This window comes from Pan paniscus, chromosome 19 (assembly GCF_029289425.2).
Source record: "Pan paniscus chromosome 19, NHGRI_mPanPan1-v2.0_pri, whole genome shotgun sequence".
In the NCBI taxonomy this organism is placed as follows: domain Eukaryota; kingdom Metazoa; phylum Chordata; class Mammalia; order Primates; family Hominidae; genus Pan; species Pan paniscus.
In genome coordinates, this window is record NC_073268.2 from 24,572,112 (window position 1) to 24,850,937 (window position 278,826).

Genomic DNA, 278,826 nt, shown 5'->3' on the forward strand with positions numbered 1-278,826 from the left:
GTAGGTTGCAGTGAGCCAAGACTGCACCACTATAGTCCAGACTGGGCGACAGCAAGAGACTCCGTCTCAAAAATAAATAATAAATAAATAAAAGAAGAATTGGTTAAACTGGAACATCCTTACCTACAATGTATTGTACAGCCATTAGAAGTCATGTTTTTCCAAAACATCTAATACTACAGGAAAGTCCTCATTATGTTGGGTAGAGAGACAAAAGGATACAAAACTATTTAGTATCATTTTGTCAAAACTCATCAAATTATACATTATAAAATGATGCACTATGTGTAAATTCTACCTCAATATGGTGGGGGGAGTAACTGTTATATACTATGAGGCTTAAAATATAAACCAATCCTTCTCAAACCTGTGCTTAAAAATTTTTTTTTTTTTTTTTTTTTTGAGATGGAGTCTCTCTCTGTCACCTAGGTTGGAATACAGTGGCACGATCTTGGCTAACTGCAACCTCTGCCTCCCGGGTTCAAGCAATTCTCTGCCTCAGCCTCCCGAGTAGCTGGGATTACAGGCGCCCACCACCACACCCGGCTAATTTTTGTATTTTTAGTAGAGACAGGGTTTCACCATCTTGGCCAGGCTGGTCTTGAACTCCTGACCTCGTGATCCACCCGCTTGGCCTCCCAAAGTGCTGGGATTACAGGCGTGAGCCACCGTGCCTGGTGCTTAAAAATTTTTTAGGGATCTTATTAAATTACAGATTATGATTCAGTAGGTCTGGGCTGGGGCCTGAGATTCTGCATTACAAGTTCCCAAAATGATGTCAATGCCTCTGGTTGCAGACCCTACTTGGAACAGCCAAGGTGCACATATCCAGTGCTTCTCAATGTATGATACCTGGACCAACAGTGTCAGGGACACCTGGGACCTTCTTAGAAATTCAAATTATCAGCTGGATGTGGTGGCTCATGCCTGTAATCCCAGCACTTTAGGAGGCTGACATGGGTGGATTGCCTGAGGTCAGGAGTTCAAGACCAGCGTGGCCAACAGTGAAACCCTGTCTCTACTAGAAATACAAAAAATTAGCTGGGCATGGTGGCGGGCACCTGTAATCCCAGCTACTCGAGAGGCTGAGGCAGAAGAATTGCTTGAACCTAGGAGGTGGAGGTTGCAGTGAGCCAAGATTGTGCCATTGCACTCCAGCCTGGGAAACAAGAGGGAAACTGTCTCAAAAAAAAAAAAAAGAAAGAAAAAGAAATTCAAATTATCGGCTCCACTCCAAAACTTCTGACTCAGAAGCACTGTTTTAACAAGCTCTCCAGTTAATTCTGATGCACGCTAAAGTTTCAGAACCACTGTTATCTGAATCCAAAGGCATTTTGCAAGTCGCAGCAAAATGTCAGCTGCTTTTATCTGGAGAATGAGATTTCGATGATTTTTGTTTTCTTTGTGCTTTCCTATAGTTTATAAAAATAAGTATGTGTTTTCTTGTCTGGGTGCAGTAGTTCACACCTGTAATCCCAACATTTTGGGAGGCCAAGACAGGTGGAACACTTGAGGTCAAGAGTTCGAGACCAGCCTGGCCAACATGGTTAAACCCCGTCTCCACTAAAAATACAAAAATTAGTTGGGTGTGGTGGCACATGCCTGTAATACCAGCTACTCGGTCAGCTGAGACAGGAGAATCATTTGAACCCAGGAGGTGGAGGTTGCAGTGAGACAAGATCGCACCACTGTACTCCAGCCTGGGTGACAGACAGCAAAACCCTGTCTTAAAAAAAAAAAAAAAAAAAGTTAATAGGGCATAGTGGCTTGCACCTGTGGTCCCAGCTACTCAGGAGGCTGAGGTGGGAGAATCCCTTAAACCCATGAGGTCAAAGCTGCAATGAGCCATGATCGTGCCACTGCACATCAGCCTGGGTGATAGGGCAAGACCTTGTCTCAAAAATACATAAATAAATACAGAGAATTGTTGAGTTTTGCCAGTCTCTTCTGTTGCGAGGAATTAAAATGCTAAAAAATTAGTGGGCACAAACTCACTTCTGGGTACCAGCAGGAAGGCTCACAAAGCTGCTCTCTGACCTACTGATAGGTGTCCTCAGTAGGACAAGTCATCTGTGGGAAATCAGGACAGTTTGCAAAACAACTGAGCTGCATGGCTAGAGGTCAACACAGAGTTACACCTTCACAATATTTAGCTTGAGTTCCCAACCACATCAAATTCATGCTCTTGGGGTGACTAAGAAATAATGATTTTCATTAAAGCATCTTCGGAAGAGCCTTGTTTTTTGTTTTGAGACAGTCTCACTCTGTCGCCCAGGCTGGAGTGCAGTGGCACAATCTCAGCTCACTGCAACCTCCACCTCCCAGGTTCAAGCGATTCTCCTGTCTCAGCCTCCCGAGTAGCTGGGACTACAGGCACGTGCCACCATGCCCAGCTAATTTTTGTATTTTTAGTACAGACGGGGTTTCACCATGCTGGCCATGCTGGTCTCGAACTCCTGGTTTCAAGTGATCCTCTCACCTCGACCTCCCAAAGTGCTGGGATTACAGGCATGAGCGACCATGCCTGGCCCGACCCTTGTATTCTTTATTTTTCTGTTTGTACAACCCCCACTGCAAAAAGTACACAAGCTTTGCAGCCCACCAGCCAATTTGCATAAGATTGGATAATTGTAACTCCTGATACTTCTAGAGCTGGTGATCAAGTAGCTCTTTCTGAAAAACACAAATAGGAATCAGTAAAACTAAGCCAAAGTCAAGCTGTCTTCAGATCTGGAATTACCTTTACTGGTCCAATGCACAGCAAAATTTCCAAAGACCCTGATGCTTCTTGTCCACTGGTTTGCTGTAAAGGCTACAACTATCACCTGGAGGAGAGTGTAGGCAGAGAACTCAATCAGAAGACAGCAGAAAGGTATGACACTGAGGAGGGTGAATAGACTGCTTGTGCTCAGCAGTTGCTGGTCCACACTGCAGTTATGTGATAACGCTGAGCCTCGTGTCACTTTCCAAGGTCTGAAGCGGTGGCCATGAGGCAGATTAGCAGGTCCTTTACTTGGGTTGCAGCTTTTGGTAGTAACACCTTGTACAGTGCATAAGACTCCCTTCTGACACAGTAGATATGTCTTCAATAATTGAAAAATAACAGCGTGAAGAAAGAAGGCTGGCCAGGTGTGGTGGCTCAGCCTGTAATCCCAGCACTTTGGGAGGTAGAGGCGGACAGATCACGAGGTCAGGAGATCGAGACCATCCTGGCTAACATGGTGAAATCCCGTCTCTACTAAAAATACAAAACTTAGCCGGGCATGGTGGCGGGCGCCTGTAGTCCCAGCTATTGGCGGAAGGCTGAAGCAGGAGAATGGCGTGAAGCCAGGAGGCAGAGCTTGCAGTGAGCTGAGTGAGATTGCACCACTGCACTCCAGCCTGGACGATAGAGCGAGACTCTTCCTCAAAAACAAAGAAAGAAAAAAAACAGAAAGACTGGGAAATGATGGCCAATATTCCTGCTAAGTGATACTCTGGCCAGAAGCAGTGGCTCACGCCTATAATCCCAGCACTTTGGAAGGCGGAGGTGGGAGGATCACGAAGTCAGGAGTTCCAGACCAGCCTGACCAACAAGGTGAAACCCCGTCTCTACTAAAAATACAAAAGTTAGCTGGGCATGGTGGCGCACACCTATAATCCCAGCTACTGGGGAGGCTGAGGCAGAAGAATCGCTTGAACCCGGGAGGCGGAAGTTGCAGTGAGCTGAGATTACGCCACTGCACTCCAGCCTGGGCAGCAGAGCGAGACTCCATCTCAAAAAAAAGATAAAGAAAAAGAAGTTTTGGCCAGGCACAGTGGCTCACGCCTGTAATCCCAGCACTTTGGAAGGCCAAGGGGGGCGGATCACTTGAGGTCAAAAGTTCAAAACCAGCCTGGCCAAGATGGTGAAACCCTGTCTCTACTAAACATACTAAAACCACCAATGTGCCGGGCACGGTGGCTCACGCCTGTAATCCCAGCACTTCGGGAAGCTGAGGTGGGCGGATCACGAGGTCAGGAGCTCAAGACCAGCCTGGCCAATATGGTGAAACCCCGTCTCTACTAAAAATACAAAAATTAGCCGGGCGTGGTGGCACATGCCTGTAGTCCCAGCTACTTGGGAGGCTGAGGCAGAAGAATTGCTTGGACCCGGGAGGTGGAGGTTGCAATGAGCTGAGATTGCGCCACTGCACTCGAGCCTAGGCAACAGAGGGAGACTCCGTCTCAAAAAAAAAAAAAGAAAGAAAGAAAAAGAAAGAAAGAAAGAAAGAAAACCAGTAATGCATCTTTTCTTGCCGGATGAAACAGGAGTTTGAGCTGGATGGAAAAATGGTTGCCTTACCATCTGTGTGGTTGTAGAATCCAGGGAGTGCAAACTCAAATTATGTGCTTTATAATTGTCTCTGTCTGAAAAAAGAGTCTATGAAAAGACTAAATATGAGAACATAAAAACCCATCTTTGATAAATTACAAAGTGAAAAGGTGGAGCGCTCTGGCAGACACCACATTAACTAAGTGATCAAACTTGGCACACCAGTAATGAGACCAAATGCCATAATGTGCTCCTGATGTGATGCAATGGGAAGCGTACATCATCACTCATGGAGTATCCTTGCCAAAAAGACTTAACTTGAACCTAATCATGAGCGAACAATTAGACAAAATGAGTTATAAAACAAATTCCCACTGAAAGGGGTGAACTTGGGGACTGCTGCTGATAAAACAGACAGGCTCAACTACAAGAAAAGAAGCAACCTGGGCCTGGTGCGGTGGCTCACGCCTGTAATCCCAGTGCTTTAGGAGGCTGAGGTGGGCGGATCACGAGGTCAGGAGTCCAACACCAGCCTGGCCAATATGGTGAAACCCCATCTCTAATAAAAAAAAAAAATTAGCCACCCGTGGTGGCGCGCGCCTGTAATCCCAGTTACTCAGGAGGCTGAGGCAGGAGAATCGCTTGAACCCAAGAGGCGGGGGTTGCAGTGAACCAAGATCACACCATTGCACTCCAGCCTGGGCAACAGAGCCTGTCAAAAAAAAAAAAAAAAGAAGCAACCTGGTCCCAAATCTCAGCCTTGAATCACTAACCCTAAATCTCAGTCTTCATTTATTTTTAATGTAGAAATCCTCAGTCCACCTGACATGGTCAAACTGTTCAGAGTGGGGCAGATGACTTTACATCCTTGAGGGTAAAGAAATAATATGGAAATGATAAGGTAATCAAACCCATAGTATTTATAATTTAGTGTTAAAAGTCATCAGGATAATGTGTCTGTATTGCATATTTTAAATGTCTCTAATGTTTAAGAGAACGTAACATTCTTTCAACCTGTCACATTAGAGAATCTTTCAGATTTGCCTTGTAATTTCAATTTTTTTTTAAGAGACAGAGTCTTGCTCTGTCACCTGGGCTGGAATGCAATGGCACGGCTATGGCTCACTGCAGCCTCTACTACCTGGGCTCAAATGATCCTCTCATCTAGGCCTCCTGTGTAGCTGGGACTACAGACACTTGACACCACGCCTACACCCAGCTGTTTCTTTTGGTTTTGGTTTTTACTCTCCCTCAAATCTTGGAACCCAGCTGTTTTTTTCAATTTAAATGCACAATTTTTTAGGTATGATTTAACATTGAAAGGCTTAAGGAACTTGATTAAATTTGTAAACATTATAACATTTTTGTAAAATTTAAAAGAACCTGAATTAGGGCGGGGTGTGGTGGCTCATGCCTGTAATTCCAGCAGTTTGGGAGGCCGAGGTGGGAGGATCATTTGAGGTCAGGAGTTCGAGACCAGCCTCACCAATACGGTGAAATCCTGTCTCTACTGAAACTACAAAAACTAGCCGGACATGGTGGCGCAAGCCTGTAGTCCCAGCTACTCGGGTGGATGAGGCAGGAGAATCGCTTGAACCTGGGTGGTGGAGGTTGCAGTGAGCCGAGATCGTGCCACTGCACTCCAGCCTGGGAGACAGAGCAAGACTACTCCAACCCAAAAAAAAAAAAAAAAAAAAGCACATTAATTACCACATTTGTAAATTTGGTTTATTTGCTTTACAAGTTGTTTTAATGCATAGGAAGATATTGTTTTTTTAGAGTTGCACGTCTGCCCCATCAGGCATTAGAAGTGTTTAGAAATGTAATCAATTAGGTGTTTTATGCTTAGGCAAATTTGACTTCTCAAAAGTGAGGTAATTAAAAATTAGATAATACGTGAAAGTGATTATTCTTATTATTATTTATTATTATTATTTTGTTGAGAGACAGTCTTGCTGTTGCCCACGTTGGAGTGCAATGGCACAATCTCAGTTCACTGCAACCTCCACCGCCCAAGTTAAAACAATTCTCCCATCTCAGCCTCCGGAGTGGGATTACAGGCGCAGGCCGCCATTCCCCGCTAATTTTTTGTATTTTAGTAAAGATGGGGTTTCACCGTATTACCCAGATTGATCTCGAACTCTTGAGCTCAGACAATCCGCTGGCCTCGGCCTCCCAAAGTGCTGGTGGGTGCGGAATTGGTCGGTTCTTGGTCTCACTGACTTAAAGAATGAAGCTGTGGACCCTCGCAGTGAGTGTCACAGTTCTTAAATGCAGTGTGTGCGGAGTTCGTTCCTTCTGCTGTTCGGATGTGTTTGGAGTTTCTTCCTTCTGGTGGGTTTGTGGTTTCGCTGGCTGAGAACTGAAGCTGCGGACCTTCGCGGTGAGTGTTACAGCTCTTAAGGCGGCGTTTGTGGAGTTATTCACTTCTCCTGGTGAGTTCATGGTCTTACTGGCTTCAAGAGTGAAGACGCAGACCTTCCAGGTGAGTGTTACAGCTCATAAAGGCAGTGTGGACCCAAAGAGAGAAAGCAGCAACAGCTATTGAAAACAGTAAAACAACAAATCTTCCACAATGTGGAAAGCGACCTCAGCGGGTTACCACTGCTGGCTCCAGCAGCCTCCTTTTATTCTCTTATCTGGCCCCACCCATATCCTGCTGATTGGTCCATTTTACAGAGAGCCGATTGGTCCATTTTACAGAGAGCTGATTGGTCCGTTTTTGACAGGGTGCTGATTGGTGCGTTTACAATCCCTGAGCTAGACAAAAAAAGTTCTCCATGTCCCCACTAGATTAGCTAGATACAGAGTGTCCACACAAAGGTTCTCCAAGTCCCCACCAGAGTAGCTAGATACAAAGTATCAATTGGTGCATTCACAAACCCTGAGCTAGACACAGGGTGCTGATTGGTGTGTTTACAAACCTTGAGCTAGATACAGAGTGCTGATTGGTGTATTTACAATCCCTTAGCTAGACATAAAGGTTCTCCAAGTCCCCACCAGAGTAGCTAGATACAGAGTGTCGATTGGTGCATTCACAAACCCTGAGCTAGATACAGAGTGCCAATTGGTGTATTTACAATCCCCTAGCCTAGACATAAAGGTTCTCCAAGTCCCCACCAGACTCAGGAGCCCAGCTGGCTTCACCCAGTGGATCCCGCACCAGGGCTGCAGGTGGAGCTGCCTGCCAGTCCCGTGCCGTGTGCCCGCACTCCTGAGCCCTTGGGTGGTCGATGGGACTGGGCGCGTGGAGCAGGAGGCAGCACTCGTCGGGGAGGCTTGGGCCGCACAGGAGCCCACAGGAGGGGAGGCTCAGGCATGGCAGGCTGCAGGTCCCGAGCCCTGCCCCGTGGGGAGGCAGCTAAGGCCCAGCAAGAAATGGAGCGCAGTGCCAGTGGGCCGGCACTGCTGGGGGACCCAGCACACCCTCTGCAGCCACTGGCCCGGATGCTAAGCCCCTCATTGCCCGGGCCAGCAGGGCCGGCAGGCCGCTCTGAGTGCGAGTGCAAGGCCTGCCAAGTCCATGCCCACCCGGAACTCCAGCTGGCCCACAAGCGCCGAGCGCGCAGCCCTGGTTCCTGCTTGCGCCTCTCCCTCCACACCTCCCTGCAAGCTGAGGGAGCCGGCTCCGACCTTGGCCAGCCCAGAAAGGGGCTCCCACAGTGCAGCGGTGGGCTGAAGGGCTCCTCAAGTGCCGCCAAAGTGGGAGCCCAGGCAGAGGAGGCACCCAGAGCGAGCGAGGGCTGCCAGCACGCTGTCACCTCTCACTGGGATTACAGGTGTAAGCCACCATGCCCGGCCCCAAATTATTAAATGTATAACTAGAATAACAAACTGTGTAAGTTGGACCTGAAGGCTTAAAAGGAAAAAATTGGATTTTTTAAAATTTAAAGTTTTAATCAACTGTAAATAAATTCAAACCCAAGGATACTGATTTTGAGCTCAAAATCCCTTTCAAACATTAGAAACTCGCGGGGCGCTGTGGCTCACGCCTGGAATCCCAGTTCTTAGAGAGGCAGAGGCAGGCAGATATCTTGAGCCCAGGAGTTCAGACCTGCCTGGGCAATATAGCTAGAACCTATTCTCCACAAAAAGGGGGGGGGGGAAATGTGTAACTCAAACATTAGAAATTCAAACTGATAGTGAGGTAGGAGGCGGGACTCGACTCTGCGGGCAGGCCTGGGACACCGGACAAAATTGAGGACTAGCTGAAACAGGGATGAGTGGAAGCAGCTTTCCATCAGCGCCCACCAGTGGGCCCTGTCAGTTTCCCATTGCCATGGCAACACCCAGGGGAGTTACCGCCCCTTTCCATGGCAACAACCTAACCACCGGGAAGTTACCATCCTTCTCCTAAAAATTTCTGCATAAACCTCCCCTTAATTTGCATATAACTAAAAGTGGGTATGCATGTGACTGCAGGCCTGCCTCTGAGCTGCTTCTCTGGGCACATTGCCTATGGGGTAGCCCCGCTCCACATGGAGCAGCACCTCTGCTGCTGCTGTGCATCAATGCGTCAATAAAAATTGCTAACACCACCAGCTCACCCTTAAATTCTTTCCTGGGCAAAGCCAAAAACTCTCTTGGGCTAAGCCTCACTTTGGGGGCTTGCCTGTCCTGCATCATCAGGAGCAAGCCAGATTACCCTATTTCATAAAGAATAGGGAAAAGACAGGCAACAAAAGAGGAGAGGGTGACCAGTGTGGAGTGTAGGAGGACAAAAAGGAGGAGGAGGGGGAGAAGAAGGAAAGAAGTCCACCGGAGAGGTGAGAGAGAGATGTGTAATGATGACTTAGAGAAAGTCTTACTCTCTGTTTTCATTGTCACCTCAATGATTTTCAGCACAGATATGCATTGCTTTTTTCTTTTTAATCAACCTTGAGTTGTAATTTACGTACATAAAATGCACCCATTCTTTTTTTTTTTTTTTCAGACGGAGTCTCACTCTGTCACCCAGGCTGGAGTGAAGTGATGCGATCTCAGCTCACTGCAATCTCTGCCTCCTGGGTTGAAGCAATTCTCCTGCTTCAGCCTCCCGAGTAGCTCGGACCACAGGCACCTGCCACCACACCTGGCTAATTTTTGTATTTTAATGGAGATGGGGTTTCACCATGTTGGCCAGGCTGGTCTTGAACTCCTTACCTCAGGTGATTCGCCCAATTCAGCCTCCCAAAGTGCTGGGGTTACAGGCATGAGCCACCGTGCCCGGCCATAAAATGCATTCATTCCAAGTGTAAAGATTGATGACTTTTTGATAAAGGTGAACTCCTCCCTTCCAAGTGCTAACCAGACCCAACCCTGCTTAGCTTCCAAGTTCAGGGTGGTATGGCTGTAAACGGTAAATGTATCCACTTGAACAACCGCAATCACAATCAAGATATAAAGCATTTCTATCACCCCAAAAAGTTCTTATGTGCCTCTTCAACCTCTGGCCCCAGAAAAACCCTAATTTGATTTCCAGCATTACAGATTACATTCACCTATTCTAGAACTTCATATACATGAAATCACAGTACGTATGCTTTTGTGTCTGGCTTCTTTCATTCAGCATGTTTTAGAAATGCATCCATGTTGGCCGGGCGCGGTGGCTCACGCCTGTAATCCCAGCACTTTGGGAGGCTGAGGCGGGCAGATCATGAGGTAAGGAGATCAAGACCAAGGGCCCTGGCCCTTTTTTTTTTTTTTTATTGCTGAATATTTTTCCATGGTATCATCTTGTTTCTCCATTCACCTGTTGATGGACATCTGGGCTGTTTCCAGTTTGGGCTCATTATGAATAAAGCTGTAATGAGCATTAGAGTACATATCCTTTTCTAGACATAACTTGTCATTTCTCTTGGGTAGATACGTAGGAGTGGAATTGTCGAGTCACATGTTAAGTGTATGTTTAACTTCATAAGAAACTGAGGAGCTGGTTTTCAAAGCAGTTGCATCATGGTACATTCCCTCTTACTTGCTCGGTACTTTCAGGAGTCAGATTTGTGTTCTCTTGGGTAAGACAATGTATTAGTCACGGTTCTCTAGAGGGACAGAACTAATGGAATAGATATATATAAAGGGAAGTTTATTAAGTATTTACTCACATGATCACAAGTTCTCACAACAGGCCATATCTGCAGGCTGAGAAGCAAGGAGAGCCAGTCCAAGTTCCAAAACTGAAGAATTTGGAGTTGGGGGGCAGGAAGCATCCAGCATGGGAGAAAGATGTAGGCTGGGAGGCTAAGCCAGTCTAGTATTTTCACATTTTCTGCCTGCTCATATTCTAGCCATGCTGGCAGCTGATTAGATTGTGCCCACCCAGATTAAGGGTGGGTCTGCCTTTCCCAGCCCACTGACTCAAATGTTAATCTCCTTTGGCAACACCCTCACAGACACACCCAGGATTGTATCCTTCAATCCAATCAAGTTGACCCTCAGTATTAACCATTACAGACGATATCTTCATTGGGCTCAAGGTAGCTCCAATACATCATGATGAGTGTAAAAAGATATTATACCCATAAATGTGTTTTTGTCAGGCCTCTGAGCCGAAGCTCAGCCATTATAACCCCTGTGACCTGCACATACACGTCCAGATGGCCTGCAGGAGCCAAGAAGTCTGGGGCAGCTGAAAAACCACAAAAGAAGTAAAACAGCCAGTTCCTGCCTTAACTGATTAACCAACATTACAACATTCCACCATTGTGACTTGTCCCTGCCCTACCTTAACTGATCAATCAACCTTGTGACATTCTTCTTCTGGACAATGAGTCTTATGATCTCCCCACCATGTACTTTGTGACCCCCTCCTCTGCTAACAATAGATAACCACCTTTTACTGTAATTTTCCATTACCTACCCAACTCCTATAAAGCAACCCCTTCCCCATCATGTACTTTGTGACCCCCTCCTCTGCTAACAATAGATAACCACCTTTTACTGTAATTTTCCATTACCTACCCAACTCCTATAAAGCAACCCCTTCCCCATCTCTCTTCATTGACTCTCTTTTCGGACTCAGCCCACTTGCACCCAAGTGAATAAACAGCCTTGTTGCTCACACAAAGCCTGTTGGTGGTCTCTTCACATGGATGCGCTTGACAGTTTTTAGGTGGAAGAAAGGAAGCTCCATCCATAGATGACCTTGTCTTCTGCCCCTAGTAACTTTCCAGGGCCTGTGCCAAGCACAGCCCTTTGGGTCCAGAATTGTTTTCAGGGAGGGACCTTCAGTGGTCTGTGGGTCCACTGATCTTGAGCTGACCTGATTGCACTACTGACCTGCTTAGTCCCCCTTGAGAGACTCTGGAAGGGCAGGGATCTCGGAGTACTCTCCATCCCAGACCAAGTTCAGGATCATGAGGCTGGGGTGATGGAAAAAGGATCGGGACCCCAGGCTACAGGCAGTGATAGTGATTGCTTACACATCTTGACATGTACAAAAACACAGGCCATTCAGAGCTGCACGGCGAAGGGGTGGTGGGGGGGGGGGTGCAGGGGAGGGACTCTGAAAAATGCCTCTTGATGACTCAAATCCTTCCCCTGCTCCAGCCCCAATCCCAAAGCAATTTCTCTCACCTGTCAGTTCACTCAGGAAAAAGAAGGGCTTTCAAGGAAAGGAAGAAAGGGACTCCCAAGCCCCTTGGTCACTAAGAAGAGGCTACCGCAGGCCCCAGCCATCTTCAGGTACACTCATTGTCTTTCCAGAGCAAGGTTGCTACATGTGCAACCTAAAAATGGGCGAAAACGCAGGAGCTCCCCTCGGAGGAAATGACCCTTCTGCCCAAGGACGGTAAAGAAGGGATGAGGCTTGGCAGAGGGGTGTGAAGGAAAGCCCAGAGGTGCAGTGGTTTGGAAGGGCCTAGGGACAAGGTGACAGGCAAGACTGTGGAGGCTTCCTTCTTCCTCCAGAGCAGCTAATGGGGGCAAAGACTTGGGAGGAACCCAGTGAGTCCAACGACCCATGTCAGCGTGGGGGACCAATGCCAGAAGCAGATCTGTGACAGCGAGGGAGTCTCCCTGCTCCCTCCTGGGCACAAGAATAAAGACTACATTTCCCAGCATCCCTTGCAGATAGGTGTGGTCGTGGGGCTCATCCTACCCAATGACATGTGAGCAAATCGGTAAAGTGGCCACTTCCCGGCCCTTTTCTGAGACAGGGGGAGAGAGAGAGAGAGAGAGCGAGAGGGAGAGAGCATGGGGCTGTGGGCGGGGCAGCGAGGTGACCGCGCCCCTGAGGACTCCATGGGGCAGGCTTTTTTTTTCTTTTTTTTTTTTTCTTTTGAGATGGAGTCTCTCTCTGTCGCCCAGGCTAGAGTGCAGTGTCCCAATCTGGGCACACTGCAACCTCCGCCTCCTGAGTTCAAGCGATTCCCCTGCCTCAGCCTCCCGAGTAGCTGGGATTACAGGCACGTGCCACCACGCCCGGCTATTGGTAAAGACCTGGTTTCACTATGTTGGCCAGGTTGGTCTCGAACTCCTGACCTCAGGTGATCCGCCCACCTCGGCCTCCCAAAGTGCTAGGATTACAGGTGTGAGCCACCGCGCCCAGCCCTTTATTTTTTTAAGACTGCGTTTCGCTCTGTTGCCCAGGCTAGAGTGCAATGTCGCAGCTCACTGCAACTTCCGCCCCAGGGTTCAAGCGATTCTCCTGCTTTAGCCTCCTGAGTAGCTGGGATTACAGGCGTGCACCACCACGCCCGGCTAATTTTTGTATTTTTTAGTAGAGATGGGGTTTCACCGTGTTGGCCAGGCTGGTCTTGAATTCCTGACCTCAGGTGATCCGCCTCTCTAGGCCTCCCAAAGTGCTAGGATTACAGGCATGAGCCACCGCACCCAGCTGGGGCAGAGTTTTTATGTGAGAGAGAAACAAACTTCTCTCTTGCTTAAGCCACTGTTTGGAATTGTTGTTCCATCCAAACCTAATCTTTTTTTTTTTTTTTTTTAAGACAGAGTCTCGCTCTGTCATCCAGGCTGGAGTGCAGTGGCGCGATCTCGGCTCACTGCAACCTCTGCCTCCCGGGTTCACGCCATTCTCCTGCCTCAGCCCCCCAAATAGCTGGGACTACAGGTGCCCGCCACCACGCCTGGCTAATTTTTTTGTATTTTTAGTAGAGACGGGGTTTTACCGTGTATTAGCCAGGATGGTCTCAACCTCCTGACCTCGTGATCCGCCCGCCTCAGCCTCCCAAAGTGCTGGGATTACAGGCGTGAGCCACCGCACCCGGCCCCAAACCTAATCTTAAATAATCATGGAGCCAAAGGAGGGAGCAAAGGCTAGATGCGAAGGCGGGTCCCAGGTGTTGAAAACGCAGGGCCCCAGGGGTCCATAGGGAGCCAAAGGCAAGCTCCAAGGCAAGAGCCAGGAGGTGGGGCCACCCTGGGGTGGCAGAAGTCATCTGGTCTGGAAGGTTTTCGGGGCGCTGGGAAGAATATGAAGGGTCAGAAGCTGCAGCCAGGTTGGGGAGGGTGCAGAAGGACTAGAAGGGACCAAGAAGAGCCAACTCTGCCGCCCTCCACCCCTTCCCTCTCCCACCCAGGCATGGACCCAAGGCCAGCGGAGCTGGGGGCAGGTGTTTACCATGAATCCATTTTTGAGTTCTTGTTTCTATCTAGGATGGGAAATTCTGATTGCTGACCTGAGACTGGATTGGCCACTTAAATGCCCACAGCCCTAGAGGAGACCAGAGCCAGCAGTTGAGACCCGAGACACGCAGAGTTCTTATCACCTTAGGGCAGAAACTTCCACCCACTTCATTCATTCATCCACCTAACAAACATCTACTGAGCATCCACTGTGTGCCCCCAACCATTCTAGGTGCTGGGGACGGGACAGTAAGCAGAGCACCAAAAATTCCTTCCCTGTGGATCACCTGTGCTATTGGGAGAGATGGACTCTAAGCAGGATACATAAGAAAAAGATAAAATTGGCCAGGTGCGGTGGCTCACCCCTATAATCCCAGCACTTTGTGGGGCCTAGGCAGGTGGATTATTTCAGGTCAGGCGTTCCAGACCAGCCTGGCCAACATGGTGAAACCTCGTCACTACTAAAAATACAAAAATTAGCCGGGCGTTGTGGTGGGTGCCTGTAATCCCAGCTACTCGGGAGGCTGAGGCAGAACTGCTTGAACCTGGGAGGCGGAGGTTGCAGTGAACTGAGATCATGCCATTGCACTCCAGCTTGGGTGACAGAGTGAGGCTCCGTCTCTCTCTCTCTCTCTCTCTCTCTCTATATATATATATATACGTGTGTGTGTGTGTGTGTGTGTGTGTGTGTGTGTGTATAGTTATGTAGTAGTCAATACAAAGGAAATAAAGCTGAGAAGGGACAGGAAACAGAGGGGTAAATTTCTGCTAGGGCAGCTGGGGAAAGCCTCACGAAAAGACAGCATTTCTGTAAGGACTTTTTTAAATGTTAGCAGGGCACAGGAGACAAAACAGCAGTGTGATGGCTCAAGGATGTCAGTAAATAGAATAAATAAATAAATAACAATAAAAAATAAGTGGCCAGGCATGGTGGCTCATACTTGTGATCCTAGCACTTTGAGAGGCCAAGGCTGGCGGATCAATTGAGCCCAGGAGTTCCAGGCCAGCCTGGGCAACACAGCAAGACCCTCATCTCTACAAATAATTTTTTTTTTGAGATAGAGTCTCCCTCTGTTGCCCAGGTTGGCCTGCAGTGGCACGATCTTGGCTCACTGCAACCTCCACCTCCTGAGTTCAAGCAATTCTCCTGACTAGCTGGGAATACGGGCATGTGCCACCATGCCCAGCTAATTTTTGTATTTTTTAGTAGAGATGGGATTTCACCATGTTGGCCAGGCTGGTCTCGAACTCCTGACCTCAGGTGCTCTACCCGCCTCGGCCTCCCAAAGTGCTGGGATTACAGGCATGAGCCACCATGCCAGGCCTTACAAATAATTTATTTTTATTTAGTTAGTTAGTTTTTATTTCATAATCATAAGCTTAATTCTGCAATCCAGCTAGGCATGGAAAGGAACAAGGAAAACAGGGAACTCAACGCGAACTGATCGAGAGCACAAAGATTCTAGGATACTGTGAGCAAATGGGGTGGAGGGTGCTCTCCTGAGCTACAGAAGGAATGGGCTGGTGGTTAAGATAAAACACAAGTCAAACTCATTAGAGTTGCCCACAGTCAGCAATGGTGATCTTGCTGGTCTTGCCATTCCTGGACCCAAAGCGCTCCCTGGCCTCTGCAATATTCATGCCTTCTTTCACCTTGCCAAAGACCACACCCTTGCCGTCCAACCACTCAGTCTTGGCAATGCAGATGAAAAACTGGGAACGGTTTGTGTTGGGTCCAGCATTTGCCATGGACAAGATGCCAGGACTGTATGCTTCAGGAAGAAGTTCTCATCATCAGATTTCTCCCTGCAGATGGACTTGCCACCAGTGCCATTATGGCGTGTGAAGCCACCACCCTGACACATAAACCCTGGAATAATTCTGTGAAAGCAGGAACTCTTATAACCAAACCCTTTCTCTCCAGTGCTCAGAGCACCAAAGTTTTCTGCTGTCTTTGGAAACTTGTCTGCAAACAGCTCGAAGGCGACACAGCCCAAGGGCTCACTGTCAGCGGCGATGTTGAAGAACATGGTGGGGTTGACCATGGCTGATAGTTACTGGGTACAAACACATACGTGCACCTATGTGTGTCTTACGTGAGCAGTGGCCCCACAATCCGATGGCCAGGGAGAGGTGTCTGGAACAGAGACCGGAGCGAGGCAGGATTGGCCTCTCAGCCCAGCCCCAGATTTTTTTTTTTTTTTTTTTTGAGATGGAGTCTTGCTCTGTTGCCCAGGCTGGAGTGCAGTGGTGCCATCTCGGCTCACTGCAAGCTCCACCTCCCAGGTTCACGCCATTCTCCTGCCTCAGCCTCCCAAGTAGCTGGGACTACAGGCGCCCGCCATGACACCCAGCTAATTTTTTGTATTTTTTAGTAGAGACGGGGTTTCACCGTGTTAGCCAGGATGGTCTCGATCTCCTGACCTTGTGATCCGCCTGCCTCGGCCTCCCAAAGTGCTGGGATTACAGGCGTGAGCCACTGCACCCGGCCCCCAGCCCCAGTCTTTAAGCATGGCCGAGAATGGGCCACCGGCTGCCAGATCGAGGCAGCGTCAGCAACACCTCCTCTCAGGCTGGATGGCGCTATCAGGGAAGGAGGACCGGGCCTGAGACTGTAGAGTCTCTGGTTCTGGCCCTGTGGCATCACAGGCTGCAGACAGCGCAGGGTGACTGCAGGCTCTCCACTTCCCGCCCCACCCTGGCCCACCGCCTCAGCTGCTTTCCATTCCCGCAGGGCTGATGGGCTTTTTCCAGGTGGCGCCAATGGCCTGACCCAGCAGGAGCCACGGGACAGGACGGGGTGGGGACCATTCCTGGACAGTCAAGGGAGATGAGATGTGACCCTGAGCCCCTGTGGCTGGGGGCAGGGGGCCGGTAGCAGCTTTGCCAGGGGCAGAGGGAGGTCGGGAGGGTGAGGCCAGCAGCGCCCCCAACCCACATCCTGTTTTCAGAATCTGGGGCTCCAGCATGTGCTTTTTCCCTTGGACTTTCTCCAGGGCAGCGTCCCCCACCCAGGCCCACTCCCAAGGGAAGCCTGCACGAGGGCAGGAGGGTTCCCCAACACACACAAGCAGGAGTTTACCTAGAGTTTTTCCTGCAGGGGCTGGGCCCCTGAGCTGGAGGGAGTGGTGGGTGAAGGGTACGTGCCTTCCCCTTCCTGAAAGTGGACCTGGGGGTCTGCGTCAGCATATGGAAAACCACACAGGCACCCATGGCTGATAGGGAGAGGAACTGTGACCAAGGAGGTGAGTCCTGCTGCCCTTCTTCAGAGGGGCAGGCATGACCTCCCTCCAGTGCCTGCACCCACCAGCCCCACACAAGGCTGGCATAGAGGCAACCCCTCCTGGGGACTGTCAGGCCCTGGGACACCACCTGGGAAGCCCAGCCAGGCTGGATGGAGGACAGTTCCATGAAAGGCTCAAGAGCTTGGGCTCAAGAACTAGTTGGGCCTCGCATAGGCCTGGATCTGCTATTTACCGGCTGCGCGACAGCAGGCAAGTGGCTTAGACCCTCTGAGTCTCAGTTTCCCCTGGTGTAAATAGTGCCCTCATGCCACCATTGACAGAGAACCGAATGAGCTCATTGGCATATGGAGCTAACGGGGTTCCACACGGGGACTGGCCCAGCAGGTGCATAGGTGAAGCAGGTTTTGCTATGCACTCAGGCGGACCCCTAGGAAGGCAGAGCAGACAACCAAACATCTCAGCCTGGAGTGTCCCCTCCCTGACCACTCAGATCACCGTCGGTCACCCTTACTCCCTTCTCCATAAAACAGCTTCCCCCGCCACCCAGGGCAGTAGGAGGGAACTCTCAATTCAGAGCCTTCTGGGGGGAAAAAAGTCCTATTTTTCACATTATAAAATAACATGAGGCTGGGCGCGGTGACTCAAGCCTGTAATCCCAGCACTTTGGGAGGCCGAGGCAAGTGGATCACCTGAGGTCAGGGTTTCGAGACCAGCCTGACCAACATGGAGAGATCCTGTCTCTACTAAAAATACAAAATTAGCTGGGCATGGTGGCACATGCCCGTAATCCCAGCTATTCAGGAGGCTGAGGCAGGAGAATCGCTTGAACCCGGGAGGCGGAGGTTGCGGTGAGCTGAGATCACACCACTGCACTCCAGCCTGGGCAACAAGAGCAAAACTCTGTCTCAATAAATAAACAAATAAATAATAAAATAACATGTTAGGCCGGGCGTGGTAGCTCACGCCCGTAATCCCAGCACTTTGGGAGGCTGAGATGGGCGGATTGTTTGAGGTCAAGAGTTCGAGATCAGCCTGGCCAACATGGCGAAACCCCACCTCTACTAAAAATACAAAAATTAGCCGGGCATGGTGGCGCATGCCTGTAATCCCAGCTACTGGGGAGGCTGAGGCAGGAGAATCGCTTGAACCCGGGAGGCGGAGGTTGCGTTCAGCCAAGATCGTGCCACTGCACTCCAGCCTGGGCAACAGAGCTAGACTCCATCTCAAAACAAACAAATTAAAAATAAATAAATAAATAACATGTTCATTATAGTAAAGCTGGAAATAACAGAAAAGTGGGAAGGAAACCAAAGATTTTATTTAACTATCAAAGCCAGGCACTTGGGATATTTTAATGGTTTTCCATATGGGATTTTTTTTTTTTTTTTTTTTGCAGGCACGAGGGTTTTTTTTGGTTCTCTGTAATATGGTTGGGAATTCAATATTAAGAAGTAGAGAATCCCAGCTACTCAGGAGGCTAAGGTGTGAGGATCACTTGAAGCCAGGAGTTCAAGATCGACCTGGGCTATGTAGAGAGACCCCGTTCCAAAAAAGATGTAAAGCTGGAAGGAAACTTGGGGGTCAGCTGGACTGGCCGCCTTTGTTGACTAGGCAGGAAAGCCTGGCTCAGTACCGCCGAATGAGTTGTCCAAGGTGAGCGGTGGCAGAGCTGGAACCGGAAGCTGTTAGATGTTTGCTGCCCCTTAAACTCCAGCATCAAACCTCCCTCTGTCCCCGAAGACCATCTTCACAGGGCATGGTTAGTGCGTAGTGGATCTAGGCTCCAGACTGAGGGTCTGTCTGGGAAGGGCTTCTAGGAATCCCCCAGCTTCCTCGATAAAGGATGTGGCTCTGGTTACCCCCCTCCCCCATTTCCAGATGGAAATTTAGCTAAAAAGTGAGGGCCACAGAGCCCAGCAAGGGGCGTGGTCCGTGCCTGTTCCCAAGGGCGGAGCCAGCCAGCAAGGTCACCCTGTTCCTTTAAGAGAAGGGGGAGCGCTAGCCCCTCTCAGCCATCCTGTCCTGTCCTCCATCCTGGCCAAATCCGAAAGGGAAAATGAAAGAGGGAGCAGGAGGCGCCGGTCCCAGCCACCTCCCAAGGTCCCTGGCTCAGCTCTGACACCCCAGTCCCGGCCCCAGGGTGAGTGGGGTTGGGTGGCGGTTTAGGAGCACCAGGGGCGTGTGGGGACCTGTGTAAGTGTGGGGTGGGGAGGCTCTCAGGAGATGTGGAGGCTGGAGGCACAGGAGGCCGGGGAGGAGGGAGAAGCCTGGCGTCGCACTCCCACCACGCTGGGGTAGGAGGGCAGGGACACCTCCGACAAAGGACCCTGTGACAGTTATGAAAGCGGAGTTGCCTCTGTACCAGCCCCCCACCCTGAGAGGAGTTCACTGCAGTAAAAATGGTGAGAGAAATGGTGGGCCAAGAAAGGAGTGGTCTCGCTGCCTCTGCCACTCCCACTCCTCCCATGGGCACCAAATTGGGTCTAGCGGCTCGGGTTCGAGGCTCCACTCTTCCCACAGCATCCTTGACAGCTAAGGGCACCGCTGGGTTTCCGCTTCCGAAACCAGGCAAGTCAGGGGCTGGTCCAGCTGATCTCCAACGTCCTTCCTAAGAATCTGGGATCTGGAGGATCCCAGGGTCGAACGGAGACGGCTCAGGGGGTGCGGCTAAAATGCAAATGGGGGATCCTCCCCAGCACCCATCGGCCCCAAAGAGAAGGGAACCCATAGCTGAGCGTCGCCTGCTCCCCTCGGGCCCTGCCGTGGCCCTCCGTTTCATACTGGTCTCATCGCTAAACCCGGGCCTCTCCTACCTCACGACTCACCCTGAAGTCAGAGAAGGTCCAACGGACCCCACCCCGATAGGCTTGGAAGGGGCAGGGGTCCCTGACTTGCCCCATCCCCTGACTCCCCGCCCCGCGTCCCCAGCGCCATGGGGGAGTGGGCGTTCCTGGGCTCGCTGCTGGACGCCGTGCAGCTGCAGTCGCCGCTCGTGGGCCGCCTCTGGCTGGTGGTCATGCTGATCTTCCGCATCCTGGTGCTGGCCACGGTGGGCGGCGCCGTGTTCGAGGACGAGCAAGAGGAGTTCGTGTGCAACACGCTGCAGCCGGGCTGTCGCCAGACCTGCTACGACCGCGCCTTCCCGGTCTCCCACTACCGCTTCTGGCTCTTCCACATCCTGCTGCTCTCGGCGCCCCCGGTGCTGTTCGTCGTCTACTCCATGCACCGGGCAGGCAAGGAGGCGGGCGGCGCTGAGGCGGCGGCGCAGTGCGCCCCCGGACTGCCCGAGGCCCAGTGCGCGCCGTGCGCCCTGCGCGCCCGCCGCGCGCGCCGCTGCTACCTGCTGAGCGTGGCGCTGCGCCTGCTGGCCGAGCTGACCTTCCTGGGCGGCCAGGCGCTGCTCTACGGCTTCCGCGTGGCCCCGCACTTCGCGTGCGCCGGTCCGCCCTGCCCGCACACGGTCGACTGCTTCGTGAGCCGGCCCACCGAGAAGACCGTCTTCGTGCTCTTCTATTTCGCGGTGGGGCTGCTGTCGGCGCTGCTCAGCGTAGCCGAGCTGGGCCACCTGCTCTGGAAGGGCCGCCCGCGCGCCGGGGAGCGTGACAACCGCTGCAACCGTGCACACGAAGAGGCGCAGAAGCTGCTCCCGCCGCCGCCGCCACCTCCGCCACCGGCCCTGCCCTCCCGGCGCCCCGGCCCCGAGCCCTGCGCCCCGCCGGCCTATGCGCACCCGGCGCCGGCCAGCCTCCGCGAGTGCGGCAGCGGCCGCGGCAAGGCGTCACCGGCCACCGGCCGCCGAGACCTGGCCATCTAGGGGCGGGCACCGCCTCGCGCGGACTGGACGGCGAGGGCCGGACCCCGCCACCTCCGCCCGCACCGCAGAAGCCGGAAGCTGCTTCCACCAGAGCTGTCGCGGGACCTGCCCCGGCAGGAGACGCGTTGTGGGGACGGCCCGCGGGCGGCATCGCACTTGCCTCGTACTGCCTCCCAGTGGCTGCCGGCGGCACCTGGGGCAGGCGGGGCTGGGGGCGGAGAATGAACTCAGGCAGGTCCTGGATGCCACCACCCAGGTGGAAAGGAAGGAGACCAGGACCCTGAGAGAGAGTGGACCCGAGGGGGAGAACAGAGCGGAAGGTGGAGAGTGGTTGTTTTACTGGGGACAAAAACAACTGTGATGCCAGCATTCTCAGGCATTCTCTGTGTTCAGAGAGAGAGTGGTCCCCCTGTGGGCTCTCTGCGAGTGTGCATACACGGACACATAAGCACTGTGAGCTGAGTACACGCGCACCTGTACACCCTGTGTGAGCGCTGTGCATGTGCGCGCATGTGTACACCCTGCGTGAGGCCCACTTGTGCACACAGACACACGTAACCCTCCCGGGTGAGCTGCGTGCACATGCACACAGAAACATATGCCCCGTGAGAGCTGTGTACTCACATCCTTGTGAGCTTTGTGTGAGTGCATTGTGCACACACGCACATGTCCATTCTGTGTGGGCTGCGTGTGCACACCTGTACACAGAAACATCCTTGTGCGCTATGTGTGCATGTGTACATCCTGCGTGACCTCTGTGTGTGCACGCGTGTGTGTGTGATCTCTGATATGCACTGCGGGGGTGGCCAGGATCCGATGCCAGCTGCAGCCACAATGGCTCCCTCCCTACCACCCTAACCCAGCCCACCTGCCAGGGCATCACAGGAGGTCTGTCCCCCCCTCCCAAGAGACCCCGCCCAGGGAGGGAAGAGGAGGAGAGGCTCCCTTTCCCCGGGCAGGCCTCAATCCTCGGGAGCCTATGAGCAACATCCTCACTGTACCCCTTGTGGCGAGGCGGGGGCTGGGCGCTTTCATGGAGGTGGGGTGGGGGTGGGCGGCGGGCCAGAGGGCAACCCAGACATGTGTTATGCCTCCCTCCTCCATCTTCATCCTCCCCGCCGCTACTGCTCCCCCAGGCTATAAACGGGAAAGTCCCTTCTGTCCTCAGGAGAAAGCTCCCAAAACACACGCGCTCCCGGCCCGGCCTTCCCTTCCAACCACCCCCTTCTTCCTACTTGCGGGCATTCGAAGAGCTGCTGCCTATGCAGCGCATCCCCCTCCTGTGTCTCCCCTCCCGTCTGCCCTCCCCCTTCACCAGCCAGTGGGCTGCTCTCCATAAGATCACCCAGGACCTAAGCGAGAAATCCAGGGGCCGTCATCGGACTGCACCTTGAGGGCCTCACCGCATCCTGCCTACCAGGCTGTGCGTTCCCCGCCATCACCCCACCCTGTCCTTCTGAGTTCCTGGCGTCTTTCTCAGCTCTCCTGTGCCCCACACAGCAGTGGGAGGTGTTTCTGAATAGCCCCCCCCCCCCACTTAAACCCGGGACTGAGGGCAGCACCCCTGCCCTCAGGGTGAGTCAAGCGCCTTCACAAAGCTTCCTTCTGAAGCCCTGCCCCTGTCAGGCCTTCGACTCCACAGCACCGGCTTCCAGGTGTGCTCAGAACCATAGGGAATTTTCTGTTCTAACAAGCACCAGACCCGCTTGCTGCCAAGCGTTTGAATGTGCTGTTCCTTTGCCCAGAGTAGCCGCTGCTTCCTGCAGCCTTCTCCTCCCCTAGCTAATGCCCACCCACCTATTGTTGTCACTTGGGAAGAAAACAGACACCTTCAAGGAGAGGGCTCCCCTGGTAGCCCCCACCCCAAGACAGAGCTGGATGCCCCTCGCTTCCGTAGGGAAAGCACTTCTCCTGCAGGATGGCATTGCTCTCTCCCCTTCCATGGCACGTAGTATGTGCTCAGTAAATATGTGTTGGATGAGAAACTGAAGGTGTCCCCAGGCCTACACCACTGCCATGCCCGAACACTATCCATGCTATGGTGGGCACCATCTCTCTGATGACAGTTCTGTGTCCACAACCCAGACCCCTCCACACAAACCCAGATGGGGCTGTGCTGCTGTTTTCCAGATGTATTCATTCAACAAATATTTGTAGGGTACCTACTGTGTGTCAGGTGATGTTCAAGATCAGCATCATCCGATGGAAATAGCATGTGAGCCATGTATGTAGTTTCAAGTTTTTCATTAGCCACATTAAAAAAGTAAAAGGAAACAAATGAAATTAATTTTAGTCACGTATTTTATTTAACCTAGCACACCCAAAATATTTTCATCTTAATGCCTCATTGATATTAAAAAGTATTAAGGAGATAGTTTACTTCTTTTTTTCATACTAAGTCTTCCAAATCTGCACCCACCTAGCCAATTCTTTCCTCTAGAGATTTAGCAATGAGCCTCGGCTACAGCGGGAGACTCCGTCTCAAAATAAATAAAATTAAATTAAAAAGAGATTTAGCTGAGAGGGGCCACCTCTTCCAGGAAGGCTTCTGAGCCCTGCCCCAAGCCTGATTCAGTGCCTCTGCCCTGCACTCCCGTAGGCCTGTCAAGCCTGTTGCAGCTCTGCCCAGGTGGCATCCCGGTCACCTTCCTCTGGCTCAGTCTCTCTGCGGAGGATGGGCCCTGGCTCAGTGCAAAGCACATCAGCCCTGGAGGACCACACTCCACAGCAGTGGATCTCACCTGGGGGTGATTTTGCCCCCCAGGGGGGGCGTTTAGCAGTGTCTGGAGACATATTTGGTTGTTACAGCTGGGGTGGGGGAGAAGCACCACTAGGGTTTCATGGGCGGAAGGTTGGAGATGTTGCTTAGCATCCTGCAATGCACAGGACAGCCCCCACAACCTGGCTCAGATCTTCACATTGGTGCTGAAGCTGAGCAACTCTGCTCAACAGCAGTGAACTGTGGACCACTGAGGACAACCCCAAGACTAGAGGTTCCCAACAGCAAAGGCACTACCCCAAGGGGCATTTTGTAAATGTGGGGGCCACTGCTTTGTTTTCACAATGATGGGGGACCCCATTGGCATTTAGTGGGCAAGGGCTATGGACGTCAAGATATCCTTTTGAAATAAAAACCTGCTTGGCACAACTTTTTTGTTTTTATTTTTATTCTTTGAGACAGGGTCTCCATCTGTTGCCCAGACTAGAGTGCAGTGGTGTTATCACGGCTCACTGCAGCCTCAACCTCCAGGGATCCAGCAACTCTCCCACCTGAGCCCCCCCGCCCCCCCCAAGTAGCTGACACCACAGATGCACACTACAAGGCTAGGCTAATTTTTGTATTTTTTTTTTGTAGAGGCAGGGTTTCACCATGTTGCCCAGGCTGGTCTTGAACTCCTGGACTCAAGTGATCCGTCAGCCTCTGCCTCCCAAAGTTCTGAGATTACAGGCTTGCGCCACTGCACCCAGCCTCAGGCACAACTTTAGAATGTCCAACTGGACATTGGCATAAGTGAAAACCCTGGGCCCAAACCCTGTTTTACATGTAAAACATTAAGGGTTTTGAGGCCAGGCACGGTGGCTCACGCCTGTAATCCCAGCACTTTGGGAGGCCGAGGCGGGCGGATCATGAGGTCAGGAGATCGAGACCATCCTGGCCAACACAGTGAAACCCCATCTCTACTAAAAATACAAAAATTAGCCGGGTGTGGCGACGTGTGCCAGTAGTCCCAGCTGCTGGGGAGGCTGAGGCAGGAGAATGGCAATGGCGTGAACCCGGGAGGCGGAGCTTGCAGTGAGCCGAGATTGCGCCACTGCCCTCCAGCCTGGGTGACACAGCAAGACTCTGTCTCAAAAAAGAAAAGAAAAGAAAAGATAAAGAAAAAACCATTAAGGGTTTTGTTTGGGCTTTTTTTGCATTGTTTTATTATAGATCAAACATGCCGATTTTTATTCCAACATCCACCCATGCTCTTTAATGTTCCTGGGCTTCTTGTACAGAATGGCTTCCAACCTTCTTTTAAATCCAAATGTATTCATTCAAAAGAGGGGCAAGCATTAATGTATTGAAACACATAGCACTGCCCCTCAATTTATCCTTTATAATACGGTTGTGACAACATATTGATCTGTGAAATCACGTGTACAGGTACAGTATGTTAGATTTCATTTCAGACTCGTAAAGATGTTAGAAAATATTTACTGGAGGAAAAGCGCCTCGGTCCCCACGGTTGCCTCCAGCCTAGGGCGGCCGGTGAGTCAAGCAAGGCGCTGCCGCCACCTGGTGGTTAACGTAGAAATGGCAGGCAGCCTCTAGCAGAAGGAACCCTTTGCCTTACTCCCTCCCGGCTAGACCCCCACAGCTTCCATCCCAATCCTGTGTTCTTGTTAAGTTTCTTTCTTCTTTCTTTCTTTCTTTCCTTTCTTTCTTCTTTCTTCTTTTCTTTCTTTCTTTCTTTCCTTTCTGTCCTTTCTTTCCTTCCCTTTCTTTCTCTTTCGTCCTTTCCCTTTCCTTTCTCCTTTCTTTCCTTCCTTCCTTCTTTCTTTTTCTTTCTTTCTTTCTTATTTGAGACGGAGTCCTGCTCTGTCGCCCAGGCTGGAGTGCAATGGCACGATCTCGGCTCACTGCAAGCTCCAGCTCCCAAGTTCAAGCAATTCTCTTGCCTCAGCCTCCCTAATAGCTGGGATTACAGGCGCCCGCCACCACGCCCAGCTAACTTTTTTGTATTTTTAGTAGAGACGGGGTTTCACCATGTTGGCCAGGCTGGTTTTGAACTCCTGACCTCAAGTGATCCGCCCACCTCAACCTCCCAAAGTGCTGGAATTACAGGCGTGAGCGACTGCACCAGGCCTCTTGTTAGGTTTCTATGAGTCCCTGACCCCAGCTCCTGTGCCATCTGTCATTCCTGCTGTGATGGTGAAGGCTTCCCAAGGACCAGAAATGTCTAGGGGTGGGTCCGGCTTCCTCCCTCAGACTAGGGGTTCCCTGAAGGTGGGGGCAGCTTTCCTCCTCTTCTCTCCCACTCCCAGACTGGGGCTCCTTGACATGGGCAGTGTGGATCCCCAGACTGAGGGCTTCCCAAGGGGCAGGACTTTCTCCTTCTCAGCATCTCCAAAGACCCCAGCACAAGGTAAGCCTCAGAAGGCAGCTTGGAAGGGTGCCCTGGCCAGCCCCTTGGCCCCAGTGCTCATTCCTGACCATCACAGGCCCAGAGCACATGACGAAACCCATCCCAAGCCCCCAGACCAGACGCCAAGAGGAGGGGGTGGAGGCAGCAAGGCTGGAGGCATGTGTAGAATAAATAGAACTTTATTCTTTATCCAGTAGATCTCAGTGGAAAGTCCAACAGTAACAGGTGTACCCACGGGCTCCAGGGGAAGGGGCCCCAACCCCTGGTGAAGGAGGTCGGGGCAGAGCCAGCTTCCCCAGCTGGGGGTGCAGGGGTGAGGGGAGACCCCCCTGTAGGCCCGTCCTGCGGGGTAAGGAGGGGGCACGGGGGTGGGACAGGTTGGGGGTGGGGGTCAGGCCAGGGAAATGGAGGAACTCGGGCCAAGTGTGTGTCGGCCCATCTACTGTCCAGTGTGTGTGTGTGTGTGTGTGTGCGCGCGCACGCGCATGTGTGTGGTGTCTGGGGGCCCTATGGGGGTGCTGGTGGCTGAGGCCGGGGGTGGGGGCAGCTCGGGCCCCTGGCCAGCCCCTTCACAGTGGAGGCTGGGGAGCCTAGATGATGTGGGCCCTGACGGGAGGCAGCTCTGCCGAGGAGCCAGGTCTGGGAAAACTCTGCGTCCCGGGGCCCTTGCTCTGCCCTGCTCCATGCCTCATGGTGGGTGCAGGCAAGTGCCAAGGCCAGGAGCCTGTCCTTTCAGGGCTGCCCCACACCGTCCACACCCAGTGGTCAGGCAGAGGGAGAAAGGGGCTGGCGGCTTCTCCAGTGGGAGGGAGGGGAAGGCAGGCCTTGGAAAGTTAGTACTTCACAGTTTTAAAGAGAAAACTGAGGAGGAAAAGGCTGAGGAGGAGAACTGGGGGCACAGGGACATGAAAGGAGAGTGGGGGCCCCTTCCGAGCCACTCCCTCCCCCGGACCCACCCCCTCCAGCTCTGGATCCAGCTCCCCCCAATACACAGCACAAATTCCTTCAGTATAAATGTGCTTAAAATGAAAATTCTTATTTAAAAAATCAAAACAAAAAAATTAAAATAAAAACAAAACCAGCGAGAATTAATACCTGGGGTTGGTATGGCAGGGTATGTACAGGGGGAACCCCCCGCCCCTGTCCCACCCCCTCTGTCACCAACCGAGGCAGGGGGGAGGTTGAGGTTCCCCGGCTGGGGAGCAATGGCTTGTGAGTTCTGAGGATGGGGGAGCCAAGTCCTGGCGTTTGCTGGTGATGAAGATGTGGTGAGCTGGGCAGAGGGGTGTCTTGATGAACACGAGGCCCCCAGGACCCATTCTGAGACCCAGGACCAGGGGCCTCACTCAGTTCCCGGCCTCGGCCTCTGACGTCAGCCCAGGCTGTGGGAGCAGGCAGTCCACTGAGGGCCCAGGCCTCTGTCCAAGGAGTCGCTGCCTCCTCCCTCCCCGTCCCCCAGGGAAGGTCCCCAGTACTGCCCGGGAGGACAGGTGGGGGCAGGGCTGGTGCGGGGTCACATGGTCGGTAGAAAGGCAGAGAAAAGCCGGGGCGGAGGGCGAGGGCTGTGTCCATGTGGCGTGGGCGGTCACGGGGAGTGGGTGGCTGGGCTGCTTCTGTTGGAGCTGGGGCTGAGGCTGGGGCTACAGCTGCCTGGCGGGGGGGCCAGGCCACCCCCGTCCCGCCCCCCACCCCCCGGCTGTCCGCTCAGAGTGTCCAGGCCCTCTGAGTTCTCCAACATTTCCTGGATGAGAGGCGGCATGGAGCCCGGGATCTCCATCTTCAGCGTGATCACCCGCTCAGCCCCTGCAGGAAAGGAGGGGGCAGAGGTCAGCACGCTGGGCCAGCCCTCCCACCCCCAGCCCCAGCGAGCCTGGCTCGAGGTGGGAAGATCAATACTGCTGATATTAGCATCTTTCTTGGGATTCAGTTCTTTGACACGAGCCAGCTCTCTTAAGCCCCCAAGTCCAGAGGCTGGTGGCAATGGGGCAAAGTGGTCCCGAACTCCGGCTCCAGGGCCAGACTGCCGGCCTGGGCTTGACGCCAAGCCCTTCCTTCCTCTACGCTGTGTGCTAGGGATTATCCTGACTCCTCTGTAAACACGAATGTTATCCCCGCCCCTCAGAAGGGAAACTGTAGCTAGGAGCTGTTAAGTGACCCACACAAGGACACACACCCACGTGTCTGGTTCCAGAGCCACGATCTGAACTACCACACAAAGGTGACACAGGCAGGCCACCTCGGCAAAGTGGAGTCACTAGGGGACCTCAGCCTAGACACAGATGGGGACAGGTGTCGTATTGTCCTGGCACAAAGACATGGGGTGCTGGCTTGGATGTGGGGGCCTGGGCCAGGTGTCGGGGGCCGGCACCCCTCCAGGTCTGTGAGCCTCACCCTTGGCGCTGATGCTTCGCAGGTCAGTAATCTTCATTAGCATCTTGGGGAACATGTGGGGGCGGCTGGGCCTCCGCTTCCGCACGTAGACCTTTAGCGCCTCCAGCAGCGGCTCCTGCAGCATGTCCACCCGGTCCGGCTGCTCCAGGTCCTGGCGGTCTGAGGAAGCAGAACCACCCCCTGAGCAGCTGGGAACACAGCTGCACCCCCAGCCTCGGCCACCGGGGGGCGTACCTGCCCAGGCCATGGAGGAGGGCAGCTCGCAGGCGCCTCCCCACACAGGGCAGGGCATGGGGTCTCTGCTGCTGCAGGGTACAGAGGCCCTTAAAAGGGAGCAACGGGAGCTGAGGGTGAGGGGGTGCCCCAAACCCTCCCTGAGCCCAGTTCGTGGGATGGGACCCCAAATGGGCAGTGCCATCCCCAAGCAGGGAGAGGGTTCCCAGGCAGGCTCCCACTCCCCCCTGTTATTCTGGAAACCAGATGAAATGGCAGAAATCACAACAATAAAATAGCAACTAACAAGCACTGGAGCTCGCTCTGGGCACCTGCACAGTATCTGTTACCACTGTAATCCTCCCATCAACTTCATGAGCTAGAGACCGTTACCGCCCCCACTGTACAGAAACGGAGGCCCAGAGAAGTTCAGCAACCTGCTCAGGGTCATGCATCGGCCAGGAGGTGACCCTGGTTGGTCCGACCCTCAAACCCTCACTCTTAACCTCCCTAGAAGGGGTGTTGCCCAGAAATCGGGAACAGGAGTCCAGGCCCCACATGGCCCCCTTGCTGTGTAGTTGCAGACCAGACCCTGCCCTCTAGAGATACCTAACAGAGGTGGCCTGAAAGAGCTCCCTGGAAGAGACTCCAGGGCTGCACCCCCGTCCCAGCCCAGCCCCCAGACCCAGGCCCCCTGCCCACCTCCGCAGATGAGGCAGATGGCGCTGAGCAGCCCCGTCTCCGCATCATCCATCTCCAGGGGCAGCAGCTGGTTGGCGAAGGCAAAGACCAGGTCGGTGAGGGGGCCGAAGCCAGCGTTGTGCATCTGGGTCCGGTTCAGGGTCAGCCCGTCCGAGAAGGTCATGGTGTCCTGCTCGGGCGTGTACCGCGTGCAGATCCGCAGGATCTGGGTGCAGAGGATGCTTGGGTTCAGGGACTGAACCCGAACCCACTCTGAGCACTCGGCACCAGCACTCCGCACCAGCACTCCCGGAGGACCACCTGGCAGGTGGCCGGAGCAATGCTGTCTGATAGAATTTTCTACAATGATGGAAAGGTTCTACGTCTGCACCATCCATACCTCAGCCACCAGCCACATGCGTCTACTGAGTACTTGAAATGTGGCTAATGCAACTGAGGAACTGAATTGAGTTTAATTTTAATTAATTTAAATTTAAAGAGTCACATGTGGTGAGCAGCTACTGTACTGGATAGTGCAGGTCCAGGTCATCCTGCCTGCATGCAGAGAATGTAGAGGGGACCTAGAATTTCTAGGAGCTAAGGAACACTGGGCTGCTGCCTACAGCTCCCAGGATGAGGTACACAACAAGCGCTCAGTAAATGTGTATTGGCTTGAATGTGGTTGCAGGAACCCAGACCGCACCTCCTGCATCCACGGCATGGGGATGGGAGCCCCTGCAGGCAGCACAATCTAAACCTCCCACCCATCACCCGCCTCAACATTCAGAGGTGCCCATGGAGAAATGACAGTCTGCCGGCTCACGCGGGAGGATCACCTGAGGTCAGGAGTTTGAGACCGGCCTGGCCAACATGGTGAAACCCCGTCTCTACAAAAATACAAAAATTAGCCGAGTGTGGTGGCGGGTGCCTGTAATCCCAGCTACTCAGGAGGCTGAGGCAGGAGAATCTCTTGAACCCGGGAGGCAGCAGTTGCAGGATGCAGTGAGCCAAGATCATACTACTGCACTCCAGCCTGGGTGACAAGAGTGAAACTCCATCTCAAAAAAGAAAAACATAAAAAGAAATGACAGCCTCGTCAAATCCCAGGTTCCCCACCCTGGAGGTGACCAAGAGGGAACAGGGGGACCGAGCCCTTGTCAGGGACAGCAGGAAGGAGAGTGCTCCCTCCAGCCTACACTTTGGCAGTTCCCACCACCTCTTCCTGTCCCCACCCCCTGCATCCAGCCTCCAGCCCAGTCTACCCTCGGGCTCACCTCACCTCACCGAGTGCCCGGCAGTCCCCTGAGCTCAGCATGGCCTCACAGCAGCAAGTCTTTCACTTCCTGCTCCTGAGTTAGGGCTACCCTCTCACCTCCCCCTCTACAAACCCCTAGATGTCACCTCCTCTGAGACATCATCCTTCAGGCTCAAGCAGTCACAAGCCCTCCCCCAATCTCCAGGAAGCATTGATCACAGTTTTGCAACCTCTGTTGACTTATCTCTTGCCTCACATGGAAGGTTTTCAAGAGAGGGGATGGTGGTGCATTCACCGCTGGGTTCCTGACACCCAGCTCGAACACTGGCCAGAGGATCCTAGGTGAATCTTTTTAGTTTTTTGCAGAAATAAGGTCTCACTATGTTGCCCAGGGTGGTCTTGAACTTCCAGCCTCAAGTGATCCTCCTGCCTCGCTCGGCCTCCCAAAGTGCTGGGATTACAGGTATGAGCCACTGCACCTGGCTCCTACGTGACTCTTTATTACTGGCTAAATGGATGGATGGCTGGGTGGCTGGATATGTGTATGGGTGAACAGGTGAGCTCCTGCACATCTGGCTGCTAGGTGGCTGAATGGACAGGGAGACGAGTGGACAGGTGGACATATGGGGAGAGGAAGGGCAGACATTTGGGCGGTGGGCATTTGGACAGGTTGATTGCAGACAGACATTTAGGAGGGTGGCTGTCTGGCTGGAAGGACATCTACCCAGGACACAGGGGCAGTGCCTGGGGGCCAGGGTGTAGACCCTCACCAGGATGTCCAGGCAGGCAGCCTTGAGGAGGGTGATCTGGTCAGCGATGGTGAGGGTGGTGAAGCCGGGCAGCTGCTTGGCGAACTCCACAGTCTTAATGATGCACTTGGTGGAGAGTTCACTGAACTTGTCCCAGAGGTCAATGTCCAGAGAGACACGTTGTTCTGAGCTGTTGTTCTGGGGGAGGAGGGAGAGTGAGGGCCTTCTTCTCCATGGCACCCCTTCTCGGCCTGGCTCCAGCCCCCACAGGCCTGCCCTCTACCCAGCCTTTACTTCCTGGGAGCTCCTTGGGAAGAGGCAGCAGGAGGAGGGAGAAGAGAGGGGAAGGGAAGGACGCAGAGATCCAGCCAGCGGGGAGGAGGAAATGCCTGGCACAAGAAGGGGTGCCTGAGAGGGGCCCATCCTGGCCCTGTGGCCCTGGGCAAATCCCGCCCTGCAGGCCGGGGGAAAGCCATACCGTAGTGTATTTGCCCAGCTGGCAGAGGGCAGGGAAGGTTTCCTGGTGCGCTTTGCGCACCTTCTCAATGAGCTCCCCCACCTCCGGCGTCAGCGTGTAGCTCTCAGAGCACTCGGGCTTGGGCACCTCCTTCTTCTTCTTGTTTCGGTCGTTTCTCACAGCTGTGGAGGGCAGAGGGGGTTAGAGGGCAGCTGCAGGCTGCTCAGGGCCTCGTCCACCCCCAGCCTGACAGAGAGCTGCCAGCTGCTGAGGAGGTCACCCAGGCTTGTAAGCACGCGCACACAGCATGCGTTCACGGGCAGGCAAGGCATTGCCACGCACTCCAGCCCTCCATGCCCACCCAACCCAAACATCAAGTTCTGCCCCAGAAGCCCCATGAGCACAGCTGTGGCCCTGCACACACACCCCCCCCCCCAACCCCGTAGCCAGCCGCATGCTGTCCCCCACGCGTCTACTCCAGCTCACACTCCAGGCTACGGTGCCCTCCTAGGTGCTCTGCCTCCTCTTTCCCCAGGAAGGTCCTTCTCCCGCCTCCACTCACCCAGCCCTCCCAGCTGCAGTCTCCCTGGGGGTCCCTTGGGACTGGCTCTGAGCAGCTCCTGGGGCAAGTGGGGAGTAGGGCTCCCCAGCCTGAGAGTGGGGGGCCTGGCGGGGAGAATCTCTTGGCCCATTAGCTGGGGAGCTGACAAATCACCAGGGGCGCTGAGCCACACACACCACTCGGCTTTAAAGAAGCGATGGGGTCGTTACCAGCCGATTATCCAGACACACAATCATTCACAGGGCTGGTGGTGGTGGCTGCTGACGCGGGAGGAAGGGAGGGTGGGGGAGGGGCTCAGGGAGGGGGTAGCGAGGTGGGGGTAGCTGGCATAATTTGGAGATCACTCATGTCGATTCTGCAAATTCAATAAAGTGCAGGGGAGAGAAGGGAGAGGGAGAGAGAGAGTGGGGGGATAATTTGGGAAGAGAAAATTGCAGCTGTGACAAGACGTTTATCATTCGGAAGCTTTAATTCTATTGAAATGGCAGCTGCTCAGCTCCGGGGCACAGAGCAGCCGGGAGAGGGGGAGTTGGCGGTGGGAGGGAGAAGGGGAGTTGGCAGTGGGAGGGAGAAGGGGTCCCCTCCCTGGTCCTTCTGCCATGAAAAGAGCAGAAGGTGGCACAAACAGAGAGGAGGAGGTGACAGCCCTTAAGCGAAGGGTTCCAGGCTTGTGGGTCTTGAGTTGTCACCCACTCTTGCAGCAGGACCCACCACTTCCTGGGCTCAGGACAAGGCATCCCCAGCCTCCTGTGGCAGGACACTCCAGTCCCCTCCATTCCTGTCTGGGGCTCTTCGTCCAACAGTCAGAACCATCTCACCCGTGCCCCCTCCCCACTGCCCTCCCCACAAAGGGCTAGGGGGTCCTGCAGCCCCCTCCCCCATCCCATCCCCCAAGGCTCAGGCTCCATGGCAACGGCCACGCAGACAAGGAGGCGTCTGTCAGCGTCATTTATCTCTGACATCATCAATCACCGGTCACCACGGCAACACCCATGATTCAACACAAGAGGGTCTCCCTGTCCAGCCTTTCCCTCCCTCCCTCCATCAGGCCTCAGCTGAGCCCAAAGTGGAAACCCCATTTCCTCTGGGATCCGTGAAGTCCCAATTCTTTCTTCCAACTCTGAATCCCAGGCTTAACTAGACAATGGCTTTTGGATCCTTGTGCCAGCCCTTCCACCCCCCCATACACACATAAGTCCAGCCAAGCACCCCTCAGAATTCAAGCCCCTCCCCGAAGACTCACAATCAGAAGGGACTGCCTATGCCTCTGAGCCCCACCCCAAAGCCAAGCACGGCCTGGAAGAAAGCCATCCTGGAGCATGCACACACGCACACATACACAAGCACACACAGCCAGACGTGCAGAAACAGGAACGGTTACACATACACGGTCCCGGAGCACAGACCTGCCCGTGGACACACAGCCAGCCAGACTCGCAAACAGGTCCTTGCAGCTACACACAAACCATCCTCAACCGTGAGCCCGCACACCACGGCATGCGTGTTCATGCATGTGCACAAACATCCACAGAGCCCTGCTCCCTTGGTCTTTAGGAGCATCTGAGACCCCAACTCAGGCGGGACTCGGCCCCTGCCCTATGGCACTCACACTCCTTGGACATGCCCACTTCGAAGCACTTCTGCAGTCGGCAGTACTGGCAGCGGTTCCGAGTCACCTTGTTGATGATACAGTTCTTGTCCCGGTGACACGTGTACACCATGTTCTTCTGGATGCTGCGGCGGAAGAAGCCCTGGGTATGGAGGGGAGGGAGTCAGGTTGTCCACACCCACAGTGGGAGCAGTGCCTGGCTACGGTCTCAGTCTAGGGGAGGAGGGCCAGGCCAGCTGCTGCCCCCAAGCGTTTGCCCATCGCCTACCTGAGCAGGCCAGAAAAGCTGGGGAGAATGATTCACCTAAAAGGATCCTCCTCAGGAGAATCCCAGTACCTGCCTCAACGCTGCAGGATGGGCAGGAGTCTTCCCCCAACCCACAGCACACACCTGACTCCTCCCTTCCAGGGAAAAGACCTCAGGGCTGCTGGTGAGTCAGAAATAGGAAGACATGGGGCTAACGGGGCAACAGCCAGGGATCTGGAACCCACACCCCTGAACTCAGAACACAGGAAAAGAAGACAAGCCCGAAGAGGCCAGGAGGCAGATACACGGGCTGGCCAGAGAAATGGAGGCGAACACACACATGCACTCAGGAGCAAGGCAGAAAGATGTGAGTTCACCAAGACAGGTGTGCACCGACCCATCACAGACACAGACCCAGGCTGGCCAGGGGCTCCACATACAGGCTGACCAGAGGGACAGGTGGACAGAGGAAGAACAGACCAGGAACAACCAGACAGGACAGGCAGACACACAGCCTGAGGCCTTGTGCTTTGCCCTTGACCTCCGTCCCACATCTGGGGATAGCTACTCCAGGCTGAAGAGCAGCCCAGAGCTGCAAGGCCCAAAGCTGTGAAGATTCTGAGCCCCAATCTCTGGAGGAAGAAACGCACACAGAGGCTCAGGCCCCAGGGAAAGGAGGAGAAGCCGGGCGCAGGGCTGCTAAGGACCAGGTATACCTGCACCCTGGCACCTAACGTGAGGGTGGGGAAATCCAGCCAGACACTGGGGAGCCCACAGCCCGGGCACCTGAAGGGGAAGCTAAGGCAGGGTGCCTGCTCCTAACTGCCTCCTGCCAGGCTGCCATGGTGAGGTTCAGGCAGGGCCGCCGGGGGAGGCCTCCTGGGTCCCCAGCCAAGAGCCAGTCGGCAGCCAGCTCACCATGGCAACCTGGGCAGCGGTGGCAGAGCAGGCGTACGCCCTGCCAGCTGGAGGATAGAGACAGGGAAAGGAGCTGAGGCAGGAGGGGACCTCTGGTTTGAGGGAGCCCTGCACATTTATGGGGGAGGACCTGTGGGGAAACTGTGGTAGGTGTCCCTGCTTGCTGCCAACTTCCACAGAGAAAGAAGAGCAGCAACTTCAGGGACACCCCCCAACTGCACACTCCCAGGACACAGAAGTGGGGACATCCCATTGACCTCATCAAGCTGTCCTTCCCAATGACCCCTTCAACTCACCTTGCAGCCCTCACAGGCGCTGACCCCATAGTGGTAGCCTGAGGACTTGTCCTGACAGACAAAGCAAGGCTTGTAGATGCGGGGTAGAGGGGGTGGCGAGGGAGGGCTGGGCACTATCTCTTCAGAACTGCTGCTCTGGGTCTCAATGGCTAGAGAGAGAAGAGGGGAGGGGCAGTTAGAGACCTAGGTCGCCATCCTTCGTACCAAGCTCCACCCTGCCTCACCGTCCCTCCTAAGAGCCTCTCCCAGCCTCACCACTGCTGGCAGGATTCAAGTCTTAAGAAAACTGGGACTCCCCAGCCAGACTCGGGGAAGGAGGCTGCCAATGAAGCCTCCAGCGCCCCATCACTCCTCTGGACTCCTAGGACCCCCACCTTCAAAACCACAAAGATACAATGATAAACCATCACATTTGTATGTGTTCCGTGACTGTGCTTGGGGAGTAGGGGTGGGGGTCATCCTGATTCTAAAGCTCTTGCCCCTGGGCGGCCTGGCCCCGTTCTCCCCCCGAGTTAGGAAGGAGTTAACGCTTGAAGAGGAGGGAGGGAAGAGGACATAAGCTGGGGGCAGAGGAAACTGGGGTCAACAGGATATTCAAAGCCGGCCACTCCCCCACCCCCTCTGCTTCCGCTCCCCCCTCCACCCCATTCTGCCAGCAGCCACAGCCCCTCCTCCACCCAAACAATCCCAGGGCCAGGGACCCAAGGCAGGGGGTGCAAAGAAGAGTCACAAATGCTGGGCACAGTAGGAGGTGTCTCCCTGAGATAGGGGGAGACACCCTGAATACAGGGAGAAGAGTCCCCAGGGCCCCAAAAGCCCATTATTCTGGGTACCCCCCATCTGGGGAGAGATGGCATGACAAAGGGGGTCTGTTCCCATCAATGCTCTGTCTGTCTGGCCTCAATACTATGTCTGGGTTACTAACCCCTCCCCTTCTGTTATTCAGCTCCAAGAGGGCAGCCAGGAGGGGTGACCCAGACAGCAGGGGCAGCTATCACTGGCCAAATCCTCCCCAGTGTCTGGCTCCATGCCCATCACTGTAGGCAGAACAGGGCTGGGTTGGGTAGGGGTTATCCATGTCCAAAGCCTGGGCAGCTAAGGCTTGGTTGCAAGCCTTAGCTCGGTTGCAAGTTGGGTGCAAGATAAGAACTATGACCAGGACAATCCCAGATTCCCAAGGGGCCACCCAGCATCGTCCTGAGGCCCCTACCAACGTTCAAGTTCTCTTGTCCAGGGCCAAGGATGGATGAGGATGCCTCCCTAGGTAGACAGATCCCTGCCTCCTCCCATATTCCACAATCCTACCTAGCCCTACCCCAAACTCCGGCACATGAGACTGGCTGGCATTTAAAGGTGCCCACAGCTCCTGGCCCAAGCACCTTACAGACATGAGTCACATAGCCCCAAATCACATGGCCCTAAAATTGGGGCACAGAGGAAGGAAGCATGGGAACACCAGGGGCTGACTATGTGCTACCACCCTCCCCGCTTACCTGCAGACACAGTGGGGGCTGCTAGGCGGCTGATGACAGGGAACTAGGCCAACAACCTTGGCAGGGCTTTCCTGGCTCTTAGTAGTGCCTGGGCACCACTTCCCGGGCCAGCCTGGCTGACCAGCACTGCTATGGCCCCCCATCCCCTTCCCTGCCCCGAGACCAGCCTGCAGCAATGGGACAGTTGATGCCCACACCATCCCCAGCCCAGCAGATTCTCTCCTGACCTCCCCCCGCCGTCTGCTCTTCACTCCAACACCAACTGCCCTGGCCTGGTTTTCTCCCACCTCATTCTCCCCAGGCCAGACAAGCAAATCAGACAGGCTGAGAGGCCTGAGAACAGCTGCTGGGGGGGCGGGGTTGGGGGGCCTGGGTGAGGCCAGGAGGCAGAGGGGGTGAGCCACAAAGCAGCCCTTTGTTGTGCTAACTTTTTCCAAGACGTAAAAGCAGTAACAATAGACAATCCAGACTGGTGGGGGGAGGGGAGATCAAGGGCAAGGGGGTATGTGGAGGGTTGGGGGGACCATGGCCTAGAATCTTGGTCAGCATTCCGACAAGCAGAGGAAGAAGGCACTGACCTCCCCACCCCTCCTAATCCACCGTTTGCCCTGGGCCCCGCCTCTCCCAAGGCCCCACTTCTAAAATGAACCAGACTGGAGAGGGAGAAAGGACTGAGGGAGGTTTGGGGGTACAGAGCGGGATGTCACGAGGGGAGCTAGGGTATGGGGAGTCATGGGGGATACCAGGATGAGAGGTAAACAGCTCTAAGGCCTGGGACAGACTAGAGGGCAAAAAGCCATAAAAACATGGAGCTAAAGCAAAGTCCAACAGAGGGTGTTTACGGAACTGAGAGAATGTGCTTTTTAAAATTATTTTTTGGCAGAATGGGAGAGATGACCAGAGGCGAGGACTACAGTTTAGGCTGGGCAAGGCCTCCTTTTAGCCCACCCAACGGCAGCTTGACTGCCTTGGAGGTTGTAACATAGCCTGCCCCCTACCTCCAGCACATCCCCACCTGTCACCCAGGTAACCCAGCTCTGAGGTTTCCCTGCTCTGCCCTTTGAACCCAGAGCTCGATGCCCCACCTCCCCAGGCCTCCAGCCAGCAGTCCAAGGAGGTGAGGTACAGGGACCAAGGCGGAGGTGTGGGGAACTCCGGAATCCTCACAGCCTCTGCAAGAGTTAGGACACGGCCATAACTCCCTGCACACACAGGTGGAGGGGGGAGGGACACCAACGGGGGAGGGACTGCCCGGGCCTGGCCCATCCCTGCTAACCTCCCTCCCCAGAGGCCCAGCCCACCAATCTCTCCTCTTCCTGCAGAAGGACTCGGGCTAGAGAAGGACCACACCTTCTCAGCTCAAAGTTCCAGCGCCCAACAGAGGACTGGAACTGACCCAGGAAGCCAGGCGTCCCCTCCCGCCGACGCTGCCAGGGTGCCCCTCCCTCGCTCCCCATCCTGGCAGGGCGGGCGGCGCAGAGCGCTCCACTCCGGATTCCCCACGCCCCCGAGCCGTTCGCAGGCTCGCACAAGGGGCCGGTTTCCTGGAGGAGATCAGCAGGAAATCAGCCGGGCCCCCGGCCAGCGGCTCCCCTCCCAATCCAGCTGGCGCCCGCTCCTCCGCAGCTCCCCTCGCAGCCCCTGGGGACGGTTGGGGAGGGGGCGTAGGGCCCTCTGTACCGTCCTTCCTCCTCCAGGGGGGAGGCGGGGGTAGCTCTGGGTGTACCGCGGCAGCGGAAGAAGGCCCCTAGCCCAGCGGCCGCCTGATAAGCATCTCCCCCTCCCCCAACTACGGGCATCCACGTGCTTCACATTCTTGGACGTCTGGGAGCGGGCGGAGGTGTGAGTGGCGGAGATTGGTGGGAGACAGATGGGGAGCCACATCCTGTGCACCCCCCTTGTCCTCTAATGCACCGAAATGAGGGCTCTGGGGAGGGAGGCAATGTCCCTAGGGCCCTGCAGAACCCAGGCCACCTCCTCCCACAGCCAACCTGCTCTTCCCACCTTCAGTGGCAGTAAAGGGGAGAGTGGAGAATTCCCCAAGAGGGGGCTGGAGGCAGCTCCAGTCACCAGCGGACTTCCACACACCCAAGGGGACCCTTCCAAGGTGGTGGCATTGGCCCCACATATTCTAGACTGAGTCTAGTTGCCACCCTCAGACTCCGGGTCCTTCCTGTGCCTCAAGGCAAGCCCCCAGACCCCCATCACTCCCAACCTCACAGCCTCAGGACCCGAGTCCACTGACACCTCACTCACTTATATGCACACCCACGCTCAGACTACGGGAACTGGAAACCCAGGCCTCTAGGTCTACTACCCCACCCCAGAATGGGTGTGGGGACAGGTCTCCACTTCCCCATGTCCAGTGGTTTAGGGGAAGGGCTCACCAATACACTGCCTGTCCTACTCTCTGTGATCCTCCTCCCTCTCCAGTTCTGGGCCAGGAAGAGCTGAGCTGTCCCCATGGGCTAAGAAGAGACAGGGGCTGGAGACCAAGGTCTCAGATCCCAGCTTCTCTCCAGCCCTCTGGAGAAGGTGGCCAAGGCAGTGGAAGGGGTGACTCTGGCAGCCCTGCTCCAACTATCCCCCTAGGGGAGGGGGGTCTTGCTCCAGCACTGGGAGAATGAGAAAAAGGGTCCTAGAGTCATCCTCTCACTCTCTCTTCTTCCAGAGTCAATGGTGATACCTTCCCTCTTGTGTCTACAGCCACACAGCAGATTCGGCCCTAGAAGAAATGGTCGGGGGCAGGACAATAGGGAAAGCTGGGAAAGAAGTGGCTCTGGGAGGGCAGAGGTGGGCTGTCTGTCCATCTCAGGTCTCTCTTCTCCCAGCAAGAGGGGTGGGGTAAGTCCTTTGCCCTTCAACCTTCTCCAATCTGCCAGGGCCCCCCGAGACCCACTCCACCCCTCCTCCCTGGCAGGCAGGAGGGAGGCAGCAGGTCCAGGAAGGTGGGAGATCCTCCACGGAAGAGCTTCCCCTCCAGCAAAGAGCCCAAAGCCCAGGAGGGGAAGAAACCTGAGCCATCTAACAATAACCCCCTTGCGCCTGCTCCCGCCCACTCAGTGTACACTGCCTCACAGCTGCGCAGGAAAATGCCCAGGTGTACACCCTGGTGCTCCGAGCTCCTGAGTGTGCACAGAGCCCTTCCTCCCAGAGGAGCTTGCACCCAGGCAGGGGGCAACAAGGAGAGAAAGTGACCAGGCTGCCAGGATGCTAGGATTCTCATCAGTGCCCCTCTTAGGAAGGCACAGCCCAGGACCTGGCCCTATCCCCAGGTGAAGTCAGGGTAACAAAAGGACTCGGTGGCGGAGCTGGGAAGGGATGCAGTCCTCATTTCCAGAGCAGCCCCAGACCCACAAAAACAAACTCATTCCCCAGAGAACAAACCGGATTAGGATTAGGGGGAGAGGGATTCTTCTCACCAGAGCAGCTTCTCCCCTCCACTCCTGGGGATGAAAGCCTCAAAGATGACAGCCAAGTGTCTGGGGCCAGGACAACAACCCCATAAGGACCCAGTGCCCCTTGCCAAGATGGAAGGTTAGGATGGCAGATGGGTGTCTGATGAAGTTGCCCCTTTATGCCACACCCCACTGTCAATACCAAAGACACTGAGTGCTCCCCTGACACCCACTCTAATGACGCAAGAGCAAGGGCTGGGGGCAGCAGCTGTCGCACAGGAAGGGGCTCTCCCTCGGGCTTTGGCAAGTGGGATCTGGCGGGGGGGGCCTTCCCCCGGGAGCAGACAAACCCACACAGACAGGACCTTTACCCCACCCTCCAGCCTGCTGTGAAGCTGTTGGATTCCAGGCAAGAAGATATAAACTGGGGGCAAGGGGCTTGGGCTTCATTTCTCCTGGAAGAAGTGAAACAAGAGATGAAGGAATGTATCTTGAAAGAAGGAACCCTCAAAGTTCCTCAGCCCTAATCTAACACAAATTGCACTCAGGGTTACTGGGGGGAGGGTGCGGCCGGGAGGGTTCAATTGTCCAGCAAGGGCAACACGGGTTAAGTGAAAGGTAGAGACAGGACCTCCACTACACCCCGGGACTCTCACCCCCGAGTAGTAGTGGAAGCCCTACAGCCCACTCCCACCCCCTACAACAGCAGACTGAGAGGCCGGTACGTACAGTGGTTTGAACCATTCCAAAGCGGAGTCCGGAGCGGGGTGGAGTACGGACCCGGGGCGGGGAGCCCCTTCTCTGGGAGCAAACAGGCCCGGTTCTGGTTATAAAAATCCACCACTAGGAAGGGGTTAGGGGTGGGACCCCCCACTTCTACACTCTCGTACATCTTTCCCCTCGAAGGCAAGAGGTCCGAGCTGGGAAGTCCTGCGCGCCGCCCCCGTTACTCAGCCGGCGGCGCCATCCGAGCAGAGCAGCTGGGGGCGAGGAGACGTCCCCTCGCCCCGACTGGTGACCCGGGCAGGGGGCGCCCCCTGCCCTGAAGTCCCCGCGTCTAAGTCCGCCGGCCGCTCCGCCAGTCCCGGTGAAAAGCAGGGAAGTTGTGTGTGCTGGGAGCGGGGGGTCCGTCGGCTCTCCCAGGGAAGCCTGGCGGGGCCCGGGAACTCAGCGGCTTCACCTCGAGGGGACTCCCGTCTAGAGTCTCGCGGCGTCCGAGGCAGAGTACAGCGGCTCCCCAAGTCCGCAGGCCGGGGGCGGGATCAGCGCGGGGCTGGGGGTCAACGAGCACTTCCTCCTCCCAGCCGGGGATCCGGGGCTTCTCCAGGGATTCTCCGTGGCGAGGATTCCGGGTGGGGGTGGGGATCCCGCGCGGTTCCGCCACCGCCAGGCCAGAGGCAGCCGGCGACTCGCTCGGTCTCTGGTGGTGCGCGCCACGGCCCCCCCACCCCAGCTCTGCGCGCCCCCTCCCCTCCGGGCACCACCCCCTTTCCACCGCCCCGCCCCGTCCAGGCACCGCCCCTGGCTTAACCCATTCCCGGCGCGTCCGGCTGCAGCGGGAGAAACGCAGGGAACCGAGAGGGAGAGGCGGCATGTGGACAGGCAAGTGGGGGCAGCCTGGGAAGGGGGAGGAGAGGAGAGGAGCAGGAAGGGGGAAAGGCTCCAGATGAGGAGTACACAGAGTACAGAGGGACGCCGAGTGCAGGGAGAGGAGGGGGCTGCGAGGGGACAAGGACGGAAGAGGGGCGGGCGTCCTCCCTTGTACCAGTTCCGGCTCCCAGGCTCCCCCAAGGTTTGGTCAGTCCCTGGCCGAGCGAAGCCGTGGTGGAGGAGGTGGTGGGGCGGGGAAGAGGGGGGTGGTCCCGGTGTCCTCCCCTTAACACACACCCCCACCCAGGCCGGGCCTCATTTGCCTAATGCAATGCGGCTGAACTCTCGCTGAACTCGCCTGGCGGCGCCTCACCTCCGAGTGACCCACCCACCGCTGCCCGTGACATCACCCGCTCGCCAGCCCGCCCGCGGGGCTCGCCCGCCAGCCCCCTGCCCGGCCGAACCGGGCCACCTCCCCCGGAGACGCGGAGAGCGGCGGCAGGAGGCGTAGGGCCGGGTCGCGCGGGTGTGACATTGTGCAGCTCGGACGCTGTGTCGGAATGAGACACCGGCTTGTGTCATTGTCTGTGACATCATGTGTGACTCCGGCCGCCGGAACCCGACGCGGCAGCGCGGGTGCTGTTGGCACAAACACAGGCAGAGGGGGCTCTCCTCCCCACGCTCTGCGTGCTTCCGGCGAGCAAAGCCCCGCCCAAGGTGTCTCCTAGCTGGGGAACCAGTACCGGCCCCTGGTGCACTGTCCAGCTCTGGAGAGATAAAAGGAAGAGCTGGTGCCTTCCAGTGGACTACTTCATCCTAGAAGCCCTCGGGATGCACGTTTCACTGGAAGAAAGGCCTAGCTTGGGTAGGTCCCTAGAAAGAAGGGATACCCCTGGAGGAGGGGGTATCCTATTACCCCCACTCTCTAAAAGGAAGGATGGAAATGTACATGCTACCCAAGGATATTCTTCTAGAAGAAGCCTGGCTCTTTATATATGTTGTCATTTTATCCTTACAGCAACTCCAAGAGATGTTTTACAAATAAAACAGGTCTCAGCAAGGCTATGTGGGTTGTCCAAGATCACATTACTAATAATAAAGAGTAGAGCAGGTATTTGAACTTACTGCTGCCAAAGCCCATGTTCTTACCAAGCTAGGCCGATTCAAGGTATTTTTCTGAGCACCTTCTATGTGGACACCCTGGGGAACCTGCCCTTGTAGACCTTAGGGAGCAACAGCCATTAAGCAAATAATCACTATATGCACACACAATTGCAAACTGAGATAAATGGTATTATGCTCTGAAGAATTAACATAGGTACCTAACTTAGGTTTAACTAAATTAGGGAAGAACTCAAATAAAACAGACCTACCATAAGAGAAAGTTTGTAAGTTAATCAGGCAAAGAGTAGAAAGGAGTGTAGTTCCAGTTAAAGGGCGAGTCTGTGCAAAGGCCCTGGGGTTACAGAAGTTGATGAGTTCATTGAAGGAACTGGCAGAAGGCTAGAATGATGGGGCACAAAATTCAAAAGGAAAAGGTACACAAGACCAGGCTGGAGAGGTGGGCTCAGGCCAGACCAGGGGGGCTTATAGGCCTCAGTAAGGCTTTTGGATTTTATCCTAAATGCAAGGAAAAGCCATAGAAAGGTTCCAAGCAACGGAAAGATCAGATTTACAGTGTAAAAAGATCTTTCCAGCAGTTGTGTGAAGAATGGATTATAGGAGGGCAAGAGAGACCAGGTAAAAGCTACTGCAGCAGTCCAGGCATCAGACAAGGGTGGCTTGGCCTAGGAAACTGGAAGTGCTGATGGACAGAGGAAGGTGGATTCAATAAACATTTTAAAGGTACAAATAACGTGGGGGGGTGGGGGTAAGGGGTATGGGAAAAGAGGTAGCAAAGAGACTTGTGTGTGACTTATGCATCAGTGAAGTTCCTGAGACTGCAAAGCAGAGAAGTCCACTGGGCTGCTGGACAGGTGGATGTGGGGCCCTGAAGTGCAGTCAGGGCTACAGATGGAATGCTGGGGTCTGGGGGCAGGTATGCAAATCTTGACAGTGGATGAAACTAATGGCGAAGAGGACAGAGTGCTTCCATGCCCTCGGGATCTTTCAAATGATGGAGCAAGGCTCTGCGCTCACAGCTGCAAGGCGCTAAGGGACCTGAGACTCTGTCCCTGCCATCAAAGACCTTGTGGTCAGGAAAAGATGTCCCAAATGGTTACAGCTCATGGCAGGAACAGGGGAGAAGCAACTTCTGGGTAGCGAGATGAGTGTTGTTAAAAAATAAATAAGGACCCACAGGCATTCTAAGTAGGGAGGCAGAGTGTGGCAAGCAAGGGGGAACATCTGTGAAGATTTCTGGGAAGAGGCGGCATTCAAGATGTTCCTTGAAGGATAGATAGGATTTCCGGAGCTGGAGAGGAGAAGCTAGGGCAAGAGGCCCGTTCTGGGCAACAGCAAGGTCATGGGGCAGGTCAGAGCAGAACACAGTGTCCTGGGGCAGTGGGAGAAGTGGGAAACAAGGAAGGCTCTGGCCCGCAGCTGGGGCTGGGGGGCCTCCAGCGGCAGCTGTCTGCAGGCCTGGGGCCCCATCCTGCTCAGCCTTATCCCTCCCTCAGCTCCTTCTCAGGGCTTTGCGTTTAGTAAGCCCTCAGCAGGTGCAGGCCAAACTGGCCCCCACTTGTGCCAGGCAGGGCCCCCTCCTGTCCCCAACCCCATCTGGAGGGGACAACAAACAGGAAATCATGAGGCCCAGTGCCAGGTGGACACTGGCTCCCAGTACAGAGTGGCGCCATCCCCCAAGACAGTGCCCAGCTCTACCCTGCCCCTCACTATCACAGCCTTGCTGGGTACGTGAAACTCACCAAGGGCCTCAGCAGGAAGCAGGCGACCGTGGCCTAACGGCAACTCGCCCAGCCAAGGAGAGATTAGAAGTTTTGCTCTATTTTTTTATTTTTATTTATTTATTTGAGACAGAGTCTCGTTCTGTCACCCAGGCTAGAGTGCAGTGGTGTGATCTCAGCCCACTGCAGCCTCCACCTCCCGGATTCAAGCAATTCTCATGCCTCAGCCTCCCAAGTAGCTGGGATTACAGGTGTGCACCAGCATGCCCAGCTAATTTTGGTATATTCTGTAGAGATGGGGTTTCGCTATTTCGCTATGTTGCCAAGGCTGGTCTTGAACTCCTGAGCTCAAGCAATCCTCCCACCTCGGCCTCCCAAAGTGCTGGGATTACAGGCATGAGCCACCGTGCCCACCCTTTTTTTTTTTTTTTTTTTTTTGAGTCCAAGTCTTGCTCTGTTACCCGGGCTGGAGTGCAATGGCGTGATCTCGGCTCACTACAACCTCCACCTCCGGGTTCAAGTGATTCTCCTGCCTCAGCCTCCCGAGTAGCTGGGATTATAGGTGTGAGCCACCGTGCCCAGCCAGAAGTCTTGCTTTAAGGAGGAGGAAACAGATTTGGAGAGAGCTTGGGTGACCTGCCCAAGGCCACACAGGAAGAACTGTCCTTTAAGACTCCTGCCCATGGAAGGCCCTTGGTCTGTGGGCTGGTTGAGGTTTCCAGCAACCCAGAAGTCAAAATGGGGAGGGGAGCACCTCTATTTCTGACAGCCAAAGGTTGAGTGGCCTCCAGTCAACCCTGGGAGGCCCAATCCCTCGCTGTGCCCCAACTCCACAGAGGAGGAGGAGGAAGAAGGCACTGCCCCAAAATGACTTAGAGATGGAAACCACTTCCTCTTCCCACAGACACTACTCCCTCAAAGGGCAGGCAGGCCTGCACTGGTACAGCCCCATAAGCAACACATCCCTTGGCATGGGGTAGACACAATACCTCGGCCCTGACCCACCTAAAAGGAAGACGGGCTTCCTTCCCTGTGTTCCCTCCCCACATCCATGCTGGGATCTTGTCCAGAGGGAACCTGTGCATTATCCTTGCTGGGAGATAAAAGGTGAGGGACCCCATTTTCATTAAAAACTCCATGTCATGTTCTTTTGTCTGACTCTACATTTCGGACTCCAAGAAAGGCATTGCTAGGCAGCACTCCCTCCGCCTGGGCTGTCCCTCTGCCTGGGCTGTCCCTCCGCCTGGGCTGTCCCTCCTATTGTCTAGGGAAAGAGTGGGAAGCAGGGAAGGAGGCAGTATGCACAGACTGCAACAGCGAGGAAGTGGCAGAGGATAGGAAGAAGGGAAGGACACAACCTCCTCCTTTCTGCCTTCTGCTGGGGCTCACCCAGACCCTCGGGCATTCCCCAGTCTCTAGGCACACGAAGCAAACATGCAGCCACCCTTTTGGGGCTCCCATCCCCGGCTCCTCTGTTGATGGCTTGCAACTTCTTTGCCTCCATCCACAAATTGAAACAAATTAAGAATAAGAACTGTGGCTTTTACACTCTGTTCCTTCAGTGTCTGGAGATCGGGGGGAGGGTGCCCGCTGAGTTCTGCAAACTCCCGTGGGCTACAGCGGGCAGATTTGGGGGTGGGGATGGTGTGAACAGATTGTATCCACAGCTTCCAGGACAGGATGGAGATCTGGCCCAGGCCCCTTATCTTTCTTTCTCTCCAGCCTTCAGGATCCAAAACAGAGAGGAGGGGGTATGGCTTGGGCCTTCCCTACGCCCCCTACCGGGGAAAGGTAGGTTCTAAGGCAGAGAAAGGGCCTCTACAGTGGGGAAGGGGGTTTCAGTCAGCACTAAGCCCCACCCCCCATGCTTCCCACACCCAAGAGTGTGCCCCACAATCCACTCTCAAAGCTGCCTATGTAGATGGTGGAAAACAGCCCAGCTTTACAATCCTACAGTCATGATTCTGCAGTACTTTAACCTCCCCCAGCACTGTGTCCTCTGTGTAAGTGGGGATAATGTCCCTCTTCCAGGATTGCAGGGATTAAAATTTGTAAAACACAGACAAAGCCCCTGACACACAGTAGGTGCTCTATAGATGTTAGCATCCCATTCTCTCCAGCTCCCACCTACAAAGGGTCTGGGTCCCGGCCAGGCACAGTGGCTGATGCCTGTAATCCCAGCACTTTAGGAGGCCGAGGCGGGCGGATCACAAGGTCAAGAGATGGAGACCATCCTGGCCAACCAACATGGTGAAACCCCACCTCTACTAAAAATACAAAAATTAGCTGGGCGTAGCGGCACATGCCTGTAGTCCCAGCTACTTGGGAGGCTGAGGCAGGAGAATCGCTTGAACCCGGGAGGCAAAGGTTGCAGTGAACTGAGATCGAGCCACTGCACTCCAGCCCGGGTGACAGAATGAGACTCCGTCTCAAAAACAAAACAAAAAAATAACAACAAGCCGGGCGCGGTGGCTCATGCCTGTAATCCCAGCATTTTGGGAGGCCGAGGCGGGCGGATTGGGAGGTCAGGAGATCGAGACCATCCTGGCTAACATGGTGAAACCCCATCTCTACTAAAAATACAAAAAATTAGCCGGGCATGGTGGCATGCATCTGTAGTCCCAGCTACTTGGGAGGCTACAGGAGAATGGCTTGAACCTGGGAGGCAGAGGTTGCGGTGAGCCAAGATCGTGCCACTGCACTCCAGCCTGGCTAACAGAGCTAGACTCTGTCTAAAACAAATAAATAAATAAATGAATAAATGTCTTTGGCCAGGTGCAGTGGCTCACACCTGTAATCCCAGCACTTTGGGACGCCGAGGTGGGCGGATCACCTGAGGTCAGGAGTTCAAGACCAGCCTAATAAGGAGGAACCCCATCTCTACTAAAAATACAAAAAAATTAGTCCAGCATAGTGGCGGGCGCCTGTAATCCCAGCTACTCAGGAGGCTGTGGCAAGAGAATCGCTTGAACCTGGAGGCAGAGGGTTTCAGTGAGCTGAGAGATTGCACCACTGTACTCCAGCCTGGGCGACAGAGCAGGACTCCGTCTCAAAACAAACAACAACAAAAAAGAAACATGCTCAGAGAGGTTATCAGCAAGGTGTATGTGACATAAATGTCCAAGTTGTTGTTGTTTTTGAGACAGGGTCTTGCTCTGTCACCCACCAGGCTGGAGTGCAGTGGCGTGATCATAGCTCACTGCAGCCTCAACCTCTCAGGCTCATGCAATCCTCCCACCTCAGCCTCCCGAGTAGCTGAGACTATAGGCACACGCTACCACACCTGGCTAATTTCTTCTCTTTGGTAGAGGCAGGGTCTCACTATGTTGTCCAGGCTTGTCTCAAATTCCTGGGCTGAAGTCCCTACCTCAGCCTCCAAAAGTGCTGGGATTACAGGCAGGCGCCACTGCACGCAGCCAGTGTCTTAAGTTTTATTTTATTATCTTTTTTTTTCGGAGACAGAGGCTCGCTCTGTCCCCCAGGCTGGAGTGCAGTGGCATGATCTCGGTTTACTGCAACCTCTGCCTCCTGGGTTCAAGCGATTCTCTAGCCTCAGCCTCCCGAGTAGCTGGGATTACAGACACGTGCCACCTCGCCTGGCTAATTTTTGTATTTTTAGTAGAGATGGGGTTTCACCATGTTGGCCAGGCTGGTCTCAAACTCCTGACCTCAGGTCATCCGCCCGCCTTGGCCTGCCAAAGTGCTGGGATTACAGGCATGAGTCACCACGCCCAGCCCAGTGTCCAAGTTTTAAACTCAGCACTAAATGCCTACTCCACAGCCCCCAGTCAGACCCCTTTGCCCATGGAATTCCCAGGGTGAACAAAAAAAGGCAGATCAGTTCTCCCCTCCGGCCAAGAAAGGTTAAGAACCCAAACCAAAGACCACTCCTCTTTAAACACTCTGTGCCCTAAGTCACTCCCCCTCCCAGCCCCAACACCAACACACAGACAGGCTGACTCTCCCTCCTTAGCTCTGGATTTAATTCCCCCAAAACACACTCAGCTCTCTAACCCTCTCACCCAATACACACAAGTCATTAATCCCCTTCCCAACACACACCCAACCGTGACCCCACCCCCAAAACACACACAGCTCTGACCCGTAGTGCACACAGAATCCCAGAGCTCCACAGTAAACACCAGTCTTCAGAGACCAAGCCCCAGGGGCCGGTTTAGGGGGCGGGGAGAATCGCCGGACCATCTCTAGGGCTCCCACCCTGGCTGTAGCAGGACAAATACACAGCCCTCCCCACAGTGACCTGGAGAGGATTTCTGTTGGTCCCATAGGCTACTAGGTCTCTGAAGGGCACACCCAGGCCACCTAATGTGCTGCCTCCTCCCCACCTGGGGAAAGGGATGAGGGGGAGGAGGGACCCAGCACCTTTGTTGGGTGGGGAATGGGAGTAGGAAGCCTCATCAGCAAGAATTCCTACAAAAAGGGTGTGGGCAGACTGGGGCATACCACTGCTCCTGCAGGAATGGAGGACCATGGATTGCCACCTCTCCTGGGAACTGCCTCACCCTCAGCACCAGCCCTAAGGCCAGGCAAGCAGGGAAGGCTAAACTGCCTCCATCTCTGAGGCCAGGCATGTGATAATTTTATCTGCCATGCTTTCCTACCCAGAGCTCAGGAGCTCTGTCCACCAGGCAGCCCTGGCTCTGCAGAAGGAGGGAGATGCCAGGCTCCCTCAGACCCATGGCCACACCTTGTCCCAGAGAAGAGGAAGGTCAGTGAGAAGCTCAGAAGCTAAGGGTCTGGGCAGGGAGAGAAGTTGTTGTTGTTTACTAGGGAGAGGGGAGGGGCAGGGAAACCAAAAGGCTCACAGAGGGAGGGGGCAGGAAGGGGGCATTGCCTAACCTGGGTGGAGAAAGCCGAAGAAGGCTACACTTGCCTGAAATGTGGGCACCCCACCCACATTTGGGGAGAAGGTTACCAGGATGGGAAGCCTTCCCCACCCACCTCTAAGAAAGAGGAAGAAGCTTGCAACATTGAGGGGAGGGGAAGGCAAAGCATTTGCTCCCTCTGGCCAGGATGGGCAAGGATGGGGCCAGGCCCCAGCCCCCACCTCCAACCCTCCAATGAGCCCAGGCTCCAGATGGACAGAGTGTCTGGGAACTCTGTTGCCATCACCTGGGTTAGGACAAGTTGTCCACAGGCACCAGGTCGCAGGTCCCTAACTCCTACCCTGAGCTGGGTGCAGTGGTACATGCCCATATCTCCAGCACTTTGGGAGGCCAAGATAGGAGGACTGCTTGAGCTCAGGAGTTTGAGACCAGCCTGGGCAACATGGTGAGACCTTGTCTCTATGAAAAATCAAAAAATCAGCCTGGTGTGGTGGCACGCACCTGTAGTCCCAGCTACTCAAGAGGCTGAGGCAGGAGAATGCCTTGAGCCCAAGAGTTCAAGCCTGCACTGAGCTATGATCATGCCACTGCACTCCAGCCTGGGAGACAGAGTGAGACCCTATGAGAAAAAAAGAAAGAAAGAAAGCCAGGCACAGTGGCTCATGCCTGTAATCCCAACACTTTGGGAGGCTGAGGCGGGCAGATGACTTGAGGCCAGGAGTCCAAGACTGGCCTGGCCAACATGGCAAAACCCCATCTCTACTAAAAATACAAAAAAAAAAAATAGCTAGGTGTGGTGACACGCACCTGTAATCACAGCTACTCGGGATGAGGCATGAGAATCGCTGGGAGGCCGAGACTGCATTAAGCCAAGATGGTGCCACTGCACTCCAGCCTGGGCAACAGAGGAAGACCCTGTCTTAAAACATAAAAATGGCCAGGCGCGTTGGCTCATGCCTATAATCCTAGCACTTTGGGAGGCCAAGGCGGGCGGATCATGAGGTCAGGAGTTCAAGACCACCCTGGCCAATATGGAGAAATCCCGTCTCTACTAAAAATACCAAAAGTAGCCGGGCATGGTGGCGTACGCCTGTAGTCCCAGCTACATGGGAGGCCAAAGTGGAAGAGTTGCTTGATTCTGGAAGGCGGAAGTTGCAGTGAGCCGAGATCGCACCACTGCACTCCAGCCTCGGTGACAGAGCAAGACTCTGTCTCAAAAAAATAAATAAATAAATAAAAATAAAACCCTACCCTGTCAGAAAGCAGACAGTCTTCTAGTTCCAGTGATCCAAGTCCAGAATGTAAATCACAGTCCCTTTAAATGCAGTGAATATTCTACAAAGATACACCAACGCATTCCCTAGTAGCCCCAAACCCCAGAGGCTGGCCTCTCCCCATCACTAACACAGACTATAGGACCAGACCAGAATCAGAGTCCCCAGACTCCATCCATCCCATACTCCTATATGAGGTGGAGAGAAGAGACAGCAGAAACAGAAGATGAAGGTTTGATAAGGGGTGGCAGGAGAAACTGAGGCAGCACCTGCCTGCCCCCTGGCCCCAGGGCATAAAGGGCGGGGAACATAAAGAAACACAGACATAGAGTCCCTGCTCCTGGTGGCTGGTGGAGCCTGGGAGGGAGGGGGCCACAGCTAAGCCAGAGGAGGCGATCCAGGAAGCAGTGGTGGTGGTGGGCACCCAGCCAGTGCGGGCAGTGAGGCGCCCAGCCAGGGCCTGCCCCAGGGACAAAGAGACTCCCTGGCTCCGGGGAGAGAGCGCTGCCCCCACACTGAGAAGGGGGCACTGACCCAGCCCAGCCAGGCACATAGGGCAGTGGTGCCAGGCAGCTTGCCAGCAGCTGTGACAGGGGTGGTGGGTGCCCAGGGCAAGGTGTGCAGTCCCTGCTGGCCAGGAGAGGTGGGGACACGTTTCCCAGGTCAGCAGCTGACCAGCCGGCCAGCCAGCAGCCCATGGCCCATTCTGCTGCTTCCACCCCCTCCCGTCCCAGGCCAGGCCCCGGCTCCCTCCTCCCCCCAGCCCTGGCCTGGCGCCCAGCTGGGCCCTGGGGGCCAGAGTTACTGTAAGCGGCCTGGCAGGCCCCAGCCCTGGACTCTGCCAGCTGGCCAGAGCTGCCGCCACCTCCCACTACCTGGCTCGGCCAGCCGGCGAAGGGTACTGAGACCCCTGCCCAGCCAACGAGTGACCTCCATGGCAGAGGGTGGAGGCAAGGAAAACACAGGCCCTGCCAAGACCATGCATGCGTCCGAGGCCAGAGTCCAGGCCAAGTGTCCCCTCCTGGGACACTCACCCTATCCACCCAGCTAGACCGTGGGCCCCTCCCTCTCATCCTCCCCACAAAGGGAAGCACATCCTAGCATGGCCGGGGGTGGAGCTGGCAGGGGGAGAGGTGGGGTTCCAGCCAGCCTTCCTCGGTCTGCTCCTTCAAGCCCTTTCCCTCAGAGGCACTGAGTGGGGGTGGGGCGTAGGTGGTGTGCTGCTCTCACTCTAGGTAGAGCTGCCATTTCCATCAAATGTCAAGAGGTTTGTTTACCCACCTCCAGCCTGTGTGTCCAGTCCTTGGAGCTATTTATAAGGCCCCAACAGCAGAGCACAGAATAGGGGTGCGAGGGCCACTGCAGGCCAGAACAGCATGGTTTCATCTCCCCCTCTGCCACCCCCAACTTCAAACACAACCACCATGATCAGCCTATAGGCCACAGGGCTTTCATTTTTAAGACCTCAAATGATGGTCACCCCAACTGGAGAAGACCTTGCCGCTCACCGTGCCTTCCACTCACAGCAGAACAGACGTGCCCAGAGCCCAAGCTCTGAGGCCTGCCACCCTCCACAGTCCCTTCCCACCCCAGCCCCCACACCCAGACTTACTGGCTGGGGATGGTGTGCTATATCCACTAACTGGAAGCTGGTGCTGGAGAGTGGTCAGAGCGCCTGGCGGGGAGAGTCCACCCAGCATAGGGGGGAAGAAGAAGGCGTAGGGAGGCACCGGGTACCCATTGAGGTGCCCGCCCCCAGGTGTCGGGCAGGAGCTGCTGTTGCTGGCCATGCCAAGCAGCCACAGTCAGAAGGGAGGCAGACAGTCTGGCAGGGGGCTCTGGTGGGCTTCAGACCACCCCTCCTCGGGGCATGGGGCCTGGGCCCAGATGGGGTTTGGGTGGTCAGCCCACCCGCCCTGTCCTGGAGCTGCTGTCCAAAGAGGACAGGCTAATCTCAGTCTCCTGGAGCCCCCACCCTAGCTGGGGGCCAGGTGGGTTGGGGGATGTCTCAAGAGCCGGTCCTTTGGTCAAGCAGTTCTGTGAGCTGGCACTTTTCCTGGGAAGGTCCAGAGCTGGCCTTCAGGGCACCAAAAAAGATGCCACTCCTAGATGGGCCCCAGCTAGGTGGCTGAGGGGGCCATGTCCTGTGATGCTGCAGAAAAAAGAAAGACAGGTGAGTGGGCACTGAAGAACAGGCACACAGGCATTCCCCGTGGAGCTCCCCAACCTGGGCTGCCGGAGATTTTCCCGTGGCACCCAGCTGAGCAGACAGCTGGCACCATGCCTGGCTGGCAGAGATGACCTGGAAGCAGGGCCCAGACACTGCTGGGGGTGGCAGATAGCACAGCCAGGCTGGGGAGACAGGGACAGAGCCCAGAACCTTGGAGGGCCTCTCACCCACAATCCTGAGGGGAAAGGGTCCACAGTGCCACCTCAAGGGATCACTGCAGCAGAAGCGGGCAGCTGGCCCTCCTTCCCCCAGTGAGGGTTACCTGAGGTCAAGATGCAGAGAACGTGTGCTGGGGGGGAAGAGGGAGGGGGAGGAAAAGCCGCTTCCCTAAAGCATTGGCACTTCTCAGAAAAATGACTCCTAAGCCAGGGGGCCCCTCTTACACCACTTCCCCCCCAGATCCAAGCCCCAGCACCCCAGACGGGTTTGTCCCACAGGCCCTGGGAGGAGGCCCATTTACGTACACACTAATAGGAAAATGGGAACCAAGGACTCCTAGGTATCACCTCCAATGCTTAACAGCATGGATGGTCCAGGGGTAGGCGATGTGTAGGAGGGCAAGGACCGCCCAGGAAGCCTCCTACCCCCAGGCAATGAAGGAGAGATTGATCTCAAGGTTCACCCACATACTTCTGTCTGCAGAAGCAAAACGCATGAACTGGGGTGGGAGGTGGGCAGAAGATGAAAGGCCAGATGCCCCCTTCACCAGTGTGAATACAGATCCACACCCTGTTTGAACAGCTGGCACCAGAGGATATGCACAGATAATACCATGGGGTAGAGACAGAGACAGAGATGAACCCAGAGATTCCATAACACAGTGAGACAGATAGGCAGCAACAAGAGCAAAGAGAGAGAACACGAAGAACATATCCATACGAGGACAAGAGGATGTTTCAAATCCATTTTGGGTACAGGTTATATATAAATACATATGCATGTATTTATATATGAAAAATACATATATGAAAGACAAAAGAAAAGAGACAGACAAAAAGAAACATGGCCAATCAAAAGCACAATGAGGCTGGGGGTGGTGGCTCATGCCTATAATCCCACCACTTTGGGAGGCTAAGGCAGGTAGATCACCTAAGTCAGGAGTTCAAGACCAGCCTGGCCAACATGGCAAAATCCTGTCTCTACTAAAAATACGAAAGTCAGTTGGGTGCGGTGGCTCACATCTATAATCCCAGCACTTTGGGAGGCTGAGGCAGGTGGATCACCTGAGGTCAGGAGTTTGAGACCAGCCTGACCAACATGCTGAAACCCCATCTCTACTAAAAAATACAAAAATCTACTAAAAAATTAGCTGCGCATGGTGGCAGGTGCCTGTAATCCCAGCTACTTGGGAGGCTGAGGCAGGAGAATCGCTTGAACCTGGGAGGTGGAGGTTGCAGTGAGCTGAGATCACACCATTGCACTCCAGCATGGGTAACAGAGCAAGACTCCGTCTCAAAAAAAAAAAAACACACAAATGCAAAAGTTATCCAGGCGTGGTGGCACATGCCTGTAATCCCAGCTACTCAGGAGGCTGATGCACGAGAATTGCTTGAACCTGGGAGGCAGTGAGCCAAGATTGTGTCACTGCACTTCAGCCTGGGCAACAGAGTGAGACTCCATCTCAAAAAAAAAAAAAAAGCACAATGAGATACCACTTCATACCCACTAGGCTAGCTCTAATAAGAAAGACAGATAATAACAAGTACTGGCGAGGATGTGGAGAAATTGGAATCCTCATATATTGCTGGTGGGAATGTAAAATAGAATAGCTGTTTTGGAAAACAGTTTGGCAGTTCCTCAAAAGGTTAAACACAGCGATGGCACATGACCCAGCAATTCTACTCCTAGGTATCTACCCAAGAGATATGACAACGTAAGTCCACAGAAAGACTTATACATGAACATTCACAGCAGCGTTATTCCTAATAGTCAAAAAGTGGAATCAACCCAAAAGTCCATCAACTGACGAATAAATAAAATGTTGTATGTCCCTACAATGGAACGTTATTCTGCCAAAAAAAAGAATGAAGTACTGATACTATGATATGGATATTCCTTGAAAACATTATACCAGTTACAAAGACCATGTATTGTAGGATTCCATTTATATGAAATATCCAGGATAGGCACATTTATAGAGACAGAAAGCAGACTTGTGGTTACCAGGAGCTGGGGCGTGGATTTGAGGAAGATGGGAAGTGACTGTTGCTGGGTATGGGGGCTCTTTTTGGGGTGATGAAAATGTTCTAAAATTGATTGTGGTGGTAGTTGCACAACTCTGAATATACTAAAACCACTGAATTGTACACTTTAATGGGTAAATTTTATGGTATGTGAATTATATCTCAATAAAGCTGTTTTAAAAAGAAGAGGAAAGAAAGAAAAGAAACAGGGCCACAGAGACTCAAAATAAGGACTGTCCGTTTCCAACACCCCCTATACCTTGCCACTCCACCCCAAGCTCAGGCTACACTAGGTTCCAAGCTCTGAACTCCAGACTCTAGCCTTAAACCTGGAGTCCAGGGCACAAGCACATGGCCAGCATTTGGTTGAAGACCAGGCCTGGGAAGGGGGAGTTCCTGCCAAGGCCACTGTGGAAGAGGCCAGGAATTCTGGCCCAGCTGAGCCAGCCAGCCTGTGTGGAACTGAGGGAGAGAGGGTGGGAGGGGACAGGTACTGGGCTAGGGAGGGGAGGCTGCCCCAGGAGTAAAATCTGGACCTTGCTAATAACCACGATTTTTACTGTTACTCATTATGACAATCATAGGGCCTCTCTCCTCACTCCTGAATAAAGAGCCCCCTTCCTACCCCAGGCCCCTGCCAATTCCCTCCTAGGCTGAGAGGGCTGATGTCAGAGGAACAGGGGCCCCACCCACTGGGCCAGTTGCCGCCCTGGCCCCCTCCCAACTCCTGTGGGGCCCCACACAACGGGAACTGGAGCTGGGGGAGCCATGCAAGGGAAGAAGAGGCTGGCAGAACCTCATCAGTTCCTACAGTTGGACCCTCACACACAAATACACATACAAACTCATGCATGCAGGTCTACAGAAAACATCTGGGTGGGCAAGAGCACGCCTGCAGCCCCAGCCTGTGTGTGTGCAGGCATGCATGTGAGGAGAAGGAACCTGGAGATACCATCTCTCCACACCTGGGCTCCACCACACAATGAACACAGCTCAGAAACTGCATGCATGGGCCCCAGTACACAGCTCCCCAAAGACACAACCACAGCCCCACAGTCTCCCAAACTGTACATTCTCCGAACCTCACACAGCCAGGGTGGCCCTTGTACCTGCTGCTTCTGCCAGAAGATGCTCTGAGGTCCTCCCTGTGGGCCCAGCCCATGCACCAGGTCCACAAACACTCAGGTGAATTCACATCCACAGAGGCCTGCCTCTCTCAAGGTGAGGCCCAAGGGGCAGCTAACCCAAAGTGAGGCCTCTGTAACCCACGCTGAGGCCCAGAAAGCCATCACTCCAGATCTCAGGCATCCTGACCCAGCCTTTGGGGGTCGGGAGGCCAGTTTAGTCAGTTCAGCCTGGACCCTCTGGAACCCACCCTTGCTCCCAGAGAAGAGAAAACCACAGCCACCTCAACTCTGCCCCGGTGGAGTTTGAAATTGAATCAAACTTCAATCCCCACTACCCCCACCTCACCCCCAGCCCACCACCCACACACACTACAGGGCAAGGCTGGAAGGCCTCCCCAGACCCCTATCAGAGCCTCCAAAAAGCCTAACCCAGCTCTGCCTGCAAATTTCAGTGCAAATTTACTCAGCTCCCTGGGGAGGGCCTTGAGCCGCAGGAGGGCTAAAGGTCACAGAAATAGGCCAAGGGCCAGAAAGACCAGAGAACAGGGATGGGCAAGGGTAGGGATGACCAGGGTGGGCCCAAAAGGGCACAGACTCTGCCTCAGAAGGTCCATCAGAAGCTATGACCCTCAGAGAGACACCTGGGCCCCAGCCCCCTACACCCCAGGGGTGGAGAAGGCCTCGGCAGAGAATCGAAACCAGTACCAAAGAGAGGGAAAACAAACTACCCACATCCAACCTCCACCCTATGCCAGCCACCTCCACTGCCCACGGGCACCCTCCCCTGAGAGAGAGAAAACCACAGGCCCACACCTCCAATATACGGAGCCTAGCCTAAGCACAGCAGAAAAAGGGGTAGGGGGCTAGAGCACCTGCAACCAGCCCCACACTCCTGCCCACTGGGGCCGCTCTCACCCTCAGAAGGTGCCAGGATCCCTTCTCCAGCATCAGCGTCCCTAGCTGCCCACGCGTTACACCCCAGAGTCACACACCTAGAGAAAAAGGTGAGAGCTTTCTGAGCCACGAAGATGGGAGAAAGAACCAGAAGTCGGAAGGGTCAAATCTCAGCTCTGCCACTCTGGGTGACCTTACGCAAGTCACTTAACCTCTCTAAGCATCTGTTTACTCACCTGTGAACTGCCTACCTCAACAACGAGCTGTGCGATTTCAGACAGGAAGTCCTGGAAAGCACCCAGACCAGAGCTTGGCACAGGGGAGGCTCGGGCAACTGGAGCCCTCCATCCCCACGCCTCTTGCCACCACCTTGGTGCCCCTCAGCAGTCGGCCTGCTTTCCCTTGCCTCACCCTACCCAGGGCAACATCTGTTGACAGGGCCAGGAGGGAGAATTACCCATTTCCCAGGGTCTGCTTCCCTCGGATGGAGGAGAGGGATGTGGGGAAAGGGATATTCGGGGTGTGGGTGGAGGCCTGACCACAACCCATTCCCAAATTCCCTTCTTTCATTTCACAAACCAAAAAAGGGAAACCTTTGGATTTAGGGAGGGGAGAAGGGGAAGAGAAATAGACCATTTCCTCCCCTATACTCAGGACAGAAGAGCAGGGGACCCCAAACCCAGCCGGGACTGGCCCCAACCTCTCTTCCTCATTCATTCTCTCTGTTCTCCAGTGTCCCCCAAAACAACGGTTCCCAAGAAATAGAGGTCAGGCAGTCTCAGAGGGGCTGAGAGAAGGGGAAAAGGATTGGGGAGCTTAAAAGAAGGGGAGACTGGGGGTTTCCTAAGCATTCTAGACAGTTAGTGAATCATATGCAAATGACACCCAGAGCTCAAGCTCAACTTGGGCAGGAGGGACTCTAGCCCTGGCAGAAACAAAACCCTGCCGCCTTTGGACCCCTGTCCCGCCAGGAGCTGGCCAAGCAGGGCAGAACAGAGTAGATTCAAAACTAGAACCATTTAGAAACTTTCCAGGAAAACACACTCCCATACATACAAAGCCACAACCTCTCCCCTCCCCAGCGCCCCTCATATCTGCAGACAGGGGTTGGGGAGCAGTGATGACTACTCCCCGCTTTTTCAAGGGTCCCCTCTGGCCAAGGCTCTCACCCCTCTCCTCCCTGGCAAGCCTACAATCCGGCCACTCGGGTCCTCTGTTTCCTGTCTGTTCACCAGGGGCTGGGCTGCAGGAAGCCAGGTTAGCCCAGCCTCTTTTTATTTATTTATTTATTTATTTATTTATTTATTTATTTTTGAGATGGAGTCTCACCCTGTCACACAGGCTGGAGTGCAATGGCGCAATCTCGGCTCACTGCAACCTCCGCCTCCCGGGTTCAAGCGATTCTGCTGCCTCATCCTCCCTAGTAGCTGGGGTTACAGGCACCTGCCACCACACCCAGCTAATTTTTGTATTTTTAGTAGAGATGGGGTTTCACCATGTTCACCAGGCTGGTCTCAAACTCCTGACACGGTGATCTGCCCGCCTTGGCCTCCCAAAGTGCTGGGATTACAGGCGTGAGCCACCACGCCCGGCCAGCCCAGCCTCATTTTAAAAGAGGCTACCCTAGGAGGGCTGGAGAAGGATCACCTGAGGGTGGCTGGGATAGCTGGAGGGTGCCTCTTCCCCACCAACCCCAGAGAACCCCAGGCCAGCCTTGCTAGAGCTAGGACTGGTTTGAAAATCTGCCCTAGTCAGTGCAGGCCATAAGCATGTCCTCTTGGGAGTTAGGGGAAGGAGGAAGCCTAGTGTCTCACTTCCGGGTGCTACCACTGCCCATTGCCTCAAGACACAGTGCCTTGTCCCAAAAGAATAGGTCCAATGTCTCCACAGCTTGTACTCCACTCAGCCCAGGGTTTTTCCCCAGCTACACAGAGCTGCAGGACCCCCACACGCCATAATCTCACCAGTGACTGGATACCAGGCAGAAAGGGTGACTGGACAACCCAAGCTCGGGGCAGTCCAGGTTCTAGGAGGAGGAAGTGGGGGTCTCTGCTGGTCAGGGCTGTGCTCCCAACTCCTCCATCCCCAGGGGCCATATCCCAGATCCCCCGGGGGACATGCTCAGGACCTCTGAAGCCCAGGGTGTCTGAGAGGTCCACCTAGAACCAGAACTGAAGCCTCCCTACTCCAAGCAGCGAGTAGGTGAAAGGGCAGGGGGTAATTCAGGCCTCAAGAAGAGGGACCAACCCACAGGGAAGGAAAAAAAAAATGGGAAGAGGAAGAGATGAGCCTACTGAGGCCACAGCCAGACCACAGAAATGTGTGGACCATACACAGGCAGCTCTGTTGGGTGAGGGACCAAAGGGGCACAGACAAAAGGGGACCCCCTAGCTTGGAAACCACCGACCTCACATCCAGCCTGGCACGGGGCTTTCCCCACCCTCACCTTGGCAGCTGCCCCCTCACCACTACCTCCCCTCCATGCTACCAAGCAGGAAGCACAGCTCTCTCACAATGGGGGGACAGCTTACAGAGATACAGGCAGGGCCAGGGTGGGGAGATAGGCTGCAGCAGCCCTCACCCCTCCCCTCAGCTCAGCCCAACCCTGCGTATGCCATATTCTGAGTCCCAGGGCAAACTGCCAGCAGGACTAGATGGTACCAGCCCCCTCTCAGCATCCCACCCTGGGGACCCACGCTGCAGGGAATCCAGGAATACACCCCCCCACCAAGTCCTGCCTCAGGATATCCTTTTGGCTCTGACCCCAGACCAGGCCTGAGTCAGACTGTGCCCTGCCCCATACCCCCCCTCCGACCCATTGACCCCCCCACCAAGCAACTTCCTACTCCACACCCGCCTACTCAGTTGGGGCTAGAACTAGGGGGAATCTCTTCCCCTCACCATCCCCAGCTGAACAGGGAAGCCCACAGGTGGATAGGGATAATAGGTCACAGATCCCCATGGCCTTCCCCTTAGAGAAGAGCGCCTGCCAGACAAGGGAGAAGCGGGTGCAGGCTGTGTGTGCAGGGGAAGGCATAGTCTGCAGAGCCCCCACCTCCCCAGCCCCAAACACATGCAACCTGGGACCCTGCCCCACAGCCCCTTGACACTCCAGCCTGGAGTCCAGGAAGCCACAGAAACTCCCTGGGGAAGGTGGTTTCCATCAGAACACAGGATGGGAGCAGGCTCCAGAACTGTATATGAGGACAGATAGGGAGCACAGAGGTTCCCTGAATGGGCATCTCTATGAGTGAGAGGAACCCTGGCCAGAGCGGACAAGGGCTGCAAAATCAGTCAGACTCACAAAGTCACAGCCACAGTCAGGCACAGCCAGATGTGGTCACAGTCTCCCCAGCACTCAGTCTGAGTAGGTGGCAGTGACTCCTCCCCACAGACAGAAGTCTGGGGGGTCCTGGGGAATCTGGGGCATCAGAGACCACACACACTCAGCCTGAAAGGACCCCCTAGTCAAGTCCCCCAACTACCCCCCCAGCCTGGTGGGGAGGGGTAGCTCCTTCCCCACAAGAACCAGGGGTAGTGCCCACGGCAGACATCACCATGGCAACCAACAACAAACATCCCAGGAACCACAGTGGGACAGGAAGTGACAGCCACGTGACAGGAAGACATTTTTTTTCTTAGTGTTGGGGGGGTGATGAAGATTGTTTGCAGCCCCTGGGGAATCAGCTGTCCCCCAGGTTTCTCCTACCTGAAGCTGGAGGGAAGGGGGACCACTAGGAAGGGGGCCAACCCCCCCTTGATCTGCACAGTGGGTCACAGGACTGACAGGGCTCTCCCTCCCTGCCTGCCACTCATGGGTCCCCCCCTTAACCCCCCTCTTTTCCACTTCCTGCCGTGACTGGAGATCAGAGAACTCCCCACCGCAGCTTCCCCTTCTCAAGTCTCGATTCCTGGGCTGAAGGTTTCACTGTAGGGCGAGGGACAGAGGGAAGGAGGGCTGAGGACCTGCGGTAGGACCCAGGGGACAGAGGCTCCGGGGGGAGGGCCGGGATAAAGCCACTCCAAGGTAGGTGTGTACACACAGACACACAGCGAGTGGGTCACGGTGACACTGCCTGCGGGGTACAGTGACACATGGAGACTGCCTGACCTCAAGTAACTCTGTGGGGAGAGGGAACAGCCAGAGGACCCAGCCCCGGCGTGCCCCACTCTTGCCCTGTCCTGAGCCTCCAGGTTCATCTCCGGCATCTACTGGCCTCCAGGCAAGCAAGGTCCCAACTGTGCCTAGCCCCTGCCACCTCTCCCCTGCCACCTCTTCCCTGCCACTTCTCCCCTGCCTTTTGTGCTGAGGAATCCCCCTCACTGCTCCAAGGTGCCCGCCCAGACGAGGGCACCTTGGCTGAAGGTGGGGGAATGGAACCTCCCTCCACCCCCCTCCCCTTCTCTGCAGATGTCCCAGACTATATTTAGCCCAAACCGGGCAGCCAGCCAGACCCAGACTCCCCACTGGCCCAGAGCTGAGCTCCCAGTTTTTAGGCAATTAAAACATTAACAGAGAACCACCCCCATCTACACACCCCCACACCCCTAGCCCTGCCAGGGCAGCACAGCTCTGAAAACTTGAAGGAGGGCAGCCCAGCTCTGCAGCCAGGGATGGAGGTGGGGGTCATCAGGCAGGACAGGGGCATCATCCATAAGATCAGGTTGACACTTGGAGTGGCGAAGGGGAAGTCTTTCCTTGTTCCGGCAGAAGGGAAAGGCATATCCAGTTGGGGGGGTGGAGTTGCCTAGCTGCAGAAATTACACCTGTCATTCTGCAGCCCCCTCCCTAGCAAGCTCCAGTTATAGGGCTGGGGTTGGCAACAGGTGCGGGCCAGCCTGGCAGCAGCCTAATCCCCCCACCGGCTCCCCAGGCTGACAGTGGTGCCTGGAGGTCCAGCAGGGGCCCTTTGGGGCAGGATGTTAAGTAGAAGGAGGTGTCACTGGCCAGAGGGATGGACAGCCCATGGCCTTTCCATAAGAGCTGGCCCCTGGCCCTCATGATGTGTGCTGGAGGGTCTAGGGAAGCCAGGGAAAATGTAGTTCCATAGCACCTATTTCATTTCCCCATGATGCCAGGTGGGCGGGCTAGAGTGTGGGAGGTCTGTCTGCCTGCCTCTTCCTCCTCCTCCTCTCCAAATTCCAGGAACAGGCAAGGGAGGCTCCAGTTGTGGGGAGAGAGGGAAAGCAAGCAGGCGGTCCCAGCTAGGGGGGAGCGAGGGGAGGGCAGGACTGGAGCGGGAGGCAAGATCCAGACGAAGCAAGAGACACCCACACCCGAGCCAGACTGGGGACAGACACACCAACGCTGACACATTCTCACACTAGGTCCCCACATGCCGCCCACCCTGCGGGGACACCAAGACACCCTCAGCCAATCCTGCCAATTCCCAGAATACTCCCTGGACACACACGGAGATCCAGGCCCTGCCCCCCACCGTGCATCCCCCCACAAACTGTGTGGGCTCCAGACAGCAGCCAGAGGGTGGAGAGGGGAGTAGAGGGAGGAAAGACAGCAGGCGTCAGAGAGAATGTTCAGCCAAAGCCCTGGGAGCCGGGATATCAGTTGCCATACTCCTTTCCCAAAACCCAGTAAGTCAAGACAACCCTGGTCATCTTGCCAGGGGCCCTGCCAGCTTCCCACACTCCCAAAACTACCGACACAAGATGGGTGTGGGTACTGAGCAAGCGGAGATTACCCCGCTTATTTGTCGCAGGGACAGGATTACCATCCCCAGATGCCTATCACCCCAGATCCCAGGCAGTGCTCCCAAATATTAATAGACCCCACAGAGGTCAAAACAAACCACCCCTCCAGCCTAGCCTAAGTCCTGTCCTGCCCATGCTTCCAAGAGGACTGGAAACTGGGCATTGGGGTTTGTATTTTGGGACAGGCCCCACCGTCACATCACACGGTTCTGAGGACCATCCCACCTGAGACTGGAGTCTGAGCAAGGAGTGGCCTGGGAGGAAAGGTCCCAGAGGGCAGAGTCAGCTTCCAAGACTAAATGGTTTAGGGGAAGGGGCGCGCATTAGCTGGGGTCTGGGTGAATGTCCCCAAAACAGACCTGAGGGGCCACTCAGACAATGTCCTCTCCCCCATACTTAGACGGGGTGGCAGGAACCACGTCATGGCATGTGTGGGTGACTGTGCCCAGCGGGGGAGGCACATGGGTGATCAGGATGGGGCTGCCCACAGCTGGCTTCCTGCCAGGCTGCCTCAAGGTTGGGAGTAGGAAGGGGACTAAAAAGGTGTCCCAGGGTGGCAGCCGGTGCATTTAGGGTCAGACTGAAGGGATAGAGATTTAGGGGCTATAGGAAGGAGGATGTGGCCAGGATTAAGCCATTTCAACCCCAGGATCTTCTCAGAACTGCCACTGCATCTGTGCCACCGTCGCCAGTCTGATGGTGAAACCCCTGCAGTGATACCTCATATACACTCAATCACACCCTCAAAATCCTTGCAAATCCAAGATCCTCAGCTCCCAAGAGGCTACTCCAGTCTGACCCTCCTGACCTCTCTTTCAGGACACCACATGGTCCAGACTCCCAGGCAGTACTGATGTCCCAGCTCCCTCCAGCATACCATTTTTCACAGCCACAAACTCCCTGACTCCACAACCACCCCCTCTTATTCCTCCAGGAAGAAGCATCATACAACCAACTCCAAATATTTTTTCTCTTGTTCCTTCCCCCAGCCTCATCTCTACCCGCCCCCCCGCCCCCTCCAGGGGAAGCCCCAAGGCTCCAAGCCACCCCCACTCCAACCCGGGGCTTCCCCGGCACAGCCTCTTCATGGAGCCCTGTAGGAGAGTTTGGGGCCTGAGGTCCAATTTCCTAGCAAGACCTGGAAGGTCCTTACAGAACCACTTCCCCCAAAACAATCTTGCCCTATGAAGACTGCAACCAGAGAAGGGTATAAGAGACATCCCAGAATGTCCTGGCCAGGAAACTGAGGAGGGGGAGTGTCAGGGGCAGAAGTGATCCTTGGGGTAAGCAGCAGAGGGTGGGGGGGTCGGGGGGTGTTCTCAGAAACAATCCTTTCCAAGAATATCTACATACACATATGTGCACACAGCCATCAGACAGAAGGCAACCTGGTTACAGAAGACAGAGCCAGAGGGGGCAGGAGGTACCCTTCCAGGTCATCACACTGGGCATCTGATCCAAGACAGGATGGAGGGTGCGGAAACATCTCCAAGGCTGGGGAGCTCTTCTGTCTGGTTTCCGGGTTAGTTGGTCCCCATCCCCACCCTAGCACACTGGAGGCCTGTCTTTCCTTTCGCAAGGAGCAGCCTGACAATAGGCCAGTGCCCAGAGAGGAGACGAGGGGACATAGCCAAGCTCATTTCCCAGCCGTCCCCCCAACCCCACAACAGGCTCACACACACATCTGGCCAGCAGCTTCCAAGCCTCGTGGGTGGCACCAGGTCCCAGACACCCTCAGCAGAGCAAAGTCGACAAGTCAGTCTATTCCGTCTTCCCCTCACCCCAAAAAGTTCCCACACCCCATGATGGCACAAGACCCAGGAACACCCCTACACACATACTGCATTGGCTCCCGCACCCAATTCTGACGGTTCCCCTCACTCCACGGGGCACACCAGCTGAACCGGCCCCGCCCCCGGCCGGCTCCCCCTGGTGGGAGTGGGCCCCCTGGCTGATTCTCCCCAAACCACAGGGCAGCTCAGATAACAGGAGGAAAAAAGAGAGGGGGCTAGTCCGTTGAGCATCCGATCTCTCCCCAAACAGGTTTGAATTCAAGTCTTTTTGTTTTGCTTATCATTAAAGAGAAAAAGAACAGAAGTTCCCAGCGGCGGTTCTGCAACAGCTCGAGCGCGGGGGACACGCGCAGCAGACGGCCCCAGACGCCTCAAGGCTGCGCGCGAAGACACGGCGCAGGCAGACTCACAGACGGGGCTCCCCCACCCTGGACACGGCGGCAGCGAGTTGGGAAGCCCAGGAAACCCCGGGTTCCCGTCGGAAGCCTCCTGGTACCCAGTCCCCTCCCGCAGCACCAATCTGGGGCAGGACATGGGGCCCCGACGCCTGCGGGAACCAGGGGCTCCCCAAAATCCCCGGGGGAGGAATTACCTCGCAGCGGGGGACGCAACCCGTTCGGGGTGCCAGCGAGCACAGCGTCTGCCCTAACCCGGCGCCCTGGTGCTGCTCGGCATCAGGGTGCGGGGTCCCGGGAGAGGAGCCGTCCGGGGGGCCGCGGCTCAGGGGCGCGGGGCGATGGCAGCGGCCATAGCGAGTCACGTGCGGAGGCTGAAACTTTACCCGGAGCCCCAGACTGAAGGGGCGGAGGGTACGGAGCAGAGGTAGGGGGAGGCCCTGTCCCTCAGGCCCGCCCCTGCCCGCCCACCGACCAATCACCAGTCAGGGGCGGATCTACAGGCTCACGCCCGCCCCCGCCTCTCCTTAATAGACCTCGGGAAAGGCGAGTCTTAAAGGAGCCGCTCCTAGTTGAAGACTGGACCGTGGGAATCCGGGAGAATCCCTCCCTCAGACCCAGAACCGAAGATTCAGAGCAAGAACGGGGTGAGGTTCTGCGGAAAGAATGAAAATAGCGCTCGGTGGAGAAGACCGCAGCGTGTGGTATCCTACACTCCTTTCCCCCCAACCACACACACACCCACACCTAAACCTGAGAAGTGAGGCGGCGGCGTAATATGGAAGTGAGTGCGGTGACTCCTGCCCTAGCTGTCAAGCCCCTGAATCCTATAATTATAATCCTCTTCTAGGGACCAGCTGGAACTGAGAGCTGTGTGACCTTGACCAAGTCACTTCCCTTCCCTGGATCTTAATTATCTCAGCTGCAAGAAAAAGAAAAAAAAAAAAGAGTCCAGGAGTAGATCTCCCGCAAGTATATCTCTTCTTTCCCCAAACACCTCTGCAGCTCCAGTGAGTCCTAGGAACTCTGGCTCAACCCAACCCTCCCAGCCCCCTTAAAGTACTCTTCTCCTCAAAGGGCAAGACTTTTGGATCTTCCAGTAGGGGCGCCCAGGAGCACCCCTCCGTGCTCAAAGACTCAGACTCAAGCTTCTCTCTCCCGAACAAGTCTGGAGAAGCCAGGAAAGCTCTTTTTCATGTTCCAGCTGGACAGGATCTGAATCACCCTCCATCTGAGAGACCCCCAGTCCCCAATACAGTCATGACCCCCCTCCCAGCCTGCCGCTCTGTTTGGGAGGATCCTGTCCCCATCGCTAGCAGTCCACTGGCGGGCTTAGGGGGAAGCAGAATTGCTTAGAATACTCCCCTCTCGCCCTGTTCCCAGGCAGAGAAGTGGCCACAAGTGCCCCCACAGAACTTCCCACTGGAAGGGGAAGTGCTGCACTCCCAGGCCTCCAGCCCAGTGAGGAGACTCTCAGCCTGACCCGGTGGCAGAGCTCTCAAACCCACTGGTCCGACGGACCCCGCTTTACAAACAAGGAAAGAGAGTCCAAGAGCAGGCACTGGGTTTTGTGCACAGTCGCACCGGTTGCAGAACCGGGTCTAGAATTGAAGTATCTGATTGTCCCTGGCTTTAGCCCAAGAGCCATGGTAAGGTAGGACAAGCCAGGATGGCGGGACCCTTTGCCCTGAGGGCCGGCGCACGGGAAACTGCCCCAGCAGTGCTGGGCCGCGCTTCCCCAGGCCCCTTCCCGCCTGCTGGGCCGGAGCTGTCTCCCGCTCCCGTCTGGATTTCCGTCCGCCGGTGCGAACCTCCCGCCCAGCCCCTCCCGCCCTGTCCTGTCCAGATTCATCCGCAAACATGCGCTCAGCCGGCAGGAATGCGCCAATGGCTCCCAGATGTGGACGCCACCGCTTAACCCCTTACCCCCCAGCCGCGCTCCCCCAAGGGCCTTCCAGCCTGAGCCCCGCCAACAGCAGGGAGCTCTGCCCAGGTGAGAACCAGCCCAGGACTGGAGTCAGCGCCAGCCCGCCCCCAGTGCCCACGGACACCTCCCAACCTAGATCCTACCTGTCTTCCTTCCTTGAGGCTGGAGGGGAAGGCTCATGGACACAAGAATGCAAGCATGCATGCACACAGCTACACTGCCTCCCAAGTGGGACGACCTTCAGGTACACCTGCCATCATAGGGTCAGGCATCCTGGTACAAATGCATTTCCACGTGCACATTCAGGGCAGGGATGTGTACATCCCCGACGCATGTATGCACATCCACGCATGAACAAGTACATCCAAACACATTTGTGCACAGACAAGGGCATGAAGCAGAGGGTGGGGCACACTTCTGCACAGACACAGAAGTAGCCCCATGTGTGGATGAGGGAAGAAATTCATACACACAAACCCACCCCCCGCAGGGGTCAGACACTCAAACAAGACCAGCACCCGTGTGTACAAACACATAGCATGCACATCTTTGGGGCATTTCCTTCCTGTCCAGGGAAACCAGTACCACCTGTCCAAGGCCCAGCCCTACCCAAGCTTGACTGCAGAAGGCAGGAGAGGTCCCCAGGTGGGGGACCAGGAGTCTTCAATCTGCAGCAGCAGTTGAACTCCAGCTATGCTGGGCTCATAACAGGGCTTCCACCCCCCCACCCCCCCACCCCCCCCCCCCCCACCAGGGACTCTGACGCAGGAGGAGAGAAGGGTACCCAGGGAGCAGCAGGAAACTAGCAGAGAGAGAAAAGCCACAGGCTCGGGGCGCCTCACTCTAGGAAGGACGCTCCTTGGGGCCTACTGTTTCCCTGCACACAGGAGATAGGCTGGGGGAGGAGTCTGAGCCCCATCCCTCTTCAAACTAGAGGAAGTGAAGGAAGAGAGTCTGGACAGGTACCAGGGCCAGTGGCAGTTCTCAGTAGTCAAAAGAGATAAAATATAGCTCTGAGACACCCTAGGAGGGCCCACACTTCTAGTACAACAAGGCTGTCTTCTCACAGCCTGTGGAAACTCCTGAAGAACAGCATTAAGTGATAGTCCGAAGAGATGATGAGAAGCAATTGGCCCTCCAAGACCATGGTGCGGGAGTTTGTTGGAACCAGCTCCAGCTGACTCCTCTTCCCCTCCCAAGCCTCCTAGCTCATCCCAAAAGGAGCTCCTCCCACAAGTACCTTAATAGTCCCACTCCATTTGATTCTCACAGTCCTGAAGGGGCAGGCTCCTGTTGCCATTGTAGAGATGAAAAAACTGAGGCTCAAAAAGAAAATTGCCTTCCTCAATGTCATACAGCTTGTCAATGGCAGGGCTGGGATTCAAACCTAGGCCAGGTATGGTGGCTCACACCTTTAATTCTAGCACTTTGGGAGGCCAAGATGGGACGCCAGGAGTTGCTTGACTCCAGGAGTTCAAGACCTGTCTGGGCAACATAGCAAGACCCTGTGTCTTTTTTGTTAAAATAAATAAATATATATGTGTGTGTGTGTGTGTGTGTGTGTGTATATATGCATATATATATATATAACCCAATCAATGTTCCCTCCTCAACTCTTTCCTCCCCTACTTACTCCAAATCAAACATGTATCACTCCACTCTGTGCCCTGCTACCTTTTCCTTCACCCCTTAGTGGATCACAAGGGAGAAGCGCCATCCTTGCCTGGCTCTGCAGGTTTATGGGTGGGGCCAGGACATGCCAGAGAGAGATCAGAGAAGACACTGGGGGCTGCACACATAGCCCTCCACCCCCACCACAAGCCTGGTGCCCACCTGCCTAGCAGGCATGGCTGGGTGACTCAGCTGCATCTGGGGGAGATGCCAGGGCAGTGACTCACCTACCGAGAAGAGCTGAGCCTGGCACCTTGCCAGCCCCAGGACAGAAGTGACTTAGTCACCACCAAGACTGTGATGCCCAGCAGGCACAGCCCAAGGATTGGAGACAGGGGCAGACTGTCCCTCCATGGTTACATGCGCCCCCTGGCAAAGAATGGGCCTCAGCATTCTGGGGCCAGCAATGTCTGTGCCAGCCCCTGCCCCCTCACCACTGCCCACCCCCACCACACCAGGCCCCGCTCCCGTGCCAACAAGTTTTGTGAGACCCCTGGGCTGCCCTGCCCCCACTGCAGCCTGCCCATCACTCACCACCCACTCTCTCACCTGCCCCACCTCCTCCTGCCACCCAAGTTGTACCCAGGCTGTGAGTCTCCTTTAACATGTCCTGGCAGCACTCCCTGCCCCCACAGCCCCTCTCACCCTCTCCCCCCATGTACACATGCACTCAAACACACTTCTGCCAGCCTTGCTTCTGCCAGCAGCTGCTGAAGTTGTTGAGCAGGAGGGAAATTGGGAGGGTGGGGTGCAGGGATTGAGTTACCAGAGCTGATGGGGTGGGCTGTCACCCAATCCCTTCCCCAGCTAGTCCCCACCCCCACCCCACCCCTCCACCCGCCGTATCCCTCACCCACCTGCCTCCCTTCCTACCTCTGGCTGGCAGCCTACTGCCCTTTAAGCCCCTCCACCCAAGCTAGAAAATAAATGTTCAAGAGTATTTGTCATGTTAAGATCAGCCTAGTATATGAGAGAGAATGAGACAGAGACCAACAGAAAGAATAATTCCTGTGCTCAGTGCTCTGGCTACAACCACTAAATATGTGCATGTTGAGCCAGAAGGGGACTGAGCAACTCCGCAAGTCCCAGAAGAGTTGGTGGGGCCCAAGGAGAGTTGACAGGCTAAACAGCCTCGATCCATTTGCACTATTGATTTCTCACACACCGCAGTAGGCCTGATGGGGGGTATGATAAATCAGCCCCCAAGAGGCACAGAAACTGCGTGGAGAGAAGGGGAGGGGCTCCTGAACCACAATTGGTGGTGCACCATGACTTGCTTGGTGCGTTGGGGGTGGGCAGCAGAGGAATAGGAGATGTTTGTTGAGTGGCATGAGGCAGGGTAGGGGAGAGGGTGTTGGATTAAGGCCTGTCTGGAACACCTCCTTCCAGGTGGGTCTGAACTAATTTGAAGGAAGAAGGTGGGAGACAGATGCACCATGTGTGGCTACACAGGCAGGGCCTTGAACAACCCCAGGGGGTGCCATTCACATCATAGTCTATGGAATGGTTCCCCCTGCAGCTGTGCAGCATGGTGGCCTGTGGGGAGAGCCTGAGGCAGAAGACAGAAAGCAGACTGAATTCTGAGGGACCACAATTCTCCATTGAGTTTTCTCCCCATACACACCCCAACTTGCCCCAACTTTCCCTGCCTCCAGGCCTTAGAGGGGGCCTCCTTCTGACTAGCGATCAGAAGCCAGTAGTAATCTCCCCACTCCTCAGCCCTGCTCCCTTCTTTTGTTGGGGAGATGGGCAAACAACCACCATGACCCACAGGTCCTGGGCAGGGCAGGAGGAGGGCTCACAAAGGGCTCTGGGGAGTCTGGACATCCCTTCTGTAAGGTGTCTCCTAGCCCCACAGCTCACCAGCCTGTGAGCCTGCTGGAGCCTGTCCAGCAGCTCCATTCACACCAGTGGCCACAGGCCACCCAAACAAACCCAACTCTGACCTCCTTCTAGCCTGGACACAGACTCTTTCCACATGGAGACTCATAAACAAACCAAGCTGGGATTTTCAGAGACCCTGCACAAAAAAGCAGATGGGAAAATGGACCAGGTGTGCCTGGCTCGTGGTCCTCCTTGCTGCAGTAGGGGAGGGGAGCACACTGAGGTGTGGTGAGGAACCATGACAACAGAAAAATGGTGCAAAGGGAGGGCCTGGGTTCAGGTCTCAACACAGCCAATGACTGATTGAGTGTTCTCTCTAGGCCTCAGTTTCCTTCTCTGCAAGGGGAAGGGATTGCCTAGGTAGCCTCTAAAACCCCTTCCAGCTCTGAATCCAGCTGGATAAAGAAAACCCTGTAGGGTGCCAGGACTCTTCCACCCAGTCCAGCCCAGCCCATCTACCTGGGTCAGGCCCCTCTGGGTAAGGTCCTGCCCCTGCTCCCCATGCCTCCTTGCTGTCTTCTGCCCCTCTGGCCCTTCCTCACTCCTCTGCCTGCCTGCTTACCCTCACCTTGGCCAGCCCCTCTGCCTGCCCCGTGCTTTTCTGCACGTCCCTCCTGCCAGGGGACTGACCAACTAAAAATAGTCCCTGCAGCCTTTCTCGCCCACAGCTGCCCAAAGAGCAGGAAATGAGGGGGGCAGGGAGGCCCATGCCCTGCCTTACCCCCACTAACTCCCAGGTCAGAATCATGTCCAGCACTCCAGCCTGGGGCTAGCGCCAACTTGGCCATCCTGGGGGCATCCCACACCCCTTCCCTAGGGGGAGGCCTGCCCATAAGTGCCTGCAATCACAGAGCTGCCCCTACCCTGCGGGAGGAGGAGAAAGGAGGCAAGCGGTCTAGAGGGAAACCTTCCCAATTTCTGACAAATCAGTGCCAACCACATTGTGGGCACCCAGAGGGCAGGGCCTGGCTCCACTGACTGGTCTTTTGAGGGCAGAAGGAATTGGCTTGGGGAAGTTTGTGACAGTCTCCTTCATCCTGGCCCAACTGGAGGGAAGACAAAATAGTGCCCCAGCCTCAATTATGTTAGTCCCTTGCTCCCCAAAACCAGGGATTTCACTAGCCACCCGCAGATATCATGGGGAAAAAAACTAAAAAATGAGAGCAGGAGATGTAGGCTTCTGTAAAGAGAGAAGCCTGGAGGCAAGAATAGGCCATGCCTGCCAGGCTGGGCATGTGCTGCCCCCAAGCTGAGTCAGAGGCTAGGAGGGAGAAGCTGGGGTGCTACAGTGCCAGAGGCTACTGTGCCCCCACCCCTGTCCCACCTGGGATTCCTGACACCTCCCAGCCCTAGGGGAAGGCCCTCCCCACAAAGGAGGAAGGAAACCAGCTAAGCGACTCTCTGGAGCCCTGCAGGGGAGCCCTGCACCACAGGCAGGCGGGAAACCCAGGAGTCCTGGCGCCCAGCCCAGAGACAGTGAAATACCTTGGAGGGGAGGAAACAGCCCAGATTGAGGCAGACATGTGGCACCCCAAGAAGCTCCCAGATGTGACCCACAAGGAGGTACTGGCCAAAGGGGCTAGATGAGGCAAAGTGAAACATTTCTGAACAAGAAGAGAGAAGAAAGTGGGGCTATGGGAATGGGGTGGCGGGGGTCAGCCTGGCTCATCGCTGTCCTTTCCTCCTTGTCAGAGTCAGAGACACTGACATTAAGGTCATCGAATATCAACCAGGTCCTGAGGACCTTGGTGTGTTTCCTCCTCTCCTAGTCTCCAGACCCCAGCCTGTTCATTCCTGAGCTTCCTCTGGCACCCCTTCCTTGGGGCCAAGCCAAGTAAGAAATCAGCAGACCCAAGGTGGTGCTTGGGAGGCCGGGGCAGTGCCAGGGGCAGTCCTCATACCATCCTCCCACTGGCTTCCCTCCTGCCTGCTCTTAGCCGCCACACATATCTCAGCTGTCGAATCCGATTAGGGCTCCTGCCCAGTGAGCCGGACAAGGAGGCCACTGGGCAGGGGAGAGAGAGACAAGGACGCCAAGCAGGGATGGCAGAAGGAAGGTGGAGACATGGCTCAGGGGAGCAAGTATGGGGCCCCAGAGGAAGAAATGCCCGGTGGAGAGATCTGTACTCTGTGACCACAGGTGCTCTGGTAACAGCTACAACCTGCATTAGGGGAATTCTGCAGTAACCGGGGCAATAACCCTGCCTAGTTCCTCCATCCCCCAGATGGGCAAAGGATGGGGGAAGAAAACTAAAGGCGGAGAGATTGACCTAGATTTAGGAAGAGGATTCCATCCTAGATTCCCCCAGCCATTACTACCGTTTGCAGTGAGCTTTACGATACATTGTCTGTGTGGTTTTAGTGGCAATGTCCCTGCTTGCTACTGATAGCCATTTTTACAAATGGAGAAACTGAGGCTTAGCGAAGGGGAAGACCTATATAAACACATATAGTTAAGTAACCAGTCTAAGTCTCCAGTTCAGGCCTCTGATTCCTAGTCCACTGCTCACAGTCAGAATCTCTACTTTCCTTGTTGGATCAAGACCAGAACGAAGTCTGAAGCCAATTCATTATCCACCCTGTCCTCTAAAACCAACCTTTAGGGGACCCGGGGAGCCATGGAAGAATGCAGAGCACACCCCACACCTAGACAGAGCTACCAGATGGGGACATGCCACCCATTCCTATCATACATTGATTGCTAGAGGAGTTCCCTCAGTGTGACCAGTCTCTTCTATCACCCCCCTCCCCAGTCTACTACCCCCAGAAGCAAGACACACACTCACACATGGTAACTCAGACAAGGTGTACACCCTTCCTGTAAACCCACCAAACCAGAATGACATGCCCTAGATCTTCAGAGAGCAGGGCCTGTCTGCCCACCACAGGAGAGAAAAATAAGCCACTGTAAACAGTAGGTGCCATCTAGCCCTCTCCCAGAGAGCCTGTAGCGGGGCAGAAGCTTGGGGACCTTGTAGCTCTAGAGAAACACCAGGAACCTGAGATTCTGAAAGCCAAGGAGCTCAGGGAGCTGGCAAGGCTGGGTGACCTCCTCAATCTGGTCCACACCCCCTTCCCTAGCCATCTGGACTGAGCCTGTTCTGGCCTGGGCCACACTCTGGTATCCCTCCCCTTCAGTGCATGCAGCCACCTCTATCCAAAGCTTCTAGATCTTACAACCACATTGTCCCTACACACACACACACACACGGGTGGGGTCGGGGGGCTTCTGCAGCAGGTTTTGAGATGTTGACATGGATGGGGGCTCTAAGCTGAAAGAACTTTCCTAGAGGAAAAGCTCACCAAAATGCTCACAACCTCCACTACCCTCTAGCAAAGCCTTTAGCCACCCAAGTGTGAGATGAACCTGGAAGGGGACATTAGTTCCCCTACAAGGTGTGTAGGGAGTAGGGGCAAAGTCCTGAGCTCTTTGGGTGAGGAAGCAAGAAAGAAATCCCTTGGGAAAGCTCAGGTCCCTCTCTGGCTCTCTCCTCTCTCTGTTACCTCAGCACTTGCCAATTCTCCAGTCTAGGTGAGGTGGGGGAAGGGGTATTAGGCAATACCGCAAAGGAGGGTGCAAGGGCGTGGGGCCTGGGCAGACCTTCCCCCTACTCCCCACTCTTATCTAGAGAACGGGAACTGCCTCAGGAGAAATGCAGGAAGGGTGCTGGAGGGTGCAGAGGGCTCTGAGCTTTCAGACACCCCACTGTTCCCAGGCTCCCACCTCCCAGGACTACAGTGAGCGACGGGAGAGGAGGGATGGGGAAAGCCAGAACTGGCGAGAAGGAAATGGCTAGATCAGAAGCAGAGGCCGGGGTCAAAGGCGGCCAAAGAATTGGGAAGGGGTGTGCATGGTCCTACCTGCTCAGGTGTGTGCTGGCAGGGGGGCGATGGGGTTCCCAGGAGAACCGGGGAAGCCCTCTCAGCTCGATTCAGGATTCCCCCCTGCTTCTGGGTTAGGCTGCTGCAAGAGGCACGGGTTCCCGTTGGGTCCTAAAGCCCACTCGCCAACTAGAAGGCTCTCCCCGCCCTCTTCCACCAGCCAGCCCCGACTGGGTCAGCGGGCGCAGAGCGAAGGACTGATGGGGGAGAAATAACCCACTGGAAGAAAGATGGGCGTCTGGTCATCGGCTGGGGACAGGAACAGTTCCCTGTCTCAAATACACAACATATGGATAACTCGAGGATAGGATGACCTGAAACAGGAGAAAATAGACATTTCTTCCTGCCTGCCCTGAGCAGATGAATTTAGGTTTTGGTGCTGGAGGTGGGGTTAAGATCTCTTTCCCTGCCACTCCTGCTAAGACATTCAGCTAGAGATTTTGGAAAGGGAGCATTTATTTTGGTTGGGCGCTCACTTCTGTCCTCTTCCTCATGGACTGCAGGAGTCCCTTCATCCCTCCCAATTATTCCCAAGGGCCTAGGAGGCCATAGAATGTGAAAAAAGATTTTCAGCATGTAAAAAGTGCAGGCTCACTTAGATGGCAGCTGGAAACAGGGGAAACATGTAGGACCAATGTATGTGTATCTGGGAATGTGTGGGGTCTGCAAATATACATATATAGGCAAGAGTATAAACAGGTGGGGTTAGGGAAGGAGAAAAAAACAAAAAAGAACTTTGGGTTACATCTATTACTGGAAATGGTAATTGTCAGTGGAAGAACAGGACATAGAACCTAGAGGTCAACTGGTGCCCCTACCCAGCCCTCAGTAATGTCCCGAATCTTTATGACCAGAATAAACAAGTTAAAGAGAGAATATTTTCCTAGATACCATTTAGGATAAATATAGGGGCAGAGGGACCTCAATACAACAGATCAACTTCAAGGTCACTGATTCAGTTTAGTATAGCCAGTCTTCTCAGTAGCTCAAAAGGGAGAATTCAGGTTTGGTGGGCTAGATGGGCAAGAGAAAGCTGGATAAGAATTCTGAAGTTGTGGATTGAGAACATTTTGCAAGGAGAGTTGCACATATCTCTAGCAGCAGAGCAGGGAAAACGTCATGAGGGGAAGGGCCAGAGGAAGTCAGCGACAGACTTGAGGGGAGAGGGCATGGCCTCTCCCTAGAAGGGGAGAAGACACCAGCAATGCCTCCACCTCTGTCTTGCAGGAAGAACTGAGTAAAGGAGCTGGACTAAGGATGGAAGGCCCCAGGGTGGAGTCCATGGGGTGAGTTTAGGTCAAACCTTTCACCCTAATGTGCCTCAGTTCTCTCCCAGCTGTTAAACAGGGCTCTTCGTTCTTCCCAGGCAGTTAATGAGTGTTTACAAAAGGGTCTGGAGATCCTCAGATCTCAGCTGGGCCACCACTACAGTTATAAAGTTCAATAAGAGCTGAGTGTTATTTGGGGAGGAGAGGAGTAGGGGAAGAAGGAAACAGATACTCTCTTATAAACTAAGGATAAAACTAAGCTCAGAGAGAAGCACAAGCCTAGCTGCCACAGGATATCCTTGTGCCCATGGATGGAGGTCACCCCACCCCCCCATCACCACCACCAAAGGCTGGCCTCCAGCTAGCTGTAGGCAGAACCCAGACTAGCAGCTGGTCTTCATTAACTCCAGCTTTTTCACCCCCCACTGTGAACCCACAGCTTCTACAGGCCTAGGCTAGAGGGGGCTGCCCTAGCCCGACCTTGCAGCTGACACTGGGGTGGGGGGCACCGCACCAAAGGCCAAGTTACCAGCTGAAAAGAAAGTTGAAGCAAGAGTCCTTTTTCCCATTGGGAGCAAGAAGAAAGCAGTGTGGGGGTGAGAGGGTGGAGGTGGGGGAATTTAGGGCAAACAGCAGGCAGTGAAGTCAGCTGGATTGAGGCCCAGAAACCCCCACACCCTGGGGCCAAGTCTTACTCTAGCTTTGCTTTCAGCTTAAGTCTTGGCGAGGCCCCAAACTAGGGAAGGCCCTGGTTGCCCCTTTCCGCCTCCCTACCCCCACCCTTATTAAATACACATTTTATCTCTCAGCATCTTCATTATCTTAACTGAAGGAGACAAGCAGTGGATGGCGGCAGCAGAGAGCGTCAGGAGCGGGGGGCGGTGCGGGGAGCAGGCGCACCCTTGTTATAAAGTGCTGATCTAGCTCTTTCAGGCAGTGTGGGAAACAGAGGAGGGATCAAAGGGAGTGAGGCTGATTCAGAACTCAATTAGAGCTTTTTAAAAAACGAAGCTGGCTCTCTCCTTTCACCAGTCTTCAGCCTTTACCCAAGCCCCTTGCACCCAATTAACTTCCACTGCCAGTGCCTTGGGGCTGGGGTTGAAAATCAAGGGGAGGCCAGAGGGCACACCTTCTCCCCTTATGGAACACACCTCTTCTAAGAGGAAGACCTGCACTGTTTGTAGCTTAAGAGAAAGTATCTTAGAAGGTACCTTATCTTTTCAGGAAGAACCTGAGATCACAACTTGCCCCAAGTTAAAAAGAGGGACATCAAAGGTGGGCTCCTCCCTAAACGCTTACCTACAGACCCAGCTTCTGGCCAATCTAGCCACACTGAGTAACATCCAGACAGGCAGCCCTCTTCACAGCCTGTAGATAAGACTCTTCCCCTCATAGCCAAAGCGTCCCACCAGCAACATGGAAGTTGCCTCAAGCAAAATGCCACTACATCAGAGGGAGTGATTGGAATGCATCTGTGAGGCTAATAAATGCTCCAAAACTGTGCCAAGACACATTTTGTAAGACAGAGCACCCTTCTTATGCAGGGGCCTGCTCCACCTCTGTGCAAAAGTACCACCAACGTTTACCTTCAGCTTAGAACTGTTCTCACCACGGAGGGAAAGGCAGCATCTTATTTGGTTCACTTATCTGTTAAACTATTGAGTACCTACCAGGTATTAGGCACTATACTAATTGCTAGGCACAGATACAAATGTAAATAAAATTTCAATCTTGGATCTCTTTTGTCCTCCCTCAGCAGTCAAGGTAACACATCTCAAGATATTTAAAAAATATATAACCGGCCAGGCATGGTGGCTCAAGCCTCTAATCCCAGCACTTTGGGAGGCCGAGGCGGGCGGATCACGAGGTCAAGAGATCGAGATCATCCTGGCTAACACAGTGAAACCCCATCTTTACTAAAAATACAAAAAAATTAGCCGGGCATGGTGGCGGGTGCCTGTAATCCCAGCTACTCAGGAGGATGAGGCAGGAGAATGGTGTGAACCCGGGAGGCAGAGCTTGCAATGAACAGAGATCGCGCCACTGCTCCAGCCTGGGTGACAGAGCGAGACTCCATCTAAAAAATATATATATATAATATAATATGTATATAATACATATTATATAATATATATAATATGTATATAATACATATTATATATGTATATAATACATATTATATATGTATATAATACATATTATATAATATATGTATATAATATATATATGTATATAATACATATTATATAATATATGTATATAATATATATATGTATATTATATATAATATATGTATATAATATATATAATATGTATATAATATATATGTATATAATATATATGTATATAATATATATAATATGTATATAATATATATATGTATACAATATATATAATGTATACAATATATATAATATGTATACTATATATAATATGTATACTATATATAATATGTATACTATATATAATATGTATACTATATATATAATATGTATATTATATATAATATGTATATTATATATATAATATGTATATTATATATATAATATGTATATTATGTATATAATATGTATATTATGTATATAATATGTATATTATGTATATAATATGTATATATGTATATTATGTATATAATATGTATATTATGTATATAATATGTATATTGTATATATAATATGTATATTATATATATAAAACCTAAGTCACATCTTATTCCCAACTTCTCATTCTTATTGGTGTATCTGCTTTCTGTCTTTTACAGAGAAAGGGTCTCGCTCTGTCACCCAGGATGTAATGCAGTGGTGTGATCATAGCCCATGCCGAGTTGAACTCCTGGGCTCAAAGCATCCTCCCATCTCAGCTTCCCAAGTAGCTAGGACTACAGGTGCATGCCACCATGCCCAGCTAATTTTTAATATTTTTTTGGTAGAGAAGGGTAAGCGGGTCTCACTATGTTGCCCAAGCTGGTCTCAAGCTCCTGACTTCAAGTAATCCTCCCGCTGCTGCCTCCTCCCAAAGTGTTGGCATTACAGGCATGAGCCACCACACCTGGCTTAATGTATATTCAAAGGGACACTTAGTAAAGGTAGGGAGCAATGCAAAAGGGGGGGCGCAGAGAGAATAAGGCTCTGCCAACTTTTTGATCTGTGGGTAGCTTAGACCTCACACATTTTTTTTTTTTTTTTTTTTTTTGAGACAGAGTCTCACTCTGTCACCCAGGCTGGAGTACAGTGGCATGATCTCATCTCACTGCAACCTCCACCTCCCAGGCTCAAGCAATTCTCCTGTCTCAGCCTCCCAAGTAGCTGTGATTATAGGTGTGTACCATGGCACCCAGTGAATTTTTGTACTTTTAGTAGAGACGGGGTTTCGCCATGTTGGCCAGACTGGTCTTGAACTCCTGACCCTTAAGTGATCAGCCCGCCTTGGCCCCACAAAGTGCTGGGATTACAGGCATGAGCCATCACACCCAGCATTTTTTTTTTTTTTCTTTTTGAGACAGTCTCATTCTGCTGCCCAAGCTGGAGTGCAATGGCGCGATCTCGGCTCACTGCAACCTCTGCCTCCCAGGTTGAAGCGATTCTCCTGCCTCAGCCTCCCAGTAGCTGGAATTACAGGAACACACCACAATGCCTGGCTAATTTATTTTAGTAGAGACAGGGTTTCGCCATGTTGGCCAGACTGGTCTCAAACTCCTGACCTCAGGTGATCCGCCCGCCTCGGCCTCCCAAAGTGCTGGATTACAGGCGTGAGCCACCACGCCCAGCCTGGACCTCACACATTCTTGCAGAGTTAGCTAGCCACAGGCAAGTCTCCATTGAGCCAGAAACGTCTGTGGCAGCTCTGGGGTTGAAACACACACCAATTTATTTTGTCTATGCTCTTTCCATGGCAATACCCAACACTCTATGGAAGCTTAATCAGCTTCCTTGGGGTGGGGGAGAGAGATAAACCAGGATATAGACACACACTCCATCACCTTCAAAAGGAAGAATGTAGGTCAGCATCTTTGCCACTACTCTAAGTGAAGCAGCCTATGATCCTGGCAAAAACTGCTAACCACAAGCCCATCCCATCCCATCCCACTAAAACTCCTACCACCTTCCTGAAGCTCTCAGCTTCAGGGAGAAAAGCCAGCAAGGAAAGGGCTTTCTTCCTCAGCAGTCTGAATTACACTTAAGACTTTACTGACAAAACATATATCAGCTTTTGCTCCCACAAGGGCAGCAGAAGCCAAGCAGGGACACTAAGTCTGCTTCATGCATCATTGACAGAACCAACCCTGTTCCAACTGCTAAAGTCTTAAGAGCAGCAATGACCTAGAAATTGACAGTGAGGGGAGAAGAAAAGGAAACTAACAAATCAGTAGACAGAAAACTCTATTTCCAAAACCAGGGGAAAGGGAAAGATAGAGGGGAAAGAAATTTGGCCCCTTTGAATCTACCAATGTGATTTTGGCTGGAAGCCAGGGAGGATACATAGCAGCCCCACTGCGAGTCAAGCCATGTTCCTGACTCAAGCCCTACAGTTAAGAGGAAGGCGCCAAGCCTCAAACACAACGAGGTGGGGAGGCTGCTCCTTATTGGGCAGGATCCTACTGTGGACACAGAACAGACAGCAGCTGCCCACAGTGTGGAAACAAACTGTAAAGCAGTCACGTCTCTTAAGGCTGCAGCATCCAATAAAATGTAATTTAAATCAAGCTTCGCATCTGTTCTCAATCCCATTCAGTCTCTGCTTTCCATCAGCCTTCGGACAATCTTTGCAATTATGCATGTTAACCCTTATAGTCCCAGACACTTTCCAACCTTCTAGGTATAGAACTGTGTTTCCATGTTCAAACTACCTTCAGAGGGAACGAATACTCTAGTAAAGGAGTGTGAGAACAACATTCAGACTCATGCCTACAGACTATCTTGTGCTACACACACCAGTGGGTAGTGTTCATTTCAGAGGGCTCTCTCTGCTTTCCTTGCCTCTATCCCATACCACCTGTTGTAGCTCAGATCACATTACACGGATACAGTGGTCAGGATGAATGAAACAGTGGCCAACAGATCACTTGTACACATATCAAGTTCCAAATGGAAGGCCATGTCAGAAAGGTAGAGGCAGCAGCAGGAGAGCTCAGGGAAAAGCAGACTTGGTCACTGGCTCTCAGATCATTCATATCACACATGGTTTACATTTCAAGCATTTGCTTCAGTTATGAAAGGACAGCAATCTCCCAAACAAATCAAACTAGAACTTCCCCCTTTCCCTCAAAACTACCTCAGCCTCAAGCATCCCCTTTCAAAGTAGTCAATGTTATAAGGGTGCCCTCTGGTGTCTCAGTCACAAATTGCCATTTAATGCCACCAAACCAAACCCAGAAGGCTCTTGATTAACCAACCATATGGACTAATTTATCTAATAAGACTGGAAAAATGTGTTTAGATGAAAACCCAACCCCAAAGTAGTCATCTTGAAACAAGTGGCTTCATCTAAGGGCAGCAAAGACTGTGGGACAGCCTAGGAAGGAATTTTCACATTGACTTCTGAAAGCTTGAGCTCTCTTGAAATCTGATTGCTTAAAAAGACAAAGAATGCAACTTGAAAATAAATATATTCACAATCTGTAGAGTTATAGTCTCCTTATGACCCCAACGCCCTTGGGAGTGCCCAAGAAACTCAACGAGTCTAAAATGCCACAATGTTGTAGTATCTGCACCATGAACATAGTATACTATAAAAAGAAATAAATTCTTTAACCAGTGTCCTCCAAATCTCCATGTGGGCTTGCTTGCATTTTTCTGGATCATTTTCATTCTTCTTACCCTAACCTTAAAGTTCTTAACAAAATACCTTAATGGCTGGGCATGGTGGCTCACGCCTGTAATCCCAGCACTTAGGGAGGCCAAGGTGGGCAGATCACTTGAGGGTCAGGAGTTCAAGACCAGCCTGGCCAACATGGTAAAACCCTGTCTCTACTAAAAATTAAAAAATTAGCTGGGCGCGGTGGTGGGCACCTGTAATCCCAGCTACTCGGGAGGCTGAGGCAAGAGAATCACTTCAACCTGGGAAGCGGGTGCTATAGTGAGCAGAGAACGCGCCATTGCACTCCAGCCTGGGCAACAGGGTGAGACGCGCCTCAAAAACAACAACAACAAAAAAAACAAACAAAAAAATACCCACTCATGTTTGAGCAAACAAAGAGGTAAATATACACACATTCCTCTACACAGATCTGTACACTTGCAAGCACATTGGCTAGAGATACACAAGTGGTAGAAGTAGTGAATGTAATTAAAAAGGGTCTACCTGGTCACTTTTATGGGTAAAAATAGTAAGACCCAAAGATATTATTCTGTGCTAATATTAAATAATCTATAGATTAAAATTCATTGGCTTCAAGTAAAAAAGGTCATATTTGTTTTCAGGCCCGTGTAAAGCACTAAAATGAAGACTGTAGCTCTCTAAATGCCAGCTGAATACTTTCGGGTGGGGTGTAAGAGAAGAATTTAAGGCAATCCAGTAGCTAAGATATTTCCAATTAAAGCTTTATCTTTCAGAGCATGTTCTATTTCTTTCTCTTCAATCTTGAAAAACACCTGGAAAGAAGAGAAAATGATTTTTCACACTGGGGAACTCACAAAAGCAAAGTTGTCAGTATACAAACTTCTACCATATTAAACTTTTTCTCACAAAAGGCAAGCAAGTTAAACACTTTTTTTTCCAATGGCTTGAAAAAATATTCATATCACACTCCCATCTTTACACACCTTAAACCTTACCTAACAAAAAACGACTTGTTTAACTAACTGTGGTCATCTTGTTTAACAATAAACCTTTACTTTAGCATCACTCTACAAAATAGGACAATTAAAAACACTGTCACAAAAAAGCAGTTGTACCTTTGTCAAACGGGTTTCCTTGTTTCTCTTTAATCCTAAAATGCCCCTGGCTTCCAAGAGCCCTGAAAGTGACAAACACTCTGACTGGTCCACAGCCGCCACCTGCTGTTTGCGACAGACTTTACTGTAGGCTTCATATAACTGGTAGGAAACAAGGGAGAACAAATGCTGCTTAAAAGTCACATTGCTTATAGCCTTTAATCATTTAAGAAACCTGAGTCTGGGTTTGCAAAAACTTATCTGAATACCCTATTTCTTCCTCTTTTCAATAAAATGCTTGAACAGGCTTCTGTAGATATTCCCAAAAACCTATACAGTAATGTAGGAAAGGGGCTTTATATATTTCCTAGAGAGATGCAGAAATGAAGGGGAGGATAGGGAAAAGATTAATGATAAACTCTCAACCACAATCCAAGGGAAATAGGTGCCTTTTATATAGTACCAGTATTAATTCTTACTGTTAAAATCCATTTTAAATTTATTATCAGCTGAAGTATCATAGGCCTTTTGGAAAATACCTGCTCTGCAAAGCAGATTCTCATCTCTACCTCCGTTCCATCTGCTCCATCCCAACTTACCTTCCCCAGAGTGACCTCTTTGATTTTCAACTGCCTGATCAAGAGCATCAAAGAGCAAACCAAGATCTTCTGCTGAAGAGGGAAGGAATCTTGTGCTCCTTCTTGGCTCAAGGTCATCCTGTTACCATCAACTTCTGAGATGACTTGGGATATGTGAATAAGACCAACCCTCTTGGGAATCAGAGGCTCAGAAGGTGATTTACCTATAAAGTAAATAAGCCAAGCTTAATTCGATTTCTAAAATACTGTGTGTGTGTATGTATGATGAGACAGATGATACTAAGTTTGAGCTAAAGGAAATTCAAGTACAGTCACATGGTGGCAAAGCAGAGGTTTTAAATCTCTAACCAGAGGCCAAAGGATGAGAGATAATGCTATTCTCTTAAGGATGTCAAAATAATGTGGGATGACTTGAAAAGTAGCGTTACCCTTTCTCTGGGCCAAATAGTGAGCTGTTTTGTCCTATGGAATGTAATTTAATGTCAGAGGAACAAAATCCACCTCATGAAAGGACCAGAGAACTACTGTATTTTTTTTTGGGACAGGATCTCTGTCACTCAGCCTGGAGTGCAGTGGCACTAGCATGGCTCATTGCAGCCTTGGCTTCCTGGGTTCAAGTGATCCTCCTTCCTCAGCCTCCTGTGTAGCTAGGATTACAGGTACGTGCCACCATGCCAGGCTAGTTCCTAGTATCTCAGAGGTATAGAATAACAGAACCTTGAAGCAAAGATGGTGACTGTGCTTAGTAATTAAGAAAGGAAAAAAAAGGCCAGGCGCAGTGGCTCACGCCTGTAATCCCAGCACTTTGGGAGATCAAGGCGGGCAGATCACCTGAGGTCAGGAGTTTGAGATCAGCCTGCCCAACACGGCGAAACTCCATCTCTACTAAAAATACAAAAAATTGGCTGGATGTGGTGGCAGGCGCCTGTAATCCCAGCTACTTGGGAGGTTGAGGCAGAAGAATCACTTGAACCCGGGAGGCAGAAGTGCAGTGAGCCAAGATTGTGCCACTGCACTCCAGCCTGGACGACAAGAGTGAAACTCCATATAAAAAAAAAAGAAAGGGAAAAAAAAGTTGGAAAATTACCGAATATTTTGGATCAAATGAGTGGCTAAATGTGGAGAGTGAAGTCGCTGCCATGTCAGCCCCTCAGATGGCTTCCCCAAATGACCTTTGAGGTTTGGTTCACTTGCCCAAGCTGATTAGCAGTAGAGCAACACTTGAGAAAATGTCATTGGATATGCTAGCAGATAGCACCATCTTTTTTTTTTTTTTTTGGTATTTTTTGTAGAGATGGGGTTTCATCATGTTGCCCAGGCTGGTCTTGAACTCCTTAGCTCAAAGCAATCTGCCCTCCTCAGCCTCCCAAAGCACTGGGATTATGGGCGTAAGCCACCATGCCTGGCCAGATATCATCATCTTAATAAAAGCCAGGGGTTGGGAAACTGCCAATAAGCTTCATAAGACTATATCCTTAGCAAACTACTGTAGGAACAGAAAACCAAATACCACATGTTCTCACTTCTAAGTGGGAGCTAAATGATGAGAACACATAGACACATAGTGGGGACAACACACACTGGGGCCTATAGGAGGGTGGAGGGAGAGGATCAGGAAAAATAACTAATGGCTTGAGCTCAGGAATTCATGACCAGCCTGTGCAACAAGGCGATAGGTTTCCCCCATCGCTACTAAAAATATAAAAAAACAGCCGGGTGTGGTGGTGTGTGCCTGTGGTCCCAGCTACTCAGGAGGCTGGGGTGGGAGGATGGCTTGAGCCTGGGAGGAGGAGGTTGCATTGAGCCAAGATCACGCCACTGCACTCCAGCCTGGGTGACAGAGCGAGACCCTGTCTCAAAAAAAAAAAAAAAGACTATGGCCTTATCGTTTGGAGATGCATGAATTCCAAGACAAAGAAATGTGTTCTGTAACAACCTTTACCTGAAGTTACTTCCTGAAATCACTTGCAGTTGCCCCACAACAATTTACTTCTATAATATTACATTACCACAAAGGGATGCTGCAGAGGACTAATGGAGAAACCGGAGATCACAGATCAAGTAAAAGAATCTTAAAATTGAAAGGAATTTAGAAGTCTATTTTTACTCCCTATCCACTGGCAGAGTCCTCTCTAGAACAATCTCAACAAGTGGCATCTATCCAGCTTTTGTCTGAATATCTTCAATGCTGGAGAACCCACTATGTTTCAAGGAAGCCCAGTTAGTTCTAGTTATTATAAATTTTCTTCTTATATTTAGTTGAAGTCATTCTCCCTATAGCTTTCTGGAGCCCTTGAAAGCCAATCTCAACCTGGTATGGTGGCTCATGCCTGTAATTCCAAAGCTGTGGGAGGCTGAGGCAGGAGAATCACTTTATCCCAGGAGTTTGAGACCAGCCTGGGCAACATAAGGAGACTCCTCCACCCACTGACTCTACAAAAATTTTAAAATTAGCAGTAGCTGGAGCTGGGGAGGCTGAGGTGAGAGGACTGCTTGGGCCTGGGAGGTTGCAGCTGCAGTGAGCCATGATCGCACCAGCCATAATTGCACCACTGGACTCCAGCCTGGGAGACAAAGCAAGACCTTGTTTTACACAAAAAGAAAAAAAAAAAAAAAAGAAAGAAAAAAGCCAATCCCACACAAACCAGAAGTCAAAAGATAGAACTTACAACCTCTTTACCTTTTTGAATTATGTTTGTGTTAGTGGTGCTCACAGGGGCCAGTGACAAGCCTAAATGTTACTGATGGGGAAAAAGGAGGAGGAAAAGGGGATAATCTGAAAAGTTGAAAAGGAGGAAGAAACCAGTATCTAAGTCTATACATTGGTATATATTGCCTACTATTAGCCTAAGCACTATTTTTGGCTACTTCTGAAACATTTTTAATTATTTTATTTTAGCAAATTGATGAAAAAAAGAAAGAATTTCATGCAGAACTATAATGCCAGAAACAATTTTACTTAAACTCCCAGCCAGTGTAGGAGTGAAAAAGAAACAATCAAATCTTACTATTCTGTTTATAAAGACTAACACTGGATATCAAATACTGTAAGATATGTAGTTCATGGCCATTTTACATTTGCCACAACCAAAACAAGGCTGAGGGAATGGAATATTAATTTTGTCATTTGTGATAGCATGCAGCTTACTGTAGCAGTATGATCTTTTTACCTCTACCCTCTAGACTTGTTTAAAAGCTTGAGATATCCCAAGTTGAACTTATAATTCTTCTTATTATTATTCTTTTGGGACAGGGTCTCGCTCTGTTGCCCAGGCTGGCAGTGCAGTGGCACCATCTCGGCTCACTGCAACTTCTGCCTCTCCAGCTCAAGTGATTCTCCTGCCTCAGCCTGCCAAGTAGCTAGGACTACAGGCACACACCATGCTTGTCTAATTTTTTTTAAGTTCTGGGATACATGTGCAGAACATGCAGGTTTATTACATAGGTATACATGTGCCATGGTGGCTTGCTGCACTCATCAACCTGTCATCTAGGTTTTAAGTCCTGCATGCTCTCCCTCCCTTTGGCCTCCACCCCCAACAGCCTCCGGTGTGTGATGTTCCCCTCCCTGTGTCCATGTGTTCTCATTGTTCAACTCCCACTTATGAGTGAGAACATGTGGTGTTTGGTTTTCTGTTCCTGTGTTACTTTGCTGAGAATGATGGTTTCCAGCTTCATCCATGTCCCTAAAAAGGATATGAACTCATATTTTTAATGGCTGCAAAATTTTTAAAATTTTTTGTAGAAACAAGGTCTCACTATATTGCCCAGGCTGGTCTCACAATCCTGGGCTCAAGCGATCCTCCCGCCTTGGCCTCCCAAAGTGCTGGGATTACAGGTGTGAACCACCGCACCTGGCTTCACAATTCTTTTACCCAATTCTCCCTTATTTATCAGGCTTTGCTTTCACCTATATTGAGACCTAAAGTGCACGCAACATAAGCACCCAGAGAGCTGATCCAACCTCATTGTCTACAAGTTTCATTTCTAGAGCTTGGAAAGAAAACTTACTCTGTCCCAGCCATTTACGCAATCAATACCCTGGGAACTCATTTCCAGTAATGCACGAACTATAGTACTGGTAGGCAAGATTGAAATAAAGTAGACGAAACGGACTAAAAACACAGACACACATAAAAATGGGTGAGTTTGGATTTAACTATGTTCATTTCATCTTTCTACCTCTTTCCTCAGAAAAGCTAAGCTTCTAGTTACAAAGGAAGACAGGAAGGAGATAAACTACTTACATTCAGACAGTGGTTTGAGAATAGTCTGGCTTTTGACATCTGACTCTACAATTTCAATAGCTCTCCTATAAAAAAAATTTCTAAAATTAATTTAGTCTGAGCCAAACCAAACACACCAAACCACCAGCCTCAAAAGCGGCACATTAATGACCATTGCTCAAAGACTGCAACTATGAACAATGGTCATGTAGGCTAACATGGTTTAGCCTACACATATCCTATGTGTAACTTTAAAATTATGATGTTTTATAATTTTAAAGCCCCCAAACAAAACTGGGTTATTTCTCAGATAAGGGGACTTAATTGCTTTGAAATAATTCATGGACATCAGATGTGAGAAACTTCAATGGTTTCCTCCTAATGGATGCCAAGTAGGTCATCATACATTAAGCCAATGATAAAATTTTGGATGAGGAGAAAATGTCATGGGTAGGAGAGAGGATATGTAGTGTGGGTGACTGACTAAAGGGAGTCAGCATCACCCATACACACCAAACCTAAAAGGGATATCTTCAGTTATATATACATAGGATATGTGTAGGCTAAACCACGCTAGCCTACATGACTATTGCTCATAGTTGCAGTCTTTACCCAAGTAGTTTGCTGATTAGGGGAAACTTTCAAATTCAGGATCATGCAATCTAGCAATAGGAAGAGCTTACTCTCCCACTGCTCTCTCCAAAGTACTTGCCCACAGGAAGCCATAAGCCAGACCTGGGTCTTCTGCATGGCAATAGGGGGAGGTTGGACCAGCAGGCCAGCACAGCAAGTATCATTTTAATGGACCCAGTGTCCCTACTGGGAAGGAAGAAATTTCATCAGTCGGCACAGAGGCTTTCCCCAGCAGGAGGGGCAGGAGGATGGGAAGGGAGAAAGAGGTCTGGAGTACAACTGTGGGGGACCACCAACTGAAGGGAAGAAGGGGTGCTCACAAAAGGAAAGGAAGGGGAACAAGTCTAAAGGCAAAGACGGTTCAGGTCCATAAATAAACCTGCTTGAGACCAGCTAATGGAAAAGTAAACTGGAGTCTTTTTTAATACAAATGTAATTAACCAATCTATAATCACCACAGGGAGTGCCAGCAACATCTCATTTATTTCTCCCTCTGTAGGTAATGGACTGATAATGTTTCAGACATTAACACGGTGGAAATCCAGAGCTCCCCACTGAGAAACAAGTCCTCCTTTCTGAGCGTAAAAAAGCAGCAGAACAGAGCCTCTTAAGCCACATTCACTTGAGTTACATGAGACAATTAACAGCATTTCTTTTTTTTTTAAAATAAAAGAATGCAACAGAGCCGTAACTCACCTGCAAACATCCAGTGCTTTGCGAACATCTCCTGAAACAGCAGAGACTTTGCGGGCACAGAATTGAATTGCAGCATTGTCCAGAACCTGATCTCTAGATACCTTCAGACAAGACATAGAAGATGACAGTTTGAACCATAAGATTCTCCCTCTGTAATTTAGGTCCCAAGCATAAATATTTTCACATTTAACCCTAAACTTGATTGGCAACTCTTTAGGGTTAAAAAGATGCCTTTTCTTTTCATAAATAATGGAGACGTTTGAGAGTTTTCACACATTTAAGCTTTTTGTACGGATGCAGTAGAAGTTCACAAATGGAAAAAAGCAATCAGAACTGAAATTAGCAAAAATAAAAAATCTATTTAGTCACTTTCAACAGAAAAAGTTTTTTCATAGGCCCTATTTTTTAAAGGTCATTAAAGAAAGCACTTGAGGCCGGGTGCGATGGCTCATGCCTGTAATCCCAGCACTTTGAGAGGCCCAGACAGGCATATCACCTGAGGTTAGGAGTTTGAGACCAGCCTGGCCAAGACGGTGAAACCCCAGCTCTACTAAAAATACAACAATTAGCTGGGCGTGGTGGCAGGTGCCTGTAGTCCTAGCTACTGGGGAGGCTGAGGCAGGAGAATCGTTTGAACCCGTGAGGCAGAGGCTGTAGAGAGCCGAGATCACGCCATTGCACTCCAGCCTGGGCGATAAGAGCAAAACTCATTTAAAAAAAAAAAAAAGCACTTGGGTGATTCCTCTAACTCCTGCTTTTATTTCAACACTGAGACACCCAGTAAATGAATGAAGCAGAAATTCACATAAAAATGTTCTCACTATGGTCCACAGGAACTCCTTGCTCCATTAATAAAGCAATCAAGGCAAAAATATTTTAGAACTATTGTTAAATTTTCCTAGCACAGGTGATCCAAGGAACACATAATTTGGCAAAATAGTTGGCACTGACCTGATTAAGTCGATCTTGCAAAATAGTGACTATCTGATTTCTGGTATAAGGTGGGAAGTTCAACAGCTGTGGCTTACATTTTTCTCTAGCTTGAAGCCTAGGTAGAATTCTATCTGTGAGATCCAGGGTATTAGCAATACCTAAGGAGGAGATCAACAACATTGATCATTGGTCAAATTATACTAAAGGGAAAACTAAATCTTCTGAAAGCTAAATAAATTTCCAGTTATAGAATCTAGCATTCTAATTGTTGCTTGCCACTTGTCTCCTACCCCATCCCAATAGATAAGATGTATCTATTAGGTAAGATGTACATAGTCATTTAACTTTCTTATTTTGACACGGCAGAAAGCTGGTTTAAGATAAAATAGCTGATAAATAAGCTGAATATATATTCTTAAAAAATACTTTAGAACCACCATGTAACATTAACAATTGAGCACTAACCAATCAGCACCAAGTGAGAATTGCTTAGCCATGGCCATTCAAATAGCGTGTACAATACATCCTGGCCTTTGCTGTCCAGTTGATCCATCTCGTCCAATACCAACACACTATAAAAAGAGAAACAGTTAGTATCCATATTCACCTTCTTAACCCTCTAATGTTTGATATAGGCTGACTTCAGGTCACTTTCCTAAAGCTGAGACCAGTTTAAAGATCATAATCTAACCTATCTCTAGTTACTGCTACAAGGATACCCCACATCATCTATAAGTAATCCAAGTTAAAATTAGGTGTATCTTCCTTCTCTTCTTTCCCTTTAAGTTTATGTAACTATCCTTCAGAGAGAAAATATACAAAATGTACTTTTTATGGGCAACAGACCTTGCAGATTTTCACAGAGCAACATGAAGCAGAACAATACTTACATCATGGGGCCCTTCTCTGCAGTCATATGTTTTTCCAATTTCCTCATCATGTCCTTCCCAGCTGGCCTGGATACCTCTTCCTGACAAATCTCCTGAGCAATAGCTGGGAATACAGCCTGGGCAGTCCTCAAGGACATGCAATTCAGCATGATAGTTTTAAAGCCTTTCAGTTCCTTCTGGAAAAAAAATGCAAATATGGGAGTTATTTTGGCCTCAGAAAATAAAGATCTGATAGAGCCTAAAATGTCTTTGAAGAGCTAACAGCACGTAAGGAAGCTCTACTTTCATTTGGAAAGATTTAAACAATGAAATTACAAATGTTTTATTTTGAAGAAACCCTCAATCTTCTAAACTTCTACTCTTTCTTTTCTTTCTTTCTTTCTTTTTTCTTTGAGACGGAGTCTCACTCTGTTGCCCAGGCCAGGCTGAAATGCAATGCCACAGTCTCAACTCATTGCAACCTCTGCCTCCCAGGTTGAAGTGATTCTCCTGCCTCAGCCTCCCAAGTAACTGGGATTACAAGGATGCACCACCACACCCAGCTAATTTTTATATTTTTAGTAGAGATGGGGTTTCGCCACATTGGCCAGGCTGGTCTTGAACTCCTGACCTCAGGTGATCCACCTGCCTCAGCCTCCCAAAGTGTTGGAATTACAGGTGTGAGCCACCGCACCAGGCCTACTCTTTCTTAACTCTTTTTTTTTTTTTGAGACGGAGTCTTGCTCTGTCGCCCAGGCTGGAGTGCAGTGGCGCGATCTCGGCTCACTGCAAGCTCCACCTGTGGGTTCACTCCATTCTCCTGCCTCAGCCTCCCGAGTAGCTGGAACTACAGGCACTCGCCACCACGCCTGGCTAATTTTTTTTGTATTTTTAGTAGAGATGGGGTTTCACTGTGTTAGTCAGGATGGTCTCAATCTCCTAACCTCATGATCCGCCCGCCTCGGCCTCCCAAAGTGCTGGGATTATAGGCGTGAGCCACCGTGCCTAGCCCTCTTTCTTAACTAAGTGCCAGCCAGGCACAGTGGCTTACACCTGTAATCCCAGCACTTTGGGAGGCTGAAGCAGGCAGATTACTTGAGCTCAGGAGTTCAGGACAAGTCTGGGCAACATGGTGAAACCCTGTCTCTACAAAAAATTAGCTGGGTGTAGTGGTGAGTGCCAGTATTCCCAGCTATCCAGGAGGCCGAGGTGGGAGGATCACCTGAGCCCAAGAGGTCAAGGCTGCAGTGAGCTGAGATCACAACACTGCACTCCAGCCTGGACAACAGAGACCCTGTTTCAAAAACAAAACAGGCCAGGTGCGGTGGCTCACGCCTGTAATCCCAACACTTTGGGAGGCCAACAAGGGCGGATCATGAGGTGAGGAGATCGAGACCATCCTGGCTAACAGAGTGACACCCCGTCTCTACTAAAAATACAAAAAACATTAGCTGGGCATGGTGGCGGGCGCCTGTAGTCCCAGCTACTCGGGAGGCTGAGGCAGGAGAATGGCGTGAACCTGGGAGGCAGAGCTTGCAGTGAGCCGAGATCGCGCCACTGCACTCCAGCCTGGGCGACAGAGCGAGACTCCGTCTCAAAAAACAAAACAAAACAAAACAAACAAACAAACAAAAACACCCAAGTATCATTTTACCAAGAGTATCATAATTCAGACTCTCAATGTACCTTGAGGTCTTGCAGAATCCGGCTTAAGCAGGCAGTTTTTCCAGTTCCAGGAGCACCAGAAAGGTAAAGGCTTCCAGCTTTTTTCCCACAGATGTGTTCCCTCAAGAAATTCCTGATGACATCCATCTCCCTTTCCCTGGCAGGCAGCCGATCTGGGACAGCTGTGTTCAGGACCAGCTTTGCTTGCTGGTAGCAAGTGCCTGTGCCAGACATAAAAGGTCAATTAGACACAACAGAAGGTGAATGAGAAGACCCAGTGGGTGGTTTCATCTGGAGTCATCAGCCTTGGTTACAATGGCTGCACTAACAGTTGCCATGTAAGAACAAACCTTCTTGCTTGAATAGTCTCACACATGCAGATTCTTTCTCCAGTGGACATCTCTGCTCAGAATTTGTTGTGATCTCTTGACTTTTTCTAACTGAAGAAAGTATTTTGTTTTGGTGAACTTTGGCTAGTTCTCTTTTGCTAGGAGACTTAATTGTCAGCTGATTGTCAAATACCAATCTTCGTCCCTTAAGTGTATGTGAGTGAGGGGGACCATTCTCTTTCTTGCCTTGCTTTGGTGGAGAACAAGGAGGTAAATGGGGAGTGTTGCATAGGTTGTCATCACCTGAAACACAATAAAATAAAAATGTAGTCACTCATAGCATTGGATAGTAAAAGGATGTGCAAGACCTCTGCCTCTCCCAGAAAGAGGTGAATTTCTACCTTAGTCAGAACCACCAAAATAAAATGCCTTCTCACTTAGCAGCAAATATTGGTCACCAGATGGCACCACTGATCTTACTACAGTAGTCCCTTTATCCACCGTTCTAGTTACCCTCAGTCTGAAAATACTAAATGGAAAATTCCAGAAATAAACAATTGACAAGTTTTAAATTGCATGCTGTGGAGTGCCATGATGAAATCCTGCACCATCCTACCCAAGACATGAATCATCCCTTCAGCCAGCATATCCACACTGTATATGCTATCCACCCACTAGTCACTTAGTAGCTGACTTGGTTATCAAATCAAAAACACAGTATATGTAGGGTTTGGTACTATCCTCGATTGCAGGCATCCACTGGGGGTCTTGGAATGTATCCCCCATGGATAAGTGGGGACTACTGCATTTAGTAGAAACCAAATGGGTTTTAGTAGGATGAAACTGTAAGGCTATTTTGAAACAGGTTTTCTCAACCTTGGCACCACTGACATCTTGGACCAAATAATTCTTCATTGTCAAGGAGCTGTCCTGTGCATTGTAATGTCTAGCAGCATCCCTGGCCTCTACCCACTATGCCAGTAGCAACCCCCAGCTGTAACAACCAAAAATGTCTCCAGAAACAACCAAATTACCCCGCATTTAAAAACAAATGTTCCAAAACAAGAAAGAATTACCAATCACTGTCCTAAAGGATGGAAAATATTCATCATGTCACGTTTTTGTTTCTTTTAATTTCACAAATATTGAGGTAAGTTTCATAATACCATGTAACTACAAGGTAACTTAAAACATTGACAGAACTAAGTTCAGTATTAAGGAACTGAAGATCAGACCTATTAAGTAGTTCAGAGTGACCTCAGTAAGTGGCTTAACTCTGGAGTTCGGTAAGCACTTAGCAACCATTCTGAAAATAACTAAAATGAAGAGTAGTCTTAGGCCAGGAGCGGTAGCTCATGCCTATAATCCCAGCACTTTGGGAGGCCGAGGCAGTTGGATCACCTGAGGTCAGGAGTTCAGAGACCAGATTGGCCAATATGGCAAAACCCTGTCTCAACTAAAAATACAAAAAAAAAAAAAAAAATTAGCCAGGCTTGGTGGTGGGCGCCTGTAATCCCAGCTACTTGGGAGGCTGAGGCAGGAGAATCGCTTGAACCCAGGAGGCGGAGGTTGCAGTGAGCCGAGATCGCACCATTGCACTCCAGCCTGGGAGATGGAGCGAGACTCTGTCTCAAAAAAAAAAAAAAAAAAAAAAAAAAGAAGTCTTAACTGAACTTAGAAAGCTCCTTCAAAGGACACACATCTTACCAAGAAAAGAAAGGTCACGAGCTGCTAGTGAAAAAGTGATATAATGGATGGTTTACCCAGACGTTTCCTGGGGCTGAGAGGCAGGGCTTTTACACGAGGAGAACAGGTTACGGTTTGGACATTTGTTGGTTCTAGTTTGGCATCACTGGAGTTTTTAGCTTTGTTCAATGCCCGAGACAGCTTCCTTTTTGGAAAACTGATTGTAGCCTGTGCCTGGGATCGGGTTTGAGGCATGACGACAGCACAGCTAGATTAAAAAAAATAAGAGGACAGTCAGTCAATATGTGAAAGTGAAGAGAAAATAACTAACATGGAATTTATTTATACTGATGATTAACACTTATTTCCTAATTATGTTATCACACTTATTTTAGCATTCACTTTTGCTTCACATCCAAATCTATGCAAGAACAGCTGACATTTGTTGTCCACCTACTACGTGGAAGGCGCTGTTATAAACACTTTAGGTACCAACTCGTTTAACAACGATCTTAGAGGTAGGTACTATTATTAGCCTTTATTTTACACATGAGAAAACTGAGATAAACAGTGGCCCAAAGTCACAGAAAAACAGGAATAACCCCGGGCATCTGGTGCCAGAGCCCAAGTTCTTAACCAATTGAGCGATGCAATAACAAGTTACCTGAAATGGGCCGGGCGCGGTGGCCCATGCCTGTAATCCCAGCACTTTGGGAGGCTGAGGCGGGCGGATCACCTGAGGTCAGGAGTTCGAGACCAGCCTGACCAACATGGAGAAACCCCGTCTCTACTAAAAGTACAAAAATTACGGCCAAACGCGGTGGCTCACGCCTGTAATCCCAACACTTTGGGAGGCCGAGACGGGCCGAGACCATCCTGGCTAACACGGTGAAACCCCGTCTCTACTAAAAATGCAAAAAATTAGCCGGGCGTGGTGGTGGGCGCCTGTAGTCCCAGCTACTCGGGAGGCTGAGGCAGGAGAATGGCGTGAACCCGGGAGGCGGAGCTTGCAGTGAGCCGAGATCGCACCACTGCACTCCAGCCTGGGAGACTGAGCGAGACTCCGTCTCAAAAAAAAAAAAAAAAAATTAGCCGGACGTGGTGGCGGGCGCCTGTAGTCCCAGCTACATGAAGAGGCTGAGGCAGGAGAATGGCTTGAACCCGGCAGGCAGAGGTTGCAGTGAGCCGAGATCGCGCCACTGCACTACAGCCTGGGCGACAAGAGCGAGACTCCGTCTCAAAAAAAAAAAAAAGTTACATGAATTGATTTATATAGAACTTCTAGTTTCCTCCCTCCAGGCACGCGGGGTGTCTTTATCACCAGTTCAGCCCAGCACCCGCCACATTTAGTCTCTTCTATCCCAAGCCCTCACACTGCAGCTCAGTCTTCCCTCAGGTCTTTCCGCCCCTGCACTCAGTCCTCATTCTAGGCAGCTCTCAACGCACCCCAGAATATTTCCTTCCTACAACTTTCACCTCCTTCACACCAGGCATAACTGCTAGAACTACCCCGAGGGCACCTGCCCTTTCCCTGATCCCGACCTCAGACCTCCAGCGAGCTCAGCTCTTTTCCCTTCACTTCACCTCAGGCCTCGCCGGAACCCGCAGCCTTCACCCAGCTCCGCTGCCTCACAGACCCCAGGCCTCCTCGAGCAATCCTCTTCTTTCCACCTCCTCAGTGCAGGATCCTTCTCACGTCTCTCACACGCAGCCTCTCGGACTCACCACCACAAGCCCCTGAACAAACTGCACAGCGGCAGCGGCAAACTCCAGCCGCGCTCGCGCCAAATCCGAATGGCCACAGCGTTCCCACCTCCCGCCAAAGCCCGGCCTCGATTCTGATTGGCTGTAGTCACAGAGCCTTTCGCCTTGGGCACCGCCTCTTTTTTTGCTACCAATCCAGTGGAAGAGTTACAGCCAATGAGAGAGCCCCAAGTCTTAGAGTCGCTGTGAGGCCACGACCACTGAACGGGGGAGGGAATCTACATCCGGGGCCTCGGTGGAAAGACGCGCGATTGCGGCAGGGCGACTCTGGGTAAAGCGGGCCGGCCCGCCGCAAAGCACGCTGGGAGGCGTAGTCTTTGCTGCCGCGCAGTCGCACTCTTCCTTCGACTGGAAGTGTCAAGATGTGGTTCCCCTTCTCACTGCCTAAAGTACCCATTTGCATCATCCTGATGGGCTAGATTTTCAGAACTGCTACATGATACCTACCGTTTTGGGTTCTGTGCGCCAGGTATGATGCTAGGCACTTTCCTTACCTAATGCTCAACCTCGCAAAGTACAAAGCAAACCTGTATACAAGGTTAGAGGTCACAGCATCTTGGTGACAGTGAAGAGCCTAGGATCCAGATCTCCTGATGGCTGAACTAGTGATTTTTATGGTAAAGTTCTACACACCTACATAAAGAAAAACTATGCTTCATCATAGTATCTCTTGATTTGTGCTTCAAAGGTGAGAAACAGAGCCAACTCTTTGCTTTTATTTCGTTCAACGTAAGAATATGTTCTGTGCATCTTCTTACCATTAATCCACACATCATGGGGAGGGAATTATGACCCCTTAATTTTAAAATCTTTTATGGCGAAACACTAGGGTTTCAGGGCCAGGGAAGACAGCTATATAGAAGAGGCAAGCTGAGTTTTTAATGAAAAGTATAAATTAGCGCAGTAATTTGAAGGCCAGCTTCCAAAGCCAATAATTCATCTAAGCCTCAGGTTCCTTTAGAGGCCAGAACCCAATTCTAGGTGATGGTAAACATTTATCTTTTACCCCTCAGTAACAAGCAAAATAGAGCCATAAAGCCTAGAAAGAGGGAAGCAACAATATTATGATCATCAGTGAATTGGTACCTAGTTCATGAAGAGAGCCAATATTGAGTGCTTAAGTGTATGCCAGGGGCTGTGCTCAGTATTTTACCTACATCACCTTATTAATCTTCACAAGCACCCCCATGAACCTGGTGTTATTTCACTTTACAAATGAGGGAACTACAGTAGAGGGGAGTTGAGTAAACTTGCCCAAGGTCACACAACTAGTAAGTGGAAGAGCTAGAATTTGAACTCTGAACTCTGACAGAAAATCAAACTCTTGACCACTTTATCATAGGGGGATGATTAGACAGATTCAGGTTCTAAACAGGAAGAGATGGTGGAGTACATTTCGTGAAGGCTTTTTAGCAGCTGAAAACTACAAAAGTGAAGAGAATGGGCTGCCATGAATGGAGAAAGTTACCACACAATGGAAGCTTTTTTTTTTTTTTTTTTTTGAGACAAGTCTCATTTTATCACCCAGGCTTGAGTGCAGTGCCATGATCTCGGCTCACTGCAATCTCCACCACCTGGGTTCAAGCCATTCTCCTGCCTCAGCCTCCTGAGTAGCCGGGACTACAGGCACGCGTCACCACGCCTGGCTAATATTTGAATTTTTAGTAGAGGGGGTTTCACCATGTTGGCCAGGTTGGTCTCAAACTCCTGACTTCATGATCCACCCACCTCAGCCTCCCACAGTGCTGGGATTACAGGCATGAACCACCGCCCCTGGCCACAATGGAAGCTTTTAAAAGGACTAGATGGTATTTCTGATGTCTTAGTAGGATAGTAGAACTCAGGAAGCAACCTTCACTGTTCGTATTTTTATAACATGGGCACCTAAGAATTGCCCTTAATAACCTGAAATGGTAATGTGTGCCCAGCCAGCTGTAAGGGGTGGTTATGGTAAACAACCTAGGAAGCTATGAGTACTTAGCATGCATATTGGAACCTATGAAAACACCAGGAAATGGCTGGGTGCGGTGGCTCACGCCTGTAATCCCAGCACTTTGGGAGGCTGAGGCGGGTGGATCACGAGGTCAGGAAATCGAGACCATCCTGGCTAACACGGTGAAACCCCGTCTCTACTAAAATACAAAAAAATTAGCCAGGCGTGGTGGCGGGTGCCTATAGTCCCAGCCACTCAGAAGGCTGCGGCGGGAGAATGGTGTGAACCCGGGAGGTGGAGCTTGCAGTGAGCGGAGATCACGCCACGCCACTGCACTCCGGCCTGGGCGACAAAGCAAGACTCCGTCTCAAAAAAAAAGAAAAGAAAGAAAACACTAGGAAACATAGCAGTGGCCCAAGAAAAGCCTACAGGTGTAAATGACCACTGTGGAAGCAGGCAAATAATCACAGAATGTCAGGACTGAAAGGTTATCTACTTGAAGCTTTTCCTTTGCACTAATAATGATCCTCCAGTAACGTGATGCGTACACATCATATTGTTTCTTGCTTCTGTGCCTTTGTTTTTGCTGTTTCCTCTGTCTGGAATGCCACTAACCATCCATCTTCCCTGGCTAACTCTCATAAAGCCTTTTAATATCCTGCATAGGTTTCTCCTGGTAGCTATCCTGAAGTCTACTAAACTATGAGTTCCTTGGAGTCAAAGACCATGTCTTAGCCTTGCACAGTGGCATGCATCTGTAATTCCAGCTACTCGGGAGGCTGAGGTGGGAGGATCCCTTGAGCCCAGTTTGAGGACAGCCTGGACAACATAGGGAGACCCCATTTCCAAGTTGGAAAAAAATAAAAAAGACTTTTTTTTGATATGGAGTCTCGCTCTGTCGCCCAGGCTGGAGTGCAGTGGCACAATCTCAGCTCACTGCAACCTCCACCCAACTGGGTTCAAGCAACTCTCCTGCCTCAGCCTCCTGAGTAGCTGGGATTACAGGCGCCCATAATTTTAGTAGACGGGGTTTCACCATATTGGACAGACTGGTCTCAAACTCCTGACCTCAGGTGATCCACCTGCCTCAACCTCCCAAAGTGCTGGGATTACAGGCGTGAGCCACCGTGCCCGGCAAAAACAGACTTTTCATCTTCATATTGTAGATGCCTGGTACAGAGTAACGTGTACAATAAGAGCTTGCTGAATGAAGGAATGGAAAGGACATTCTTGCCAAGTGGACATCCACCCTTTGCATAAACACTTGTGGCTGGAGAGCATACAGTCTTTTAAGTCTCACACCCCTAAGCCTAGGAATGGAGAATGAATTCAATTATGTGTGAAAATGACCCAGACTGGGCTCCAGTGATGTCAGAGGCAAAGCATTTCCCCAGTTATCCTCTGGGGCAGTCAGAATCCTGAGGCTGACATATTTCTAGTTCTAATTCATTTTCCATAGTTCCTTTACCTCTCTTTGCAGAGTACTAGGAAGTTGGAGACAGGCAGCTTTCTTCCAGTGGGTCGTTTAGTTCATGGTTAGATTGGGTTGGGAAATACTTAAGAGGTACATTCATGGCAAGCAGCTCTGCCTCAGTAATGGAAGGAAAACTAGTGTCCTTATCACCTGCTAACTCATACACAGTATCATGGAGAAGGAATCAAATCACACTGGAAGAACCTGTCTGGCATCCTTTTGTGTGACTGTGTGTGTAGACACACACACACACACACACACAAGCAATACCATCACAAGAAGACAGAATGAATTATAGGGTTAGGAAGTCGAAGGTCATTTAGGCAAGCTCCATTTGCAGGCTATTTCAAGTCAGGAGGAACAATTCAATCAATAAATAGGTAGTTTATTAACCATATTAATAACAATGATGGGTCAAATAATCGGAGATTCAGCCCATCTGGGAAGTACGGATGAAAATGAAAGGAGTCCTTTTTTTTCTTCCCCTCCCTCCCTCATCCTCATAGGTTTTTATATCTAAATTATGTGAGAGTGATTCATACACACACCCATTATGAATCAGTAAGAGAAATAACTTCAAGACCTTTGCTAGTGATGAAAGTGCAAGTTAAGCTCATTAAGCCTTAGTGGTTATGATGTCAGCTGACCACAGTAAGGAGAGAATGTCTGGTTGAATTTTTACACCTAAAGTCAAAGTTCAAGAAAACCAGCTAAGATTCAGCTTAAAAAGCAGTGACGAAAAACAGCCAACACCCACATAAAAACAGATACACACATTCTGTATGCTTTGTCCCCACCCTTCTTTTCTTTAGCCTCAATCTGAGAATCTGCCATGCAACACAGGTAGAAAGAATTATAAGAGATTCAAGGAAAAGGTCACAAGGCCAGGAAGCCTCCTAGGTTCCCTGAAATTGTGGGCAAAGGGGAGTTAGGTGGAAATATAAAATAAGGACTGGCTGGGTGCGGTGGCTCATGCCTGTAATCCCAGCACTTTGAGAAGCTGAGGTGGGACAATCACTTAAGCCCAGGAATTTGAGACGAGTCTGGGCAACATAGGGAGACCCTGTCTTTACAAAAAAATTTTCAAAATTAGCCAGGCATAGTGGTACACACCTGTGGTCCCAGCTACACGGGAGGCTGAGGTGGGAGGATCACTTGAGCTTGAGAGTTGGAGGCTGCGGTGAGCTATGATCACACCACTGCACTCCAGCCTGGATGACAGCAAGATCCTGTCTCAAAAAAAATAATAATAATAATAAAATAAGGACCATGAGAATCTCCCAGGAAGGGTAACTAGAACTCTAGAACTATATATATATATATATTTTTTTTTTTTTAGTGCAGTGGCATGATCTCAGCTCAGTGCAACCTCCGCCTCCTGGGTTCAAGTGATTTTCCTGCCTCGGCCTCCCGAGTAGCTGGGACTACAGGCATGCGCCATGACACCGGTTAATTTTTGTATTTTCAGTAGAGACGGGGTTTCACCATGTTGGCCAAGCTGGTCTTGAACTCCTGACCTCAAATGATCCACCCGCCTTGGCCTCCCAAAGTGCTGGGATTACAGGCATGAGCCATCGCGCCCAGCCAACTAGAACTGTAATTTTCAAAATACAGCTGGAGAGGAGGAGAGAAGACCCTCAGAAAGCTATAGATGAGTCTGCCCAATTCAGTAGATCTACTTTTTCAAGGGACCTGGAATCAAACCACTACACTTACCCAAATTATGAGGCAAAGGTTTTCTCCCCTCTCTGTGCCACCACTTGAGGCGGTATTCCAGACAAGAGTACACAATTTTCACTTTTTGTTTTTAAGCAAGGTTTTAATTAAGCTGCATGGCATCCAGAAGAAAGAAATGTACCAAAGAATCCAACCTGAGACCAGATTATACATTTTAGAGGGGGGAAAAAATCAATGCTATTTGGGAGAGGGAGCACTGTCATCAGAATATAACTCCAAAATAAATCATACAATAAATTATTTTCCAAAAGAAATTGATCCACATGCAGACAGATGAACACACACACGCACGCGCGTGCGCACGCACACGTGTCATTCTAGTCATTTATTCAGTGTTGACTGTGACTTCCATGGAGGGCACCATGAGAAAGGAAAAGATTAGACATGAGAAAAGAAGGCTAGGCCCCATCTTGCCACCAGTGGAATGAGATTTAAGACCACTAGAGAAGGAACCCACTAAATTGCCAGAAACAAGAGTAGAAAGAAACAGCAGTTATCAAGGAAGATTTTAATTGCTTCAAAGAGGGAAAGGAAGAAAGCACAGAAATCTAATGCAAGTAAAGGCACAATGAATGTGGAGTTGAATGGAACCAAACCCTTCCTTCGGTTAAAGTTATCCTTTTTTTTTTTTGCGTGTGGTTTTGATGGTGGTTGTAGTTTGTTTCGTTTTGTTTTTAAGAGATGAGTCTTGAAGGCAGAGTTGTAATGGCCCTCCTCTCTCCCCTCCCATTCCCGAAATTAGGGTAGCTTAACAGAAAGCCACCTTGACCACATGGCCAGGGACTGAGATTCAATGGGGAAAGAAAGACTGTAGCTGGAATGTGAAGAATTTGATTTGCAGTTGATTGCAGGTTGGGTTTCCGGAAGGGCAGACAGCTCAATGTAGTGCCATCATAGGGCCTCAGATGCCCACACTCCACCCCCAGAGCTTCACAAAAGGGAAGGACCCTGGAGTCACCCTTTTCCCCCACCCCCATAAGCACTCAGCCTACAGATTATTTCAAGTGATCAGGAGAATTAAAACACACCCCAACCCTGAGTTGCTCTTTAGCAAGTCTATTTACAATTTTTTTCTCACCTCTCCCTGGAGGTAAATCTGGGTTTCAAGTTGGGAAGCCATGGGGTGAGGGAGTTCCCCAGTGCAATGGCCGATGACGAGTATCCTTGCCACTGCCAGTTAGCAGGGCTGGGATGAGCTCCTGTAGACAGCAGCCTCACATCTATCAGCTAGGGTAGCCCTAGGTTCTCACTCTGTTGGCCTACGCTGTGAAAATGATGGGGCTCTGCAGTGGAGCAAATCCCCATGACAGAGAAAATCACACCTGGAATATCAAAGTGCTTTGGTCCAGGTTCAGTGACCAGAGAAGAGGAAGAGGGGCATCTAGCTCATTTAAAAACCTGGAGGTTTGCCCTGCTTCCCAGACAGGGCAGTAAGAAACAACTATAAAGTTTTTCCCATTAGGGAAAAACATCACAAAACCAAACCCATACAAGGGCTTTTAACACAGCTTCCTGATGCTTAGCTGGGCAATGTCTCTTCCTTCTGTGGGGGGACAAGGGAGTTAATGGGACTGGGCAACAGCCTCAACATGAGACCACACAATCTTCCACGAAAGAGACGACATTCCCACAAGCAGATAAAAAGAGCAGTTTAAAAGGTGAGGAGTTTTAGTGCTCTTGTAGCCAGCCCACCTTAAACCTAAATTAGAAGCTTTTTACAACATACAAAATAGACTGCTAACTATGCAGATCACATTCCCATCTTCAATAGTAAATATACGTAGTAATAAATCTATTATTAACAGCGGGACCAAATAACATATAAGGCAAAGACATTTAAACAGGTGTTGTATCATCAACGTGCTCTAAAAAAAACTCATCTGACTAGATCTAGACCCAGGCCTTTTTGCATGAGGCCAAGACAACAAGTATACAATCAATACCCATGTGACACAGTCCAAGTGCTGGGGAATATGAGGGGGCAGTGGGCCATGGGGAGGAAGATATCAGCCCCAGTGAAAAGCTGGGGTTTGGCTTTACTCGTGATATTTTGATGCTCTATGTCTGAGTAAAGGAGGAAAAAAAAACACTTTGATAACGTACAAAAGGCATCGACTCCCATTTCAAAAATAAATGGGAAGACTTCACAGTCAAAGTTCAGTCACTTGTCAGTATCTGCCCTGGAACTCTGCTGCAGTATCAACTCTTGTACTCTCTCCTTTTCCCTCCACTAGCATGCCCTCTCTCAGTTGTTTGGTTTGTTTGTTTTCTGAGATGGAGTTTCACTCTGTCACCCGGGCTGGAGCGCAGTGGCGCCATCTCCACTCACTGCAACCTCCACCTCCTGGATTCAAGCGATTCTCCTGCCTCAGCCTCCCCAGTAGCTGGGACTACAGGCACATGCCACCACGCCCAGGCCCAGATAATTTTTGTGTTTTTAGTGGAGACGGGGTTTCACCATGTTGGACAGGCTGGTCTCGAACTTCTGACCTCAGGTGATCCGCCCGCCTCGGCCTCCCAAATTGCTGAGATTACAGGCGTAAGCCACAGCGCCCGGCAGTTCTGTTTGCTTCAAGATGCTAGGGATACTTCTGGGAGATAACTGCTAACAGATTAGAAAGAAGAATGATACATAAAAAATGATTAGGAAAAGTTTGGTGACAGACCTAATCATGGTCTGTCCCAGAGTTAATATGGTCCAGGGGATGGCAAAGGACAGCAGACCCCATACACATTACCCCCGTTGAGCCCTCCCTCACCTAGCACTGGGGAGACTTGGGTTTCACCTGGCACCATGCACAGATCCCTAGCCTGTGATCCAATCAACTGGAAAGGTCTCTAAGACAGTTTAAGCCTGTGATGTGTGTGATTAAATTTTTAAGCTAATTTTCCCCATCCATTTCAAAGAGTAGTCATGGTCTCCTTGCTCTCATGCCACGCTCTGAGCACCCTCTACACATAACAACAGTTGTAGAAAACCAAAGCATCTGGTGTGTGGAGCCCAAGAGCCCCATCCTGCTGTCGGAAAAAAAGAAGTCCTCATCCAATCAGCTTCCTACCTAGACTGGGGACCTCCATTTTCTCTGTGCTCTTTAGGACCTGGAAGACAAAGAAACAACCTATGGCTGGCTGCCAAGGAAGATCTACTGAACTGAGGCAAATCTCAACAAAGTCTTTGTGCTTCCTGGCATAGAAGAGTATCTGAATATCTTCATAAGCCTCTGCTCACTTCTTCACCCTTCTGTACTCTGCTGTGTTAAACCGTGCAGTCCTGGGAAGGCAAGGGTGGTAGAGAAAGGAACAGGAAGAGTCTGCTCAGTCAGGTGGGCTGTGAACTTCAGTACAGGCAGGACTTAAAAGTCCTTTGCAGCCCCACAAAGCCAGCTCCTTCCATGAGGGGCTTCAACCTGCCCTTCTTTGTTATCCTGGAGCACCTTCCAGGGGCTGAAGGACAGAAAGAGCCACTGACAACTTCAGGGCCAGTCAGAAAAGACTGAGGCAGACACAAGATTGAGGTTAAGGCCCAGGCCCATGCCCTATCTTCCTATCTCCCACCAGAGGTTTTTGGGGTTTGTGAATCAGGAATGAATGATGCCCTCCACAAAAAGTGACTTTTCTTTCAAGGGCATGGGCGTTAAGGGGGAGGAAAAACATCCCTCAGCCTAGCACCCTGAAGCAGTGGGGTGAGGGGTCCCAGAGGGTTCAAATGGCTCCTGTTCCCTTTGCTGCAGAGAACTGACTAGTTCTAAAATGGTCTTCAGTTTATTTCACCCTTTCTTTTTATTAAATGTTAAGTTCAACTGATTAGTATTTAGTGTTTATATCCAATTTATCCCTGGGGTGGTGGGGGGGGGGCAGCAGGTGAGAACAAAAACAAAATACCCCTAAAAATAAAGCAGACCCAATTCCTTGCCCTTTCTCCAAATATGACCTTTAAAACAGATCACTTCTTGGCAAACTCCTTTCTTGCTTCACTAAAAATGCTCCCCTCCCACCCATAAGTCCTGGTCATGCCAGCCTCCTAAATGATGAAATATAATATACCTGCCAAGCTTCCCCCACAGTGGACAGGAGAAGGAAGGAGTACCATTCTCCACCCTGCCCTAACAGTGAGTTAATTCATCACAACAAGGCACCTTTCCCCAAGAGGAAGGCAGAAGACACGGAAACTTGTTCCTCATGTGGCTAGCAGGGCTTGCTGGAGGAAGGATGGATGCAGGGTTTGAGATCCTACTGTCAATATAGAGTCTGATCACCAAATCCAGAGATGAGATGCATAGATGGAGGTGAGCTGGGAGGACATTTGGAGTCTAGGGCTTGATTGCATTGGAGAAACATGTTAGGAGCTCTCATGCAGGTTTCAGGGGAATGGAAGGGACCATCTGAGAAGAAGAGAAGGTCCATCCTTTTCCTGAGGAACAGGACCAAGCCAGGCTTCACCTGAGAATGGGTGGCAGAGGTGGGGCTCCACGGGCAGCTGAAAAAAAACAAAATAAAGACCACACACATACAGGTCACCCACCAGAATCTGAACAACCCACACATTCCTAAAATGAGAGACAGGCTCTTTAAGCTAACCTTTAAAATCTGGGGACTACGTGTTATTATTGTTTTGCCTAAGAAAATGAAGATGAGTGGCCAGGCAAGGTGGCTCACGCCTGTAATCCCAGCACTTTGCGAGGCCGAGGCGGGCGGATCACCTGAGGTCAGGAGTTTCAGACCAGCCTGGCCAACCAGGCAAAACCCAGTCTCTACTAAAATTACAAAAATAATCCGGCATGGTGGCACACGCCTATAATCCTAGATACTTGGGAGGCTTAGGCAGGAGAATCACTTGAACCTGGGAGGCGGAGGTTTGGGGTGAGCCGAGATGGCACCACTGCACTCCAGCCTGGGTGACGATAGGGAGACCCTATCTCAAAAAAAAAAAAAAAAAAAAGGACAATGAAGATGATGAGAAGCAATTTTTTTTTCTTTTTTCTTTTTTTTTTTTGGAGATGGAGTCTCCCTCTGTCACCCAGGCTGGAGTACAGTAGCGTGATCTTGGCTCACTGCAACCTCCGCCTCCTGGGTTTAAACAGTTCTCCTGCCTCAGCCTCCCGAGTAGCTGGGACTGCAGGTGTGTGCCACCACGCCCGGCTAATCTTTTGTATTTTTAGTAGAGACAGGGTTTCACCGTGTTAGCTAGGATGGTCTTGATCTCCTGACCTCATGATCTGCCCACCTCAGCCTCCCAAAATGCTGGGATTATAGGCATAAGCCACTGTACCCAGCCTAATTTTGTATTTTTAGTAGAGACAGGGTTTCATTATGTTGGTCAGGCTGGTCTCAAATTCCTGACCTCGTGATCCACCCACCTTGGCCTCCCAAAGTGCTGGGATTATAGGTATGAGCCACTGTGCCCAGCGAGAAGCAAATTTTAACCTAAGAAAATGCACAGATTCTACATTCTATGCAATTATGGAAAAACCTTCTTATTATTATTCTCACCTCGGTTTGTTTTGCTGGGATATATCCTCTGAAAGTGTTTATATTCTTCTGGAGCAGGAAAGTCTTCTACTGGATGGAAGGAATACTTTGACTCAAAATCATCTGCGAAAAGAATAGAATATTAATTCCTATCATCCTTGCTTGTGCTCCCGCAGGCCTCTGATCGCTTTGACCCTCCCCACTTACTAATCTCTCAGGCATTCTGAGGTACTGTGAGGACCTACTGCCCCACCAAACCAACCACCCTGAGAACAGCAGCAGCATCACCCCACGTGCCTTGCATGCACAGAGCATGTATTCGAAACCTCTCTGTACTAAGTAGTGCGTCTTTGAGCCCATTCTTTATTTATTTATTTTTTGACAGTCTCGCTCTGTCACCCAGGCTGGAGTGCAGTGGTGCCCACCACCTCGCCCAGCTAGTTTTCTGTATTTTTAGTAGAGACGGGGTTTCGCCATCTTGGCCAGGCTAGTCTCAAACTCCTGTGCTCAGGCAATCTCCCCACCTGGCCTCCCAAAGTGCTGGGATTACAGGTGTGAACCACGCCTAGCCTGAGCTGATTCTTTAAACCTTTCCACCAAGTCAGGCACAGAACAGGAAAGGAGCCCAGTTGTTTGCATGGTAGCAGAAAGAAATATAATTTTTTTTTTTTTTTGAGACGGAATCTCACTCTGTTGCCCAGACTGGGCATGATCTTGGCTCACTGCAACCTCCACCTCCCAAGTTCAAGCGATTCTCCTGCCCCAGCGTCCCTGAGATTACAGGCATGCACCACCACACCTGGCTAATTTTTGTATTTTTAGTAGAGATAGGGTTTCACCATGTTGGCCAGGCTGGTCTTGAACTCCTGACCTCAGGTGATCCACCTGCCTCGGCCTCCCAAAGCGCTGGGATTACTGGCGTAAGCCACCAGGCCCAGCCAATTCTGGGTTTTAATAACATCTTACAGACTGTCACCACGGGAAAACAACTGATCTAAATCCAGAAATTGGTAGGAATTAATTTAAAATGGGAATATCTGTCTATGACTAGTGAGAGATTTGACCAGATAATTCCCTTTCAGTCCATGTTACCTTCACTTACATAGTTGGGACAGCCATCTCATGGCTTCTACTCCTACTTTCTACAGCCCCTCCATCAGAAGGCTCAAATTTTCTGTAAGTGCGGCTTGATCACATCCCAAAGGTTTCTACAATAAGGATATATCTTTAAAGCAAAAACCCTGGCATACCTAATAGGAATAGACTAGAACATGGAGGACAGTGGGTAGGTAAGGACAGCAACCATTAAAGAATCTAGAAGCTGGGCATGGTGGCTCATGCCTGTAATCCCAGCACTTTGGGAGGCCAAGGTGGGTGGGTAGCTTGAGCCCAGGAGTTCGAGACCAGTCTGGGCAACATGGCAAAACCTCATCTCTACAAAAAAAAATACAAAATTAGCCAGGCATGGTGGTGCACACCTGTGGTCCCAGCTACTTGGAAGGCTGAAAGATGGGAGGATTGCTTGAGCTTGGGAGGTCGAGACTGCGGTGAGCCGTGATTGCGCTACTGCCCTCCAGCTTGGATGACAAAGCAAGACGCTATCTCAAAAAAAAAAATCTAGAGTGTTAGGGCTGCAAGGGACCTTTCAGAGATTTCTTCCAAGGGTCCTCAACAGACGGGTCTAACAATAGCCTATGGACAACCTTTACTTAGGGTTACATCCCAGAACCAAGGAATCAGAATCTCTTAGGTAGAGCACCCCCAACATTTATAATCTTGGAAAAGTTAATCTGATACACTTCTGATCTAGTCAACCTAATTTTACAAATAAGGGAAGTGAGGCCCAGAGAAGTAACGTGACTTCCTCAAAATAACACTGCTAGTTAGTGGCTTTGGATTAATGTGTGTAATGTTTTGGGTTTCGTTTTTTTTTTTTTTTTTTGAGACGGAGTCTTGCTCTGTCACCCAGGCTGGAGTGCAGTGGCACAATCTTGGCTCACTGCAACCTCCACCTCCTGGGTTCAAGAGATTCTCCTGCCTCAGCCTTCTGAGTAGCTGGGATTATGGCTGCGTGCCATCATGCCCAGTTAATTTTTTATATTTTTAGTAGAGATGGGGTTTCACTATGTTAGCCAGGCTGGTCTCAAACTCCTGACCTCAGGTGATCCGCCTGCCTCGGCCTCCCAAAGTACTGCGATTACAGGCGTGAGCCACCGCACCCAGCCGACTTTTTTTTTTTTTTTTTTTTTTTTTGAGACAGAGTCTCTCTCTGTTGCCCAGGCTGGGGTGCAGTGATGTGATCAATGGTTTGCTGCAGCCTCAACCTCCCTGGACTTAGGCAATCCTCCTGAGTAGCTGGAAACACAGGCGTGTGCCACCACACCCAGCTAATTTTTGTATTTTTTAGAGAGATGAAGTTCCACCATGTTGCCCAGGCTGGTCTTGAGTTCCTGGGCTAAAAGCAATCCTCCCACCTTGGCCTCCCAAAGTGCTGGGATTACAGGAATGAGCCACCACGCCCAATCCTTTTTTCTTTAATATTTTTTGTCATTCTTTCTTCTTTTTTCTTTCCAGGCAATGTGCCATGGGACTTTTCTTTTCTTTTTTTTTTTTTTTTTTTCAAGAATTCCAAGGAAAGGCTGGATGTGATGGCTCACATGTGTAATCCCAGCACTTTGGGAGGCCGAGGTTGGAGGACTGCTTGAGACCAGGAGTTTGACAGCAGCCTGGGCAACAGAGACCCAGTCTCTATAAAAAATAATTAAAAAATAATAATTCCAAGAACAATCAAGTGTTTTGTTTTTGAAGAGCTAGAAAGGAACACTCCTTCCTAGGAGAATACATAAGTCCTGTCTGAATAATCCTAAAGAAGATACAGAGTCTCTGACCTAAAAGCTAGCTACAAAAAGTGATCTTTGGAGTGGATTTAGAGTTAGCACAACACTTGCTGATTTTACTTCAATCTATTCCAAAGCATCCATGCTTAGAATTCATATCAAGATAAGGAAGTCAATGAACACAGCCCATACCTCTGAGGATGAAGTCAGGAGGAGAACTATTGTGAACAAAGGATCCCATGTGGCCATTCCCACTCTATGGTGGCCATCTGGCAGCCATGGCACTGGAGTGGGTGAAGTCACCGCAGGAACCATGAGACTACAGATAGCTAGCTACTCACCCAAGAAAGACCGGACAGTGGTGATAGAATCTCTGTGGCCATTCCTCAGGGGCGGTGGAGGAGGAGGGGGTGGCCCAGCTGGCGTCCTTGAGGGTGGAGGTGGGGGCTTTCCTCGGCTCGGGGGTTCTGACCCATGCATTCGGTATGGTGGTGGGGGAGGGGGAGCATCCCTGGCACCATTTCGGATCACAGGTGGTGGGGGTGGAGGAGCTGCAATTAAAATCCAAAGTAGTTAGGTTTGGATGTGGAGACGGCAAGGGGTAGAATGACTTGAAACACATGAGCTAAAAGAGTAACACACCCCGCAGAGGCTCACAGTGCCTGGTTCCCCTTTGTCCTTATTACTTGAACAGCATCACCATTCTTCCAGATACCAACATTCAGAATAAATGTATGGCCTTTTTACATTTCCTACCAGTCAGTCAAGAACCCTATCTGTTCTTGATTTTTTTTCTGCTTTTCCATGCCTTCCTCCACAATTCTAATTCAGGTCTTCCTTATATTTAGCCTGTTCTACTGCAAAAGCCTTCCGAATGTTCTCCTTGCTTTGTCTCTTACCCCTCCAAATTCATTTTGCATAACACCAACTCACCAACCTCCCTAAAAACTTGATCCAGTTTTTTCAAAGGCTTTGCACTGCCTAAATCATAAAGTCTCAAACCGTGGCTGGGTGTGATGGCTCATGTCTATAATCCTAGCACTTTGGGAGGCCGAGGCGGGAGGATTGCCTGAGCTCAGCAGTTGGAGACCAGCCTGGGCAACATGATGAAACCCCATCTCTACTAAAAATACAAAAAATTAGCCCGGTGTGGTGGCGTGTGCCTGTAGTCCCAGCTCCTCAGGAGGCTGAGGCACAAGAATCACTTGAACCTGGGAGGTGGAGGTTGCAGTCAGCCCAGATTGTGCCACTGCACTCCAGCCTGGGCAACAGAGAGAGACTCCATCTCAAATACATAAATAAGTAAAAAAATAAAGTCTCAAAGCCTTTGCTTACATAGTAACCTACCACACCAATCAGCTTGAGCTTGGCTTCTCCTCTTCCCTTCTTATTGCTAGGCTAGGTTAGGAGCCCTCCTCTGCACTTCCACTGCAGCTTGTGCATACCTACCACTTGAATAGACTATTATAATTATTTATTCTGTGTGCTCTTTCCCCAGTATACTGTGTACCCCTTGATGTCAGAGCAGTTCCTCCTTCTGGGTTCCCAAGTTCAGCCAAATGTACAGCACACAGCAGGTGCTCAATCAACGTTTGCTGAATAAACCAAATTATATGCTTTGCTCTTGTGACTCCCCTCACAATATTCTGATATCCCCCCTTCCCTTACTACCAAATCCTCCCTATCCTTCAAGGTTCAATCCAAGTCCCATCTTCTCAAGGCTTTCCCAAAGCAATCCATTTTCTTCTGAGTCCCTCCACCTCTGCTCTCCCACAGCATATACAGGCTATGTCACTTACTCTAATATCAATGAGCGATTTTCAAAATATATACAGCAGATTCATTGTGGGAAGTTACATATGTCCAGTAACAGTCTCATTGCTCAAACACTGCAAACACCTCTTTTGGAATTGCCTCCAAAACAAGTTTATCAGTCAGAGCTGTAAACACTATTATATGATGGTCACATTTCATTTCTGAGGTCACCCCACCACCATCACCAATGAAAATATTCATACCTATGCCAGGCACGGTGGCTCACGCCTGTAATCCCAGCACTTTGGGAGGCCGAGGCGGGAGGATCACCTGAGGTCGGGAGTTCGAGACCAGCCTGATCAACATGGAGAAACCCAGTCTCTATTAAAATACAAAAATTAGCCAGATGTGGTGGTGCATGCCTGTAATCCCAGCTACTCGGAAGGCTGAGGAAGGAGAATTGCTTGAACCCAAGAGGCGGAGGTTGCGGTGATCCAAGATCGTGCCATTGCACTCCAGCCTGGGCAACAAGAACAAAACTCTGCCTCAAAAAAAAAAAAAAGAAAATACTCATACCTATGGCTGAATCTGCTTTTTGGTGATTCCAAAAATCAAATTCACTCTTAAAAGATGAAAATTTGCCACCAAGTAGAAGGTAACGTCAAAAGCATGTGTGAAGAAATGGCAATATGACTGGAATATAATAGATTCTAACGTGTTTGTCTTACTCCTATGCTCTGTATTAACTAACAATAATAGCAGCTACCATTTATTGGGTATCTATTATGTTCCAGGCATTTTCGGTGTATTAAATCTTTAAAAAGTCTTATAGCCACACATGCGAAGTATGTAATATTATCCCCATTTCACAAATGAGAAAACTGGGACTCAGGTTATTTGTTTAAGGTCGCAGATCAAATAAAAATAGGCAAGGCACATGTCTGCTCTTTCTACTCTCCCACACTGCTTTTTGTAACTCCCAGTATTCTGCATAGTATCTTCCCAACCAGATTTACAATCCAGTGGCTTGGAAGTGCATCTTTTGGTATCTAGGCCATGTTCAATTTTTTTTTTTTTTTTTTAAGAGACAGGGTCTCACTCTGTCACCCAGGTTAAAGCGCAGTGGTGGGATCATAGCTCAGTGCAGCTTCAAACTCCTGGGCTCAAGCAATGCTCCCGCCTCAGCAAAGGGCTGGGATTATAGGCATGTGCCACAGCACGTGGCCCAATAAATAGTTGTGACCTAAATAGTATGTGAAGAGACTACTCAGCTTAACAGACAAAACTGTTTTTTGTAGTAAAACGGTATCTTGGCCAGGCATAGTGGCTCACATCTGTAATCCCAACACTCTGGGAGGCTGAGGCAGGCAGATCGCTTGATGCCAGGAGTTCGAGATCAGCCTGGGCAACATGAGGAAACCTCACCTCGAATTTTAAAAAAGTACAAAAATTAGCCAAGCGTGGTGGCACACGCCTGCAATCCCAGATATTCTGGAGCCTGAGGTGGGAGGAGCTTGAACCTGGGAGGTGGAGGCTGCAATAAGCCAACATCGCGCCACTGCACTCCAGCCTGGTGACACAGCAAGACTGTCTCAAAGAAAAGAGTATCTTATTATTCCTCCTGATTACTATCAGAATTGCTGTAGTGACTATAGTTAAGCATGTAACACAGTAATAGAATAACATACACACACACACACACACACACAATCTGGCACAATAAGCCCAATAAATGTTTTTGCTTCCCATAAGACACACTCAGAATGTCAACTCTTCCTCACTGTTTCCAAGCTTTGTTCAGTAGAAACAGGGGACACTAGATGCAATAATTAAAGAGAAATCTTGTAACTCCCAGCAGATCTCTGAGCCTTGTTTTGATTCCAAATCTACTCAAACTAAAGCTCTTTAAGAATAGAAGCTTCTTTAAGCCCTCAAAAATATTCCCTAAAACCCAGATTCCTCAAGGCCCTGAGAATTTGTATCTACTCCTAGGCCAGGGCAGCAAGGTAAACAGGGTTAGCCAGGTTCACAAGGACACCAACACCAGCTAGACACCAGGCAGGTGACAGCTATGAGACGACCTGGAATGGCACAATAGAGCAGGGTAAGAGTGATCTGTTTGGCTTCTCCAGCTCCCTCCCTCATCCCAGCCAGGTTCTGCTGTCTCCAATAAGCTTCTGGGCTCTTTGTCAGATCCAGTTATTTTTCTTTTTTTTTTTTTTTTTGAGACGGAGTCTCGCTCTGTCCCCCAGGCTGGAGTACAGTGGCACGATCTCGGCTTACTGCAAGCTCCGCCTCCCGGGTTCATGCCACTCTCCTGCCTCAGCCTCCCCAGTAGCTGGGACTACAGGCACCCGCCACCACGCCTGGCTCATTTTTGTATTTTTAGTAGAGAGACAGGGTTTCACCGTGTTAGCCAGGATGGTCTCAATCTCCTGACCTCATGATCTGCCCGCCTCAGCCTCCCAAAGTGCTGGGATTACAGGCATGAGCCACCGCACCTGGCCCCAGATCCAGTTTTAAGACTGTTTCAAGTGACAGAGCCAGAACTCCAGTCCCTAAAAAACAATTTCCAAAAGAAGTCCTGGGATGGGAGACAGGCTTTTGTAATCCAAGATTAACCCTAATTTTGAGAAAAGTATGATGGTTTCAATTTTTCTCAAATTCCCTTAAAAATGGACAGTGTTGGCGGGTGCAGTGGCTCATGCCTGTAATCCCAGCACTTTGGGAGGCCAAGGCAGGCGGATCACAAGGTCAGGAGATCGAGACCATCCTGGCTAACATGGTGAAACCCCGTCTCTACTAAAGATACAAAAAAATTAGTCGGGTATGGTAGCGGGTGCCTGCAGTCCCAGCTACTCGGGAGGCTGAGGCAGGAGAATGGCGTGAACCTGGGAGGTGGAGCTTGCAGTGAGCCGAGATCGCGCCACTGCACTCCAGCCTGGGCGACAGAGCGAGACTCCATCTCAAAAAAAAAAAAAAAAAAAGACAGTGTTTTACTCTGCAAAGAAAAAATTCTTGAAACAAACTCTGTGAACCAATAATGCTAGTTTTTGGGTTTTGTGGGGGCGGTTTTGAGGCAGGGTCTTGCTCTGCTGCCTAGGCTGGAGTGCAGTGGCGTGATCTCAGCTCTCTGCAGCCTCTGCCTCCTGGGCTCAAGTGATCCTCCCATCCTAGCCTCCCAAGTAGCTGGGACCACAGGCACACGCTACCACGCCTGGCTAGGTTTTTTAAATTTATTTTTATTTATTTATTTACTTATTTTTGAGACAGAGTCTCGCTCAGTCACCCATGCTGGAGTGCAGTGGTGCAATCTTAGCTCACTGCAACCACGATCTCCCTGGTTCAAGCAATTCTCCCGTCTCAGCCTCCCGAGTAGCTGGGATTACAGGCACCCGCCATCATGCCTGGCTAATTTTTGTATTTTAGTAGAGAGATGGGGTTTCACCATGTTGGCCAGGCTGGTCTTGAACTCCTGACCTCAGGTGATCTGCCTGTCTCAGCCTCCCAAATTGCTAGGATTACAGGCGTGAGCCACTGCACCCGGCCTAGTTTTTTTATTTTTTGTAGTAATGGGGTTTCACCATGTTACCCAGGCTGGTCTTGAACTCCGTCTCAAGCGATCCTCCTGCCTCAGCCTCCCAAAGCACTAGGATTACAAGTGTGAGCCTGTGTCCCTGACCCCCACTGTACTTTTCAAATGTACATTTTACAGGTGAGAAAAGAGAATCAGTGATCTGTCCAATGTCACACAACAAATCGAGGCAATACTCAAATGATCTCTGACTAAAATATCTCAATTTTTTTCTGGTTTATCACTCTTAAGAATTGCTGCTCTAGCCAGGTACAATTGTTCACATCTGTAATCCCAGGGCTTCGGGAGGCCAAGGTGGGAGGATGGCTTGAGCCCAAGAGTTTGAGTCCAGCCTGGGCAACACAGACCTCATCTTAAAAAATAAAAATAAAAAAAAAAAATTTTTAATGAGCCAGACATGGTGGCAACATCCCTGTAGTCCTAGCTACCACAGAGAAAGAATGGAAAAGTGGGAAGCAAGAAAGCCTGCAGACATTTAAAAGTGCTCAGCTCAACCCACGGAAATTGCATTTTTCTCTTCTTCTATTCCTGGATGAGGTCAGAAAGATATGAGCTTTGCTCAGACAGAGTCTTTTGTAAAATCCCTAAGTTAAAAAAAAAGTCAAACCTGAACTTTATAGAATCAAGGGCCACCTTAGCACTACCTCATTATGGCTAAAGCTAGGGAGATATGGGATCAGGAATGCAGTAGGCCACTGTTTGGCTGCCCTATGTTAGATGGCCAGCTGCTAGAGTACAAATCTGTATGTACCAAACAAAGAAGCTGCACACAGGTTAATGGACTTTTAATGCCTTGCTACTTAATGATATAACCTTTACCCTTTTTTTTGGGACAACGTCTTGCTGTGTTGCCCAGGCTGAAGTGCAGTGGCACTAATACAGCTCACTGCAGCCTCCACCTCCCAGGCTCAAGTGGTCTTCCCACCTCAGCCACTCAAGTAGCTGGGACTACAGGCATGCACCGCCATGCCAGGCTAATTTTTTTAAATTATTTTTTGTAGAGACAGGGTTTTGCCATGTTGCCCAGGCTGGTCTCGAACTCCTGGGCTTAAATGATCTGCTGGCCTCAACCTTCCAAAGTGCTGGGATTAAGGCGTGAGCCATCATGCCCAGACTCCATGACATAACTCCTTAATCAATGTTCTATACCTGTAGAAACTGACTTTAAAATAAAAGCTAAGGGCTGGGCGCAGTGGCTCACTTGAGGTCAGGAGTTTGAGACCAGCATGGCCAACACGGCGAAAACCCGTTTCTACTAAAAATACAAAAATTAGCCAGATATGGTGGCACGTGCCTGTAATTCCAGCTAGTCAGGAGGCTGAGACACAACAATCACTTGAACCTGGGAGGAAGAGGTTGCAATGAGCAGAGATTGCACCACTGCACTCCAGCCTGGGCGAAAGAGCAAGGCTCTGTCTCAAAACACAAACAAACAAATAAATAAATAAAGGCCAAGAAGCTGTTTGTGGAGGGTATGTCTCAAAGTCTAATGATACAACGATATGGGAGCCAAAATTCCCATGTCCAATAAGGCCCCAGAGAGCTGTCACGGTCTCCCTCACTCTAAAATTTCAGTTATGCTAATTATAACGAGATTACACAACCTCTTCTTTTTCCAGGGTTCCTAAATTCCCTCCTCACCCAGCTTAGGCTCCATTATTGCAATCACTCCCTCACATACACCCTTCCCTTCCTGCCCCACTCTCCCTTAGAGTCGCACATGCCTAAAACATGCTAACGCTGGTTAAATACAGCTCTACTCTTTTTCTGTACCTGCAAATCACAACTGAACACATGAGACTAATTAATCTCACATGAAATGTATGGCCCATAATCTCAAGTGGGCCCTTCGCGTGGTTGCCTATCTGAGCACATTTCCCTAGTCCACCCACACTCCCACGGTCCAGATGACCATTTCATGCCTCTTCTCTCTCCTCAACTCTCCTTCTCCTTCCCTCGCCTCAATCACAGCTGATGCTCTTGCTTTCCATTTCACTGAGAAAACAGAAGCAAATTAGAATAAACTTTCCACATGCTTCTACCACTACACCCACCTACCCACTTGCTTCTAAGCCTATATGCTCTGCCTCCCCTCTTGTTACTATGGAAGAACTATGTTCCTATCTAAGGCCAACCCTTTATCTATTGATCACATTCTCTCTCCTCTGGCCTCCTCCAGGTCATTATTCAGGCAATCTGTTCCCTCTCTTCTGATTCAATTTTTTTCCCTCTCTCCTAAGTTTCATGCTACTCATTCCATCAGCATACAAATAGGTCTCCCATCTTGGGATGGGAAAAAAACAACTCTCAACCCCACATCTTCCTCCAACAATCACTTCACTTATCTTCACCCCTCTCTCCTGGACTTTACAGCGAACTCTTTAAGAGATTTCTATATTGCTATCTCCAATTTCTCTCCTCCTATTCCTGCATTCTTGAACCCACTCCAATTAAGCTTTCACTTTCACCCTCCACCACTCCACTGAAACTACTCAAAAGGGTCCCATGATACTAAGACCAATGCCAGTTCTTGGTCTTTAACTTACCTGACCCATCTGCAGCACTGGGCACAGCTGACCACTTACTCTACCTTGGAGTTTTTCCATCACATTCTTGGTTTTTCTCCTTCCATCCTCACTAGAAGCTTTTCTGTTTCCTCTGCTGGGTATTCTTCATCTCTTTTGCCTCTAATGTAGGAGGGCGAGGGCTCAGCCCTCATTTTTTTTTTTTTTTTTTTTTGAGATGGACTGTCACTCTGTCGCCCAGGCTGGAGTGCAGTGGCGTGATCTCGGCTCACTGCAACCTCTGCCTCCTGAGTTCAAGCGATTCTCCTGCCTCAGCCTCCTAGGCCTCTTCTTATCTATATTCACTCCTTAGATGACTTCATCCAGCATGTGGTTTTCAACACCATTCAAATGTATCTCTCTAGCCGAAACCTCTCCCCTCAACTTTGGAGTCTGATAGCCAATTACCAATTCATTGTCTCTTCTTGATTACCTAACAGGCATCTCAAACTTGTCTCAAACTGAACACCTATCTTCCCACAAATTCACAGTAGTCCTAACCATCTGGCCGTTTACTGCAACAGCCCAGTAACTGGTCTCCTTTTGTCACCTTTGTCCTCCTGCGGTCTGTTCTCAACATAGGAGTTAATGATCTTTTTAAAAGGTGAATCAAATCATACTACTTCTCTGTTTAAAACCCTCCAGTGGCTTCCCATCTCACACAGTTAAATCCAAGGTCTTCGCAAAATCCTGCAGTGCGCTCTCCCCTGCAGCTCCAGCTTTCCAACCTCCAAGTCCTACCACTCTTCCCTCCCCTCACTCTTTGTAGTCTTGCCACAATGGCCCCCTTGCTGTCCCCAAAATGTTTCAGGAATACTTCTGCCTTATGGCCTCTGCATTTGTTGTTCCCACTGCCTGCAACAGCTGTTCTCCTAGATAACTACTAAGCTTACTCGTCACTTTCTTAAGGTCTTTGTCAAATTTTCACCGTATCAGTAAGGACTGTCCTGACTCTCTCCCCACTCCTCCAATTAAAGATATCATCATCCCGACCTCCGCCCCAGTATATCTTATTCCTCTCCTCTGCTTTGTAATTCTCTAAAGCATACTGCATACTATGTATTTATATATTTTACTAGTTTGTCGAATTTTTTTGTCTTTTCTATTTATTGCTATTTCCCTACCAACAGACCTGACACATAAAAAGGTACTCAATAAACCCACTGAATGAATAAACGAATTACTGTCTTCAAGGAGTGCTCTGGGGAAAGATAAAATCAATTCACAGCATGACAGGGAAAAAGGTGCTTCCAAGCACTTACCTGCTCCCCGACTGGGAGGGTCTCGGGCTGGGGGAGGTGGCCTATTACTCAGTAAAGAGGGGGAGGCTGAGGTGGGTGGAGGAGGTGCTAGGCCTCTGACAGGCCCTGGTGTCTTCCTATGCAAAGAATTGTGTCTCTGTGGCAGCTCAGGGGCTGACTCATTAGTGGGGCTAGAGGGTCCATTGGGGACCCCAGGAGGCTGGCGGTAAGGCGGAGGAGGAGGAGCCAGAGACTGACCACTTGGTCCTGTTCTGATATTCACAGGGGAAGGAGGTGGTTTGACTGGGGGTGGAGCAGGAGGTCCCTCTCGACCAGGGTGAAGCCTTTGTCCAGGCGTCGGTGGCAAGGGTTTCTCTCTGTTGTAGGCGGGGGCTTTGTTGCTGTGCATAGGCAGAGGTGTGGGGGGTGCGTTGGCACGCCGCCCTGGGGGTGGTGGGGGAGGGGCAGAGGAGCTGTGCTTCATGCCCGTACTGCTGGTGGTATTAGGCCGAGAGAGGTCCGGTAAAGAGGGTCTCTGCATCCGGGGCAGTTCTGGGAGTGAGGCCCGGCTGCTGTCTGTATCATCCTGAGGACGCCCGCTGGCGGCAGATACTGGAGGCCTTGGGGCAGCAGCTCGAGAACTGGGGATTTGCAGGGCTGGCTTACCAGCTAGGTTCTCTACAAATACATAGACAACACAGGGTCAACAGAGCTGGACAGATATTGGTCAGTATCCCTACTTCACTTAGCTCCTTAGTGCAACCTGCATGGCAGCAGGGAAAGGAATTGAATAGTTCTGGGTTTTTTGTTTTTCTTTTTGTTTTTTTTTTTGAGACGAAGTTTCGCTGCTGTTGCCTAGGCTGGAGTGCAATGGTGCAATCTCAGCTCACTGCAACCTCTGGGTTCAAGTGATTCTCCTGCCTCAGCCTCCCAAGTAGCTGGGATTACAGGTGTGCGCCACCACACCTGGCTGATTTTTGTATTCTTAGTAGAGATGGGGTTTCACCATGTTGGACAGGCTGGTCTCGAAATCCCAACCTCAGGTGATCTGCCCACCTCGGCTTCCCAAAGTGATGGGATTACAGGCATGAGCCACCACGTCTGGCCTAGTTCTGGGTTTTAATACGGTTTCAGGCTCAGGATACATTGTTATTTATTTTAAATGTTACTTTATTTTTGACAAGTAATAATTTTATGTATTTATGGGGTACAATGTCTCGTTATATGTATACATTGTGGAATGATTAAATCGAACTAACATATCCATCACCTCACATATTTTTTTTTAATGGTGAAAACACTTAAAATCTACTCTACAACAGGCGCAGTCGCTCATGCCTGTAATCCCAGCACTTTGGGAGGCCAAGGTGGACAGATCACTTGAGGTCAGAAGTTTGAGACCAGCCTGGCCAACATGGTGAAACCCCGTCTCTACTAAAACTACAAAAATTAGCCAGGTGTGGTGGCCTGTGCCTGTAATCCCAGCTACCTGGGAGGCTGAGGCAGGAGAATGGCTTGAACCCGGGAGGCGGAAGTTGCAGTGAGCCAAGATGGCACCACTGCACTCCAGCCTGGGCGACAGAGCAAGACTCCATCTGCGGGGGGGGGACAAATAAATAAAATAAAATAAAATATACTCTTTTAGCAATTTTGAAATATACATTAAGTATAATAAGGGGTCGCCAACCCCTGGGGCCATGCACCTGTACAGGTCAGTGGCCTGTTAGGAACAGGGCACACAGAAGGTGAGCGAGCAAGCATTACTGTCTGAGCAACGCCTACTGTCAGACCAGCAGCAGCATTAGATTCTCATAGGAGGGCGAACCCCATTGTGAACCGTGCATGTGAGGGATCTAGGTTGCATGCCCCTTATGAGAATCTAACTAATGCCTGATGATCTAAGGTGGAACAGTTTCATCCTGAAACCATCCCCCGCCCACCATCTATGGAAAAATTGTCTTCCATGAAACCAGTCCCTGGTGCCAAAAAGACTGGGGACTGCTGCAATAGATCACTAAAACTTACCCCTCCTGTCTAACTGAAACTTTGTACCGTTTGACCAACATCTCCCCTTTCCCAATCCCAACGCCTACTGCCCCCAGCCTCTAGTAACCAACATTTCACTCTCTACTTCTACGAGTGAGTTCAACTGTTTCAGATCCCACATATAAATGAGATCATGCAGTATTTGTGTCTTTGTGCCTGGCTTATTTCACTGAGTATAATGTCCTCCAAGTTCATCCATATTATCAGAAATGACAGAAGTTTCCTTCTTGCCTAAGGCTGAATAGTATTCTAGGGTATATATGCCACATTTTCTTTATCCAAGTTGCATCCACTTTCATTTAATCCCTCAGCTTTTGCTGTATTCTATTCTATAACTCCTCCCCTACTCCCAAGTCTTTCTTCCCCCCACCTCTACCATACTCCTCAACCTGAGATGGCCCACTTGGGACATCAGAAATTAACACACCAGGGAAACACCCTGGGAAAGTACTCATCAGATACCTGAACCATCCTTGGCTCCCACAGGTCGAAGCTTCGGCACTCCTCCTTGGAAGAGACCTCCCTTGGGCTGCAGGGCAGCTCCTCCAGAGCCATAGCCACCACTGCTTCCTTTCGGCTCTGGAAAGCATACCAGTAGGGTTTTCATTTCACATGTTCTCAGCTGGTGACCAAGTAAATCATGAGGGGAAACCACTCCTCTATCTGGGCTATCGCTTGCAAACAAACCAGTCTTGTTTTTGCCCTTCTATTTAAAAAAGCAGGCCTGGTACAGTGGCTCATGCTGCTAATCCCAGCATTTTGGGAGGCCAAGATGGGAGGATCACTTAAGCTCAGGAGTTCGAGAGCAGCCTAGGCAATATAGTAGGACCTGACTCTACAAAAAATTTCAAAAATTACCCAGGCATGGTGATGCATGCCTATATAGTCCCAGCTACTCGGGAGGCTGAGATGGGAGGCTCGATTGAGCCTGGGAGGTCGAGGCTGCAGTGAACTGTGATCGTACCACTGCACTCCAGCCTGAGCAACAGACAGAGCAAGACCCTATTTCAAAAAAAAAAAAAAAAGAGAAAAGAAAAGAAAAGAAAGGAAAGCTAGGCCTCTCTGCTCCACAGCTTTGTGTAGGGATGAAACTCTGTTGTGATGAAAGAGAAAGAACGAGTGAAGCCGGGCGTGGTGGCTCACGCCTGTAATCCCAGCACTTTTGGAGGCGGAGGCGGGCGGATCATGAGGTCAGGAGATGGAGACCACAGTGAAACCCCGTCTCTACTAAAAATACAAAAAATTAGCTGGGTGCGGTGGCGGGTGCCTGCAGTCCCAGCTACTCGGGAGGCTGAGGCAGGAGAATGGCATGAACCCAGAAGGTGGAGCTTGCAGTGAGCCAAGATCGCGCCACTGCACTCCAGCCTGGGTGACAGAGTGAGATTCTGTCTCAAAAAAAAAAAAAAAGAACAAGTGGCCGATCTTCCTTTATTCAGGGCAAAGGGATAAGGGGGTTAAATAAATGTTTGGGGGGCCAGGCACAGTGGCTCATGCCTGTAATCCCAGCACTTTGGGAGGCTGAGCAGGTGGATCACCTGAGGTCAGGAGGTCAAGACCAGCCTGGCCAACATGGTGAAACCCCGTCTCTACTAAAAATACAAAAAATTAGCCAGGCGTGGTGGCACGTGCCTATAATCCCAGCTACTTGGCAGGCTGAGGCATAAGAACCACCTGAACCTAGGAGGCGGAGGTTGCAGTAAGTGAGCTGAAACTGTGCCACTGCACTCCAGCCTGGGCAACAAGAGCAAAACTCAGTCTTTAAAAAAAAAAAAAGAAATGTTCAACATAGTTATCTGGGCTCTTCTCTCCACATCTCAGATGACAGATAGAAGGCTAAAGAATCAGGGACCAATACGTGAGCACTCTCCAGAGGCCTACGGGAATGGACACTTGTAGCAATCATAAAATCAACCTTGGTTTCAGTCAAGAGGTTTCCAGGAATGTGACAGTGTCCTCAAAGGACAGTCAAGGATGTGCCCTGATGAGCATTAGTTACAGTAAGAGATGGCAGCTTTTTTTTTTTTTTTTTTTTACCTTTTTGAGAGACAGGGTCTTGCTCTGTTGCCCAGGCTGGAGTGCAGTGGTGCAGTGACATGATCACAGCTCACTGCAGCCTTGAACTTCTAGGCTCATGCAATCTTTCCACCTTGACCTCCCAAAGTGTTGGGCTTACAGGCATGAGCCACCATGCCCGGTGAGATGGTAACCTTAATCCTGAGATGCTCTCCAAGAGTCAAGAAGAAACTTCTAAGGTTCAGAAGAATGAATGAGAAGAGAGCCAAAGCACATCCCAGGACAAAACTCTCCCACTCAAGCCCCAATAAAAATAAGAACCCAGCCAAGTCTCCAAGTCACTCCTGGGATCCTGCCAGTTCACTAGGAAATGAAGCTCAGACTCACTCTCGAGGATGGGAGCACTCCGATCATTAATGTTGGTCACCTTCTTCAGCTTGGTCCCTTTGCAAATGTCCTGTAAGAGGGCGCCTCGACCCCGCTGCTCATCTCTACTCAGCTTGGGCTGCTCTGTGTTTGCCTGGAGGATAAGAGAAATATAAGTTCACCCTAAAGAGTTCCCTTTATCGGCCGGGTGCGGTGGCTCACGCTTGTAATCCCAACACTTTGGGAGGCCAAGGCAGGTGGATCACTTGAGGTCAGGAGTTCCAGACCATCCTGGCCAACATGGTGAAACCCCATCTCTACTAAAAATACAAAAACTTAGCTAGGCATGGTGGCACATGCTGTAATCCCAGCTACTCAGGAGGCTGAGACAGGAGAATCGCTTGAACCCAGGAGGTGGAGGTTGCAGTGAGCCGAGATCACACCACTGCACTGCAGCCTGGGCAACAGGGCGAGAATGTGCCTGCAAAAAAAAAAAAAAAAACAAAAAAAAAAGTTCCCTTTATCACAAGCTTGGGATAAATGACTTAAAGCAAACTGGATTCCATGAGATGTCTATCTAACCTCATTAGATATACATGCCAAAGAGCAATATCAATGTGCATTATCCTTCTCAGTTTTTCCCCTCCTGTTCTATCTTCTGTGAAGGAACTCCATTTCCTTCTCATTCAGAAGCTTCTGATGGGAGGCCTGCAGTAATACTTAGTTATCTTTGTGCTAGTCTGCATGTTAGACACTATGTATGTTAGACATTTAATGCGTATCATCACCATCAAGGCAAACATTTAGTGAGTCCCTACTATGACTTAGGCACTGTGGTAAGCACAATATTTGCCTTAGCTCATTTAAATCTCGAAACCTTCCCATGAGAAAGGTATTATTATCATTGTCGCCATTTGGAAAGGGTGGGCCAGAAGCTGAATAGCTATCTAAGGTCATGCAACTAGTAAACAATAAAACAAGAGTCCAAACTCCAACAGTGACACTAAAAACTCATATCCTATCTCAACTGACATACCCTACTGTCTCCCTATTACTTCAATTTAACCTCTAAATAAAGTTATACAGTAAACTATATTATTCCCATTCCAAAGATGAGAAAACAAAGGTTTAGGACAGTTAACGTCACATCATTAATAAACAAACAGCCAAGATTTGAATGCTCTGATTGTCTCAAAGCCCCAGGCCTTTTCCACCCTCTGATTGCTTTTTTTGCTTTTTGCTTTTTTTTTTTTTTTTTAAGACAGAGTCTTAGATTCTACCATCCAGGCTGGAGCACAGTGGTGCGATCTCGGCTCACTGCAAGCTCCACCTCCTGGGTTCCCACCATTCTCCTGCCTCAGCCCCCCCAGTAGCTGGGAAATATTTCAAGAACTCCTCATGATCGCCAGAAGAAAAATCTAAACCCTCAGCTTACATCTCCAGCTGCATCTGCTACCACATCCCCTCAAGCAATAATCTAAACCTCTATATGCTTTCCTAAAAATCAGCACGAGGCCGGCCGGCACAGTGGCTCACACCTGTAATCCCAGCACTTTGGGAGGCCCAGGCAAAAGGATCACTTGAAGCCAGGAGTTCAAGACTAGTCTAGGCAACAAAGTGAGACTCTGCCTTTACAAAAAAAAAAAAAAAACAACTTTTTTTTTTTTTTTTTTTTTTTGAGACAGAGTTTCAAGTGCTGGGATTACAGGTGTAAGCCACTGCACCCAGCCTAAAAATTTTTTTTTTATATTAGCCATATGCAGTGTCATGCACATGTAGTCCCCTCTACTTAGGAGGCTGAGGCAAGCGGATCACTTGAGCCCAGGAATTAGAGGCTGCAGTGAGTTATGATCACAACCATTGCACTCCAGCCTGGGTAACAGAGTGAGACTCTGTCTCATTAATTAATTAATTAATACCAAATCAGTATCTTTCCACATTCTACTTCCTCAACTTCAAGTGCCCTCCCTCCCTCCTCTCTTTCTGGCTAAACTCTACTCATGGCTTAAGACTCAGCTCAAGTATCACCACCTACCTAAAAGCCTTCATTGACTGCCTCCTCTTTCTACCCCCAACATCACCATACAAGCTCTGCTTTATTTTTTTGAGACAGAGTCTCACTCTGTCATCCAGGCTGGAGTGCAGTGGCGTGATCTCGGCTCACTGCAACCCTGACTCCCTGGTTCAAGCGATTCTCCTGCCTCAGCCTCTCGAGTAGCTGGGATTACAGGCAAGCACCACCATGCACAGCTAATTTTTGTATTTTTAATAGAGATGGGGTTTCACCATGTTGGCCAGGATGGTCTCAATCTCCTGACCTCGTGATCTGCCCGCCTCGGCCTCCCAAAGTGCTGGGTGCAATCTCTGCCTCTGGGGTTCAAGTGATTCACCTGCCTTGGCCTCCCAAGCAGCTGGGATTACTGGCACTCAACTACCACACCCAGCTAATTTTTGTATTTTTAGTAGAGATGGGGTTTCACCATGTTGGCCAGGCTGGTCTCAAACGCCCGACCTCAGGTGATCCGCCCGCCTCGGCCTCCCAAAGTGCTGGGATTCCAGGCGTGAGCCACTCGTGCCCGGCCAAGCTCTGCTTTTAGCTACTTCATTTATTGGGCTTCCACACAAAACTTCATCTAAAAGGCAGTTCATACATACTCTTAAAACAAAATGTCTAAAAACTACAGGTTATGAAAACAAACAGAAGTGGGTAGACCTGAACTCTAGTCCTAGTTCTGAAACAAATTAGATAGGCAAGTCACTTTTCCTCTTCGGGGTACAATTTCTCAACTGTTAAACACTTAACATATACATATAAGCACACATACACACCTATGCGGGCACACATACACACACCCATGGCCTATTCTTTTCTGAAGTCACTTTTACTTCCAAATTTTACAAAAATAGAATGCATACAGGTTCCTTTCCTTTTTTTTTTTTTTTTTTTTGAGATGGAGCCTCGCTCTGTCGCCCAGGCTGGAGTGCGGCATGATCTCAGCTCACTGCAACCTCCGCTTCCTGAGTTCAAGCAATTCTCCCGCTTCAGCCTCCTGAGTGGCTGGGATTACAGGCGCTTGTCACCACACCTGGCCTCAAGCAATCCACCCACCTCAGCCTCCCAAAGTGTTGGGATTACAGGCATGAGCCACCGCGCCTGGCCTCAGGTTCCTTCTTTCTCATGTGACACCAGGTATCACAATCCAGGTATGGCTAAAGTAGCTTCCTGCTTGGTTCAAAAATCACATTGCTTTTTTTCCTATTATTGAATCTTTCAGTCTTCGAACCAATACATTCCAAAAACTCCTTTCCTTCTTGATAAGGTGTTCAACTTGATGGACTTGGCTTTAAAATGAACTGATTTTGAATAGAAGAGATGATGAAGTGGTAGCAAGAAACAACCACTAAGAATCCTCAAGCCGGGCGCGGTGGCTCACACCTGTAATCCCAGCACTTTGGGAGGCCAAGGCAGGAGGATCACAAGGTCAGGAGTTCAAGACCAGCCTGGCCAACATGGTGAAACCCCATCTCTACTAAAAATATAAAACTTAGCCAGGCGTGGTGGCGCGTGCCTGTAATCCCAGCTACTTGGGAGGCTGAGGCAGAAGAATCGCTTGAACCCAGGAGGCAGAGGTTGCAGTGAGCCGAGACCGTGCCACTGCACTCCAGCCTGGGTGACAGAGTGAGATTCCGTTTCAAAAAAAAAAAGGAATCCTCACCACTTTTCTCAAAAATGCCAAAGAAACAACATACTAACTTTTATACAGCAAATAGTTTTAGGGGAAAACACTAGCTCCAACTCCAAGGCCACCTGTCCAAATCTCCATTTAGAGTGAACCAGGACAAGGAAACCAGACATGCCATTATGATCCTAAGAGGACCTCTCAGGAATCAGAACCAGCTGAAAAAGATGGACTTGTTTATTCTCCACCTTCCTATACCACATGTCATTGATTATACACTATGTCTTGTACAAGGAAGCCCTAAGTATCCTTTAATACTAGGAATAACAATCTGGAATGTTAAAAACAGAATTAAAGAATAGGAATGCTACTAGTAGGAAAATCTAGACATTTTAACCAAAAGGAGTTAAAAGAAAAAAAAAGTATGTGAGGACCATCAACCTACTTACTCAAAGGTTTTGAGATAGCCTAATGGAAGGACTACCTACCTGATGAAATGTGGGAGGTGGAGGAGGACCAGGTGGGGGTGGCGGGGGAGGAGGAATTGGCATTCTTGCCCTGCTCCCAGTTGGCACTGTTCTCTCTCCGTCTTTATTTGTACCTTTAGGTCATTCATATACCTGCAAATGAAAAAGAAACTCATTAAGAACAGCTTTACCATTAGATACAAGTGCCCAGGAGAATGAGAGAACTGGGCACAGTAATCAAAAGAGACTGAACACGTTATCTTTTAGTTCCACTGTGATACAGTCCAGGGCTTGGTCAATCTGTTTAAATCAATTGTTTTAATTTGCAATTTCCTAATGACTTATGATGCTGAACATCTTTTCATATGCTTACTTGTCATCTGTTTATCTTCTCTGGTAAGGTGTCTATTTAGGCCTTGTGTCCTTTTTTTTTTTTTTTTTTTTTTTTTTTTTAAAGACCCTGGGTCTCTCTCCATTGCCCAGGCTGGAGCACAGTGGTGCTATCATGGCTCACTGCAGCCTAGAACTCCTGAGCCCCAGCGATCCTCCCACCTCAGCCTCTCAAGTAGCTGGGACTATAGGCACACATGTCATTACGCCCAGCTAATTTAAAAACAATTTTTGGGCCGGGCGCGGTGGCTCATGCCTGTAATCCCAGCACTTTGGGAGGCCAAGGCGGGTGGATCACGAAGTCAGGAGATCGAGACCATCCTGGCTAACATGGTGAAACCCCGTCTCTACTAAAAATACAAAAAAGTAGCCTGGTATGGTGGTGGGCGCCTGCAGTCCCAGCTACTCGGGAGGCTGAGGCAGGAGAATGGCGTGAAACCAGGAGGCGGAGCTTGCAGTGAGCCGAGATGGCGCCACTGCACTCCAGCCTGGATGACAGAGCGAGACTCCGTCTCAAAAAAAAAAAAAAATTTAGGCCGGGCACAGTGGCTCACACCTGTAATCCCAGCACTTTGGGAGGCTAAAGTGAGTGGATCACCTGAGATTGGGAGTTCAAGGCCAGCCTGACCAACATGGAGAAACCCTGTCTCTACTAAAAACACAAAATTAATTGGGCATGGTGGCACATGCCTGTAATCCCAGCTACTCGGGAGGCTGAGGCAGGAGAATCGCTTGAACCTGGGAGGCGGAGGTTGTTGGGGTGAGCAGATGTCGCGCCATTGCACTCCAGCCTGGGCAACAAGAGAGAAACTCTGTCTCAAAAAAAAAAAAAATTTAAAGATGGGTGCTCCCTGTATTGCGCAGGCTTGTCTCCAACTCCTGGCCTCAAGCAATCATCTCACTTCAGCCTCACAGCTGGGATTACAGGTGTGAGCCACCATGCCTGGCTGGCCCATATTTTTAATTGGGTTGTTTTTGCTTTTTTATTGTTGAGTTTTAAGAGCTCTTTGTATATTCTGGATAACAGTCCTTTAACAGATATGTCTTCTGCAAGTATTTTTTCCCAGTCTGAGGCTTATCTTCTCATTTTCTTGATTTTTATAACCTCTTAAAAATGTAAAAATCAGGCCGGGCACAGTGGCTCACGCCTGTAATCCTAGCACTTTGGGAGGCCGAGGAGGGCAGGTGAATCACCTGAGGTCAGGAGTTCGAGACCAGCCTGACCAATATGTGAAACCCCATGTCTACTGAAAATGCAAAAATTAGCTGGGCGTGATGACATGTGCCTGTAGTCCCAGCTACTCGGGAGGCTCAGACAGGAGAACTGCTTGAATCCGGGAGGTGGAGGTGCAGTGAGCCGAGAGAGTGCTACTGCCCTCTAGCCTTGGGCAACAGAGCGAAACTCTGTCTCAAAAAAAAAAAAAAAAAAAAAAAAGGAAAAATAATTCTTAGTTTATGGGCCATACAAAAACAGGCTGTAGACAAGATCTGACTTATGGGCCACAGTTTACCAACATCTGGTATAGTCACATCTCTGGAATCTGACAGCCATTTATCAGGTCACCAAACACTTAAAACTCAAAAACTATATAGTTGCCCCTCTATTATAGTCTGCAAGTAATCCTCATTTTACAGATCAGACTAAAACCAGAACTCAAGAACAATAACTACCCCCACAAAGCCATTTTAAGGAAATCCCATTTTTTGACCCCCTCCCCCCAAAAAATGGAAGCCAAAATAACATGGCCACCATGAGTACAACTAACAGATGACAAGAAAGGTTCAAGAGGGTAACCAACCTCACCAATCAATCCATGGAAGAACTGCTTCTAAGCAAGGTTATTAATAAGATTAGGAGGCCAGGCATGGTGGCTCATGCCTGTAATCCCAACACTTTGGGAGATGGAGAAAGGAAGACGGCTTGAGCCCAGGAGTTCAAGACCAGTCTGGGCAACATGGTGAAACCCCATCTCTACCAAAAATACAAAAATTAGCCCGGCATGGTTGTGCACACCTGTAATCCCAGTTACTTGGAAGGCTCAGGCAGCCGAGTTGCTTGAACCCGGGAGGCGGAGGTTGCAGTAAGCCCAGAACGCACCACTGCACTCCAACCTGGATGACAGAGTGAGACTCTGTCTCAAAAAAAAAAAAAAAAAAATCAAACCAGCATGGCAGCCCACTGGGAAGGCCTGGTTCTGAACTCCTTACATGGGTGACCAAAACCTCTCTGTCAATAATGCAGTAATTTAATACTTCTCTCAATGTTCTGGGAATGATGAAAGGAAAGGGAAATTTTTCCAACAGTTCTATAAAACCAAAAACCACTGCAGGAGAGTAGAATTTGATCAGAAATGAGACAGTAAAAGTCTTCAAAATCCCAACTCCTGCCAGTGTGATGCCACTATAGGCTGGCTGCCCAACAGAGCTATTTCCTCTAACCACAAAAAAATGGACAGTACTCAGGCTAAGTGGTTCCTGTGGGGAATGGTGTCTGTACTCACTTCAAGAAATAAGCCGATAAATTCCCTCCAAGGGAAATACCTTTTTATTTCTGCTTTCAAAACTAAGGGCAGTCTTTCTTTGCCAGGCGTTTAACATACGAGGCTTTAAAAATTGATCGAAACAGTAAATCATAAGCAGAACATCTATCACCAGGTGGGGGAAAGGAATTTAAAATAAAGAAAACACAAGAAGTAGAAAAACCAACAAACAAAACCTTTCTTTTCTTTGAATCCCCTGGGTTTACTGTGACCATTCCACTCCAAAGTGCCCACAGCATTAGCAAAGAAAGCTAGTAAGAAACAAAGGGGAAAATAGGCTGGGCGCGGTGGCTCACGCCTGTAATCCAAGCACTTTGGGAGGCCAAGGCGGGCAGATCATGAGGTCAGGAGATGGAGACCATCCTGGCTAACACAGTGAAACCCTGTCTCTACTAAAAATACAAAAAATTAGCTGGGTGTGGTGGCAGACACCTGTAGTCCCAGCTACTTGGGAGCCTGAGGCAGGAGAATGGCGTGAACCTGGGAGGCGGAGCTTGCAGTAAGCCGAGATCACACCACTGCACTCCAGCCTGGGTGACAGAGTGAGACTCCGTCTCAAAAAAAGAAACAAAAAGTCCAGGCGTGGTGGCTAATGCCTGTAATCCTAGCACTCTGGGAGGCTGAGGCGGGAAGATCACCTGAGGTCAGGAGTTCGAGACCAGCCTGACCAACATGGAAGAAACCCCATCTCTACTAAAAATACAAAATTAGCCAGGCATGGTGGCACATGGGATTACAATCCCAGCTACTAGGGAGGCTGAGGCAGGAGAATCGCTTGAACCTGGAAGGCGGAGGTTGTGGTGAGCCGAGATCGCGCCATTGCACTCCAGCCTGGGCAACAAGAGCGAAACTCCATCTCAAAAAAAAAAACCAAACAAACCAGGGAAAATAACAGTTGATTCAGAAACAAACATTTTCAACTAATTCCAGTAACCAGAGGTCCTGCCTTTTTGAGGAGGTTTCTAGGTTTTTTTTTTTGAGACAGAGTCTCTGTTGCCTAGGCTGGAGTACAGTAACATCATCTCGGCTCGCTGCAACCTCTTCCTCCCAGGTTCAAGCAATTCTCCTGCCTCAACCTCCCAAATAGCTGGGACTACAGGCGCATGCCACCACACCCAGCTAATTTCTGTATTTTTAGTAGAGACGGGGTTTCACCAAGTTAGCCAGGCTGGTCTCAAACTCCTGACCTCAAGTGATCCTCACGCCTCGGCCACCCAAAGTGCTGGGATTACAGGGGTGAGCCACCATGCCCGGCCTGGGTTTCTAGTTCTATCAGCCATTGGCCATTGCCATAATTGAAAGGATCTCCTAGAATGACCCAAAAAAGACTCAGACAAGTCCTTTACTCTTTCCATGTCCATAGGTGATCCAATCTCCGTGCTACAAGGTGAATAATGACCTAAAAGGAACAGCCTTATGCCTGTCAGTGTGCTCCACTTATTTAAGCAAAGCAGGAATTCTCTAGCATAGCAATTTTTTTAAGCAATATATTACACAGTTAAAGATGCCTTCCTAAAATAGACTCAATTCAAACTCTAATTGAAAAACAGATTCATCAGTGGCGCTTGCCTATAATTGCAGCTATTCAGGGGGCCAAGAAGGGAGGATCACTTGAGCCTTTGTTTTTGGATCCAGCCTGGGCAATACAGCAAGACCCCTTAAAAATTAAGTACATAAAAAAAGTTAAATCAAAGAAACACCATCTATATCAAGTGACTGACTTTAGTGTTGACTACCAACTGTGGCTCTCAAGCTTTCTTCTGGCTCCACAGGGATTGTATGCATGACACACTCCTATCAATGACATTTATTACATAATGATGTATTATCCTTCCCATTTTATGGTGAGGACACTGAAGTCCCAGGAGTGGGAGTGCCTACATGTACATGAGAAAAACTGACTCATCAAAGGGCAACTGCCCAAGATCACTCAGGAATAAAGTGCAGAGTTAGGCCTCATATCCAGGTCTCCTGACTGCTTCCTTTTCACTAATCACTATGGAGAAAACAAACAAAAAACTCCCCTGGAAATTAGTGTGGTTTAGCAATTTTCTATTTTTCCCCAAATGAAATTTAACTCATTCCAAATTTCTTAGTTATAGAATACAAACAGTTCTCTATATGTTTCCAAGAACAGCCCCATTTAGGTGAATTCAAATTAAAACAACTTTCCTTTCCCTGAAAAACTCCCAAAAGAAGCTTTTTGTTTACATCAAATTAGGACTGATACTTATAATTGCTAATCCAATGCAGAGGGTCTGCTTTGAGAACTACTTTGAGTTAAAAAAAAAAAAAATGAACCAAAAAAATTCATAACATTTGACAACAGAAAGACAAATTTCACTAACCAACTGTGATTAATCAAAGGACAAATTTGAGCCTTCTGGAAGCACTGTCTATTGCAATACTAAGAATCTAATAGGCTGGACGCAGTGGCTCACGCCTGTAATCCCAGCACTTTGGGAGGCCGAAGAGGGCGGATCACAAGGTCAGGAGATTGAGACCATCCTGGCTAACACAGTGAAACCCCGTCTCTACTAAGAAACATAAAAATTAGCCGGGCGTGGTGGCGGGCGCCTGTAGTCCCAGCTACTAGGGAGGCTGAGGCAGGAGAATGGCATGAACCCAGGAGGCAGAGCTGGCAGTGAGCCGAGATTGCGCCACTGCACTCCAGCCTAGGTGACAAAGCGAGACTCAAAAAAAAAAAAAAAAGAATCTAATAGCTAACGTGTACTGGCACCATCATAGCTCACTGTAACCTCAAACTCCTGGGCTCCAGTGATCCTTCTGCCTCAGCCTCCCGAGAAGATAGGACTACAAGTGAGCACCACCACGTGCAGCTAAGAATCTAATGGTCTTGAGGTTAAACCTGAGATTAAATTTAGAAAAGAACAAGAAGGTTCTCTACAGAATTTTAAGTATTTCCTTTCTGATCTATTAAATTAGAACTACAAACCTCACCATCTGTGCTCTTCAGAGACCTTGACTTTCAGAAACATCTTGAGGCTGCCTCAAGTTCGGAAACACAGTAATTCTCATTCCTTTCTTAAGCCCTTCCATCTTAAAAACCAAGATAAAGGCCGGGTGCGGTGGCTCACGCCTGGAATCCCAGCACTTTGGGGGGCCGAGGTGGGCGGATCACAAGGTCAGGAGATCGAGACCATCCTGGCCAACACAGTGAAACCCTGTCTCTACTAAAAAAAAAAAAAATACAAAAAATTAGCTGGGCGTGGCAGCGGGCACCTGTAGTCCCAGCTACTCAGAAGGCTGAGGCAGAAGAATGGCGTGAACCTGGGAGGCAGAGCTTGCAGTGAGCCGAGATTGCGCCACTGCACGCCAGCCTGGGTTGACAGAGCGAGACTCTGTCTCAAAAAAAAAACCATGATAAAATTCGCTTTGCACATCCTCAGGAGTCAATATCTTAAAAATAAACACCAGAGAGTATTATTTAAAATCTTCCTGATGTCCGGTCCAGCAGGGTGGCTCAGGCCTGTAATCCCAGCACTCTGGGGGGCTGAGGCGGGCAGATCACAAGGTCAGGAGATCGAGACCAGCCTGGGCAACATGGTGAAACCCTGTCTCTAGTAAAAATATAAAAAATTAGCCAGGCGTGGTGGCAGGTGCCTGTAGTCCCAGCTACTCCGGAGGCTGAGGCAGGAGAATTGCTTGAACCCGGGAGGCGGAGGTTGCAGTTAGCCAAGGTCACGTCACCGCACTCCAGCCCAGGTGACAGTGCGAGACTCCATCTCAAAAAAAAAAAAAAAAAATCTTCCTGATGTCAAATTCATCACAGAATTCAGAAATAAGTCTTGATAAAACTCAAGTAATGCACTTTTAAAAACTGCTTCCTGGCAGGGTGCGGTGGCTCACACCTGTAATCCCAGCACTTTGGGAGGCCGAGGCAGGCAGATCACCTGAGGTCAGGAGTTCAAGACCAGCCTGACCAACATGGAGAAACCCTGTCTCTACCAAACATACAAAATTAGCCGGGCATGGTGGTGCATGCCTGTAATCCCAGCTACTCGGGAGGCTGAGGCAGGAGAACCACTTGAACCCAGGAGGCAGACAGAGGTTGCAGTGAGCCAAGATAGCGCCATTGCACTCTAGCCTGGGCAACAAGAGCGAAGAGCCATCTCAAAAAAAAAAAAAACAAAAAACTGCTTCCTTCTATCCATCTTTAAAAAGACAAAGCCTATTTTTCTATTCAATTTCCTAATGTTTCACTCCAAATATTCCTACATTTTAAAAACAGGAGACTTCCTTAGTACAAAGACACCAACTACTACCTTTCACATGTGATAAATGAAGAATCCAGTTTAGTTCTTGCTTTTCTCGTACACTTAAAATTATCTAAGAGGTATCCTAGTTACCACTACAATCTGGGGCCTTTATTCAAATGGCATCCTGCTGCTCTAAAACTCAGGTTTCAATTGCAAGTTATTTTAAAAAGACACGAAAATCAAGAAAAATTCTAAATCTTAATGCTATCTTCTATTTTCATGCCTCAGGTAACAGTACTTTCCTTTGATCTCAGTTTTGACTACAAAGTAAATTACAGTTTTTGTATCAAAGCACTGAACAAAATCCCACAAGGGAAAAAAACTGACCTTAAAAAAAGAGGCCACCTCCCTCACTCGGCAAAATCTTAAGGTCCCAGTCCTTCCTTACAAGAATCAGTCATATGAATAGGAATCTGAGATATCAAAAAGAAAATCATCTTTATTTCTTAAATATATGTTTAATTACTTAATATCCTAATAAACCATTTCTCAATACAAAGAAACAGAGATAGGTAAAACAAATTTCAGGATCCTCTCTGAAAAAACCACAACAGCTTTGTCTACTCTATCTCCCAGATAATCTAAGGAGAAGACAGTTGTTGTGTCTTCAAAAGAAAAAGATTCCAGACACTCCTCCCTAATGGAATTCTTCTGATCCCATAGTTCAAATCAAATGAAATCTCTCTAACAGTATCAGAGATGAAACATAAATGTTTGGTAGAAAGAGAGTCAGGCAGGGCATTATGGCTCAAGCCTGCAATCCCAGCACTTTGAGAGACTGAGGCAGAAGGATCGGCTGTGCTTAGAGACCAACCTGGGTAACAAAGTGAGACCTTGTCTCTATTTAATAAGAAATATTTTTTAAGCCAGGCACAGTGGCTTACGCCTATAATCCCAGCACTTTGGGAGGCCGAGGCGGACGGATCTCTTGAAGTCAGGAGTTTGAGACCAGCCTGGCCAACATGGTGGAACCCCCATCTCTACTAAAATTATAAAAAACATTAGCCAGGCACGGTGGCGGGTGCTTATAATCCCAGCTATTTGGGAGGCTGAAGTGCGAGAATCACTTGAACCTGGGAGGCGGAAGTTGCGGTGAGCCAAGATTGTGCAACAGCACTCCAGCCTGGGCAACAGAGAGTCTCAAAAAAAAAAAAAAGAAAGAAAAGAAAAGAAATAATTTTAAAATTTTTATTAAAAAAAAAAACTGATGTATCAGCTTTTCACAACCTTTCAATACAACAACCAACCCCAAGAACATTCACATCAAACAAGAAGTTCAAAATGACCAAGTCCACTTTGTATATTTTTCAACCAGGTTTTAGACAAAAATAGAATTAACAGCAAGAAACCAAAGACAATTGCAACAAATGAAAATAAGTAAAAATTGAATGGGTAGGTTTTGTTAAAACTGGATTCTAAATTCGACAGCAATTTCACCCATTCTGATAAATATTTAACAATTACTAACTTAACCCTATGGTGGCCCATTAGTATCAATTTAAACATTATCCTGAGGCTGGGTGCACTGGCTCATGCCTATAATCCCAGCATTTGAGAGGCCAAGGGGGGTGGACTGCTTGAGGTCAGGAGTTTGAGACCAGCCTGGTCAAGTTGGTGAAACCCCATCTCTACTAAAAATACAAAAATTAGCCAGGCATGGTGGCAAACGCCTGTAACTCCAGCTACTCGGAAGGCTGAGGCACGAGAATCACTTGAACCCAGGAGGTGGAGGCTGCAGTGAGCTGAGATTGCACCACTGCACTCCAGCCTGGGTGAAGGAGTAAGACTCTGTCTCAAAAAAAGTAAAAAAAAAAAAGGCCAGGCGCGTTGGCTCACGCCCGTAATCCCAGCAAAGCTTTGGGAGGCTGAGGCAGGTGGATCACTTGAGGTCAGGAGTTCGAGACTAGCCTGGCCAACATGGTGAAACCCCATCTCTACTAAAAATACAAAAATTAGCCAGGCTTGGTGGCACGCACCTGTAATCCTAGCTACCTTGGGAGGCTGAAGCAGGAGAATCGCTTGAACCCGGGAGCTGGAGGTTGCAGTGAGCTGAGATTGTGCCACTGCACTCTAGCCTGGGCAACAGAGCAAGATCCTGTCTCAAAAAAAAAAAAAAAAAAAAAAACCCTGAAATAAGAATTAAATTTTCAAGGAACATTTCATACACCTATGTCCATTTTAACAAGCGAGTTGTTTTTGTGTTTTTGTTTGTTTGTTTTGAGACGGAGTATCGCACTGTCACCCAGGTTGGAGTGCAATGGCACGATCTCGGCTCACTGCAACCTCCTCCACCTCCCAGGTTCATGCAATTCTCCTGCCTCAGCCTTCCAAGTAGCTGGGATTACAGGCGCACACCACCACACCCGGCTAATTTCTTGTATTTTTAGTAGAGACGGGGTTTCACTATGTTGGCCAGACTGGACTCGAACTACTGATGTCGTGATCCGCCCACCTCGGCCTCCCAAAGTCTGGGATTACAGGCATGAGTCGCCACGCCCGGCCAACAAATGAGTTCTTAAGCACAGACAGTACCATATCTTTCTAGGGTTCTCTCTCATTATTCTACAGCATACCGTAGCTGCTCAGCAGTCACTTGCTGAATTGAACAAAAGTAAATATAAGAGTAGCACAGGCCTAGCCAGGCGCAGTGGCTCACACCTGTAATCCCAGCACTTTGGGAGGCTGAGGCAGGCGGATCATTTGAGGTCAGGAGTTCAAGACCAACCTGGCCAACATAGTGAAACCATCTCTACTAAAAATACAAAAATTGGTTGGGCATGGTGTCAGGTGCCTGTTATCCCGGCTACTTGGGAGGCTTGAGGCAGGAGAATCGTTGAACCCAGGAGGTGGAGGTTGCAGTGAGCCGAGACTGTGCCATTGCACTCCAGCCTAGGCAACAAGAATGAAAATCAGTCTCAAAAAAAAAAAAAAAATGAGCAGCACAGGCAGGGCACGGTGGCTCACGCCTGTAATCCCAGCACTTTGGGAGGCCGAGGCAGACAGATCACTTAAGGTCTGGAGTTCGAGACCAGCCTGGCCAACGTGGTGAAACCCCATCTCTACTAAAACACAAAAATTAGCTGGGTGTGGTGGTGCGCGCCTGTAATCCCAGCTACTCTGGAGGCTGAGGCAGGAGAATCGCTTGAACCCGGGAGGAAGGTGTTGCAGTGAGACGAGATCACGCCACTGCACTCCAGCCTGGGCGACAGTGAGACTCAGGAAAAAAAAAAAAAAAAGAGTAGCATTGTCTAAAAGAGCAAGCAAGTCTGGGTGGAGGAAAATGCAGCAAGGAATGGATCAACATGCCAGAAACAGAAAACAGACAGAAGAATGGAGATATCTATGAAAAGAGGAAAGAAAGAAACACAAGGCTATACGTGTTGTTCAATGCTCCAAAAATTTTTAATATGCTGAATGCACTCATGCATCCATCATCCAATTAAGTATCCACAACTTAACCACTTAATAAATATTGAAGCACCCACTGAGTGCCAAAGTATTTTTCTAGAACAATGGCTCTCAACCAGGAGGGATTTTGTTCCCCAGAGTCATTGACAATGTCATTGACATATTTGTCACAACTAGGGTAGGGAGTGCTGCTGGCATCTAGTGAATAGAAAACAAGGATGCTGCTCAACATCCTCCAACGCATAAGACAGCCGCCCACAACAAAGAATTATCTGGTCAGGACAGGTGCAGTGGCTCACACCTGTAATCCCAACACTTTGGGAGGCCGAGGCGGGTAGATCACTTGAGGTCAGGAGTTCAAGACCAACCTGGCCAACTGGTGAAACCCTGTCTCTACTAAAAATATAAAAGTCAGCCAAGCATGGTGGCGGGCGCCTGTAATCCCAGCTACTCAGGAGGCTGAGGCAGGAGAATCACTTGAACCCGGGAGGTGGAGGTTGCAGTAAGCTGAGATCGTGCCACTGCGCTCCAGCCTGGGCGACAGAACGGGACTCCATCTCAAAAAAAAAAAAAAAAAAAGAATTACCTGGTCTACAATGTCAACAGTGCTGAGGTTGCTAAGCCCTGTTCTAGAAGATGAGCAAGACAAGCGTCTACTGTCTTGGAGCTTACATTCTAGTGTAAGAAGGAAGAAATAAAATCTCAGTATAACAGTTACTGATAAAAGGAGTTAAAAAAAACAGAGAATCATAAAGGCAGAGTATAGGAATAGACTGGAATGTTCTTTTGTTCTACTTATTTATTTTTTAGAGATAGATTGTCCAGACTATGTTGCCTAAGCCGGTCTTGAACGTCTGGGCTTAAGCAATCCTCCAGCCTCAGCCTCCCCAGTAGCTGGGACTACAGCTGCCCAGGTTAGAGTCTTCCTTTGGATAGGGTTGCAGGCTTCAGGATCTAGGAGAATTTAACCACTACAACAACAAAATAGTAATAATAATGATAAAATAATACAGTCACAGGGAAAGGGCCATTGGGGGAGAGTATCTGGCTCTCCCAAGAAGTCTCTCCACGAGCAGAGCATGCCATGTAAACATCTGGGGAAAGAGCATTCCGAAAAGAAATAACAGCAAGTGAAAAAATTCTGACATGGGAATGTAGTTGGTGTGTTAGAGAACTAGTAAAAAGACCAGGATAGCTAGAACAGAGTGAGAAGAGATGAAATCTGAGGCTTTATATATAGGCCATCCTCCAAATCCAAAAGTAGTCCCCTTCTCTGTCCAATACACCAACACTGTAAAACCAAAGAAACCTAAATGAACCGACAGCTTCACACTCAAACCAGAAGTTGGATCGGTTATCTCATTAATCCCACAGACTATACTTGATCTCCTGGCTTAATCTCATCCAGAGACTAAGTACTAACTGAAGGCCTTCCAGGGTTAAAAGTCACCTGTTGGTAATCTGCCCACCTGTTCAGCTGTCCTTCAGCTTTGCTCCTGAAAAGCAATCCAGCATGGGAGGTAGGAGCTCATTACTACAATGGCATAATGGCATCCAGTCCCTAGGCCAAAGAACCCCAAAATGAGAAAAGAGCCAGGAGCTGCCTAAGAGTATTCACATGCCACTCCAGGAGCCAACAACGGCAGGAACCAAACAGGTTCCTATAATCACATAGGGAATAATGTCAAGAGGAATGAAAAACTTGCCTCCATGTGTTCTAGGACAGACTATAGCAGAGGGTTTCCACTAAAGCGTTTCTGGTTTCTCTAAAGTACAAGGAAACAGACTAGAATAACATTCATGTTACACACATTTTACCACTACCACTCCAAAAAAAGGCTTTTTCTATAGCTCACAGCCCTCTCCTCTCAATGGAGAAAGTGCCACCACTTCTTGAAATTCAATTCAGTCAAACCTCTGGTGAAACAGATTTCTATCACATGTAGAGATGGAATTAATTAAAATTCCAAGGTTACTTAAGGGAAAAAAATTTTTCAACTACAGAAATTTTCATCACAGAAATTCAACTATGCAGCAAATCTGACTGATCCAACAAGTAATAAAAAAAAAATCACATAACCATCATGAATATTAAAACTGAAAAATCGGGCCGGGCGTGGTGGCTCACTCCTGTAATCCCAGCACTTTGGGAGGTGGAGGTGGGTGGATCACCCGAGGTCAGGAGTTTTAGACCAGCCTGGCCAATACAGAGAAACCCCATCTCTACTAAAAAAAAAAAAATACAAAATTAGCCGGGTGTGGTGGCGGGCACCTGTAATCCCAGCTACTCAGGAGGCTGAGGCAGGAGAATTGCTTGAACCTGGTAGGCAGAGGTTGCAGTGAGCCGAGATGGCGCCATTGCACTCCAGCCTGGGCGACAGAGCAAGACTCTGTCTTAAAAAAAAAAAACCTGAAAAATCCTAGGACTTCTACAACAAATGAAATCTGGATGTTTTACTCCTCCCTGAAAGAGAAAATGAAGGAGGAAGAAGATATAACTACTGAATGATGAAATTCTTTCAAACATATTTTTTTAACAAAAACATAATGCATCCCCAAAACGCAGCTTTCCCCACTAATGTGACTCTTTCCTCTTCCCCCAGATTTTTTTTAAAGCCAGTCAAATTTAGCAGTGGGGGGTTTGTATACCAACTGCAGTGACACTAATGTTAATAAGCTCTGATAACCCACTACCATCAGACCAGCCCCAGATTATTTTTTTAAAGCCCTAAAAATGTAAATTCGGAAGACTACCTTCATATACTACCTCCTTATGTGGTAAATATTAGATACTATGGGTTATTCCCAGATACAAGGCAGCCCAGGAGCTGAGTCCTCTCATCTAAAATGATGACAAATCAATGAGAAGTCTACTCCTGTGTTCAATTAAATAACCAGAGCTGCAAAGAAAGCTTCATTTAAAAAGACAGACTAGGAATAACTAATGCAAAAGCAATGTAAATTAAATATCTGAAAATCATCCAAAACAGAAGTCAGGGAATGACCTCACGCCCAACCCCTCAAGGCAAAGAAAAAATCTCATTATCCTGAAAGCACTGAAGTACAGCACTGGGAGATAGGCGGACGTGTACAGAAAATAGTCAATTGCAGTAAATCAGTAATAGTTCAAAGTCATGCCTTATAACACAGCCAGTGACCAATAATCAATGAGACAATAACACTTTCAATGTAGCTTTGTTTTTGTGACTTTGTTCATCAAAACTGTTTCTTGGCCAGGCACAGTGGCTCATGCCTGTAATCCCAGCACTTTGGAAGGCCGAGGCAGGTGGATTATCTAAGGTCAGGAGTTTGAGACCGGCCTGGCCAACATGGTGAAACCCCGTCTGTACTAAAAATACAAAAAAATTAGCTAGGCGTGGCGGCGGGCGCCTGTAATCCCAGCTACTCAGGAGGCTGAGGCAGGAGAATCACTTGAACTCGGCAGGCGGAGGTTGCAGCGAGCTGAGATTGTGCCACTGGGTAACAGAGTGAGACTGTCTCAAAAAACAAACAAACAACAACAACAACAAAAAATTTCTTGCTTTTTCTTTCTTTCTTCCTTGAGAAAGGGTCTCACCCTACAACCCAGTTTGCAGTGCAAGTGGCACAATCACAGCTCACTGCAGCCTTAACCTCCCAGGCTCAAGCAATCTTCCCACCTCAGCCTCCTGAGTAGCTGGGACTACCACATCCAGCTAATCGTTTTATTTTGTTTGCAAAGACAGGATCTCACTATGTTGCTCAGGCCGGTCTCAAACTCCTGACCTCAAACAATCCTCCTGCCATAGCCTTCCAAAAAACTGTTTCAATGGAAGTTGTAAAATTGTATTACAGCTATTTCTATAGAGCTGCTCATCTTAGAATGCAAATCAACTCTATGTCAGAGCCAACATGGCCTCCTCAGCTGTATTTTAGTTAATAACAGCCACAAGATTTCCAAGAACTGAGAACTAGGGTACCACAGTTAGCCTCTGCAACACTGCTAAGACAAGTACTATTTGGCTCTTAACCTCTAAGCAATTCACAACAACCAAGGAGCAGCTGCAAACACATTTCCAGATACTTTACAGACTGGCAGCAAAAGATACAACCCTTTTTCTTTTCTAGGCGTAGGAATCTATAATACAAAAGGGAGAATTGTGTCCTTTTGATTGTAAAGTTAAAAACAAACTTCAAATCACAGTGCTTCAACATCTCCAAAAATGACGCTGCATAAACCCAAGGCAGATTAGGACATCTGTTTTCAAAGCCTGAGTCAATTTTCCATTTCACCAAAAACACTGATTCCTGGACTTAGTAAATTGGTGCAGAGCAGCTCAATGTTCATAACCAGTATTTCCTCCCCTGTACATCCCAGGAGCGGGTTTAGAGACGCTGACTAAAAAAAAATGAAGTCACACAAGCCCAAAGTTATTACCATCAGCCAACATTTAATACTAAAGAGGGGAGTTAATCAGAGGAAAGACACACATGCTAATTCAGAAATCCAGACCAAAGCTAGACAGGCTAAAACAGAGTCTGAATACAAAAGCAGTATTAGGGGAAGGCTAAGGAGTTTGCCATGGAGATGTAAGATGGCATTAATGGTTTAAAAAGAATCCTTCTAAAGCAGGGTTTCCTAACTTGCCTGAAGATAAGACACATTTAGGGCATTTGTTTAAAAACAAACACACTTTAAAAAAAGATCCCTGGGCGCTAATCTAAACCAACTAAAATCAGAAGTTTTCCAGGAGAATGATCTGGTAATCTGTATATCCAACAAGCACTTTAAGTGATTCTTGGTGTTAGGGGAGTCTAGAAAACACTATGCTAAAGGAGTATTAGTAATCAACTGTAAAGACACTGTGGTGTCTGAATGGATATTGGCAAGGAAAAGCTGATGAATATGTTGAATAACATGTTAAACATAATATATTGCATGCATTAATCAATGTTCCATCATAAAACACCATTAAAATTACAGCAAAAGGATTTTTTTTTTTTGAGACGGAGTCTCATTCTGTTGCCCAGGCTAGAGTGCAGTGGCGCGATCTCGGCTCACTGCAAGCTCCACCTCTCGGGTTCACGTCATTCTCCTGCCTCAGCCTCCCAAGTAGCTGGTACTACAGGCGCCTGCCACCACGCCCAGCTAATTTTTTTGTATTTTTAGTAGAGACAGGGTTTCACCATGTTAGCCAGGATGGTCTCCATCTCCTGACCTCGTGATCTGCCTGCCTCAGCCTCCCAAAATGCCGGGATTACAGGCGTGAGATACCGTGCCCGGCCAGGATATTTTTTTATAAAGACATAAACCAAACAACAAGCAAAAAAACTGGGAAAGGAGACAGCAGAGAGAGAGATGTCAACAAAGTTTTGGAAGGTAAAAAGCAAATGCACTAGTGATAAATAACTTCACAAAAGTAAAAAAAAAAAAAAAAACACTGCAGTGGGAAGAAGCAAGCAGATTCCCACCACAGATGAACTTCTGAATCAAAACGTCTCAGAAATTAGAGGCACCTGGTACCTCGGGAAGATGGGGTGATAGTGTAGAAGGGGCTAAACAGGAGCACTGGTTGAAAGTCTGGGACTGGCGCGGTGGCTCACACCTGTAATCCCAGAAGTTTGGGAGGCCGAGGCAGGTGGATTACTTGAGCTCAAGGGTTCAAGACCAGCCTGGTCAACCTGGTGAAACCCCGTCTCTACTAAACATACAAAAAAATTAGCCGATTGTGGTGGCTCATGCCTATAGTTGCCAGCGACTTGGGAGGCTGAGGCAGCAGAATTGCTTGAACCTGGGAGGTGGAGGTTGCAGTGAGCTGAGATTGCACCACTGCACTCCAGCCCGGGCGACAGAGCAAGACTCCATCTTAAAAAAAAAAAGAAAAGTCTGTATAATAAATGGATTCCTCCATCCCTCCCCATGCTGCCAGGCAAATTAGAAAAGTTAAACCAGGCCAGGCTCGGTGGCTCATGCCTGTAATCCCAGCACTTTGGGAGGCCAAGGTGGGTGGAACACCTGAGGTCAGGAGTTCAAGACCAGCCTGGCCAAGATGGTAAAACCCCATCTCTATTAAAAATACAAAAATTAGCCGGGCACGGTGGCAGGCACTTGTAATCCCAGCTACTTGGGAGGCTGAGGCAGGAGAATCCTTTGAATCCGGGTGGCAGAGGTTGCAGTGGGCCAAGAGACCACCACTGCACTCCAGCCTAGATGACAGAGTGAGACTCCGTCTCAAAAAAAAAAAAAAAAAAGAAAAGCTGAACCAAAGAGTCCAAAGGAACTAGTCACAGCTAAGGGCAGTGACGGAAATAAGGGTATCAAGTGAAAAGCCTAATGAGTCAATGGTGAGACCTCTCCTACCTCCCCAGCTCCTTTCTCTCACTTGGCTCCAAAAACATTGGCAGCCAGACTTACACTCAAACACCTGCCACTGGCTTATACTCTCTAGGCAGGGGACTGGAGGAGTTCTTTTACCAGCCTGCCAGGGTGCCTGTAATCCCAATACCCTATAGTAGGGTCCACCAGTTGATGAGCTTCTTAGTGTCACATTCTTAAAAATAAACAGAAGCCAAGGCTGGGCGCAGTGGATCACGCCTGTAATCCCAGCACTTTGGGAGGCTGAAGGGGGCAGATCACGAGGTCAGGAGATCGAGACCATCCTGGCTAACACAGTGAAACCCCGTCTCTACTAAAAATACAAAAAATTAGCCGGGCGTGGTGGCGGGCGCCTGTGGTCCCAGCTACTTGGGAGGCTGAGGCAGGAGAATGGCGTGAACCTGGGAGGCGGAGCTTGCAGTGAGCCGAGATCGCACCACTGCACTCCAGCCTGGGCGACAGAGCGAGACTCCGTCTCAAAAAAATAAATAAATAAATAAAATAAAATAAACAGAAGCCAGACACAGTGGCATGAGCCTGTAGTCCCAGCTACTTGGAGGTAGGAGGATAACTTAAGCCCAGGAGTTTGAATCCAGCCTGAGCCCCACAGCAAAACCCCATCTCTTAAAAAATAAATGGCCGGGCACGGTGGCTCACGTCTGTAATCCCAGCACTTTGGGAGGCCAAGGCGGGCGGATTATGAGGTCAGGAGTTTCAGACCAGCCTGACCAAGGTGGTGAAACCCCATCTCTACTAAAAATACAAAAATTAGCCACACTGATGGCACGCGCCTATAATCCCAGCTACTCAGGAGGCTGAGGCAGGAGAATCGCTTGAACCCGGGAGGCGGAGGTTTGCAGTGAGCCGAGATTGTGCCACTGCACTCCAGCCTGGGCGACAGAGTGAGATTCCGTCTCAAAAAAATAATAATAAATAAATAAGGGCAGGTGCGGTGGCTCACACCTGTAATCCCAACACTTTAGGAGGCCGAGGCAGGCAGATCACCTGAGATCAGGAGTTCAAGACCAGCCTGGCCAACATGGTAAAACCCTGTCTCTACAAAACTACAAAAATTAGCCGGGCATGATGGCGGGTGCCTGTAATCCCAGCTATTTGGGAGGCTGAGACAGGAGAATTGCTTGAACTGGGGAGGCAGATGTTGCAGTGAGCCAAGATCGTGCCATTGTACTCCAGCCTGGGCAACAGAGCCAGACTCCATCTCAAATAAATAAATAAATAAATAATAAAAATTGAATAAGCAGCTAAGAATTATCAAACAACTGAAGAAAATCTCTAACACGAAAGATAAGAATCAAAATAACAAAACAGAATTCCTGACAATGTCCAAAAATACATGTAAAATTCAGATAATAAAAAGAGCCCTTGGAGCCAGGGGTGGTGGCTCACGTCTGTAATCCCAGCACGTTGGGAGGCCAAGGCGGGTGGATCACAAGGTCAAGAGCTTTTTTTTTTTCTTTTGAGACGGAGTCTCCCTCTGTTGCCAGGCTGGAGTGCAGTGGCACCATCTTGACTCACTGCAACCTCCGCCTCCCGGGTTCAAGCAATTCTCCTACCTCAGCCTCCTGAGTAGCTGGGATTACAGGCGCACGTCACCACACCTGGCTAATTTTTTTTTTTGGTATTTTAGTAGAGACAGGGTTAGGAGTTTGAGACCAGCGTGACCAACAGGGTGAAACCCCATCTTTACTAAAAATATAAAAATTAGCTGGGCATGGTGGTGTGTGCCTGTAATCCCAGCTACTTATGAGGCTGAGGCAGGAGAATCATTCGAACCCGGGAGGCGGAGGTTGCAGTGAGCCGAGATCACGCCACTGCACTCCAGCCTGGGCGACAGAGTAAGACTCTGTCTAAAAAAAAAAACAAAAAGCCCTTGGAAATTAAACAAACTGATAACAGGAATTAAGCGACAACAGAGAGTCGGAAGAACAGCTAAGGAAATCTCACAAAAATTGAATGAAGGAAAAAAAAATTAGGGTTGGGCGTGGTAGCTCACACCTGTTATCCGAAGCACTTTGGGAGGCCAACACAGGCGGATCATTTGAGGTCAGGAGTTTGAGACCAGCCTGGCCAACATGGTGAGACTCTGTCTCTACTAAAAATACAAAAATCAGGCGGGCGTTGTGGCACACGCCTGTAATCCTAGCTACTTAGGAGGCTGAGGCAGGGGAATCCCTTGAACCCAGGAGGCGGAGATTGCGGTGACCCGAGATAGCACCACTGCATGCCAGCCAGGATGACAAAGTGAGACTCTGCCTCAAAAAAAAAAAAAAAAAGAAAAATTGAATAGGAAAAAAAAATTAGAGTACCAACCTAGGAGTTTCACCATCTGAGTAACAGGGTTTCCAGAAAGAGAGAGGAGATAAATAATTATCAAAGTGAGAATACATTATCAATACAAGAAATAATACAAGAAAATTTCCCAGGATAGATTGAAATAAGCTTCCAGACTGAAAAGGTTCACTGAATGCTGAGTATGATGAATTTTTAAATATTCACACCAAGGCACAACATGGTTGCATTTCAGAATGTCAGGGATAAAGGCAAGATCCTAAAGTCTTCCAGAGAAAAAACACAGATCCCATACAAAGAATCTAGAGTCAAAATAGCATCAAACTTCATAATGCCACTATTAAAAGTTAGAAACCTTGGGAGGCCGAGGCGGGTGGATCATGAGATCAGGAGTTCAAGACCAGCCTGGCCAAGATGGTAAAACCCCGTCTCTACTAAAAACACAAAAATTAGCCGGCCGTGATGGTGGGCGCCTGTAATCTCAGCTACTCAGGAGGCTGAGGCAGGGAATTGCTTGAACCCAGGGAGGTGGAGGTTGCAGTGAGCTGAGATCGCACCACTGCACTCCTGCCTGGGCGACAGAGTGAGACTCCGTCTTAAAAAAAAAAAAAAAAAAAAAGAGGCTGAGTGGGGCGGCTCATGCCTGTAATCCCAGCACTTTGGGAGGCCAAGCCAGGAGGATCGGTTGAGGCCAGGAGTTCGAGACCAGCCTGGCTAATATGGCAAAACTCCATCTCTACACACGCCTGTAGTTCCAGCTACTCGGGAGGCTGAGGCAAAAGAATCGCTCAAACCGGGAGGTGGAGGTTGCAGTGAGCCAAGATTGCACCACTGCACTCCAGCCTGGGCAACAGAGCAATTCTCTGTCTCAAAAGAAAAAAAAAGGTTAGAAGACCACAAAGCAAGGGCTTATAATTTCCAAAGAAATATAATCTCCAGTAGAAAATTTTATATCTAGGCTGGGCACAGTTGACTCATGCCTGTAATCCCAGCACTTTGGGAGGCTGAGGCGGGTGGATCACCCCGAGGTCAGGAGTTCGAGACCAGCATGGCCAACACGGTGAATGAAACCCTTTCGTCACCAAAAATACAAAAAATTAGCCAGGTGTGGTGGCAGATGCCTATAATCCCAGCAACTCGGGGTGGTGCTGAGGCAGGAGAATCGCTTGAATATGGGAGGCCGAGGTTGCAGTGAGCCGAGATCCCATCACTGCACTCCGGCCTGGGTGACAGAGCAAGACTCCATCTCAAAAAACAAAAAAATTTTTTTAATCCAGTCAAACTGCCAAGTGTGAAGGAAGAAAGGAGGTAATTCAGATATGCAAGGCCTCAAAAAAGTCTCACTCTCCAGAGGCCAGGTGCGGTGGCTCATGCCTGTAATCCCAGCACTTTGGGAGGCCAAGACAGGCAGATCACCTGAGGTCGGGAATTCAAGACCAGCCTGACCAACATGGAAGAAACCCGTTCTCTACTAAAAATACAAAATTAGCTGGGCATGGTGATGCATGCTTGTAATCCCAGCTACTCAGGAGGCTGAGGTAGAATCGCTTGAACCCGGGAGGCGGAGGTTGTGGTGAGCTGAGATCGTGCCATTGCACTCCAGCCTGGGCAACAAGAGCGAAACTCCATCTCAAAAAAAAAAAAAAAAAAAAGTCTCACTCTCCAAAGACTCCTTTCATAAAGCCTCTGGAAGAGGTGCTCCACTAATGTGCTTCAATGATGAGAAGAGGTTTATACCTGTCAGAGTTTGGGGATGAATCAGTGACTTTCCGTAAAACAAGCAGAAAACAAAAAAGGGAAGGAAGGAAAAGAATGACAATTACTATGTCTAGGGAAAAACTACACAAGGAAGTAAAGGTAATTGAATGATACAGTCATTATACTGGGCGCTAAATTTTTTTTCTTTTGTAACTTTCACTTCTACTTCCTTCTGGATTCATCTGGAGGCCTGGGAACTACATTTATCAGAATCCTCCATCAGTGCCATTGTGGTTTAAATTCTACCAACCCTTAAGATTTGCACAATGGGCTGGGCGTGGTGGCTCAAGCCTGTAATCCCAGCACTTTGGGAGGCCGAGGCGGGCGGCCATCCTGGCTAACACGGTGAAACCCTGCCTCTACTAAAAATACAAAAAATTAGCTGGGTGTGGTGGCGGACGCCTGTAGTCCCAGCTACTAGGGAGGCTGAGGCAGGAGAATGGCGTGAACCCAGGAGGCGGAGCTTGCAGTGAGCTGAGATCGCGCCACTCTGCACTCCAGCCTGGGTGACAGAGCAAGACTCTGTCTCAAAAAAAAAAAAAAAAAGGAAAAAAAGAAGATTTGCACAATGGAAGAAGGGTAGATGCCATTATTGCTTCTCCAGTAGCAATGAGAGCGTGCGTGGCCTAGGACAGATGGCAGACATGTGGTTTGCAGCCATTTCTGATTTTCTGCAAACTGCCTGTTTTGGTGCTTAAGGCAGCTAAGATTATTAACGGAAGCCATTTCTTGAAATTCCTGCAACGAGGTTTCCCTGACCTATGCTCTTCCAGCCTTCCAATGGTCTTGTAAGCATCTAAAATATCCTCTTTGAAATAACAAAAATGGTTTTTCTTTTTTTTTTGAAGAAAGGGTCTCGCTCTTTCACCCAGGCTGGAGTGCAGTGGTGTGATCATGGCTTACTGCATGCAGCCTTGACCTACCAGCTCAAGTGATCCTCCCACCTCTCAGCCTCCCAAATAGCTGGAACTACAAGTGCATGCCACCATACCCAGATAATTTCTGGGTTTTTTTTTTTTTGGTTTTTTTTTTTTTTTTTTTTGAGACAGAGTCTCACTCTGTCACCAGGCTTGAATGCAGTGGCGCGATCTCAGCTCACTGCAACCTCCGCCTCCCAGGTTCTCCCAAGCAATTCTTCTGCCTCAGCCTCCCGAGTAGCTGGGACTACAGGCATGCGCCTCCCAAGTAGCTAGGACTACAGGCGTGCGCCTCCCGAGTAGCTGGGACTACAGGCACGTGCCACCACACCCAGCTAATTTTTGTATTTTTAGTAGAGACAGGGTTTTACCATGTTGGCCAGGATGGTCTCAATCTCTTTACCTTGTGATCTGCCTGCCTCAGCCTCCCAAAGTGCTGGGATTACAGGCGTGAGCCACTGTGCCTGGCCTGTTTTTTTTATTATTATTTTTTGAGATGGAGTTTTCTTCTTGTTGCCCAGGCTGGAGTGCAATGGCACAATCTCAGCTCACCGCAACCTCTGTCTCCCACATTCAGGCAATTCTCCTGCCTCATCCTCCCAAGTAGCTGAGATTACAGGCATGCACCACCACGCCTGGCTAAATTTGTATTTTTAGTAGAGATATGGTTTCTCCATGTTGGTCAGGCTGGTCTCGAACTCCCAACCTCAGGTGATCCGCCCGCCTCGGCTTCCCAAAGTGTTCAGATTACAGGTGTGAGCCACAGTGCCCGGCCCAATTTTGTATTTTTAGTAGAGACGGGGTTTCACCATGTTGGCCAGGCTGGTCTCAAACTCCCAATCTCAGGCCTCGGCCTCCTAAAGTGCTGGGATTACAGGCTTCTGCCATCACCTTCAGCCTCAACAGATAATATGTAAGAATGGAAAACTCAAGAAAGAACTGTATAGGCAGGTGCAGCGGTGCACACCTGTACTCCCCACTAAGGCAGGAGGACTGCTTGAGCCCAAGAGTTCAAAGCCATCCTGGACAACACAGCAAGACTTCAGCTATCAAAAAAAAAAGAAAGAATAAACAGCCTAAACGTACTATATAGAAATATGGATAATATACATCAGGGAAAAAAAATTGCAAAAGTGGTTAAAAACAAACAAGCAGAAATAAAGTAGTGTTTTTTTTTTCTAATTATAAGCCTTGTAGTACTATCTGATTCTTTATGTATTCTTACTATTTTGACAAAAAACAATTACCAAAAACCAAAAAACCCTAACACTGTATAAGCAAAATCACCATATAAACAAACTGACCAAAATTTCAAAATATAAGGTCAATGTTGGATCTGGTACCAATGCAGTTAAGGAGAATAGAAAATCCCAAACAAAACAAAAAATTTTAAAGACTTAATTAAGCCCAACTCTAGAACCAGTATCTTGACTCAACTCAAATGGCAGCAGGCTGGCTAATGTGACCTGAATCTCTGCCACAGCCTGGGTGTAACCACACAGTGATCAACAACCCCACAGCTTACTCTAACAGAGGGCAAATATGAGAGCAACTTCCAATCTACCATAGGAAATCATAACCAAAATTAATTGCAAAAGTATGCACAAAAATAGAGAAATGAGCCAGGTATGGTGGCTCACGCCTGTAATACCAGCACTTTGGGAGGCCGAGGCGGGCAGACGACCTGAGGTCGGGAGTTCAAGACCAGCCTGACCAACATGGTGAAACCCTGTCTCTACTAAAAATGCAAAATTAGCCGGGCATGGTGGCGCATGCCTGTAATTCCAGCTACTCAGGAGGCTGAGGCAGGAGAATCGCTTGAACCAGGAGGCAGAGGTTGCAGTGAACCGAGATCACACCATTGCACTCCAGCCTGGGCAACATGAGTGAAACTCCGCCTCAAAAAAAAAAAAGAGAAATTAATATTAAAATCAATTACTGGCCGGGCACGGTGGCTCATACCTGTAATCCCATCACTTTGGGAGGCCAAGGTGGATCACTTGAGCTCAGGAATTCCAGACCAGCCTGGGAAACATGGCAAAAGCGTCTACAAAAATACAAAAATTAGGCCAGGCATGGTGGTACTCATGCCTGTAATCCCAGCACTTTGGGAGGCCAAGGCGGGTGGACTGCTTGAGGTCAGGAGTTCGAGACCAGCCTGGCCAACATGGTGAAACCCTGTCTCTACTAAAACTACAAAAATTAGCTGTGTGTGGTGGCGTGCACCTGTGATTCCAGCTACTCCAGAGGCTGAAGCATGAGAATTGCTTGAACCTGGGAGCCACAGACTACAGTGAGCTGAGATCACGCCACTGTACTCTGGTCTGGGCAATAGAGCGAGACCCTGTCTCAAAAAAAAAAAAAAAAAAATTAGCCAGGCATGGTGGCATGTGCCTGCAATCCCAGCTACTCAGGACGCTGAGGTGGGAAGATCGCTTGAGCCCAGGAGGCAGAGGTTGCAGTGAGCAGACATCACACCACTGCACTCCAGCCTGGGTGACAAAGCCAGATCCTGTCTCAAAAAAAAAAAAAAAGTAAAATCAATTACCTTAACTCTCTTTTTAGGTCTTGTTTTCAATGTAATGCCACTAACTGCTAAAAAAAAAAAAAAAAAAAAAAAGAAAGAAAAAATCAAAGAATCTTTAGACATTCTAAGAAACTGTTAATTAGATTTAAAATGCAATTACGAGGCAGGCTGAAACCTAGTCATTGATGACCAAAAAAAACAGCTCTTCTCAGATTTTAAGCTAGCCATATCTCATATTATTACTAGCTCCCAACTTCCAAGAGCCAGGCTTCATCTGCACGCTCCATATATAAAAGTAGAAAAGCGGCCGGGCATGGTGGCTCACGCCTGTAATCCCAGCACTTTGAGGCGCCAAGGCGGGTGGATTACAAGGTCAGGAGGTCAAGACCAGCCTGGCCAAGATGGTGAAACCCTGTCTCTACTAAAAATACAAAAAATTAGCTGGGCGTGGTGGCGGGCACCTGTAATCCCAGCTACTCAGAGGCTGAGGCAGAGAACTGCTTGAACCCAGGAGGCAGATGTTGCAGTGAGCTGAGATCGTGCCACTGCACTCCAGCTGGGACACAGAGCAAGACTCCGTCTCAAAAAAAAAAAAAAAAAAAGGTAGAAAAGCACAGAGAACAGTCAGATAGAAGGAAAATCCAGTGATGACAGTCCCCACTAAGAAAAGGCCTGAAAGAAAACTTAAACAGATGCTCCATAAAATGCTGATCCAGACTTCACATGGAGACAAGTGTCATGCCTCATTTCAAAGATAATATATTAAGTCCCAACTCACCACAGATAATCTAATAACAAATCTGTGACTTTCATTGTCAAGGAGTCTCTTCTCTTACATTCTAATACCCTTAAGCCATCAGAAACACAGATGCTCCTTGCTGAAATGCTAGAAAATTTGCACATTTCCGTCCCTTGATCACTAGTGATGGGCTGCTAAGTCAAGAGTCTACTTTAAGTTATAAAAACAGGGCAAGCTGATCCAATTAAACAAAAGTACTAAATCAAACAGGACCATCTGGGTTTTAAGTACTGTGATTTCTGAACAAAAGTCAATACACTTGCAGATAAAAACGCTTTCATATATTCAGAATTATAATGGCCCTTGGGCTACCTTGCGTGTCCAACAAGACTTACGTGTCATGCTAAGACATATGGCCCAGATGATGGGTATGACAGTATACTATATTCATCGGTTCAAAATAAAAGAACATCTGTTCTCTCCCTAGCACCATGAAGATTATTTTTAAAACAGTCAACATTCCCTAACAGTAAATAGGTTTTTTCTTTTTTTAAACACTCCTCCCTGCTCCTCCCACTAAAAGTAAATAGGTTTTCTGTTTCCTAAATAGCAAGTCTGGTAAACTAACAATCCCATCATCCCCCATAATCTAAAAATTGTTCCCCAATAATCCTAATCTCCAAAACAATTTCTAAGATCCTAAAATTTTAAGAGCTAATCCAGCCAACCAAGTTTGATTTGCAGGACCTATGAGAAATCAAGACTAAAAGAATAGGTTTCATCCAGGAAAGTTCTTATAAAAACTGTTTCACTGCACAAGCATCAGACTTCTTTATGACACTGATGGTCTCATCATCAACACTAGTAAAAGAACTGACAGGAAAAAAAAAAAGCCCTATTTTAGAAGCTGACCTCAAAATTCACTATCCTATTACTCTTTTAGTTGTTGTTTTTTGAAACAGGGTCTCACTCTGTCTCCGAGGCTGGAGTGCAGTGGTGCTGCAACAGCTCACTGCAACCTCCCTCTCCTGGGGCTCAAGTGATCCTCCTCCCTCAGCCTCCTGAGCGGCTGGCACCACAGGTGCTCATCACCATGCCCAGCTAATATTTTAATTACATAGAGACTGGGGGGTCTCCCTATGTTGCCCAGATTGGTTTTGAACTTCTAGGCTCAAGTGATCCTCCCACCTTGGTCTCCCAAAGTGTTGGTATTACAGGCATGAGCCACCATGCCAGCCTATTTACCCATTTTTTAGGACAGCTCACATTCTGAAGCCTTGCCTCCTACCTGTCTGTTTTTCACTCCCTAAGCTCCAGCCACACTGGAACCTCTTTCAATTCCTCAAAATACAAACATTCTTTCCCTCCTCAGGACATTAACCTGTGCCATCTCCTCTACCTAGGTCAGTCTTTTGTCCTCCCTTCATTCTTAGGTTTCACCCTTAAAAGTCAATTCCTCAGAGACCTTCTCTGACTGCCCTTCCTCTCAATCAACCTGGGATGGGCTAACCATTAGCTGTCTCCACAGCATTTACAGCAACAGTAATAATTATTTGTTTAATAAATGTCTTTGGGCCAGGCACGGTGGCTGACACCTACAATCCCAGCACTTTAGGAGGCCGAGGCAGGAAGATCATTTGAGGTTAGGAGTTTGAGGCCAGCCTGGCCAACATGGTGAAACCCCATCTCTACTAAAAATACAGAAAAAATTAGCCAGACATGGTGGCATGCACCTGTAGTCCCAGCTACTTGGGAGGCTACAGCAGAATGGCTTGAACCTGGGAGGCAGAGGTTGCGGTGAGCCAAGATCGTGCCACTGCACTCCAGCCTGGCTAACAGAGCTAGACTCTGTCTAAAACAAATAAATAAATAAATGAATAAATGTCTTTGGCCAGGTGCGGCGGCTCACACCTGTTATCCCAGCACTTTGGGACGCCGAGGTGGGCGGATCACCTGAGGTCAGGAGTTCAAGACCAGCCTAATAAGGAGAAACCCCGTCTCTACTAAAAATACAAAATTAGCCGGGGGTGGTGATGCATGCCTGTAATCCCAACTACTCGGGAAGCTCAGGCAGGAGAATCGCTTGAACCCGGGAGGCGGAGGTTGCGGTGAGTTGAGATCGTGCCATTGCACTCCAGCCTGGGCAACAAGAACAAAACTCATCTAAAAAAAAAAAAAAGACCAGCCTGGGCAACTTGGCCAAGCCCCACCTCTACAAAAACTACAAAAATTAGCCACGGTGGCATGCATCTGCAGTCCCAGCTATTTAGGAGGCTAAGGCAAGAGAATCACTTGAGCCCAGGAGGTGGAGGTCGCAGTGAGCCAAGATGGGAATGAAACCTTGTCTAAAAATAAAAGTCTTCCACCGTAAGTGGAAGACCAAGTCAGGGCCAGGTGTGGTGGCTCATGCCTGTAATTATGGCACTTCGAGATAGGAGGACTGCTTAAGCCCGAGTTCAAGACCAGCCTGGGCAACAAAGTGAGACCTCACGTCTACAAAAAATTTTAAAAATTGTGCACACACCTGTGGTCCCAGCTACACAGGAGGCTGAGGTGGGAGGACTGCTTGAGCCCAGAAGGTTGAGGCTACAATGAACCATGTTTGCACCACTAAATTCCCGCCTGGGTGACAGAGAGAGACTCTGTCTCAAAAAAAAAAAAAGACCAAGAAAATTTGTTCACTGCCCTATCTGCATCCCCTGCATCCCCTGCATCCCCTACCACAGTACTTGGCACACAGTAGGAACTCAAAAATTCTTGTTGAATAAATGAATAACGAACATCAAAAAAAATCAGCTTCAGCAATTCTAGTTCTAAGAATTTACCCTACAGACACAGTCATATATGCAAAGAGCCAAATATATATGCTTCTTCACTGCAGCATAGTTTGTAATAGCAAAAGACTGGAAACTGTGTATGTCTATCAGTGTAAGGTAGGTGCCAAGTATCTTTATTGCTGATAGGGAGTAACAGTCAAAAGAGGTATAAAAACAAGCAAAAGATACAGATAGTATTAACAGTGTGCTACATTTATTAAAAAAACAACAAAAAAAAACAAGAAATATACATATTTGCTTTATATGTACCTGGTATCTCTGGAACAAACTTTTTTTGTTTTTTGTTTTGTTTTGAGACAAAGTCTTGCTCTGTCACCCAGGCTGGAGTGCAGTGGCACAATTTTAGCTCACCATTCCGCCTCCCAGGTTCAAGTGATTCTTGTGCCTCAGCCTCCCGAGTAACTGGGACTACAGGCACACACCACCATGCCCCACTAATTTTTATATTCTTAGTAGAGACAGGGTTTCACCACGTTGGCCAGGCTGGTCTCCAACTTCTGACCTCAGGTGATCCGCCCGCCTCAGCCTCCCAAAGTGCAGGGATTACAGGTGTGAGCCACCGCAACCAGCCTGGAACAGATCTAAAGAAAATAATAATACGAGTTGCCTCTGGGAAGATGAACTGGATTGATAGGAAGACAAACATAGATGTTTCCAAGGGTATTCACTAAATACTTTCTTTTTCTTGGCAGGTGAGTTGATACATACTCCTTAGTGGATTCTGACTTCCATGGCCACCATCCTGCTTATATATTTTTTTATCTTTTAAATTTTGTATTATTTATTTAAAATATAACATTTGTGGCCAGGAGCAGTGACTCACGCCTGTAATCCCAGCACTTTGGAAGGCCGAGGCAGGCAGATCACGAGGTCAGGAGTTTGAGACCAGCCTGGCCAACACGGTGAAACCCCGTCTCTACTAAAAATACAAAAATCAGCTGGACGTGGTGGCACACACCTGTAATCTCCGCTACTTGACACGGTGAGGCAGGAGATTGCTTGAGCCTGGGAGGCGGAGCTTGCAGTGAGCCCAGATCTTGCCACTCCACTCCAGCCTGGCTGACACAGTGAAACTCTGTCTCAAAAATAAATAAATAAATAGGCTGGGCGTGGTGGCTCACGCCTGTAATCCCAGCACTTTGGGAGGCTGAGGCGGAAAGATCACTAGGTCAGGAGTTCAAGACCAGCCTGGGCAACAAGGTGAAACCCCACCTCTACTAAAAAATACAAAAATTAGTTGGGCATGGTGGCGTGCACCTGTAATCTCAGCTACTCAGGAGGCTAAGGCAGCAGAATCGCTTGAACTCAGGAGGCGGAGGCTGCAGTGAGCCGAGATTGTGCCATTGCACTCCAGCCTGGGCAACAGAGCAAGACTCAGTCTCAAAAATAATAATAATAATAATAAATTTAAAAAATTAAAAAAATAAAATTTGCTAAAAACAGTTCTGTTCTTATTTCTAAGACAAGGAAAGAAACAGTTTAAATGTCTCACATCTGGATCTTAGATAATAAACATCCTCCCTACTAGGTGAGCACTGGGAGGGCAGGAACGGAAGAAGGAAAAGTCCACTTATCCACAAATCTCAGACATCGCATCTCATACTAGTGTACTACCTTAGAAGAAAATTCCAAAGGCCGGGCACAGTGGCTCATGCCTGTAATCCCAGCACTTTGGGAGGCCAAGGTGGGCGGATCGCGAGGTCAGGAGTTCGAGACCAGTCTGGCCAACATAGTGAAACCCCGTCTCTACTAAAAATACAAAAAAAAAAAAAAAATTAAATTAGCCAGGTGTGGTGGTGTGCGCCTGTAATCCCAGCTACTCGGGAGGCTGAGGCAGGATAATCGCATGAACCCGGGAGGCGGAGGTTGCAGTGAGCTGGGATCGCACCACTGCACTCCAGACTGGCCGACAGAATGAGACTCCATCTCAAAAAAAAAAAAATTCCTTTTTTTTTTTTTTTTTTTTTTTTTTTTACCAACTATCCCAATCTGAATACATATGGAGAATGTTTTCACAGTCAGAGGGATTACTGGGAGGAAAAAAAAAAGGATTATTCGATTCAGCATTTCCAGAAGCACAGAAAGTAGGTCAGTGAATTTGCACTTTAGAAATATCATAATTACTTGCTAAAAACAAATTATTTCCACTGAGGGGCCTCAAAATCCAAATGGCACTCAATTTGAATCCATGAAGCTTAAGAAACTAAATTTTTTTTGAAAATCAATTATAATGGCTGAGCCTGGTGGCTCACACCTATAATCCCAGCACTTTGGGAGGCCGGCAAGAGTTCAAGACCAGGCTGGGCAACATGGCGAAACCCCATCTCTACAAAAAATAAAAATTAGCGAGGCATAGTGGCGTGCGCCTGTAGTCCCAGCTACACAGGAGGCTGAAGTGGGAAGAACACCTGAGCCTGAGCCTGGGGAGGTCGAGGCTACAGATCACGCCGCCACACTCCAGCCTGGGCAAGAGAGAGAGATCCTGTCTCAAAATAAAAAGGGAATGATCTTCACGATCCATCCCAAAACATGTTGGAGATAACCCTACCTTTAGCTAACTATCCCCTGAAAAACAAGAGAGTATTTACTAAGTAGAACACATTGTTGGATAGCCATTCCAAATTGCTCTAACTTTGCCAAGCTTAAATGGCAAGGAAGAAACCAATTCCTGGCTCCCCTATTTGATAACTTACATACTTCTGCAGGCTCTTAAGCCAAAATGAGCCAAAATCTTAAAGAGAGTTAAGACTGACATAGACATTAGCAAACATATCACCTTTTTTTCCTATTAACATTGTTGTTCCCCATAAAGGTCTATTCAGCATTTTTTTTTTAGTAGCCCTCTGTAGATATCAAGAAATGCTCATAAATTTAGCCTGTAGTTCCTCAGGCTCAATGGCTTGAGAGTGAGAAAAGAAAAAAAAAAAAAAGTTGGAAATATTGTCTTCTCTTCCACGATGCCCACGAAGCTAGGCAAAGGCAACGATTCTGCATTTAATCACTAGATGAATAAGAAACAGACTTGAATTTAGAAGAAAGATAAAGGACCGCAAGAACATTCAGTAAAGAGTACTGCCTCTATTTCTTTGCAAAGCAGCTCTCAAGATCTGCCAATGAACCTCATTTTGACATGGAACGCCCCATCCACTCTAATCCGGGGCATATCCTTCAAGACACAGTCAGTCAACCGGAACTCTGCCAACTTTTGCCTGGGAGTTGTGTGAAGAATAGTAGCAACAAGAGCCTACTTTGAGAAGGAGATCAACAATCACACTCAAGAAGAAAAGAAGTTATTTGGCAAAGGGATGCATGTTGCCAAAATGTTAGTCACAGCTTCAAGGGCCCAGTTTGTGTCTCTACAACTATTCTTTGCTTTGACAGAGGCCATTCTCTGACCCAGGAAACAGCTCAGCTTCTGTCACCCTCCCCATCTGAAGCAGTGAAGAATCCTTTCAATTTGGTAGTATCAAACTGTGACACAGACAAGATGTCCACCAGAGACTAAAAGGGGAGAAAAAATGTGTAATTTGCCACTTTCTACATAGGACTGGCTCAAGCAGAGCAACGGATAACTGTGACAGGATAGGAAAAATGGAAAATCATTATGTTAAAGAAGCAGGCTGGGCCGGGCGCGGTGGCTCACGCCTGTAATTTCAGCACTTTGGGAGGCCGAGGCGGGTGGATCACAAGGTCAGGAGATCAAGACCATCCTCGCTAACAAGTTGAAACCCCGTCTCTACTACAAAAAAAAAAAAAAAAAAAATACAAAAAATCAGCCGGGCGTGGTGGCAGGCGCCTGTAGTCCAGCTCCTCAGGAGGCTGAGGCAGGAGAATGGCGTGAACCTGGGAGGCGGAGCTTGCAGTGAGCCGAGATTGCGCCACTGCACTCCAGCCTGGGGGACAAAGTGAGACTCCGTCTCAAAAAAAAAAAAAAGAAAGAAAAGAAAAGAAAAAAAAAAAAAGCAGGCTGTACCAAAAGTCCGCCCAGGAGCACCGAGCCTCCATATGTTATCTCAAAATCCCCTTAAAAAACAAACCAAAAAGGTACACTGTAGGTTGCAATAGCATAATATTAAGCAGGTTTTTACTCCCAAATAAGTACATATATTTTGTAGCCTGCAACTCTTCCTGGGGTTGTAAGAAGACTATGTTTGCTGAAGCTGCCTGAACCAAGAGCCCATGAATTTCACAGTTATTTCAGAGCAGGAAAACAGACTAACATATACCAGGTTACTCTCCCAATCAGAGAACACAAGTAAAGAAAGAACATTTAATAATTTTCTCGGGCCGGGCGCGGTGGCTCACACCTGTAATCCCAGCACTTTGGGAGGCCGAGACTGGCAGATCACAAGGTCAGAAGTTCGAGACCAGCCTGACCAACACGGTGAAACCTCGTCTCTACAAAAATACAAAAATTAGCCAGGCGTGATGGCACCCAGCTACTCAGGAGGCTGAGGCAGGAGAATCGCTTGAACCTGGCGGGTGGAGGTTGCAGTGAGCAGAGATCATGCCATTGCACTCCAGCCTGGGCAACTGAGCGAGCCTCCGTCTCAAAAAAAAAAAAAAAACCCCAAAAAAAATTTTCTCTTCAACAGAACAAGACTTCTGTCTCTTGCCTCTTGCCTTTTTTTTTTTCCTAAAAACACCTAGTGAGTCTAGAATCTCTTCCCTTCGTAAAAGCCATCAGTAAAACATGAAAACTCCAATGTTCACACCTCCCCTGCATTTCACCTTGGTGCTATCACATAACTTATCAGTACCAGCTAGGGTAAACACTACTCTAGTATCAAGTGTGAGGTGGAATTAGTAAATGACCAGCCTGGCCAACATGGCAAAACCCTGTCTCTACTAAAAATACAAAAATTAGCCAGGTGGCACATGCCTGTAATCCCAGCTACTTGGGAGGCTGAGCCAGGAGAATTGCTTGAACCCAAGAGACAGAGGTTGCAGTGAGCCAAGATTGTGCCATTGCACTCCAGCCTGGGCAATACAGCAAGACTCTGTCTCAAAATAAATAAATAAATAAACAAATAAAAAAACAAACACTACATTCTACTAGTCTTCATCAATTGACTTCATTCATCTCCACCTTCCCCAACTCTTAACTTCCCTATCTTCATCTTGATGGCAACCAATACAATGTAACACAATATGAAATTTTTACTTTTAAAAGTTGACATTAATAAGAGTTAAAAAACTAAACATGCGGCCAGGTGTGGTAGCTCATGCCTGTAATCTCAACACTTTGGGAGGCCGAGGTGGGTGGATCACCTGAAGTCAGGAGTTCGAGACCAGCCTGACCAACGTGGTGAAACCCCATCTCTATTAAAATACAAAAAATTAGCTGGGCGTGGTGGTGCATGCCTATAGTACCAGTTACTTGGGGGACTGAGGCAGGAGAAGCGCTTGAATCCGGGAGGCGGAGGTTGCAGTGAGCCAAGACTGCGCCATTCCACTCCAGCCTGGGCACCAGGAGCGAAACTCTGTCTCAAAAAAAAAAAAAACTGAATATGCATCAAATCAAAACCAGTTCTTCCCTGGCTGGCACGCAGACACACACACACACACACACACACACACACACACACGAGCAAGGCTAAGAGGAAGAAACAGAAAGACATGTTTCCTGTTGTTGTTGTTGTTGTTGTTGTTGTTGAGGTGGAGTTTCGCTCTTGTTGCCCAGGCTGGAGTGCAATGGCGCGATCTCAGCTCACTGCAATCTCAGGTGATCCACCACCTTGGCCTCCCAAAGCGTTGGGATTATAGGCATGAGCCAGCGCGCCCAGCCTTGTTTTCCTTTAAGAGACAGGTCCGCCAGGCGCGGTGGCTCACGCCTGTAATCCCAGCACTTTGGGAGGCCAAGGCGGGCAGATCACGAGGTCAGGAGTTCGAGACCAGCCTGGCCAATACGGTGAAACCCTGTCTCTACTAAAAATACAAAAATTAGCTGGGCGTGGCAGCACGCGCCTGTAATCCCAGCTACTTGGGTGGCTGAGGCAGAAGAATTGCTTGAACCTGGGAGGCGGAGGTTGCAGTGAGCCGAGATCACGCCACTGCACTCCAGCCTGGGCAAGAGAGTGAGACTCCGTCTTAAACAAACAAACAAACAAAAAGAGACAGAGAGAGAGATGCGGTATTGCTACGTTGCCCAGAATGGTCTCGAACTCTTAGACTCAAGCAATCCTCCTGCCTCAGCCTCCCAAGTAGCTGGGATTACAGGCAGGTGCACCACTGTATGTCTTTTAAATATCAATATCTCAATCTCATTTTCAGAGATCACTTCTATGCAACCACTTTAAAGATCCCATGTGTTAAGACAAACTTTTAGAGGCAGGGACAGAGAAAACCTATATTTCAAAGGGGAAAAAAATGAGAGTTTAATAATTTGCCTTGAAGTTATTTACTAAATCCATAGGTAGGCTAAAACTGTCCTTATTCCCTGTGGTTCTCTTCTGATCTGTAAAAGGAGAACAGAATAGCCAAAAACATTCAGTAAGACAGTCAAAAACCAAAACCGTAAGGCAAAAATAACAGCATGAAAAAGGATGGGGACCCTGGGAGAGCCCAAAGCAATGACAGATTATTCAAGTCCTTTAAAAAATATGAATTCTGGACGGGCGCAGGGGCTCACGCCTGTAATCCCAGAACTCTGGGAGGCAGAGGCGGGCGGATCACGAGGTCAGGAGATCCAGACCATCCATCCTGGCTAACACAGTGAAACCCCGTCTCTACTAAAAATTCAAAAAAAAATTAGCCAGGTGTGGTGGTGGGCACCTATAGTCCCAGCTACTCGGGAGGCTGAGGCAGAAGAATGGGCGTGAACCCGGGAGGCGGAGCTTGCAGTGAGCCGAGATCGCACCGTTACACTCCAGCCTAGGCCACTGAGCGAGACTCCGTCTCAAAAAAAAAAAAAAAAAACGAATTCTGGGCCAGGCACAGTGGCTCATCCCTGTAATTCCAGCACTTGCGGAGGCCGAGACAGGAGGATCACTTGAGCCCAGGAATTCCAGACTCGCCTGAACAACAGGGCAAGACTCTGTCTCCAACAACAACAACAAAAATATATATATATATGTACACACACACGTTAGGCGGGAGTAGTGGTCACACCTGTGGTCCCAGCTATTGGCGGGGCTTAGGTGGAAGGACCACTTCAGCCCGGGAGGTCGAGGCTTTAAGGAGCCATGATCATGCCACTGCACTCGAGCCCGGGCGACAGAGTGAGACCACGTCTCTTAAAAGAAAAAAAAAGAAAAAAGAATTCCATCACATATCAGTTCCTTGCCTCAATGCTATTTTTAAAAACTTTCCTTCCTGATCAAAAACTCGACCATACACACTGCCATGCTGAACACTTTAACATTTCCATCTTGGCCGGGTGCAGTGGCTCACACCTGTAATCCCAGCACTCTGGGAGTCCAAGGTGGGAAGATCGCTTGAGCCCAGGAGTTCAAGACTAGTCTGAGCAACATAGCCAGACCCCACCTTTAAAACAAACAAAAAAAAATTCCATCTTCCCTCACTTCACACCACTTCAACATGAACCCTCAACTCCAGACGTTCCAATGCGCATCTTAACATTCTCAATCCAACCTTTAACTAAATTCTGATTCCTTTTCAAAGAACGCTCTCAAGATTCCCTCTAGTGTAAGCAGTTTCCCGAGCCATCTTCCCAAACACTAGCTTTCACCTAACTCAATCCCCAAAATGTCACACTGGACTCCTCACCCACAGCATCCTGCTAATTAGCCGTTCCCAACAGGTCCTCCGTTCCCGTCTCCCTTTTTGCGCACGATTACCTCGTTCCTCACACCGAGTTGCCGCCTTAACTCACCCAACCCTTCAGGAGCCCTTATTGCCTGTCTCTCAAAAACCTTCCTCCCCATTTTTCCAGTCCACGCTCGCCCCATACCAATATTCGACCACTCCTCCCCAGATTCCCCACGCCCTCTCTCCTCCAGGTTCTTCCGATACAGTCCCCCGGCCCCCCGCCCCTCAGGCCCCACCCGCAAGACCCCTCTCCCCCTCCGGCCCCTCCTCTAATGCCCCCCTCTCTTCTCAAGCCCCGCCCCGAGCCCCCCTCCCCGCGACTTTCCCTCCCACTCAGGTCCGCAGGTCATTTCAGCGACTGACCCAGCCGCCCCGGCCTCTTTCCGACCTGGCCGCAGCTGCTCTGGGAGCGAATCCTCTGCCGCCTACACTCCGGCTTCGTCCTGTCCTGCTCGCCCCCCGGCAAGCTCTCTTTCTCCTTGTCGCCGTCGCCGTCGCCGTCGCCGCCGCCGCCGCCGCCGCCGCCGCCGCCGCCGCCCCTTTTGCCAACCCGGAAATGGATCTGCTCCCACCGTCCCCAGCGTCCGCGAACAAAATGGAGGCGGGGGAAAAAGGAGGAGAGAGCAGGGAGCGGAGAGATGCGAGACGCATGCGCCCCTGGGAAGCCCGCCCCCTGCCGGCCCACGTAAAGGCGGAAGCGGTTGAGTGGCCGCCATCTTAGGAAGGTCACAGGAATTCCGCTTACCAGCTAAAAGCTGGGTTTGCAACTTTAGCTGCAATTGGAATCACCTGGCAAGATTTAAATACTATGATGCCTGGTTCCCACCCCTGGAAATTATAATTTAATTCTGGGGTGCAGCCTAGGCATCAGGAAATTGTTGCAGGTGATTCTAACGGGTTGCCAAGGTGGAGAACCACTGAGCTAAACAGTCATTGTTGAATATACTCCTTTCGTCTTTAATCCGCCGCACACACACACACCCTCCCCCCTAAATATCCTTCCTTAATCTCGAGTTAACGAAGAACCCGCCTCGGCCAACCTTGCAAAGGCCAAGTAGTCAAGCTCCGGTTGTCATGGCAACAGAGGCAGGCCGCTGCTCACAAGTCATCATTTACGTCATCTTACCCACCTGACTCGAACACCTTCTCTTCTTTCTCGGGCTGGGGTTTCCTCCAGCTTCCAGGGCTATAGGATGGTGCTGTGGACCCCTCCAGCTGCTTGGGCCAGAGAGAGAAATCCTGTGCCCTCTTTGATGGAGCTGCTGTTAACCCCTGACAGCTGACTAAGTATCTCTCCCTAGTCCACCCAGAAAAGCGCTTTCCATTATAGCTTCAAAATACTCTTGGTTTAATTCCATTCCTAGCACAGAATCCGAAGTAAGGGGGCAAGATTGGGACTTAGTCCCCATTACTTAACAAGCTGTGTGCCATTGGGCCTTAGCTACCCAATCTGTAAAATGGGTCTAATAGTGCCTGTCCCGTCTGTCTCATAGAGTTGTTGCAAAGCTGAAATCAGTTAATGAATGGGAAAACGTGATAGAGCATAAGTTGTTATTATTTTTGTTTTCCTTCTATTCTGCCATGAGTAGTACTAGGCACCACCCACTAGTCAAGTAAATGTCACATTGAGTACCTGCTAAACACCAGGAGATGGCTACAGAGGTGACTAAGACAGAGCCTCTGCCCTCAGGGAACTCACTACGTTGGTGGGCAGACTGGCATAAACAGCTAGCTGAGATACAAGTCAGAGTGTGATTAGTGCTGTGGGACGTCAGACAAGGGAGCAATTAATTCCTGCTAAAGAATGGAAGGAGGTTTCCTAAATGGTTTGGATCTGGGCCTTGAAGGATGAATGGAATTTTATTATTAATCAGAGAAGTCAGGGAACACAGCAGGCATAGGGATCAAGGACACAAGGTAAAGATTTTCAGCTGTCTACATCCTGCATGGCCATACGTGGGGCGATGGAGCCAGGGAGATGGTGGGTCCAAACACCTTACCAGAGCCTCCCAACTCTTCAACCTCATCCCCTGCCTGTCCCCTCTTCACTCTACATTATGAGGACCTGATTTCTATCACTGCAATGTACCCCATTCAGCAGTTCCCACCTCAGGGACTGTGTACTGGCTATCCTCCGCCTCTTCCTCATTTTTCAAGCCTTACTGCAAATGCTTCGTCCTCAAAGGGCATTCACTGCCCACTGTAGCTAATGTAAACCCCCATGCTCTATAACACACTCTGTGATAAGGGCAGCCGCTGGGATGAATATAGGGACATCTCACCCAGACTTAGGGAAATAGTGATATAGGCTTCATGAAAAAAGTAAATGGCCCAAGTGCAGTGGCTCATGCCTGTAATCCCAGCACTTTGGGAGGCTGACAGGGGTGATCGCTTGAGCCCAGAAGTTCAAGACCAGCCTGGGAAACATGGTGAAATCTTGTTACTACAAAAATTACCCAGATATAACCGGGCACGGTGGCTCACGCCCGTAATCCCAGCACTTTGGGAGGCCAAGGCGGGCAGATCACCTGAGGTGGGGAGTTCGAGACCAACCTGACCAACATGGTGAAACCCCGTCTCTACTACAAATACAAAATTAGCCAGGTGTGTTGGCACATGCCTGTAATCCCAGCTACTTGGGATGCTGAGGCAGGAGAATCGCTTGAACCCAGGAGGCGGAGGTAGCGGTGAGCCGAGATCACTCCATTGCACTCTAGCCTGGGCAACGAGAGTGAGACTCTGTCTCAAAAAAAAAAAAAAAAAAAAATAGCTGGACACGGTGGTGTGAGCCTGTAGTTCCAGCTACTTGGGAAGCTGATATGGGAGGATCACTTAAGCCCAGGTGATCAAGGCTGGGCTGAGCCATGATTGGCCACTGCACTCCAGCCCAAGCAATAGAGTGAAACCCTGTCTAAAGGAAGAAAAAGAAAGTAACTAAGTGAGGCCATACCCATATTCTAAGTGAGACTTGAGGGACAGGTAGGAATTGACCAGGGAAGAAGTGAGGGAAAAGCATTGTAGGGAGAGTTTGTGCAAAGCAAGAAGAATCATGGCACATTCCAATAACTGAACGCACTTTTTTTTTTTTTTAAGAGACAGGGTCTTTTAGAGACATGCTGCAGTGCAGTGGCACAGTAATGGCTCACTGCAGTCTTTTTTTTTTTTTTTTTTTGGAGACGGAGTCTCGCTCTGACGCACAGGCTAGAGTGCAGTGGCGCAATCTTGGCTCACTGCAAGCTCCGCCTCCTGGGTTCACACCATTCTCCTGCCTCAGCCTCCCGAGTAGCTGGGACTACAGGCACCTGCCACCATGCCCGGCTAATTTTTTTTTTTTTTTTTGTAGTTTTAGTAGAGACGAGGTTTCACCATGTTACCCAGGATGGTCTCGATCTCCTGACCTTGTGATCCGCCCGCCTCGGCCTCCTGAAGTGCTGGGATTACAGGTATGAGCCACCGCGCCTGGCCTGCAGTCTTTTTATTTTTTCTATTTTTTGAAAATGAGTCTCACTCTATTGCTCAGGCTGGAGTGCAGTGGTGTGATCTCAGCTCAATGCAACCTCCATCTCCTGGCTTCAAGCGATTCTCCTGCCTCAGCCTCCCGAGTAGCTGGGACTACAGGCACCAGCCACCATGCCTGTCTAATTTTTGTATTATTATTTTTTTTTTTGAGACAGAGTTTCTCTCCTGTTGCCCAGGCTGGAGTGCAAGGGCGCAATCTCAGCTCGCCTCCCGGGTTCAAGCGATTCTCCTGCCTCAGCCTCCCGAGTAGCTGGGATTACAGGCGCCTGCCAACACGCCCGGCTAATTTTTTGTATTTTTAGTAGAGATGGGGTTTCACCATGTAGGCAAGGTTGGTCTCAAACTCCAGACCTCAGGTGATCCACCTGCCTTGGCCTTCCAAAGTGCTGGGATTAGAGTTGTGAGCCGCTGTGCCTGGCCCTAATTTTTGTGTTTTTAGTAGAGATGGGGTTTCACCAAGTTGGCCAGGCTGGTCTCAAACTCCTGATCTCAGATGATCCATCCACCTTGGCCTCCCAAAGTGCTGGGATTATGGGCATGAGCCACCACACCTGGCCTGTAGTCTTGAACTTCTGGGCTCAAGTGATCCTTCTGCCTCAGCCTCCTATTTGGGACTGCAGGCACTGGTGACCACATGCAGCTAATTTTTACATTTTTTTTCTTTTTCTTTCTTTCTTTTTTTTTTTTTTGAGAAGGAATCTCGCTCTGTCCCCCAGGCTGGAGTGCAGTGGTGCAATCTCGGCTCACTGCAAGCTCCGCCTCCAGGGTTCATGCCATTCTCCTGCCTCAGCCTCCCAAGTAGCTGGGACTACAAGCGCCCGCCACCACGCCCAGCTAATTTTTTGTATTTTTAGTAGAGATGAGGTTTCACCGTGTTAGCCAGGATGGTCTCGATCTCCTGACCTCGTGATCCACCTGCCTAGGCCTCCCAAAGTGCTAGAATTACAGGCGTGAGCCACGGTGCCCGGCCAATTTTTTTCTTTTCATAGACACAGCATCTCCCTTTGTTGCCCAGGTGGTCTGGAACTCCTGGCCTCAAGTGATCCTCCTACTTCAGCCTCCCAAAGTGCTGGGATTACAGGTGTGAGCCACCTCACCTGGTTCAGAAAATATATTGATATAGAGTTAGAACTTCTGGGGGAGGCAAGAAATTAGGTTACAGAAGTCATCATAAGTTTGACATTTAGTAACACTTACCATGTGCCAGGCACTGTCAAAACCTCACATAGCTCATTTAATCCTCTCAATAACTTTCTGAGGCAGATATTTTTAAGCCCATTTTACAGATGAAGAAACAGACACAGCAAGGTTAATCATCTTGCTCAAAGTCACATATCTATAAGTAGCAAAAGTAAAAGTATCTCCAGAGTCTTGTGTTTTTTGTTTGTTTGTTTCAGACAGTCTTGCTGTGTTGCCCAGGCTGAAGTGCAATGGCGCGATCTCGGCTCACTGCAACCTCTGCCTCCCGGGTTCAAGCAATTCTTCTGCCTCAGCCTCCCGAGTAGCTGGGATTGCAGGCACATGCCAGCACGCCCGGCTAGTTTTTGTATTTTTAGTAGAAATGAGGTTTCATCATATTTGCCAGGCTGGTCTTGAATTCCTGACCTCAAGTGATCCACCTGCCTTGGCCTCCCAAAGTGCTGGGATTACAGGTGTAAGCCACCACACCTGGCCCTTTGTTTTTTTGTTTGTTTGTTTGTTTGTTTTGAGATGGAGTCTCGCTCTCTCGCCCAGGCTGGAGTGCAGTGGCGAGATCTCGGCTCACTGCAAGTTCCACCTCCCAGGCTCACACCATTCTCCTGCCTCAGCCTCCTGAGTAGCTGGGACTACAGGAGCCCACCACCACACCTGGCTAATTTTTTTTTTTTGTATTTTTGGTAGAGACGGGGTTTCACCATGTTAGCCAGGATGGTCTCAATCTCCTGACCTCGTGATCCGCCCGCCTCGGCCTCCCAAAGTGCTGGGATTACAGGCGTGAGCCACTGCGCCCGGCATTTTTTTTTTTTTTTTTTTTCTTTTTTGAGACGGAGTTTCACTCTTGTTGCCCAGGCTAGAGTGCAATGGCGAGATCTCGGCTCACCGCAACCTCCACCTCCTGGGTTCAAACTATTCTGCTGCCTCAGCCTCCCTAGTAGCTGGGATTACAGGCATGTGCCACCATGCCCAGCTAATTTTGTATTTTTAGTAGAGACGGGGTTTATCCATGTTGGTCAGGCTGGTCTTGAACTCCTGACCTCAGGTGATCCGCCAGCCTTGGCCTCCCATAGTGCTGGAATTAGAGGAATATGCCACTGCGCCCAACCCCTTTTTTTTTTTTCGAGACACATCTTGCCCTGTCGCCCAGGCTGGAGAGCAGTGGCATGATTTCAGCTCACTGCAAACTCCACCTCCTGGGTTCAAGCAATTCTCCTGCATCAGCCTCCTGAGTACCTGGAATTACAGGCGTGCTCCACCACACCTGGCTAATTTTTGTATTTTTTAGTAGAGAAGGGGTTTCACTATGTTGGTCAGGCTGGTCTGGAACTCCTGACCTTGTGATCCACCCTCCTCGGACTCCCAAAGTGCTGGGATTATAGGCGTGAGCCACCGCACCCCACTGAGCCTGTGTGTGTGTGGTTTTTTTTTGTTTTTTGTTTTTTGTTTTTTTGAGACGGAGTCTCGCTCTGTCGCCCAGGCTGGAGTGCAGTGGCGCGATCTCGGCTCACTGCAAGCTCCACCTCCCAGGTTCACGCCATTCTCCTGCCTCAGCCTCCTGAGTAGCTGGGACCACAGGCGCCCGCCACCACGCCCGGCTAATTTTTTGTATTTTTAGTAGAGACAGGGTTTCACTGTGTTAGCCAGGATGGTCTCGATCTCCTGACCTCATGATCTGCCCACCTCGGCCTCCCAAAGTGCTGGGATTACAGGCATGAGCCACCGTGCCCGGCCTTTGTGTGTTTTTTTTTTTAGATGGAGTCTCATTTTGTCACCCAGGCTTGAGTGCAAGGGTGCGACCTCGGCTCACTGCAACCTTCACCTCCCAGTTTCAAGCGATTCTCCTGCCTCAGCCTCCCAAGTAGCTGGGACTACAGGCGCATGCCACCACACCTGGCTAATTTTTGCATTTTTCTTAGAGACAGGGTTTCACTGTTAGCCAGGCTGGTCTCAAACTCCTGACCTCGTGATCTGCCTGCCTCAGCCTCCCAAAGGGCTGGGATTACAGGCATGAGTCACCATGCCTGGCTGAGTCTGCGTTCTTAATGTCCTGGCTGGTGACTTTCCACCCTACCAGATCCAATGTCACAGGGTCTTGCTCCGTCACCCAGGCTGGAATGCAGTAGCACAATCATAGGTGGCTGCAACCTGGAGCTCCTAAGTTCAAGCAATCCTGCCACAGCTTTCCAAATAGCTGTGACTACAGGCCCACACCACCATGCCCAGCTAATTTTTTTTGTTGTTTTTAGTAGAGACGAGGTCTCACTGTGTTACCCAGGCTGGTCTGGAACGCCTAGGTTCCAGTGATCCTCCTGCCTTAGCCTCCTAGAGTGCTGGGATTACATGTGTAAGCCACTACACCCAGTCCCAATGTTCCTTTCTTATAACAAATATTTTGCAACACTAATATCCCAAAGTGAAATGAACCGATAATATAACCTGCCTGGACACATGATTTCAAAAAACAAATCAATATGATGTCTTGATTATAAAAAAGATAAATAGGCCGGGCACGGTGGCTCACACTTGCAATCCCAGCACTTTGGTAGGCCAAGGCGGGTGGATTACCTGAGGTTAGGAGTTCAAGACCAGCCTGGCCAACATGGGGAAATCTCATCTCTACTAAAAATATAAAGAATTAGCCAGGCATGATGGTGGGCACCTTTAATCGCAGCTACTCAGGAGGCTGGGGCAGGAGAATTGCTTGAACCCGGGAAGCAGAGGTTGCAGTGAGCTAAGAGCATGCCATTGCACTCCAGCCTGGGCAATGAGAGTGAAACTCCGTCTCAAAAAAAAAAAAAAAAGACAAATAGAAGGATGGCGTTTCAATATGCAAATACCCAGGCACCATTACACTAGAAGATAAAGTAGTCAGATACTTGCACCCATACCTAGAATCACTAAGAATGTGATAGAGATAAATGCAGACTGACCTAAGGGTGTTGTATAGAACAGCATTGCCATTAGGGTTGTGATTTTCCAAAATGGTAAACAACTTTTGATAAAGTTCTGAACAATACAAAACAATTTACATAGTAGTTGCATTCTTGGAAAGAAACAGGTCATATTAAATACGTGCAAAAATATTTCATGTTTATGCCTTCCTTTGTCTGCCAGGCCAAGTACCTGGAAGACTCTGTCTCCCCAAAAAACAACTAAAAATCTCAGATAAAAATTATTATTTTTTTAAATTTTTTTTTAGACGGAGTTTCGCGCTCTCGCCCAGGCTAGAGTGCAGTGGCAGAATCTCAGCTCACTACAACCTCCGCCTCCTGGGTTCAGGTGATTCTCTTGCCTTAGCCTCCTGAGTAGCTGGGATTACAGGTATGCGCCACCACGCCTGGCTAATTTTTTGTATTTTTAGTAGAGATAGGGTTTCACCATGTTAGCTAGGATGGTCTCAATCTCCTGACTTCATGATCTGCCACCTTGGCCTCCCAAAGTGCTGGGATTACAAGCATGAGCCGCCGCGCCTGGCCTAATTTTTTTTTTTTTTTGAAATGGAGTCTCATTGTGTTGCCCAAGCTGGAATGTAATGGCATGATCTTGGCTCACCACAACCTCTGCCTCCTAGGTTCAAGCGATTCTCCTGCCTCAGCCTCCCGAGTAGCTGGGATTACAGGTATGAGCCACCACACCCAGCCTAAATTTTTTTAAATTTTAAATGCTTTGATGAGCTGCTGAAAAAGTAAGGAATTATCAGGGCAAAATAAAATAAGGCAGGGGATGCAGAGAGAGGTCAGTGGAACACTGAAACAAGCTTTTACTCTGAGGGCACTTGACTAACCTGGTGAACTTGAACTTTTGTTATTGTCTCATGGGAAGGGGAAACACCCCAAAACCTCTCCAGAGGGGAATTTTTTTTTTTTTTTTTTTTTTGAGATGGAGTCTTGCTCTATCACCAGGCTGGAGTACAGAGGTGCAGTCTCGGCTCACTGCAAGCTCTGCCTCCTGGGTTCAAGCAATTCTCCTGCCTCAGCCTCCCAAGTTGCTGGGACTACAGGCGCGTGCCAGCACGCCCAGCTAATTTTTTGTATTTTTAGTAGAGATGGGGTTTCACCATGTTGGCCAGGATTGTCTCAATCTCTTGACTTCATGATCTTCCCGCCTCAGCCTCCCAAAGTGTTGGGATTACAGGCGTGAGCCACCGTGCTCAGTCTTCAAAGGGGAATTTAATAGGAGATTCCCCCACCGTAAAGATGGGACCCACTCACGCCTGTAATCCCAGCACTTTGGGAGGCTGAGGTGGGTGGCTCACTCGTGACCAGGAGTTCCAGACCAGCCTGGCCAATGTGGTAAAACCCCATCTCTACTAAAAATACAAAAATTAGCCGGGCATGATGGCAGGTGCCTGTAATCACAGCTACTCTGGAGGCTGAGGCATAAGAATGGCTTGAACCCAGGAGGCAGAGGTTGCGGTGAGCCAAGATTGTGCCACTGCACTCCAGCCTGGAAAACAAGAGCGAGCCTCTGTCTCAGAAACTATATATATATTTAAAAAAAAAAATTAGCCAGACGTGGTGGCGAGCACCTATAAGTCCAGCTACTTGGTAGGCCGAGGCAGGAGAATAGCTTGAACCTGTGAGGCAGAGCTTGCAGTGAGCCAAAATTGTGTCACTGCACTCAAGCTTGGGTGACAGAGCAAGACTCTGGAAAAAAAAAAAAGAGTTTTGTGGAAACCAAGGATAATTCTTGGTTGGGTGTCCCTTGTATTATAGCACTCCAGTATCCCTGACCACTGACCATCAAATGCCAATAGCACGTTCTTACCATTGTGATAGATGGACAACGACATTTCCAAAATGCTCCCATGAAGAGCTACTGCCTCACGCTATACTGTCAAGCTGACAGGGGCCAATTTATGAAGGACTTAATTATGTATTGAGAAAAGTTAGATTTTATCTCAAGGGAAACCATTGAAAGGCTTAAGCAGAGAAGACCAAGATGCTCTTGGTATTCTAGAAAGATACCTCTGACTGCAGCATGGAGGATGGATTAGATGGGGCCAGGTTGGAGGCCAGAACACCAGTTGGCAGACTGCTAGGAAAGGCCAACTGGGAGATGACAGTTGTCTACACTGAGTGGCTGCTGGACACCGGCTTGGCACAAAGCCTCTGAAGTCAGGGCTGCCTGTCTGTCTGCAGAACCTAAGGCCTCTTAGTTCTCCCCACTCTTGAATAAGGTGAGACTTTGGGCAAATTATCCAACCTCTACCAGTCTCAGGTTCCTCATCTGCAAAATGAGCAGATAAGCCCAAATGGAATGCATCCCAAGTGTTTACACACATGGAAACCACTCACCAATCTTAGCCATGTTTGTGATTAGAGTATCAGCAGCAGAGATGGAGAGGGGTAAGTCTAGAGATATTTAAGAAAAGGAATGCGGGACCAAAGAGTGGGAGGACCCAAATATGATTGCTAAATTTCTGACTTGAACTCCTGCTTGGAGGTGATGTTAACACTTAGCTGGAAACAGTTGCAGAGCAAGAGGAGGGGCTGGGGCACTGGAGGAGCCCGAATAGCACAGTGGAATGACCAAGAAGAGAGATTCCTTAGATCACTGGATATTTGGGTCTGAAACTGAGGAGAGTAATCCTAGGAATTTGGGACTCATAAACTGTGGTAGCTAATTTCCAAAGATGGCTCCCAGTGAACCAGGAGTCCTGGTATTTATTGAATGTGGGGCTGGCCTGTGACTGCTCTTAACCAGTGGAATGCAGCAGAATTGAAGCTGTACCAGGTTCAGGACTAAATTGTAAAAGGACTTGACAGCTTCTACTTTTTTGCTTTTGGGAGTCATCTCCCATGTGAGAAATCAGGTACTCTGCCGCAGAGACCACCTGGAGGGAGAGGCCTGGACATGGAGAGAAAAGTCCAGCCATCCTTGTGGTCCCTTTGTTCCCACCAGGGCTCAGGACATGTGAGCTAGCATCCTAGCTAGCTCCAGTGGCTTTTTTTTTTTTTTTTTTTTTTTTTTGAGACTGAGTCTCGCTTTGTCAGGCTGGAGTGCAGTGGCACGATCTCGGCCCACTGCCATCTCCGCCTCCCGAGTTCAAGCGATTCTTCTGCCTCAGCCTCCTGAGAAGCTGGGATTACAGGCACCAGCCACCATGCCCGACTAATTTTTGTATGTTTAGTAGAGATGGGGTTTTGCCACGCTGGCCAGGCTGGTCTCAAACTCCTGACCTCAGGTGATCCGCCCGCCTCGGCCTCCCAAAGTGCTGGGATTACAGGCGTAAGCCACTGCACCTGGCCCTCCAGTGGCCTTCTGACTGCAGCAAGAGAGACCTCAAGTGAGACCAGAAGAATTATCCAGCTAAGCTCCCATCAGCCCGGAAGATCATGAGAAGTTATAAAATGGTTGCTGTTTTTAGGCTGGGTGCAGTGGCTCACACCTGTAATCCTAGCACTTTGGGACGCTGAGGCAGGCAGATCACCTGAGGTCAGGAGTTCAAAACCAGCCTGGGCAACATAGTGAAACCCTGTCTCTACTAAAAATACAAAAATTAGCTGGGCGTGGTGGCTCATGCCTGTAATCCCAACTATTTGGGAGACTGAGGCACAAGAATCACTTGAACCCAGGAGGCGGAGGTTGCAGTGAGCCAAGATCATGCCACTGCACTCCAGCCTGGGCGACAGAGCAAGACTCTGTCTCAAAAAAAAAATAAAAAGTAAAATAAAATAAAACAAAGTTGTCATTTTTAAGCTACTAAATTTGGAACTGTTTGTTATGCAGCAGTAGATTCCCAAACACAAATATAACGATGAAATCTAAGCCCAGGATTATGGAAGGAAAAAAAAAGGGCTCAAGAGGGAGCTGGGGCACTCCACATACAAGGACCAGGCTGAGGGAGAGGCCAGTGAGGAAGACTGAGAAAGAGAAGACAGGGAAATCCTGAGAACGTAGCATCCTGGAAGCAGTGATAAGTGTTCCAGAAGGAAGAATGGTCAGAAATATCAAATGCCAGCAATAGGAAAATAAGTGTTCTTGGATTTGGTAACATGGGAGTCATCGGTGCTCTTGACCCAGGCAGATTATGTGAGTGATGACAGAGAAAGCCAGATGCACTGGGTTGAGAATCAAAGAGAAACACAGAACAGCAAAACCAAACAAACCAGTAATATATGCTGACCTGGATGAGCCTCACAGGCAGAGTGTTGTGGATGGGGAGTTGCTGAACACCACATCCAGTATGATAATATTTATATAAAATCTAAAAACATTCAATTGGCCAAGCGTGGTGGCTCACACCTGTAATTCCAGCACTTTGTGTGGCCGACCGAGGCAGGCAGATAGCTTGAGGCCACGAGTTTGAGACGAGCCTGGGCAACACGATAAAAACCCCGTCTCTACTAAAAATCCAGAAAAATTAGCTGTGCTTGGTGGTGCGCGCCTGTGGTCCCAGCTACTCGGTAAGTTGAGGTGGGAGGATCACTTGAGTCCAGGATGTAGAGGCTGCAGTGAGCTGAGATCGTGACACCGCACTCCAGCCTGGGTGACACAAGAAGACTCTGTCTCAAAAAAAAAAAAAAAAAGAAAGAAAAGAAAAGAGAGGCCGGGCGCAGTGGCTCACGCCTGTAATCCCAGCAGTTTGGGAGGCCGAGGCGGGCGGATCACGAGGTCAGGAGATCGAGACCACAGTGAAACCCCATCTCTACTAAAAATACAAAAAATTAGCCGGGCGTCGTGGCGGGCCTCTGTAATCCCAGCTATTCAGGAGGCTGAGGCAGTATAATCACTTGAACCTGGGAAGCGGAGGTGGCAGTGAGCCAAGATCATGCCACTGCACTCCAGCCTGGGTGACAAGAGTGAGACTCCATCTCAAAAAAAAAAAAGAAAGAAAGAAGAAGAGAGGACACAGAGAGACACACAGAGGAAAATGCCTTGTAATGATGGAGGCAGAGATTGGTGTGATGAGTCTAGAAGCCAAGCAAATAAAATTCACATAACATAAAACTCACCATTGTAACCACTTTAAAGCATCCAAGTGAGTATATAGTATATTTACAATGTTGTACAGCCATCACCACTATCTAATTCCAAAACATTTTCATCACCCAAAAAGAAACTCCATACCCATTAGTAGCCTCTCCCCATTCTGCTCTCACCCCAGCCCATGGCAACCAGAAACTATCTACTTTCTGTCTCTGTGGATTTGTCTATGCTGGACATTTCATATAAATGGAATCATACAATATGAGGCCTTTTGTGTCTGGTTTTTTAGCACAGTTTTTTCAAGGTTCATCCATGTTGTAGTATATATCAGTACTTCATTCCTTGCTATGGTTTGACTTTGTGTCCCCACCCAAATCTCATGTCAAATTGTAATTTCCAATGTTAGGAGGGACCTGGCAGGAGGTGACTGGATCATGGGAGCAGATTTCCCCCTTGCTGATTCCGTGATAATGAATGAGTTCTCATGAGATCTAGTTGTTTAAAAGTATGTGGCACTGGCCAGGCACATGGCTCACGCCTGTAATCCCAGCATTTGGGAGGCCAACGCGGGTGGATCACCTGAGGTCAGGGGTTCAAGACCAACCTGGCCAACATGGTGAAATCTTTTCTCTACCAAAAATACAAAAATTAGCCAGGCGTGGTGATGCATGCCTGTAATCCCAGCTACTCAGGAGGCTGAGGCAGGAGAATCGCTTGAACCCGGAAGGCAGAGATTGCAGTGAGCTGAGATCATGTCACTGTACTCCAGCCTGGGCGACAGAGTGAGTCTCAAAATAAATAAATAAATAAATAAATAAATAAATAAATAAATAAATAAATAAAAGTGTGTGTCACCTCCCCTTCTGCTCTCTCTTTCCTGCTCATGTGAAGATTACTTGCTTCCCCTTTCCCTTTCTGCCATAATTGTAAGTTTCCTGAGGCCTCCCCAGCTGTGCCTCATGTACGTCCTGTGGAACTGTGAGTCAATTAAACCTCTTTTTTTTTTTTTTTTAGATGGAGTCTCGCTCTGTTGTCCAGGCTGCAGTGCAATGGCGTGATCTCGGCTCACTGCAACCCTTGCCTCCTGGGTTGAAGTGATTCTCCTGCCTCAGCCTCCTGAGTAGGTGGGACTACAGGTGCGTGCCACCACACCCAGCTAATTTTTTGTATTTTTAGTAGAGACTGGGTTTCACCATGTTGGCCAGGATGGTCTTGATTGCCTGACCTCGTGATCTGCTAGCCTTGGCATCCCAAAGTGTAGCGATTACAGGAATGAACCACCGCGCCTGGCCTAAACCTCTTTTCTTTCTTTCTTTCTTTCTTTTTTTTGAGACGGAGCCTGGCTCTGTTGCCCAAGCTGGAGTGCAGTGGCGCGATCTTGGCTCACTGCAAGCTCCACCTCCCGGGTTCATACCATTCTCCTGCCTCAGCCTCCCGAGTAGCTAGTACTACAGGCGCCCACCACCATGCCCAGCTAATTTTTTTGTATTTTTAGTAGAGACGGGGTTTCACCATGTTAGCCAGGATGGTCTCAATCTCCTGATCTCGTGATCTGCCCACCTTGGCCTCCCAAAGTGTTGGGATTACAGGCGTGAGCCACCGCACCCAGCCACTAAACCTCTTTTCTTTATAAATTACCCAGTCTCAGGTAGTTTTTGTGTGTGTGTGTATGTGTGTGATGGAGTTTTGCTCTTGTTGCCCAGGCTGGCGTGCAGTGTCACAATCTGGCTCACTGCAACCTCTGCCTCCTGGGTTGAAACGATTCTCCTCCCTCAGCCTCCCAAGTAGCTGGGATTAGAGGCACCTGCCACCACGCCCAGCTAATTTTTTTGTATTTTTAGTAGAGACGGCGTTTCACCATGTTGGTCAGGCTGGTCTTGAACTCCTGACCTCAGGTGATCCACCTGCCTCAGCCTCCCAAAGTGCTGGGATTACAGGTGTGAGCCACCGCACCTGGCCTCAGGTAGTTAGTTCTTTATAGGAGTGTGAGAATGGACAAATACATTCTTTTTTATGATGGAATAGTATTCCATCTTATGAATATACCACATTTTAGTTTATCTACTTTGGGCTACTACAAATAATGTTGCTATGAACAGTCTTGTAAGGGGGTTTCTTTGGGGGGGTAATGAAAATGATCTAAAATTAGCCAGGTGTGGTGGCTCACGCCTGTAATCCCACCACTTTGGGAGGCCAAGGCAGGTGGATCACGAGGTCAGCAGTTCGAGACCAGCCTGGCCAACATGGTGAAACCCCCATCTCTACTAAAAATACAAAAATTAGCCAGGCATGGTGGCGGGCGCCTGTAATCCCAGCTACTCGGGAGGCTGAGGCAGGAGAATTGCTTGAACCTGGGAGGTGGAGGTTGCAGTGAGCCGAGACCGTGCCATTTCACTCCAGCCTGAGCAACAGAGCGAGGCTCTGTCTCGGAAAAAAAAAAAAAAAAAAAAAAAAAATTAACTGTGGTGATGGTTACACAGCTTGGTGAATATACTAAAAACCATTGATTTGTACATTTTAGGTTAATTACATAGTATGTGAACTACATCTCAATAAAACTGTTATCCTCAAAATTGCAACACACTGGAGATGTATACAAATGTAGTACAAGTTTACAGGAATGTTATACTGTTGATGAAAGAAAAATCAAGCTTTTGGCTGGGAACAGTGGCTCACACCTGTAACCCCAGCACTTTGAGACTCTGAGATGGGAAGATCCCTTGAGCCCAGGAGTTTGAGACCAGCCTGGGCAACATAGCAAAATTCTGTCTCTACAAACAATAAAAAAACTAGCCGAGTATGGTGGTGCATGCCTGTGGTCCCAGCTACTCGTGAGGCTGAGGTGGGAGGATCACTTGGGTCCAGGAGGTCAAGGTTGCAGTGAGCTGTGATTGCACCACTGCACTCTAGCCTGGGTGACAGAGTAACATCCTGACCCAAAAAAAAAAAAAAAAAGAAGAAGAAAGAAAGAGACAGAGAGAGAGAAAGAGAGAGAGAAACCAAGCATTTAAAGAATAAGTTTTATGCAGAGTTTCACTGAGGATTGCAATCTGGGAGGAGACTTTCTTTCTTTCTTTCTTTCTTGAGACAGAGTCTCGCTCTTGTTGCCCAGGCTGGAGTGCAATGGCATGACCTTGGCTCACTGCAACCTCCGCCTCCCAGGTTAAAGCGATTCTCCTGCCTCAGCCTCCCAAGTAGCTGGGATTACAGGCTCCCATCACCACGCCCAGCTATTTTTTTTTTTCTTTTTGAGACGGAGTCTCGTTCTGCTGCCAGGCTGGAGTGCAGTGGCACGATCTCAGCTCACTGCAACCTCCGACTCCCCGCTTCAAGTGATTCTCCTGCCTCAGCCTCCCGAGTAGCTGGGATTACAGGCATGCGCCACCACGCCCTGCTAATTTTTCTATTTTTAGTAGAGATGGAGTTTCACCACGGTGGCCAAGATGGTCTCAATCTCTTGACCTTGTGATCCGCCCGCCTCAGGCCTCCCAAAGTGCTGGGATTACAGGCGTGAGCCACCGCGCCCGGCCTTTTTTTTTTTTTTTTTTTTGTATTTTTAATAGAGATGACGTTTCACCATGTTGGCCAGGCTGGTCTCAAACTCCTGATCTCAGGTGATCCACCTGCTTCAGCCTTCAAAGTGTTGGGATTACAGGCATGAGCCATTGCGCCCAACCTGGGAGGAGACTTTCAGAGAGATTCAGTTAGACTGCTCCGGAGTAGTGAATACACAGTTGGTGGCAGTTCTGTATGTGCTCAGAAGTTATATTAAATATATGCTGAGAAGTTACATTAGAGCAAAATCTCATCAAAGTATGGGTGCGAAGATACATCTGGTTATAGATTACAGAGGCATAATCATTAATTCGTCACATTGTTTTACGTACAGGAAGAAGCAAAGGCCAGGATCACTGAACTTATCTTTTCGGAAATTGCAGTGACTTTGGCAAGAGACACAGGAAGCTGTGCCCTATCCTGCTTATCATTTTCAGGGCATTCTTCTGGGCTGGGGACTGTGCTCACACTGAGTCAGGGGCTTTGTGAAATTCTGCTGCCAAGGGAATTGGTGAAATTCTGCTGGCAAGCAGAATTAACAAAAGTGGCTACTTAGGTTTGCTACTTTGTGTCACAATACCATACTTATGAGGGTGGTTGTCTCTGGAAAGAAAGAAAGAGGATGCGACTGGGGACAGGTACCAGGTTCAGCTGGAGGGTAGGGTTTCATTTCTTTTTCTTTTTTTCTTTTCTTTTTTTTTTTTTCAGACGGAGTCTCTCTCTGTTGCCCAGGCTGGAGTACAGTAGCACGATCTTAGCTCGCTGCAACCTCCGCCTCCCAGGTTCAAGTGATTCTCCTGCCTCAGCCTCCCAAGTAGCTGGGACTACACACCTGGCTAATTTTTTTGTGTTTTTAGTAGAGACGGGGTTTCACCGTATTAGCCAGGATGGTCTCGATCTCCTGACCTCATGATCTGCCCACCTCGGCCTCCCAAAGTGCTGGGATTACAGAAGTGAGCCACGGCACCCGGCCAAGTTTTCATTTCCTAAGCTGGGAGGTGGAGAGTCAAGTGCTCATTATATTAGTCTTTAAACTTTTTGTATGATTGAAATATTACACAACACATTTAAACATAATGTTTTTTCTTTTTTTCCCCAAATATTAGGATTCTTTTTTTTTTTTTTAGACAGTCTCACTTTGTCACCCAGGCTGGAGTGCCATGGCTCAATCTCCACACACTGCAACCTCCACCTCCTGGGTTCAAGCAATTCTCATGCCTCAGCCTTCCGAGTAGCTGGGATTACAGGCATATGCCACCACACCTGGCTTTTTTTTTTTTTTAAGTAGAGATAAGGGTCTCACTATGTTGCCCAGGCTGGTCTCAAACTCCTGAGCTCAAGCAATCCTCCTGCCTCAGCCTCCCAAAGTGCTGGGATTACAGGCGTGAGCCACTGCACACGGCCTATTTATTTTTGAGACAGGTTCTTGGTCTGTTTCCCAGGCTGGCGTGCAGTGGTGTGATCATAGCTCACTGCAGCCTCAAACTTCTAGGCTTAAGCGATCCTCCCACTAGGACTACAGAAGGAAAGTGTTTTTAAAAATGGAGACTTAAAAGGGTTTAAACGCTAAAGATGAAAGAGCTCATAGAGAGGGAGAGACTGAAGAAACAAGTTCTTCCGGTCAAATATGACTTATATCTGGGGATAGACCCTCTCAGAAGGATTCAAGATTACCCCAAGAAAGGCACCATCCTCCTCTGGGTTATGTAGCCTCCTCCCTCATCCCCAGGCAGGTTGAGAAAACAATCTTGGTGGTGACACCTAGTGGATTCAAAGGGCACTGCCTAAATTCTTCACTGCACGCAGCACACCTCATGAAGACACCTTATTTATTTATTTTTTGAGACAGAGTCTCGCTCTGTCACCCAGGCTGGAGTGCAGTGTTGGGATCTCGGCTCACTGCAACCTCCGCCCCCTGGGTTCAACTGATTCTCCTGCCTCAGCCTCCCGAGTATCTGGGACTACAGGTGACCGCCACCACACCCAACTAATTTTTGTATTTTTAGTAGAGGCAGGCTTTCACCATGTTGGCTAGGCTGGTCTTGAACTCCTGACCTCAAGTGATCTGCCTGCCTTAGCCTCCCAAAGTCCTGGGATTATAGGTGTGAGCCACCATGCCTGGCCAGGAAGGGAGAATTTTTTATTTTAAATCTGTTATTAAAAACAGTGGACTGTCAGAATCTGAATTGCTTTATGGTGTAATGTAGCTACGGTAACACTTAACAAATTTTACATGACCAACTCAACGAGCCAGATAGACACACTTGTATACCCACCCCCAGGTCACGATACGGAACATTTCTTTTATTTATTTATTTATTTATTCCTCGTTCTGTTGCCCAGGCTGGAGTGCAGTGGCCCGATCTCAGCTCAGTGCAACCTCAGCTCACTGCAACCTCCACCTCCCGGGTTCAAGTGATTCTCCTGCCTCAGCCTCCCGAGTAGCTGAGATTACAGGCATGCGCCACCACGCCCAGCTAATTTTTGTATTTTTAATAGAGATGGGGTTTTGCCATGTTGCCCAGGCTAGTTTCGAACTCCCGAGCTCAGGCAATCTGCCCACCTCGACCTCCCAGAGTGTTGGGATTACAGGCGAGAGCCACCGCGCCTGGCCGATATGGAACATTTCTATTGCTCCACAGGGCTTCTTCATGCCCCTTCACGGTCAATACTTTCCCCTACCCTATTGAGTAGGCACTATTTTTACTTCTTTTTTTTTTTTTTTTTGAGACGGAGTCTTGCTCTGTCGCCCAGGCTGGAGTGCAGTGGCATGATCTCGGCTCACTGCAAGCTCCACCTCCCGGGTTCACGTCATTCTCCTGCTTCAGCCTCCCGAGTTGCTGGGACTACAGGCGCCCGCCACCAGACCCGGCTAATTTTTTTTGTGTTTTTTGTAGAGACGGGGTTTCACCGTGTTAGCCAGGATGGTCTCGATTTCCTGTCCTCGTGATTCGCCCGCCTCAGCCTCCCAAAGTGCTGGGATTACAGGTGTGACCCACCGTGCCCAGCCTATTTTTACTTCTATCCCCATAGATTAATTTAGCCTGCTCTTGAACTTTTTTTTTTTTTTTTTTTTTTGAGATGGAGTCTGGCTCTGTTGCCCAGGCTGGAGTGCAGTGATGCCAACCCAGCTCACCACAACCTCCGCCTCCCAGGTTCAAGCGATTCTCCTGCCTCAGCCTCCCGAGTAGCTGGGATTACAGGCATGCGCCACCATACCCAGTTAATTTTGTGTTTTTAGTAGAGACAGGGTTTCTCCGTCTTGGTCAGGCTGGCCTTGAACTCCCAATCTCAGGTGATCCACTCGCTTTGGCCTCCCAAAGTGCTGGGATTACAGGTGTGAGCCACCGTGCCCGGCCTAAATTTTTATTTTTTTTTTGAGATGGAGTCTCGCTCTGTCGTCCAGGCTGGAGTGCAGTGGCGCCATCTCGGCTCACTGCAAGGTCCCCCTCCCGGTTTCACGCCATTCTCCTGCCTCAGCCTCCCGAGTAGCTGGGACTACAGGCGCCCACCACCACGCCGGGCTACTTTTTTGTATTTTTAGCAGAGACGGGGTTTCACCCTGGTAGCCAGGATGGTCTCGATCTCCTGACCTCGTGATCCGCCCGCCTCCGCCTCCCAAAGTGCTGGGATTACATGCGTGAGCCACCGCGCCCAGCCTTTTTTTTTTTTTAGACTGAGTCTTGTTCTGTCGCTGTCGCCGGGCTGGAGTGCAGTGGCGCAATCTCAGCTCACTCCAAACTCTCCCTCTCGGGTTCAAGCGATTCCCCTGCCTCAGCCTCCCAAGTAGCTGGGATTACAGGCACACGCCACCACACCCGGCTAATTTTTTTGTATTTTAGTAGAAACCGGATTTCACCATGTTGGCCAAGATGGTCTCAATCTCGTAACCTCGTGATCCACCTGCCTCGGCCTCCCAAAGTGCTGGGATTACAGGCGTGAGCCACCGTGCCCGGGCTTTTTTTTTCTTTTTCTTTCTTAAGAGAAAGAGTCTCACTCTGTCACCCAGGCTGGAGTACAGTGGTGCAATCATAGCTCTCTGCTGCCTTGAACTCCTGGGCTTAAACAATCCTTCCACCTCAGCCTTCTGAGTAGCTGGGACTACACACATGCACCACTATGCTTGGCTTTTTTTTTTTCTTTTTTTGAGACACGGTCTCCCTCTTTCGCCCATGCTGGAATACAGTGGCATGATCTCTGCTCACTGCAGCCTTGAGCTCCCAGGCTGAAGCAATCCTCCCACCCCAGCTTACCAAGTAGCTGAGACTACAGGAATGCACCACCATATATGGCTTTTTTTTTTTTTTTTTGAGACGGAGTCTCACTGTGTCGCCCAGGCTGGAGTGCAGTGGCACAATCTCGGCTCACTGCAACCTCTGCCTCCCGGGTTCAAGCAATTATCTGCCTCAGCCTCCTGAGTAGCTGGGATTACATAGGTGCCTGCCACCATGCCCAGCTCACTTTTGTATTTTTTAGTAGACATGATGTTTCACCATCTTGGCCAGGCTGGTCTTGCACTCCTGACCTCGTGATCCATAGGTCTCAGCCTCCCAAAGTGTTGGGATTACAGGCGTGAGCCACCCTGCCCAGCCTTTTTTTTTTTTTTTTTTTTTTTTTGAGATGGAGTTTTGCTCTTGTTACCCAGGCTGGAGTGCAATGGCACGCTCTCAGCTCACCACAACCTCTGCCTCCCAGGTTCAAGCGATTCTCCTGCCTCAGCCTCCCAAGTAGCTGGGATTACAGGCATGTGCCACCACGCCCAGCTAATTCTGTATTTTTAGTGGAGTCAGTTTCTCCATGCTGGTCAGCTGGTCTCAAACTTCCGACCTCAGGTGATCCACCCACCTCGGCCTCCCAAGTGCTGGGATTACAGGCATGAGCCACCGCACCTGGCCTATTTTTTATTTTTTTTGTAGAGACAAGGTCTCCCTATGTTGCCTGAGCTGGTCTCAAACTCCTGGACTCAAGGGATTCTCCTGCCTCAACCTCCCAAAGTGCTGGGATTACAGGCGCGACACACCATGCCCAGCTACATTTTTTATTTTTTGTAGAGATACGGGTCTCACTATGTTGGCCAGGCTGGTCTTGAACTCCTGGGCTTAAGAGATCCTCCTGTGTCCAGAACTGGTTCCTTCCGGTGGGTTCTTAGTCTTGCTGACTTCAAGAATGAAGCTTCAAGAATGATGCCACAGACCCTCACGGTGAGTGTTAGCTCTTAAAGTTGGTGTGTCCGGAGTTTGTTCCTTCAGGTGTTCAGATGTGTGCAGTTTCTTCCTTCTGGTGGGTTCGTCCTCTCCCTGACTTCAGGAATGAAGCCACAGACCTTCAGCAGTGAGTGTTACAGCTCTTAAAGGTGGCGCGTCTGGAGTTGTTTGTTCCTCCCAGTGGGTTCGTAGTCTCGCTGGCTTCAAGAGTGAAGCTGCAGACCTTTGTGGTAAGTGCTACAGCTCATAAAGATAGTGCGGACCAAAAGAGTAAGCAGCAGCAAGATTTATTGCAAAGAGCAAAAGAACAAAGCTCCCACAGCGTGGAAGTGGACCCCAGTGGGTTGCCGCTACTGGCTCGGGTGGCCTGGCCCCACCCACATCCTGCTGATTGGTCCATTTTACAGAGCGCTGATTGGTCCATTTTACAGAATGCTGATTGGTCCGTTTTACAGACTGCTGATTGGTTCGTTTTTACAGAGTGCTGATTGGTGCATTTACAAACCTTTAGCTAGACACAGAGCACTGATTGCTGCATTTACAAACCTTTAGCTAGACACAGAGCACTGATTGGTGCATTTACAAACCTTTAGTGATTGGTGCATTTACAATCCTTTAGCTAGACAGAAAACTTCTCCAAGTCCCCACCTGACCCAGAAGCCCAGCCAGCTTCACCTCTCACTCCTACTTCAGGCCCCCAAAGTGCTGGGATTAGAGGTGTGAGCCAACACACCCAGCCTGTGTCTGGCTTCCTTTATTCAACATTAAGTCTGTGAGATTCATTCACGCGGGTATTAATAATTTGTTCTTTTTTCTTGCTATATAGTATTCCACCATAAGAATATGCCCCAATGCATTTGTCCATTTATGTGTTGAAAGACACTGGGTTTTTTTCCTTCCTTCCTTCTTTCCTTCCTCCCTCCGTCCCTCCCTCCCTCCTTCCCTTGCTCTCCTTTCTTTTTTTTTTTTTTTTTTTTGAAACAGGGTCTCACTCTGTTGCTCAGGCTATAGTACAGTGGTGCTATCGCAGCTCACTGCAGCCTCGTTAATTTTTTATTTTTTGTAGAGACAGGGTCTCACTATGTTGCCCAAGCTGGTCTTGAACTCCTGGGCTCAAGCGATCCTCCTGCCTCAGCCTCCCGAAGTGCTAGGATTATGGGCTTGAGCCACCATGCCCAGCGTGATTGGTGTTTCTGAAAGAACACCCTGGCTGCCATGTGGAAATCAAACTGGTGGCAGGTAGGGGTGGATCAGAGAGAGGAAGCTGACAGACCAGGTAGGAGGCTGCAGTAGTCATGCAGGGAAGCTATGAAGGTGGTTTGGACTAGTATGGTCATAGGGGAGTCATACAGAAGTGGATCACTCAGAAAATGCTCTGGAATTGTAGCCGATGGGACTCGCTGAGATGAATGAAGGGTGGGAAAAAGAGGCACCAATGGTGAGTCCTGTATTTTTGCCTTGAAAACTTGGGTAGGTGGCTGGGCAGTGGCTCACAGCTGTAATCCCAGCACTTTGGAAGACTGAGGTGGGTGGATCACTTGAGGTCAGGAGTTTGAGACCAGCCTGGCCAACATGGTGAAACCCCATCTCTACTAAAAATACAAAAATTAGCCGGGTGTGGTGGCCTCTGCCTGTAAACCCAGCTACTCAGGAGGCTGAGGCAGGAGGATCACTTGAACCTGGGAGGCAGAGGTTGCAGTGAGCCAAGATTACGCCACTGCACTCCAGCTTGGGCAACAGAGAGAGAAAACCTGGGTGGATGAGAGGATCATTTTTCTGAGATGCAGAAGACTGAGGCAGAAACAGATGTGAATGGGGATTATCAAGGGCCCAGGTATACCTATTTGAGTGTATGATGTCTCCTGGAACTAAGGCTATCATTTAAGCCTAACGCTAGGCTCTCTGCACCCTATAATCTTAGTAGGATTGGGCCAGGCGCGGTGGCTCAAGCCTGTAATCCCAGCACTTTGGGAGGCCGAGGTGGGCAGATCATGAGGTCAGGAGATCCAGACCATCCTGGCTAACACAGTGAAACCTCATCTCTACTAAAAATATTTTTTAAAAAATTAGCCCGGCATGGTGGTGGGCACCTGTAGTCCCAGCTACTTGGGAGGCTGAGGCAGGAGAATGGCATGAACCTGGGAGGCAGAGTTTGCAGTGAGCAGACATCACGCCACTGCACTCCAGCCTGGGCAACAGAGCAAGACTCCGTCTCAAACAAAACAAAACAAAACAAAAACTTAGTAGAACTGGTAAATATTGGTTGTGTGAACAGTACATGCTGTCTTCAGGGGACAGACCTGGGTTAGGGGACCAGTGCCCTCACTAGTCATTATTCTGGGACTGCTGTGCCTCAATCTTCTACCTTAGCATTAGAATTAAATGTGATCTCATATTTATGCCACCTGGAACATGTATGAACTTAAACATCCCATCCCCTCTTCTGAGTTCCAGGCATTATGTGAAAGTCTTGTGAGGTTGGCATCTTTTCCTCTCATCCACATTTTTTTTTTTTTTTTTTGGCAGAGTCTTGCTCTGTTGCCCAGGCTGGAGAGCCACTGTGCCTTGCAACCTCCGCCTCCTGAGTTCAAGCTACTCTCCTGACTCAGCCTCCCAAGTAGCTGGGATTACAGGCATGCACCACCACACCTGGCTAATTTTTGTATTTTTAGTAGAGACAGGGTTTCACCATGTTGGCCAGGCTGGTCTCGAACTCCTGCCCTCAGGTGATCTGCCCGCCTCGGCCTCCCAAAGTGCTGGGATTACAAGCATGAGCCACTGTACCCTGCCACCCACATTTTCAAAGTCACTCCAGAACAGCCCTGCTCCTGACAGCACTGGGCGGCCATCCCCTCTCCCCTCCCTCAGCACTTCCACAGCCTCAAAGAAAACAGAATGGAGAACAACAGGCAGGTTGATTCATAGACTTTATCGGCTTCTTCTCCACCCAGCGGTTTCTGCAATGACAACCGCGCCTGTACAATACACATGGTTCACTCTGTTAAAGCTGCAGGGCAACGGGAGGGGGCTGGGGGGTCCCTGGGCAGGCATCAAGGCTAGGGGTAAGCAGCAGCCAAGACTGGGCCAGTGGGTCCCAGTGTTTGACCCAGAGGGTGGTGGCAGCTGGAGTTCCAAGGCTGTTGGAAGGGGTCAGGAGGAAGGCTGGGAAGCCAGGGGCTGCAGGGAGAGGAGAGTGCATCAGCAGTAGCAGGGAGGGGGCAGGGAGCAGAAGGGGGCCCATGGGACACTGTCAGGGCAAGAGGGCATGGGACACAGCACCTGCCTATGTCCACAGAGGATTTTTGCTGCAGGAACAAGACAGATCACTGTATAAAAGGGTCTGTACAACATTACCTATGATACAATGTTCACATATGATACAAGGCTCTTTCCCTCTTTGAGTTTTAAAAAATAAATGTACAATTCCAGAGCTTTGGGTAAAAAATATATACACCCTCATAGCAGGAGCAGCAGCTGCTTTTGCTACGGCTGTTGCTGTCTCTTCAAAAGGGAAAGAGGTGGTGCCAGAAAGAAGGGTGAGTCTGTGCCAGGAAACCTCACCCAGTAGCTGCCAGGAGCCCCTGCACCCCTCAGGCCTTGAGGCTGGTGATGGGAGAGGGAGGGGAGTAAAGGTAATAAAGGCCTTGCCAGAGTCCAGTGGCGCCTTTACAGTCTCTGCCATCCCCCTCCCCCACTTTGGGGCTGCCTGCCCCAGGTATAGGGATCCACCCCACCCCAGCTCTATGGGGAGGACAAAGGGAGAGTCAAAGAGAGAGGGACAGAGACCATGTTGTTGGTGTCAGACACATGAGCCAGAAGGGGGATGTCAACTCCCTCCTTAGCAGTTAGATATCCCAAAAAGCAGGAGTGTGGGCAGCAGACAACCCTAGCTCCTGATACTGCTCTACCCCAGCCCACTGCAAAGCAGGGGGAGGGTCCTCTAGGCAGCTGAGGCCTGTGTTTCCCTGAGCATCTTTTACCCTCTCATCAGAGCCCATCCCTGGACCTTCCAGAGGCCTGAGTGGGGGACTTGCAAGGGCTGATGGGTAACCCCTCCCACCTGCTGCTACTCCCTGCCCCAAAAAGCAGCTTGGCTCACAAGCCTGGGCATGCAGGGCAGCATGAGGAGCTGAGCAGGGAGTGTGGGGGTGGAGAAAGCACCCCGCACCATCCAGGGGCAGAGTAGACAAGGGTAGCACCAAACAGAAGGACCCCTCCCCAGCACACACAACATCCACCCTCAATTACCAGATGCACTCCTGCTCCCTAAAAGAAGACACACACACACACACACACACACACACACACACACACACCCACGGCAACATAATATTCCTGGGGGTCCCAGCCCTGACCAGGAAGAAGCTGGACAGGTGGTGGAGAAGAAGGCTGCCAATCCCTCCCACAATCCCACTCTGCAAGACAGAAGGGTGAGCAGCATTCTTTCCTGCTGCAAGAGGAAGTTGGAAGCTCCATCCCCAGAACAGATCTCGATGGGAGGACATAGAGGAAGGAGCTTTCTATCCCCTTTCTCAGAGAGGACAGGAACCAGCAAAGTGTAGTTTTGGCTTGAAGGAGCAATGGGGAGGGGACTTCAGCAGGATGAACAGACTTATGGGTCCAGGGGTAAATCCATCGACCTCTTTCCCGTGGAGCAGGAAGTTGCTCCACGGGAAAGATGTCAGATGTTGGTTGAGACATCGTGCAAAGTGCTTGAGTGCCAGGTGCCCAAGGATCTGGCGGGTCTGACTGGAGCCTCCACTCTCACTGACTGTTTGCCTCCAGCTTGTAGGAGAGCTCGAAGAGGAGGTTCTGGTTGTCGATGACCTGAAACTGGCGCACATAGGCCTTGGTCTGCAGGTGATGGGGGGATGCCTCCATGTCCAGGCCTAGTGGGTAAAGAGGGAGAGGCAGTCAGGTTCCCAGCCTCCCTTCTTCCTCTACACACACACCGGGCAGAAGATCAGGCTGTGGACTGAGACAGATGTTGGGCAGGAAGGCCTCTGCAGAGGCAAGGAGAGAATGGGGAACCAGCAAGTGTATGGAAATACACATCTGGACAGGGAGTTCTCCCCTGAACCCTCCCGTTCAGTCAAAGCTCTATCTGTACTGCTCTCAGTACCCTGGGTACTCACAAAGGGGCCGGCTCCGGTATTTGCGGATTGTCCTCACTTTTTCGGCCACTGAATGCTGGGAGATGACAAGGAATAAGCCTTGAAAGGGGCACAGAAAGAGGCTCCCCCTCTTATGCTCCCCCTCCGCCATTCTCCCACTCTGCTTTACTCCCTCCAGTCTCCAATTCTGGAGGGTCTCTGAAGGACCAAAGGAGTGGGTGTAACAGAGTGCCATGTGAGGGGGAGGTGAAGTTGCCCCCAAGCTGCCTGTCAGCTCTGCCACCTGTGGGTGGGTTGCCACAGTGATGCCACCAGGGAGACAGTCAAGAGTCTGTTAGGCAAGCTGGGCACTTGGAGGAAGCCTGCTATTTTTGGGAGGTGATGAGAGAGGGAGAGGATGCAAGCCCCCCACTTGTGGGACTAGGGGTTTGCAGTGCCACTCACTCACCAGCTTCTCGATGTTCACCAAACCATCTACAAGGGTCTTACTCCCTTCGTGCAGGAAAGTCAGGTCTAGGGGATGTGGAGAGAATCCAATGTGAGGAAAGGATAAGAGAGGAGTTCGAAAGGGGCCACTGCACCCGAGGACCCCGCTCTTCCCCAGAACCCACTCCGTCTGTGGTGGGGGTCTCCTCTCCAGGTGGGTACTCAGGGCTGAGTCGAGAGGGGGCTGGAAGTCAGAAGCAGGGCATAGGAGAAGGGAAGCATGGGTGGAAGCGGCACAGCTTGGGAGTAACTCTCTCACCTTTGAGGATCAGAGGCACGAAGGGAATCACAGGGGGCTTCATTTTGGAGATCACTTCTCGGTAGCTTTTGTGGTTCCTGCAGGGGTCCTAGTATTCCACAGGAGAGAGATCAAGGGACAGACTGGCCAATGCATCCCAAAGATGTCCTCAGCTTCCTCCCTCACCCCCTGCCTTGTATACATTCCTGATCAGATAGGGGTGCTGGGGGCTTTCTAATGGTGTGGTGGGGAGGGACCTGACTACTCCCCCTTTCCTTCAAGAAAAACAGGGGCGCAATCCTTCCAACCTCACCCTCCAGCATGGTAAGGAGGGTGGGGGGTCCCATACACTAAACACCTTGAAAGGAAAGCTTGAGGAAGGGGGTTTATGGGAACAGAGGGTTTCTGGGCTCTCAGTCCAAGAGCAGAAGAAAGAGTCAAACCCACTCACCGTCAGGTTCTCAAATTTGCGAAACAAGTTCTTGAATTTCCCTGGCAGCTTCTGCAGAGTTTGAAGGAAGGAGAAGGGATATCAGAGTGGAGCTCCTTGGGTTACATGGGAGCCTCGGATTAATTCTCCCTGTTGGAGGGCAAAAGGGCCTGCATGGCTTGTAGGGGGCTGGGAAGCTGGTGGGTGGGGAAATGAAGTCAGGCCTTGGCTAAGTCTAGAGGCTTGAAACAGCCCAGAGGAATTCATTATTCTGGGGAAGGCCAGGTCTGTCTTATGCAGGTGCTTTGTATAAAGATGCCCCCACTGAGTGTGGATGAAAATCAGCCCAACTCCCACAGCCAAGTCTGCGATCTGACCTGGCCAAGGGCTGCCTGCCGCGACTCAGGCGGGATCCGGGCTTTTCACTAATTTGCACAAAGACAGGGTCCATTAGCCAAGCTGTGCGCCCTGGGGTTGCGTATGCCAGAAGAGGGCGCCTCCCTCCAACTGGCGCAAAGACTCCCTCCAGGCCGGCGGCCGTCCCGGGAGGACGCACTTCGGGGAGCCCGGGATGCCCAGATTCCCAGGTAGGAACGGGAGGGGTCTCATCACCTCCCAGGTGAGTCGAAGGCGGCTGACAGCGGCGTTATCCAGCCCCATGACCACGGCGTAGAAAGACAGCAGGTCCTGGTTCTGCTTGCAGCTGCGGGGGTGGGAGGCGGGGTCAGGGGCGGGCGGCGGCGCGGGCCTCCGGCCTCCGGCCCCCCATCCCGCCGACGGCCGCACTCACAGGGCCGCGATCTTGATGAACTTCTTGAGCAGCTGCGCGCGCTTGCCCGGGGCCTCGCAGAGTAGCACTTCGGTGGCCACCCAGTGCGTGACCTCGCTGCAGCGCTGCAGCAGCAGCTCCAAGTTGGCCGTCTCCCGGCGGCCGCGCTCCCCGTGGAACACGTAGTCCACGAACTCCAGCTGCACCCACGGCAGCGGAGGGGCGGCCAGGGCGCCAGGGGGTGAGGGGAGTGGGTGGGAAGATGGCAGTGCAAGGCGATGAGGAGCGAAAGGCAGGAGGGCGGGGGCGGAAGGGGTGGAAAATAGAAAAATAGAAAGGACAGGAGGCGGCAAAGATGCGGAAAAAGAAAACAACCAGCATTAATAATATTTCACCAGCTACTGAGCACTTACTAGGTGCCAGGCATTCGCTCACGGCTGACATCCTCAAGACAACCATCTGCTAGGCATTATTGTCTCTGCCTTATTTTATTTCTTTAATAGTGAATATTTTAAAAATACAAATCCTGGGTCAGGTTCTGTGTAAACAGCACTTGGGCCCTGAGCCACTCTGCTCTGGGGTCTCTCTCTTTGCGATTTTTTTCAGATGGGGGAACAAAGGTTACGGCCATGCGTTGCCCAAGGGCTTGCTGCAAGTGAGCCCTGGAACCAGGACGTTGTGCTGCGAACACCGTCTCCCAATGGCACATTTCTCCCTCCAGCCCCCCAGCATAGCACCAGCCTAGGTCCCCACCTCGTGCACACATCGGAACAGCTCCCAGTGGAAGGCAGTTAGGTGGTTGGCAACGTCCTCAGGCTCCACTCGGTGGATCTCTGTGTCTCCAGGGGAGACCTGGATCTCCTCGGGGAGGGGCACCTGGTGGCAGGCAGGGGCATAGGGGCTGGGCTCCTGGTGGCAGGGTGAGGGATTGCTCACAGCCCCCCTCAGCCCTCCATTCCAGTCAAGGCCTTGGGAAGTTCTTACCAGAGCCTCATAGCTGTCCCGAGTACAGGCAAACAGGTGGCTGTTGATGCCCAGTGCGGTGAAAACACAGTCCTCAGTGGGCTGGAGAAGGACCTTCTCTGCAGGAGAAAGAGCTGCTCATCCTCAGCCCCTGCCGCCTGCACCCTCACACATCCCACACTGGCACTGTCCTATCCAAAAACTCCTCACCCCACACTGACACATTCTAGACTAATGGAACTCATATTATCACTAGTTTATGCCATATTTATCTGGAATTTGTCAAATGATTATTTCTTTTGCATTTATAACTTTTTTTCTACTCCCTTTCTTTCACAGCTTTTCTCTTACTCTGTTGTCCTTGTGACACTGGGAAGGCTGAAATTTTTTCCTACTGTAGAGGAAAACAAAGCTTCAGCGACATTGCTGGCTTTCTGCCTTCCCACTCATCCTGTGTCTTTAGCCTGTGAAATGTGGCATCCTTACATACACAGGGAGGTTAAAGGATCAGAATACAATCCATAGGTGAGTGAGGGGCAGCACTCAGATCAGAACCTGAGTCCTAGACCAGTGCCTCCCAAACTTTTTTTTTTTTTTTTTGAGACGGAGTTTCGCTCTTGTTGCCCAGACTGGAGCACAGTGTCTTGATCTCGGCTCACTGCAACCTCCGCCTCCGCGGTTCAAGTGATTCTCCTGCCTCAGCCTCCCAAGTAGCTGGGATTACAGGTGCACACCACCATGCCCAGCTAGTGCCTCCCAAACTTTAGTAGGCATAGGAGTCCCCTGGGGGGTCCTGTCCAAATGCTAATTTGAACAAGACCAGCAGGTCGGGGTGGGGTCTCAGATGCTGCATCTCTTTTAGAGACAGAGTCTTGTTATGTTGCCCAGGATAGGGCGCAATGCCTATTCACAGGTGCAATCAGAATGTACTACCTTGGATTCCTGGGCTCAAGCAATCCTCCTGCCTCAGCCTCCTGAGTAGCTGGGACTGCAGGTTTGCACCACTGCACCCAGCAAGATGCTGCATCCTAACAAGTTCCCAGGTGATGCACATGAGGCTTGTCCCGGGACCATACTTTGAGTAGCAAGGGCCTAGAATTCAGTCTCTACCCCTCCCCCAGAGCCCTGAGCTTGTGAGTTTCTCCTCTCGGAGCATCAGCCCAGTTCTTCCTGACCCTCACCTCCGGAGGAGGATACAGCTACCAGGATGAGGGAATCCTCACGCCCCGTGGGCTCCTCTGAATATTGAAGTTTCTCCGTCACAGAGCCCAGAATGTCCTGCACAGATGCTGAAAGGCGGCTGCGTATGGTCACATAAGAGTGGTCAGGCATGTATACACGGCAGAAGACTGGACGGAAACAGGAAAATGGCTTTCAACAGAGGGCAGAGTGGCAGCAGCTGGCACAGTCTCCTCCAGGGTGCCTCTATTCCCCACCAGAGGCTGGCCTCTGAAGAAGGTCCTGTGAAAGGGGCTGGTTCTACCACCCAGGGAGATGCCACTGAGGGTGCTCAAGACCCAGAGACATGTCCCCCTGAGCCACTCAGGACACCCTGCCCCTCCTAATGCCCACACTCACTCTCATCAGAGCCCCGGAAGGCCACCCGGGTCTGCAGACAGGAGTCTATCCGGCGGAAGTGGCGGAAGAGTGGCTTCACCTGCTTGCTGGGTGGCTGGTTCTCCTCTGGAATCCTGGCATGGACACAGCTGGGCATCAGCACGCCCTGCCAGGCATATGGACAACCAACACCAAGCAGGCAACATCAAGCAAGAATATCAGAATTGGGTCAAGGATGCACCAGCACCAGTTTCAGGTGGTTAAGGGGGTCAGAAGAGAGGACAATGAGCAGTATGGGATAATTATCCAAGTAACCCTAATCAAATGCCACCTCTTCCATGAATTCTTCTCTGGTCCACCCCACCCACCAGGAAGGTCACTTTCTTCTCTCAACTACTATAGAACATTGGGATAATGTTTATGTTCACCTCTTATCTCTTCTATGAGATTGAGAGCTCTTGAGGACTGGGATTTGGTTCTTACTGAGTATCTTTTCATCCTCCAGGGCCTAACACACTGCTTGACACATGGTAGGTAGTAGGTCAGCAGCTGTTTGCTGAATTTTGCTGAAAAGAACTTCACAGTCTAGGAAGGAGATAGACAGGCATACAGCTACTTCTAATACCAGGCAGGAGGTGTTGATAATATAACAAAGGTACCAGGAGAGTTATGCTGGTGTGGGGGAAGAAGAAAGCTATTCCTAAAAGGAAGATCTGGGAAGTTTTCATTGAGAAGATGGCATTTGACCTGGGCCTTGGAGGAAAGCAGGAAGAGAAGGAGGTGGAGGCCAGGTGCAGTGGCTCACACCTGTAATCCCAGCACTTTGGGAAGCTGAGGTGGGCAGATCACTTGAGGCCAGGAGTTCAAGACCAGCCTGGCCAACATGGTGAAACCCCGTCTCTACTAAAAATACAAAAATTAGCCAGGCGTAGTGGCGTGCACCTGTAATCCCAGCTACTCGGGAGGCTGAGGCAGGAGAATCGCTTGAACCCAGGAGGCAGAGGTTGCAGTGAGTTGAGATCACACCATGCACTCCAGCCTGGCAACAGAGCAAGACTCCATCTCAAAAAAAAAAAAAAAAAAAAAGGCCAGGCGCGGTGGCTCACGCCTGTAATCTCAGCACTTTGGGAGGCCAAGGCGGGTGGATCACGAGGTCAGGAGATCTAGACCATCCTGGCTAACACGATGAAACCCCGTCTCTACTAAAAAATATATAAAAAATTAGCCGGGCGTGGTGGCAGGCGCCTGTAGTCCCAGCTACTCAGAAGGCTGAGGCAGGAGAATGGTGTGAACCCGGGAGGTAGAGCTTGCAGTGAGCCGAGATCACACCACTGCACTCCAGCCTGGGCGACAGAGCCAGGCTCTGTCTCAAAAAAAAAAAGAAAACATGGTGGGAGGAGGGCATTCTGGGGTGGACAATATAACCGACCATGGGAAGTTCGAGAGTGCAGGAGTTGAGGTGTCATGGATAGAGGGGATGTAGGAGATGAGATGGGAAGGATCAGCAGAAGGCAGAAAGGGAAGGGTATTGAATGCTGGGATGTTTCACTTTCTCTTGGAAGCATGGGGAGCAGGGATGCCTTTGGAACAGGAGCATGAAAGATCTCTCTAGTGTCAGCACAGAGAAGGCAGAGAAGGATGCTAGACCACAAGCTGAGGCCTCCCTAAGGGTTGTGGTGGTGGGGACAAGAGAAGAGAGAAACTAAAAGGGCAGAATGGATTCATGGATGGATGGATACAGTGGTGTCCTGAAGCTGGTTCACGCTGGCTCACAAGAGCATACTGTTAAGTTCTGGGGAATTTTACCAACTGTTTTTTAAAGAGCCATTAAAATATAAATAAACAAATATATCTCCATATATAAATATATATGTTTTATAAACTTATAGTCAGGCCAGGTGTGGTGGCTTACACCTAGAATCCCAACACTCTGGGAGGCCAAGGTGGGAGGATTGCTGGAGCCCAGCCTGGACAACATAATGAAACCGTCTCTATTAAAAAATAATAATACAAATTAATAAATAATACATAAAATTTATAATCAAATAAGTTATTACCAAAAAAAGTTTCCTTCCTGTTTGCACTACTTTTTTTTTTTTTTTTTGAGACAGAGTCTTGCTCTGTCATCAGGCTGGCGTGCAGTGCCACAATCTCGGCTCACTGTAACCTCCACCTCCTGGATTCAAGCAATTCTCCTGCCTCAGCCTCCCGAGTAGCTGGGATTACAGGTGTGTACCACCACGCCCGGCTAATTTTTGTATTTTTAGTACAGACAGGGTTTCACCATGTTGGCCAGGATGGTCTCGATCTCTTGACCTCATTCTGCCTGCCTCGGCCTCCCAAAGTGCTGGGATTACAGGCGTGAGCCACCACACCCAGCCCACCTCTTTTTTTTTTTTTTTTTTTTTTTTGAGACAGAGTCCACTCTGTCACCCAGGCTGGAATGCAGTGATGCAATCTTGGCTCACTACAACCTCTGCCTCCTGGATTCAAGACATTCTCCTGCCTCAGCCTCTTGAGTAGCTGGGATTACAGGCATGTGCCACCATGCCCAGCTAATTTTTGTATTTTTAGTAGAGATGGGGTTTCACCATGTTGGTCAGGCTGGTCTCGAACTCCTGATCTCATGATCTGCCTCTCATGATCTGCCTGCCTCAGCCTCCCAAAGTGCTGGGATTACAGGTGTGAGCCACCGCACCCGGCCTTTTTTTTTTTCTTTAGAGACGGAGTCTCGCTCTGTCACCCAGGCTGGAGTGCAGTAAGGTGATTTCAGCTCACTGCAACCTCCATCTCCTGGGTTCAAGCAATTCTCCTGCCTCAGCCTCCTGAGTAGCTGGGACTACAGGCACGTACCACCACCCCCAGCTAATTTTTCTTTTTCTTTTTTTTTTTTTTTTTGAGACAGAATCTCACTCTGTCGCCCAGGCTGGAGTGCAGTGGCATGATCTCAGCTCACTGCAACCTCCACCTCCTGGATTCAAGCAATTCTTCTGCCTCAGCCTCCCAAGTAGCTGGGACTACAGGAGCGCCCTACCACGCCCAGCTAATTTTTGTATTTTTAGTAGAGACAGGGTTTCACCATATTGGCCGGGCTGCTCTCAAACTCCTGACCTCATGATCTGCCTGCCTTGGCACACAGCCTTTTTTTTTTTTTTTTTTTTTTTTTGTAGTGGAGACAGGGTTTCACAGTGTTAGCCAGGCTGGTCTTGAACTCCTGACCTTAAGTGCTCCACCCATCTTGACCTCCCAAAGTGCTGGGATTACAGGCATAAGCCACCTTGCCCAGCCATTTTACTAGCTTTTACTACATCTACTGTATGGTGGAGATACTACGTAACAGCCTGTGCTGCATGTCTCTTCCCAACTCCTCCTTCAGTGTTGTCACATTGGTAGCTTGAAATCAGCCATGGTGACAGAGTTTACACTGTAGGAATCAGCAAAAGCTACAAATCAGGGCTCTTTCTCCTGCAGCACTGGTTGTTAAATATTTACCAGTACACCACTGGATTATCAGACAAATGAATGGGAGAATGGACAAAAAAGTGACTGGAGACAGTGCTTTGTGCCACCCTTCAGTGAGAGAAAGGAGCTGAAATAAAACCATATTGGAAGCCAGACACAGTGGCTCACACCTGTAATCCCAGCACTTTGGGAGGCTGAGGCAGGCAGATCACTTGAGGCCAGGAGTTCAAGAACAGCCTGACCAACATGGTGAAACCCATCTCTACTAAAAGTACAAAAATTAGCTGGGCATGGTGCACCCCTGTAATCCCAGCTACTCAGGAGGCTGAGGCATGAGAATCACTTCAACCCAAGAGGTGGAGGTTGCTGTGAGCCAAGATCGCACCACTGCTCTCCAGCCTAGGCGACAAAGTGAGACTCTGTCTCCAAACAAACAAACAAGCAAATCCATATTGCAGCCAATAGGCCAGAGGCAGCCCCTGTAGTAGAGGAACGCAGGGGACCACTTTCCTGTTCCCGCCCCTGCCCCACTCCCCCTCACTTTAGTTCCACCGTCTCCACCAGCTGGTGCAGCCTCAGAGTGTCCTCTCGGAGGCCCTGGTAAAGGGACTCGTCCTTCATAATTAGCAGGTATAGATCCTGGAGAGAGGAGGACAAAGAAGGTGAAGGAAGGGGTCTCATTCCAAGGGCTACTCTCTGCAGGGGCCGGGCAAGGTCTCCATACCTTTGAGCACAGGAGAGCCATATAAGCTAAGGCCCCCTGGCATCTCTTCCTTCCAGGTACCCAGAATGAGAAGTATGGCTCCTTCACAGGGGCCCCCTTCCACAGCTAATAACCTGTTTACCCACCTTCTCTTCCCCCAGGCCCACCTTGATGATGTGGCCGGCCCCCTCTTCCTCTTGAAGCAGCCCCTGGTAGGTGTCCAAGAAATGGAGAAGCATGGCTAGACAGGCTTGCTTCCGGCCCAGCCCTTCAGGGCCCTCCATGCCTCCTGCCCGAACAAAGCTGACCCTTAAGTTAAGAAAAATCCCTACGCAAGCAGACCTGAGGAATTGAGAAGAAAGATGGGAGGCTAGGCTGGGCGCAGTGGCTCACGCCTATAATCCCAGCAGTTTGGGAAGCTGAGGCGGGCGGATCACCTGAGGTCAGGAGTTCGAGACCAGTCTGGCCAACATGGTGAAACCAAGACTCTACTAAAAATACAAAAATTAGACGGGCATGGTGGTGTGCACCTGTAATCCCAGCTACGCTGGAGGCTGAGGCACAAGAATCGTTTGAACCTGGGAGGCAGAGGTTGCAGTGAGCCAAAGTCGCACCATTGCACTCCAGCCTGGGCGACAGAGAATGACTCTGTCTCAAAAAAAAAAAAAAAGGCAAAAAAAAAAAAAAAGGCCAGGCGCGGTGGCTCACACCTGTAATCCCAGCCCTTTGCAAGGCTGAGGCAGGTGGATCACTTAAGGTCAGGAGTTTGAGACCATCCTGGTCAACATGGTGAAACCTCATCTCTACTAAAAATACAAAAAATTAGCTGGGAGTGGTGGCGTACGCCTGTAATCCCAGCTACTCGGGAGGCTGAGGCAAGAGAATCACTTGAACCCGGGAGGCGGAGGTTGCAGTGAGCCGAGATCGCGCCACTGCACTCCAGCCTGGGCGACAGAGCGAGACTCCGTCTCAAAAAAAAAAAAAAAAAAAAGAAAAGAAAAGAAAAGAAAGATGGGAGGCTAAATTGCCTCCAAGTATTCTCTAGATTTGGGGCCAGAGAGAAAGGAGTTTCGGTGGTCCTGGAGCCAAGACCTCCTCATGCCCCAGCCCAGGCTTTTGCTTAGAGTAGGTAGCGATGACCACTTGATCACATCCAGCTCCTGCAGGTTAGACAGGTTAGATTTTCACTTGAGGATACCCTGCCCAGACCCATCCAACCTCTGACCAGCCCAGGGCCTGGAGCTCACAGTGCGCCTAATAAACGCCAATGGTGTTTACCACAAACCTGACTATACCTCACTGGAAGGCCTGATGTTTCTAAGACAGCTTGTTACTTTTATTTATTTATTTATTTGAGAGGGAGTCTCACTCTGTTGCCCAGGCTGGAGTGCAATGGCATGATCTCAGCTCACTGCAACCTCTGCCTCCTGGGTTCAAGCGATTCTCCTCCCTCAGGTTCCTGAGTAGCTGAGATTATAGGTGCCTGCCACCAAGCCCGGCTAATTTTTTGTGTTTTAGTAGAGACGGAGTTTCACCTTGTTGGCCAGGCTGATCTCGAACTCCTGCCCTCAAGTGATCCACCCGCCCCAGCCTCCCAAAGTGCTGTGATTAAAGTCATGAGCCACCGTGCCTGGCTGGGAGCCTGTAACATTCTACTCAGTGGTCTGACATTTACAATTAGGTCCTAAAATAACTCTGTGAGAGGCCCATGCTTACATGAGACCCTATGAATAGCCCATCCAGTGGCTCCTCTCTAGCAGACCCTACTGAAGCACAACCATGGCCTGATGTTTACATCAGACCCCATCATAACTCACTGGGCAACCAGATGTTTTAGAGCAATAATTCAGTGGGGATAGAGGTGCCCTTATAGAATAATAACACCTTGGCTGGGCACAGTGGCTCACGCCTTTAATCCCAGCACTCTGGGAGGCCAAGGCAGGCGAATCACTTGAGGTCAGGAGTTCGAGACCAGCCTGGGCAACATGGTGAAACTCCGTCTCCACCAAAAAATACAAAAAGTAGCCAGGTGTGGTGGTGTGCGCCTGTAGTCCCCAGCTATGGGGGAGGCTGAGGCAGGAGAATCGCTTGAACCCAGGAGGCAGAGGCTGCAGTGAGCCGAGGTCGCACCACTGTACTCCAGCCTGGGTGACAGAGCAAGACTCCATCTCAAAATAAATAAATAAATAACACCTTTCATTTGTACAGGGCTCTGCAGCCTCCAAAGCACTCCCACATCTGCTATCAGACTGATCTTCATAGCAGCTAATAGATAGGCAGGGCAGGTGCTATTTACCTCCATTTTACAGAAAAGGAAACTGAGTCCCCATGAGGTTAGGTAATCTGTACAAGTCACACAGCTGATGAGTAGAAAAGCTGGGACTGAAACCCAGGTATGTTTTCTTTTCTTTTTTTTTTGAGATGGAGTCTCACTCTGTCACTCAGGCTGGAGTGTAGTGACGCGATCTCGGCTCACTGCAACCTTTGCCTCCCGGGTTCAAGTGATTCTCCTGCCTCAGCCTCCCAAGTAGCTGAGATTACAGGTGCGTGGCACCATGCCTGGCTAATTTTTTCTATTTTTAGTAGAGATGGTGTTTCACTATGTTAGCCTGGCTGGTCTTGATCTCCTGACCTCAGGTGATCCGCCTGCCTCAGCCTCCCAAAGTGCTGGGATTACAGGTGTGAGCCACCGCACTCGGCCCCAGGTATGTTTCCTAGGGGAGAGTTTAGGATCTGAGATTGCATGTGGGATGGAGGGAGTGGCTCCCTTCTGACCTCTCCTTTTCCAAACTCCACAAAAGGATATTACTGGTGTAGCTCCTGCAGAAATTTCTCCGTTGGGAGGAAGAGAGAATGGGTAAGGACAATGTCATCCAGCAGGATATCTGTAAAGATCAGTGGGCACCACAGATGTCAGGTGGGCACTTCCAGAATGAAACTGGAAATGCAGTGCCTCCCTCTCTTGCCCCTGAGGGCAAGTTCTCTTTAGCCAGGCTGGAGCCCCAGCCACCTGCCTTGTCATGCTCTGCACACGCGCACACACACACGTGTAAAGGTTCTGGGCAGCCACTGCGGGGGTGGGTTCGGCAGCTGCCAAGGCAGCTGAAGGGAAGGGGGGGGGCGTGCCTTTGATGGCCATGTGCACTTCTCTTCAGCGTATGTGGGAAGTTGGTCAGATAACACACCAAGGTTGAGTTCTGCCTGAAAAAAGAAGTAGCCCACAGAAGAGTCTCCAGACAAAGAGTATTTCCAAACACAGAGGTTAGCATCAGTGGGGACTGTGTGTGTGCATGTGTGTGTATCCCTCTTCCCCTCCCCATTCCCCACCTAACAGCTTTGAGTTCTAACTAGGCAGGTGGGAACCAGCCTGATTAAAAGGGAGATGGAGAGACTGCCATCGCTTTGATCCCAGAACCTTTAAATAGAAATCCTGTGTCCTTTAGGGGCCCAGAGACAGAAGGGTTAATGATGGAATGGTGAAGGGGAGCGGCTCCTCTCACCACCCCTTTCCCCTCCACACCCCCGTCTGGGCCTGGCTCAGCCAGTCAGCCGGGTACAAGGTCGCCCTGACTTGCAGCCAGCCCTGGGGTGGGGCAGGGCCACCTGGCACACACAGACAGACAAGGTGCAGGGAGGGAGCCAGGTGTCCTCACCAGGACTGGTTAGGGCCAGGTCCCCAGGCACTGTCCCAGGACAAAACCAAGGCTTCTGACTGCCCTTCGTTCACTATCTCCTGTGGTCAGTTCTAGCCATGAAGGCGGAGGAGGAAAACCAACACAAAGTAATTGACTTCAAGGATTTCATTTCGCAAATGTGAAACTGAGGCCCAGAGCTGGGAGGGACTTGCCTAGAGCTGGAATAAGAACCCAGAATCCTGAGTCTTTGTCCTTTTCTCAATATGCCTGAGGCAAGCAGAGTGTTAGGGTAAAACCTAGTGGTCAGAGGGGGCTGCTTGGACGTTGGAGAGGCTTTGGTAGGTTCAGAGTAACTTCTGTAAGTTCTCTCCTCCCACACACCCTGGGAGGAGACCAGGATGACTTGAGAACATTGGTTTTATTGGAGAACATCAGAGTGGCAGGTTAAGCTGATTCTCATTCACCTGGGACTGGTTTGGAATTTCCCAAACTAGTTACTCTGGGGATCCAGGCTGCCAGATAACATGGGTGACATTTCAGGAGTCTTACCCCAGGGGAGAATGAGCGGAGCGTGTGGCACCAGGCCCCTGTAAAAGGGGAAAGACAGCTTCTCCCTTTTCCTCCCTGCCCAGCTACCCTGCTGTGTTCTTACAATGAGTCAGAGAGCCTCCAGCTCTGACCCCCAGCTTCAGGGATGAGGGTGAGGAAACGAGAGGCCTGACATCCTTCATAGACTTTATCTCACAGGATTCCTAAGCTGGAGCAAAGGAAGAGTAAGATGGGGCAGAGTTGGGGAGATGCTGATATGGGGGCCACAGTTGGGCATCTGTCTTTTCCAAAGCAGGCTCTGGGCCAATGTACAGCCTCCCTAGGGAATGTGTCATAGAGACACAGGGTGTGTGGTGTAGGCGGGAAGTTATGGTTAGGAGAGCTGTGTGTGTCTGATATTTTTCTAATTAAATCCAAAAGGTGTCAGCTCCCCAGGGCAACTACAGCCTGCGCCAAAGGAGAGGACCCAGGTCTTGAGAAGGATCTAGGAGAGTGGAGCCCCACTCCACACATCTAGGTTGGGGTTCCCTGCTGAGGGCTGAGAGCAAGTGTGAAAGCCTTCACCATTAGGGCCTCAGCTGGGGCTCCCAAACCTCAGACCCTCCTGGACTTAGAGTAATGCCTAGAGCTAGACCTAAAGAACCCTCGGTCTTCTACCTCAGAACTAACCAGATTTGGGGCCTTGGTTTCCTCAAAGGCCCCTTAGTAGGGGTGCTGAAAGGGAGTGGTGAAATAGTATCATCATTTAGGGAATAAGCTTCTCAGGGTGTGGTGATTATGTTTTAAAGAGGCCGTGTGCCAGGTCCGGTGGCTCACGCCTGTAATCCCAGCACTTTGGGAGGCCGTGGGGTGGGGGTGGGGGGAGGTAGATAACGAGGTCAGGAGTTCAAGACCAGCCTGACCAAGTTGGTGAAACCCCGAAACCCCGTCTCTACTAAAACTACAAAAATTAGCCAGGCCAGTGGCTCACGCCTGTAATCCCAGCACTTTGGGAGGCCAAGGCAGGTGGATCACGAGGTCAGGAGTTCGAGACCATCCTGGCTAACACGGTGAAACCCCTGTCTCTACTAAAAATACAAAAATTAGCCAGGTGTGGTGCCACATGCCTGTAGTCCCAGCTACTCAGGAGGCTGAGGCAGGAGAATCGCTTGAACCTGGGCGGTGGAGGTTGCAGTGAGCTGAGATCGCGCCACTGCACTCCAGCCTGGGTGACAGTGAGACTACATCTCCAAAAGAAAAAAAAAAAAAAAGCCGTGTGCTGAGGCCTGCCACCGAAGGGTGGAAGCTGGAGGCGCTTGGACACCCTGGATGCTGCAGGGCCATGATGCCGGCCCAGCCACCTCTCCCCTCCCAGACACCTTCTGAGTCCAGCCCAAGGAGAATACTATCCCCCCCACCAAACTGCTAAGGACAACGCATCCCTTTGCTGATGCCTAAAAGGCAGCTTGGGGCCTGTGCCTGTCTGGCACTGCCTCCCTGGGTGGGTCAGCCTGCGCTGTGCAGGCCTCTGAACAGTCAGGGACCCCAGGGTTTTCAGGGCTCAAGCACCTCTGGCGGGTGGCATGGCTGCGCTGGGCAGCTTCCATTTTAATGTGTCAGGCCCTAATTTGGGACCACAGGAGGAGGTATTCAACATCAGGGACCCATGGGAGTCAGTGGCTCCAATGCCCAGGGGAAAGGAAGGGTGGCTGAAGGAGAGTAAGAGGCTCAGCTGCTTCTCCAGACGAGGGTGAGGCTGCTGTAGGGAGGAAGGTGGGTACTGCTCTCCTCTTCCGCGGGAGGGTCTGTACCTCCGCTAGGCCCCTAGCCGGCTTCCACGGACCACTCAACCCTATAACCAAGCCCCGGCACGGCGCCACCCCTACGCTCCAAGGGCAAGGAAGAGGAGCCGGGGCCAGCCCCTGCTCTGGGTGTTCGAGCCCACCGGCTCCTTACCTGAGGCGGCGCTGTCCCTGGTAGCCCCTCCAGCAAGCCGCTCCAGAACCCGGTTGAGAAGATGCTCCGGCCGCTCGGGGGCGCCCAGAGGGGCCCAGGGCGGCGAAGTCAAGGGCTCGCCCGGGGACAGCTCGTCAGATGAGTAGGAGGAAGGGGAGCGCAGGGGCCCCCCTCCCCCGAGCGGCCCGGGCCCCGGCACCTCCTCCAGCTGCAGCCAGCAGGGCCCCCCGCTGCCCGGCTCCTCCGCGACCCCCGCCGGCTCTCCTCCTTCCTCCTCAGGGGGCGGCTCCAGCCCCGGCTCGGCGGGGGGCTCCCGGAGGAAAGCGGGGAGCAGCAGGCGAGACACGCTCTGACGCCGCTGCAACGACCGCTGTCCCCCGGCTGGACCACCGCCCCCGCCGGGTCCCCCACCCCCTCCAGGCCCACCGCAGCTCCCCAGACCCCCGCCGGGACCTCCCGCCACCGTTCGGCCCGCCAGCTGCGACGTCTGCTTCTTCAGAAATTTCTCCAGCGGCTTCATGCCCCCCCCCCCGCCCCTCTCCTAGGGGTCGCCGGGGGACCCAGGTATCCCAGGCGCGGGCGGGGGGGGGGCGGCGAAGACACGATGCTCAGAGCTGGAGGAGCAGAGTAGAGGGCCGTGCCAGGCGCCAGACTGGGGGCCAGAGGTGCCGAGCCTCGCTGGCCAGAGTCCAGTGGCCAGTAGCCGGGGGAGGTGCCAGAGGAAAGGAGTGCTCGCTCTCAGCAACCCCCCATACCGGCTGCAGCCGGCACGCGGCCCGAAGAGTGGGCAGGCTGCGGGGCCGGTGCGCCCGGCTCTGCGCTGCGGCGGCAGAGGCAGCGGGCGGAGCGCAAGGATGAGAGGACGCGGCGGCGGCGGCGGCGGCGGCGGCGGCGGCGGCTGCGCTCCTGGCCGTGAAGAGGGGGAAGGTGGCAGAACCGAGACCGCGCCCCCTCCTCCAGTCCCCGCCCAGTCCCCGCCCCTGCCCTTCCTCGGCTCGCCCCCGCGCCGCACGAGGCTTGAACTCGCGCGCTGGGGTTGACCGCGAGGGAAGCAGTAAGGGACTTGGGTTCTAAGCAGAAGAAATTAAGGGCAAAGGTAAGTCAGAGATTTACCAATGGGGAAGGATTCCTGGCTCAAGGGATAACCGGGTCTCAGCATCATTTCAAAGAGTCAGGACAGGTCTGTGGCCTGGACACCTTCACTCACCTACCTGTGTACCCAAGTCAGGCCTACAGATTGCTGAACCCAAGAGTGTGCACCTTTCTCATACTCACAGAAATATGTGGAGTTTATCTTCCTTCTGTGAGAAGAGCTGGGAAGGCCTCTTGGGTGAATTAGCATTGCCACTGGAGGCAGTGCCCATCTGTCCTCTCTGGTAGGGCACAATAGGTGGTGTGGGCCTGGTCTGTGGGCAGGTACTGGCAGGCAGGTAGGAGCCAGGCAGGGAGCAGCAGGTTGTGGCAGGTCTAGCTGGGGTGAGGAGGGGATAATAGGCAGTGGGGAGGAGACCAGGAGCACAAGGGCACCTGAGCCCAGCTGGCAGCAGAAGGAAGCAGGGCCATGGAGACAGGTGACAAACCCCAGAACTGCCGACTATCTTCAAGCACAGAGCCCAAGTGTACATGGCCATGGAGTGGGAAAAGTGGTGCCAATTAGCACTCCAAGTAATCCTTACTCCTGATGCCCACACCAGGAGCATTCTGTCCTTAAGGATATGCTGCCCCAGAAGGAGTGTGGGGGAGGAGGGGGGTGCATCGTAAAGCCATGCTAAGTGTGAGAACATCCAGGTTAGACTTACAAGGTGTGGGAGTGGCAGCAGGTTCTCGATGGGTTGAGGCTCTCTGGACAATGCCCCACCCCTGTTTACCAAGCACCAACCAGGCAGACAGGAATGCTAATGGCTGGGAGTGGTAGTAAAACTGAACAGGGTGTGTATGACATACGTATCAATGTATGTGCATATCTGTTCCCATGTGTGCTAGAGCATGTGTTCACAGAAATAAAGCTTTGCACACCCATCTGTTTGTGGATTTGGAAACAGTAAAAAGAAGACAGTGCACAATTTTGGCTAAGAAGCTGTATTAGAGGTCTGAGTATCAGCTTCCTGTGCTCCCCTTATTGGACACTCCAATATCCCCGGGCTTGAAAGGGGAAAGTGGCTGGAATGGGTTGGAGCTCCCCAGGTAGCATTTTATGAACTGAATAGGAAGAGGGAAGGGCTTCTCTCCCAGCACATGCCACAGTTACCAGATTAAGCCGGTTGCCTTGGTAACCTTCTCTCTGGGCAGGATTTGGGAATTGTTGGTTAGGAAGGGCGAATTGGGGAGTGTGAAGGGTGTAGGGGGTTGAAAATAAAACAGACTGAGAGACTTCTGGAAGCTAGAAGCTTGGGACACAGGACCCCAGTACTCCCCCAAATGCTCAAGGATGTCAGGCAGAGACTAAGTTCAACATTTTGAATCAGTGAGGAGAGCCAGCATCAAGTCATGGTCCTGGAGTGGCAGTGGTTTTCACCCTGACTACACACTGGAATCACAGGGAAGCTTCTCAGAAATACTGATGCTGGCTGGGCTTGGTGGCTCACGCCTGTAATCTCAACACTTTGGGAAGCCAAGGTGGGCAGATCACTTGAGGTCCTGAGTTCAAGACCAGCCTGACCAACATGGTGAAAACCCATTTCTACTAAAAATACAAAAAAAATTAGCCGGGCATGGTGGCACACACCTGTAATCCAAGCTACTCTGGAGGCTGAGGTAGAAGGATTGCTTGAACCTGGGAGGTGAAGGTTGCAGTGAGCTGTTATCATGCCACTGCACTCCAGCCTGGGTGAGAGACTCCATATTAAAAAAAAAAAAATACTGGCCAAGTGCAACAGCTCACGCCTATAATCCCGGTACTTTGGGAGGCTGAGAAGGGTGCAACATGAGGTCAGAAGTTCGAGACCAGTCTGGCCAACATAGTGAAACCCTGTCTCTACTAAAAATACAAACATTTGCTGGGCATGGTGGCTGGTGCCTGTAATCTCAGCTACTCAGGAGGCTGAGGCAGGAGAATCGCTTGAACCCGGGAGGTGGAGGCTGCAGTGAGCCGAGATCATGCCACTGCACTCCAGCCTGGGCAACAAGAGCAAGACTCTGTCTCAAAAAAAAAAAAAAAAAAAACTGATGCCTAGGCCATATCTCAGACCAATTAAATCAGATTTCTGAACCAGGGCGAAGGCTTATGGTATTTTTTAAAAAGCTCCTCACATGACACAAATGGCCAGGATTGAAAATCACTGCCCTAGACGGACAGTCAACCCAAGTGGGCTGCAGATGCTGGGAGCTGACTTTGGAATTCCAAGTCTTTGGTGCTCCGAGTTGCCTACAAGGTAGCAGGTCTGTGCGCTGACCCTGAAGGGGAAGAGAGCTGGCAGAGCATTTGCACCCGCTTATGGAAGAAATAAAGAGGAAGGCAGGGTGGTATGAATAACAACTATGAGATGGGGGCGAAAAAGCTTTGAGCTTTTTTTGAGCCCATGGGCTTCTACAAGGGGACTGGGCAGGGCCACCTAAGGCTATCTGTCTGCTGCTTACACACCCTCTTCTTTCTGCCCACCCAGAGGCAGGCTGGGAGGATAGAGAGAACCTGGGGGCTTTGCTGAGCTTGAGTTTCTTCTTGCAGAGCTGGTTACCAGGGCAACAGAGAGAGCAATAGGGTCTAACTGAAGGACTAGGGAAGCAAGAGGCAAGGGTAAAGGGGAAGCATCCAACACTCAAACCTCCTGCCAGTAACCCACCCCCAAGGCTGGATGGCATTTTTTCATAACCCCAGGAGATCAGGCCTACAGTCACCCATCACATTGTGGGGAAGAGAAGCAAACTGACATGATTTAAAGAGGAATTAGGGGCCCAGCGCGGTGGCTCATGCCTGTAATCCCAGAACTTTGGGAGGCCAAGCTGAGCCAATCACCTGAGGCCAGGAATTTGAGACCAGCCTGGCCAACATGGTGAAACCCCATCTCTACTAAAAATACAGAAAAAAAGTAGCGGGGCATGGTGGCGGGCGCCTGTAATCCCAGCTACTTGGGAGGCTGAGGCAGGAGAATCGCTTAAACCCGGGAGGTGGAGGTTGTGGTGAGCCGAGATCGTGCCACTGCACTCCAGCCTGGGCGACAGAGTGAGACTCAGTCTAAAAAAAAAAAAAAAAAGGAATTAGGGACGGGGCTCAGAAAAGTCATAGTCCTCTGGCTGTGGCACCAGCACCAAGATATGGGGGAAGTCCCATCTGTCTTTATAAGATGTACAATAGTTGGGCACAGCAGCTCAAGCCTGTAATCCCAGCACTTTGGGAAGCCCAGACAGCGGGATCACTTGAGCCCAGGAATTCAATGACCCTATCTCTACAAAAATAAATTAGCTAGGTGTGGTGGTGCATGCTTGTGGTTTCAGCTACTTGAGAGGCTGAGGTGGGTGGATTGCTTGAGCCCAGGTGGTCAAAGCTGCAGTGAGCCACGATTGTGCCATTGCACTCCAGCCTGGGCAATAGAGCAAGACCAAAAAAAAAAAAAAAAAAAAAGATGTACTGTGATATCTATGCCTCCAGTGTATGGATTTGTGAAACCCAACAAATGCTGCCAGCTCCATATGAAAGTTGCTCTCCCATACCAGAGATAGCTTCTGTAGTAAACTTCCATCCCACCCAGGACCTAGAGGAAAAAGTCACTTCAAAGGTAGGAACTGCCCTCTAAGCATCAAAGGCCAAGTGGACTAGGTAAACTGAATTATGACCCACAGTTGATTTGTTTTTTGAAATCATGTGTCCAGGCAGGTTATGTTATCTGTTCATTTCACTTTGGGATATTAGTGTTGCAAAATATTTGTTATAAGAAAGGAACATTGGGGCTGGGTGTAGTGGCTTGCACATGTAATCCCAGCACTCTAGGAGGCTAAGACAGGAGGATCATTTGAACCAAGGCGTTCCAGACCAGCCTGGGTAACACACTGAGACCTCGTCTCTACTAAAAACAAACCACAAAAATTAGCTGGGCATGGTGGTGTGGGCCTGTAGTCACAGCTATTTGGGAAGCTGTGGCAGGATTGCTTGAACCTTGGAGTTCCAAGTTACAGCGACCTATGATTGTGCTACTGCATTCCAGCCTGGGTGACCGGCAAGACCGTCTCAGAAAAAAAAAAAAAAAAAAAGTGACTTTGGATCTGGCAGGGTGGAGAGCCACTGGCAAGGACATTAAGAACACAGACTCAGACTTGGCCTTGGGAGGCCAAGGCAGGTGGGTCACCTAAGGTCAGGAGTTCAAGACCAGCCTGGCCAACATGGTGAAACCCCATTGCTACTAAAAATACAAAATTTGTTGTACAAAAAATACAAAAATTTCTACTAAAAATACACACACACACACACACACACACACACAAATTCCCTTCCCCTTACCTGAGCTGATAGTCTCCCTAAGACTGTGTGGTCCTGAATACTTTAGTGTCAGCATCTTTACTTTTCCTTTTTTTTTTTTTTTTTTTTTTTTTTGAGACGGAGTCTCACTCTGTCGCCCAGGCTGGAATGCAGTGGCGCAATCTCGGCTCACTGCAAGCTCCACCTCCCGGGTTCCCATCATTCTCCTGCCTCAGCCTCCCAAGTAGCTGGGACTACAGGCACCCGCCACCACTCCCAGCTATTTTTGTATTTTTAGTAGAGGCGGTGTTTCACCCTGTTTAGCCAGGATGGTCTCGATCTCCTGACCTCGTGATCTGCCCACCTCGGCCTCCCTAAGTGCTGGGATTACAGGCGTGAGCCACGGTGGCCGGCAGCATCTTCACTTTTCAAGAAAGCTAGCTACCTGTACTTCCCCCCAGCCCAGGACTTGGTATAGTTATATTGACATCTGATGGCATATTACCTTGGGAAACTTACTTGCCAAACACAAAGGAAGCCATAAAGGATACTAGATGCTCATGCGAATAACCAGCATCTCACTACTTTTCTGTCCCTGACACTTCCAATCTAAGGGATGGCATGACATCCTGGTGATCTATGTGGTTAAAAAAGATAACTGATGGGGAGTGCAGACACATTTATGGCCTCATAGGGGCTCCTCATCTCTCTGGGCTTCTGTTTCACAACTTGGGCTGACCTGAGTTGTGACCGTGACCCTGTGGGGGAATTAGGGAGTCCTCTTCCCTCCCTCCCAAATCAAGACTCATGCAAAACACTGGCAAGGGAGCCAAGTTTATAGTCTAAATTTTATTATCTCCAAGTCACAATGCTGATCACAAATGGGCACCCTTTAAAACAGTAACAAACACCACCACACATGGAAAAATCCTTGCAACTAAACACAGTGGACCAACAGAGACAACTCTCACAGTGTCTTAAGGTCTGGGAATCTGGGCATGCTGCCCACAGGCTTGAGGAGACATCTTCAGGTTTAAGGCAAAGGGAACAGCCTACAAAAGGCACAACCACCAGCTACCCCTAGAAGAATCTCTTAGTTATTTCCTCCTTGGGGGTTACAGATTAAGTGCCTCTCCCCACTCTCCATCCCACACCTGTGACTCAGAGTGATTAGGCCAGCTGCTAGATGGAAGGAATAAAAACAGTGACATTACCGGGGAGAGACACAGCCACCATCTTTGCCCTCAGGTTCTGTAGAAGGACAGGGACAGTGGCCAGGTTACCCCTGGCAGACGTATGTACTGCAGTAATAGGAATCTCTTCCACAGAGGCAGCAGAGAAGTGGTTTAGTGCCATGGATAGGGAGGAAAGATAGGAGCCCTTGCCCAGAAGGTGACTGGCTTCCTTAGGCCTTAAGCCCAGGAGTTTTTATATTCTGTCTGCAAGGACAAAAATAGAATTCGGGGAAAATAAGGTAGTAACATCTAAAACACTTGTAGCAGGAAAGACGTGGAGAAGAGCAATTGCAAAGGACAGGGTAGACTGCTTGCTGGATAATATTTGCCTTTAAAGAGATGCATTGGTCCACAGCAACTGGAAAAGGGGTGTAGCAAGAAGAATGGAAAGAAGAGAAGCAAGGCCCTCTAATTCCACTTACCTCAAAAGACTGAGCCCTGAGGACTATGTGAATACACACCCCTAAAGGCAGAGGCTCTCACTCCACCATCCCTTTCTCACAAAAGCATCTGGTGTACCATCTCTCCCCACAGTAGGGTATTTGCCCTCAGCAGAGAACAGAAGCCCATCATAGTACAGGTATTGATGGATGCTCAGACTCCTAAAAACCTAAGTCAAAGAGAAGGGCTCCTACCCACCTACTCTGAGCTTTTCTGCACAATGGGACCCTCTGTGCAGACAGCCATGCTTCCACAGGGTTAGAGTTAAGGGAATACAAGTATACAAGAGGATAACAAATGCCAACTAAAAGTGAAAGGCCAGGTCTTTTTAGACTTGGTGGGGAAGGCTGGCTGATACATTCTCCATTATCTGGGATGCACGGAAGAGTCAAAAGGGAATCCAGAGGGGCTAGAAAACCAGAAGACTAGACTTGTTTCATTTAAAGGCAGGGAGAGAGAGCAAGAAACAGAAACAAAGAGAAAAAATTAAAATAATATTAAGGATAAGAAGCCAGGCTTTAAAAATGAACATCTTAGAAAACAAAACAAACAGGAAGGAGCTTCCTTGGGAACAGAAGACACTTCAATTTCCCAGAAGTGAAGAACAGCAGAAGACATGGGCTTCTGTATCTAGACTCAGAAGCTTGGGGCTGTCTGGCTCTCTCTGCTCCCCCGAACACAGCCAACTCAAGTGAAGAGTGAAGATGGGACGAGGTCCACTTGTTTCTCCCTCTCTCTAGAGCCTGTCCTCAGAGGAAGGCAGGGGTCCTCCTCTTTCAGCTGTTTGCTGGTAGGAGCCACACCCTATATCTTTGAAGCCCTTCTGGTAGTAGATAGCCAGCTGTATTTCTCTTCTGAGTTCTCACCTCTGCTGCTCTGACAGGGGTTGGAAAAAGGGAAGAACCACCAAAGTGTTAGTGGGCCTTCTGGGCATTCACAAGCTGTTTTCAAAAAGCCACACTTCTAAATAATGTGTTTTAAGTAATGTCCTTAAACAAAAGCAACAAAACCCCCAGTCCTTCTCCTCTATGATCTTTAGAACTGGTTTTTTCTGCTATAACATCTCAAATTTAGATTTCCCTTTTCCTTGACTGCCTTCCTGTATTTTTTCCTTGTAGCTTCCCAATTGAAAACTGTCATGTTAACAATTGTTTCTACTTCAACCCTGCCCAATACACTTGCCAAACAAACAAACTGGCAAATTTCAGGACTCCTTTAAGCCTCCTGAGATATCCCATGATTATTATAACTTAAAGCATTAATTAGAGGCTGGGTGGGGTGGCTCACGCCTGTAATCCCAACACTTTGGGAGGCCAAGGCAGGTGGATCACCTGAGGTCAGGAGTTCAAGACCAGCCTGGCCAATATGGTGAAACCCCATTCCCACTAAAAATACAAAAATTAGCCAGGTGTGGTGGTGCGTGCCTGTAATCCTAGCTACTTAGGAGGCTGAGGCAAGAGAATCTTGAACTCAGGAGATGGAGGCTGCAGTGAGCCGAGATTGCACCACTGCACTCCAGCCTGGATAACAGACTGAGACGCCGTCTCAAAAAAAAAAAAAAAAAAAAAAAAAAGCATTAATTAGGTGATTTTTGTTTATTAAGCAAGTGTGAGCATTAGTTTTAAGAATATTCACAGTAAGTTGTGCACTTACTTTTATATGATGTTAAGATTTAAAATATTCAGAAACTCGTATTAACTGGAACCCCTGCTTACAACCTGAAATAATAAAGTTGGAATTTGTTATCAGGTCATAACAAAAAGACTGTTTTCCAGAGAAACACACCCAGAAAATGAGGGAAATCCTCTGGGGAGAAGGAAAGCCCACTGACGGAGCATGTGCATTAAGTATAGGAAGGAACTCTCATACCTCAGGTGGAGGGGGCTTGATGGTGACTGGCTGGGGAGTCCTCCGGGGTGGGGAGGGCTTTGGCTGTACCTGCTGCTGGGCGGGGTTATAGTAGGTCACTCCTCCATATACCTGTGATGGGGCCTGGGACCCCAGAAGCCAGGAGAAGAAAAAGTTAGGAATGAATTCATCCAACCTATGATGAACAGGAAACATTATTCAGCCATAAGAGAATTGGGGAATTTATAATTTTAAAAATATCTAATCTGCCCACCCTTCAAAATAAAGTGACTATTCATTTTTGCCTTAATTCGTCATTATTATGCTCTGGTTTTTATTTCTTCAAAGTACTGCCCAGCTTTCTCTAATTCCTACCATCAGCTGACAAATGGAAAAGGCTGAGTTCAGTAGCGACACTACAGATACTTGATTATGTCAACGTGGTGGAAGTTAAGCAGGACAGAGGTAGGGGTGATAAGGAGTAGAATACAGCTTCTTTATGCAATAGAGTAAAAAGCAGGTATTGCCACCTATGATGTACCACAACACAGGAAAGAAACACCATTAAAGAAACTGAACGCTGGGTGCGGTGGCTTATGCCTGTAATCCCAGCACTTTCGGAGGCCGAGGCAGGTGGATCGGTTGAGGTCAGGAGTTTGAGACCAGCTTGGCCAACATGGTGAAACCCCATCTCTACTAGAAATACAAAAACTAGCCGGGCATGGTGGCAGGCACTGTAATCCCAGCTACTCGGGAGGCTGAGGCAGAAGAATCGCTTGAACCCAAGAGGTGGAGGTTACAGTGAACCGAGATCACGCCACTGCACTCCAAGCCTGGGCAACGGAGAAAAAAACTGAAAAGAATAAAGATGATGGGCATTACATAAGCTGCATTTCCAGCTCCTGACCACTAAGAGGCGTCTTGGTGTCACATACAAATCAGTGGCACTGAAATGTTCTCTCAAATTCCTTTAGCATTCTCCCCATACCACATTCCTGTCTGAATTAAAGAATGTGTATCTAGAAAAACATGATCATTAGCCATCTCACCTGTGTATTAGGATACAGATGAGGCGGTGGTGGGGGAGGCAGTGCCCCTGGAGCATAAGGGTAACTGGGATTACCAAAGTTCATGACGCCTGGAGCAGAAAAGTAAGTAGGAGCAAGCAACTGCTGAGGTGGTGGCTGTCCTGGAGACATGGACACTGGTGGGGGATAGAGGCCTGGATTGGGCAGAGGAGCTGGTGTCTGGTGGGGATGTAAACCTGGATAAGGAGAAGAAAAAAACTGAAAAATAAAGTAACATCATTTTCATAGGATGGCCCGGCTGGACTGCTCAGTATAATCAGGCTCAGAATGGAAGTCCTCAGGATGGACACAAGAGGAACTTGTTGCCCAAGCAGCCGGGATGGCCAGACTCCCAGGCTAGCAGCACAAAGCTCAGGAGGATGGGTTTTGTGGCACTCCCAACATATATCCTCAGGTACTGGAAGCATATAAGCAGAGACACAAAGCTTACCTGGGTGGGGAAGGTTCATTCCTGGCTGCACAAGCATGCCCTGTGGAGGCAGCGGGGCAGGGCTGTCACCATGGGTATAGATTGGTCCCTGGAACTGCACTGTAAGATATCACATTGGGACTCTCATAAACCCTTACTCTTCACATGGACAAGTCTCCTTGTTCCCCAAGCCCTTTAAAAGATGTTCTCAATATTCCATGCGAAGAAAACAGCAACCAGACAATGTCTGATAACCACTATAAGAGGTCAGAAGAGAAATTCAGGAGCCAGGAGCCTGGTATCTTACTTCACTTCACCCTGCCAAGAAAAGTACCCCAACAGTAAGAAAAAACTCACGTGGATCATAGTAATGTCCCTCCATGATACTGATATGCACTGGAGGGGCGGGGGGCTCTGGCACAGGTCTTTGCCGCTGGGATGAATAGCGTTTGGCTCGACCAGCCTGGACACCCTGAGACAAAGAAAGAGGCCTAAACAATAAGAATTCTAGAGGGCTCTCATATCAAGTCCTACCTTCCTTTAGGTGTTGAAAAACACTTGGTACATGGCAGGTATTTAATGGGTATTTGCAAAGTGAGCTGAAAAATAATGAAAAGATATCAAGATTTGAACCTAAACCTTCTACCTTACATTTAGGAGATCCAAATTAAAAGAAACATGCATAATCAATGGAAAAACTGACTTTATCTTGGCCGGGCGTGGTGGCTCATGCCTGTAATCCCAATACTTTGGGAGGCCAGGGTGGGTGGATCATGAGGTCAGGAGTCAGGACCAGCCTGGCCAACATGGTGAAACCCTGTCTTTACTAAAAATACAAAAATTAGCTGGGCATGATGGCACGTGCCTGTAATGCCAGCTACTCGGGAGGCTGAGGCAGAATTGCTTGAACTGGGACCCAGGAGGCAGAGCTTGCAGTGAGCCGTGATCCCATCACTGCACTCTAGCCTGGGCAACAGAGCGAGACTCTGTCTCAAAAAAAAAGAAAGAAAGAAAAGAAAAAAAAAAAGACCTTATCTTGGTTTAAACAATGAACAAGCTGTGTAACAGGCAGCTCCCTCCCCCATCTACCCCTTTCCCCTTCTGTACCATTTCTTCCATCCGGTTAAACTGAGGTGGAGGTCCTGCTCCCATGTGTATATGGTTGGGCATACCTGTAATACACCAAAAAAGTCACTTCTGCAGATCAGACATATGTGAGTGGGACTCAAAGATACTATCAAGAGACAGGTTTAAGTGTCAACATAAGGAATGCCTTTTTTCTTTTAACTAATAAAATTCTCTATAAACTATCTCTGCTTTCTGTCAACACCAGCATTTAGAAATTTGTCCCCACTGTCTGCCATCTTAATATAGCAATAAAGCCCTTGAAAATGAAAAATAAAATGACTTCAGTGAAGAAAATCAAATTCAAATTTTTCCTATCAAATTGTTCCCTGCATAGAATCCCTGGGAGATTATAATTAGCACATTACATTATCCAACATATTGAAAAATCTCAGCCCAAGAGTTTCTGAGCAACAGCTGGACAAGGGAGGGATGCTTTGTAAATCTACTTGATTATATCCATTCACAGGGGTCTGGGTTGGAAGTTTGAGAGGAGATTCTCCTCTGGCTAAAATGACTCAAGACAAAAAGGAATGTTCTAGAGATTGTCCTCCAATAGTAAGAAGGGTGCTGCAACTCCAATTGAGGAGTTCCAATATTTAAGTTAGATTTCAGACTAAGGGAAGATCCTTTGATCTATCTGGCTGGAGAAAAACAAACCAGAATAGGCAAAATGGGTAATAGGTAGGTCTTACTCTCTAAAACTATGCTGCCCAATATGATATCCACTAACCAAATGTGGACACTTAAGTTTCAATTAATTAAAAGTTCAATTCTGGCTGGATGCAGTGGCTCATGCTTATAAGCCCAGCACTCTGGGTGGCAGAGGTAAGACTGCTTGAGCCCAGGAGTTCAAGACCAGCCTGGAAAACACAGTGAGACCCCCCGTCTTTTCAAAAAATAAAAAAAATCAGCCAGGTGTAATGATGTGTGCTTATGATCTTAGCTACTGAGGAGGCTGAGATGGGAGGATTGCTTGAGCCCTGGAGGCAGAGGTTGCAGTGAGCCAAGGTCACGCTACTGCACTCCAGACTCTAGCCTGGGTGACAAAGTGGGACCCATCTTAAAAAAAAAAAAAAAACAAAACTATATCTATATAAACACGACAACAACAAAAACACAAAAGTACAATCATTACACAAAGTTCTATTGGGCAATCTGTCTCTAGAAGATTAAGGAAATAAGGGAGGCTTGCCTTTCAAATATATTAGAGAAGATCTTGATCAAAATTCAACTGAATAAATTTCTGCCTTCAAATATTTAACCATTAGTTCAAATAATAACGTTGTCTTCTACTTTTTGTGGAAAAGGATCCTGTACTCAGGAGGCTCAATGATGACTGGGCAGGTGCAGTGTCTTCCATCTGTAATCCCAGCGCTTTAGGAGGATCTCTTGAGCCCAGGAGTTCAAGATCAGCCTGGGCAATATAGCAAGACCCATCACTACAAAAATTTTTTTAAAAATTAGCTGGGGCTGGCACAGTGGCTCACGCCTGTAATCCCAGCACTCTGGGAGGCCAAGATGGGTCGACCACTTAAGGTCAGGAGTTCGAGACCAGCCTGGCCAACATAATGAAACCCCATCTCTATGAAAAATACAAAAATTAGGTGTGGGCCAGGCACGGTGGCTCATGCCTGTAATCCCAGCACTCTGGGAGGCCAAGATGGGTCGATCACTTAAGGTCAGGAGTTCGAGACCAGCCTGGCCAACATAATGAAACCCCATCTCTATGAAAAATACAAAAATTAGGTGTGGGCCAGGCACGGTGGCTCATGCCTGTAATCCCAGCACTCTGGGAGGCCAAGGTGGGCGGATCACGAGGTCAGGAGATCGAGACCATCCTGGCTAACACGGTGAAACAGTCTCTACTAAAAATACAAAAAAAAAAAACTAGCCAGTCGTGGTGGTGGGCGCCTGTAGTCCCAGCTATTCAGGAGGCTGAGGCAGGAGAATGGCGTGAACCCAGGAGGCGGAGCTTGCAGTGAGCCGAGATCACACCACTGCACTCCAGCCTGGGCAACAGTGAGACTCTGTCTCAAAAAAAAAAAAAAAAAAATTAGCCAGGTGTGGTGGTGACAGCCTGTAATCCCAGCTACTCAGGAGGCTGAGGCAGGAGAATTGTTTGAGCCCTGGACGCAGAGGTTGTAGTGAGCCAAGATCATGCCACTGCACTCCAGCCTGGGCAACAGAGCAAGTCTCTGTCACAAAAAAAAAAAAAAAGGCCAGGCCCGGTGGCTGTGGCTCACGCCTGTAATCCCGGCACTTTGGGAAGCCAAGGTGGGAGGATCACAAGGTCAAGAGATCAAGACCATCCTGGCCAACATGGTGAAACCCTGTCTCTACTAAAAATACAAAAATTAGCCCGGCATGGTGGTGCACGCCTATACTCCCAGCTACTCGGGAGGCTGAGGCAGGAGAATCACTTGAACCCGGAGGTGGAGATTACAGTGAGCTGAGATTGCGCCACTGCATCTAGCTTAGGCAACAGAGCAAGACTCCATCTCAAAACAAATAAATAAATAAAAATACAAAAAAAAAAAATTAGCTGGGCGTGGTGGTGTGCGCCTGTAACCCCAGCTACTCAGGAGGCTGAGGCAGGAGAATCACTTGAACCTGGGAGGCGAAGGTTGCAGTGAGCCAAAATCGCGCCACTGCACTCCAGCCTGGGCAAAAGAGTGAGACTCTGTCTCAAAAAAAAAAGAAGAAGTAGACATTTGTCAGACACCACCTTCCTGAGACAGAAGTCCCATGCCCCTAAACCTGATGATGCAAAGGGGAAAAAGCTAGCCACCAATCCTATGATACCTACCTCGAAGTTCCCGTGGTTGCAGGAAAGAAGGCTGCCCCGGACTCCAATTCTGTTCTGCTATATTTAGTTGTGCCACATCTTGCTCAAGTCCACTTGTACTAGAATCCACCGGAGCTTCCCAGGTCCCAGTCTTAGTAGGTGGAGTTGGGGTGGTTTCTGGGACTGGAGGTGCTGGAATCAGTCCTTCAGGAGGAGGGGGCACCTCCTCTGCAAGCTTGACTGCATCTCCAACTTTGGTTCGAGTTCTTCTTGCCCGGGAATAGGATTTCTTCTCAATGGGCCTATCAGGGGGTGGTGGTGCAGCATCAGGAGCAGCAGCTGGTGGCTCTGAGGCTGCCTCTTCCTTCTCAGGACTGCCAAGCACTGGAGCATCTGCTTCTGGAGATGGATCCCTCACAGAAGTCTGCTCTAGGCGCCGTGACCGGTAACTAATCTCATGCTTAACAGTCTCACCAGACCGGCCACCATGCTGCCCACCAGCTTCCACAGGCCTAAAACCAGCACGACCTTCCTTGAAGCCCCCAGATCGAGAATAATTCCTGGGTGCAGACATACGGCCGGTACCTGCAGCATTCCTGTTAATAAATGTCCTTGGTGGTAGGGTGCCCCCAAGACCCTGGTGGCGATGAGACTTGTTTAGCCGCTCACCGTTCCAGTTTGGATCTCTTTGTGGAGGACTCCCATATCTACAAAAAATGGAATGAAGAAACTGTTAGGAAATTAACAAAAGGAGGCTACGCGCGGTGGCTCAGGCCTGTAATCCCAGCACTTTGGGAGATCGAGACGGGCAGATCACTTGAAGCCAGGAGTTCAAGACCAGCCTGGCCAACACAGCGAAACCTCATTTCTACTAAAAATACAAAAATTAGCCGATCACGATAGTACACGCCTGTAATCCCGGCTACTCAGGAGGCTGAAGCAGGAGAATCACTTCAACCCAAGAGGTGGAGGTTGCAGTGAGCCGAGAACATGCCATTGCACTCCAGCCTAGGCAACACAGCGAGACTCTGTCTTAAATAAATAAATAAAAAGAAAAGCAAAGAGAATTCTTTCTAAAAGATATCAAGAGTCTACAATCTATTTTTTTTTTCCTTTTTTTCTTTTTTTTTTGGAGACAGGGTCTCACTATGTTCCCCAGGCTGGTCTTGAACTCCTGGCCTCAAGCAATCCTCCTGCCTCAGCCTCCCAAAGTGCTGGGATTCCAGGTGTAAGCCACCGTAAGCCACCATGCCCAGCCCGGTCTTATGTTCTAAAATGTCCTCACCGGGGTTTCCGGATTCTTCGAGGTTTGATGTCATCAGGATTATGAGCTGAGCGAATGTCATAACCATAAAGAGCGATGAGCTCCTGTCGGGACTTTGGGGCCTGCTCATCTTCCCGGAACTTGTCATGCTCCCAGCGACCCTCATCCTTCCATAGCTTTCGCTGACGCCCCTTGGGTCTGGATAAAATGAAGGAAAAGTGTCTTGGGTCAGCAGAATTCTCCAAGTAGAGATGTTCTTGAACAAAATGGGTCAGGGAGGCAGGGGGACAATAGGAACTTTACGTAGTCTCCTCATCATCCCAAAGAGATTATAAAAAACAGGCCTCCCCAAAGCAAGCGTGAATCACAGAACCTCAGGGCCTGCTGGGCTCAAATATAACAGACACAGAAATGAGAAAAAGACTTCATTTCATGCCATTCAGTACCTTTGAAACATCTCCTTTCTCCTAAAAGGCAACCTATGCAAGTATTTCACTTCTCAGATGCCTTACACCTCAGACTAAGAAAAGCCAAAGTATAATAATTAAGAGAAGATGAGTTCTGGAAACAAACTGCCCTAGGTCTGTATCTTAGCTGCCTCACCAAGAGTTACCAAATATTCTAAGCCTACTTTCCTCATTTGTACGATAAGGATAATCATAATACTTATCTTAAAATGCTATAATAAATGAAATACAGGCAAATCGAAGTACCTGGCCTACATGTGTAAAATACATGTTAGACAGCAGCAGCAGCAAGTGGCTTTTACCTGACTTCCTCCTCCTGAGTTTGCCCTCGAAGATCATGCTCAAAGAAGAGCCCTTTCCGAGGTATGTATGCTGGATTCTTCCGATCTTCATCATCATCCAAATGCTTAGGGCCCTTTTTACCCACTTTGTTCTCCACAGGCTCTGTGCTCTCCTAGAGGACAGATAAAGGGATCCTTACTCTTCCAAGCCTCAAGAATCTCTATTCCAGCCTCTAAAATGGAGGACTGTGGAATGTACTAACCTGTCCGTCCCCACTTTGCCTCTCTCCAGTCACAGTGCTTTTGGTGTCAGGCTTTTCTTCTCCCTTCTCTTCTTTTGTTGAAGAATTAACAGCATCATTAGCTTCTGATTTCAGCTCCACTTTGGAGTTTTCCTCTTCACTGTATTCACCTTCTTCACCCTGAAAAAAGTTTCCCTGTCAGCGATGCATATAAGATCTGAACGGTGCATTTTAATTCCCACCCCTGCCCCCAACCCCAAAACAGAGTCTCTGTCACCCAGGCTGGAATACAGTGGCACAATCTCAGCTCACTGTAACCTCTGCCTCCAGGGGTCAAGCAATTCTCCTGCCTCAGCCTCCTAAATAGCTGGGATTATAGGCGCCCACTACCGCGCCTGGCTAATTTTTGTATGTTTAGTAGAGACCAGGTTTCACCATGTTGGCCAGGCTGGTCTTGAACTCCTGATTTCGTGATCTGCCTGCCTTGGCCGCCCAAAGTGCTGGGTTTATAGGCGTGAGCCACCGTGCCTGACTGCATTTCAATTTTCTACTCTTTAGGAATACATTTATCAATAAATTTTTAGTACAACATAGAACTGAAAAGCAAACAAATCAATATTCTTACCCATATTTCTAGAAAATAAAGATCCTATTTTGGCCTGGCACAGTGGCTCACGCCTGTAATCACATTTTGGGAGGCCAATGCAGGCAGATCACCTGCGGTCAGGAGTGCGAGACCAACCTGGCCAGCATGGCAAAACCCCATCTCTACTAGAAATATAAGAATTAGCCGCACTTGGTGGTAGGCACCTGTAATCCCAGCTGCTCGGGAGGCTGAGGCAGGAAAATCGTTTGAACCAGAGGCAGAGCTTGCAGTGAGCAGAGACTGCGCCACTGCACTTCAGCCTGGGCAACAGAGCAAGGCTCTGTCGCAAAAAACAGTAATAATAAAAAAAAGACACTATTTTAAAAATATCACATTAAAAAAAATACACACATACAGACATATATATCCACATAGGTATTCCTGGAACATATGCAAGAATTATTAAAAGTGGCAGGCTGGGCGCAGTGGCTTACACCTGTAATCCCAGCACTTTGGGAGGCCGAGGCAGGCGTATCACTTGAGGTCAGGAGTTCGAGACCAGCCTGGCCAACATGGTGAAACTCTGTCTCTACTAAAAATACAAAAATTAGCCGGGAGGCGGAGGTTGCAGTGAGCCAAGTTTGTGCCACTGCACTCCAGCCTGGGTGACAAAAGCAAAACTCCATCTCGAAAAAACAAAACAAAAAAACAAAAAAACAGCGGCAGCCTCTAATGGGCCCAGAGGATAAGAATGGAAGGGAGACTTACTATACGATACCTAACATATAAGAGGAGCTTAATCTTCCTTGATAATTTCTCTCTCCATGAATTATCTTTTTTTTTTTTTTCTGTTTTGAGACAGGGTCTTGCTCTGTTGCCCAGGAGTGCAGTGGCACAATCATGGCTTACTGCAATCTCAATCTCCTGGGCTCAAGTGATCCTCCCACCTCAGCCTCCCAAGTAGCTGCGACTACAGGCACATGCCACCACACCTGGCTGATTTTTTTTAATTTTTAGTAGAGACGAGGTCTCGCTATGTTGCCTAGGCAGTTCTCAAACTCCTGAGCTCAAGCAATCCTCCTCCCTTGGCCTCCCAAAGGGCTGGGATTACAGGCATGAACACTGTACCTGGCCCATGAATTGTCTCTTAAACATGCAGTGCCTAATAACTATACTTTGACGTAAGTTGTGAACTCTCCCATCTCAAAATGGCTTAGAGAAGAAATTCCCAACCTTTTTGATTATGCGGACCCCTTTTTAGGATCTAAAAATTTTCATGGATCCCCATGAGATATTCACTGAGAAAACATACAATGACAAACAACTGCTAGGCTGGATGTAGTGGTTCACGCCTGTAATCCCACCACTCTGGGAGGCCGAGGTAGGTGGATCACTCGAGGTCCGGAGTTTGAGACCAGCCTGGCCAACATGGTGAAACCCTGTCTCTACTAAAAATACAAAAATCAGCCAGACATGGTGGCATGAATTTGTAATCCCAGCTATTTGGGAGGCTGAGGCAAGAGAATTGCTTAAACCCAGGAGGTGGAGGTTGCAGTGAGCCAAGATTGCACCACTGATACTAGCCTGGGCAAAAGAGTGAGACCCTGTCAAAAAAAAAAAAAAATTCGCCAGGAATGGTGGCGTGCGCCTATAGTCCCAGCAACTTGGGAGGCTGAGGTGTGAGATCATTTCAGCCCAGGAGGTAGAGGTTGCAGTGAGCCATAATTGTGCCACTGCGCTCCAGTCTTAGCAACAGAGAGAGATCCTGTCTCAAAAAAAAAAAAAAAAAACACACAACGAACTGATGCGTGCGTGCCTGTAGTCCCAGCTACTCAGGAGGCTGAGGCAGGAGAATCACTTTAACCTGGGAGGCAGAGGTTGCAGTGAACCGAGATCGCACCACTGCACTCCAACCTGGACAACAGAGACTGTCTCAAAAACAAACAAAAAACAACAAACTGTTATACATTCAATAACACTTTAAGTTTACATTTTATTAATTTACATATATTCAAAAATAGTAGTACATAAGGGGGGAGATGTATATTTTAGTCTATAGATAATGAGAACTGAATGAGTAGACATGCAACTCTTTTTTGAGACAGGGTCTCACTCTGTCGCCCAGGCTGGAGTGCAGTGGTGTGATCTCAACTGACTATAGCCTTGACTTCCTGGGCTCAAGTAATCCTCCCACCTCAGCCCCCACAAGTAGCTGGGACTACAGATGTACACCACTATGCCCAACTAATTTTTGTATTTTTTGTAGAGACAGAGTTTCACCACATTACCCAGGCTGGTCTGAAACTTCTGAGCTCAAGCGAACCTCCTGCCTCAGCCTCCCAAAGTGCTAGGATTACAGGCATGAGCCACTGCGCCCAACCAGATGTGCAAACTCTTGATAATGACTCCATGATTTCCCAAGGCACTTATCCTCAAGCTGGAAAATAGTAGCTTTTTTTAATGCCTATGAGTACTAGTTTTCTGCAGCAGAAAATTCCTGCAGCCAGAACATATCCAGAATCACATAATTACAAAAATTTGACCTAAAAAACCTTAAAGGACAACTTGTACAACCATCACATTTCAGAAATGAAAAAAATTAGTCCAAGTGCTCTCTCTCTCTTTTTACTATCTTCTTCCCTCTTTTACCACATCAAGATTGGGTAACACTGTTCATGACACAGAAAGTGCTGGGTCTACACACAAAGGATCATTAGGCCATTAGAAAGGGCCAGGAAATGGACGTGTGGCTAGTTCTAGGTAGGAAAAGGCAGCAGCTAAGGCTCATGATAAGGGAACTGGCTTTAGAATAGGGTTACTCTCCTCTCCTTGTCCTCCCCAGATTTGGACCTAAGGAGGCAGAGCTATGGCTAGGGAGGCCTACGAGAACACAGAGAAATGGGTTCAAGGAAAGGTGGTCTAGTCTTCATTGGTGGGTTACATCTGAAACCTGGTAGATGTAGGTACACTGGTCTCTCACTCACCTACTGGGTCTGATACTTGAACTGAACCAGACTGCCCTGTCACTCAAGACCCAGGCTGGCCCCAATAATCTGGTCAAAGAGGCTCAACATGAGATTCCTGAATTCCTGATTGAGAAACTCTCAAACTCTAAGTTTCTGCCATCTCTTCAAATAGAGCTGAGTCAGCCTGATTGGCCCAGACAAGCCAATTAATCCCTCTTCCTCATTTTTCCCTGCTCAGCATCTGGGTATAGTTGACGCTGGAACAAGGGGTTTGAACTACTCAGGTCCACTTCTACGCAAATTTTTTTTCAATAGAAGTTGCAGCAAGTATGCCTGCCTCTCCTTCCACTGCCTCTGTCACCCAAGGCAGCAAGATCAACCCCTCCTCTTCTGAAGTCTACTCAATGCAAAGATGATGAAGACCTTTATGATGATCCACTTCCACTGAATAGTATGTTTCCTTAATAGTGAATGATTTCTTAATAACATTTTCTTTTCTCTAGCTTCATTGTAAGAGTACAGTACATAATACACATAAAATACAAAATACATATTCACTGACTGTTTATGTTATTGGTATGGCTTCCAGTTGACTTAGTAGTTAAGTTTTGGGTGAGTCAAAAGTTATACTTGGAATTCTTACTGTAACAGGCATAGGTGTCCTTTATATTTTATTTATTATTTATTTATTTTGGAGACAGAATCTTGCTCTGTCGCCCAGGCTGGAGTGCAATGGCGCGATCTCAGCTCACTGCAACCTCCACCTCCTGGGTTCAAGCAATTCTTATGCCTCAGCCTCCTGAGTAGCAGGGACTACAGGCGTATGCCACCACTCCCAGCTATTTTTGTACTTTTAGTAGAGATAAGGTTTCACCATGTTGCCCAGGCTGGTCTCAAAGTCCTGAGCTCAGGCAAGCCGCCCAACTTGGCCTCCTGAGGTGCTGGGATTACAGGCATGAGCCACCACGCCCAGCCCCTTTTAATTAATTAATTTATTTATTTATTTTTTTTTTTTGAGACGGAGTCTCGCTGTTGTCCAGGCTGGAATGTAGTGGTGCGATCTCAGCTCACTGCAAACTCCGCCTCCCAGGTTCACGCCATTCTCCTGCCTCAGCTTCCCGAGTAGCTGGGACTACACGCACCCGCCACCAAACCTGGCTAATTTTTTGTATTTTTAGTAGAGACGGGGTTTCACCGTGTTAGCCAGGATGGTCTCGATCTCCTGACCTCGTGATCCACCCGCCTCGGCCTCCCAAAGTGCTGGGATTACAGGCGTGAGCCACCGCGCCCGGCCAACCCCCTTTTATTTTTTTAACAGATGGGGTCTCGCTGTATCACTCAGGGTAGAGTGTAGTGGTGTGATCATGGCTTGCTGCAGCCTCAAACTCCCGGGCTCGAGTGATCCTCCTGCCTTAGCCTCCTGAGTAGCTGGGACTGCAGGCACGTGCCATCATGCCCAGCTAATTTTTGTCCTTTTTTTTGTAGAGACAGGGTCTTGCTTTCTTGTCCAGGCTAGTCTCAAACTGTTGGACTCAAGTGATCCTCCTGCCTTGGCCCACTAAAATGCTCGGATTAGAAGCATGAGTGACTGTACCCAGACAGGATAGGCACTCTTAACTCCCATGTTGTCCAAAGGTCAACTATTTTATTTTTTTAATTTTTTTTTATTGAAACGGAGTCTCACTCTGTCGCCCCAGCTGGAGTGCAGTGGCTGGATCTCGGCTCACTGCAAGCTCCGCCTCCCGGGTTCATGCCATTCTCCTGCCTCAGCCTCCCAAGTAGGTGGGACTACAGGCGCCCGCCACCATGCCCGGCTAATTATTTTTTGTATTTTTAGTAGAGACGGGGTTTCATCGTGTTAGCCAGGATGGTCTCGATCTCCTGACCTCATGATCCGCCTGTCTCGGCCTCCCAAAATGCTGGGATTAGAGGCATGAGCCACCGCGCCCGGCCGTTCAAAGGTTAACTATTTTGGCCTTGAGTGTTTTGGGTTAGGACTCTCAGAAAGGTAACAGAATAGAGGGAGACTGTTTGACTATACCCACACTATCAGAATCAAGCCTTTACCTATAGCTTTTTAACAACTGAGCACCATTGATTCTTCCCATTTCCCTTAATTACATGAAGTTTTTCCTCCTCAAGACTAGGATGGGTAGGTGGCAATCATTCAGTTCTTTCCTTGATCCTATGTTCCCTGAAGATTTTCAAGCAGAAATTACAATAACTTGGTGTATGTGACTTTAATTCTCCATCTCCCTACACACACGTACTGATTTAATTCAAATACCTTTAAATAGTATTATCACATGATTAATAAGGAAACCTTGTTTTATGCTCCACCCTCTGATCTGTGGTAGGATGTCAAATAAGGCAACTTTATTTTAAGTGAAAAACTAATTTTGTTTCCAGGGCAGAACAGATACAAATAGCATAGTACATAGTCAAAGCTTAGTCTAACTGAAGCCAAGGTGCTACCACACGGTCACACTGCTTTGGCAAAGGGATGTCATCAAAACCTTTTTCCAGAAGAGACAAACTCCCCTACATCACCCACCATTTCAGTGTACTCTTTCCAATTCTTACTAGCTCCACCCTGAAGGAACTGTTCCTTTGAAAAATTCTAATACAGAAGTTTTAGCTCATTCTTCTACTTCCCACATATTTCAGACTAAGAGATGGAGTTGGTATCCTTATTCTCAATGTCTCTTTCAGATCTAACTCCTCTAGCCTCATTTTAATAAACCCCGGCTCCTCCGAGGCCACAGGCCTGTCGTTGACAGGAAGACTTTAGCACTGAGGTCAGTCTTCACCTGCACTTCACCCATCCATTTCCATGGCTGCACTCCAAACCAGTCTTACCTAGAACTGCTATGCTTTATTATAAGTAAAACTGCTCCACTTTTAAAACCTTAAATATAATTAGCTGAGCGTGGTGGCTCATGCCTGTAATCCTAGCCACCCAGGAGGTTGAGGCAGGAGAATCGCCTGAACCCAGGAGACAGAGGTTGCAGTGAGCCAAGATAGCGCCACTGCACTCCAGGCTGGGTGACAGAATGAGACTCCATCTCAAAAAAACAAAACAAAACAAAATAAAACCTTATGTATAAACATCCGAGTCATTGACCAAAATCGTCACATGCAAAAGAATGAAGTTGGCCGGGCGCAGTGGCTCATGCCTGTAATCCCAGCATTTTGGGAGGCCAAGATGGGTAGATCACGAGGTCAGGAGATCGAGATCATCCTGGCTAACACGGTGAAACCCCATCTCTACTAAAAATACAAAAAATCAGCTGGGCGTGGTGGCGCGCGCCTGTAGTCCCAGCTACTCGGGAGGCTGAGGCAGGAGAATGGCATGAACCCGGGAGGCAGAGCTTGCAGTGAACCTAGATAGCGCCACTGCACTCCAGCCTGGGTGAAAGAGCGAGACTCCATCTCAAAAAACAAAAAGAATGAAGTTAGACCCTTACTTTACCCCACATATAAAAACTAACTCAAAATGAATCAAAGACCTAAATTTAAGAGTTGAAACTATAAAACTCTTAGAAGAAAACACAGGAATAAATACTCATGACTCTCAGTTTGGCAAATGACTCTTAGATACCTAACACCAAAAGCATCTGCAACAAAAGGAAAAACATAAACCAGGCTTCATCAAAACTAAAACCTTTGTCCTTGAAAGAACACTATAAAGAAAGTGAACAATCCACAGAAAGGGAACACATATTTGCAAATCATATCTGATAAGGGACTTACATCTAGAATACAGAATATATAGAGAACTCTTACATCTCAATTAAAAAAAAAAATGGCCAAGTGCGGTGGCTCACACCTGTAATCCCAGCACTTTGGGAGGCTGAGGTGGGCAGATCACCTGAGGTCAGGAGTTCAAGACCAGCCTGGCCAACATGGCAAAACCTTGTCTCTACTAAAAATACAAAAATTAGCCGGGCATGGCAGCGCACACCTGTAATCCCAGCTACTTGGGGCAAAGATCAAGTGTGGTGGCTGATGCCTATAGTCTCAACTACTGAGGAGGCTGAGGTGGGAAGACTGCTTGCTTGAGCCCAGGAGTTTGAGACCACTCTGGATAATATAGCAAGAGCTTGTCTCTAAAAAAATAAAAACAATAATTAAAAATTAATTTTTAAAAAATTGCCTAGGTATCTGAATAGTCATTTCTTCAAGGAAGATACACAAATGGCCAATAAGCACCAAAAAAAAAAAAAAAAAAAAAAACGCTCAGCATCATTAGTCATCAGGGAAATGCAAATCAGAATGAGAAAACATCTCATACCTAATAGGACATCTAGAATCAAATCGGCTCACTGCAACCTCTACCTCCCAGGTTCAAATGATTCTTATGCCTCAGCCTCCTGAATAGCTGGGATTACAGGCGCGTGCCACAGTGCCTGGCTAATTTTTGCATTTTTAGCAGAGACGAGGTTTCGCCATGTTAGCAAGGCTGGTCTGGAACTCCTGATCTCAAGTGATCCATCTGACTCGGCCTCCCAAAGTGCTGGGATTATAGGCATGAGCCACCGTGCCCCGCCCAAAAAAAAAAGTTTTAGACAGGTCTATGTTGCCCAAGCTGGTCTCGAACTCCTGGGCCCAAGAAATCCTACTGCCACAGCCTCCTGAGTAGCTGAGAGTACAGGCATGCACCTGGGTAAATAACACAACAAGTGCTGTTAAGGATATGGAGAAACTGGAACCCTCATACACTGCTGTTAGTCACGTAAAATGGTGCAGCACCTTGGAAACAGTATGGCGGTTCTAGTTCCTCAAATGATTACAGAGTTACCACATGACTCAGCAATTCCATTCCTAGGTACATAGTCAAAAAGAAGTGAAAACATATGTCCCCATAAAAACATGTACACTAATGTTTGTAGCAGAATTATTCATAATAACCAAAAGATGGAAATAAGCTATGGAAATAACTCGTGTCTGTTGTTGGGTGAATGGATAAAGAAAATGTGGAACACACGAACAATGGAATCTAATTCTGCCCTAAAAAAAAAATTTTGACATTTGTGACAACAAATGGATGAACCTAGACGGAACTATGCTAAGTAAAATAAGCTAGACACAGAAAGATAACCACCACATGATCTCAAGTCAAACTCATAGAAACAGAGAGTAGGAAGGGGGTTGTCTACGGCTTAAGGGTAGCGAAAATGAGATCGTGGTAAAAGGATATAAAATTTCAGTTGTAAGTTCTGGAGACCTAATGTACAGCATGGTAACCATAGTTAATAATAACTTACTGGTTGGGCATGGTGGCTCACACCTGTAATCCCAGCACTTTGGGAGGCTGAGGTGGGCAGATCATGAGGTCAGGAGTTCGAGACCAGCCTGGGCAACATGGTGAAACCCTGTCTCTACTAAAAATAAAAAAATTAGCCGGGCGTGGTGGTGGGCGCTTGTAATCCCAACTACTCAGGAGGCTGAGGCAGGAGAATTGCTTGAACCTGGGAGGCAGAGACTGCAGTGAGCCGAGATTGTAACAGCGCACTCCAGCCTGGGCGACAGAGCAAGACTGTCTAAAATAATAATAATAATAGCGTACTGTATACTTGGCCAGGCATGGTGGCTCATGCCTGTAATCCTAATACTTTGGGAAGCTGAGGCTGGAGGATTGCTTGAAGCTGAGTTCAAGACCAGCCTGGGCAATACAGCGATTCTTTGCCTCTACAAAAAATTTGTTTAAAAATTAGCTGGGCGGCCGGGCATGGTGGCTCACGCCTGTAATCCCAGCACTTTGAGAGGCTGAGTGGGTGGATCACCTGAGGTCGGGAGCTCGAGACCAGCCTGACCAACATGCAGAAACTCCACCTCTACTAAAAATACAAAATTAGCTGGGCTTGGTGGCGCATGACTGTAATCCCAGCTACTTGGGAGGCTTAGGCAGGAGAACCGCTTGAACCCAGGAGGCGGAGGCTGCAGTGAGCTGAGATCATGCCACTGCACTCCAGCCTGGGCAACAAGAGCGAAACTCCGTCTCAAAAATAAAAATAAAAATAAAAACAAATAAATAAATTAGCTGGGCATGGTAGTGCACGCCTATAGTCCCAGCTATTGAGGAGGCTGAGGTGGGAGGATCGCTTAAGCCCAGGAGTTTGAGGTTGCAGTGAGCTATAACTGCATCACTGAACTCCAGCTTGGGTGACAAAGGTTCTGTCTCTTTTTAAACCATGTAAAATAAAAATAAATAACATATTGTAAACTTGAAATGTGCTGAGAGTAGCTCTTCAGTGTTCTCATCACACACATACAAAAAGGTTAACTAGGTGAGGTGATAGATACGTTAATTAGCTTAACTGTGGTACTCCACAATGTACACGTATATCAAGACGCCACACTGTATGTGTTAAATGTATACAATTTTTATTTGTGAGTTATACCTCAATAAAGCTGGGGTGGGGAGGCAGAAAGAAGGAATGAAGTACTGATACATGCTACAAGTCAGATGAAAACATTATACTGAAAGAGGCCAGACACATAAATCTACATATTACATAATTCCATTCATATGAAAGGCCAGAATAGGAAAATCAACAGAGACAGAAAGTAGATTTGCGGTTGCTTGAGGCTACGGGAAGGATGGGAGAACTGGGTTTCTTCCTTCCTTTTTTTTTTTTTTTTTGAGATGAAGGTCTCACTCTGTTACTCAAGCTGGAGTGCAGTGGTATGATCACAGCTCCCTGCAGCCTTGACCTCCTGGGCTCAAACAATTCTCCTGCCTCAGCTTGCCAAGTAGCTGGGACTACAGGTGCACGCCACCACGCCTGGCTAAATTTTTTATTTTTTATAGAGATAAGGTCTTACGGGCCAGGCGTGGTGTCTTACGCCTGTAATCCCAGCACTTTGGGAAGCTGAGGTGGGTAGATCACTTGAGACTGGGAGTTTGAGACCAGCCTGGCCAAAATGACAAAATTCCATCTCTACTAAAAATACTAAAAATTAGGCAGGCATATGGCACATACCTGTAACCTCAGCTACCTGGGAGGCTGACGAACGAGAATCACTTGAACCCCAGAGGGTCAAGTTGCAGTGAGCCAAGATTGTGCCACTGCACTCCAGACTGGGTGACAGAGCAAGACTCTGTCTCAAAAACAAACACACAAACAAATAAAAAGAGATGAGGTCTCACTATGTTGCCCAGGCTGGTCTGGAACTCCTGGGCCGACCATTCCTCCTGCCTCAGCCTCCTGAGTAGCTGAGTACAGGCACGCACCTGGCTAAATTATGCACTTTATAAATAAATGAATTGTACGTTCTGTGAATTGTATCTCAATAAAGCAGTTTTTTTTCTTTTTTTCTTTTTTTTTTTTGAGAGGGAGTCTCACTCTGTTGCCCAGGCTGGAGTGCAGTGGCGTGATCTCGGCTCACTGCAAGCTCCACCTCCCGGGTTCACACCATTCTCCTGCCTCAGCCTCCCGAGTGGCTGGGACTACAGGTGCCCGCCACCACATCTGGCTAAGTTTTTTGTATTTTTAGTAGAGACGGGGTTTCACCGTGTTAGCCAGGATGATCTCGATCTCCTGACCTCGTGATCTGCCTGCCTTAGCCTCCCAAAGTGCTGGGATTACAGGCATGAGCCTCGGCGCCTTGCCACAATAAGCAGTTTTTTTAAAAAATGCCGCTTATTCCTAGTTGTTTCCTTACTGTCTCGTCTCTAATTTTTTAATGCATCCATTCCCTTGATCCTTCTAACTTCTGCCTATCAGTCCTTTCTCACATTCACTTTCTTCTCTCTCTAGACTCCATAGCTCATTCATTTCAATCACTACTAGTAACATCCCATTTCTCTTGCCACTCCCATATGCCTGGAACTGGATCAATTCAAATGTCTGCTTTCTCCAGGCCTACAACAGACTACTCCATTGCCAAAGGGGGTTACACACACACACACACACACACGCACACACTCTTACTTTTTGAAGCAGATGTCATTCTTTTGTTTTTTTCGAGAGTCTCACACTGTTACCCAGGGTGGAGTGCAGCAGTGCAATCATAGCTTGCTGTGGCCTCGACCTCCTGGGCTCAAGGGATCCTCCCACTCCAAGCTCCCAAGTAGCTGGGACATAAGCACACATCACTGCGCCAGGTTGATTTTTTGTAGAGAGATGGTCTCACTTTGTTGCCCAGATTGGTCTCAAATTCCTGGGCTCAAGCAATCCTCCTGCCTTGGCCTCCCAAAGTGCTTGGATTACAGGTGTGAGCCACCGTGCCTGTCCTGCTCTATCCTTCTATTTCACAAAAACAAAACACAGAAAGGAACGCTAACTTCCTTTCCTTCCCACTTCTTTGTAATTACAATGGAAGATACTTCTCATCTGTTTCCTACATCTTCTCGTGTACTTAGTCAAGAATACCAGTACTTAATATTATTATCTATTCTCTCTTTTTTTCCCCTTTTTTTTGAGACGGAGTCTCGCTCTGTCGCCCAGGCTCAAGTGCCCGCCATCATGCCCGGCTAATTTTTTGTATTTTTAGTAGAGACAGGGTTTCACCATGTTAGCCAGGATGGTCTCGATCTCCTGACCTCGTGATCTGCCCGCCTCGGCCTCCCAAAGTGCTGGGATTACAGGCGTGAGCCACCGCACCCAGCTTTTCCCTCCTTTCTAATCTTCCTTTGCACATACCTTTCCTTCCCACTTCTCTGTAATTACAATGGAAGATGTTAATCTTGTCTGGTTCCTACTTTTTCTCATATACTCAGTCAAAAATACCAGTACTCAATATCATTATCTATTCCCTCTCTTTTTTCCCCCCTTTCTTTTCTTTTTTTCAATCTTTGACCTTATTTGATACTCTCCTAACTTTTTAAAAAACATCCAAATCACCTCTTGATCTCAAAGCTACCTCTCCAACTACCATCTCTTCAGCCTTCCCTCAGTCAAATTTCTTTAACAAGTTTTTTTGGCCAGGCACAGTGGCATGAACCTATTGTCTCAGCTATTCAAGAGGCTGATGAGGATTGTAAGTTCAAGTTCAAGCCCAGCTTGGGCAAAATAAGGAGACCCATTTGCCAAAAAAAAAAAGAATTCTTGGAAGACTCTCAGAAAATGGCAGTGGCACAGTTTTATCTCTCTTCAAATCTCCACATGGAATGAGAGCTCTGGACAGCAAAACCGAGACCCAAACCAAAACCCTGGCCAGACACAGTGGCTCACGCCCATAATCCCAACACTTTGGGAAGCCGAGGTGGGTGATCACCTGAGACCAGGAGTTCGAGACCAGCCTGGCCAACATGGTAAAACCGCGTCTCTACTAAAAATACAAAAATTAGCCAGGCATGGTGGCACGCACCTGTAATCCCAGCTATGCAGGAGGCTGAGGCACAAGAATAGCTTGAATCTGGAAGGCAAAGCCACTGCACTCCAGCCTGGGCGACAGCAAGACTCTGTCTCAAAAAATAAAAAAGAAACCAAAACCTTCAGACAACACTGCAACAAAGTTAAGTTACCAGGTATCCCCCAAGACCCAAAATGTAAGTGCATAACACAGCACCAACAGCTGTAGCACCTGTATAGTACTGGTGTCCACGCAGGAGAAAGCAGAGAGAAAGCAAATGGACCTGAGAACAGGAGTACACTGAAATAATCAACAGGCAGTCAAGGGAAAGCACAACAGTCAAAACTGAGAACAGCACTTACAACTAGCAAGGGGGCCATACACGGTGGCTCATGCCTTTAATCCCATCACTTTGGGAGGCCAAGGTGGGTGGATCATCTGAGTCAGGAGTTCGAGACCAGCCTGGAAAACATGGTGAAACCTCATCTCTACTAAAAATACAAAAATTAGCTGGGCACGGTGGCACACGAGGTCCCAGCTACTCAGGAGGCTAAGGCAGGAGAATCGCTTGAACCCAGGAGACGGAGATTGCAGTTAGCTGAGATTGCGCCACTGCACTCCAGTCTGGGCGACAGAGTGAGACTCTGTCTTAAAAAAAAAAGGTCTGAAGGGATGAAGCTGACCTGCTGCCAGGGCTTCCTTCTGGGGACAGGGCCCTACACTGTCCCTAGAAGGGAGTTCCTAGAAGAGAAACTGTTGAGAGCAGGACCAAATTCAGTAGGACAGGGATGGTCCAGAACAAGCTGGGAAAGGGAACAAAAGCAACAAATCTCAGAAAGCAAGCCACCATATTTCTCACCACCACAGAAAAACAACAGAAGCAGCTCTGTGAAGTTAGAAAAAGCTATTCTAAATCATGCTTCCTTCTAAAAGACCAGGAAAACTAATTTTACATAAAAATGAACAGAAAATACAGAAGTTAAATCCCATATAAAGTTATAATAAGAAAAAATAATAACATTCCTACAGACAATGAAAGCATGCCAGAAAGACATCCGCATATCATATCAAAATTGCAACTTCTATTTCAAAATAAGCTAAAAAGACATTAAGAAAATTATATAAGGCATGAAAGAACATCAATCAGAATTGGAAAAACTCAAAAATGAAATGAGAACTCAGAAAGGTATGAGCATTAGGAATCAAAAACTATTTATCAGGTATCACCACCTAAAAGTCCCACACCTTCTCGATCTCAAAACATCCAAAACCTAACCCACAACTGTCCTTCCAGAACTCTTCTCCTGGGGTCCCTTCCTTAACAGTTAACACCATTCAACACCATTCATCAACCTGCACATTCCTTTGACTCCTTTTTCTTTTTCTGAGTCAGGGTCTCACTTTGTTGTCCAGGCTGGAGTGCTGTGGAGTGATCACAGCTCTACAGCTTTGACCTCCCTGGGCTTAGATGATCCTCCTGCCTGAACCTCCTCAGTAGCTGGGACCACAGGCCTGCGCCACCAAGACCGGATAATGTTTTGTTCTACTTTTCTTTTGTAGAGACAGGATTTTTCCATGTTGCCCAGGTGGGTCTCAAGCTCCTGGGCTCAAGCAATCCACCTGCCTCAGCCTCCCAAAATGCTGTGATTACAGGCATGAGCCAAGGTACCTGGCCTCCTTTGACTCCTTAATTTAGGTTCCACATTCAATCAATGAAGGGGTTGTTAGTACACTAGAATCTCTCTCTAATCTGTCCACATCTTGCCATTCCAACAAGTATGAACCTTCTTTAGGGGCACCATCGTCATGCTCCTTGGACTATCCTAACAACCTCTAAACAGCTCTTCTGCCTCTAGTCTTCCTTTGTGTCTCACCCACAATTCATCCCCCACATTTAAGCCTTCAGTGGTACTTCTTTCCTAGCCATTAGGAAAACATCCAAACTCCCTTACATATAGAATGGTAAGCTGCTATAAATTCACAATCCCCAAAACTCAATGAACACTCCATATTGCCTGTCAGTTTCTCCAACGTTTCCATTCTCTAGTGACTACAGACGGTCCCTGATGTATGATGGTTCAACTTATAATTTTGACTTTATGGTGGTATGAAAGCCATAAACATTCAGTAGAAACTGTACTTCTCAGCTGGGTGCAGTGGCTCACCACACATGTAATCCCAGCACTTTGGGAGGCCAAAGTGGGAGGATCCCTTGAGTCCAGTTCAAGATCAGCCTGGGCAACATAGAGTGACCTCATCTCTATTAAAAATATTTTTTAAAAAATAAAAAAGAGGCCAGGCACTGTGGCTCATGCCTGTAATCCCAGCACTTTGGGAGGCCGAGGCAGGCGGATCACCAGGTCAAGAGTTCAAGACCAGCCTGTCCAACATGATGAAACCCCGTCTCTACTAAAAATACAAAAAAAATCAGCCAGGCATGGTGGCGTGCGCCTGTAATCCCAGCTACTCGGGAGGCTGAGGCACGAGAATCGCTTGAACCCAGGAGGCAGAGGTTGCAGTGAGCTGAGATCACGCCACTGCAGACAGAGTGAGACTCTGTCTTAAAAAAAGAAAAAAAAAAAAGAAATCGTACTTCTCGAGATGCTGGATAGCAACAGAGAGCTGCTGCTCCAAGTTAGCCAAGAAGTTATCTTGAACTTCTGAACTTATGATGGGTTTACCAGGATGGGATGTAACTACACCATAAATCAAAAAGCATCTGTACTGCAGCAAATATTCCCCATCCCAAAACCACTTCTAACTCTGAATTCTGTCCACTTCTATTTTCACTATCACCACTCTATTCCATGCCACACTCACTACTTAACTAGATTCCTACAATAGCTTTCTTAACTAGCTTTTCTGTCTCTGATCTTGTTTCTCTTCACTGTGGACAAAATAACTGCTATAAAAGAATCCTCAAATTTTACAGTACATAGCATCAACCTGGGATATTCTTTAATACATAAATGTCTGAGTCTCCAATGCCCCTCCCAAGAGTCTGTTTCAGTAGAGAATGGCTAATTGGATTTTCTGATGCAAGTGTTCTCTGGATCTGAAAAACACATCTTTAAAATTTAAATCAGACAAAGCATAGTGGCTCATGCTTGTAATCCCAGCACTTTGAAAAACCAAGACCGGCGGATCACTTGAGGTCAGGAGTTCGAGACCAGCCTTGCCAACATGGTGAAACCCCATCTCTACTAAAAATTAAAAAAACAAACAAACAAAAAACAGTAAATAAAATTTTTTTTAAAATGAATAAATAAATCCAATCGCATCACTTTTTTTTTTTGACACAGGGTCTTGCTCTGTTGCCCAGGCTGGAGTACAGTGATACAATCTTGATTCACTGCAACCTTCACTTCCCAGGCTCAAGCAATCCTCCCACCTCACCAATTAGTGGCCCCTGCTCACCAATTTGTCTTTATTTCTAATACCTATCCTGTCCCAACAATGCTCCAGTCACACCTAATTACTCCCAAGTTCCCAAACGCTCTCTATCTTCTCTATCTGGGCTTTTTCTCTTTTTAAAAAAATTTTGGGCCAGGCGCAGTAGCTCACGCCTGTAATCCCAGCACTTTGGGATGCCGAGGTGGGTGGATCACGACGTCAAGAGATGGAGACCATCCTGGCCAACATGGTGGAACCCCGTCTCTACTAAAAATACAAAAATTAGCTGAGCGTGGTGGTGCGCACCTGTAGTCCCAGATACTCGGGAGGCTGAGGCAGGAGAAATCACTTGAACCAGGCGGGGCGGAGGCTGCGGTGAGCCGAGATTGCACCACCGCACTCCAGCCTGGCAACAGAATGAGACTCCGTCTTAAAAAACAAAACAAAACAAAACAAAAAAAATGGGGGGCACGGTGGCTCATGCCTGTAATCCCAGCACCTTGGGAGGCCGAGGTGGGTGGGTCACCTGAGGTCAGGAGTTCGAGACCAGCTTGACCAACATGGTGAAACCCCATCTCTACTAAAAACACAAAAATTAGGCAGGCGTGGTGGCATGCGCCTATAATCCCAGCTACTCGGGAGGCTGAGGCAGGAGAATCGCTTGAACCCAGGAGGCAGAGGTTGCAGTGAGCTGAGATCGAGCCATTGCACTCCAGCCTGGGTAACAGAGCAACACTCCATCTCAAAAAAAAAAAATTTAATTTTTTTTTTTTTTGGCTGGGTATGGTGGCTCATGCTTGTTATCTCAGCACTTCAGGAGGTCAAGGCAGGAGGACTGGTTGAACCCAGCAGTTTGAGGTTGCAGTGAGCTGTGACCCCACAACTGCACTCCAGTCTGGGTGACTGGGCAACAGAGTGAGACCCTGCCTCTTTTTTAAAAAAAAAAAAAAAAAAAAGAGGGCTGGGCACAGTGGCTCACACCCGTAATCCACCTGTAATCCCGGTACTTTGGGAAGCTGAGGCGGACGGATCACCTGAGTTCACGAGTTCATGACCAGCCTGGCCAACATGGTAAAACCCCGTCTCTACTACAAATACAAAAATTAGCTGGGTGTGGTGGTGTGCACCTGTAATCCCAGCTACTCGGGAAGCTGAGACAGGAGAATCGCTTGAACCCGGGAGGTGGAGGCTGCAGCGAGCCAAGATCATGCCACTGCACTCTTGCCTGGGTTACAGAGCAAGACTCCATCTCAAGCGAAAAAAAAAAAAGAAAAAGAAAGTTTTTAATTTTTGTTGAGTACACAGTAGGTATATATTTATGCAGTACATGAGTTTTGTTTTTGTTTTTGTTTTTTGAGACAGTTTCCCTCTTGTTGCCCAGGATGAAGTGCAATGGCACAATCTTGGCTCACTGCAACCTCCACCTCCTGGGTTCAAGTGATTCTCCTGCCTCAGCCTCCTGAGTCGCTGGGATTACAGGCACCTGCCACCACGCCTAGCTAATTTTTCTTATTTTCAGTAGAGACTGAAAATGGGTTTCGCCATGTTGGCCAGGCTAGTCTCGAACTCCTGACCGCAGGTGATTCACCCGCCTCGGCCTCCCAAAGTGCTGGGATTACAGGTGTGAGCACCAAGCCCGGCCCATGAGATATTTTTATATAGATATACAATGTGTAATAATCATGTAAGGGTAAATGGGGTATGGATCGCCTCAAGCATTTATCCTTTGTTACAAACAATTCAATTACATTCTTTTATTAATATATATATATACTTTTTTTTTGAGATGGAGTCTTGCCCTGTCACCAGGCTGGAGTGCAGTGGCTTGATTTCGGCTCACTGCAACCTCTGCCTCCCGGATTCAAGCGATTCTCCTGCCTCAGCCTCCTGAGTAGCTGGGACTACAGGGACGTGCAAGCACACCCGGCTAATTTTTGTATTTTTAGTAGAGACGAGATTTCACCATGTTGGCCAGGATGGTCTCAATCTCTTGACCTTGTTATCCACCCACCTCAGCCTCCCGAAGTGCTGGGATTACAGGCATGAGCCACTGTGCCCAGCCAATAGTTATTTTTAAATGTACAATAAGTTACTGGTTGACTGTAGTCACCATGTTGCAAATATGAAATTCTAGATCTTAGTCATTCTTATTTTTTAAATTTTCTGAGATAAGAGTCTTGCTCTGTTGCCCAGGCTGGAGTACAGTGGTGTGATTATGGCTCACTGCCACCTCCACCTCCCAGGCTCAAGGGATTCTCCTGCCTCAGCCACTTGAGTAGCTGGAATTACAGGCATGCGGGACCATGAGCTGCTAATTTTTGTATTTTTAGTAGAGATGGAGTTTTGCCATGTTGGCCAGGCTGGTCTTGACCTCCTAGCCTCAAGTGACTGGCCCACCTTGGCCTCCCACAGTGCTGGGATTACAGGTGTGAGCCATCGCGCTGGGTTTAGATCTTATTCATTCTAATTACTATTCTTTTGGTACCCCTACAGCCTTTCTTTTATTTATTTATTTATTTTTTTGAGACAGAGTCTCACTCTGTCACCCAGGTAGCAGTGCAGTGGCATGATTTCAGCTCACTGCCACCTCCATCTCCTGGGATCAAACGATTTTCGTGTCTCAGCCTCCCAAGTAGCTGCGATTACAGGCATGCATCACCACACCAAGCTAATTTTTGTATTTTTTAGTAGAGATGGGTTTTTTTTTTTGAGACGGAGTCTTGCTCTGTCACCCAGGCTGGAGTGCAGTGGCACAATCTCAGCTCACTGCAAGCTCCGCCTCCCGGATTCACACCATTTTCCTGCCTCAGCCTCCCGAGTAGCTGGGACTACAGGCGCCCGCCACCACGCCCAGCTAATTTATTTATTTATTTTTTTTTTGTATTTTTAGTAGGGACGGGGTTTCACCATGTTAGCCAGGACGGTTTCGATCTCCTGACCTCGTGATCCGCCCGCCTCGGCCTCACAAAGTGCTGGGATTATAGGCGTGAGCCACCACGCCGGGCCAGAGATGGGGTTTCACCATTTTGGCCACGCTGGTCTCAAACTCCTGGCCTCAAGTGATCCATCTGCCTCAGCCTTCCAAAGTGCTGGGATTACAGGCGTGAGCCACTGCTCCTGGCCCCTGTGGGCTTTCTTGACTGTTGTTCTCTCTGCCTAGAACACATCTTACCCAGCCAACTGTTTAATCTTTCCCGACTGCCTAAGATGGATTCAGTACCCAGCTGTAACACCCTACTTAGCCCTATCCCAGTGCTATCCCCTATCAGCAAGTGGTACAATTGCTTGAATGTTTGTCTGACTTCCTTATTGAGTTGTAAGATCTCTAAAGATAGGAATTTTGTTATAGTGTTCACTATTCCATCCTCAAGGGCTTAACAGATTCTAAAATGTAGTAACAGTTCTAAAAATGTATAGACAAAATCTTTGATCCACCATCCAATTCCCCCTATATATAATCCCATTACCAGACTCCACTCAACAACCCAGGAAACAAACACTTATTCTGATGGCATCTCTAGTAGTTTATCCAAAAGACAGGAAACTTTCTCCTAAAAACAGAAAAATCCCCACCTATAAAATGATGGATGCTCTTGGCACAAAACATTCCGAATCCTACCCTTTCAAAGTCTTCAGATAGATTTGGAAAAAAATAACCAATTGGCTGGCTTCTCAACCTACACTGCATAAAACAAACTGTCAAACATCTTTCAGAGGACTTCAAGATATCCTCACTCTCTTATTTAGAATCTCATATTCTTCAGACAGGAAGAGAAGCCAACTAACAGTATAACACCTGTGGCTTGAGACGGCATGCCCCAAGTTTTCCCTAGGTCTAAAGTGAACAAGACCTTCTGTAACACTTTTTCAGAAGCATAAATGAAGAATACACAAGAGGATAAACACGGAGGTCATGGTACGTTTGCAACGAAGGTGTGTACACGTTTTTAAAAAGCATTTCTGATCTATACCATAGGAAAAAACCTGTCATACTCACTTCCGAGTCTTCTGCACTTTCATAATCCGAGAGAACAGCTGAAATAAAACAGAAATATGTGGAAAAAAAGAAACCCAGAAACATTTTTTGGCTGCTTATTACAGGTCAGACTAAGAGTCTCATTTAATTCTGACATCAACCTACAACGTGGATAAAATTATAGTCCCCACTTACAAAAGGAGAAACAGGCTCAGAGGGTAACTTGCTGAAGACTATACTGCTAAAGCCTATGCTCTTAACCACTATGTTACAAAAAGGCACTCTGTGGCCCTAAATCCGTGACAGTGTGTGAGAATGTCGATGTTGGAAATAGATGACCTGAGTTTATGTTAAAAAAAACTCTTGTCCTAATGGGGTAAAAGATGCTACTCACCATCACCTTCAATGCCATCTTCACTCTCCTGAAGGAAAGCAGAAGACATGGGTTAGTTCTGTGATTTCCAGAGGTGGGGAGCCCAATAAAGAAATGTGGGTGAAAAGCTGAAGATTCAGCACAAAATGGTTGGAGAGGGAGACAGAGATAGGTAAATCTTTAACAAGTAGTAGCAAAGGCAGATCTGGTCTCCTTCCCTCCAGCCCCGACTTCTGAATAAAACATCCGCTTTCCATCTCCAGCGGCTCTACCATCCTCCCAGAAACCCCCAATCCTTCTTCTTCCCTTGGAACTCCGGATGCAAACTCGCATTGGGATAACTCCCCTTTTCTCTCAAAAACAAAAAAAAGTCCCAGTATCTACTATCAACTCACAGACACCTAGCATCACCTACACCCCGCCCCCGGCCGGCTCGCCGCCCGGTCCCCACCCCGCCCCGCCTGCGCGCACTCACACACTCCGACTCCTCAGCACTCTTGGCGCCCCCGCTCTCCACCCGCCGCAGATGAAGGGCCCCGGTTCGGCCTCCGCGCTGTGAAGGCAGAGAACCGCTGCCGCCGCCTCCGGCGCTACCGCTGCAGCTCCCGCCTCCCCGCAACGGGGAGCCGCCGCTGTCGGAGCCCGAAGCACCAGATTCCTCGTCCTCGGTGTCTTGCGAAGCGCGCTGCCGCCGCCGGTCCGCCATCTTACGGAGAACGGCCACCACCGGCGAGGTACTTACGCACCGCGCCCGTCGCAGAGGCTGCTGGGAGGCTGGATAGCTAGTTCCGGCGTGCTACGCGTGCGGCGCTCGGCCATCCCGTGTGTGTGTGTGTGTGTGTGTGTGTGTGTGTGTGTGTGTGTGTGTGTGTGTGTGTGTGTGTGTGTGTGTGTGTGTGTGTGTGTGTGTGTGTGTGTGTGTGTGTGTGTGTTGGGGGAGGGGCGGGGCGCGTGTGTGTGTGTGTTGGGGGAGGGGCGGGGCACTGGGCGGGGCCTAGGCCTGCGGCACGTTTGCGGCCGAACCGTATTACGTCTATCGGTGATGTAAGGGGGCGTGGCGCGGCTCCTGACTTCCCTTGGGCAGGCCTAGGGCGAGGGGAATTGAGACTTCAGCAGCCTCCCGGGTTCCCGGCCCGGCCATCTTGGGCTTCCCGAGTGGAAGGAGTCAACCTGTCACAGCTTCACTGCAACACTAGGGCTGTTTCATGGTTTTCTGTTTCCATTTCTCACTTCTACCTACGTTTGAAGCAGGTCAATTTACTGCATTCCTTTGCTTGGTAAAATCACGAATCAAGGTAAATCTTAAAAGCTGTAGTGCTGCGTCAGATTTGCTGCACCAGCCTTGTTTAAGATAACGGGCGAAGGAGAAACCAGTTGTCTGCAGTGAAGCCAGAGGACTTCTTGTTGCAGCGTTTTCTCTGTGTTCTCATTTCCTCTTCACGTTTCTTCCCACCCCAGCCATTACCTGTCCCAAAGTGCAGGCTGGTATGATGCCAGTACTACCGGTTTTGTTTTGGCTTTTTCGAGGCAGGGTCTCACTCTGTTGCCCAGGCTGGAGTGCAGTAGCGCGGCTCAGTGCAGCCTTGACCTCCCAGGCACAGGTGACCTCCTTGCCTTAGCTTCCTTAGTAGTTGGGACAACGGGCACACACTACCACACCCGGCTAATTTTTCTGTTTTTTGTAGAGATGGGGTCTCGCTCTTGCCCAGGCTTGTCTCCTGGCTGGGGTCAAGCGATCCTTTCGTCTCAGCCTCCCAAAGTGCTGGGACTACAGGCATGAGCTACTGCCCTTGTCAGGATTTTAGAACCTATTTAAAAATAAATGGTCAGTAGAAACAGATGTTGATTCAAAATCCTGACATTATTTCCTTCTTAAGGTTTATGGAAATTATTTCATTTTGGCAAGGCATTTGTCACCATTGAAAAGAATCAGTGTGTTTTCTTTGGACCATTATAAGGATATACAAAGTGCATGAGCTAAGTTTTTAGTGCACCTACAGGAGTGCACGTTAATAATGTATGTTATCAAACAAAGGCCACCATGGCATAGAATTCTTTCCTGAGTAAAATATATTTTTTTTTTTTGAGAGGGAGTCTCACTCTGTCTGTCGCCCAGGCTGGGGTGCAGTGGGGTGATCTCGGCCCACTGAAAGCTCCGTCTCCCGGGTTCACGCCATTCTCCTGCCTCAGCCTCCCGAGTAGCTGGGACTACAGGCGTCTGCCGCCAGGCCCGACTAACTTTTTATGTTTTTAGTAGAGATGAGGTTTCACCGTGTTAGCCAGGATGGTCTCCATCTCCTGACCTCGTGATCCGCCGGCCTTGGCCTCCCAAAGTGCTGGAATTACAGGCGTGAGCCACCGCGCCCGGCCTTTCCTGAGTAAAATTTTTTAAAATGACATGGTTAAGGATCCTGATGTTTATCAAATTTATAGATAACATGAAACTGGAAGTAATTATGAATGCCTTCAGAGATGAAAGGAAAATTCAAGGCCGGGCGCGGTGGCTCACGCCTGTAATCCCAGCACTTTGGGAGGCCGAGGCGGGCAGATCACGAGGTCAGGAGATCAAGACCATCCTGGCTAACACGGTGAAACCCCGTCTCTGCTAAAAATAAAAAAAAATAGACGGGCGTGGTGGCAGGCGCCTGTAGTCCCAGCTATTCGGGAGGCTGAGGCAGAATGGCGTGAACCCGGTAGGCGGAGCTTGCAGTGAGCCGAGATCGCGCCACTGCACTCCAGCCTGGGAGACAAAGAGACTCTGTCTCAAAAAAAAGAAAAAAAGAAAATTCAAACAATCTCAGCTAATTAGACAAGTGGCCAAACGTGACAACTTATAAGTCCAGCTCCAAAAGCCAACTGCCTGAGTTCAAAATGGAGGATATATGATTTAATAAGTGTTAAAGAAAAAGACCTGGAGGATCTTATCGATCACAGGCTAAATTGGTGCAAATAAGGCTGCCAAGTTTAGTGTCTAAATAAGGAAAGTGATAGTCTGCCACTTTGTCCTTCAGTTGTTTAGTCTGGGTCCAATTTTTTTTTTTTTTTTGAGGGGGACGGAGTCTCGCTCTGTCGCCCAGGCTGGAGTGCAGTGGTGCGATCTGGGCTCACTGCAACCTCCGCCTTTCAGGTTCAAGCGATTCTCCTGCCTCAGCCTCCTGTGTAGCTGGGATTACAGGCGCGCACCACCACGCCCAGCTAATTTTTGTATTTTTAGTAGAGACGGGGTTTCACCATGTTGGTCAGGCTGGTCTCGAACTCCTGACCTCGTGATCCACCCACCTTGGCCTCCCAAAGTGCTGGGATTACAGGCCTGAGCCACCGCACCGGGCCTGGAGCCCACAGCAATCTTTAACTAGGGACTATGAAGAAAGGAGGGATTGGTCTTTTTTTCATCATCCTAGAAGGCAAAGCAAAAACCAGTGAGTTTAAGTTACAAGAAGTTAGATTTTTTGTCAACAAGCATTTTCAAACACTTAGGGGGAAAAATGTATGTAGAAAAAGTGTTGAAGCACAGCCTGGAATTTGCTTGTCTGGAGTGTTATCAAGGGTAAATCACATATCGGGGTCACACTAGATTACCTCTAATGTCTTTCCAGCTATAAGATTTTGTTAACTTACGAAGTATCCTATAATCTCGTTTCTAAAATTGCTAATTATAGTTTTTTTTTTTTTGGAGTTGGAGTCTCCCTCTATCACCCAGGCTGGAGTGCAATGGCATGATCTCGGCTCACTGCAACCTCCGCCTCCTGGGTTCAAGCGATTCTCCTGCCTCAGCCTCCCAAGTAGCTGGGATTACAGGTGCCTGTCACCAAGCCTGGCTAATTTATTGTATTTTTAGTAGAGACAGGGTTTCACCGTGTTGGCCAAGCTGGTTTCGAACTTCTGACCTCAGGTGATCTACCCACCTCAGTCTCCCAAAGTGGCTGGGATTACAAATGTGAGCCACCACGCCCGACCCTTTTTTTTTGTTGGGGGTGGGTGGGATGGAGTCTCGCTGTCACCCAGGCTGAAGTGCAGCAGCTTGATCTTGGCTTACTGCAACTTCCACTTCCCAGGTTCAAGAGATTTTCCTGCCTCAGCCTCCCAAGTAACTGGGATAACAGGTGCATGCCACCACATCTGGATAATTTTTGTATTTTTAGTAGATGGGGTTTTACCATGTTTTACTGTGTTGGTCAGGCTGGTCTTGAACCTCTGACCACAAGTGATCTGCCCACCTCAGCCACCAAAGTGCTGGGATCACAGGTGTGAGCCACTGTGCCCAGCCAAGTTGCTGATTATACTTAAGGAAGCACACTGGACAAAGAGGGATGAAACATACATTATACTTATACACAAATGGAAGTGAGTACCTTATATAAAGGGGAAAATAATGTGTTATTCTTTTTTATTGTGAAAATGGATTTCTTTTTCCAATGTTTCAAATATACAAGCAGAATTGTTTGTTTGCCAATAAATATAATAAATTGAAGCAGAAGTTCAAAAATTAACAGCCACAATAGTTTATTTACAATTGAACTCTTTATAAGATATTTACAAGACAACCAATTTTACACATCAGAAATGGTATCAAAAGTTATGAATTACAACACAGACAACAATATGAAATGGGCATAAAACAAAGCTGAAGTAGACAGACAAGCAATTTTTTTTAATTTATTAACACTAGCTTAAACTTTGTTAAAGAAAAACAAACAACTATGTTTTAGGAGAACTGCAGGGCCTTCAGTTGAAGATTGAATTCACAGTGTTGTATCCCATGTAGGGAAAAATAAGACTAATTTTCCCCCCACACTCTAACACACTGTAATTTTGCACTTGGAACTTTGCTAATCTACTGTCCAACCTCCTTCTCAACAAAGTCAAATCAAAGGAGAATTAACCTAGAAGAGGGGACAATAAAATAAGAGGTCCTCAGGGAGAGGGAGAACCAAGGAAATAGAATCTACTTAAATCTGGCCAGATAGCACCTCGTGGATTCTTCTCAGTCTACTTCAAGTCAGAAACTGGGGAGTCCCCTGGGTAGGGCACAAACACAATGGTTAAATTTGCTAACTCATACCCAAAATTAGGAACCCAACACATGCTGAAATCAAGAAGAAACTGAGAGGGATCAAAGAACAAAGTCAAGAGACACTGATTGGGTCTTTTTTCTTTCTGGACACGTTACAAAGAAATACCACATAGGTAAGAGTAAGAAAACTGAACAGCCTGCCACATTAAAATGATGGAGAACAAAGAAAATCTGGCCCAGTTTTTCTAGAAATCTCCTCCTTAAGGTGTGAGATGAGAGCCCCTAGTGGAATTAAGTCCTATTTCTCTCTACATCCTTGCTGCAATGAAGTTTACAGCAGGTTCCCTTATAGAGAGCCCACTCTCCTAAGCAGATGGAGTTACAAATGAAAACCCATAGCCACACACACACACACACACACACACACAAAAGGAGAAATAAGAGCAGCAAGATCATCCAAGAATACTACATGTGCTGCCAGAATAATTCCTTTAAAAGTCAAATCCAGGAAGCACAGATCAACATCTCACAAAAAGCTTTAGCAGTGGGAGGCCCCTGAGGAACTTTTCTTCTCTTCCCACAATGGTATCCCATTCTCTCTTCGTGCTCCACTGATGGGCCAGCCACACACCCTACATACCTTGGCTTCTCCTCTAAAAGTGCTAATAATCTGGGGACATATTCTCTTTAAGGATAAAAGCCCCTACCTTCTAGGAGATTAGACCCCTACTTGTTTTCACACAATAGTCCTGAAGACTAAAGAAAGGCAATTCCTATATATTTGAGACCAGAGGTCTTGGCTCTATTTTCCTTTCAGATAGTTAATAGGGATCTTACACTGAGACCAAAGTGGCCTGGGAGTGCTATCCTGATATTTTAACAAAACGGGAGGGGAGAGGACCAAGATGGTACACATACAAATTATTTTTACAAAGTGAATGGAGAAGCTCATTAGGTACATCTGTTTGTTTCAAGATGTAGACATTTGCCAGCCAAAGGAAGCACGTATTTCCACACTCTACCCCTACCCTCCCTAAGTCTCTATCCCACCACCAAGAGTTCTGCTAAAAGGATGAAGCCCAATGAAGGAATACTTGAGAAGTGATGTGATACAAGGACATTTATACAGGTTTTGGCATGCCATCCCAAATACTAAGTGCTTTTGTTTACAGCTGTAACTTGTTCTGAAACTAACCATCCCCACTTTCTTTTCCAAAGATTTTGGTTTTTGAGGAGTAAAGAAATTGTTATCCATTAACTGAAAAAATAATCACAGCCAAACATCCCTTCCCACATGACTGTATCACAGAATAGTTTCAAGTGAACAACTATCTTTTCAGACAGTTATCTACCAACTCTCCGATGTCTTTTCTACTCTATGAAGATGGCTTGCTTCATCGCTTCACTTGTCATTCCTCTTCCGGTCCTAAAGCTCATGGTGAGGTTGTTTGTTTTATTTTAGGGTTAAAAATCACTATACCCACTATAAGGAGGGTGTACCAGGGTGAGAAGAGTGCCATGCAGGCACAGCTCTAAAGGAAGGGGCTGCTTCATCTTCCACATGTCTAATGAAGAGAGCCCTTTTACCCCTTTAACATAGGCAAATGTATAGAAACAGACCCCTGAAACTTCTGAATCTGCCATCCTATAGCTTTAGCTTGAGAGCCCATTTCCCAAAAAAGGGAAAAGAAATCCCAATCACCCTCCATAACTCACAATTAGCTGAATTAAAGAGTTTTTGTGAAATCAGAGTAATGAAAACGAAGTCAAGGAAGTATGAAAGGGTATTATCAGCGAGTGATAACATATGTGAGGACAAAGGTCACATATATAGGTCTCTGCCACTCTCGGGAATGGCATGCTACAACTATCTGAAGACAGGGTTCTTGCCAGCACAGCTATTTCCTACACGTCCGGTGAGGTGTTTGCTTCTTCTGGATCTCCAATCTGCATCGGCTACGCTCATCCAACCAGGGTAGCTCAAAATTCCTGGCAAAAAAGGATGAGGAAATCAACTTGCAAGACTAGAAGGGATTCAGTGTGGACATGATAGCAACTACAAAAAAGTCACTATGTCCCTTACCACTCCTATCCCTGACTAGTTTGGAGTGTCTTTCCTGCCTCAAAGCCAGAGCAACTGTGTACCATTAAAGTGATGGAATCATCTATTTCTAACTCAAAAAGCAATACTCCTAATTATTGGCTTGGGAATCTTATTACAAAAGCTAGTTGCCCAGGTAGCCTCATTTCTGTCAAAGACCCATGGCTATCCCTAAGCCACCTGGTTCCACCTCATATCTAGGCTTCCATGAAGTCTGAAAAGGATGTGCAGGTTACCTGGAAGGGGAGAAAAAAAATGTATACTTACTGTGGAGTTAATTTTGGTAATGGTCGTCCAAATGCTACAACAGGCAAGAAGGGGGTAATCATCAAACTTTCAACTATGGGAGAAAGTCAAACGGGAGCGTATTAGTAATACAGATGGGAAATGTCTAGAAGCTATATCTGCTCCAAAATACACTTCATTCATTCAGAGCAAGTTGTACCCTGGAGCCTTGCACCCTCCTCCTCCTTCGAAAAACCTACTCTTTTAGATGGACACAACTTACCATCATCTGGCTCAGGGAAAAATGAGGTAACCTCAGGCTCAGATTCCTGAATTCCTTTCTTTTTATACATTCTGAGCTGCAGTCGCTGTAAAATTCTTTGTTCCCTGATCCTCTGAATATCCCATCTGGGAAAAACAAACAAAACAAAGAAACCCAACATTACTGTTTACCCAAAACCTGCTCTATAAAAGCAACTCACACAATCCAGATGCTAGGAAGACCCTTGCTGACTCCTCTAGACAGGGTAAAGAGAAATGACTGCCTTGTTAAGGGAGAGCTGTTTAGGTCTACCGTTTAGATCATGTGTTGGTGTTCCACAGAAAGTAGAATTGAGGAAGGTCATACACAAAAAGAGGCCAAACATGTTTACCTACAACAACTACCATTTCCAACTAAGATATTCAACCAACTGGGAAGCCAGTAATGTAAGAGTGTTAAGCACTCCAAGATTCTCCACAGCATGAAAAAGGGAGGTCAGGTTCCCTGATCCTCTGTCCTAGGTCCTAGGGCTCAGTTGTTTCCAGGATGGACATCTCTGGCCTCACCTTTTCCTTCTCTTCTCATCCAGCTCCAGTTTTGCATGCCGCTTCGAAAACACACTGTCATCCAGGTTCTGTGTAAAGAAAAGCAGCTGATAAGCTATTTATCACCATATATTAGTTACACACGTATACTAACTAATTTCCAGCTTCCAGGAACGTAAAATCTTTCACCTTCCGGTTCTACCTGAGTCTGTGGGTTCCATGGACAGTATGGGAACCTCCTGGTAACAGAATCAACAAAACACATACCCCTTTCCCCATCCACATCCTTTTAGAATCTCCAAATTTCAAAATCATTTCCGTAACTTTCCAAGGTAAACATCACATCAAACTAAAACCCCCAGACTGTCATAAACCCTCCCCGCCTCCATACTTTGTAAGAGTCTGACTTTAAAATAATCAAAACTTTAAGAGTCAAATGAGCTTGGAATATGTAATTTTATGGTTGAGGGGTACATGCTGTTTTGTGTGTGTGTGATGGAGTCACTCCGTCACCCAGGCTGGAGTGCAGTGGTGCGATCTTGGCTCACTGCAACCTCTGCCTCCTGGGTTCAAGCAATTCTCCCTGTCTCAGCCTCCCGAGTAGCTGGGATTACAGGTGTGTACCACCACGCCCGGCTAATTTTTGTATTTTTAGTGGAGATGGGGTTTCACCACATTGGCCAGGCTGATCTCTGACTCCTGACCTCAGGTGATCCACCTGTCTCAGCCTCCCAAAGTGCTGGGATTATAGGCGTAAGCCACCACACCCAGCCCTAACTTTTCTACTTAGCATAAAATCTACCTTTGTTTTGAACATTACCTAGCTATTTATTTTTTAATAAATCACTTAACTACTCTAGACCTGTTTTTTAATCTATAAAATGAAGGAGCTGGACTAGATAATTTCTCAAGTTTCTGTCTGGCCTTAAAATTATTTAATTCATCCATAGTACTATGACATTTTCCAGTTATACCGTCACATTCTATTTAATCTCTTACTCTCTTCAATTGAGTGCTCTTGGTTACCTACCTCCAAAAGGTCTGAAGGATTTGGGTCCCTTAGAGGCTCTACTGAGTGGTCCCTCCAAGAAGGAACTGAAAAAAAGAGAGAGAAAAAGAAAGGGAGGAGGGGTGGAACCACCCTTAAATCCAAAGTTGCACAACTATTCACTAGGATAAGAGGTCTCTCCCCAGAAGAGACAAAGTTACCAAGTGATAGGAATCCATTCTATGGCCTCCCTGAAGCCATATTCAGTGTCCTTGCTATGGTATAAAAGAACCTAAAATGCCATTGCAGTCTGCCAAACTCAGGATCACAAAAACCCTAAATCAATACCTGACAATTCATATAATGATGCTATAGCAGTTCCTGAAAAACAACTGAAATTTGTTGTCATTTTGAAGTCTATAGTAGTGTAATCAATCATACACCAAGAAATCTCACTCTCCCACATCCAGTGGATGGGGAATGCAGCTCCCAACCATCCACCATCCCACCAACCCCCACCCCAGGCCCAGCCAGCACAATTCCTATTCTACTCACCAGCCAAGACTGAAGTTTCTCCTGCAACACTTGATGGCATCAGACACCCTAAATAATGCAGGAAAGAAGAATAATCTCAGTGTAAAAAGAAAAAAAGCCCATACCCCAAATGGAGGAAAGGATCATCACTGAAGTTCTCACTAGGAAGCCATTTTGTTTTTTGAGTTGTTCTTTTGAGAATTTCTCTCTGGGGGAGGGGAAGAGGGAACAACAGACAAAAGAAAAGAAAATAAGCCCACCACTTTTTTTTTTTACACTGAGACGACTTCTTTTCTTCATTATTTAGGGTGGTTTCCCTGCAACAGTTGATGGCCAAGGATATCAAACCTTAAACTCAGAACATGGCAGGTGAGTAAAAGTTGACCCTATTTTTCAAATAAAAGATCAGTGTTCTCAAAACTTACATATGTAGTCTTCTTAAACAGCTCCCTCCTCCCTCCAAACAAACTACCTTGCTGGTCCAGCCTGAACAACATGCACAAAGACTTTGGCTCCCCTAGAACAAGCCATTGAGCCTTCCTCTTGAGATAGGGGCATCAAGAATAAGGATTCACATGTTTATTCACAACTCAGGCTCCTCAAGGGGCTGGGATCTCCCCAATTAGACTCCTTTGTTTCACTATGCCCACAATCTCAGAGGTGTTTGAAATTGTCTGTACTAGGGAAGAAAGGATTTTCAAAAATAGCCAGTCACACAGAACAGCTCTGGACCAAGCCATTACCCAATCCCGGATGGGAAGTTGCTTCACGTTTCTCTTAAGTTGTTACGCAGCATTGCCATGGCAGCAAAAGAGGTTAACCATTAAGGAAGAACCTGTTCAACTGACTGAACCAACAAAAATCTGAACCTAGATCAGGATCCTGATCTATCTCATGTACTCAAGTGTGAGGCCTAATAGAGGTTAGATCATTAAGACGACTAATCTAGCTTTCCCACTTAATTTTGTCACCAGAACAGCCAAACAAAGCCTGGAGAACGCTCTTGTCTCACTGGAATGGATTTCTATCCCCATCCTGCTAGGCAAGACACAGTGGTAGAAACTTGGGACTGCGGCTCTATCCTAGAAGGCCTCCCCAACCATTACCCCAGAGTAACCGCAGTGACTGACATAGACTAATATTACATGATTGAAGGCACATTCCAGTTACTGGTTGATGTAGAAGATAGGGGAGCATCTCTGTGTGGAAGCCATAAAGAAAAAAAAAAGGGAATGAAGACCAAGGTCCCACACCCCACACCCTCCCCAAGCAGCTCAGATATCCCAAGATAGTCCTTATTGTTTGAAAAATAGTTTGTAGACCATTTTATTTAAATATATGAACAACCAATGGGCTACTGCAATCCAAGTAAACTCTTCACATTTTAGAACCTTTGTGAAGTATAGTTAAGATAAAGTAAGACTGTTGGTCTTTGGCAGATTCCTCCTGCCCCCCAGACAGGGACATAGATATACAGATAAATGTTTATATAGTTAAAGAGTGGAGGCCCAGGTGAAAATTCCCCACCCCAAGCTGGCTCCCCAACCCAAAAATTACCATTGGCCCCTGAGAACACCCAAAGACCACCCTCCCAGATTTCACACAATATCAATTGCAGGAACAGTCGTGCATGGCAAAGTATAGTTCTATGCATTTCACAGCACAGAAAACCCTTCTTTCAGAGGGCATGCAAGTTGCCGGAGATTACACCCCCAAGTCTGGTGCTCTTGTGATGAGCAACTTACTGGCAAACACATCTCCCAGTGTTGTAAGCAGGCAAATACATTGAGCACATTTTGCTGTAATTCCATCTATTTGCAATGCCTGCACAGTGTCTGTCTCTGGCTGTTAACTTACTCATTCTTGACAGAACTCTGCTTTATTGATTGCACTTTTTTAAAAATGCCAAAGGCATTTTCACACTTGTTAGCTTGACCGCCACCACTAGGGTATAAGAGCAAGTGTTCTCTATGCCTTACTTGCTACAGTCTCCTCCTTCTTTGGAGAGGATTCCCGTAATGGTAACGGTGATGGGGGAGGCTGGTGCCAACGACACAAATACATTTCTGTGGTGGAAAGGTACGGCAAATCTTCTATCTCACTTGAGAAGGCTTTCTCCTTGGGATGGGTGCTGGGTCCCTTTTGGGGAGTGGAGAGTCTTGGTGGGGTGTCCACTGAAGACCGGGGCTTTTCTGGGGTTTCTTGGCTCCTCAATTCACGTTTACAAACAGTTTCAGATAAGGAACCACAGGGTTCCTCTTTAATAGGAGAGTGCTTAGGAGTTTTTGTTTTGACTTTTGAAAATTCAGGAGCCAGCTTTTTAACAGGAGTCTTTCTTTCTGTACTTCCAAATGGGGATTTCCTATTAGATAGGGAAGAAAACATTATAAAATTTATTGACACTTGAATAAAATCTAATTTGAACACATTCTGGAGCAAAAGAATAAGCTGGTTCTTTTGCCCCAAAATGACAAGTATTCAGGTACCTAAATATCTGGTGCTCATTTAGCAGTCATGAGCAGGAACAGCCCAGGCTTAGCAGTATATAAAATAGGCCCATAGTAAATTTTTTGTTTTGTTTTGTTTTGTTTTGTTTTTGAGACAGAGTCTTGCTCTGTCACCCAGGCTGGAGTGCAGTGGCATGATCTCGGCTCACTGCAATCTCTGCCTCCCGGGTTCAAGCAATTCTCCTATCTCAGCCTCCTGAGTAGCTGGGATTACAGGCATACACCACCATGCCTGGTTAATTTTTTTTGTATTTTTGATAAAGGCAGGGTTTCACCATATTGGTCAGACTGGTCTCAAATACCTGACCTCAGGTGATCCACCCACCTAGGCCTCCCAAAGTGCTGGGATTACCGGCATGAGCCACTGCACCTGGCCAGTAAATGTTGAACAAGGAATTTCCATGCTTAAGAATATTCAAGGTCCACCAGGCGCAGTGGCTCACGCCTGTAATCCCAGCACTTTGGAAGGCCAATGCAGGCGGATCACTTGAGGTCAGGAGTTCGAGACCAGCCTGGTCAATATGGTGAAACCCCGTCTCTACTAAAAAAAAAAAATACAAAAATTAGGCGTGGTGGCACATGCCTGTAATCCTAGCTACTTGAGAGGCTGAGGCAGGAGAATCACTTGACCCTGGGAGGCAGAGGTTGCAGTGAGCTGAGATCACACCACTGCACTCCAGCCTGGGCGACAGAGTGAGACTCTGTCTCAGAAAAAAAAAAAAAAAGAATATTCAAGGTCCTTTAGCCAACATTATGTACCACTACAACCCACATTAGGTGCACCTACTTCTCGTAATCCAGAGATCAGTCTCTTTCCTTTTCCCCCAACCCTGTACCACATTAATTGTAACCTTTATTTCCTTTTTCTTACTGTCTGCTGGCATTCTCTAGCCTCTTTCTTCTTCCCTTCTTCCCCCACCACATCCCAAGAAAGTCATCTCCCTTCCTCTTTACCAACCTAAATTTTAATACTTTTTTGGAGTCTCACTCTGTCACCCAGGGTGGAGTGCAGTGGTGCGATCTCTGCTTACTGCAACCTCCACCTCCTGGGTTCAAGCAATTCTCCTGCCTCAGCCTCCCAAGTAGCTGGGACTACAGGTGTATGCACCACACCCGGCTAATTTTTCTATTTTTAGTAGAGACAGGGTTTCACCGTGTTAGCCAGGATGGTCTCGATCTCCTGACCTCGTGATCCACCCGCCTCGGCCTCCCAAAGTGCTGGGATTACAGGCGTGAGCCACCGCACCCGGCTATACTTCTTTTTCAAGACTGATTTCTACTTAAAGTTTCACAATTCTAACCCAGAATAATTTTTAATATCCCTGAATCTTACAAAACTTAGTTTAATGTCTGTAATCCCAGCACTTCGGGAGGATCACTTGAGCCCAGGAGTTTGAGATCAGCCTGGGAAACAAAGTGAGAACCTGTCTCTACAAAAACTAAAAAAAGTTAGCCAAGCATGGTGAGTGCCTATGGTCCTAGCTACATGGGAGGCTGAAGTAGGAGGATCACTTGAGTCCAAGAGGTGGAAGATGAAGTGAGCCATGCTGGCGACACTTGCACCCCAGCCTGGATGACAGAGAGAGACCCTATCTCAAACAAACAAAAAACCTTAGTTTATATCAGGTGTTGTACATCTACGTATTTTACTGCATTTGAATTCTGAGTTTTCAAAATGTATGCCTATCCTTACAGTTGGGCTAATTTCTTTGAGTCCAAGGACAGTTCCATTTTTACCTTTTTTTTTTTTTTTTTCAATTGAGACAGGGTATCACTCCGTCACCCAGGCTGGAGTGCAGTGGTGCAGTAACAGCTCACCGTAGCCTCAACCTCCTGAGTAGCTGGGACTACAGGTGCATACCTCCAGGCCCGGCTAATTTTTGGATTTTTTGTAAAAATGAGGTCTCACTATGTTGCCCAGGCTGGTCTCAAACTCCTGGGTGCAAGCGATCCCTCCTTCCCCACTTTCCATACGTTCCATACTCCTTCCCCACCTTGCCCTCTCAAAGGGATTACAGGCCTGAGCCACCACGCCTGGCCTGTATTTTACTTTTCTATGTCTACCAATGCACGACACAATGAAGGAATTTAACACTTCCTAACTTGAAGTGAACTGCTATAGTTTTCTTTAAGAAACTCAGCTGTCATACTTGTTGCCCATTCTCTTTATGATGTAAGCTGCATTCAATAATTATTACTGTGACCAAAATACTCCTAAACAGACTTTTACAGTCTGCATAAGAATGTTTCAAGATAGTTTCTCAGCATAGAAGACTTCTTTTTTTTTTTTTTTTTTTTGACGGAGTCTCGCTCTGTTGCCAGGCTGGAGTGCAGTGGAGCAATCTCGGCTCACTGCAACCTCTGCCTCCCGGGTTCAAGTGATTCTCCTGCCTCAGCCTCCCGAGTAGCTGGGACTACAGGCGCCCGCCATCACGCCCGGCTAATTTTTTGTATTTTTAGTAGAGACGGGGTTTCACCATGTTGGCCAGGATGGTCTCTATCTCTTGACCTCATGATCCACCCACCTTGGCCTCCCAAAGTGCTGGGATTACAGGTGTAAGCCACCACACCCGGCCCTCTGCATAGAAGACTTCTAAAGCAAGTTATGATTGCTATAAAACCAATTCATAAATCCCAATCTCCTACTCTCAATCACTGGTAACAAGGGTCCTCATCAAACAAAGTTATCAGCACACCTTTTATGTCCCTTTCCACTCCGCCCACATGAGAAAGGCTTGGGAGGCAGAGTCTGGGATGTCTCGGAAAGCTCCGGCTGGCACTCCAGTTTAATTTTCTCAGATAGCTCTGTTTCCTCTCTCTCTTCAGTTTCATAGCCCTGAAACAGCTTGTGCCTTTCTTTCTCGTTATCCTTCTTTACCAGCTGCATCCGCCTTTCCATACGTTCAATCCGAGCAAGGAGCTAAAAGAGAGAGTAGCAAAATGCAGACTTAACACATAAAAAATTAAACACACAGATACTTAGCCCCATTTAGGAATCAGTATAGTCTTCTGCCTCTTTCTATGGACCACATCAACTCAACTTTTTAAATAGGCAGACATTAATCTGAACAGTTTTCCTTAAACAAAATAGAGAAGAGAAGGTATACTGTTAAATTTTAAGGGCTAACCTAGATGGGAAGAGGCATGGGGTAATTTGTAGTTCATTCTTCTGTAGGGAGATCCTCTCCACTGGGAAGGGCCGTAACATGCCTTTTAATGGCATGGTCTCTGCTACTGCTACCTGTGTGGCTCCAAGTTGGTTTGGGAGTTTCCAGAATTAATTGTATACATGTTTTGTTTGTTTGTTTTTGTTTTTGTTTTGAGACGGAGTTTTGCTCTTGTTGCCCAGGCTGGATTGCAATGGCTCACTGCAACCTCCGCCTCCCTGCCTCAGCCTCCCGAGTAGCTGGTATTTCAGGCGCCCGCCACCACACCGGGTAATTTTTGTATTTTTAGTAGAGGCAGGGTTTCACCATGTTGGCCAGGATGGTCTCTATCTCTTGACCTCGTGATCCACCTGCGTAGGCCTCCCAAAGTGCTGGGATTACAGGCGTGAGCCACCGCGCCCAGCCTACATGATCTTTTAAGAGGCCCTGAGATTGTCCAAATTCTGTCCTCTCTACTTCTACTCCAAAGCTCTATACACAACAGCAAAGTGCAAACAGTACATTGAGAAGGAATTAAGAGCTCATACAGTGCCACCAGGAATGGCAGTGTTATTTGAAAGGGGTATGTGTGGGAGGGGGTACTTTTAAAACAATGAACATTTCATTTGGAAAATAGAAATCAGTACCCATAAATTCCAACAATCATGACATAAACACATTCCTTTGTATTTGAGGTAACACAAAAAATTATACCTACTCATCTAAATATTTATTAAAATCAAAGTTCCTTTAGTTTTAGTTAAAAGGAAGGACTAAAAAACTAAACAGAAAATGGAACTCTATTAGTATTGAAAACTTTGTGTTAGTTTAGTTTTGAGAAAAGGTGTTGTGCTACTTATACTCTATTACAAGAATTTTATCTGGGTTAGACAGTGATGTTAACGCTGCCTTCATTACATTCATTGCATAGATTTCAGACAAGGCCAAACAACAACTGGAATAAGTGAAACAAGCTTAAGCAATATTAAGATTGCAATACACAACAGAAGCAGTGAGTACCAAGTTCAGACTGACACTCTATCCTTAACTCACCCCACTTTTCCTGACTAGGAAAGCCTGCAAAGGGGCCATTACCTCAGGAACTGAGCAGAAACCTCCACAATCAGCAGAGAACCCCCCTATCAGCCATACTCTCATTTCATCTCCTTGTATATGTTTTGATTCACAGCCCCTAACCACCATTTGTGGGTGACATTTCCTTGATTTTTTTCTCCTTCACTGGTCCTTCTCTTCCCACTCCCCCCATACAAGGATATGATGTGTTGTAATTACGGTACCATCACACCCCTAGACTGCAGTACAGTCTGAGCAGTGCCACCTCCATGTTGAGTAACTTCCACAAATCAACACCATGAGATATTTTAATGAGACCTGCCCCAGCTCCCAATCCACCTTGCAGAATGCATTCTCCAATAAAACAGCCACCCGATGAGATTCATTTGGAAAGCAAACAAAATGAATAGCCGCTTGCTCCCTTGCTCAGCTCTTAGCGCACACGACGCCAGAGAGAAAGAGGAGAGAGGGAGAGATGAGGACGGCGGGGAGGGAGGGAGAGAGAGAGACAGACAGAGAGAAAGGGAAAGAGAGAGGGAGGGAGGAAGAGGGAGGGAGAGAGGGAGAGAGAGACTGCTGCAGCCTGAGCACAACAATTGTAGAAACCATGTTTATTTTTAGGCAGCTGTAAGGTATGCTAGCACAGTAATACCCCCCACCCCAGCTTCCCTCATATCTGAAGGAATATGTTTTAACGCGGAGATGCCCTTAACTACTGCTGCAGTAAAAACAAGCCTGTGTCGTCCAAGCTCCTCAGAAGTAAAGAAATAATAAACAACTTTCCTACTCCCTAAGATTCTAAAATAAGGATGGGGAGGTCTATTTAATACATTTAATAAGCTTACTTTCCCCTGATGCCCTAAAATCTTCCAGTTTCAAACACCATGCTTATAAAAGGGACCTGATCAGTGGGTCATGTATTAGAACTCAGGTTCCTATTAAAAGCTGTCTGAAATCAAAGGCAGTGATTCTCTTAATATCATTTAAGAAAACTAAAATAGGATTCCATGTAAATCACCTCTACCCCTGTGCCCACTAAAAGGCCTACTGCCCTCCTATCTAAAGATGCTGCAGCAGTGGTGAAAGCAACAGCTGCTTGCTACAGCCCTCTCCTCCACCGTGCATTTCTAACGCAATAGCTCTTTAATTTAACCCTTCCATAAGGACACAACACCTACACCCCACCCTTTCATTTTTAACCTCTCACAGATCACGTCTTTTTCCACTAAACGTCTTTCCCACACGTCTGGGGCTGTCATTTTAAATTAACCCTTTGGCACCTGAAACCCCTCCCCCTCCCCCTGAGAGGTTGCCCTTTAACCCTTCCCTCCAACCCAACGTGTCTGTGAGCCTGGCTCCCAGAGACCCAGCGCCTAAGATACTCCTTTGCCGGTGGCCAACCTCCTTTACCCCTAACCCGGGGGTGCCTTAACCTCCTACAGCCCCCTTCCCCCGAGCATGCGCACAACTCGCTCCTCGGCCCGAATGCAGATTAACCCCTCCCGTACCGTGTCTCTCTCTGACTTCAGCTCCTCGATCTCCTTTTCCTTGGCCTGCAGCTGCTGCTGCTGCTGTTCGATGAGGTCCAATTGCAGCAGAAGGATCTGTTTGAGGCAGGCGGCCTGACTGGAGGCTCCCGAGCCGCCACCACCCCCGAGAGGGCTCTTCCTCATACTCTTCCATCTGCCCTCGCTGGCCGCCAGGGTCCCGGCGGTGGCGGTGGGCGCGAGGGGTGGCGGCCCGGGCAGAGGTAGTGGTGGGGGTCCCGCCGGGTCCGAGGCGGTGGCAGCGGGGGAGGCCGCCCCACCCTTGTCCCCAGCCCAGGGCGTAGGCTCTTTGGCCGCCGCCACGAGAGAGCCCGTCTGAATGGGCAGCACCGCCTGATACTTGGGCCGGGGGCTGCAGCCGGCTCCGGCTGCGGCAGGCTCCCCCCCAATGCCGGCTTGCTTGGTGGCCGGGGGCGGACAGGGCAAGGGCACCGAACCGCCCCAGCTCTCTTCCTGCTGCCCGGGGGCCGCCCCGGCCGGGAGTAACAAGCCCCGGCCCTTGCCGCCGCAGCCGGCCGGGGAAGGCGCGGGGCTCCCGCCCTGGGAGGAGGCCAGCGGGGGCCCCGGCTCCTTGAGCTTACGGTGCCGGGGGAGGAAGTGGGCTTCGGCCGCCCCGGGCTCGTCCTCGGGCCCGCCCAGCGCCGCAGCCCGCTCGTAGTCCAGTCGCTGCTCAGGATTGCCGCCGGCAGGGGCCGCGGCCGCCTTGAACACCGCGGATCTCATGGTCATAGTGGTCCGGAGCAGCGCCGGGCACCGAGGCGGAGGAGGGGGTGGGGAAGGGGCGAGGTGCGGGGGGTCGAGGACTGAGGGGGGGGAGGGGAGTTTGGCGGGCTCGCCTCAGCAGCGCGGCAGCAGGCCTCCGCTAGCGCGGCTCCTCCGGGGCCCGGGCGCCATCCCGCCGGCGTGCGGAGACGTGGAGGCCGCGGCTGAGGCCCGCCGCCGGCCCATGGGGGCCTCGCCGCCGCCTCTGCTGCCGCCGCCGCCGCCTTCGCCTCAGAGGCAGGAGCTCGCACCCAGCCGCCCCCGAGCTCATCCCCGGAGCTCGCTTCGGCCCCCCCTGGCCCGGCCGGGCCCGCCTCGTCTCCCCACCCCGCACCCCCCCTTCCCCGCCCCGGCCCCCCGCCCCGGAGCTCGCCTCAACCGCCCCGAGCCTCCATTTCCCCCCCCTCCTCCTCAGGAGGGGGTGGAGGGCTGGGTCCGCCCAAAGCCCTCCTACTCCGGGAGAGGGGGTCTGTCGCCTCTCCCGGGGGTCTCCGCGGCTCGGGGTCCCCCTCCCCCCCAGTCACCCCCGGCGCCTCAGCGTTTCCCTTTAAAAAAACGGAGCCGCTCGTAGCCGCCACCGCCGCAGCCGCCGCCGACCGGAGGACGCATGCGCGGGGAGGGGAGCGGGCGGGAGTGCACCGGGAGCCGAGAGGAGGGAGGCGGGCCGCGCTATTGTGAAAGGGGCCGCCGCCGCCGCCTCGAGGGGGGCAGGGAGGGGACCGCAGGGGCCGGGGGCCGGCGAGGGGAGGCCGGGGCTGAGGGGCGAGGACCGAGGAGCGCGCGGAGGAGCGGGGTGAAGGTGGGCTGCCGAGGGAGGGGCGAGCCGGGGGAGGGTCTGGAGGGGGAAGAAGGGCGAGGGCGGCCGCGGGGAGAAGGGGAAAGCGGAGGCTCCCCGGGAAAAAGAAGCGCGAGAGAATGGAGTTGAGAGGAAGGAAGGAGGATACAGGCGGCCAATGTGTGGCCTACGTGGGAGCGCCCCGAGCGCTCCACGTCCCCGGCCTGCGCCGGGCGGCCCCTTCCCCGGGCATCTTGGCAACGCGCCTGGCCCAAGCCGGAGGGGCCCCGCGGCCCCGCACGCCTCCTGGACCAGTCAGGATCCAGGCTCCTCTTTGAGCCCGCGGGTGTTTCATGGGGGTAGAAGTCTAACCCCTCCACCCCCTCTCCTCCCCAGCAGTCCCACGCGGGTATGGGAGAGAATGAAGTTCTTTGTCTCTAAGGGATTCAAACCAGAAACGGAGGGACCTCTGGTTCCCAGAGGGAGGAAAATCCATGATGTCTGCTGCCCAGGGAGCTATTGCCACCGCCTCCTTGGGGTGAAGTATTGCCAGCTACCAACAGTTCCTTCCCAACGGCCATCTTCCAGCCTTCTTAAACGACTCCTAGCATCTTCGGGAGGCTCCTGAAGGACTGAAGCAAAGGAAATCTCTGAAGGGATTTAGTCCTTGAAAGGGAGTAGGGATACTTAGGGTGTTCTGTGTTGAGCGCTTCTTCCTATCTCTCCAGCTTCATGTATGTGTGTCTTTATGTCCAAGCAATTGAGCCAACAAGTCCTCAGAATTCCTTGTGAAAAAAACTTTTTTTTTTTTTTTTGAGACGGATTCTCACTCTGTCGCCCAGGCTGGAGTGCAATGGTGCAATTCAGCTCACTGCACCCTCCGCCTCCGGGGTTCAAGCGATTCTCCTGCCTCAGCCTCCCGAGTAGCTGGGATTACAGTCACGCGCCACCACGCCCAGCTAATTTTGTATTTTTAGTAGAGACAGGATTTCTCCTTGGTCAGGCTGGTCTGGAACTCCCGACTTCAGGTGATCCGCCCGCCTCGGCCTCCCAAAGTGGTGGGATTACAGGTGTGAGCCACCGTGCCCAGCCCTGAAATAGTCTTAATTGCTTGTTTTTCTTTTTTGTCTGAGGTGTGCTTTTTAAAATCTCTATGGAGATGGAGAAGACTGACATTCTCTGGCCTGATGTGAAAACCTCTCATTAAAACTGTGTCTGTGCTTTGTGGGCTGAAAGCATGAAACACTGGAAATTTTAAACAAACGGATGTGAATGTGTTAAGAAGCCAAGAGTCCGGCCCTCTTTCACCAGACTGTATGGCCTCAGATCAGCAAGGGAAGTATTGAGCTTAGGGACACCAAGTAATGGAGTGAGCAGGGATGAGAGGGCACATAGAATGTGGTGATCTCTTTCCATGTCAAGGCTTGTGTGTTTGTGGCACTGGGGTCTCGCTGTGTCCCCAAGGCTAGAGTACAGTGGCACAATTATGGTTCACTGCAGCCTCAACCTCCAGGGCTCAAGTGATCCTCCCACCTCAGTCTCCTGAGTAGCTGGGACAACAGGCTTGGGCTGCCACACCTGGCTAACTTTTTATTTTTTTGTAGAGACGGGCCTTTGTAATACCAGCCTTTGTTGCCCAGGCTGGTATTGAACTCGCTCAAGCGATCCTCCCACGTGGGCGTCCCAAAGTGCTGGGATTATAGGAGTGAGCCACTGTGCCCAGCCTTCAGCGTCAAGACTTTCTGCACCATCTCTACGCTGACAGCTCCGTAATTTATATTTCTTTCTGGACTCATCCCCTAACTCCAGAATCATATATCCAACTGTCTAGTATACATACCCAGTTGGATGTCTAATAGGTATTTCTTTTTTTTGAGATGGAGTCTTGCTCTGTCGCCCAGGCTGGAGTGCTGGAGTGCAGTGGCACGATCTCGGCTCACTGCGAGCTCCTCCCGGGTTCACGCCATTCTGCCTCAGCCTCCCCAGTAGCTGGGACTACAGGCGCCTGCCACTACGCCTGGCTAATTTTTTGTATTTTTTAGTAGAGACGTGGTTTCACTGTGTTAGTCAGGATGGTCTCATCTCCTGACCTCGTGATCTGCCCGCCTCGGCCTCCCAGAGTGCTGGGATTACAGGTGTGAACCACCGCGCCCGGCCTAGGTATTTCAAACTTACATCTAAAAATCAAGCTCCCGAATTCCTCCCACCCAAATACCACTTCTACAGTCTTACTCTTTTTTTTTTTTGAGACGGAGTCTTGCTCTGTTGCCCAGGCTGGAGTGCAGTGGCACAATCTCAGCCCACTGCAACCTCTCCACCTCCCGGGTTCAAGCGATTCTCCTGCCTCAGCCTCCAGAGTAGCTGGGATTACAGGCATGCACCACCATGCCCAGCTAATTTGTGTATTTTTAGTAGAGACGGGGTTTCACCATGTTGGTCAGGCTGGTCTCAAACGCCTGACCTCATGATCCGCTCACCTCAGCCACCCAAAGCTGGGATTACAGGCGTAAGCCACCGCGCCCAGCCCAGTCTTCCTCTCTTTGTCACCCCATTGCCTTTCAAAATGTATGTCCAAGGCTGGACGTCGTGGCTCGTGCCTGTTACCCCAGCACTTAGGGAGGCCGAGGTGGGCGGATCACAAGGTCAGGAGATCGAGACCATCCTGGCTAACATGGCGAAAGCCCGTCTCTACTAAAAATACAAAAAATTAGCCAGGCATGGTGGCGGGCGCTTGTAGTCCCAGCTACTCGGGAGGCTGAGGCAGGAGAATGGCGTGAACCCAGGAGGCAGAGCTTGCAGTGAGCCGAGATCGCGCCACTGCACTCCAGCCTGGCGACAGAGTGAGAGTCCGTCTCAAAAAAAAAAAAAAAATTTAGCCGGGCCTGGTGGCAGGGGCCTGTAGTCCCAGCTACTCGGGAGGCTGAGGCAGGAGAATGGGGTGAACCCGGGAGGCAGAGCTTGCAGTCAGCTGAGATCCCACCACTGCACTCCAGCCTGGGTGACAGAGGGAGACTCCATCTCAAAAAAAAAAAAAAATATATATATATATATACACACACACACATATATATATATATATATGTATGTCCAAAATCCCACAGTTTCTCAACACCTCCACAACTTCCACCCTGGCCTCTGCCACACAATCCTATCTCGCTTGTTTTAATTGCAGTAACTGTAATTGGTCTCTCAGTTTCAACCTTTGCCTTCCATCACTTAAGTCTACTCAGCAGCCACAGTGGTCCTGGTAAGATGGGAGTGAGATCATGATCTTTCTCCACTCAGAACCCTCTCATGGCTTCCCATCTCACTTGGAGTAAAAGTAAAATCATTAAGGCTTGTAGGATCTGGCTCCCTGGTACTGCTCTCTGTTTAGTTTCTACTGTTATTCACTCCTTTCTGTTGGCCTTCAGGCCCTTGCAGTTGCTGTTCCCTCTACCTAGATCCCTCTTCCTTCAGATGTCCACATGACTTCCTCCCTCACCTCCTTCAGCTCTTTACTGTATGTCAGCTGAGACCTTTGGCCCCGCTATGTATACTCACAGCCTTCTCCAAACCGCCTCTTCCCTTTTTTTGCTTGATTTTTCTCCTTAGCATGTATTACCTCTAATTTACCTTATTACCTTATCCTCCCCCACTACAATGTAAACTTCATAGTTTTGGGGGGTTTGTTTGTTTTTTGAGACGGAGTCTCACTCTTACCCAGGCTGGAGTGCAGTGGTGTAATCTCGGCTCACCGCAACCTCTGCCTCCCAGGTTCGAGTGACTCTTCTGCCTCGGCTGCCCAAGTAGCTGGGATTACAGGCGTGCACCACCACGCCTGGCTAATTTTTGTGTTTTTAGTAGAGACGGGGTTTTGCCATGTTGACCAGGCTGGTATCAAACTCTTGACCTCGAGAGATCCACCTGCCTCAGCTTCCCAAAGTGCTGGGATTAAAAGTGTGAGCCACAGCACTGGGCTGCTTCATGTTTTGTTGCTGCCATATCCTCAGCACCTAGAACCATACCTGCCACAAAGTAGGCATTTAATAAATATTGGTTAAATGATTAAATGAGCTGTTTAGATATATTAAGAGAAAGCATCTATCTACCTTTGACCTTTAGCTTGACTGAGGGTGGCAGTTCTATTAAAAAATAGGGCCGGGTGTGGTGGCTCACGCCTGTAATCTCAACACTTTGGGAGGCCAAGGCATGAGGATCACTTGAAGCCAGGCGTTTGGGACAAGCCTGGGCAACATAGTGAGACCCTGTCTCTACAAAAAATTTAAAAATTATGGCTGGGTCTGGTGGCTCATACCTGTAATCCTAGCACTTTGGGAGGCCGAGGCAGGCAGATCACTTGAGGTGAGGAGTTTGAGACCAGCCTGGCCAACATGGTGAAACCCCCAGTCTCTACTAAAAATCCAAAAATTAGAGTAGGAGACCGTGTGGCCTTAATGGATAAGGTGTCTGACTTCAGATCAGAAGATTGAGGGTTTGAGTCCCTTTGTGGTCATAACGTTTGGCCGGGTGCGGTGGCTCATGCCTGTAATCCCAGCACTTTAGGAGGCCGAGGCAGGTGGATCACCTGAGGTCAGGAGTTTGAGACCAGCCTGGCCAACGTGATGAAACCCCGTCTCTACTAAAAATGCAAAAATTAGCTGGGCATGGTGGTGGATGCCTGTAATCCCAGCTACTCGGGAGGCTGAGGCAGGAGAATCGCTTGAACCTGAGAGGCGGAGGTTGCAGTGAGTCGAGATCGTGCCATCGCACTCCAGCCTGGGCGACACAGCAAGACTCCCATCTCAAACAAACAAACAAACAAAAATTAGCCAGATGTGGTGGCGCACACCTGTAATCTCGGCTACACAGGATGCTGAGACAGGAGAATCGCTTGAACCCGGGAGGCAGAGGTTGCAGTGAGCCAAGATCAAGCCACTGCACTCCAGCCTGGGTAGCAGAGTGAGGCTCTGTCTCAAAAAAAAAAAAAAAATTAGCCGAGCATTGTGGTGCATGCCTGTAGTCCTAGCTACTTGGGAGGCTAAGGCAGGAGGATTGTTTGAGCCCGAGAGGCTGAGGTTATAGTGAGCTATGATCACACTGCTGAACTCCAGCCTGGTTGATAGAGCAAGACTCTGTCTCTAAAAAAATAGTGAAACCTAGAGAAGAGTAAATTTGTCTAGGAACAAATTTGAACATACCATCTGGAAGGAATTAAGGAGGAAGTGACAACTGAGGTGGGCCTTGAAGGTTGAGATCAAAGGACATTTCAGGCAGAGGTAAGAACATTGCAGCTGGGCACAGTGGCTCACACCTGTAATCCCAGCACTTTGGGAGGCCGAGGCGGGCAGATCACGAGGTCAGGAGATCAAGACCATCCTGGCTAAGACGGTGAAACCCCGTCTCTACTAAAAATTAAAAAAAATAGCCGGGCGTACTGGCAGGCGCCTGTAGTCCCAGCTACTTGGGAGGCTGAGGCAGAATGGCATGAACCTGGGAGGCAGAGCTTGCAGTGAGCTGAGATCGCGCCACTGCACTCCAGCCTGGGAGACAGTGAGACTCTGTCTCAAAAAAAAATTAGCTGGGCGTGGTGGCATGTGCCTGTAGTCCCTCCTAATAGGGAGGCTAAGGCAAGACAGGAGAATCACTCAAACCCAGAAGGCGGAGGTTGCAGTGAGCCGAGATCTCACCACTGCACTCTAGTCTGGGTGAGAAGAGCGCAACTCCGTTTCAAAAAAAAAAAAAGGATGTAACTGTAGAAAATGGGAGAAGTTCATTGGAGTGTAGCTCTGGATAGTGGGGGATGTAGGGGATAAAACAGATTTAGACCAGATTATGAAGGTCTGAAGGCCCAATTAAGGAATGTATAATTTATCAGCCTTGGTGAAACATCAGAGGATTTCCACCAAAGTATAGAATGATTAGATTTGTGTATCTGAAAGCTAACTTCAATATTTGCGTCTCTGCACCAAAAGCCGGAGGCCAACTTGAAGGCTGTTAGTGCAGGTGTGAGATGATGAGTGGTTAAGATACTAGTAGTATGGGGATATAGAGGGAATGACAGGAGGAGACTCAGCTGTTAAGAGCAAAGTTTCTGGTGTGAAACTGCAAATAGCAATCACAGTTCTCCCGTTTAGTGGCTGTTATTTAACCTCTACCTCAGGTTGCTTATCTGTAAAATGACTATACTAATACCTTACTTCACAGGGTTATTGTGAGGATTAAATGAGATAATCCATGTAAAATGTTTATCATAGCATGTGGCACCTAGTAATGCTTGATAATGTAGTTATCACATTATTACTAATTGGCAGCATTTGTTGATCAATAGAAAGTGGGGTGAGGGAGAAGGAGGGCTTTACCGTCAAATTTCTAAGACTAACCAGCTGGCAATTCCATGAATAAATTATATGTTTTCTTCCTCTCTAGCCCAATTGTGGTTCCAGGCCAGCACCTTCAGTATCACCTGGAAACTTGTTAGATATGCAAATTCTTGGCTTCTCACCTTAGACCTAATGAATAAGAAACTGTGGGGTGAGATGCAGCACGTGGTGTTTTAACAAGCCCTCCAGGTGATTCTGATGTACTTCAAGTTTGAGAACCACTGCTTGGGACTTTACAACTGGGGTTGGTTAACTTTATTTTTTTTTTAAACGGGGTCTGGCTGTGTTGCCCAGGCTGGAGTCCAGTAGCTGTTCACAGACATTATCATACCTCGAACTCCCAGGCTCAAGTGATACTCTTACCTCAGCCTCCTGAGTCACCAGGACTACAGGTATGCACCACCATGCCTGGCTAATTTTTACATGACATGGGGCCTCACCATGTTGCCCAGGCTGGTCTCAAACTCCTGGGCTCAAGTGACCCATCCGCCTTGGCCTCTCAAAGTGCTGGGACTACAAGCATGAGCCACTGTGCCTGGTCTCAACATTTTTTTTTTCTGGAAACTTTACAGCTCTGAAATCCAAAGTCTAGGATTTCACTGCTCCAGACTAAGTAAACATGCTTTTCCCCACCAAAGCCAAAACTGGAATTTTTGGATTGGAGGTCTGATCTTGATCTCAATACACAGGATGACCTGGCTAAACCACCAGAAAACTGAAACCTGAGAAGAGAAGGTCTTCTAAGAAGGGAAAGGAATTCTTGTTTCCAAACCATTAAGTTTTAAGCTGTGGTGATCCCTGAACTAAGAAATGTAAAGAAGGGAGCTCTCAAAGGCCAAGAGGGGCAAAGTGGAGTTGCCAGCTGTGAGGGAGCCTAGGAAAACTGTGTTTAGGACCATAAATCAAGTCCTTAAGTCTTTTTTTTTTCTTTTTTTTGAGACGAAGCCTTGCTCTGTCACCCAGGTTGGACAGTGCAGTGGTGCAATCTCGGCTCACTGCAACCTCCACCTCCTGGGTTCAAGCAATTCTTTTCTGCCTCAGCCTCCTGAGTAGCTGGGATTCCAGGCGCCTGCCACCATGCCCGGCTAATTTTTGTATTTTTAGTAGAGACGGGGGGGTTTCACCATGTTGGCCGGGCTGGTCTCGAACTCCTGACCTCAGGTGATCCGCCCACCTCAGCCTCCCAAAATGCTGGGATTATAGTCACCGTGTCCGGATTGAGCCACAGTGTCGGGCCTCCCTAAGCAATTCTGTCCCTGATGAGATAATGACCATTCTTTTTGCCTTCTGGCTAAGAGTATGGAAAGAGTTAAAGCCAATACTTTCACCACCCCTCTAAGGCTTATAGAATGGCAGAATTCCATTTCTATGACCTACATTCTTTGAAGGGAATGCCTATGTCGTGGAAAGAGGATGCAGCAAGACTTTTCACTTGACTGGGCTTGGTTTTCCCAGACCAAAAAAGAAAATGGAAATAAATCATCTTTAAGGTCCCTTGCAGCTTTATGACTGTATAAAGCTACGTTTTCCAGCTAACAGTGGGGCAGAAGTAGGTAGAAAAAAGAGGAGACTTGTTTTGGCCACTCCCCAGGGAAAGAGGATTCATCTGGGTGGTTTCCTGAAGCTCTCGGAAAGGTAAATAGAGACTGGAGTTGTGTGACTGGTATTACCCCAGTCCTGTGACACTGAAAGGACACCACAGTTGGAGAGGCCACCTTTGCCTTCTCCGGGAGGATGGGGGATGGGAAACCAGCGTGGAGCCACAGAGGCTTCCAGCTCCGCAGCCTGGCCTGGCTCAGCTCTTTCTGGCAGAAACCATGTCCTGCGTTCCAGGCTTCCGCGAGCAGGATGCTAGTGTGCTGCTCTCCTGCTCCCCTCTGTGGGGGCCTCTCAGAGGGTAGGACACACCCTCCTTGCCTTTTTTTTTTTCCCCCTATTAAAAATCACAACTCAAATTTGGGTATTTTTCTCCCTCTGCTAGCCCCGCCAAAACTTTCAGCGCGTTCCGCCCACTCCACGTGGACCTCCCTTCCCTGTCCCAGCAGCCCCTGCGAGAACCCTCACCCCAACATGTGACCAATTGTTATGTTTCCTTCCTGGAGCTCGCTTTCAGCTGGCACCAGCTAACGACTGAACAAAAGTGCCCCCTTCAGGCTGAATGTGGGGCAGCAGCTTGAGAGGAGGAAAGCTGATGAGGGCTCAAGTACAATAGCGGAATGCAGCTGCCTCTGTTTAAAATGATTTCATATCTACATAGCTCCCTGGCTAAGGATTACACAATCAAACGATGAGACAAATGCAAGAGAAGGATGTCATCAAATAAAACTACTTTGGGGTGGAGTTGAATAAAATTTTAATTTCCAGCTGCAAAGTTGGTTACCTCTACTCCAACTCCATTTCCCGTTGAGTTCTTCATGATGTTGGCAGAGCACTCAGATCCTCCCATTCCAGACAAGAGCCAAGAATGCCCTAATTATGGGCTGGGTGATGGGAACAGGGCCTCCTCTGGGTGGGTGAGCTGCTCTTTGCTCACTACCACTACCCCCTTCCCCAGCAACACTCTAGTTGTCTCTTTAAGAGCTCGGACTCCTCAAGCTGACATAGTTTCCAAAATGGAATCTCTCCCTCTCTCAGCACTGGGGAACATTTTCCCTGGATGGGAAGAGCCCCAGGAGATCATGTTGGAGGAAGGAGGAGTAGGGCGGGGCAGCAAAAATTAGTCCAGTGGGAAGCCTTGGTACATGGAACAAGGGGGCTAACCAGGGAAAGTTAGAAAATAGGTCAAAGGAAGCCATGCAGAGGAAACTAGTTTCCTTGGAAAAATTTCTAAGCTTTGTCCATTTTTCACCTCACTCCTATCCCCTACAGGAGATGTGGGATTGGGGGATTGGGTAGGGAACTGGGGGTGAGGGAACGTTCAAGGTTGGAGGCTGACTTGGGGAAGGAGTTGTGGGCAAGGCTCAGAGGAGGAAAACTAGGACTAAGTAGTGCAGGTAGGGAGAGGTAAATTTAAAATCAGAATTATTGTGGGGCCATTTCTCCCTCCAAGGTCATAGGGGTCATGGACAGTGAATGGTCCAGAAGCTACAAGCCGGGGAGCCCTAGGAGGGGGATCTCAGTAGCCAGGAAGCACACTACCCAGGGGCATGTTAAACAGTAATTTATGGAAGACAATGGAAGTAGTCCTGGGGCACCTATTTTTCCGTGTGTGTATTTCAACTTTTATTTTAGATTCAGGGGGTACATATGCAGGTTTGTTACAAGGGTATATTGTGTAATGGTGAAGTTTGGGGTATGACTGAACCTGTCACCCAGGTAGTGAGCATAGTACCAATAGGTAGTTTTTCAATCCTTGCTGGGGCACCTGTTTTCAAGGGAAACAGCCCAAAAGCGATCAAACTAGAATGTTGAGGACTCTAGCCAGGACATTTGCTCTCCTATAACTCAGCATCTGTCAGCGCTCCCATTACCAGGTGCTATTTCCAGAGTCCTGGGCTTAGGGAGAGGGAAAGGGAGGGGCGGAGGTGGAGAGGCAGAGGGAGACCCGATGGGCTCCTCTCCCAGCACAACTGCAATTCCAGCTTTTAGCCACTCAGGGGCTCCCAAGCTCAACCACAGCCCCTGCGTAAGGAGGGAGATTGAGTTAACAAGCCTCCAGAGGACACCTTGGGTCATCAGGGATGACCCTGAGCAGAGGGGTGACCCAGAAGTCATGTGCTCTGAAGCTGCAAGTCCTTCACAAGCCAATGAGTCCAGCCTCAACCTTTCTCTCTAAAAGGGACTTAGGGCACTGAGAACTCACTCCCCACCTCTTACCCTCACCCCCTTCTCTGTGGTCATTTCCTCCCCCGCGTGTTTCCTTCCCCTCCCCCATCCTCGTGGTGGGAACCATCCCCCAGCCTGTCAGAGTCCTGAGGAATGTTTTTGCCTTGACTGGGCGCCAAGCTGTGGACTTCCTGGGCTTTGGGGTGGGACTTGGCCAAGGGGAAGCCCTTTGGACCCAAGAGCCACTCAGTTCTGCACAGCCTGCCGGCTTTCTCTCTCTCTCTGCTAAGCAAAAGGCTCATCCATCACTTTGTGTCACGACTGCCTCATTTCCTCCCCCCACAATAGGATTTCCTTGCCAGGGCAAATCACACAATCTGGAAGCAGTGGTCATCCTAAACACTGTGGCTTATAGTGGGAGAGAGGGAAAACACCTATTTCAGAAGCTGCCTTCTCTGTTCCAGAAGGCCGGTAGTTGGAAGGAGGGATTCAGTTGCCAGGGTCCTGAGGTAAGGACTTTGTAAATGGTAATTAATCTTGAGGGCTCCTTCTGGATCCTTCTCAGAACCATTGAGTCTAAAGAAATACAGGGTCTCTATATTATAGTTAAGCCTGGGAGTACGTGGATTTCTGCATATCTGACTTTTACCCAGCCTTCGTTTCCCTGAAATAAATCAGCTGAAATCCGAACTCACTCTTCCACATCATCTTTCCAGTCCCCTGCAGCAGACCAGTGTAGGTTCAGCAAGAACAGGGAGCAGGCAGAAACCACTCCCAAATCTCATTAATAGAGACTGGGCCTGTCAGGGACCACTGGCTCCTCTCCAAGGGGTCACTGCTCAGGTGTTTTTGCATTTGATCTCTTCTGATCTCTTGTCCACAAAAAGCCCTCAAATGACAAAGTGAGAACATAGTCCTGTGGCATCCCCTGCCTCAGGGTCCAGTCCCTCAATGCCACTTTTGCAGCCTGTCTGCCTGATGTCATCATCTGTAGACCTGTGCCAGATTCCCAGGTTCCTATCTTGAAATCTCAGCCCCCGCACCCAGGGCCTAGGGGAGAGCCAATGTAGGTCACTGCAGTTGAGCCTGCAGGGCTGTCTGCTCCTTGAGCCCAGAGCCTTTCAGGCACAGAGAGAAAGCCTTGCAGAGAAGCAAAAGAAAGGGCTCTGTGAGAATCAGAGAAAAGCTTATTCCTCAAAAAATGAAGCAGGGAGAGGCCGGGAGTCAGCTGCTCAGACTGAGACAGTAACAGGAGTTCTGCTCCTGAGAACTGCCTGTGATGGAGAGAAGGCCCAAGGAGAGGGGCTGGGCATGGCTCACATCCCTCCCAACCCCCTAACCCCCATTTGCCTGTGTAAGGGAACCCTTTGGATCTGGTGTCCATCCCTCATTCTCTACTCTCTTTCCAGGCTCAGGTTTCATTCTCAGGAGCTTTTGTGATTTGCCTTAGGGACCCTTTGTTTCCTCTGGCCACAGTTTCTGGGTCTCAGGAAGGTGGAGTAGGCCAGGGATGACCCCGCCCTCCCCTATTGAAAGACTTTTCCTGCTTGTTATCTGCTAAACTCATTTTACCCAGGGAACTTCCAACCTTCTGGGACTTCATTCCTTCTCTTGGTCTCCCTACCCTGGCATCTGAGATCGCAGAGAGTGTTTGTGTGTGCCTGTGTGCATGGTCCTCATCTTCTTTTAGTTACTCATGGGAAGTCAAGAGCCTATGGCTGTTAACTAACTTGGGGTCCCCATGGCCAGCAAAAATAGATAAGGGCTTAATTTCTACCTCCAGCCTCAAAACAATTTAAGCCACAATCATTTGTTCTAATAGGAGCCTTGGGACAGGAAGAAAAGTAGGTAAGATGGAGAAAGGATAAACAAATAAAATTCTAACCTTTTCTTTCTTTCACTCTCCCCTCACCCAGTACCTTCCACTCCTCTTTGAGATCTCAGCTACTCATTAGCCTACTACTGTTGTGCCATTTGCCCGCATTTCCAGAATCTGCACACAGGAGGCACTCAATAAATGCTTTTTACTCTGAGTCAAACTAAATCTGATTACGCCCTGTGGCTGGACTTTGAGATGAAGCAGCACAAAGGGGGAAGGTAGACATGCCCCCAGATCTTTTTTTTTTTTTTTTTTTTTTTTTTTTTGAGACAGGGTCTCACTGTGTCGCCCAGGCTGGAGTGCAGTGTGTGATCTTGGCTCATGGTAACCTCCACCTCCCAGTTCAAGGAATTCTCCTGCCTCAGCCTCCTGAGCAGCTGGGATTACAGGCACACACCACACCCAGCTAATTTTTGTATTTTTTTGTAGAGACGGGGTTTCACCATGTTGACCAGGCTGGTGTCCAATGCGTGGCCTCAAGTGATCCGCCTGCCTCAGCCTCCCAAAGTGCTGGGATTACAGGGATGAGCCACCACGCCCAGCTGACATGTTCCCAGATCTTGGGCTAGATTCTCCTAGAGGACTGATTGTTAGGGACCGAAGACCTAAAGCAGTGGGTCTCAGGCTTCCCAGAATCCCAAGGGCCTTGTTAAAACTCAGATTGCTGGGTTTTGCTCCCAGAGCTTCTGATTCAATCCGCCTGGGATGGGGCCTGGGAATTTGCATTTCTAACATGTTCCCAGGTGACCCCAGATCCCTCTGCTTATCTTGAGAACCATTGTCTTAGAGAACCCCAGCCCCTCCCCCCACTGTTTACCATGAGGACTTGATTGGTTCCATTTTTTTTTTTTTTTTTGAGACAGGGCCTCGCTCTGTTGCCCAGGCTGGAGTGCAGTTGCGTGATCTCGGCTCACTACAACCTCCGCCTTCCGGGTTCAAGCGATTCTCATGCCTCAGCCTCCCAGGTAGCTGGGATTACAGGCGTCCACTACCATGCCTGGCTAATTTTTTTTATTTTTTGTAGAGATGGGGTTTCACCATGTTGGCCAGGCTGGTCTCGAACTCCTGACCTCAAATGATCCGCCCACGTTGGCCTCCCAAAGTGCTGGGATTACATGGTTCCAATTTTATATAGGAGGAAGGAACTGGTACCACCCTAACCAGTACAGAGATCTTAAGAGAGGGTAAGGGCAGGCGTAAGTCGGTCTCTAACTGATTATCCATTCTGTCTCTTTTTAAATAGTCCATTGATTCCATCCTTATTGAAAGTCACTTCCCCAAAACATGTTTTGCAGCAGCAACAGGAGCACTAGGAATTTCCTGTGACGAGGCAGCGCCAGTGCTGGGGAGGGGTGGAGGCAGTGCTGAGCGAGCGCCTTCCCTTGGCTCGGGCAGGGCCACGTGCCCCACCCCCTCGCTTGCACATGTCTCCACCGCCACCGCCGCAGCAGCCGGGCTGTTTATGAGCGAGTTGTTGTGGTAGAAATGGAGCAGGCTGCACATGCCCGGGCCATGTGACCCCGGCAGCCCGCGTGAGCCTCGAGCCGGCACAAACACACTGGGCCCCTTCCTCCGTGGGCCAGAGAAACAGGAGGCAAGATGAGGAAGGAGGGAAAGCGCGCGGGGCTCCCTTCTTGTCTCCTTGCGCTTTATCCTGCTTCTGTCTCCTTTTGTCTCTCCTGAGCCACCAGGGGAGCAAACACCCAGAAAAGAAACATGGTCTCCCCAAGCATATTTTCCTCCCAGGCAGCCCCTTGGTGTTTTCACAACCCAGAACCCTAAGCCTCAAAAGAACAAAGGACCTTCCCAAGCCAAGAACACAGAACAGCCCACCCCAGCCCTCATGGTGATGTGCTGATGTCTGCCCAGAGCCAAGACTTGGCTTCCCTGTAGCCTGGGCTCCCCAAATCAGGCTACCCTGTCCCCTCTTTCTAGGAAGGAGGATGACACACACACGCAGCAAGTGCCCCCTCCAGGGTTAGAACAAGGACAGTTCAGGGATTTGTGTGTTTGGGGACATGAAGCAAAGGTTCTGCAACAGTGGTCTGTGAGGTTAGTGGACCGGAAGGGGAAAGTCCCTCTGCTACTTGGAGATGGGGAAGAGCCGAGGGCTGGAGGAAACCTAGAAGGGCTTTCCCAATAACCCCTGTGTAGCTGCAGAACAAATGCGTGTGCAAAAGGCAAATTCAGCCTCCATCCCTCATTGAAGTGCCCCCTTCCATCTGCCTGGCCCTCTAACCTCCATTGGTCCTTCTCTGGGCACTCTAACCACAGACCCCCACTTCTGGCTCTCTGCTTCTGCCCCCTACTCGTGACCCCATTTCTAAGCTGCGGTGCCTCTTGCTGGGCTATGAGACTATGCTAGAGTCAGGGGGACAGTAGGTTAGCAGGAACAAGCAAATGAAATGAGCACGACCCACATTTCCTCATAGCACCAAAACTTCGCAGATCCTGCATTGCAGAGCTAGCGCTTTTTTTTTTTTTTTAATCTCCGCTGGGCCCCTACACACGTCTGCATTTTTGCAACCAGCACAGATTTTTTTTTTCCAGGGTGCAAACTGCGCATTCTAATGAGCCAAAGCTCCTTCCTGCGGCATTGAAAATCTCTTTGGCAAACTGCTTCTTCCCCACTCGCCCTCCCCCCAATTTAGAAGAGGAGGAGGGATCCCAAATTTGTGAAGTCGCATCCTCTCTCTCTCCTTCTCCTGCCCCCCTCCCCCAAGATACCGCAGTCTTTCCAGCCCGACTAACAGCTGCAGACCAGGGGAGAGGAGTGGGAGGAGGGAAAGTAAGCCTTGTTCCTTCTTTCCACTCAGGCTGAGCTGGCCGGGCGGGGGTTGCTTTTTTCCCTGGGCAGCCATTGCAACCCCCCTTTCCTCCCCATCCCAGCCAGTGTTTATGTAAGCCTCCCAGAAGCTACACAAGGCCCCTAATGCCTGCCCAGGCCACCGCTCCTCCGAGGTCCATTCTGCTCACGAGGACTGTCATGAGCCTCTGGCCTCCCCAGGCAGCTAATGGTGATCTGCAGAGGCCCAAAGGATGGAGAGACACTGGATAAGGAGAGGGTTTGAGATGGAGCTTGGGATAAAGGGTAGAGATGGAAGCAGATGCAGAGCACCCCCTCTCCCTTTCCTCCACCTCCCCCACATTCTCCCTGCATCTGAGTTCTACAGAGGCTCAAGGGCAGCCAATGGGCAGGTGCAGGGGCCTGGAAGATGATACCACTGTGGCTCCAGCAGCATGGCAAAGATTGGACAGGAGGCCTTAGCAGAGCATGTACTGGATGCCAGAAAAAGGGTCATCTGGGGCTTAGTCTCCACTGCCAAGGACAATCCATGCCTCCTCCAGGATCCTGTGATGTGGGTGAGATCCTAGGTTCTTAGAGAGGGGACCCTTCTTCAGGTTCTTCAAAGCATCTGCTGAAGAAGCATTGGCCCAGGACAGTGGCTTTCGGAAGGGCTGGTTTTAGAGGTGCACGTTGCTCAAGCAGGTAAATGGGGAAGTGGGATGCTGTTTCCTTAAGGCTTTGGACACAACTTTTGCTGGTCCTTGGTGGCCTTCCACACGCTCCCTCAACCAATCTTCTTAATACAGCTCCTGGAATGAAGCACCATGGGACTTCAGAGGGCCCTGACCTACTTGCCCCACTCTCCTCACCACCAGCAGCAGACCCCAAATTCAGAGGGTTTGGGTAGAGAAGAGAGTTCAGACGCCTGTTTCTGTTAGTCACCTCTATAGCAGTCTGTGGTTTGTGCACCCTGTTCCTGCCCCTTCTACTTTTAGAACCAGATGAGGGAAATGTAGGACGGGGAGTGGGAAGAGTTTAGGGGAAGAGGAAATGTGCCTGGGGTTAAAAGAGAGATTTTGGAAAGCCGAGGTACTCCCTGGGACAGGGACAAGGGGTGCTTCAGGCTTCTGTTCTTGGTGATATATCCCACTTCCAAGCATCACCATTGCTTGGGAAACACCAGGATGGGTTTGCTGCTCAGACGGTTCCCCTAGGGTGGCAGCAATCTCTCTAGGAGGGGCAGTCTTGCTAGTAGAAAGAGTTTCATCTTCACGCCTGGGGTTGAATCCCCAGCATTGCCATTTTCATTGTGACGCTGACAGTGTAGTTCAAGAGATAGCTAGAGGGGAGATTTAGCCCCTCCAATAATCTCCATCCGCGCTATCATTCTTTGATGGACATCTTCTCAGTCTTAAGTGCTATGCAAATTACAGCTTCAAGACTAATCACCTAGACCCTCTGGCACCCTGGGCAAGTTAATAAAGTTCTCTAAGTCTCAGTTTCCCCATCTCTAAAATAAGAATGAGACCTACAGCATAGGGTTGTTGTGAATATTAAATGAGATAATGTGTACAAAACACTTTGCACAGTGCCTGGCATACGGTTGGTACTTAATACATATTTATGGCTTCCTTTCCTTGGAAAAAGCAGTAGTGAGGTAAAGATAGAATCTGAGGCAAAACACATCCATGGAACCCAGCCCTGGCTCATGCCTCGCCCTTGCTTTCTCCATCCCCCTCCCCCCACCACACTGAGAAACAAGTTAGCTCAGACTCTGTCCTTCCTGTGGCATATTCTTAAAGTTCTCCCCAAAACATCCAGGCTTTGGGTGGGGTTGGGAAAGATAGCTGGCCTTTTAGAGACAAGGAAAAGGATTTAGGAGGGCAGGGAGTGAGTCTCTCCCAGGCACATGGCTGGTTCCCTGATTCAGGGGCATCCCCAGCATTTCTATACCAGGTTTGCATCACCTGGGCAGACAGGTTTCTACTCTGGGCAATGGTTCCTTGGTGAGAAAGGAGGGGGATGGGAAGGCATCTACAGAAGCCTGACCTGTTTCCAGCAAGGACCCACCCTCAGTCAGTCAGTCAGTCAGTCAGTCAGTCAAGCAGTTGGCCCAAGATTTAGGCCACCCAGAATTTGCACAGGGTGTTGCCCTGTTACCCAGAACAACCTACTGACAGGGAGAACAGATCTCAGATCAAACATGCACACCCACACACACAGCATTCACACTCACACACAAACATGCAGTCTCACTCATAGTCATAGAATCACACACACACACACACACGTGCACACATACATAACTGACCAGAGCTTAGTGTTCTCAATACCTTTCCTTCTTCTCCTCTGTGTCTGCTGTCCTCTGCAGTCCAAATAAATCAAGGAAAATTAAAGACATATTTGGAAACACACAGGCAGGATCCAACACTGCCCCTAATGGGAAGGTTCGTCCCCAGAATCCCAGACTTGGGAATCCAAGTGGAAGTGTATGCAGAACCAGGGCAGTGCCTTGCTGTACCAGGTTGTGAATATGCATCTTTTCTACCTGGATCCAATCTGAGTACTATTTATGAAGAGTTAAGTGCTTTCTTGAGTTGAACTGGGCTATGTGAGAAATGGGGTGTGTGTGTGTGTGTGTGTGTGTGTGTAGAAGTGAACAGCAGGCCGGGCATGGTGGCTCACGCCTGCTATCCCAGCACTTTGGGAGGCTGAGGCGGGTGGATCACCTGAGGTCAGGAGTTCAAGACCAGCCTGACTAATATGGTGAAACCCCATCTCTACTAAAAATATAAAAAAATTAGCCAGGCATTGTGGCGTGCTCCTGCAGTCCCAGCAACTTGGGACGCTGAGACAGGAGAATGGCTTAAACCCGCAAGGTGGAGGTTGCAGTGAGCCACTGCTCTCCAGCCTGGGCGATAGAGTGGGACTCTGTCTCAAAAAAAAAAAGAAGTGAACAGCAATGTCCAGCTGGAGGGGAAGGTGAGGAAGGTTGTGTTGAGATACACCTGTTGTCTTAAGGTC

General features: G+C 49.3%; 7 protein-coding genes, 1 long non-coding RNA gene and 1 pseudogene across 26 annotated transcripts; 2 read left to right on the forward strand and 7 right to left on the reverse strand.

Annotated features, from left to right (window-relative positions):
* Positions 1–15,210: 15,210 nt before the first annotated feature.
* LOC100967887 (peptidyl-prolyl cis-trans isomerase A-like) lies at positions 15,211–17,716 on the reverse strand (annotated as a pseudogene).
* A 38-nt stretch (positions 17,717–17,754) lies between these two features.
* On the forward strand, positions 17,755–23,192 carry GJD3 (gap junction protein delta 3). The gene has a single exon (XM_057300249.2). It carries the CDS (start codon positions 20,033–20,035, stop codon positions 20,912–20,914), a length of 882 nt encoding a protein of 293 aa, XP_057156232.1. The 5' UTR covers positions 17,755–20,032; the 3' UTR covers positions 20,915–23,192.
* Positions 23,193–26,206: 3,014 nt separating this feature from the next.
* Positions 26,207–74,680, reverse strand: RARA (retinoic acid receptor alpha). Of its 5 annotated transcripts, XM_063598663.1 has the most exons (10): positions 65,395–65,742; positions 57,322–57,398; positions 52,479–53,018; positions 35,422–35,570; positions 33,961–34,102; positions 31,811–31,971; positions 31,354–31,530; positions 29,350–29,554; positions 28,435–28,593; positions 26,207–27,846 (listed from the first exon to the last, which is right to left on the reverse strand). In XM_063598663.1, exons 3-10 carry the CDS (start codon positions 52,654–52,656, stop codon positions 27,629–27,631), a joined length of 1,389 nt encoding a protein of 462 aa, XP_063454733.1. In that variant the 5' UTR covers positions 52,657–53,018; positions 57,322–57,398; positions 65,395–65,742; the 3' UTR covers positions 26,207–27,628. The 5 variants fall into 5 exon arrangements, with proteins under 5 accessions (XP_063454733.1, XP_008955013.1, XP_008955012.1 ...); XM_008956765.4 differs by lacking the exons at positions 57,322–57,398; positions 65,395–65,742 and adding an exon at positions 74,541–74,680; XM_008956764.3 differs by lacking the exon at positions 57,322–57,398.
* A 6,737-nt stretch (positions 74,681–81,417) lies between these two features.
* Positions 81,418–96,204, reverse strand: CDC6 (cell division cycle 6). 2 transcript variants are annotated; one of them, XM_063599053.1, is made up of 12 exons: positions 95,880–96,204; positions 94,415–94,605; positions 92,673–92,954; positions 92,344–92,543; positions 90,679–90,854; positions 90,254–90,360; positions 89,807–89,946; positions 88,856–88,956; positions 87,548–87,612; positions 83,301–83,503; positions 82,723–82,863; positions 81,418–82,419 (listed from the first exon to the last, which is right to left on the reverse strand). In XM_063599053.1, the coding sequence occupies exons 2-12, from the start codon at positions 94,590–94,592 to the stop codon at positions 82,330–82,332; spliced, it is 1,683 nt and encodes a 560-aa protein (XP_063455123.1). In that variant the 5' UTR covers positions 94,593–94,605; positions 95,880–96,204; the 3' UTR covers positions 81,418–82,329. The 2 variants fall into 2 exon arrangements, with proteins under 2 accessions (XP_063455123.1, XP_003831470.1); XM_003831422.6 differs by having other exon boundaries at positions 95,922–96,197.
* A 3,668-nt stretch (positions 96,205–99,872) lies between these two features.
* WIPF2 (WAS/WASL interacting protein family member 2) lies at positions 99,873–163,889 on the reverse strand. 7 transcript variants are annotated; one of them, XM_034941927.3, is made up of 9 exons: positions 163,498–163,701; positions 134,816–134,901; positions 127,300–127,431; positions 123,153–123,285; positions 121,215–121,331; positions 118,728–119,384; positions 109,893–110,102; positions 106,736–106,837; positions 99,873–105,722 (listed from the first exon to the last, which is right to left on the reverse strand). In XM_034941927.3, the coding sequence occupies exons 3-9, from the start codon at positions 127,360–127,362 to the stop codon at positions 105,682–105,684; spliced, it is 1,323 nt and encodes a 440-aa protein (XP_034797818.1). In that variant the 5' UTR covers positions 127,363–127,431; positions 134,816–134,901; positions 163,498–163,701; the 3' UTR covers positions 99,873–105,681. The 7 variants fall into 7 exon arrangements, with proteins under 7 accessions (XP_034797818.1, XP_063455124.1, XP_034797817.1 ...); XM_063599054.1 differs by lacking the exons at positions 134,816–134,901; positions 163,498–163,701 and adding exons at positions 156,954–160,822; positions 162,450–163,039; XM_034941926.3 differs by lacking the exon at positions 134,816–134,901 and having other exon boundaries at positions 163,498–163,889.
* A 23,537-nt stretch (positions 163,890–187,426) lies between these two features.
* On the reverse strand, positions 187,427–205,263 carry RAPGEFL1 (Rap guanine nucleotide exchange factor like 1). Of its 2 annotated transcripts, XM_034941928.3 has the most exons (16): positions 204,358–204,484; positions 201,365–201,439; positions 201,045–201,123; positions 198,406–198,541; positions 198,077–198,174; positions 194,095–194,207; positions 193,698–193,865; positions 192,538–192,635; positions 192,307–192,429; positions 191,575–191,753; positions 191,397–191,487; positions 190,806–190,856; positions 190,376–190,463; positions 190,079–190,143; positions 189,652–189,706; positions 187,427–189,405 (listed from the first exon to the last, which is right to left on the reverse strand). In XM_034941928.3, the coding sequence occupies exons 2-16, from the start codon at positions 201,375–201,377 to the stop codon at positions 189,281–189,283; spliced, it is 1,482 nt and encodes a 493-aa protein (XP_034797819.1). In that variant the 5' UTR covers positions 201,378–201,439; positions 204,358–204,484; the 3' UTR covers positions 187,427–189,280. The 2 variants fall into 2 exon arrangements, with proteins under 2 accessions (XP_034797819.1, XP_008955017.2); XM_008956769.5 differs by lacking the exon at positions 201,365–201,439 and having other exon boundaries at positions 204,358–205,263.
* A 953-nt stretch (positions 205,264–206,216) lies between these two features.
* On the reverse strand, positions 206,217–243,778 carry CASC3 (CASC3 exon junction complex subunit). Of its 5 annotated transcripts, none has more exons than XM_055101065.2 (14): positions 242,004–243,774; positions 241,550–241,577; positions 241,177–241,214; positions 220,956–221,114; positions 220,714–220,865; positions 219,966–220,142; positions 218,702–219,387; positions 215,875–215,939; positions 215,125–215,239; positions 214,789–214,887; positions 214,320–214,534; positions 213,292–213,414; positions 213,076–213,140; positions 206,217–208,528 (listed from the first exon to the last, which is right to left on the reverse strand). In XM_055101065.2, exons 1-13 carry the CDS (start codon positions 242,232–242,234, stop codon positions 213,117–213,119), a joined length of 2,112 nt encoding a protein of 703 aa, XP_054957040.2. In that variant the 5' UTR covers positions 242,235–243,774; the 3' UTR covers positions 206,217–208,528; positions 213,076–213,116. The 5 variants fall into 5 exon arrangements, with proteins under 5 accessions (XP_054957040.2, XP_054957041.2, XP_008955019.4 ...); XM_055101066.2 differs by lacking the exon at positions 206,217–208,528 and adding an exon at positions 210,576–212,293 and having other exon boundaries at positions 214,320–214,408; positions 242,004–243,778; XM_008956771.4 differs by lacking the exon at positions 206,217–208,528 and adding an exon at positions 210,576–212,298 and having other exon boundaries at positions 214,320–214,408; positions 242,004–243,777.
* Positions 243,779–246,006: 2,228 nt separating this feature from the next.
* On the reverse strand, positions 246,007–261,406 carry MSL1 (MSL complex subunit 1). 3 transcript variants are annotated; one of them, XM_063599056.1, is made up of 10 exons: positions 260,053–260,181; positions 259,433–259,528; positions 256,401–256,624; positions 253,177–253,559; positions 251,219–251,266; positions 250,706–250,770; positions 249,697–249,764; positions 249,152–249,276; positions 248,911–248,983; positions 246,007–248,531 (listed from the first exon to the last, which is right to left on the reverse strand). In XM_063599056.1, exons 3-10 carry the CDS (start codon positions 256,601–256,603, stop codon positions 248,441–248,443), a joined length of 1,056 nt encoding a protein of 351 aa, XP_063455126.1. In that variant the 5' UTR covers positions 256,604–256,624; positions 259,433–259,528; positions 260,053–260,181; the 3' UTR covers positions 246,007–248,440. The 3 variants fall into 3 exon arrangements, with proteins under 3 accessions (XP_063455126.1, XP_003831473.2, XP_008955020.2); XM_003831425.5 differs by having other exon boundaries at positions 259,433–261,406; XM_008956772.5 differs by lacking the exon at positions 251,219–251,266 and having other exon boundaries at positions 259,433–261,406.
* Positions 260,979–267,408, forward strand: LOC134729501 (uncharacterized). The gene is made up of 2 exons (XR_010110643.1): positions 260,979–261,032; positions 261,405–267,408. It is a non-coding gene; the product is annotated as an uncharacterized LOC134729501 (long non-coding RNA).
* Positions 267,409–278,826: the final 11,418 nt, after the last annotated feature.

Bases quoted from the DNA above. Each gene is read 5' to 3' on its own strand.
- MSL1 (XM_003831425.5), bottom strand. From the start codon at position 260,200: ATGACCATGAGATCCGCGGTGTTCAAGGCGGCCGCGGCCCCTGCCGGC. The intron at 256,625-259,432 runs GTACGGGAGGGG...TCTCTCTTTTAG, and splicing joins TGAAGTCAGAGAGAGACACG to CTCCTTGCTCGGATTGAACG. The intron at 253,560-256,400 runs GTGTGCTGATAA...CCTATCTAATAG, and splicing joins AGTGGAAAGGGACATAAAAG to GAAATCCCCATTTGGAAGTA.
- RAPGEFL1 (XM_008956769.5), bottom strand. From the start codon at position 204,877: ATGAAGCCGCTGGAGAAATTTCTGAAGAAGCAGACGTCGCAGCTGGCG. The intron at 201,124-204,357 runs GTAAGGAGCCGG...TGATCTTTACAG, and splicing joins CAGGGACAGCGCCGCCTCAG to ATATCCTGCTGGATGACATT. The intron at 191,754-192,306 runs GTGGGGACCTAG...CCGTGGGTGCAG, and splicing joins TGTTCCGATGTGTGCACGAG to CTGGAGTTCGTGGACTACGT.
- GJD3 (XM_057300249.2), top strand. From the start codon at position 20,033: ATGGGGGAGTGGGCGTTCCTGGGCTCGCTGCTGGACGCCGTGCAGCTG.
- WIPF2 (XM_034941926.3), bottom strand. From the start codon at position 127,362: ATGCCAATTCCTCCTCCCCCGCCACCCCCACCTGGTCCTCCTCCACCT. The intron at 119,385-121,214 runs GTATCTGATGAG...ATGTATTTGTAG, and splicing joins GGGAGCCAAGGATGGTTCAG to AGAACCTAGCTGGTAAGCCA. The intron at 105,723-106,735 runs GTGAGAATAATA...GTTTTTTTTCAG, and splicing joins TCCCAGCAAAACAAACCGAG to CTGCCCGTGGAGCCCCACCT.
- RARA (XM_063598664.1), bottom strand. From the start codon at position 42,499: ATGATGTCACAGACAATGACACAAGCCGGTGTCTCATTCCGACACAGC. The intron at 29,555-31,353 runs GTGAGGGTCTAC...CTCTGCACCCAG, and splicing joins CTGCCTGCCTGGACATCCTG to ATCCTGCGGATCTGCACGCG. The intron at 27,847-28,434 runs GTGAGGCTCACA...CCTTTCCTGCAG, and splicing joins GCGAAGCATCAGCGCCAAGG to GGGCTGAGCGGGTGATCACG.
- CDC6 (XM_063599053.1), bottom strand. From the start codon at position 94,592: ATGCCTCAAACCCGATCCCAGGCACAGGCTACAATCAGTTTTCCAAAA. The intron at 88,957-89,806 runs GTCAGTGCCAAC...TCTTGTCTGAAG, and splicing joins TGCAAGATCGACTTAATCAG to GTATCTAGAGATCAGGTTCT. The intron at 82,864-83,300 runs GTAAGTTGGGAT...GTTTCCTACCAG, and splicing joins AAGAGGTCACTCTGGGGAAG to TTATATGAAGCCTACAGTAA.
- CASC3 (XM_055101065.2), bottom strand. From the start codon at position 242,234: ATGGCGGACCGGCGGCGGCAGCGCGCTTCGCAAGACACCGAGGACGAG. The intron at 220,866-220,955 runs GTTAGTACATTC...TCTGTCCTCTAG, and splicing joins GGCAAAGTGGGGACGGACAG to GAGAGCACAGAGCCTGTGGA. The intron at 214,888-215,124 runs GTGAGTTTTTTC...GATATCTTACAG, and splicing joins GGGACATTACTATGATCCAC to TGCAGTTCCAGGGACCAATC.